Source organism: Vulpes lagopus, chromosome 9, assembly GCF_018345385.1.
Source record: "Vulpes lagopus strain Blue_001 chromosome 9, ASM1834538v1, whole genome shotgun sequence".
In the NCBI taxonomy this organism is placed as follows: Eukaryota; Metazoa; Chordata; class Mammalia; order Carnivora; family Canidae; genus Vulpes; species Vulpes lagopus.
This window is the reverse complement of record NC_054832.1, coordinates 72,776,981-73,004,373: the sequence shown is the minus strand read 5'-3', so window position 1 is coordinate 73,004,373 and position 227,393 is coordinate 72,776,981. Positions and strand designations below refer to the sequence as shown.

The 227,393-nt window shown below is 41.8% G+C and overlaps 2 protein-coding genes and 1 non-coding gene across 7 annotated transcripts; 1 reads left to right on the top strand and 2 right to left on the bottom strand.

Annotated features, from left to right (window-relative positions):
• The first annotated feature begins 52,551 nt into the window (after positions 1-52,551).
• On the top strand, positions 52,552-169,685 carry LYN (LYN proto-oncogene, Src family tyrosine kinase). 5 transcript variants are annotated; one of them, XM_041769069.1, is made up of 13 exons: positions 52,552-52,637; positions 107,965-108,038; positions 110,996-111,041; positions 112,283-112,388; positions 113,672-113,770; positions 113,892-113,995; positions 114,723-114,872; positions 115,709-115,861; positions 130,600-130,782; positions 132,767-132,843; positions 155,434-155,587; positions 158,490-158,621; positions 167,476-169,685. In XM_041769069.1, the coding sequence occupies exons 2-13, from the start codon at positions 107,970-107,972 to the stop codon at positions 167,676-167,678; spliced, it is 1,476 nt and encodes a 491-aa protein (XP_041625003.1). In that variant the 5' UTR covers positions 52,552-52,637; positions 107,965-107,969; the 3' UTR covers positions 167,679-169,685. The 5 variants fall into 5 exon arrangements, with proteins under 5 accessions (XP_041625003.1, XP_041625000.1, XP_041625005.1 ...); XM_041769066.1 differs by having other exon boundaries at positions 107,965-108,101; XM_041769071.1 differs by lacking the exon at positions 52,552-52,637 and adding an exon at positions 85,415-85,427.
• Positions 169,686-206,448: 36,763 nt separating this feature from the next.
• On the bottom strand, positions 206,449-207,779 carry RPS20 (ribosomal protein S20). Its single transcript, XM_041769549.1, has 4 exons — positions 207,619-207,779; positions 207,326-207,425; positions 206,955-207,028; positions 206,449-206,667 (listed from the first exon to the last, which is right to left on the bottom strand). Exons 1-4 carry the CDS (start codon positions 207,619-207,621, stop codon positions 206,485-206,487), a joined length of 360 nt encoding a protein of 119 aa, XP_041625483.1. The 5' UTR covers positions 207,622-207,779; the 3' UTR covers positions 206,449-206,484.
• Positions 207,100-207,166, bottom strand: LOC121499207. The gene has a single exon (XR_005990051.1). It is a non-coding gene; the product is annotated as a small nucleolar RNA U54 (small nucleolar RNA).
• Positions 207,780-227,393: the final 19,614 nt, after the last annotated feature.

The following is a 227,393-nucleotide window of genomic DNA, read 5'->3' as shown; positions in this document are numbered from 1 at the left end:
GGAGGCACTCAGCCACTGAGCCACCCAGGCGTCCCTCTTATATATATTGTTAATGTTAAAACTAATTTATCTTTCTGAACATACATAACCTTTTATGAGTAGAACAGGAAGCCTAGTCAACATTAAAATATTCCTCTCCACTAATCACACACAAATATAACATTTATAGACTTATTTATAGATTATTAGTGCTCAAAAGAACTTTATTGTGCAGCTCCTGTGTTCAAATAAAATCTTACCAAGAAGCCAAATACATAAAATGGATGAAAAGTAAAGCTGCTGGAACTGTTTCAGATAAAACACAAGTGAGGAAGCTAGCAGCCCTTATTCTAATCCAACTCTCTTTTTTCTTTTGTTAAATTGCAAAACTTCTTGGGACGCCTGGGTAGCTCAGCGGTTGAGCATGGCTTGGCTCAGCGTGTGATCCAGGAGTCCCAGGATCAAGTCCCACATTGGGCTCCCTGCAGGGAGCCTGCTTCTCCCTCTGCCTGTGTTTCTGTCTCTATTTCTCATGAATAAATAAATAAAATCTTTAATTAATAAAAATTGCAAAACTTCTTAAAAGACATTTTTGTAAAAAATGAGTATGTATTGTCAACCTCAACACAAATGAACAACTCAAAAATGACACTCCTACCCTCACCTGTCTCAAGTGCTTCCTCTTCACTTCATCTCCCACATTTCCATTCCGCTTCCCAAAGGCAAGATTTATCAGCACCTCGGTATGTTGCTTCAAGACATTTCCCTATGTCATAAAAGCTTGTACACACACAGTGGGAATTGGGATGGGATTATATTGTCTTAACACCTGACTTTGTTAATTTAATATCCCTTACAGTTTTTTCCACATTTATACATAGACATTTGCACTATCATTTTTACCAGTTGTATAGTACAGATCTGAGAATCATTTTAACCATTACCCTCCTATGAACATTTAAATTGTCGGGGAACCCTGGGTGGCGCAGTGGTTTAGCGCCTGCCTTTGGCCCAGGGCGCGATCCTGGAGACCCGGGATCGAATCCCACGTCAGGCTCCTGATGCATGGAGCCTGCTTCTCCCTCTGCCTATGTCTCTGCCTCTCTCTCTCTCTCTCTCTGTGACTATCATAAATAAAAAAAAATTATAAATTGTCTCAGTTTTTGCAATTACAGATGATACTGCAGTGTATATTTCTAAGTAGGGTAGGATCTAGAAGTGAATTTTTAGGTTAAAAGTCATGCTTATTTTTATATTTGGTGTACCATATTAAATTGCCCTAGAAAAGTGTATATTCTCACCAACTATGCATGAAAGGAGCCACTTTTCCCCAGGCTTTCAAAAACATTGCATGTTTTCACTTCTTAGTGTTACCAACCAATCAACAATAAAGTTATCTTAATTTGCAGGTCCTGATTATTAGTGAGGGATGAGCAGTTTTCATATATATTTATTATTCAAATGCATGTGTTTTAGGCATCTGATTTTTTCACCATTTTCTAGTGAAAGAACTAAACTTTATTTTTGTGTGTATGTGTGAGAATTCTGTGTCTGGAATTCTTTTTGTTCCATCGATCACTTGTCCACTCCTGTGCCATATGTTTTAAATACTGTAGTTTTCATTGTATGCCTTAATAGTCGCAAATTCCCCCATAATTAAGCTTTCAGATTTTTCTTGGCTCTTCCTGAGCATTTTTTACTTTTTCAAGTGAGCTTGAATTTGTCAGTTCTATTTTTAAAATCCCCTTTAGGATTTTAGGTTTTCACTTTAGGAAAACTATGTCACAACATTGAATCTATCCAAAGACTAAAATGTATGCCCCTTTCTGATCTTCTCTGTCTTTCTATAAAGCCTTCATTATTTTAATTGTATAAATCTTGCATATTTTTGCCAAGTTTATTGCTTGATATTTCACATTTTTAATTTTGAATGAGGATCTTTTTTGTTGTTACATTTTCTACTGGAGGTATTGTTTGCACATAACAATACTTTTACTCTCTTACCTCCAGTCATCCCACTGAGCTTTTTTTAATAGCTCTGTTATTAACTGATTCACTTTGATTTGATCGGCAGTCATGACATCCACATATAAGAGTTTTTCTTTTTGCCAGTATGGTTACCTTTTAATTCTTATCCTTTTCTTATTATATTGGTTAGAACTGCCAAGAATATTATGATACTGGCACTTACTCCTTGCTTTTTATTTTACAATGAAAAGTTAGAAGCGTTTCTATTAAATGTTAGAGCTTGCCTTAAAATTAGAGATAGTACTTTATCCTGGAGTTTTTTTTTTCTTGTTTAATCTAATAAAGTATTAAATTACTCTTAAAATTTCAAATTATTCAACCATATGGGCATTTATCATTAAATCCTACTTTATTATAATGTGTGATTTTAGTTCACTACTAGATTTCACTTGGTAAGTTTGCTCTATGTTTGGTTCTCGTGCACCTTACCTGGTTTTGGTATCAGAGTTAGACTATTCTGGCAGAAGCTTTGGAAATGCTTCCTTTTTTTTTTTCTGGGTCCTAAATAATATTAGCATTATCCCTTCATTGAAACCTTGGTTAGAACTCCAGGAAAACTGGGCCTGATACTTTTTCAAGCAAGCTATTTTCATTGTAGCATTTTTTAAAAGCCTCTTTTCAGTGTTTTCTTTCATAAGGTTTTTAAATAATCTATGATTTCCTAGAAAATATCCACTTAGATTTTGATTTATTGCTAGAAAGTACGTTATCTTAAGATATCAACTTTCATTGTTTAACTTTTTTGTGACATAGAAAACGATTGAAAAACTAGCATCAAAAATTTTTGTGTACAGTTCACTCATTTTCCAAATGTCAATGTCTTACGTCAGGCTATCCTACTCAGTAGACGTGGGCGAATTTTAGAGACAGTAGGGGGGGTCTAAGAAACAACACAAAACGCTCCCCAAGCCCTCATCTGCCCAGATCACAGCCCAACCAGGCAGAAGCAAGACGTCAGCCAGGCCTGGGCTGCCCAGACTTCAGACCAACAGAACATCTCCATGTCTGTGTCAATGTGTGGGGTCAGGTTTTTTTTTAACTCGTCTAATTTTTTAACTTAAAATGTATATGAAAAGCAATTTCAAATATTACTGTAAATGAAATATCACTCTCACTTTTAATATTTGTACACTCCTATAAAAAACATCCGTCTATTTACCACCGGAAACAGTGCTAGATACCACACTCAGAAACAGTGGAGTGGGTAGTGAGGGAGCAAGACCCAGACTGGCCCCTCCCGTGGAGCCGAGACGTGACACGGAGCCCTGTGTAACATGAGAGGCCGCCCTTTGAACAGCGTGGGAAGTCATCACAGATTGACAAACCAGGACAAGACATTCCAAGAATGGAACCAGCATTTAGAAGCCACAAAGGCAAAAGCACGCAGAGTCTATTTAGGCATCAGTAGATGTCAAACCGATGGTGAAGTTGCTAGAGTACGCATGGTGCCCTGTGCTGTGCTAAGGAGTGCACACTGCATCCTGGACATGGTGTCGCTTTTTTAAATTAACACATTGAATAAAATCCGCTGGAGGGTCTACCAGCGACTGCAGTTTCCAAGTAGTGAGACCTGTAAGTGGTATTTCAAGAAAGCTGCAACTAGAATATTCTATGAAAATACGTAAAATATCTATTGGTGGCAGGGCCCCGGTACCGGTAGGGCCTTGTTTTTATGTTTGCCATGCAGGTTCGCAGACTGCCTGGGTTCTACCCCTGATCCCTGTGGTGCCCACTGGCTCCAGATGAAGAACTCCCTTCGAGAGAGCTCTCCGACTCAGGAATTATGCCAACTGGAAGCAGGATGCAAGGGAGGAGGCCCTCATCCACATCAGTGATGTGTGTGTATGGCAGTGAGGACCAAAGGCAGAGGCACATCTGAGAGAAGTTTAGGAGGTAGAGCTCACCCAAGAGAGGCAAGTTAGTGTCAGCCTGTGGGCAATTCCTTACTTTTCCTAAGAGACACTCAGTTCCTGGAGACTCTGTGAGACAAAACTCGCCTTTCTGCAAGAAAAGAGTAGGCTCATTCTCCAGCTTTGAATGAAGGAGGCATTCTGTAATTAAGCAAGATGCCTTGAGGAAATAGTGAAGAGTATTTACTGGAATCATCTAGATTCCCTGTCCAATAGAAATATATGAGCCACAAACATAATTTTAAATATTCTAGTGACCACATTTAAAGGTAAAGGTGAAATTAATTTAATAATATATTTGACTATATTGAAAATATTATTTCAATATGGAAATCATATAAACCCTTATTAATGAGCTATTTTACTTTCTCACTAAGTTGTCAATATCCAGTGTATATTTTAAACACAGTATCTCTCACTGGTACCAGCTACACTTCGTGTGTTCAGTACCTACAATGGGGCCAGTTGCTGATGACTTCCGTTCAGATAGTGCGGGTCTAGATTTCTAGAGAATAAAAAAGGACACTTTCATTTTGAGGCTTTGGTGTCCTGTAATTAAATCTCAAATGTGTAGGAATTCAGATTTCATCCTCAGCCGATAGGGAAACATAGTAATTTAAGCTGGAAAGGGAAATGACCAAATTTGCATTTTATGACATAGGATGAAATAGTACACAGGTCTTCCTTTTTCCAACTAGAAATATGGAGATTTCTTTTACAGTATTTCAAATAAGAGCTTAGGAAGTCCTAACATTAAGGTAATGATAGTTTAATTGTCCCAACTGGAGTATAATCATGATTTTTTAATCCTTTAAAAATAAAATAGCAATAATATAACGAAGATTAAAAATAGTGAACATCTATGCTGAAGGTTTTCATTGTAACTGTTAACAGTGACTTGTCTCTGAGCCTCGACTAGCTACGGATCTTGGATGAATTTGATATGATTCTTTTAAGCCTGACACCCTCTCTGGGAGCTGATGAAGAGCTCGGGCTCCATGAGACCTCTGGAGAATTTGCCATTCTGGAGGATACCTTCTCAACCTGCACCACGGCAAGGGGCACAAGGAGTGTTTTATTTTAAGTTTTAAGACCTATACTCCCTTTATTCAAATTCATTTTCTTTAAACTAGATTTCTAGTAAATAAATAGAAAAAAAAAACATCTGAAACATTAATGTGCATGAGGAAATGGAAATCGTATGCAAACACAAGAAATCTACTTCTCCCTAATAGTCATTTATTAAACAAATAAGTATGCCAGGCGCTGCTAGACTTTGGGAACTCGCGGTACCAGTTAAAAACAACATTTAGATACCAGATTTTATCTCATTAGTTAGCAATTTAAAAGTAATAGCACCCCATGCTAGCTTGTTCCAATAAATAATTCACTCGTTCAGTAGCTGTTCATCATTAGTGCCTTTTGCAAAAGCAGTGGAATGGAATCTGAGACAGCTCAGAGTACTCTAGCACTCACTGCCAACCCAAACCTGTGGCTACAGCTTGAGAATTTAAGTTCCAACAGGTATCTCTAGTTCCAAATACAGAGTTTCTTATCCTGTGTCCCCCAGGATCTAAGGGCTTATCTGCTGCTCCTCCTGGGCCTTACACACTGATATGATTGGACTGGCCTCTAGACATGGTCTTGATCCATCCTGGCCTCTTCATCTTTGGCCCTCAGTCTAGCTTGGATATACACCCCTGTCGCTTACCTGACTCCTGAGGACGTGCCTTATGGAAATACTTGGTGGGGGGGGGATGAGAGGCATATATATGGAGATGTTCATTGCATATATGGAAAAATTTGAAAACAACCCAAATATTCCCTACAGAGGCATGGTTATTTACATCACAACTATTAAGACTATGAAAGCACATACATGCATATACAGCTCCAGAGAATCTCAATGGCATATTCTCTAAAAAGAGTGCACTTCGAGGCCCCCTTCTTAGGTCTCACCACCCCCCTGCATTGATCAGAGTGGATCCTGTGATCCCTGTCTGCTCAGCTCTGCAGGGGCCAGCATCACTATGTTGTCCTGCTCTGTTCTGATTCGACCTCAAGACAAACACTGGAGAGCCCTGGAGAACTGAGAGTGGGCTATAAAGAGTATTTCAAGTTCTACCCTTTGGGATTGCAGGCCCCTTGGGTGATTTGTTCCTCTCTCTGTGCCCCACTGCATGGATTCATTGCATGTACTTATTTGCACCCACAAAACCGGGCTAGAAAGACAGCATTCCTTGGGATAGTCCCATGCCCTTCTGTCAGAGAAAATGTAAACCACACTTTGAAGCAATCATGGCTCACTTCCCCAGAATTCAATTTCACAAAAAAGAGTTTTTAATTTCTTAAAAATTTCTCATCAGGTTCTAGCGACAGTCTCATCATTTGGTAGCAGAGTTCTCTCTAGAGAGAAATGGTTTCTAGTTGCATTTTATCAGGCAACTATAACAGTTGGGATTTTATACTGTAGCATGTGACAATAAATCAGGCAAGCAGTGTAGCATGAAAAGAGACCTAGAAAAGGTGGGTAAAAAGCCTCAGAGGGTAGAAGAGCTAGACCTTTGCACGGTCATCAGATAATCATTACTGCTTCTTACTAACACCAAGAATGAGACATTAAAAAATGACTTGCGTCTTCGTAATTACTTCCCTTTGGAATTTTACATCATTTTGCAATAGTACCTTCTGAAATTTTTGCTGACGGACAACCTAAAGTGATATCTTTAATGTGAAGTGTAATTGCTAACTAGTAAGCAGCCTCTACAATGGCCTCCCAGTGATTCATGCCTGGTTTTCACACCCTTGTGTAAATACCCTCCCCATTAGTGTGAGGAGAAAAACAAATAGAATTTGGCAGAAGTGAAAGAGTCTAATTCTAAGATTAGGTTACAAAAAGACTGAGGCTTCCATTTGGGCACTGTTTTTCACTCTTGGTTCGTTCACCCCAAGGGAAGCCAGCTGCCATGTTGAGAGGCCTTGTGGCAAGCCAGTGAGGCCTACCAGCAAGTACATGAGTGAGCTTGGAAGCATATCCCTCCCCGGTGGAGCCTTCCAATGAGACCACAGCCTTGGCCAATGGCTTAACTGCAATCTCAGGAGACACCATGAATCAGAGACAGCCAGCTAACCTACACTCGGACTCCTGGCCCACAGAAACTGCGAGGTAAATGTGTGTTCTTCTAACCTGCTGAGTTTGAGGATAATTAGTTATATGGCAATGAATACTACACAGTAACCAAGCCATGAAGGCTACAATGGCCATTTGGTTGACCAAATAAATTTTGACTTTTTGTTCATAACTCCTAGGCAAAAATTTCAAATTTCTAGATAATTAGTGAATCATCTTTTCTCTACTAGTTATATCCTAGTTCAGACCATCCTCATCTCTAGCATCAATAGCTACAGCAGCCTGCTAACTTATTTCTGACTCCAGAGCTGTTCCCATCAACCTGTCTTCTAATTTGGCAGCCAGAGCAAGGCTTTCTAAGTTCCAGATCTGGTCACATCTCTCCCAACTTTAAAACATTTTAATGGCTATTGCCTTCTTCTCTGTGCCCAAGAGAAAACCCTGGATATCACTCTGGAGTCTTCCCTCATGCTGCCCTCATAATAAAGTTCAAATGCCTTCCCATGGCCTAGAAGCCCGCACAGCCAGCCCCCTCCTGCTCAGCTCCCAGCCATGCCACTCACTCTCCCCTCACCCTACCATCCAGCCCTGACCCTACTGTTCAGTTCCAGCTTTTGCATAGGCCATTCCCTCAACTAGGACATATCCCTAATCCATAGTAGTCATCTGACTAAAACCAACTCAGCCTAGCTCTGTGAGCTCAGAAGCCTTCCTTGTCACTCCCTTGCCTTCCTGTCCCCTCTTGCCACCCTCTATGGACTAGTCCCTTCTCTGAGCCCCTGTGACTCTCTGCCCTACTTACCTGCAGACCCTTCGCAGGTATTCTAAGACAAATTCTGGACCGCTTCTTTGAGTTGAAGCATTGAGCAAAACAACTCTGCTAAATTGTAAAACCCCTGCATTAATCACAGCCTTTTGTGTCCTTAGCTAAAATAGTTAGGTTGTCATTGTCCTTTTATTTTTGTAGGAAGATGGCAAGAAATTCTTCTTACAAGTTACTCCATCCAATATATGGCAAGGATTTGTAACATCATCTAATCTTTCCATTTATAGAAATTGAGATTGACCCACAATCACGTGATCAGTTAGTTTCAAAATCAAGAACAGCACATACAATTCTTGAATCTCTGACTTCTGCCCTGAGCTCTTACGAATACTTCCTCTCTCTACTCATGCTCACAAATCCATTGACTTCTCCTTTCTGTCTACGAGAAAGGCAACACCCAGCCAGCATTACAAAACACTACATATGCCCCAAATACATTTGGCCAGGAAAGTCTTTACATAAATATTTTTACCATATCTGAAAAACTTTTATCCATGCAAGTTTATCTGAATGATAAACTTACTTTTTCTATTCTATTGATGAAAACAATAATAAAAAATGAGTAAGATTTTTGCATATCCATTTTATTGATATCAAAGTGTTAATTTTGAGTTTACTTTCCAGCCTAGCTCTGTCAGATTTTTTACTGTTTGTACATGAAAAGAGAGTTTTAAAGATCAAATTTTACCATGTACTGCTTTTTAAATGATAATAAATCTACACATTAAACTTTTTAAATTTCTTTTTATTTTTTTATTTTTTAAAAGATTTTATTTATTTATTCATGAGAGACACAGAAAAAGAGGCAGAGACATAGGCAAAGGGAGAAGGAGGCTCCTCAAGGGAAGCCAGACGTGGGACTCGATCCCAGAACCCCAGGACCATGCCCTGAGCTAAAGGCAGACACTCAACCACTGAGCCACCCAGGCATCCCTTAATTTCTCTTTTAATTAAGGAGGGAGAAAAAAAAAGAAAAGGAGGGAGAAGCAGGCTCCACGCTGGGAGCCCGACGTGGGACTCAATCCTGGGACTCCAGGATCGCGCCCTGGGCCAAAGGCAGGCGCTAAACCACTGAGCCACCCAGGGTTCCCCTAATTTCTCTTTTAAATAATTTTTTAGGCTTTGAATCTGGAAGCCTGCAACATGGCAAATTTTAAAAATTGCACCTCTCTCACCCACCCTAGAAGAAAGTAACCTACTCTAGTTGAAAAAGTGAGCCATGAATCATTAAAAACAAAACAAAACAAAAACCACCTGTAATCGAAACTAAATATTTTGGCACTCGGAAAAAAGCAATCAATATCATTTCAGAGAATACAGCAACAACTGTAAATTGTAGCAATTCATATCTGCTTTCTTTGGCCTACCTCCAGATAGCTAGCTACCTCGGTTGGTCTACCTGATGCCCCAGGATGATGTCTGACAGCTGTGATCATCCCTATCTTACATGTGGGCAGAGATCAAGAGAGTTTCATGAATCCATGGCCTGCCCTACCTACCATTTGCAGGACCCAGGCCAAGAAAACCCGTGGAGGTCCACATACTGTGCGCCTTTTGGTATTAGTGATATATGGTGCCTCTAAAGCTTGGAGCCTACAGCCGGCTTCTCAGAGCAGACTTTTTTTTATTAAGAGAGCCATAATGTGAGTCTTTTAAAACTAGATCCAGGGACACCTGGGTGGGTCAGTGATTGAGTGTCTGCCTTTGGCTCGGCTCTTGATCCCAGGGTCAAGATGTGGGACTTGAGTCCCACATCAGGCTCCCTGCAGAGAGCCTGCTTCTCCCTCTGCCTATGTCTCTACCTCTGTGTGTCTCTCATGAATAAATAAATAAAATCTTTAAATACATAAGTAAATTAATTAATTAATAAACAAACCAGATCCTACACTCTTATCAGAGTCCCATCATAATCAGGGGGCAAGGCTCTCAAGTCAGCCCTTGAATCAAAACAGGGCCAGTTGGACTGGGGGTATTTTAAGCTCTGACTTCATATTCCCTAAATTGCCCTATGAAATAGAATACACATTTTTTTCATGTTAAGAAGCCACGCACTACCATAGAGGATATTACTAATGGTTACCAACCTCCCAGTCATTTTTAAAGGATCCTGAATTTCCCTGCCATGGGATTTGGGCAGACAGCCCTAGCCTCTGTTCTAAGGGTAGGCCGAGAGTAGCCAAAGCAAATCAGTTGAGTTATATCTGCCCTGTCACAAAACTGGATTAGACATGGACACACAGTCTAAGTCACTTCAATCAGCAAGGAGATAAGACTATAAGACTCTAAGCGAGTTACTACTCTTTTTATAGAACAATTTTCATGTCCTAATTATTTCCTATTCTTCCTCTTTTCTGAGGCTTGTACTTCTCTGCCACTGTCTCCCTGCCCCAAAGTCTACGTACCTCTTCCTCCCTAGATTTGGGGGGCCCTTTTTTCTACATGAAAAAAAAGAAGAAAGTTTATTTTTAAAATGAAGAAGAGAAAGAAAAAGAAGAAAGGAAAAAAATGGGAGTGTAACATGTGGATAACCTCTAACTCGTACAGTTCCTGGCGTTCAATCTATAGATCTAAACATAAAATATGGTTCCGCTTATGTGAAGTACTTAGAATAGTCAAATTCATGGAGACAGGAAGTACAATGGTGGTTACTTGGGGCTAGGAGAAGGGAGGAATGGAAAGGTGCTCTTTACTGAGTATAGTTTTATGATGATGAAAAAATCTGGAGATGGGCAATTGTGTTGATTACACAACAATGTGAATGTGCTTAATGCCACTGAACTGCACATTTTAAATGGTAAGTTTTATGCATACTTTACCACAATAAAAAATTTAAAAGTGTGTGTGCGTATAGCATACATCAATATGTAGTATTTATTACATAGCTATATATAAATCAATATGTAGTATCTGTTACGTAATTATATAACTATGATTTTTAATGTAGCTTTATCTGTTTCACTTCCTCATTAAGCTATTTGCTAGCCGAGCCCTTGATCATTCCAGAGAGCAAACTCAAAATAGATGACGTCAGCACAAGCATCCTCAGGGCTGGGAAACGGCTCCACAGAGCCAACCGTACTGTGATAAAGGAAATGTTGTAGTGCTCACAATGGGCAGAGACTGCTCCAAAAGCTGTGTATATATTTATTATTATTATTATTATTATTATTATTATTATTATTATTATTTAAATTCAATTAACATATAGTGTATTATTAGCTTCAGAGGTAGAGTTTAGCGATTCATCAGTTGCATATAACACCCAGTGCTCATTACCAGTGCCCTCCTTAATGCCCATCACCCACTTACCCCATCCCCCCTCCTTCCCAGAAACCCTCAGTTTGTTCCCTGTAGTTAAGAGTCTCTTATGGTTTGTCTCCCTCTCTGATTTCGTCTTTTTTTTTTTTTAAATACTACACTTTATTTTTTTTTAATTTTTTTTAATTTATTTCTGATAGTCACACAGAGAGAGAGAGAGAGAAAGAGAGGCAGAGACACAGGCAGAGGGAGAAGCAGGCTCCATGCACCGGAAGCCCGACGTGGGATTCGATCCCGGGTCTCCAGGATCAGGCCCTGGGCCAAAGGCAGGCGCCAAACCGCTGCACCACCCAGGGATCCCTGATTTCATCTTATTTTATTTTTCTCTCCCTTCCCCTATGACCCTCTGTTTTGTTTCTTAAATTCCACATATGAATAAGATCATATGGTAATTGTCTTTCTCTGATTGATATACTTTGCTTAGCATAATACCCTCTGGTTTAATCCACATCATTGCAAATGGTAAGATTTTCATTTTTTGATAGCTGAGTAATATTCCATTGTGTGTGTGTGTGTGTGTGTGTGTATATATATATATATATATATATATATATATATATATATATATTGCATCTTCTTTACCCCTTCATCTGTCGATGGACATTTGGGCTTTCTCCATAGTTTAGTTATTGTGAACATTACTGCTATAAACATTGGGGAGCAAGTGTCCCTTCAGATCACTACATTTATATCTTGTGGTAAATATCTAGTAGTGCAATTTCTGGGTTGTAGGGTAGCTCTATTTTTAACTTTTTGAGGAACCTCCATACTGTTTTCCAGAGTGGCTGCCCCAGTTTGCATTCCCACCAGCAATGTAAGAGGGTTCCCTTTTCTCTGCATCCTCTCCAATACCTGTCATTTCCTCACTTGTTAATTTTAGCCATTCTGACTGGTGTGATATGGTATCTCATTGTGGCTTTGCCTTGTATTTCTCTGATGCTGAGTGATGTTGAGCATTTTTTCATGTGTCTATTGGCCATTTGTATGTCTTTTTTGGAGAAATATCTGTTCATGTCTTCTGCTCGTTTCTTGACTGGATTATTTGTTTTTTTGGGTATTGAGATTGATAAATTCTTTATAGATTTTGGATACTAGCCCTTTATCTGATAAGATATTTGCAAATATCTTCTCCCATTCTGTTCTGTAGGTTGTCTTTTGGTTTTGTTGAGTATTTCCTTTGTTGTGCAAAAAGCATTTTATCTTGATAAAGTCCCAGTAGTTCATTTTTGCTTTTGTTTCCCTTGCCTTTGAGACGTGTCTAGCAAGAAGTTGCTACAGCCAAGAGCTAAGAGGTTGCTATATGTGTTCTCTATGATTTTGATGGATTTCTGTCTCATATTCAGATATTTCATCCATTTTGAGTTTATTTTTGTGTATGGTGTAAGAAAATGGTGCAATTTTATTCTTCTGCATGTGGCTGTCCAGTTTTCCCAATACCACTTATTGAAGAGACTGTCTTTTTTCCAGTGGATATTCTTTCCTGTTTTGTCAAAGATTAGTTGACCATAGAGTTGAGGGCCCATTTCTGGGTTCTCTATTCTGTTCTATTGATCTATGTGTCTGTTTGTGCCAGTATCATACTGTCTTGATGATGACAGCTTTATAAAAGCTCTGTGTATATTAACTCATTACCACATATAAGAACTCTATGAATAAGTAGTATTTTGCTCATTTTGTAGATCAAGAAACTGAAGTACTAAAAGACTAAATAACTTGTCCCAAGTTCAAAAAGCTAGTAAATGAGGTAGCTGGCATTCAAACCCAGGTACTCTGTCCCCAGAATTATTGCACTCTTCTGCCCACATAAGACTTTACAGACTGGGGATCTCTCTATGCCCCAGACCTATAAGGATACAGAAATGCATCTAGAAATGGACCTTCTCTCTCTGTGCTTTGGTTTCTCCACCTGAAAAACATAATAATGACACCTGTCTCATAGAGTGGTCATGAAGATTACATGAGGTAACAGACACGACTTTGTAAAGTGCTCTGTATGTCTGACATGTGGTAAGGGCTAGCAAGTATTAGTCATTGCTCTTAAGGAAAAATTAGGAGTCAAAGATTGTTGTCATGATTAAAACTCTCAACAAACCCAGTATATAAGGAGTGTGTCTCAACAAAGTAAAGGCCGTATATGACAAGCCCACAGGTAACATCATACTCTATAGCGAGAAGCTGAAAGCTTTTCCTCTAGATAACACAACAAGGATGCCCACTCATCACTTTTATTCAACCTAGAACTGGAAATCCAGGCAGAGTATTTGGACAAGAAGAATAAATAAAAGGCATCCAAATCAGAAAGGAAGAAATGAAACTGTCACTATTTGTAAATATCGTGATATCATAGATAGAAACCCCCCAAAATTCTACCAAAAAACTGTTAGAACTAACAAATTCAGTAAAGTTGCAAGTACAAAATCAATATGCAAAAATTAGTTGCATTTCTATACACCAATAATGAACTATCCCAGAAGGAGAAACCAAGAAAACAATTTTATTTATAATTGCATCAAAAAGAATAAAAAACCTAGGAATAAATTAAGCAAGGAGATAAAACACGTACATTGACAACTATAAGGCTTGATGAAAGAAAATGAAGAAGGCACAAATAAATGGAAAGATATTCTATACTCGTGGATTGGAAGAATTAACACTGTTAAAATGTCCATACTATTCAAAGCAATATACAGATTGAATATAATCCCTATCAAAATTTCAATGGCATTTTTCACGGAAATAGAACAAACAATCCTAAGATTTGATGGAACTATATAAGACCATGAATAGCCAAAGCCACCTTGAGGATGAAGAACAGAGCTGGAGGCATTATATTCTGTGGTTTCAAATCATATTACAAAGTTATAGTAGTCAAAAGAGTATGGTATTGGCATAAAAACAGATATACATACATCAATGGGAACAGCATCAGAGACCAGAAATAAGCCCACACATATGTGGTCAATTGATTTATAACAAAGGAGCCAAAAGTATACATTGAGGAAATGACAGTCTCTTCAATCAATGGGAAAACTTGATAGGCACATTCAAAAAAATGAAACTGGACCACTTTCTTATATAATACACAAATATCAACTCAGAATGGATGAAAGACTTAAACATAAGACCTGAAACTGTAACAGCAGACACAAGCATAGGGGTAAGCTCTTGGCAGGTCTTGGCAATGATTTTTTGGACCTGAGATCAAATGCAAGGGACTATATAGGAGGGAGTACAACAAACCAAAAAGCTTCTACACAGTAAAGGAAACCAACAAAATGGAAAGGCAACCTACTGAATGGGAGAAAATATTTGCAAATCGTATCTCTGATAAGTGCTTAATATCCAAATATATAAAGAACTCATACAACTCAAAGAAAAAATCCAATTAAAAATGCACAGAGAATCTGAATAGATATTGTTCCAAAGACGTTATCCAAAGGCCAACAGGTATGTGAAAATGTGCTCAACATCACCAATCATCAGGGAAATGCAAATCAAAACCACAATGAGCTATTGCCTCACACCTGTTAGAATGGCTATTAGCAAAAAGTCAAGAAATAACAAGCGTTGATAAGGATTTGGAGTAAAGGGGACACTTGTGTACATTGGTGGGAATGTAAATTGGTGCAACCACTCTGGAAAACAATATGGAGGTTCTTCAGAAATTTTAAAATAGAACAGACATATGATCCAGCAATTCCACTTCTGGACATTTATCTGAAGGAAACAAGATCACTATATAAAAAAGATATCGGCACCCTCATGTTCATTGAAGTGTTATTCACAATAACCAAGATATGGAAATAATCTAAGTGTCCATCAAGAGATAAATGGACAAAGAAAATGTGCAGAAAACAGATTGCACCAGAGATAGTAGGTGGACAAAATGGGGAAAGGTGGTCAAAAGGTACAAACATCTGGTTGTAGGATAAAGAAGTCCTGGAGCTATAATAATGTACAGCATACTGACTATAGATAACAATACCATATTGCATATTTGAAAATTACTAAGAGAGTAAATCTTGAAAGTTTTCATTACAAGAAAAAAAATTTTGTAACATTGGTGACATGTTAACTAGACTTAATTGTGGTGATCATTGCACAATCATACAGATATCAAATCATTATGTTTGATATAACACAAATACAATGTGTTATATCAATTAAAACTTGGTTTTAAAAAAAGAACAAAATACTAAAAAAAAAAAAAAAAGTTCCTAAGAGAATCAATCTTAAGTTTCATCAGAGAGAAAAGAGTTGTATCTATGTGTGGTGATGGAACGCATTGTAGTAATCATTTTGCAGTATATACACCTATCAAATGATGATGCTATATACCTAATACCATATTATATATCAGCCATATCTCAGTATAAAAAGTGGTTGTCAGGATGTCAGGATGTTGATGAGAAACTTTTATTTTTGTTACACAGAAACTACCTTCTTAAAATTTGATAAATTTAAATTTTCTTCCTTTTTGCAAATGAGTACAGTTAGAGGCTTGAATATCATGGTCAGTATGTCTTCTCATTTTTGAACCTAAAACCCTCATTTTCCTGATCTCATTAGTTTTTTTTTTTAATATTTTATTTTATTTATTTATTCATGAGAGACACAGAGAGAGAGGCAGAGACACAGGCTGAGGGAGAAGCAGGCTCCATGCAGGAAGCCCGACGTGGGATCGATCCTCGGACTCCAGGATCACGACCTGAGCTGGAGGTGGCGTAAACCGCTGAGCCACCCAGGCTGCCCACATTGTTTTAATCATAACGAAGTGTCAATATTGGGCTTGAGGTCATAAGACTGTAATGTGATCCAGTTTAGGCAAGTGACTCAGCATCTCTGACTCTTTTAATATTAAAATTGAAATAACAGGGAGCCTGGGTGGCTCAGCAGTTTCAGCGTCTTGCCTTCGGCTCAGGGCAGGATCCTGGAGCCTCGGGATCGAGTCCCGCATCGGGCTCCCTGCATGAAGCCTGCTTCTCCCTTGGCCTGTGTCTCTGCCTCTCACTCTGTGTGTCTCTCATGAATAAATAAACAAAATCTTTTTTTTAAAAAGGAAATAACAATTGCAGGTCTGCAAAATAATCAGGAGAATAAATGAAGTGATGTTGTCATAGGGTGGCTAAAAGTCATAGAGTCATTTGCACCTGTGTTTACAGCCTAGGATGGTACAGAAGCCCCTTTGCTTGAGAGGTTCTCATAGGTGACACAGGGCTTAGCACGACACTTACCACTGTCCCAGAAATGGTCTTGCCTCAAAACATCAGAACCATTATGGGGATGTTGATAAATGGTGCTGTAGTCTTGTGAAAGCGTTAAGAAGGTACATGTTATTATTTCTGTTACTTCCTAAGCAACTCAAAAGCATGATTTAAAATCCCATCTTACAAAAAAAGGAGGATTCAAGGTTAAAGACAGTTACAGGCCCTTACACGACACATTCTTGAGCTTGCTTCCCTGTTTGGGAAGTCTGGTGGTTTCTACTGCACAGCCACTCAGAGTAGCGGAGTTCCCAGGTGGGGTCACCGTGTCGTGCCCTCAAGCACAAGTGTGAAAACAGATTCACCAATATGTACTGCTGCATTTTTAGTTTCACTACCGGAAAAGCCTGCTTGGATGGAAAGATTTCATTTGCTATGCTTTCTGCCTTTGAGTCTGGTTAGCATTGTAAGCAGGTGTTTTTTCATTCAAAACATGTTGTGGCCCTTGTTAAAAGCCACCATGCAACAAGTAGCCAGTGCAACCTGCAAGGGCCACGGCAGTTGTAGACTTACTAGGGCTATAGGCAGTCTCTAAAGCAAGAAAACTCCACTCCCTGCTTCATACACCTTATCTTGCTTATCTTACAGCAACCGGCCTTCAATTTCCTGTAACTAACCAAAGGTTAGTGGTGAATATTTGAAATTTCTCAGTTCTTCTACGTCAGGGTTCAGCAAACCATAGTCCACAGGCCAAATCTGGCCCACCACCTTTTTTTGTAAGGCTCGTCAGATAAGAATGGTTTTTACATTTATGAAGTGTTGTTTTTTTTTTGAAGATTTTATTTATTCATGAGAGACAGAGAGAGGCAGAGATATAGGCAGAAGGAGAAGCAGGATCCCCACAGGGAGCCTGATGCGGGGCTCGAAACCAGCACTCCTAGACCATGACCTGAGCCAAAGGCAGACACTCAACCACTGAGCCACCCAAATGCCCTATGAATAGTTTTTGAAAGGAGGAGAGTATTTTATTTCGTGACAAATGAAGATGAAATGAAATTCAAATTGCAGTGCCTATAAATGATGTTTTATTGGAACACAACCCATTCATTTACATATTGTTTATGACAGCTTTTCGCACTGCAAGGGCAGAGCTCCACTATTAGGTGGGAACTTCCCATTACATTTTGGTTTAACAAAAATAAATGAGCAAATAAAACAAGAGACACTTACCTTTGAATATAACACATTCTGATTTTCCAGGGGTGTTAGAAGTTAAAAATTAATTTCAGGATTTAATCTATAAATATTTAGGAATTGGCTCAAACAAAGGGGAAAATCATGTCCAAAAGTATTGTACTTAATCTTTATTCTCCAAAACAAGTGCCAAATATGCACGTGCTATCCCATGCTTGTCTCTGAAATACTTATGCAAAAAGGAAACAAAATTGTTCTAGAATAGACCTTAAGCTGAGATGGATATTGTAGAAAGTGAAATTAGGGTCTTTGGCTAAATCATTCAAGATATTAGCAGCTATTGAAGCAATTCCCTTAATTCTCTATTTTACTTTGGTGGCAAGGCAGTTCTTATTGTTGCCTATAGTTGATGAAATCCTTCCCTAGAATCTCAAAGCTTTTCCTTTATAAATCTCCTGGGGCTTTCTGAAGTGCCCCAGTCTCCAGGGCGGCATTAGCCTCTGATTTTGGTGTTCCTTCCTCTGCTTTGTGTCTCCCTACAGAAGAAACCAGTCAGTGAATTGTGTTGTGTGTGTGTGTGTGTGTGTGTGTGTGTGTGTGTGTGTGTGTGTGGCAGGAGAGAAAGGGTGTCATAGCCACACCACCTCAGTCCCTGAGTATAACCCTGATGACTAAGTACCAGGAGCAAGCCATCATACGTCCAAAGAGCATAACACCTTGCTCATACTAAAAAAAGAGTCTGGCTACAGGAGAGTAAGAATTTAAATGCAAATAAAACTCATCATGTAGATGTTCACTGCAGTGTTCTTTTGAGTAAAGAGTTGAAAACAGTCTGGCTATCAAAAAAAAACCTGAATTTTTAAATAGATTGTGGTACATACACATAGAAAGGTGCAATTTAAGACTACTGTAGAAATAGTCTGTCAAAGTCAGTTGAGAAGTTCCATGCAGCCATATGACAACCTGATGGAACTAGATCCACTGATATATGGGTACACGCTGGGGCCCCCAGAATCAGGGTCACCTGCTCTATATAGAGTCTCCTCATCACCAAGTTTCTAAAAATCTCTCCTGCCGCACGTTGGCATCTACTTCCTGCCTCCTTTATAACCATGACCTGCTTATAGTAAAGTCTCCACAGCCTGTGGACCATCCTCATTCCAAAGGAATAAAAAGAGAGGGTCGCCTAGGTGGCCCAGTCTGTTAAGCAGACATCTGACTCTTGACATCAGCTCAGGTCATGATGTCAGGATCCTGAGATCAAGCCCCACATCAGGCTCTGTGCTCACTGGGGAGTCTGCTTGAGACTCTCTCCGTCTCCCTCCCTCTGCCTCTGCCCCTCCCTTCTGCGCTCTGTCTCTGTCTCCGTCTCTGTCTCTCTCTCTCAAATAAATAAATAAATCTTTTTTTTTTTTTTTTAACTCATGAGAGAGGCAGAGACACAAGCAGAGGGAGAAGCAGGATCCCTACAGGGAGCCTGATGTGGAACTCGATCCCGGGACCCCGGGATCACACCCCGAGCTGAAGCCAGACGCTCAACCACTGAGCCACCCAGGTGTCCCAATAAATCTTTTTTTAAAAAAGGATTAAGGGAGAGAGAAGGGAGAAACAAAAATAATTATATTGCAATGAACTTATTTACTGTTTCCCACAAGCAAAATCATTTATTCGAATGAATATTTGAACTTTCTCCTTTTGATATTTGATACACTATCCTGTAGAGATAAAAATACATTAGGAATTTTATTGAACTTTTCAAACTAGAAGATAGCAATTTATTTAAACAGCACTAATTTGCAGGCAGCCTGCCACCAAGAGCATCAAAGAAGGATCAATGTGTTTGGGTCTGTCTGAGCTTGCTGTAGGAAGTCGGTCTGTGGCTCATCAAGACTCCTGTGGTAGCATCGGGATCCCTAGTCCACACAATTTACTCAGTTATTGTTATAAGCTAAACCATGGCCTCACGATCATTATGTCAAAGTACTAGTCCAGAGTCCCTCAGACTGTGGCTGTATTTGGAGATGGGGTCTTTAAAGTGGTAATGAAGTAGCAATGAGGTCAGTAGGGTAGGCCCTAATCTCGGAGCACTAGTGTTGTTTCCTGAAAAGGTTAGACACAGACACACACAGATGACGGAGGACGTGAGGACACAGGGAGAAGAAGGCCATCCACCAACCAAGGAGAGAGGCCTCAGAATAAGCTGCCCAACATCTTTTTTTGTTTTTTAAAGATTTTATTTATTCATGAGAGACACACGGAGACATAGGCAGAGGGAGAAGCAGACTCCCCACGGGGACCCCGGCTCAGGACTCCATCCCAGGACCCTGGGATCACGCCCTGAGGCCCAAGGCAGACGCTCAACCACTGAGCCACCCAGGTGTTCCAAGAAACTGCCACCAGCTTAATCTTGGACTTCTAGCACCGTGGGAAAACTAATTTCTGTCGTCTGAAAGCCACCCAGTGTGTGGCACTTGGTTATGACAGCCCTAGCAAGCTAAAACAGTAAGTAACGGTGCATCCGGGAGCCTTTAAATATAATTTTTATATATATTTTCCATTTTATCTGTTTTTATACAATTTGACCTGAGTACCACTTAAAACTTCTAGTTTGTTTGTGTTTTCTTCCCGACTAGACGGTAAGGTTCCTGGGGGCACTTCAACCCAAACCTATATGGCCCAGTATCCTCGGAGAACCCACTAGATGTTTACTGACTTCATCTAATAACAAAATGTGTAACGATTCTATGAAAAAGAAGAAGTGAGAAGAGAGAGGGGAAAGTTAGTTCGGGGTAGACACTGACATTTCTATGTGAGTGATTTGTTTAGTTAATGGTCACCCCAAAGATTGAAATAGTGCTTTCAGGCTTTCCAAAGTGATTTCCTGAGACCTAATCTCTTCTGCTCGTCACAAGAGCCTGGGACAGAAGCAGCACCATGGGCTACACTTCGCAGATGAGGACACTGAGCGCACAGCCCGGCACTGAACCTGGCAGGTCCCACAGCACCGGCGGGATGGGGCCTGCAGACGCGCAGCCGGAGGGGCCAGGCCTCAGGCAGGCTGCAGGCACTGAGGTCCCCGAGGGCCCCCTGGGAACCCCAACTGGGAGGACCTGCTAGCCCCGCCTTCCTCGTCTAAGCCCCTGATCGGATCCAGAAGCTTGGACCTGCGGGCGCGGGGCTCTGCAGCCAGAAAGAGAAGTGTTTGGCGGCCTGCTTGAATGCTGGTGAGGAAATCCAGCCCTGGCACCGATCCTGAGCCCTTGCTGCAAGTTCTCAAGGTTTTCTCAGGGCAGTTTTTCTGTTTCCATTCGTGGTTTTCCGGCCATGGTCAGAGTAGCTGTGCCCGTAGTTACAGCGCTGAAACTTCTCACTTCTCCATTCCCTGGGCTTCCTCCTGGGTGAGCAGCTGGCGAACAGCTGGCCCTATCTCTGCAGACCTGATAAGGCCCTCCAGGCAGAGGGCGTTATGGGGTTTAATGATGCTTTGGCTCTGGGCTGGCCAGAGGGCACCCAGGCCCCTGAGGCCCCTGAGGCCCCCTGCTTTTGTGGGTGGGCCCAGCCTTTCTGGGAGGATGCGAGCCTTCCCCATCACAGACCCCATCGGTAAACAGACCTCTAGAAGCTGCTACACACATGGGGCAGGGAAGGATTTATATGCTGGTGGAGGAGATTTTGCTCCCCCCGCCCCACCAAACATTAGTTCACTATTTGGGAAAATGAATGAAAATTAGGTCTCTGCCCCAGGTCACAGAATGAGAGTCCTCAGAGTCCCCCGAGGCACCCAGAAGACCTAATGCCATGTGCCCACCCTGCTCCTGAAGGAGGATGCAAAATGCAAGGTGAAAGTAGTGCTGAGCAGACTGGGGGCTCAAGGAGGGCTCAGATGCTCTTAAAGAACATCAGAGTCATGGCCTCCTCCCCCAGTCTTGCCTTGTTTGGGTTTATTCTTAATTTGGATGAAGTCATTTAGGTTATCTTTAAACTACCTTTCAGAGTTCAGGCTTCCGTCTCCAGGATCTGATACTGAGTGCCTTGGCGAGTTTCCTAAAACTGGAAGTCCAGCACTGTTCAACTTCCAGCTAAAAGCTTCCATTCTGTTCCATGACTAGCGTCCTACCTTTATTTTCCTAACCTAGTCACCCACCAAAAGTACGTTGCACAGCTATTATGTCTATGCATCTGTAATGGGGCAGCGCTTGGACCATATTTCTACCTCAACTAACATGCACCTTGAACCCTACAACTCATGGAGACTTTATTTTGATGAAGAGCAGGCTCTAGCCAGTGTCTTGGTGTCTCCGAAGCCTAGAATAGGCGCAGTATCTCCCACAAAGTCAGTCTCACGAAACGCTGCTGAATGGATGAAGTCTGAGCAAGGTATCTGTTTGAGGTACAGCTGGGAAGAAAAGGGGGGCTGTAAACAAACAAAAAGGTACTATATGCTTTCCCACTCAGCATCTGTCTCAATCGCCTGCACAGACACGGAATATTCTACACATAGAGAAATGGAGGATACTCGGTACAGTTCACTCAACTCTCTCTCTCTCTCTCTCTCTCTCTCTCTCTGCACATATATCTGAAATATGCAGAAATGCAATTTAAGGAAGGGGTAATGGCACCGTTTGTAGTGTTAATCTCCCAGCCTCAGGCTGAGTGCAGAGGAATCCAGGACAGGGGTGGAGAGATAGGAAGGGGGAAGACAGTGGCTCCAACCGCCACTCAGACAGGCTTCCCAGGGAGAGGGTGAAGGCCAGAGAAGATAAGGGTGGGTTTCTGAATGCCTTTTCTGTGGAATCCCCCTGCCCCCACTAATCCTCCACCAAGCGATCTTGCTGATTCATTTTCAGACTCAGACCCTAGAAGGATTGCAAAGGGAGACCCCGATGGGGTGGCAAGTTATCCCTGCATCCCTACAAGCTCCCCTTGGTGACCTGCCCAACAAGGGCAGGTTGTTCCCCCATGAAAGTGAACTCAGGAGAGCAAAGAATTCACAGCCAGAGACCTTCTCATGGGGAAGGGCAAGGCATCGTTGGAATCTTCCACTTTCCCTTGGCTTCTCAGAAATGCCAGGCCACGCACTACCTGACACACACCTGTCCACAGGTGTCTGCACACCAGCAGCTGGAGGGTTCTTTGCTGGAGTGGAAACTCTCAGCAAGCAGCCTCAGCTCTAAATTGCTGGTTTGCTAACAAGCCTTCTAATCCCAACATCTGCTCCCCAGGAGCACTTTAAATGACTGTTTATGCTGTTCAGGACATCTTAAAAAAAAAAAAAAAAAATACGTGGCTGCAGTGAAGTTTGGATGAAAAGGATTTTCCTTCTCAACAAGATTATATTTTGTCATTGTTTTTATTTTACTCATTAAATTGCCTGTGATACTATTTTTGATTCCCAGAGGCATGTCAAAAGTTTTGCCCAAAACCAAGTGATTCATGTAATTATTCCTCCCATTACTGGTGATGATAATCCTGAGGGCTTTAATTTCCAGGCCACCCCGATCCACTCATGCTGAACTTCGGATGAAAGGCCCTTAGGGCTGTTCTTACCTGCCCTGGCCCAGGAGGGGTAACTTCTATTGGAATTATTGATCTATTCTTCTCCTTACTTCCCAAAAAACCTTGGGGAAAACAACACACCCTGTATTATTAGTGCCATGGACAAGGCAGTCCCAGGGCATATGGCTTCTGTAGCCTTTGAGCCACAAAGCACAGTTCGATGTTTCTGTATCTGTATCTTCCATCTATTACCACTTATTTCATGCTCTCTTCCTACCACCTTCATCTATTTCCAGACCCCACTTAACTGACCCCTAGGAAGGCACTGGTTCTGCTGCTGTCCCGGCCACAGCCGCAGAAAATGCTGCAAGAGCTCCGAGTGGCCAAGCAGGACAGCTCTGAGACTCCCTCCTCACCCATAGTCCCAGCCCAAAGCCATTTCTCTTTCCTTCTCTTTGCATTATTGTAAGTATCCGTACCAGGGGCTCAAACAAATGAATTTTCAGAATTTTACTTAGTATAACACAGCAACAAATAACTATAGTTGTCATCCAAACAAACAAACAAAAAAACCCAGGTTGCTGAGAGTGGGGATGATATAAACTCCACTTCCAAGGTATATCAGGGTCCCAGGGTCACTGATTCAGCTCTGTGAAAGCCCACAGCTCTCCCCATGCAGTACACCCGTGGCTAAGGACAGCTAGAAAATGTGGGTGGTCAGAACTCTGGGTGGAAAACACACACCTGATTGCAAACACTTAGTACCAGAAAAGAATCCAAAACATTAGCAATTTTTATATTAATTGCATGTTTAATGATAATATTTTGGATATTTGGTTAAATACACGATTAAAATTAATTTCACCTGCTTCTTTTTGCCTTTAGGTGACTAGTAGAAAATTCCCAGTGATGCACGTGACTACCATTATATTTCCAATGGATGTGGCTTTTCAATCTGCTTGTGGGAGCCTTCTCCGGGGCACTTGCTGACTTCCTTGCAACCGCCCGCGACAAAGGTTCTCCGTGTCTGTCACCTCCCATATTCCTCCCATTCAATTCTGCTCTTCAGTCTGAGACAGTCACCTCCTCCACAGACAACCAAAGGGCCACGGTGGTCAGAGAGGACCCTCTCTTATGATGAGGGGGAATGGACTTGCCCCTCGCAGCCAACTTCACCACTCAGTCATCTCAGGCCGTGTCATGACAATGATGATATCTCCCCCCATCGTGACCCCACATGCAGCTCAGTTCTTTTCCAAAGAAAATGCAGCACCCAGCATGAGTATTTTTTGCTAAACAGGTACAAGCCCCACCTTCCTGAGACGGTCTCCACATACCACTGTATCTACTTGGAAGAATCACATGGAATCACCTTTTCTCTGAAGGATGGAGGCTGCGACTTGCCCCCCCCCCACAGAGCTGAGGAAACAGGTGCCGACTCCAAATAACCAGGTCTCTTGGCTCGAATCCTGTCTAGAGTTCGCTCTGATTCACGCTCCTTGGGTGCCTATAAAAGGGGAAAACTGACCTCACGTCCTTTCGATGCCTGTAAAGTATAATCCTCCGGCCGTGGCTCTCCCATGGGATAAGGCTTCCCCACCTCGCAGGAGGTACAATACCTGGTAAGTGATGAAACACAGAAATAACAAGATCTTGGGATGTGTCCCCATGACGCTGAGCAGCCGGATCCTGACGACATCCCAACAGTCAGTCATATTATGCCAAAAAAATCTGACGAAGAGATGACGTGTGTCGACGTTTCATTCAAATGCAGGGGCCTGGTAGAAAGAGCAGATCAGAAGAGGCTGTAGGACACTAGATTTGCACCAGGCACGGATGAGGCAGCCCAGGCCAGGGGGCAGTTCCCGATTGTGGACGTCTGAGGAAGCGGCCGACAGCACCCGAACACGGGGGGCCCCTGACAAGGGCCCGTCTCTCTTCCGAGTGGCCAGGAGGGTTATCTCAGGAGCACAGCACAGAGCCAACTCTCTGCTCACGTCCTGGGGGAGGCTTCAGTTGGTCCTCCAGGGAGAGCACAGCAAACCAGTCGCAATTCCAGCCGGGCCATGGGCCACGGGCCACGCCAGAGGTCACCGAACACCCCATGCTCAGTGCCAGGGAAGGGCCCAGGGCTCCAGGGACTCTGGACACCTGTGAGGGAGGACCGTGCGGGGCCACCATGATGGCAGCTGTCTACTGGGTCCCCGCCAGGCCTCTGCAACCCTGTGCCCTGGAACCTGGGACTTGTTGCCTTGCTGTGTATTTCCAGGACCAGAGGTCTGTGTCTTCTCCCAAGCAAGAGTTTCAAAGAGGAGTCTCTCGTACTATAGCGTGTGGGCAGACATGCCCTGGGAATGGTGGTTCAAGACGAAGTGGACGCGGATTATAACATGCAGCAAGTTAACTTTAATTTTCCAAAGGCTTGTGAAAAGGGAAGACTTCAGATCTTTTCAAACCTTTATCCCAAGTGGGAAGTTTTTATCTGATTTGATTTTTTTATTAAAGATTTTTTTTTAATTTATTTGAGAGAGAAAGAATGAGCAGTGGGGAGAGGGAGAAGCAGACTCCCCACTGAGTGGGGAGCCTGACGTGGGGCTCAATCTCAGGACCACGGGATCATGATCGGAGCTGAAGGCAGATGCTTAACCAACTGAGCCACCCAGGCACCCCTGGAAGTTTTTATTTCAAATGTTTGAAAGGCCAGAGTTATCTTTGTAAACATAAACTGTGCCTCACTGGGTCACACCAGTGGGACATCTGACCTCCCCCATCACCGGCCGTGCCACCAAGGGCTCTGGCATTCAGCTCCTCTTGTCTCTATGTCCCTCAGCACCGAAAAGTCCAGTTTATACTTATATGTCACGCAAAACAATGATGGATAAGTAAGCCATATGATACAAAAATACATGTATGCTAAAACAAAAATGCTTCATTCTAATTTTCTCTATCGTCAAATTTGAAATAATTTCCTCCTTTGTCCTTCCCTCCTTTCGTCCCTCCCTCTCCGCCTCCCACTCTATCTTTCTTGCTTCCTTTTTGACCCTGGCCCTTTTTTGCTGGTGCCTTGTGCATCCACTTAGTCTGCTTATTGAAAAATCCAGCTTTGGTGTCATCTCTTCAAATAATCACCCACCCCAAAGCTCTAACTTCCTGCATATCTCGTCATGGTTTTATCTCCCACGAATGTACCTACAGTGAGAAAATCATCTAATCTTATCCCTCACCTCACATGAAAGGACACTCTGTTCATTGGTTTGTCACCTTGATATCTCTACACGTGGCACGATGGTCTCCTGTTAGCTTTGGTGGCCTCTGGTGGACTTATGGGCACCAATCCATCATCATCTTCAAACAGTAATAAGCCAGGGAATGGGATTCTGATCCAGTAGCTCCTTGACCACAGGACGTCCTTTCCTTTCTTTTCTCAGCATCTTGGAGTGTTTCTTCCTCCTTCTCCCCCTTTGCCCTGAGCCCATGGCCATCCTCAGGACCAGTAGAAGGGAGGTCAGTGTGAAAGGAAGATGGTTGAGCCTCCACCAATCGCCTTCCCTTCTGCCTTCCCTCAGCCTCAAAGCTGGCACATCACAGCATCTCTTGCCTTCATGTCCTTTTCTCCACAGTGACTGTTCTATAGCTCATACCAGAAAATTTTCTCCTTTTCATGTAAATACAATGGCCAAATTTTCCAGAAAGTTCTAATTTAAAATTTTCTGTTGCCAAGAGCGAACTCCCCTTTAAGAAAATAGGACCGCTTGTCTAGTACAGAAAATAGTGGAAGCCTGTGGTTAGCACCTGTAAGAATAATTCTGAATTTGCACTTTTTAGAGTCTAAGTAGATGTCAAGCAGCAAAGGAAGGAGGGAATAACAAAGTTAAGGTGCAGTGACTTTACATTAGACTTCTCATACTTGTCTGAGAATCTTGAAAACATGGCAGGCTTTGATTTTGGAGGAAAGCACAATCTACAACATCGAAGTGGCCTCGACGTAAATAGAGAGGACGGATTCTTTAATGGGAAGCCTCAGAGGAGCAAACACACAGAGGGAAGAGGCAAGGCCTTTTCGTTTCACTCATTAGTACATTTACGCCTTTGTTGAACAGCTTAGCTAACTGCCAGAGTGTTCTGGACACCTTGGGAATGCAAAATGAATAAGGCATCCCTCTTGCCCTCTAGAAGTTCACTGCAGTGAAGCTGGACATGTCTGTATATCATATTCTCTCTCTCTCTCTCTCTCTTTTAAATTTCAAAATAACCAGAAACTTACAGAAATGTTTCAGGTACAATAGGAGGACATTTTTTCTTCCAACAGTTTACACTAAGTTGCTGATCTGTTGTCCCATCTGTGATAACCATGTCTCTTATTTTCTCTCTTCTGGTGCTTTGACAGCTGAGGTCTTGCTGACCCTGGAGGGACTGGCACTCTCAGGGTAGCCCCCTTCCTACAGATAACAAACAACTTGTTATCAAGCATGCTTTTCGATGCAAACCAACCAAGTCAGAGTCCATACCCACAGCTCTTGCACTCTGAGCCACTCTTGCACACCTGCCCCGATCGCCCTAAGGCAAGTACCCCCAGACAAGCAAGGTCAGCCCTTATGCCCTAGAGCCCACTGAAATAATTCAAAATAGCCAACTCCACACCTGCCTGCCTTGCCTTGCCTGTTCTTCTCATGGAAACCACAATAAAAGCTCTTGTGGACATTTTCTCGGCTTCCTCGCCTCCTTACAGCCTGAGGAGCTTCCCCTTGTGGGCATGTGTGGTGTGGCGTGCCCCCCACCCCTGGAAACAGTAGCAAACTATTTTTTCTTTTCTTTTCTTTTTTTAATTTATTTATTTATGAGAGACACAGAGAGAGCCAGAGACACAGGCAGAGGGAGAAGCAGACTCCATGCAGGGAGCCTGACACGGGACTCGATCCCGGGACCCCAGGATCACGCCCTGGGCCCAAGGCAGGCACCAAACCGCTGAGCCACCCAGGCTGCCCCCAAACTATTTTTTCAATGGCAGTCATCTCCTGATGTGTTACTGTTGCCATGCCTAAATAATAATACAACCTATTAAACCACAATCATCTGCGAATGCTTCATGTATATAATTCTCATATAACTACAAACCATCTCTTAAAATTTGGAAATTAACGCTGATAACATTACTACCATCTGATCTTCAGACTCCTTACGAGTTTTGCCAGTCATCTCAGTCATGTCCCTTAGAGCCAAAGGATCCGGACCAGAATCCGACATCACAGTTAGTTATCAGGCCTCTTTAATATCATTTAGAGCAAAACAGTTCCTCTGTCTTCCTTCACTTTCATGACCTTGATCTTTCTGAAGATTACAGGCCACTTATTTTGTAGGAAGTCCTACAGTTGGACCTATCAGATGTTTGTTCTCATGATTAGACTCAGGTTCCGCATCTTTGATGAAATATCACAGAAGTGATGTTATGTCCTCAGCGTATCTCAGCGGGGGGACGACAGTACCAGTTTGCCTCTTTGCTTTGGTCCCTTAATGAACTTGGTGTCCTCCAGGCTTTTCTACTAAGCGGTTACTCTTCTTCCTTTTGTAATTAATCATTACTTTGGAGGCATTGGAGTATCTTGTGGAGAAAAAAAACTTTGAAACTATGTAAATATCCTGTTCCTCATTAAACTTCCAAAGTACCTAGTCGCACAAACTCCTGCTTTCTATTTTACTCAATAGATTATAACTTGTTACTTAGAGTCCATTATAATGTGTTACTCTCATTATTTATTTTATATTCAGATTGACCCAAATTTAGTAAGTGTGCTTGTAAAAAGTGGCCTCAGTAACCATTTGTCATGCCCCCATAATTTGTAAAGTACTTCTTGGCTTGCTCTCTCAACAAGATGTTCTGGTCTCATCTTGTACTTTTTTTTGTCCTAGCCCAGGAGTTGACCATTTTTCCAAGGAGTCCCATATTTTTTTTTAGAGGATAATGGTATTTTGAAGTCAAAACCTAGGCACTGGATGTGTTCATTTTTATGGGGATGTTGCTGCTCCTAGGCCCTCTTGGTGAGCAGAGTGAGGCAGCTGGTATGTACATGTAAACATGTGCGGACACACGCACGTTATGTTTATAATTATTTCTCTATCTATACCTCTCTAACATGGGATTCTATCTTGGGAGAAAGATATGATGGGGTGAATGCTGCCAACAGGTTTGGGATCCTGAGAATTCGCTTCTTTCCTGGTTTTCGTTTGTTTGCTTATTGGTTGGTTGGTATATTAGTCTGCTTGGGCCACTTGACAAAATGCCACAGATTGGGTGGTTTGTACAACAGAAATTTATTTTCTCACAGTTGTAGATGCTGAAAGTCTGAGATCTAGGTGTCAGCAGGGTTGCTTTCCCCCAAGACCCCTTTCCTTGGCTAGAAGATGGCTGCTTTTCCCTGTGTCTTTACAGGATCTTCCCTCTGTGCATGTCTGTGTCCTCACTTCCTCTTCTAAAGACACCCATCATATCAGATGAGGGCCCACCCACATCTTAATTTTAACTTAAATACCTCTTTAAAGATCCTAGCTCCAATACAGTCACATTCTGAGATACTCAGAGTTTGGGCTTCGGTGCCTGAACTTGGGAGGGAGGGGATACCATTTAGCCTTTAATAGTTAATTTGTCAGAAAAATCAGCACGCAACCTGGCAAAGTTCTCTATGTTCTAAATCTAGAGACGTCAATCTTAAGCAAAACGAACAGTAATGAAAACTTGAAAAACAAAACAAAACAAAATCACAATTTTCCTTCTTCAGTGGAAAGCGTCTAAATTCCAATGGGCTGCATCTGCCCTCAGTTAATGCCCTTTCCTTCTCGGCCCTTCCCAGAGGCTTTTGGGGGCTCTATTCTCCATAATATCTGTAATGCAGTTATATTCATTTTTTAATTTTAATTTCACTTGTAGTGTCCTGGGATAAAACGTCCTTTTAGAGTTTGCCAATTAGCTAATTTGTTAAAAAGAGTTTTTAAAGATTGGCCCTCAAGCTAAGTGAAAACAATATCAAGACACTAATATAGCAACTTTTCTAATTTTTTAGGGTCACCTGGGTGACTCAGTAGGTTAAGCATCTGCTTTCCGCCCAGGTCATGATCCCAGGGTTCTGGGATGGAGCCCCACATCAGGATCGCTGCTCCACGAGGAGCCTGCTTCTCCCTCTCCTGTTCCCCCTTGTTTGTGCTCTCTCTCTCTCTCTGCCAAATAAATAAATAAAATCTTTATTTTAAAAAAGACATTTCTATTTCTCAAAAATTCCATTCTTTATTTTATAGTATGTTCTGCATTTTTAAATATTTTTTTACTTTGTTTTACATCACTTCTACATTTAACCAAAAGATCCACTCTTCTTTCTTAACATCTACACTGGATTAGAACAGAAACAGATTTCTTCTCTGCTTATTTCCATCTTACTTTTTTACAAATTAGTATTCATTAATCTGAAACGTGCCAGCAACCTCAAAGTCAACCAGAATGTGATTTTTTTAGAAAAAAAATAATAATTTCATCCTATAATGAATTTAAAACTTAATTTTATGGTTAACCACATAGTCTGTTCCTTGTCTTTCCTAGTCTCTTTTTTTCCTTTATGTGGCATGATGTTTGAAAATGACCAGAGAATATTCTCTGGCACTTGGGTTTGTTTTCTAACCAGGCAGCATTTGGGGCACAAAGTATTAAATAAATGTGGCCAAGGGGGCTGATTGTCTTGAGTGGTCCCCACACCCACATGCATTTTATGCTGCATAACACAAGTGTGTTATCTGATCCTCTGGCCAACAGTAATTTATATTTGTCACGAGGGATTTCTACAAAGCTTCCCTGCATCCGGCTCCATTGAACAAGCTCAGGGAGGACTAGTGTGCAGTGTCAGGACTCAGGCAGCAGAGCCAGTCTCCACCACCTTCCAGCTGAGCCATTTGGGGCAAGACTCTTGATCTTGCCCAGAGTCAGTTGCCTCTGCTGTAAAATGGCACAGTCGCCGCTGTGGATAGAGCTCCCAGCTCAACAAGAATGATGTGGAACAGGGATCCCTGGGTGGCGCAGCGGTTTAGCCCCTGTCTTTGGCCCAGGGCACGATCCTGGAGACCCGGGATCGAATCCCACATCGGGCTCCCGGTGCATGGAGCCTGCTTCTCCCTCTGCCTGTGTCTCTGCCTCTCTCTCTCTCTCTCTGTGTGTGTGACTATCATAAATTTAAAAAAAAAAAAAAAAAAGAATGATGTGGAACAAGTGTGAGAACTCAAAAGAGTCAATGTGTGCAAAGTCCTCTTCAACAGTGCTCATTAGCCCAGGAGAAGAATCAAGAAAAAAGGCAGTAGGAAAAAAGAAATAAATGGTAGGTTTAATCATTTTTATTGGCAGAGCTGTAAGATGAAGGATTAAGAAATTGGTATGGAAGAGCCTAAGTCAAAACTGAGAGGAACTGCAACTCATTTTCTCTAGATAAACCGTCCTGTGTCTTTATATTGAGATAGTGGATTACACGTCACACTTTTCTTTGATTCCGTTTTGCGCTCTGGAAGGACATCCAGGCTTCTGACTCAGCTCTTCAGACACTTGGGATTCCTCCTGAGTCCCAGAGGGTCATTCCGCCCCTGTACCGCAGTGAGGAGCGGTTTGGGGGGCACACTCCCCCCGGAAGGCCAGCCTGCGCCTCCCCGCCTGAAGAAAAGTGCCCTGAATTCCCCACCCCACCCCATCCCCCCACATGCTCTCCCCACCCCCTGCATGCTCTCCTCCCACCTCCCCCCCATGCTCTCCACCCACCCCTGCAAGCTCTACCCACCCCCCATGCTCTCCACCCCCCCCATGCTCTCCACCCATCTCCACCCCACATGCTCTCCCTCCATCCCCCCTGCATGCTCTCCACCCCACCCCCACATGCTGTCCTCCCATGCTCTCCCACCCCTCCCACCCCTGCATGCTCTCCCTCCATCCCCCTTGCATGCTCTCCACCCCACCCCCACATGCTGTCCTCCCATGCTCTCTCCCACCCCTCCTACCCCTGCATGCTCTCCCCCACCCCCCATGCTCTCCACCCCCCCATGCTCTCCACCCATCTCCACCCTCACATGCTCTCCCTCCATCCCCCCTGCATGCTCTCCACCCCACCCCCACATGCTGTCCTCCCATGCTCTCTCCCACCCCTCCCACCCCTGCATGCTCTCCCCCACCCCCCATGCTCTCCACCCCGCCATGCTCTCCACCCATCTCCACCCTCACATGCTCTCCCTCCATCCCCCCTGCATGCTCTCCACCCCACCCCCACATGCTGTCCCCCCATGCTCTCCCCCACCCCTCCCACCCCCGCATGCTCTCCTCCACCCCCACATGCTCTCCTACCCTTTACTGGGATCTGAGTCACGTTGCAAGGTTTCCTCCGCACAGTCTGGAGGCCTTCATCCCTTGGCTCTGAATTAGGCAGAGCAGACAGAGTTGGGAAGGTCGAAAGCAGAACAGTTCCTCTTTCAATGACTTAATAAAGCGTTCCTTGCATTTCCCCGAAATTTCTTCTTCCTCTTCTGCCTCTTCTCCTTCTGTTTTGACCCCATGTATCGAGAATTTCCCCTGAGCCAAGCTGTGCTAAAGCCTTTTCGAGTGGAGTCTCAGGGACCTTGCAGTCTTCCCATTTCAAAATTCAGGAACGGAAGTTTCGTGAGCTGGAAGGTTCCCAAGCTTGAATCGTGGCTGAGGGACAACCGAGCCCCTGCCCGCCTGCCCCACCGGACGGGGCCGCCCACGCGCGGAGCATCCGTGTCCACCCGCCTTCCCCGGGGCTTCCCAGGCCTGTGGTCAGATCCGACCCCTCAGTCCGCAAATTCCCAAAGCAGCTCTATGCCTGCTTCCCAGCAATCGTCGGTGGCTCCACCGGCCACTAAACCAGGTGGCTAGGCCCTGCCTCAGTGGTCCAGACAGAGCGACCAGACCTCAACCACCCCATCTCCTTTATCTTCCAAACTTCCCTCAACTCCTCCCCAAGGCTGACTCACATTTCAAAATTTCTTCCCCAGATGTGACAATCCCCCCCCCAACACACACGCATGTGTCTGCACACATGCAAACCTACACACAACACATATAACACACTGTACACACACATCCCCTATGTACTCACACTCCTACATAAATACACTCAGACACCCTTACAACACAGTTCTCCATACACGTCCTTACCCACACACTCCTGAGCACAAACACGTATCCTACACACATAAATGTCTTCACACATACTCACACCCTGCACACTCATCTAGGGGCATGCATACCTCTATACACACACTCTCCTGCATACACACACCCTTACAAAAATACAGATAGCATTTCCATACATACACCCCTACATACATACTCTATATGCACACCTATACTTGTAAGCCCATGTGTACCCGACACACACATGTGTTCGGCCACTATCTGAATATGGATGAAAAGCAGAAGAAACTAGGGCTACATGTTTTCATTTTACATTCCCAATGATGGGACTAAGGGAAATTTTCTCTCTTTGTTAAACTGTTTTTAAGTGTTATTTGGCAATTAATGTATACTGAGAGGAAAAAAGATCATTTCAGGTAATATAGTCGAGATGGTTTTATGCGGAGGACTTTAGGCCACCTAAATATGATGGTGTAAATAACTCCATTTAAAAAAAGAAGACGACACCTTGGTGTGTCTTCATTTTGATTTGCTCTATAAAAGATTATGGAATTGATTTATTTTCATTTAAAATTTTATTTTGGGGCACCTGGGTGGATCAGTCCCTTAAGCGTCCAACTGTTGATTTTAGCTCAGGTCATGATCTCAGGGTCCTGGGATCCAGCCCCATGTTGGACTCCAAGCTTAGCACAGAGTTTGCTTGTCCCTCTCCTCTATTCTCCTTCCCCTCAAATAAGTGAATAAATAAAATCTTTTAAATTTTTGTTTTATTTTATTATTTTTTATTATTTTTAAATTTAAATTCTAGTTAGTTGACATACATTTCAGCATTGGTTTCAGGAGGAAAGTTCAGTGGTTCACCGTTTACATATAACACCCAGTGCTCATCATCACAAATACCCTCCTTAATGCCCATCACTCATGAATCCCATTTCCCCGCCCACCTCCCCTCTAGCAACCCCCAGTTTGTTCTCTATAGTTAAGAGTCGCCCATAATTTGTTTACCTCTCTCTCTCTCTCTTTTCCCACCTTCCTGAATGTTCATCCATTTTGTTTCTTAAATTCCACATATGAGTGAAATCATGTGGTATGTATCTTTCTCTGATTGACTTACTTCGCTTAGGGTAAAGCTCTCTAGTTCCATTCATGTCCTTGCAAATGGCAAGTTTTCATTCTTTTTGTTGGCTGAGTAGTACATGGAATTTGTTCTGCTTCATCACAGCGAGAAAGTGTTGGCCATTCCTTATGTGAATCTGCTCTTCTTATTTGATTACTGGTGAGTTTTTGCAATAGGTCGCTTTTGTCTTATTCCAGGGCTAAGAAGTTTTTTAGTAGAGCAAGTGCTATCCTAGCTTTGCAAAATGATGCTAAAACACATTCCATCAAGAGATATCTTCCTTACCATTTACTATCACCCACTGAGATAGAACTACTGGAGCTTCTGAGAGTTCAGATAGAAGGCTTCACTTCATTCTATTTATACATTCTGGGTTCTCATCAACTACACATCTGAGATTAAATTTCTTTCATTTTTAAAAGAATTAGAGCAGATTCTTTTCTTTTTTTTTTTTTTTTAATTTTTTTTTTATTTATTTATGATAGTCACAGAGAGATAGAGAGAGGCAGAGACACAGACAGAGGGAGAAGCAGGCTCCATGCACCGGGAGCCCGACGTGGGATTCGATCCCGGGTCTCCAGGATCGCGCCCCGGGCCAAAGGCAGGCGCCAAACCGCTGCGCCACCCAGGGATCCCAGCAGATTCTTTTCTGTTAGGACAAATATACTTCATTATCCTCAAATCTATGTGTTAATATTTAGGAGGAGAAAAGTACTGTGCACAATAAAACCATTTCCGATGTGTCAAGTTTTATAGTGAGTCATGGGTCTGTCTAACCAGATAAAATGTAACAGGACATCCTGTAGGCACCATGCAGTTTTTCCAATGCTTCTAAGTTTTTCTTTTTTTCTTTTCTTTTCTTTCTTTATTATTGTTTTATTTATTTTGTCTCCACATGAGACACAAAAGGCAACTCAATTTTAACCAGATACTAAAACATGTTATAATGATAGTTGCAACTGTGTACAAAAAGAAAGAATTGTAAACATAGCATGCAAGGACTATTATGTTTGATAACATCTCTGCAAAATAGATTTTTCTTTTAGAGCACAAATCCCCTCTTGATTGATATTTATTCATTTGTACTTTTTCTACCCTTACTTCCACTCTTGCCGTGTGTGCTTGGTATTGGCTTTTTGTTTGGTTGGTTGGGTTTTTTTTTTCTTGCTTTTACTGGGAAATAAGGGACTTATCTGAAAGACTAACGGAGATATCATTTTGCTTTGGCAACGTGCCATTTTATACAGAGTTCCCACATCTATTTGGAAATGATTTTACATTTCTTCCCAGTGGAAATGTGACAGAACCATTAGATCGAGTGTTAGATAGCCGACTGTGGGCCACCAATGAAAATGATTGAGGATCCATCAGAATAGAGTAAAAGTCAGCTGATACGTATAAAAAGGAGGGACAATTAGAGATTAATGAGTTTTTATTTAGGTTTTACTTAAAGAATAAACTTTGTGGTTTCTTTAGCAAGAATGACCCTTAGTAAACATTAACAAATTGAATTGTATTTGGTTTTTACAAATGTTCTCAAATATCTCAAGCATTTTTATTTCATACCAAAAAGTTATAATCATCAATCTAACCCAAAAGATAAGCATGTAATTAGTTGAACTTAATCAAGCATTTAACTACCGATACTGACATATTACAAAAGTGATGCATGACTTTGATAATTATTTTTTCTGCCATTTACTGGCTATGTGATATTGGGCCAGATACTTAGCCTCTCTGATCTGTCCTGGCTCTGTGACTCTTTACTATAACATGCAAGTGAAAAATAGCAAAAAAAAACTTGACAGATTTTTACTGGGGAGAGAAAACGAGTAGTGTCATCAGCATATATAGGTGACTTCAGCCTATAAGAACGGCGGTATTCCTGAAGACAGATCACAGTTTTACACAAAAGAAGCATGTATGAAAATAGGTGCCATCTAAGAGATGCCTAAGAGGATGTATATGGCAAATGCACAACAATCACATGCAACGAGAGTCAACAATAGTTACAGCTTTCATTTAACCAATTCAACCTCGTTTATGTTAGCTGGCCCACTCTGCCCTGGTTAGCACAATGTGAGGCACAGAAGTTGTATACATTGATCAAAAAGCTGGTAACAAAATCCAGCTTTCAGAAATCTCATCTCATCTTTGGATTTCCTACTACTTGACAAAGGAGTTGTGCCAATGAGGGTCTTGGACTTCAGATCTGCTGATCCTTCCAGCAACTTCCAATGGAGCCTCCTCCTAGGCCTTGCGTGTTGGGGTGGTGGTGAGGGGGTATTTCTTATTTCTGCTTCAGTCTCATACCACACATATGCCATAATATAGGCCATAGACACACGTGTACACATATATACAATTATGGTCTCTTCAACCTCAAAGTCCTAAAATTTGAATTTTTTCCTTCATCTGTCTGTTAGTCTAACTTATTTGATGGCTCTAGCTTGATTGGTTCTCAATCATTTCCCGAGCCCATTTCTTTGGAGCCCTCCTCTTTTAGGGCCAAGCCAGGTACTGCCAGAGGAGTAAGTAAATATTAAACACGATCTCTTAGGGCCATTTGTGTTCCCTCAAGAATTTTCCCTAATCAATGGTGTACTTGAGCAATGTTCTAAACTTTCATGTTCAGATCACAAAAACAGTCACATATAAAGGAACTTTAGAAGATGCAGTGTGAGTTTTCCGGTTGCCCTAAGGCTTTCTTTGTTTCCATTTAACAGAAGCATCTGGTCTGACTGGTTTATAAGAATTCATAATAGTTGGTGAAGATTTAATCTCTCTAATACAAGCAATCTTCTTACCACCTCTTTTGTATGCAGATGCCCCTCATGTGATTTTCCTTATTGAAACAAAAAGCTGCTTCTGATTGGACTAAGCAAAAATAGAGCTTTATACTGCACACATAATTGCTCCAGGTTACAGTGAATTATCTCCTCGGGTGAAATGCCCTGAATAGGCAACAGGCCACCACATCTTACTGTCAGAAGCATAGACTCTGAAACCTCTAAGTTCCTATAGATGCCATGTAGACCAGCCTCTAAGCTTAAAAGTGAGGAAACCAAGGTTTCATAGCTAATAAATTGTGAAGCCAGAGCTGAAAATTATAAACTGATCTTATAATTCCTATGCAATTTTCTACCAAAGAAGGGTTCTTTTTTTAAAAGATTGGTTGATGAGCGAGAGAGATAGAGAGCACATAAGTCAGGGGAGGGGCAGAGGGAGAGCCCACTGTGGGACTGGATCCCAGGACTCTTGGATCATGACCTAGGAGGAAGGCAGACACGGAACCGACTAAGCCACCCAGGCACCCAAAGAAAGGTTATTTTTATCATCAGCTTAAATCCCAGAGGACCTAGGCTTTATAGAGCATAAAAACAAAATTATTTTGTTTGTAAAATTAATTTTTAATATGCTGAAGAACTCTTATCTATATTCTCAAATATTCATTGAGAAGCTTCATGTGTCTGGCATTGTGCTAGGCACAAGGATAGAAAGGTGTGGAAGACACTGTCCTCAATTTAAGGAAGCTCAGGGTCCTCCTAGATGTGCCTGTAGAACATGAGTTGGGATGTTAGCATGTCCCTCTGCATTTGAGGCAGGGAATCGACAAAGTAAGGTGGGTTGTCACTGAAGACCAGTGCAGATCGTGGTGAGCAGTGGCATGCACCCTGATTCTGGCTCAGACCTGAGTTGAGTCCCAGCCTCCCATTCACGAGTGTTGTGACCTGGTGCAAATCTCTTAATTTTTCTGTGTCACACTTCCCTTTATTTGTAGAATAAGTGTCAGAGTAACCAGGGCAATTTTGAGGACTAAATGACATAATACATGCAATGTACCCTGAACAATGCCTAGTACTCAATAATTATTACTTACCTTCTCCATTGTTGAAAAGCAGAGGTGGAAATCACATCTACCTCAGTACCTCAAAGACTTAAAAAAAAATTCAAGTTAGTTAACATATATTATTAGTTTCAAGGGTAGAATTTAGTGATTCATCAGTTGCATATAACACCCAGTGCTCATTACATTAAGTGCCTTCCTTAATGCCCATCACCCAATTACCTCATCCTCCTACCCACCTCCCCTCTAGCAACCCTCAGTTTGTTTCCTATAGTTAAGAGTCTCTTATGATTTGCTTCTCTCTTTCTCTCTTTTTAGGATGAATGAAATGATGCATTCTAAAATAATTTGTAAAATATTATTATTACGTTATTATTGGGGTAATAATGACTATTTGCCTATTCCTTGATTCTTTCCAGTTCAAGCATTCCAACCACTTAAACAGAATCCATCTGTCCACCTTCCAAAAAACACAAAGACCAGAATAAGGAGAAGACAGTGTAAGGAAGAAGTTGTGTTTCTGTGTGCCTGACCCCACTGCTATTGGTTCAAAGTTATTTTTGCACTCACTAAGCTCCCAGAGAAGTTAGGTAGTAATTCTAGTCTTTGATTATATCAAGATTTTATTCCTGGTTTTTGTTTTATCTCTGTGGAATTTATTGAAAGATTAGTCTATATTTGTAATAAGGATGTTAAGGATATTAAGATATTAAGGATTAATAAAGATATTAATGCTTTTGTAATAATCTGAACCGTGTAAAATTGCCAATATTCAACCATTTTTGGATCTGTAAAAATGGCAGTTTCATGCGGTCAAACCTAATATTTTATTCAAGAGCAGTGGTCATGGGAATATTAGAAAGATTTTCCCTTGATACACATTTAGTTATAAGATGGTTTTACGACACATACCTTAGGGCAGCTTATAGGGATCTCCCAACCAATCCATTTGGGATGAAACTAAGCCTAGTGTCTAGAGTGGAATGCTGAGTCGAGTAATGGAGATTGTACTGGTTGGGAATTAGGATATGCAGCTAAGAGAGCCTGCTATGCATTGGATGAGTTGAATCCCCGAGGCACATCATGGAAGCTCCCTGAATCTCAGGTCCTCACACCCAGCAGAAGAAACCTGGAATGCATGACTATGGCTATTTCTCAGAGCCAGGCAAGAAGAGCCTGACCTGATTCTCCATGTGATAGAGGCCCTGCTCCTGGCACACCACACCCCTCCAGGGAAGAGTTTGTGAGTTCATGACCTCCTGGATCCTGTGCCCCCTCCCAACTCATGTTCCAAGCACACAAACCACAGAGTTCCTGCTCAAATGTCCCTGGGCAGACCAGATGCTCCAGATGCTCAGGCTTCCTCCCCCAGGGAACAGAGCATGGTAGCATGCGCTGCCCTGCATGGAGAGGTGGCCAAGAGACTGCTGTCTGCAGAGGTGCAGATGGCATTTGGATGTGTGGGTTAGGAAGGCCACACTCCTGCATGCAAGGCTGCTGAGATTGAGGGGCAGAGGTGAGAAGAGGAAGGGTGGGTAGCAGTGCATAGGAAGGGCCGTCAGCCAGCGCTGACTGCACACTCTGATACACATCTCCTAGGGGGCTGAGAATTCTAACCTCCCAAGTCCTTCTGAAGGTTGTGAGGTTAGTTTCATGGGCCAACTTGGCTAGGCCTGATACCTGATCAGACACCGTGAAGGTATTCTTAAAATGAGATGAAAATTTCAATCAGGGGACTTTGAATAAGCAGATTACCCTCCACTGGGGATGGGCCTCACCTCAACAGCTTAAGGCCTTATCAGCAAAGACTGTGGTCCCCTGAGAAAGAAGAAATTCTGTCCTCAGAATGCCTTTGAACTTGAGCTGCAACATCACCTCTTGCCTGGTCTCTGGCCTGCTGGCCAGCCCTGCAGATTTGGCATTGGCTATCCTCCATAGCTGCCTGAGCTGAGTCCCTACAATAAATTCCATATTCTCTCTCTCTCTCTCACCTGTTATATTGATTCTGTTTCTCTGAAGCATCCTGACTAATATAGAAGTTTATTTTTCAAGGTAAGAAGATAGACTTTTATCTGTCACTGGATTTATATAGACTAGACATATTAGACACCTCTTATTTAGGTGGCTCACAAATGGTCCCACAAACATTAGGGCTAAGCCCGAATATATCTGCAGTTCCCACTTTGTGAAATACAGAGGTTCAAATGTGTGTGCTTTAGCTAAGTGCAGCAGGCACTACATAAATGTTTGTTGCTACCAGAGGGTCAAATCTTGACATTAAAGCTACAAAAGAATCTAGGAGGGAAGGAGATGGGAAGAGGCAGTACAGGGCAGTGGGAAGGCCATGGGCTTGGCTAATGAAGCGTAATGTCAAATTGTACTTCTATAATTCACAAGGTGTGAGTGGTCCATGTGATCTTGGAAAACTGCTTGTAACTCCTCTGTGACATCATTCTCAACACATGTAAGACAGAGGAAAGAGCGTGGGTCTCAAACATTGCTGTAAAAAACTACATACGTGATGTCTGTATGTGACTTGCCCAGCTCCAGCAGCAGATTAGCAACTCAAGAACTAGATATGTCTGCTAAGGCTGCTGTGCGGTACTACAAAGTAGTGGCTTAAACAACAGGAATCTGTTGTCTCACAGTTCTGGAGGCCTGAAGTCCAAGATCAAGGTGTTGGCAGGGTTGCTTCCTTCTGGAGCTGGGAGGAAGGGCCTGTACTATCCCTCTCTGCTAGCTTCCACTGGTTTCCTGGCAACATTTGGCATTCCTTGGCTTGTAGCTGCACTGCTTCCTCTTTATATGGCGTTCCCCCAGGTGCAGGTGTAGCTATCTGGGTTCACATTTTCCTTTTTTTATAAGGACAGAGTCATAATGATTTGGGGTCCACCCTAATGACCCTTCTTAACTTGATTATCTGCAAAGATCCTGTTTCCAAATAACATCACACCCATGGGCACTGGAGATAAGAAGTTCAACATCTTTTGGAGGACACAATTCAACCCAGAATAACAACAAATAGCTGATATTCCCTAGGAACCAAAGCAATATGCTGCCTCCCCGGGTTCCAACAGAATAGTGGTAGCCTCTCAGGCCATACTAACTCTTCCTTTGACAAACTCACTCTCAGTACCTGCTGCTTCTATGCACTGTGCTTAGCGCTCAGAGTAACAACAAACAAAATCAAAACAGAAGAAACAGGCCAGGGTCCTCCATCAGGAGTTCACCTTCTGGCACAGGAGCTCCACATAGATCAATAACAATGTTAGAAAAAAGGTATAAAGTGACAAGTGTCAACAGAGGTAGAGGTGACTTTTCATAGGCTTGTAAGAGCTGAAGAGGTACAATGAATCTAAAGAAGCTTTAGTGAATTTCTGATGAGGTGGCATTTGAACTGGTCCTTGAAACATGGGTACAAATTGGCCAGGTGAAGATGGAAAGGAGAACATGTGAAAAGAAAGACAGAAAATTATATGTCAGTGTGAACCAAGTCATGTAAAAATATTCTCAACATCTCTTTTCTGGGTTTTCATTTATTTATTTGAGATATATAGAGAGATCACAAGCAGGGGAGAAGGGTAGAGGGAAAAACAGACTCCCCACTGAGCAGGGAGGCCAGTGTGGGACTTTATTCCAGGACCCCAGGATCATGACCTGAGCCGAAGGCAGCCACTTAACAGACTGAGCCACCCAGGTGGCCCAAATATTCTCAATATTTTGTGTACTTAAAGTATCAGCTGGGCTTCTATTTCTCCTTCCACCTCTTCCCCCAAACCATATCATCACTTTACACGTAGCCTAGGAAAACTGGGTCACTTGACAGTCTTCGCAGGACTTGTATGAGCTAGATGTGACTTATTTTATAGATGAGCAAACAATCAAATTTAAGTATGGTCTACCCAGTAATCACAAAGGGCCTCTTCTGATATCTTTGGGTCATGTAAATGAGCAGTTCAGGTTTAAAATCAGACCCTTTAACCAAAACTCTCCCACTGGGTGTTAAGGCAAATGCATATACTCTTACATTCTAACTTAATTCATGTGAATTTTTTTCTCTTATAACTTTGGATCCTATCTACAATCAGATCTAAAGAATCCCTAAGTAAAAACCAAATATTATATTTCATAGGACAGTGTATTTTTAGGATAGTGGTATTCTCAGAGCTTAACAATAGCAAATCAAAATAAACAGGACTTTGGAGGAACAGACATGAATAAACTATTTAGATCAACAAAAAGACCCACCAAAGTCAGAGAAAATCATAAACCCAACTTGGAATGAACTCTACCTTCAGAGGGTGGTTGAGGTTTTACTGAGTGCCTGTAGGAATACTCCTCATTTTCTGGACATATCAGGGGGTGGAGGTGAGTAATGGAAAATGACCACAATGAGGCCTTGGAGGTCCTCCCAGCACTTTAGCTATCACTAGCTTGTTGGTCCGAACTGCTCTGTGAAGACAAGTCAATGGGGTTCATATTAAAGCACATCAACAGGGGTGCCGGGGTGGCTCAGTCCATTAGGCATCTGCCTTCAGCTCAGGTCATGATCTTGGGGTCCTTGGATTGAGCCCCACGTTGGGCTCCCCGCTCAGCAGGGAGTCTTCTTCCTCTCCCTCTGCCCTCCTTGTTTGTGCTCTTGCAAGCTCTTTCTCTCAAATAAATAAATAAGAATCCTTAAAAAAAAAAAAAAAAAAAAAAAAGGAAAGCACACCAATGCCTGTTTACCCATAGTTTGAGCCTATTGGATACTGGGTGATACTTCTCCCAGCAGTGGGGGCCATGCATGTAGAGAGGTGGTAATAACCAAATCCTGTTAGCAGCCTGGCTCTCCGGGCAGCTGGGAGGCTCCAGCTGACACCTCCCGCCAGAAAAACAGAAGTAGCCTTTGAAGCCAAAGTCATCTGAGTTGAGATGAGACTGAGAAACATCTGAGATGGTCACCAAACTACATATGGAACCGCCATAAACACGACGTAACACCGGTCTGTGCAGATAAAGAATGTAACCGAATATACGATCGTGGTCGGGCAGCCCCGGTGGCTCGGCCCAGGGCGCGACCCTGGAGACCCTGGATCGAGTCCCACGTCGGGCTCCCTGCATGGAGCCTGCTTCTCCCTCTCCCTGTGTGTGTGTGTGTGTGTGTGTGTGTGTGTGTGTGTCATGAATCAATAAATAACATCGTGATCAGCTGTCCACGAACCCCCCCATCCGGCCCGGTCTTCACACACGGCTGCTCTTGGGCCCCCGTGTTCAGCTCGCCCTCTTCTTTATGCCCCAAGACAAGGACTCTGCGAACAGAAACGTGCTGACTGAAAGGGCAGGGAATGAATGAGAGCTCATGGCATTAGCCATCCCGGGGGGTGGGGAGGAGGGCAGTCCATCATGCAAGGTTACAGGGGCAATTCTTTTTTTTTTTTTTAAGATTTTTTTATTTTTATTTTTACTTATACATGAGAGAGACAGACAGAAAGAGAAGCAGAGACACAGGCAGAGGGAGAAGCAGGCTCCATGCAGGGAGCCCGACGTGGGATTCGATCCCGGGTCTCCAGGATGGCGCCCCAGGCCCAAGGCAGGTGCCAAACCAATGCGCCACCCAGGGATCCCCCCAAGGGCCTTTCTCAGCACGCCCGGCCCCGGGTGCGAGCTGGGACCCACAGCGACCTAACTGCGCTCCCTGCAGCCTCGGAGGCCGGGTTCATCTCAAAATCCCCAGAGCAATTTAACCATGACAACTTTTTCCATGCAACACCTATGCATACTTGATAAGCAGTTTGAGAAATTCTACTTTGTGGAAATTCATGCATAAACATCTTATGAAAAACTTTTGTAGCTTAAAAGGGGTTTTTATGACTTTTCTTTTTTCCTTATTAATTCCTTGGCACCTATAAGCATTTGTGCTAAAGACATTTTTTTTTTTTTTTTTGCTGGTAACATGGGTTTGACTCGTTTAATGATTACCATTTTACTCCCGCATATGCATGTATACAAAAGATTCTCTGACAGATGGAGGTCATGGGGTGAGGGGAGGCCCTGGACATGGTGCTACAGTTAGGACAGCAGGCTTCAGGGCAGGGGGATGGCAAAGTCCACTATGAGAGTAAAAGCAAATCTCTGGTACGTGCAGTAGAGAAGAGACAATAGGAGAAGGGGTGGAATGGGCACAGCCTTGTCTTTGGGAAGGAGAAAAACTCATGTCCTGAGCTGGAAGAAGCAGGTGAGCCTGGACCAAAGCCTCCACCCACAGGTCTGGGACCAGAATCCAGTCTACTGGACAAGCCCTCTTCCAGACACACATCATGGTGGCACTCAACCAACTCAGGTGGCCTTTGCTTTCTGGAAGAGGAGCAGGAGGGCTTAAAGGAAGATGACATAGACACACTGGAAGGGCCTAGAAACACTGCAGCTGAGCATTGACTAGCATACCTCATCTATATCCACAGCCCAACCCACTTGAGCTGGATGCTGCCCAGTGTCTGAGAGTGGGGTGGCTGGCCTCTGCTCACCGTTTGAGCCTGGCACCCCATCCACTGCCCCCTTTGTTAATGGCCCATTTGTCGCTGTGAACATTAAAGGTGATTCGTGGAGTTGCATCTTCCAGAGGAAATTCAGTTATCGAGCCAAGCTTTCAAGATCAGCACCGGTACGATGCACCCCTGGACTTCTGAAGCAACAGGCCAAGTTTGCCCTAGGCCAGGGGTGGGGCAGAGGAAGTCTCCCCCTGCAGCCCTTTCCTACCCAGCACCTTCCTCAGTCTCTAGCTTTGCTTCTAGACTTATTTCCCTCAAAGCCCACCTCTTCCCACATGATGTCCTGGGTACCACATGACCCCTTCCCATCGTTCCTCCCACCACCACCTTCATCCAAACTGCCTGTCTTAACGCCGATGACATCCTAAGAGAGCTTTCAGATTACACCATACATGGAGTGCCTTGGCTGACTCAATCAGCAGGACATGCAACTCTTGATCTCGGGGTTGTCAGTTCTTGAACACCTTGGGTGTAGAGATTACTAAACCATAAATAAATAAGTAAACTGCATCATTAGGCTGTTCTGAAAATTAAGTGTTTTTTTTATACTTTTTTGTTGGATCCTTCCTACTTATTTTTCCAAGGTCGTCTACCTCCTTTGACTGACACAATCCAAGTCCAGAGGTTCTTTCTGTGCAAGTCATAAGATACATCATTTGGCAACCATCACGGTAATTATGGAGTCAGGCAAGAATCATCAATGGATGGTAAGCTTGTGGGTAAAAGTTTGATGAAGAATAGGAAATTTATACACTCATCAACGTATCTCCCTATGAGATACTAATTATAAAAGGAAAAATGATGACTGTAGAGCAGAAAACCTAGGCAGATATCACCTTAACTAAGTGATCAAATGTCATCTCATTGTCAATGACAGAAATGGGCCCTCTGTGCAATGACAAGAACTCAGCCACACTTCACTTTAGGGAGGCTTCAGCCAGAGATGCCTGGAAGGAATCTAATTATAAGGAAACCTCACATAAAACCAATACAAAGCCTAATCTGGGATGTTCTTCTGCTAAGAAGTATGTTTGTGGGATAATTGTCGAGATTTGAATGGTCTGCAGATTAATTAACAGTGTTCTATCAATGTTAGTTTCCTGATGACAGAATGTTTTTAGGAAATGCCCACTGAAGAATCTAGGGGTAAAAGGGCATCACGGCTGTAACTTACCCTTAAATAACATTTCAGAAAGACCTATAGGGTCGATAAAGCTCAAATACGGTTAAATGTTAACAGCTGGAGAATTTGGCTGAAGGATATAGGGTGATTCTTTATGCTAATTTTGGAACATTTCTTAAAGTCTGAAATTATGAAAAGCTAAATGCATGAGTTCCTAGATATCACTAGAGCCCCTGGTTTGGCCTCTCTAGAATTAGAACTGGGGACAGGGCAGATAGCAGGGTCAGGAGACTGACTTGAGGGACTAGGCACCCTTGCTGAACAGCAGGTCTGGAAGGAATGGAATGTGGCACTGGGGCCTCCTCCCTCTGAGAGAAAACAGAAATGAAGACGTAAGCAATTCTCCCTCTTACCTTCTGGACATTCCCCAGTAGACCCCCAGGCCCCCAATCTGACGACACGAGACTTTTTTGTACACATAGTTGACTCCTGTGGTCTAATTACCATGTAACACAATCTTGTGTATCACTGAGTGACAAATAATTTTGTTATACATTTGACAAGATTCCAATCTCCATTAGGTTATTGGTATGCTTGCCGGTATGATTTAGCTCAGTTTTTAAATAATTCCTCGTTCAGGTGGTTTGGTTATACCTTGCAATGTAAAAGAACTGATAAGGACTGGGCCCAGAGTTAGCCCCATGGGCTTTCAGGCACTCTGTGCTGTTTCCTTGGTTTTCCTGGCTGAGAAGCTGGGACTTTACAGGAGGCACTGTGAGCCAAGGGTCTGAGCTGGGCCTGTGATGCCAGCCGGAAAAAAACGGGGTTTGAATCCAGCGTGTGCCCCTTCAAGGTGAAGTTGGGTGGGCCACCATCCTTTTTTTTTTTTTTTCCCACCTTCCTCTTTTGAGGCTATCTTCTTATCTATCAAACATAGAAAAGAAAGCCCAGTTGTTGTGAGGACTGATTGGAGGCTTTAACATAAAACAACCTACCCAGTTCCTCGTGGGTAATTGTGACAGAAACCCCTGGGAATCAACCTCTTTCCCCGCACATTCTGGATGAGCCAACACTCAAGCTTGTCCCTGCCGGGTCCCTTCAGTGAATCCTCTCCTCTCCGCAACTTTTTCAGTTGGTTTTATGTATTTATAATATTAGCATGTGCCTGGTAACTGTAAACAGGTGATTCAATTAAATAGAAACTTAGAAAAATGAGTGAAAGAATTGTTTCTATGTAAACTAAGCTGATTATTCGGAAAAAGTCACAAAATGGTAAAACCAAATAATTCTGCTGATTTAGGAATTGCGTGGATGTGAGTAAGGTGGCTGTAGAAGGTCAGAGACTGTGGGAGAGATGGTTTTGCGAGCCTTTCCTCGGCTTCCACAAAGCTGTAACTGGAAATCAGAGATGAGGGCTCCTGGGTGTGGCTTAGATAGGAAAGATGACACCGAATGCTAAGCCAGGGATTCATGCTCAGGGGCAATGTCCTGGCATCACATGAGAGATTGGTGGGGACCAAATGAATGTGAATGCAGTTTTGGGTTGAAGTTCAAGTCAAATATTGAAGGCACATTTACATCCCTTTTATTATTTCCCCTCTTAAACAGCTTTTTTGACTCATTAGTCCCCAGTGCGTCAGACGAGAGGCCTTCTAATGTATTTTATTAGTAACCTTGGTGGTAGGCAGAAAGTCATTTGTTCGGCAGCAATACCCATATTTTCTCAGGATGTTGGTTGGGGCTTTTTCCCAGAGGTTCCCCATCTTGGCTGCTCATCAGCACTAGCTGGGGAGCTTACCACCCCATGAGTTTGATTTAATTATCTGGGTAGGATCTAGGTAGGTGATTCTCCTGTGCTGCCAGGCTTCGGCACGACTGCTCTGTATTATTTGCTACTTGGGCCTCAGTCCGTTTCCATGTTTGCAAGAGTCAGATGAAGAGTCTTAGGCTCCACTCTGTCCCCTCTGCAAAGCTGACCAGGAGGCTTGTGCAGACAATCTGTAAGAATCTCTGAGTTGTCTGGAGAAGTCTGAACTCCTGGAGCGCAGCTCCCAGAAAAGTAAAAGGGGCATGGGGACAGTCCACACCGCAGCAATGGGATGAGCAGCAGGTCAGATGACGAGACGGCAGGTAGGATGACACGCATGAAGGTGTGTGCTGAGGCTGGTCATTCTCATCAGCCTTGTAATTGCCACGACATACATATGACCATGGAGATTGTATTGAAGGAAAATTTTCTTGAAGTCGGGCATTTTGTTTTCTTACCACCCTGTGGATATCGGGTTGTTCTTATGCACAGTTGATTCTCATTATTCGTGATAATAACAATCTATAAAGTAGCCACAGACAATGAATTAGCTAATACTAAACCACTGTTTCTGGGAAGAAGACAGGGTTCAGTTGCTGAGAGCCTCTGGCCATTGCATGTTCATCAACTGATGGATAAATGACCTTGTTTTGAGTGCTTCTGTTGAAAGACAGCTTATTTAATATATAGTGTTGACTTGCTCACATTGAACTCACAGCCAACAGTACCATAACTCATACCCGAATAAAGCTTCTCTAACATGGATTTTCTCCATAAGGTACATCACAGCCTTCTTGTGCTCAGGAACACTAGACAGTACTGTGCCCAAGGGCCATTTTACACAGTGAAATCACCAACGAAAAGCATAAAAATGCAAAAAACATGGCACTAAACAAAATCACCAAAGGACACTGGTTTATGGCACAAGAGCTTAAACAAGAAGGCAGAGCTTCACCTTATTTGACCTCTGCTGGGAATGTCTGCACGAGGAGACATATGTTGTCACTGCCATGCTCAGGTCCATGCATGGCTATGAAAGTACTGTGAGTATGGATGTGGGGGTTACACTTATATTTTAGTGAGTCTGTGAATTTGCAGATAATGGAATTGAGAGGATATACATAGCTGGTGCCATTTCCACTACTTCCTCCTCTTGTCCTGCCCAGTCATACCCCTCACCTTCTCCAAAAGCCTGCTTCCCCTGCCAAGAGGGATCTTTGTTGATTTGCAGTCTGCTTCTGATCATTCATCTGTGTTCAATTCCCAACTGAAAATACCCTTGACACAACTCAGTCCATCAGTCACTGACCCAACCAGTAGTCATCAAGTTTTTTTAAAGCCCCTAATAGAACTTTTTTGTTTAAAGATTTTATTTTTAAGCAATCTCTACACCCAGTGTAGGGCTTGAACTCACAACCCCGAGAACAACGGTCGCATGCTCTACCGACTGAGCCAGCCAGGCACCCCCTAAAGTACCTAATAGAATTTTTGAGAAGTGCAGTGGGAAAGAGACAAATACAAGAAGCAAAGGCTTCCAAAGAGGGGTTTGCTATTTATCAGCAGTTGAGGACAGAAGGTTACCCTGTGAAACAAAGGCAACCATGTTGGACAGGAGCTAAGTCTAGTTTACCAAGAATGTCGCACACTGCCAAGTGCTCTAGATGTCTAGAAAACAAAGATTCCCATGGAGTCTTTAAATAAAGCTCTTCCAAAACATGGAACTTTCATGGCACTTATGGAAAACAAATATAGAGGGTGAGTGAGGAAGTATTCGGTATATATGAATGCAACCTGAGAAGTGGTAATGAACATTGATGCTCCCCAAAAAAGTAAGAATAAAGAGACAAACTTAGGCAGGATGCTTGTATGTAAGGGGCTAGACGTGGTTAGAGCTGAGTGCAAGCCTAGCTCTCCCTGATGATGCTTTGTTCCTTGTTCCAACAGACATTTTACCAAAAAACACTGACAGGACATTCCAGATGGATTAACCAACACTAAACATCTTGCATCCCAGTCACATGCCTTTTGCCAGGATCTCAAGGACTTGTTGGTAATAGTAGCTATTTTAATTTAGGGCCAATATACTTGAGAGGTCATCCTGAAGAAAGGTCCAGAAAATGGACTCTCAGGTAGTGAATTATTCCATAGGACCCATGACAGATTCCACTCATTCATCCACTACCTTCCAACAGGTAACCCATCCCTTCCTCTTCAGCAGGAGACTAAGCGGCTACATACTAGTGACCATCACAGGTATAAACCATCCTACTTCTTGTTGTTTGGGGCAGCAGATTGCAAACCTTGGCCATCTGTTACCAGTAATAAACTACTGCTGTATAGGATGTTAAGGTGGCCACTTGACCGCGGGACCGTGGCTGTAGCCTCAAGGGGAGCCAGCCTCCTGAAAATGTTATTAATAACCCACACTTACAATAATCAAAGTAAGACTATACAGTGGGAAAAAAAAAAAAAGACTATACAGTGGGGAGAAGACAATCCCCTCAATAGATTGTGCTGGGAGAAAGAAATGGTTATATGCAAAAGAATGAAATTGGTCCACTTTCTTACATGGTACACAAAAATAAACTCAAAATGAATTAAAGACCTAAGTTGTAAGACCTGAAACTATAAGAATCCTAGTAGAAAACAGAGACAGTAAACTTGGAGCTCAGCTAGAGCCATCTTTCTAGACGTGTCGCCTGAGGCAAGGGAAATAAAACCAAAAGTCAATTATTGGGACTACACCAAAATAAAAAGCTTCTGCACGGCAAAGGAAATCTTTTAATGAAAAGGCAACCTCCTGAATGGGAGAAGATATTTGGAAATGATATATCTGATTCAAAACACAACTCAATGCCAAAAAACCCAAAATGATCCGATTAACAAACGAGCAGGGGACCTGAACAAATAGTTTGCCAAAGAAGACATACAGATGGCCAACAGACACATGAAAAGATGCTCAACTTCACTTATCTTCAGGGAAATACAAATTAAAATCCCAGGGGGACAGCACCCCACACCTGTTAGAATGGCTGTAATTAAAAAAAGGGCAAACAATAACAAGGGTTGGTGAGGATGTGGAGGAAAAAAGGAATCCTTGTGCCCTGTGGGTGGGGATGCAAATTGATGCAGCCCCTGTGGAACACAGTATAGAGGCTCCTCAAAAAATTAAAGATGATATGTACATATATACGCACACAATAGAACATTATTCAGTCATAAAAATAGAACGAGGTCTTGTCATTTGTGACAGGGATGGACCTAGAGGGCATTATGCTGATTGAAATAAGTCAGACAGAGAAAGACAAGTATCATATGATTTCACTTACATGTGGAATCTAAAAAGCAAAACAAATGAACAAAGCAGAAACAGACCGCAAACAACAGAGGGCAAACTGATGGTTGCCAGAGGGAATGGGGGTGGGAGGATGGGCAAAAGGGGCGCAGAGGAGTGGGAACCAAGAGGCTTCCAGTTATGGGATGAATGAGTCAGGGGGATGAAAGGGGCAGCACAGGGAGTACAGTCAATGGTCTTATAAGGGCGTTGCGTGGAGACGGATGGCAGCTACACTTGTGAGCCCGGCATGAGCGCGCAGGCTGCTTGGCTCACCGGGACGGTAACAGTGTAGATCAAGTATACCTTGATTTACAAAATATTTTTAAAAAAAGAAGAATTACAGAAAAACGGAGACCATGTTAAAGGAAGGTGGTCAATCTAAAGCGGTTAGCCCCATGCCCGCCCTGATAGGCCCTACGTGTTTGCTGTTGTTAATGCAAAGGCTAAATCTCCCCCAGGGCGCTGCTTACTGCCAGGGAAGTCCCACAGCGTAAAGCAGCGCATCTCGCTTAGAGCATCTCGCTGTGACTGGGGCTAATACCATAACCTTTTTTTTTTTAATTTATTTATTTATGATAGTCACAGAGAGAGAGAAAGGCAGAGACATAGGCAGAGGGAGAAGCAGGCTCCATGCACCGGGAGCCCGACGTGGGATTCGATCCCAGGTCTCCAGGATCGCGCCCTGGGCCAAAGGCAGGCGCCAAACCGCTGCGCCACCCAGGGGTCCCTAATACCGTAATCGTGGATACGTGTGCGGCATTTGCGGGGGCTGGAGCCCGGGCTTGGCAGGCCGCAGACATCGATTATGCGCTTGCTGTGTGCCCAGCAGCGCGCTCCACGCAGCAGGAGAGACCCGCGGCGGTGCGCTGGGCGCGGTGCGAGCCCTTCGCGGGGGGCATTGGCTTCACCCTCTTCTCCACGTCCCTGGGAGGAAATCCAAGGAAATCCAAGGAAATCCGCGGCCAGCCGCCGCCCCGGCCTTACGCCCTGGAGTCCCCGCGGCCCCCGCGAAGGAGCCCACTGTGCGGCGGCTCCCGAGCCCTCGGCGGGACCCCGGCCATCCGCTCCTGCGCTCCCTCCGCCCCGCCCGCCATCCCCTCCTCGGGCCCCCCAGGGTCGGGATCGCAGCGCGCCCCCCCGCCCCCGCCGCCAGGGGCTCCCGGTGGCCCCACACCTTACGGCCAGTCGCTGGGGAGGAAGCAGGGAGGCGCGCGCGGGAGGCTCTGCCGCCGGGTCCACGTCCAGCCCCGCAGGGGGTCCCCGGCCGCTGCCCCCGCGAGCCGCCCTCCCGGGCGAGGTCTCCCTGCCTCCAGAGCGCGCGCGGCGGCCCGCAAGGACCCAAACCTTGGGCAGGGGCCCAGCGGTCACTTCCCCGCCTCCCGGCGCGGTATGCAAATCCGAGCACCAGGAAGTAGCTGGGACCTCCCGGCCGAGCCCAGCGACAGCCAGTTCCTCTCCCGCCGCTCGCCCCCTGCCGTGGCGCCGCCGGGCCCCGCGCCCCGCGCCCCGCGCCCCGCGCCCCGCGCCCCGCGCCCGCAGCCGGGCCGCCCCGTCGCGCCCCCCGCCCTGCGCTCGAGGCACCGTGGAGCGCCGCCGCCGCCCCGCAGCTTGTCCCCGGAGCTGGTGAGTCCCAGGCGCGGGCCCCGCGAGGGCGCCCCGATGCCTCCTGCCCGGGGGTGGCCGGGCCCTGGGGGCGCGGGACGCTCCGCAGGTGTCTCCCCGCCGCGGCGCGCAGGGGGCGGGGGGCGCGCCGGGGACCGGGGACCGGGGACCGGGACTCCTCGGCTCGCGCAGGCGGGTCTGGCCGCGGGGCCCGGGCTCCCCTCCAGGCCGGCGGGCGCTGCGCTCCTCGGGGGCCCCGGGCGGAGCGCGAGGTCGAGGGGCTGCGGCCGGGCCGGTGCGCGCCCTCCCGCCGAGCCCGGCGCCTCCCGCGGCCGAGAGGAAGCGAGAGTTATTTTAAGAATTCGGGGGTTGCCTTTCCCTCGCCCTGGGGGAGGGGGAGGGCGGTTCCCGCCTTCCTGCGTTATCCCGGCCACTGCGGCACCTTCTCCCGGCCGAGCGCCTGGGATGTTCCCCCTAAGAGCTGCCGTGGCCGTCGGGTTGTGCTTCCCTTTCTCCGTGTATCCGTGTGTGTGTGCGAGAGAGAGAGAGAGAGAGAGAAGAGAATGATCACAAACCCACCCAACTTCTTGGCCAAAAAACCCCAGTTGAACTTGGGCCTTCCAGTTTTCTAGCTGAGCGTCAACCTGGGCCTATTATTGAAATCACCTGTATGGGTAATTTTTCGTCTCTGGGAGAACACATTTACCTTTTGAGCTATTTATTGCACGTGAAGCCCCCAGTGCGTGCATAGGCAATTCCATAAATGGTGCTGTTATTGCAAATAATTCTACCCGCTAAAGCACGGACGGGTCCCTGGTTCTTCACGATTTGTCGGTTTTTAAGTCAAAGACTACATGTCCGATCCGGCCAGCTGACCTTCCCAGCTAGTAAAGCTGCTTAATAAATACACCAGAGGTCTGCTGTCTGCAAAGCTAGGGCCTGGGAGTCTCACCCTGAGCACTAGTTAATGATGTTTGACTTACTTCTGATTTGTTGGCTGCCCCCCCCCACCCCCAGGCTGGCTGCCTGCAGAGCTCAGGAGGGCAGGCCTGTTGTCCCCGTATCTTAAAAGCTAAAGCACTGCAGAGGGTGATAGGCACTGAAAGAGTATAGGAATTCCCTAAGTCCCCAGCAGCCCTTCCTAAGTAAAGTAAACTCTGCTGGAAAAGGGTGGGGTTCACTTAGTCCTGAACTGAAGGTTTTCCTTTGAAGGTAAGGAGGTAAAAGTCTTGAGGCTTTTGGTGATACAGAGTAAGGTAACTCTCTTCCTGAGCGAAGTGTAGAGGTCAGCCCATGTAAGGAAAGAAACAGGCTCTGGAAAACCCATGTTTGGGTCTCTCCCATCATTTACCAGAACTGTGACATATGGACCAAGTTGGGTTAATGCCTTGGCCCTTTTATTCAGCTATTTCATTTCCTTCATAGCAGTAATCAGTTATATTCTGATTCGTCTGCATTTAGAGTCCGGATTCACCACTGCAGTGAGAGGTGGGTGAAAACAACTTTGTCTCGTCCAAAACACTAGCCCCAGTGCCTATCACAGTCCAGATTACTCAGAAGAGGGAGTGAAGTTTGGCTCTGAGTTTGGCTCTGTGCAAGGCCAAGGAACAAGGTGGTGGTTTCTAAAGCATTTGAACCTGGCCCTCTCTGTCCTGGTTTTTAAAACAGGGTTGTTGTTGTTGTTGTTTAAGATTTTATTTATTCATGAGAGACACACAGGGAGCCTGTTGTGGGACTTGATCCTAGGACCTTGGGTTCACGACCTGAGCCAAAGGCAGATGCTCAGGTGAGCCACCCAGGTGCCCCTAAAACGGGGATTTTTGACTGTCAAGTTATCCCAGTGTCAGTGTTCTAAGTGGTAATCTCTACCTAGGAAAGGTTATTGGGGTGTATCCCTGAGAGCAAGGGCTTGATTTGGAGTGATGGCATGTAGCCTGCCAAGGGAGTTTGCCCAGTCAAAAAGACCCACTTTATCTTAGAGCTATTGGTGTTGCCAAGATATGTGAAGACTTTGCAATACTCCTGCACCCCCAATGGCATTTTTTAGCAGAAAAGTGGTCCGGTTTTGTGAATCAGTGACTCTCTAAGCCCTTTAGTTCCTTTATATTTGTTTTAAAAATAAATCACCAAAACTTGAGATACCAGTTGGTTCAAATGAATATATAGAGTTGTAAGTTAACAACATTAAGCTATACTATCCATAAACAAACCCATACAAATGTGAATTAGTATAAATAAGAACACAACAGTGTACATGTCTACAATAAGTATGGTTACGTCTAGCTTACAATACTGATCTCAATGACCTCCGCGTCCTCAGGCATGGATAATATTAACAGTGGAAGGTCACTACAGTCATTAGTTGGGACATTGACCAATGACACATTGATGACAATGGTGGTCTCACCTCTCTTGGGCTCTACCTGGCAATGACTGCTCACACCTTTCGCTTGTCAGAAGCTCTGAGCTCTGATTCCTGAGCTCTGATTTCATTTGAACCTCTCCTGGATCCCAGGGTAGGCAGGGACTGGTACAGAAAAAAGAGGTTTGGTGTCCAAGGTTACAGACCTGGTTAAGTGGCACTACTGGGCAGAGCAGGTGTGTTTTCTGCCTCCAACTTTAGAACGTTCCCCACTTTTCTGCCTTTGCTCTGGCGGTAGGTACTCAATTACATAAAAGCAAAGAAATGATCACTTAATAAACATTATTAAACAGAGAACCACAGGGTAAGTTTCTTCTATCACTTGATAATTGCACCATCAAGTAGGGCACTTAAGGCAAGCGAACGGAGGGAGATGGGTTTCTTTGCCTTTCAGTGTGCTTCCTGCTTGGGAAGCTTGGGGAGGGGGTGGCTCTGGTAACTGCCAAGGTGACACCTGTATTGGCTCTTGCCCAAGCACTTCCAGTGACTGCTTTGGGGGCTATCAGGGCCTATTGGTTGATATAGAAGTGTGCAAGTAATACTTTACCAAAGGATTGCCTCCAGCCGCTGCTAGAAGTGTCTCCCATGAACCCTACAAGCCTCCTTGGGTGGTTGTTATAACAGTGAGAGCATCATTTGAGGTGAAAACATAACGTAGGGAGACAGGGCCCATAAGATACTCGTTAAAGCATGCACTCCTTTACTGAGCACCTGTGATGGGCCAGGCACCCTTCAAAGCCCACACTTCTACAGTGGACACACATTGCCTACCATCTTTAAAGATTGGTGGTGAACAGAAGGGCATAGAAGAGGAAGTTTCTTTTTTTTTTTTTTCCAGTCAGAACTATTGAAAGATTTCTTACACCTGCCCAGTTTCCTGATACTTAAATTGTGAAATGTTGAGTTGACTCTATCATCATTTCTGAAATTTATTTTGAGTAAGTTCCCATTTAGGGGAGAAGCCCAAGTGTAGGAAATGTGTGGGAATCTGCCCGTTGAGGAATTAGAATTTTTGGAACAGCCCCATTTAAAGACTTGGACCTTCTTTTGGATGTCTTTGTTTACGTTAGCTGGAAGGGCTGTCACGCAATTTAGAATAGCAAGTTCAGATGATGACTTGGGATGAGGTGTTAGAAAGGTACGTCTATGCCGATCAGTTGCAGGGCCCAATAATATAACCTTTATTTTTTGTTCTTAGACTTTCTCTTCGATCTAGTTCTCTGCTTCACTTTCTTTAGCACTTAGTAAGCTGTCAATGTTCATTATTTGCCACAAAGCTATTTCTTGGAAGTTCTATTTACCATCAGGATGTACTTTCGTTGGTATAGAACTTTTCCGAAAGGTTGATTGTTTGACTGTCTTTATGAACCGTCACATAGTCCCAAGTCTCTCTTCTCTGGCCCAACCTCTCACAAGGTCCACAAGTCAGGAGTTGCCATGATAGGAGCTGAACATTTATGGGAAGAGATTACTGATTCATGTCATGGTAACTGTTCATTTTTCATGATTCTGACTTATATAAATGATGTTTCATCAAAATATATGAATGAGGAAACCTTATAGAATCCATCTGAGGGTGTATTTCTTAATGCTATAGGCTCTGCCCCCATTGGGTTGTAGAACACTGGGCAGCAGTCTCCTTCTCTTAGCTTAGAGGGTCTTTTATTATTTTTTATTATTTTAAAAATTTTTATTTATTTATTCATGAGAGATACAGAGAGAGAAGCAGAGACATAGGTAGAAGGACAAGCAGGCTCCTGGCAGAGAGCCCTGTGTGGAACTCGATCCCAGGACCCTGGGATCACAACCTGAGCCAAAGGCAGACGCTCAACCACTGAGCCATCCAGGGACCCTGAGAGGGTCTTTTAATTCTGTTTCATCTCCTTTTTACAGTTCACACCTCACACAAGTCAAATAATGCTGAGTCTGCACACATGGCTGCCTTTCTGTGAACATCTAAACTCACTCTGTTGATCCCAAGCCATGCTGATTGAAAGCTCTTTGCCAACACTGTACCTCTCCAGGCCTCCTTCCTCTGTCTATTGGTACAACATCTGGTTGGGGAGCTGTCATGAGTTCCTTGGGCCTAATTTTTAGTGCTGGAGAGAATACACAGTGAGACTGGAGAGATGGGTTTGCATTCATTCTACCTCCAACTAAAGCAATGTCGTTTTGTTGGCTTTGGAGCCTTCTGGGTGCCCCTGGTCTTCCTGTAAATGTTAACCCCTACATGGGTGAGGGGAACAGAGACGCTCATCTGAGAGAGACCCTCTGGAGAGGGAGGACCACTTCTGCTTTCCACGGGGAAGCTGTGTCACAGAGAGCAGAACTGTAGCCAGTGACCTGACAGGAGGCCAGAGGGAGGGGGCTGGCAAGGAAGTGCTACTTCCTCCTGCTTCGAAGGCCCCAGACCCAGTCATTTGCCTGCAGCCCCGCCTTCCTTACTACTCAACACAGCTTTTTCCTCTGGCTTCTTTCTACCACCTTCTGCTCTGTTCATTTTCAGTTTGCCCCTGAAAGAGGAGGAGGAGGTAGGGGAGGGGGAGGGAAGAAAAGAATGAATGTAGTCATCACTAGAGAACCTTCTATGGTGAAGCCCATGATGGCCATGCCTGATTTTTCAGCATCAGAAGGATGTGCCTTTTAATATTCACCAACATGGAAACCATTATGAAAATCTAAGTAGGTGTTTTGAAATCTTTTAATGTTCAGGTAATATAATAATTTCTTAATTTAATAATAGTGGTTCAGTTCTATTTTTAAAATTACTTAAACTATAGCCTCTTATTAACTTTTTAGGATAGAGTAGTGACTTTCATACTTCTTTGATCACAACTCACATCAAGAGACATGTTTTATCTTGTGCCTGAATGCATATCCATCTGTCTTCAAAAAAAAGGAAAAAAGAAAGAAAGAAACACAAGTTTGTGAAAGAACCCCTCCTTCTAGCTCATTGGGTAGTGTGACCCAGCACAGTCCTTTTTATTTTTTTTAAAGATTTATTTATTTATTTATGATAGACACACACACAGAGAGAGAGAGAGAGAGAAGCAGAGACACAGGCAGAGGGAGAAGCAAGCTCCATGCTGGAAGCCTGACGTGGGACTCGATCCTGCGACTCCAGGATCGCGCCCTGGGCCAAAGGCAGGCGCCAAACCGCTGAGCCACCCAGGGATCCCAGCACAGTCCTTTTGAGACCAGCATGGAGGTATCTATCAGAGTTTAAAACTCATGGGGGAGCCCAGCAATTCCACAAGCTCCAGTCCGATTAAAAATTTAACACAAATGCGTAGGTAACGTATGATACTATTTCTGAAATAAAATATGCATTGGTGGGACACATCATCTGTAAGCTATGCATATCAATAATTTTGATACTAGTTTTTTTTTTATGATAGACAGAGAGAGAGAGAGAGAGAGAGAGAGAGAGAGAGAGGCAGAGAGAGAAGCAGGCTCCATGCCGGGAGCCCGACACGGGACTCGATCCTGGGACTCCAGGACCGCTCCCTGGGCCAAAGGCAGGCGCGAAACCGCTGAGCCACCCAGGGATCCCCGATACTAAAATTTTAATAGTGATTATTTCTGGGTTATGGGCTGAATTTTTTTTTTTTTTTTGCTTTTGTACATCTTTATTTTTTTAAAAAGAGAATCAGTTATAGGATTTTAAAACAGCAGCCTAATGAGCAAGGACATGAATCCAATGTGAGTGCAGGGGGAAGGCAGGAATAATCAGAGAACTTTGGGGCAAATGTGGCCATTATTTTCTTTAAAATTTGTATTTATTTATTCATGAGAGATAGAGAGAGGCAGAGACACAGGCAGATGGGGAAGCAGGCCCCCTGTGGGGAGCCTGATTCAGAACTTGATCCCGCTCAAGGCGGGTCACACCCTGAGCTGAAGGCAGGCCAAATGGCACTTGTGTGGATATAGTTGTAAGCAGACCTACCCCTGGAGGAACTCATGCACTACGAATGTTGTAAATAGAGGTTACATTTTCTTTTTTTTAAGATTTTTATTTATTTGTTCATGAGAGACACAGAGAGAGAGGCAGAGACACAGGCAGAGGGAGTAGCAGGCCCCATGCAGGGAGCCTGATGTGGGACTCAATCCCAGGACTCCAGGATCATGCCCTGGGCCAAAGGCAGATGCTCAACCGCTGAGCCACCCAGGTGTCCCAGAGGTAACATTTTCTTAAAGGAGCATCCACTTCTTATATTTAGTTATACTTAGTATGGAGCTTTATTTCTTGAGTATCTTGTGCAGGAATCATTCAAAGGCCCAAGATCTTGTTCTAGTGAGGTAGTGGTAAGCGTGGAGGGCCATTGTCCCGCATACTAAATGTTGGGTTTTATTGTGTAAAAAGGAGAATCACTGGAGTCTTTTAGTGAGAAGCCAGACTTTTCCCATCACAATCAATTTACTGCCTAGACTCTGGGCTATATATGGTGTTGCCAAGTGACACCAGAAATGGTGAGTACTCATTAACTGCTCTGAATTAGGTGGGTGATTAATCCCGGAGCTAACAGGCACTTCCACAGAGATTAATTTGGGGCTGAAAAGTAACATTTATTGTTGTTTTACATGACATCAGAAGGCTTACCCTTGTAGTCCCTAGCACCTAGGTACTTGATCACTGTCCTAAGTGGTCATCTTGCCCAAACATTTATCTGTGTATTCTTGATGACGGTAACACTGTTGAAGAAGTAAATTTCTGTGGTATTTAAAAGGAGAATATATTGTAAAGCAGCAGTTTGGTATTGGGATCATGTTTATGACATATAAATTAGTTTATCCAAAGAATTACCATACTAGGAATGGCAATATTTGGTCAAAATGGCATAATCTGGCAATGATGCCAGCAACTACCTTGCATAATCAGATACAGCATTCAGTTTATCTACTGTATTCAATGCCTTTGAGGGATTATTAATTTTAAATTTGAGGGGGGATAATATAAAATGGTAAAAAGAAAATGAGCTTCCAAGTTAAAAAGATCTGAGTTCCTATCTTGGTTCCCCTGTTTATGACTTTAGGCAAGGTGGTTATCTTTACCATTTAGTTAATACTTGGGTTTGTGGTAGTGATTGACAGTTAACCCATAATCTTCTAATGTTGTTTCTGGTACACAGTAGGCACAGAATAAAAGGGAGTTCTTTTTATAGTGGGCTATGTGATTCTGTCTTAGAGAGGAGGAATTCTCTTCCTTCCTCCCATCAACAAACACATACTGAGGCTCCTTTGAAATTCTAATCTGCTTGTGAGGTACCAGGAACTGCAATAAGCCCAGGGGTCACATAGATGTGGTGTTCACAGAGTGTGACTAATGCTATCTTAGATGTATGCACACAGTGCTCTGCAAGCAGAAGGCAAAGGCTCCTAGAGATAGTGAGGACAAGCTGGAGCTGGGTCTGGTAGGAGTAGCAGGGATTCTCCAGATTGAGACTTTATGGGGATATGCAAATGTGTGAAAGAGCCTGGGGATTCCAGAAAGGTGAGGAGTCCCCTGGCCTAGGCTACAGGGATGGATTACACCCTTAAATAATAAAAGGCTTCATGGACCAGAGAGTGACAAATACCAAAATAGACACACTCCCTGGCTTCAAATGAAATTTTAATATGGAGTTTATGGTCATCAATATAATCAAATGAGCACCCATAAGAGTTGGTTTTTGTTTCTGAACAAAACTCTTCTTGTTGTCTCTCTGGACAGTGGATCACATTGACTTTTTGAATTGTTTCAAATTAAATGGATTAAAATATATATAAATTTATATATATAAAATATATATAAAAATAATATATATATTTTATATATGTATATAAATAAAATTAGAGGAAATTCTAACAGATTAAGTTTCATCACTGCCTGTGTATCTTTTATGGTTTTCAGTTATTTTTATAATTTTAAAAAATTAATACAACCACTAAATGAGAATTGTAATTTTCCTTAAATTCCTTTGCAAGTAGATAATCTTTCAAGAGTTTAGTGGAAAAAATTTTTCTGAACACTTTAGTGAATAACTCTCAAATGTTACATTGTTGCTATAGTTATAAGTCTTCTGCGAAGATAAGACTATACCTTCCGGTTTAACAAATGACATGGCCTTTTTGGTGTCAAGTGTCAGCCTTGGGCTCTTGATGTCACCTGTTTTCCTTGGTATCCAATATTTGAATAATAAAATCTTGTAGAAGGAAGAGATTCTGGTGGTGTGTCTTCCCAGAGCCCTTAGCAGGTAGTCCGTTTCTTTGAACATTGGGTCTCAAGTGTTAGTTTCTTCCCAGGTTATCCTAATGCAGGTGATAGAGGCCATATTGTGAGAAGCACTGGGGTGGGATGCTCAAAGTGGCCCATCTCATTTTTGGACAGCTGTGGTTGTTAGAAATCTTTTTCTATCATGCTACAATATTTCATTTCCATAATTTCTGCCTCCTGCTTCTAGTTCTGCCCCCTGGCACTGTTTTGACACATTTGAAGCTGTGGCTGTCCATTTGGGATGTGGAAGGACATTATTGGTTGCTTGTCCATCCAGCACCATCACTCTACCTCTCTTCCTAACAGAACCCAGATTATTTCAAGATCTGTCTTCTCAATTGAAGGGTTCAGCAGATGTTTTCTCCATTCCCATTGAAAGGGTGGCCCTGACTGGTCAGAGGCTCCTACTCTTGCCAGTGATTGGTTCATAAATGGGCGTACTTGGGTTGGACAATAATCAGTAAAGCAAAGTAACATTCCTTAGATGGTCTTAAAATATAAATAGTAAAGGAATGGAGGGGGAGAAGAGAAGGGAAGTGAGAGATGAGAAATAAAGAAACAACAACAAAAAAAAAACCCTCATGTGAGAGTCAAGAAATTGGAAGGAAAATATAGTAAGCTGTCTTGATTACTAATTTGTAATGTGCACGGTATGTGGTTGCCCATTCTATTCTTTTTTCCCCTAGTCACACAGACTGGTGTGGGATTATTAGTGATTACTGGGTTTCCATAACCACAATTTCTTTTTAAAATGTATATTTATTGAGTATTGTGTGTTGGGCATTGTAGTGGGTACTTTGGGGGAAACAAACATTGGTAAGTGTGAAATTCCTGCCCTGGAAGAGTTTATCGTACTCTATTCTCTCTGGGTGGTTCACCCATCACAAGGCTGACAAATTAACATGCCATAAGGCAGGAAAGTAAGCTTCTTGCGCAGGAGTTCCCTGTACACCTTAATCAGTCCCCAGAAACCAATATCTTTCAGAAAAAGGATGGGAGTGTATGAGGTGGATAGAGCGTAGGATGTGGAATTATCACATTTGGACTCAAATTCTAGTTCTACCTGTTCCTAGCCATGGGATTGCTATAAGCTGCTGGCCTTGTTACCTCAGGGTCTTTATATTGAAGCCAAGGAAGCTGGTTATGAGGATTCCAAGATGCAGTGGATTCAGAACTAGTTGCCCGTGAAGCACGTAGCTAATGGTTGTCATGTTATTGTTACTATGAAGAGAAAGTTGTTTAGTTGGTATCAAAACAATAAAAACAAAAGCCAAAAAATGACAAGTGTTGGCAAGGATGTGGAAAAACTGGAACTCTTATGTACTACTGGTGGGAATGTGAATTGGTGCAGCCACTATGGAAAATACGACAGCAGTTCCTCAAAAAACTAAACATAGAATTACCGTATGATCCAATAATTCTATTTCTGGGTATATAACCCCCCAAATTGAAAGTGGTGTCTCAAAGAATTATTTGTACACCCATGCTCATAGCAGCATTATTCACAATAGCTAAGGGGTGGAAGCAACCCAAGTGTCCATCAGCAGACACATGGACAAACAAAATGTGGTATGTACATACAATGGAATATTACTCAGCCTTAAAAAGGAAGGAAATTTTGGCATGGGCTAAAATGTGGATGAACCTTGAGGGAACAGTATGATCAGAGAAATAAGCCAGTCACAAAAGGACAAAGGCAGATCTTCCCAGACTTATATTGGAGTTACATCTAAATAAACCCATGCATTTCATATACCTAACCTCCTGAACATCACAGCTTAGCCTAGCCTACCTTGAATGTGCTCAGAACACTTATGTTAGCCTACATCATCTAATGCAAAGACTATTTTTATAAGAAGGTGTTGAATATCTCCTGTAATGTATTGGATGATGGATTGCAAGTGAAAGCCAGAATGGTTATACGGGCATAGAATGGTGCGTCCTCTGTGATCTCATGGCTGCCACCACTGCCCCTGCCCAGGGTTTTATACTGCATGGTGCTAGCCCACGGAAATGACCCAAATTCACGATTCCATGTACAGTTTCTACTGAATGCATATCACTTTATCACCACTGTAGAGTAAAAAAAAAAAAAAATAGGTCAAATCATGATAGGTCAGGGACCAACTGTACTGTGTGATTTCACTTACCTGAGCTACCCTTGGAGAAGTCAAGTTCATTGAGATGGGAAGTAGAGTGGTGGTTGTCAGGGGTTGTGGAGGGGGACATGGGAGTACACGTTTCATGGGTGTAGAGGTTTAGTTTTACAAGATGAAAAGAGTTCTGAGGTGGATGGTGCTGATAGTAACAAGAGAGGAATGAATTTAGTGCCACTATATTGTACATTTAATGGTTAAGATATAAATGTTGTTTGTATTTTATCACAATTTAAAAAACCATTTTATTTTACTTATTTTTTTGAATTTTTTTATTTATTTATTCATTTGAGAGAGATGGAGAGAGAGCCAGAGCATGAGCTGGGGGGAGAGGCAGAGGGAGAGGGAGAAGCAGACTCCCCCGCTGAGCAGGGACCTAGATGTGGGGCTTGATCCCAAGACCCTGGATCATGACCTGAGCCGAAGGAAGATGCTTAACTGACTGAGCCACCCAGGCGTCCCTAAAAAGTGATTTTAGAAAACTTGCTAAGGGGGGGCACCTGGGTGGCTCAGTAGTTGAGCATCTACCTTTGGCTCAGGTGGTGATCCCGAGGGTCCTGGGATCGAGTCCTGCTTTGGGCTCGCTGCAGGGAGCCTGCTTCTCCCTCAGCCTGTGTCTCTGCCTCTCTCTCTGTGTCTCTCATGAATGAATAAATAAAATCTTTAAAATTAAAAAAAAAAAGTTTTCCCTGGGCAGGAGTGGTCTTTTTCTTTTAATTGAAGTATCACATACGTGTGATAAGTAAGCTACAAGTAGCTTAAAGCCAACCCTCACGTAACCACCCCTGATCCCATCTCAGACAGCAGAAGGGTGCTCAACCCAGGGCCTCCCCATGCATCCCCCAATACTGTCTTCCTTCAAAGGCATCTCTCATCCCGCTCCTAGTTTAATTTAGTTTCCAGTGTCGGCTTTTTAACAATAAGCTGTAAGAGACTGCAGAGCAGTACAAAGCCATTTGGTTTGGCAGATAAACAGATTTTCAAGCTGTGGGTTGGCAGGAGCGGCCTCTCCCCTGTGTGCGGAGGGCCCGCAGTTCAAAAGGAGAGCAAGTCCTCCTCCTGCTTCCTACCCAGGCTATTCAGTTGCTAAAATTCTCACCGGGGAGTTTGATCTGGGCCTCATTTAAACACCTTTTTATTCAACCCTTAGTTAGTAAAGTTAGGTGGCACTAGCCACGTCCTTGCATTTCTAGCCCTCTCTGCGCAGCTAAGTGAACTTATAAATGCAAATATCTAAGTGTGGGTGTGATAAAGGTGGTTTCCAGTGACCCGCATGTAATCAAACACCCTGCTATATGCCGCAGACTTTTGAAAGCACCAACTGGCTTTGGGAATTCAGCGATACTGTTCCTGGGTAAAATAGGCCTCCTTTTCCTGACATGAAGGAACACAGAACCCTTATTGCTGACTGATCCCCCTCGCATAGTTTTGACGTTTATATTTTTGCTGGAAGGGAGAGAGAGCCATTATGTGACCTGTGGAATTTATTAATCCATGAAGTAATGCTTCATTTATTTATTCATCGTTCAGAAAACATTTCTTGGATACTTGCTACTTATGCATATGCATGAAAACGACCTGCAGTCACATCCACTGGCTCCAAATAGCAGAATTGTGCCATATGGACTTAGGAGGAAAAAATATTTTAAAAAGTAGAAAGAGGAGTGTAAGTTTCTAGCTCCTATGAAATAGGAAGAACAGACTCAGGCAGAGTAGTGAGCGAGGTGAGGTCTTCCTGGGAGGAAGTCACAGGTTGTGCAAGGCCTGGGATGAACCAGAGGCCGGAGGACAGGAGAGCCAGGGTGGGGTGTCTGCTTGCAGCCCCAGCCCTGGCCACAGGGTCTGAGAGTGGCCTCTCTGCGTGCTAGCACTGACGGCTGCCAACAGGGGCTGCAGAAGATTTGAAGAAGACTGGAAATGGAGGGAGGGCAGGACTAGGCCAGGAGCCTCTCCACAGCACCCTCATTTTGGGGCTGCAGAAGTGGGTTCCTCAGTAGAGGAGAAAAAAGAAAAAGTGGAGAAACAACTTAGCAGGATTCCTTACTTGTGCAACTGAAGAGCCCGAGTGCTCACTAGTGGAAGGTATGGTAGCTTGTGAGGAATGGGCGGCCACAGCATCAACTTTGCGGTGACTGAGGAGCTGTGTAATGTCATCATCTCTTCAAGCTAAGAATCAGGTCTTGGGTTTTTTTTTTTTTTTTTAAGATTTTATTTATTTATTCATGAGAGACACAGAGAGAGAGGGAGAAGCAGGCTCCCTGTGTGGAGCCCGATGTGGGACTCGATCCCAGGACCCCAGGATCACGACCTGAGCTGCAGGCAGAGCCACCCAGGCGTCCCTAAACATTTTCTTTTCTTTTCTTTTCCTTTTTAATTTTTCTTTATTTATTCATGAGAGACACACACAGAGAGAGAGGCAGAGACACAGGTAGAGGGAGAAGCAGGCTCCACGCAGGGAGCCTGATATGGGACTCGATCCCAGGACTCCAGAACCACACCCCGGGCCGAAGACAGGCTCTAAACTGCTGAGCCACCCAGGGATCCCCAACATTTTCTTTTATTATTAGGCAGTCCTTAAGCATGAGAAGTTTAATAGTTTAAAAAAAAAAAGCTAGTTTTATAGATAGAGAGGGAATAAAACTTGCCGAACTTGGTGGAGGACCCTCCTCTGGCTTCCTCGCCTCCATTGAAATGCCCTGGTTGCAGGACTGAAGTGAAATAATTGGTGTGAGCAGCCAGGTGGAGCATCACACCCTGGCCGGGGAGTGAGGTCCATGTGGGCTCTCCCTCCAGGCAAACCCTCTGATTGGCCTTGGAGCAACCTTAGCCTGCTTTCTCCTGACAAGGAGATAAGGTGCAGATATTAGTGCATTGGTTTTGACTCCTGTGACTCCTATCATGCCATATAAATGAAAATCCAGATTTTAGGCAAAGGAAAGTGAAGTCTTTATTGTATCTTAAAAGATACTTTTCTCCTTTTAATAATAGGTTATGTGATGCTTGATGTCTTGTCTTACTAAATTACAAACACCTTGAGATCAGAAACAAGCTTTTCAGATGCTAAGCAGAACTCCAAGTTCACTGTGGTGTTTAGGAGAGGCTTGAATGCATGGGACTCTCTAGAATGGCTGATAATCCCCCACCCTGCTTTGCTCATTATTATTATTATTTAGATTTTATTTATTCATGAGAGACACAGGACCCCAGGATCATGACCAAGGGTTGACGCCCCCCCGCCCAAACTTTACTCTTAAATTTGCCTTTTCTGGGCACCTGGGTGGCCCAGGGGTTGAGCGTCTGCCTTCCACTCAGGGCGCGATCCAGAGTCCTGGGATCGAGTCCCGCATCAGGCTCCCTGTGAAGAGCCTGCTTCTCCCTCTGCCTGTGTCTCTGCCTCTCTCTCTGTGTCTCTCATGAATAAATAAATGAAATCTTTAAAAAAAATTTTGGCCGTTTCTACTTTGGATTTCTCCCTATCTAATAAAAAACGTACTACTTAATATGTACTCCAAAATAGTTCAGAATCCCTTCAGTAGAGAGATACAGCACTCTTAGCCATCAGAATTACTTTTTTTTCAGAATTACTTTTTAAGACTAGTAAACATTTTTTTTTTTAAGGAGTAACAAAAGTTTAAATGAAAGATTTGATTTTAAGAAACCACTGGAGTTTTTTGTTGTTTCTTTAGTTGACTTTTAAAATTTTGCTATACAATTCTGTGATTTTAAATAAATATATAGATCCATTTGACCAACGGCATAATAAGGCTTCGGAATGGTTCTGTCACCCATGGTGTCTGGCAACTGCCGATGTGTTCTCTTTATCACTATAGTTTTGCCTTTTCCAGAATATGACATAAATAGAATCCTACTGTATGTGACCTATTTTACAGTGTGGCCTTTTTGAGATATAATTCACATATCATATAATTTACCCATTTAAAGTATGCAATTCAGGGATTTTTAGTAGGTTCATAGAAGTGAACAACCATTACTGCAGTCAACTTGAGAACATGTTGACCACACAAAAAGAAATCCTGTACCCAAAAGCAGTCACTGTTTTCCCCAATCTCCCCAATCCCCCTTGCCCTAGTCAGCTACTAATCCACTTTCTTTTCATGTAAATTACAGGCAACTGTTTTTAATGATATTTTGTGCAGGGCTTTTGATGTTTCCCAGACTGAACTGTTTCCAATTTGATCAATTTAACATTGCAGAATTTCTTGATGTAATTCATAATGCAATTTCTATAAAGCTCAGTATTGTTGGTGGGACACCGGGGAAACCTTTACTGTGTCTTTTATCAAGGATACTCAGAGTAGTTTTTCTCTTTTAGATCTTTGACCTAAAATAAATGAAGGTCCTCTCCAAGAGAATCCTCCAGATTGTAAAGGGCAGTGTTGTTAACACTGGAAAGTAAATCATTTGGGAGGGAATCCTGGAAAGCTGAGCTTTAATTTCTGAGGGTAAACTGGGCATTCTGCTATCTCCACAGCCCTCTCTATTGCCCAAGGGTGATGATGATGCTCTTAACTACGAGGTTGACTTTGTGGGGAGGTGGTCTCTAGAAGCCCCAGCTCCCTGCCTAGAGAATGGGCATGACCTTAGCTTCTCACGGACTCTCACAAGCATCAAGTGAAATAGGATCATTTGAGCCAATGCTTCTTTGGTCATTCTCTTCTTTGTGAGACGTAATGTCATGTAGGGACAGTGGACAGAGGACCCAGTCACATGACCTGGCTCTACACTTGCACGTATAAATTCTCACTGTTGGAGGTATAATCTCGGGCAAAGCACTTAAATTCTGGTCATCTCCATGTGGCCATCTGTTATGTGACAATTAATTATAGAAAGTCTTTGGAAGTTTAGCCGTGATCATTTATGTGGATATCTTCAAAACATAATAGAGTCTTAAATATTTAGTATTTGCTTTTCTTTTGGGAAAGTAATCATTGTTGGCCATCAGAGTCTTCAGGGAGTTTATTCTGTGCAGCTATATGTAAATTACTGAAAAGATTTTGCAGAGGCCGTGGTAGTCTGGACTTAGATGATACTTGGACTTGAGCCAGCACTGCATTTTGAAATGTTTGTTAAAGCTTAGAAGCAGTGTGTTGCCAAAAAGGAAAGAATGTTTGGATGAACGATGGACAAAGGAGAAACCCACACTGGGATGACTTAAGTTTTCCATGCATTGCTTAGTCTCTGTAGGGAGCAAAAGGAACTTTCTGGCCCCTAGGCCTTCAAATCCAGACAGTCTAACTGAACACTAGCTAATAATGAGACACAGGATCCAATTTGCAATCATCTTTTTAGATGAAAGACTGACCTATCAGGACCAAGGAGGAAAAGGACCTGGGAGTGATTAGTGTTGGTGCAGAAGGGAAAGCAACTTTCTTTCTTAACTGCAAGAGTTTTATAATGATAGCAGCACAGTTATTACTTGGTTTACTTTTGTATCAAGCAATATTTACTTTTCATAAAAATTATAGAAATAGCAATTTTACTGAATATGTGTCCTCTGTTAGGTATGTTATTGATATTCTTGTTATTGATACGGAAACCAAGGCTCAGAGATAATAAATTATCCTTATGAGCTCCTTTAGCTACTAAGTAAATGGAACCTGAGCCAGCTTGACTCCCAAACTGGTGTGTTCTGCAGGCGCACCTCAGATATACTGCAAGTTCAGTTCCCGACCGCCGCAGTAAAGCACATATTGCAGTCAGGAGAGTCAAATGAATTTTTTGGTTTCCCACCGCATATTAAAGTTATGTTTACACCATGCTATCGTCTCTTAAGTGTGCATTCGCATTATGTCTGAAAAAAACAATATACATACCTTACTGAAAAAAATGCTAACCAAAATCTCAGCCTTCAGTGAGTCATAATCACTGATCACAGATTGCCATAATAAGTATAATATTAATGAAAAAGTTTAGAGTATTGTGAGAATTACCAAAATGTGACACAGGGGCATGAAATCAGCAAATGTGGTCAGAAAAAGCAAAGTGCAATAAAATGAGGTATGCCTATATTTAACTTTGGAAGGTTAGTTTCATTTTTTTGAAGATTTTATTCATTTATTTCGGGGGGGGCATGAGTGGGGCAGGGGAAGACGGAGAGGGAGAAGCAAACCCCCCGCCCTAGCAGGGAGCCTGACACCAACAATTTGGGCTTAATCAGAGGCCTCTGGGATCATGACCTGAGCCTGAGATGAAGGCAGACACTTAACCGACTGAGTCACCCAGGCATACTTGAAAGGCTATTTTTTAAAAATCGTGACTTTAATATGTGGAAGGTAATGTCCACTTTAGTTTATCAAGTTGACTTCATACATTTACTTAAATGAAAGCAGAGGAACATGGTTGCTCCTGAGAGATTAATACTAAATAAAAATTATGCAGCAGACATTTTTTGGGCACACACTGTGTATCATTAACACTTGCTAAGTTTTTATTCATTTAATCCTCACTACAACTTTTTGAAATTGGGACACTTATCATCCCCTTTCTGCAGACAAATAAAGATTAATTTCAGTGTCACATGGCTCTGCTGGGTGGAGCTGGAGCTTGAACCCAGGAAGTCTGCCTGGCAAGCTCAACTCCACCGCTGCATGACTCTAATGTCTAACTTCTGTCTTGCAGAGGATAGAAACCCAGATACTAAAAATCGGTCAGAGCAAGAGAGAGCTCCCAATCATGTCAGTTTGGTGTGATTTTTACCATACTCACAGCTTGAAAAGAGGAAGAGCAAAAAAGTTTCTTGAAATTGCACTGAAACTATAAACAGGACGATCAGGAGTTGAAAGCACGATCAAGATTAAGCCAGTTGAACTTATCCACATTAACTTCAGCTGGCAATTCACTCTATTATAGTTGTCACCCTTTGTTGGGAAATTATAATTTTCCTCTTCCACCAAAGCAAAGCAAATAATTTATTTTATAGCTAAGACTGAATCATGATTGGATTAGCCTTTTCTTCACTATGTAGCTTGCATCTTCCTTTTGCTAATTACTTATGTAGCTTGCATTTTTCTTCCCATTAAGCAGTAAATCTTCAGTATCATATACTTGCTAGTTCTTTACCTTAAAATGCTGCTACAAATCCTTGCCGTTTGAAAGGTTAAGACTGTAGTTAATAGATTACTAATGGCAATGGGTAGAATCGTAGGCAAAGAACATCCAGATGGGTTGCATAGCCATCTCCAGTTCATTCCCCTTTGCTTTTTTTGTGGCATTTGTGGCAATGTGTCTAAATGCCTGAGCGAAGCCACTTTATTCCCTGGGAGACAGTATCAACTACACAGCCAGTTTTTTTTTTTTAAGATTTTATTTATTCATGAGAGAGATTTTAAGATTTTATTTATTTAAGATTTTATTTAAGATTTTATTTCATTTAAGATTTTATTTATTCATGAGAGAGAGAGGCAGAGACAGAAGCGGAGGGAGAAGCAGGTTCCCTGAGAGGAGCCAGATGTGGGACTCGATCCCAGGACCCTGGGATCATGACCTGAGCCGAAGGCAGATGCTCAGCCACTGAGCCACCACAGGTGCCCCAACACATTCAGTCCTTTTGCTCAGCCCTTGGGCACTTCATGACAAAGTGTCTCCTATATCATTTATAAATGGCTTTTTCAATTTCTGAATGATGGCTCTCTGAAAAGAAGTTAAAAGAAAAATGGATAAGGCTAGGCTTCAACACTTCCTTTAAAAAGGAAAATGTGTTAAAATCTCTATACTTTCTTTCATTACCAGGATGTCAGGTGATTCTTTGAGTAATCCCCAAATTTCTCCTGTCCTGATGAAGTTGGTAGAAGTGGAATTGCTTTGACATTGACTTTAATTTTTTTTTTTTTTTTTTTTATTTATGATAGTCACAGAAAGAGAGAGAGAGGCAGAGACACAGGCGGAGGGAGAAGCAGGCTCCATGCACCGGGAGCCTGATATGGGATTCGATCCCGGGTCTCCAGGATCGCGCCCTGGGCCAAAGGCAGGCGCCAAACCGCTGCGCCACCCAGGGATCCCGACATTGACTTTAATAGAAAAGGAGCCATTTAATCTCAATGCCAGCCCTTGTGCTCATTATTGGACTTTTAATACACCTTGTGGCCTAACCGGAGACCCTTCTGGTGATTTCCCAGGACTAATAGTCCCCATTGTGGTGGCTTCAGGCTTGATGTGGAGCATAGGCGCTGGGTTACGCTTGTTTTCTATGGGGATGAAGGAGTTCCTAGGGGGAATGTTGCATCAAGATTTTTCCTGCAATTCAGAAGAAACACAGGGCATACTCTTAAATAAACTCTGTTGACTGTCTGGAATCATTGCTGGACTTGTAAGAACCTTCGGGCCATGAAACCACTGCACCATCCTGAACCTGAGCTGGAGGCAGCAGGGAGAGAGCACCTAGCTGAATAGCTTGTGCGAAGTCATTACCTGGTCCCTTGCTCAACCAGAGACTAATGAGAAGAGTCAAAGCCAAAACGGACACTCGGACTGTGATTTGGGTTAATGTATACTCAGGACAGTGATGTACTCATTACCAGACAGACACAGGATGGAATTTGGGGTTAGAAAAGCCAGATGAGTCACTGGTTATGTATCATCATTTTAAAAATGTCTTGTATTGATATGAATGGGAAGGTGTCTTCACAGTGGAGCAAATGGAAGAGTAGAGCCCTACTTTGAGGTATCTCTCTCAAGTCTTCGAAAGAACCAAGTGGTCTAGGGGGGAAGAGTGAAGATGGTAAGTCTTCTGTATGTGAGACTAGTAGGACCAAATTGAAACAGATGAAAGAACTTTAACAAGAGAACAATGATTAACTGAATTACTTCTGGTTTTGACTGCCAGTGGTTCAGGAAATGAACAGGTTGGAAATGTCCCGCTGTTCTAAGTTTTATTTTTAAGGTCAGGAGATACATTATTTCCTTGGAGGCTTCTTTTTTTACTTCTGTCTTGATAGTTTAATCTGAGTACATTGGGGTTTATTGAGACCCTCCCATTTGAAAGTGATTTCGACTTAGTTATGATTAGCCTATTGTTTGTTTATGTAGAATTTAGAGTATTTTATCCTTTATATAGATTTTAAGATCTTAAACATGAAGTAGCATTGTTTTGTCAATCATAAAAGTATCTGTTCCTGGGGAGTTCTGGGTGGCTCAGTGGTTTAGCGTCTGCCTTTGGCCCAGGGCGTGATCCTGGAGTCCCAGGATCTAGTCCCACATCAGGCTCCATGCATGGAGCCTGCTTCTCCCTCTGCCTGTGTCTCTGCCTCTCTCTCTCTCTTTCTCTGTGTCTCTCATGAATAAATAAATAAAATCTTTTTAAAATAAATAAATAAATAAATAAATAAATAAATTCTTAAAAAAAAAATAAAGTATCTGTTCCCTGAGGGTTTATTATAAACAATGAGGTGGAATGACTTAAAATAAAGGGAAATGATAGCAATAGTTTTATAATAGATAAATCTGAGATAAGTAGAAGCGAATTCTGTTTTTCATAAACTGCATCCCAAAGCTAATACTTTGTAAATTCTACCATTTTCTTTTTTAAAAAATTTTTTAAGATTTATGTATTTATTTATTTATTCATGAGAGACAGAGAGAGGAGAACGTGGGACTTGATCCCAGGACCCTGGGATCACGAACTGAGCTCAAGGGAGAAGCTCAACCACTGAGCTACCCCAGCAGCCCTCTATCATTTTCTGTATGGCTATAGTGTAACCATATTTTTGGCTATTAGGTTTACAGAACAAAAGTAAAGTTCACAGAAGCTAAAGTATGATACGAAAGCCAATTCTCTGGCATACCAGCAAATACATTCCAATTATGGGCTCTATTTATCAATTAGAACCTTACTTTTTTTCCCCCTGAGCATTGTTCTGAGTTCAGGTATGGGGTCAGAATGGCAGTGGATAAATTCTAATCCCTATTCATGAATAAGGGCATGGAATTGTAATGTCATTTGGGATCACTACTGTTGGAGTTCACTGGCAGGGCATCATCCGTGGCATTTTCATTGCTATGATTTCAGTTCTGATGTAGAGTTCAGTATTTGATAAGATTCCTAACACAACTGGATGGGGCCGTGCTTTTTCAAAAGAGCAGGTGAGTTGTAGTCGAGGGGTTTTATAGTAGTTCTCAACCGTGGCTGCCCACGGGAGTCAGTTGGGACCTTTTTTTTTTAAAGATTATATTTATTTATTCATGAGAGACACACAGAGAGAGAGGCAGAGACACAGGCAAGGGGAGAAGCAGGCTCCATGCAGGGAGCCCAACGTGGGACTCGATCCCAGGACTCCAGGACCACGCCCTAGTCTGAAGGCAGGCGCCAAACCTCTGAGCCACCCAGGGATCCCGGAGTGGTGGGACATTTAAACCTTCCCATTGCCACACTGGACCTAGACCTAGCCGAGTAAATGGGAATAGCGGGAGACCCAGGTTCAGTACTTTTTAGAGCTCTGGTCGAGATTCTGATTCTGTATCTGCTTGAGAACCATTTCACTAGATCTCACCATCGTGGAATCTTCGGGCCATTATAAGAAAACATTCAGATCAATGAGTTAGGGTGGTCATTTTCCAGCTGAATGTCCTATGTCCTGGAGTATAGAGACATACCCAGAAGAGCTACCTAACTGGAAGTTGCTCCTTCGAGGAAAGCAACTGGAGCAGGCACCATTAGGGGAGTGGACAGCTTCCTGGTGTCAGAGCTCTCATTCCACTGTCTCCCACACACATTTAGGAGCATCTGGAGTGGAACAGGGACACCATCTGCTGGGGCGTCTCATTCACCGAAACGGCATTGTCTTGGCTGTGCTTTAAGGTTTGTGGGATCCACAGAGCTTTCATCCCTTAGGGATTTCCTATTCAGGTGTGGAGTGTCTCCTGCATGCAAGGGGCTGGCTCCTCCTTTCCTGGGACGTGGCTCCAGGCATCCTGAGATTTTAACTACTGGTCTTGACACTTGTCAAAGTGACCCACGAGTGAGATAGGAATATATGTAGGAAACCATGACGTGCATAGTTTTATCAGAACTCATCATCCAGTAGGGTTCTCTGTCTCTGTCTCTCTCTGTCTGTCTCTGTCTCTCTCTCTTTCCACATGTAACAGATTAACTGATGTGCTCAGAAATGAGGAACCTGTTTAGTCAAAGGGCTGGTATGGAGAGATCTGCCCTGTGAACCCCAGGGCAAAGTACCCCATCATAGAGCTGCTTTTTTGTCAGATGTTAGAATTTCTTATCAAGATTGGTTTTGAAAAGATATGTGAAAGCTCTTTGTTGGAAAAGAATGAAATAAACCCCATTTAATCTCCAGCTGAGCCAGGGTGTGAACCTCCTGCCCAATAGAGAAGGAGCAGCACTCTGGGAAACCAATAACCCTTTCCTCTTTCTGCAGCATTCATGGGGGTTCAGTGAGCCACTCGTGTCCATTTAAAGGCTGACAATACCAAAATGCTGGCAAGGATGTGGGGAGACTGCAATCTAAAAATGGGACAGCGACCGCAAGATACCCTTTGGCAGTTTGTTATAAAATTCAACATACACCTGCCTCACAACTCAGCATTTCCACGCCTAGGAGTTTGTGCAAGAGGAATGAAAATGTACATCCACAAAATGACATGCTCAAGAATGTAGACAGCATCTTCTTTCATTTTAAATATATATATATCCCCAAACCCTGGAAATGTCTTGAATACCCATTATCAGAAGAGTGGTTCAATACATTTGGATAGTAGACTTATAAAATGGGATACTCTCAGACAAAAAAAAAAGTTACTGATATATGCAAGAACTGGTTGAGTCTCACAAACATATTCAGGGAAGCACATCAAAAAGAGATACAAATTAGATGATTTCATTTGCATGAAGTTCAAGAACAGTGCTCACAGCGAGGGTGTCACTTAGAAAAGGACAGTGGTCTGTCTAAGGTGATCAGCATGTTTGGTATCTTGTTTTGGAATCTGGGTACGTGAATGTGGACATCTATCAAAATCAATCTCCTATAGCATTTAAGATCTGTGCATTTCATTATATATACATATTTGTTTTGGTGGATAATCAGAATTCATTTTTCTTGATTTCTAAATAATTGTGATAAAATATACATAGCATTTAGCATCTTAACCATTTTTAAGTGTACCGAGGCATTACGTGCATTCATACTGTTCTGCAGCCATCACCACCTTCCATCTCCCGAGCATGCTATATATGGTTTTTCCTTGATAAGAAAAGCAAACTAAAGATAACATCATGTCCTAAGGTCCCATTAAGCTCTAACTGAGGTATTGACCTGGTGCATGCGTGAAGCCAACCCTGACTGTTCTTTTGTCTGTGGCCCCAAAGCGTATCAAATATACCTCTGTGTGGTACCTGTCATGTCTTATCAGCAGTAGCATCGATTTGCCTGTTTCTCTCACTGTTCCCTGAATTCCCGAGGGCAGAGAGCATCCTGCTCATCCTCCTCCCCCACATCCATGTAGGTGAGGCTTTCATGAATGTGTGCTGAACTCCAAATGGTTCTAATGTCAGAATTTGGCTTGGTACATTTCCATGCTCTTCTTCTTTGTTTTTGTTTGTTGTTGTTGTTGTTTTTAAGATTTTATTTATTTATTCCCAAGAAACACGCACAGGCAGAGACACGGGCAGAGGGAGAAGCAGGCTTCCTGCGGGGAGCCTGGTGTGGGTCTCGATCTCAGGACCCTGGGGTCATGACCCGAGCCAAAGGCAGACGCTCAACCACTGAGCCACCCAGGTGTCCCTCCACGCTCTTCTTAAAGAAAATATGAGCCTGTAGTTTTCCCAACTACCTCTGTAAAATGGTTAAAGAAATGGTGTGAGAATTTAGAATTCCTGAAACGGGAAACATTTAGTGTGACTTCCTGGAGCTCCTTGCTCCTATTTAACATGTGTGTTTTTATCTCTTTTCTTCCTTCTTGCTGGAGTCGGCTTCTGGACTCCCACACCCAACACCATGACTTAGGCACTTCCCTTTCTCCTGTGCCTTGTGGTTTCCTGCCCTGCCTCCAAATACTCTATCTAAACAACACAAAAGAGCCTGGGCGACCACTGAAAATATTTTATTCTCCTAGCAGCTCAGAAGAGTTGAAACTAAAACTTCAGGTTTTTCTTCTTCAGAAACTCCCCGATTTCCCAGGAATAAGGAGGAGTATAAGGTAATGGGAAGGATTACCTTACGCTACTGTGTAAGCACCTGGACACAGTGCTTTCGGGCTGTGCCACAGATGGTCCATGGGCAGCCCCTTATTCCTCTTCTGAGCCTGAAAGACAAAAATAGGGTTAATAATGTGATTAAGGGCTTCCATCCCCAGACAGCTAAACAATTTGTACCATTTCTGATTGTCCCTTCCCATTTAGACATGACTTTCAATACAGATTCAGCATTTTATCCTGTCTCCAATTTTTTTTTCCTGTCTCCAATTTTATGCATTTTCTTCACAATAAGGCTACCAGCTCACATCAAAAAAAATAAAAAATAAAAAAAAAATAAAATAAATGCTTTGCCGAGGGCTTTAAAGCATTTAAAGCCTGCTTTCAGCCTATTTTATGATTTTCATCTTGTTACTGTTGAATTAGGGTTAGAGCATCTCTGCTTTTGATAGCATTCATATCAACACTTGGGTCTTTTGGCCTTTTACTAAATTTTTAAAATTATAGGTTTAAAATGTAATGAAACACTCCAGTAACTGCATCCACTGTCACCTTGTACTAAGTAAAGACACTGCTCCTGATGACTCTAGACTTGGAGTGGTGGGCAGCATCAGCCATGCAGTAAAGGAAAAGGTGGATCTGCTGGCTGATGGAGAAAGTCTGCATTTGGTGCAGAGATGCACCATTTTAGTCTAGAAGTTGAACATGTGTAAGTGAAGACCGTTTGGAATTTAAGGAAGTTTCATTTTACAGATGGGAAACCCATTCATTTATTCATCAGCGAATACATGAAGAGAGGCTATTAAATGCCAGCTTCAATTCTCGTTGCTCTGGAGAGAGTGAACAAAAGACACAGGGCTCTGCTCTAACGGTGCCTGCGTTGCCAGTCAGGACTAAAAGACAATAAATTGGGATGCCTGGGTGGCTCAGCGGTTGAGCTTCTGCCTTTGGCTCGTGTTGTGATCCCAGGGCCCGGGATCGAGTCCCACATCAGGCTCCCTGCATGGAGCCTGCTTCTCCCTCTGCCTGTGTCTCTGCCTCTCTCTCTTTCTCTGTGCCTCTAGTGAATAAATAAATAAAATATTAAATAAATAAATAAATAAATAAATAAATAAATATTATAAGTGCTTTCAGACTGGATGAAGGGGCTCTGAGGAAAGTAAGGCTGAGTAATGTGACAGAGGGCATGTTAGGGGGGCACTACTTTAGCTACGTTGGTGGGGGGTTGGGGGTCTCTTTGAGCTGTGATCTGAGTGATGTGGAGGACAAGGAGAGGGAGAAGATTTTAGACAGAGGGGACAGCAAGTTCAAAGGTCCTGAGGTGAGGATGAGCTTGAGTGTCTGCAGAGAGGAAGGCTGTCTCCTATGGCTGGAGCCAGAGGGCGAGAGAGGTCGGAAAGGCAAGCAGAGGGCCCTCTCCAAGCACCCCCACCTTCTCTAATCGAGGGCTCTGAAGACTCTGGTAAATAACTTAGCTTTTATTTTAAATCCTGAAGAAAGCTGCAGGAGGGTTGTAATCAGTAGATAAAGATTTCGCTGTGTGGGGGAATGCAGGGGCGGACAGTGTTGGCAGATTTGGCAAATAAAAATACAGGATGCCAGATGAAACATAAATGTCAGGTAAACGATGGACTTTTTAAAATATAAATGTGTCCCATGCCATGCTTGGAATATACTTATACTAAAAGTAATTTCCTGTGTCTGCAGAATTCCGATGTACCTGGGTGTCCCTGGCTTGGATCTGGTGGTTGGGGCACCCATGCGCTTGACCCTGGGGCCGGAGGGTCAGACCGGGGACAGCTAGTGCTTGCTGATGACAAGACCTTGCCGCTGGGTTGGATTTGGGGAGTGAGAAAAAGGCATCTCGGTTTTCAACCTCAAGAGCTGAGGGTGCCCTTTACCGAGATGGAGGTGGCAGGAGGGGTCGTGTGTGTACGTGTGTGCTGAGGACGTGTCTTATTTAAGGGTATAGCAAACAGGAAGCGGAGACACGGAAGCCTGACTCTGAGTGAGCTGAATGTCATTGTGATTTGTTCCCCATCTGTCCCCGTCCCTTCCAGGCCTCTCTCTTCCCTCTCCCCATCTAGTGGTGCTCGGCTCTAATCGAAGGAGAGGAATAATTCAGAACACAGAGCGTGGCTGGGACGAGCCACTTCCTAAATGGACCCCAAAATGGGAAAAATAAATGCACTTCCTGGAGACCTAAAGGGTATTTCTATTTCATTGTGTGCCTCTTTCATAGTGTACCTCTGAGGATACCTTGATAGGAGTAATGAAGGAAAACAGTTTTTGCAATGAAGTGGTTGTGTGGGCGGTGAAGGACAAACAATTTCAACCAGGCTCAAGGTGTCTGCGTTAGAACACCTGTAGAACCCAGCATTCCAACTGGACCCTCCCATGGTTACACTTAAGTGTTTTCTGAAATTTTAGCCCAAATAAGAAGTTCTTTCGAGTAAAAAAACGAGTTTGGAAAGCACAGTTGCAAAACTGAATATCCTGATAAAAAGTATTTTTTTTTAAAAAAAAGAACTACAAATATTATAATTTCCTTTAAAGTGAACATTGTGAAAAGTTCCTTCACCTTGACTTTACTTTTATATAGTATAAAGCCACTTTACCAGATAAGCATTTTGATTCGACAGGGTTTGGAGGTAAAATGGCCTCACATCCAGGGAATGTTTTATTTTATTTTTTTAAGAGATTTATTTACGTATTTATTTGGAGGGGGGCACAGAGGGAGAGGGAGCAGCAGACACCCCCCCCTTCCCGAGCAGGGAGCCTGATGCAGGGCTCTGGGATCAAGACCTGAGCTGAAGGCTGAGCCACCCAGGCGCCCCAGAGAATGTTTTAAATCAAAATTGGATGTATCCCATGACTTTTTCTTTTTTTTTTTCTACATGTTCTTTTGTCTCTCTGTCTCTCTCTTTTTTTTTCCCTACCTCTTCTATTTAAATCTTTTAGGTAAGAATTTTACCAAAAATTCGCATTAAAATATAAACAGTTAATAAAGTTTACTACGTCATTCTCTTTCCAAAGAAACTCGCATTTTTGTAGGGGGACAGAGTAAGTCAAATCAGTGTAAGCATTATCCGTATTGTTTGCTGCAGCTGCCCTCAACCCCCATACGGATTCTAGTTCAGGGGTCTGTCAAGTGCAGAGCCCAAGATTCCATTTTTAACAAGCGCCCCAGTCATTCTGGTGAACTGGCAAGTCTGGAATCCGCTGGCCTGAGTGAGGGGGTAATAAAGTGGTCATGATTGAATTCCGTCTACGCTAGAAGTATGAGCGAAGGAGCCTTTCCAGGGACTGAGAGAGAAATAATTGCACACAAATGATTTCATTAGATATACGGTATGATACAGCCGAGTGTCTTCTAGGGGCTTGGCAACATCCTGGGCGCCGGCCACACCCCGGGGAATACAGCCAGGCCAGGGCTGGGCCTGAGCTGGGCAGGGACCCGGGAAGAAGGAGGTGGCTTCTGCCTGTAGGTTCTGGACAGGGTTTCCCACAGGACACGGTGCCCCAAATGGGTGATTGGAAACAGGAAGGAAGCTGCTGGGAGAGTGTGATATTCCAGGGAGGGGGCAGGCCTGAAGGCCTGGAGGGATGAAAGGCTGTGTGTGTGCATGTGTGTGTGCGTGTGTGTGCGTGTGTGTGTGCATGTGTGTGCATGTGTGTGCGTGTGTGTGCATGTGTGCGCGTGTGCGTGCGCATGTCTGTGCGTGTGTGTCACGTGTGTGTGCATGTGTGTGTGCATGTGCATGTGTGCATGTGTGCGCCTGTGTGTGCGTGTGTGTCACGTGTGTGCATGTGTGTGTGTGCATGTGTGTGTGTGTGCATGTGTGCGTGTGTGCCTGTGTGTGTGCGTGTGTAGGGGCGCGGTACTGAGCGCGGCTGGTCTGTAGGATGGACGGGAATGACCTGAGTGGCCTGTAACACCAGGAAGGTAGGTCCCTGAGGAGGGAGCTGCTTGCCAGGCTCTGAGGAGCGAGTAGTCGGAGGGAGAGAAAGAATGTGGGTGTTTCTGGAAAGACACCCGGAGAGTGGAGCGTGGGGAGTGGAGGGGTGCGGGGAGGGCAGGGGCAGCAGGAGGAAGGAAGGCCCAGTGGGAGGGTTTGTACAGCTCCGTGGAGTATGGGGGCGCTGGGGTCGGGGCAGACTTCAGGGGCTCTTTCTAACGGGCATGGGGCAGCCCTGCGCCTCCCTGAGGGCCTGTGTGCTTAATGCCAAGGCCCGAGAGGGCCCCGTTCTTTTGGGCCCAAATGTTTCCTTCAGATGAGGGCGCAAGCGGAGGCGAGGATGGTCTGATTTCCTGATGGGAGAAGTGCTCGGTCCCGCCGGAGCTGGGGGTGCTGACCGCGGGGCTGGACCAGGCCCCACCAGCTGCCCCCCCCCCCCCGGGACCCTTCCCGAGGCCCCCGCGCTGATCCAGACGGCAAGGCCCTGGGGCGGCCGCGTTGCTGGCACCTCCCTCCCGCCAGCCTCAGTCTCCCCTGCCAGGCCCGAGGACACTCAGCCTCAGAACGAAATCCAGGGACCGACTGACTTGGTGAAACAAGGGTTCAGGAAGTCGCTGTTCTGTTGAGTCCCCTGTCCCTGTTCCTTTTGTTTGTGACCGTGGAGCCAAGTCTCAAACAAACACAGAAAAGGTGAACGATGCTAGTGGGTGTGTTTCCAGGGGGGTCCGGGGCCAGCTAAACTCGGCCTGGGCTCTTCGCCATCTGTCCACGCCTGAGGTTTCACCTGCTTTGAATTAGGATGATTTAATAGTGTCCAGTTAGACTGGGAGAGTACTTAGGGGTTTGTTAATTAGATGAGAACAGCACATTTTACGATACTTCTGTTAATCCCGGGTTGATGGCTGAGGCCATACTCTGTTTTAGAGCCTTATCTATTATCTGTTCTTTTTGGAGATGTGTCTTTTTTTTTTTTTTTAAGATTTCATTTATTTATTTGTGACAGACACAGAATGAGAGAGAGAGAGAGAGGCAGAGACACAGGCAGAGGCAGAAGCAGGCTCCATGCAGGGGGCCTGATGTGGGACTTGATCCCAGGACCCCAGGATCACGCCCTGAGCCGAAGACAGGCACTAAACCGCTGAGCTACCCAGGGATCCCCAAAGATGTTTCTTATTTAATTTCTCTCACACTGTGCAGGGGCTATCTAGTCCCTGGCATTCTAGAACTGGGTGCTGCAACTCTTACTGTTCTTTGCCCGATTTTTGGGAACATACACTCTGTGATTTCGGATCCCCTCGAGCTTCTGATGTCCAGGTTTAATTATATTAATTAGAGTTTTTTCAATATGTTTTATTATGTTCAGTTTCTTTGAAAATCAATATCTGTGTGAAACGCAAACATTGAAGTATTTGAGGTTCTAGACTAAGTCCCTGAAAGCTGGGGTTCTGCTGGTTCACCTGGCCCCATCCAGGTTGCTGGACCTTGGGCATCACAGTCTGTCAGATAAGAAGGTTGGACCAGTTAGTGGTTCTGAAACTTTGAATGTTTATTTCATAATTTAGCAGATTTGAGAGAGAGAGAGCATGTGAGTGTGTGTGCATGCTCATGTGCTTGTGCAAGTGGGGAAGGGGAGGGCAAGAAGTGGGGGAAGAAGAGGGGAAAAGGGAAGATGGGGCAGAGAGAGAGAGAGGGAGCAAGAGAATCTTTAAGGAGGCTCCCAGCTCAGAGCTCAGAACCCAACCTGGGCCTATCCCACAATCCTGGGACCATGACCTGAGCCGAAATCAGGAGTCAGACTGAGCCACCCAGGCACCCCAGTGGTTCCTGAACTTTAGCAGGAATAAGAATCCCCCAGAGGGTTTGCACAAACCTACAGAGTTTGATTCCAAAGGTTCTGGTTGGGCCTCAGCATTTGCATTTCTTACCCATTCCCAGGAGATGCTGAGCTTGCTGGTCTAGATGACCTTTGAAGTCTTCTCCAGCTCAGAAAATTTGATTCTGTGTTCCTCTATAAAGCATCAAGTGGGGCCTTGTAACATTTTGCAAATAGATGTTTGTGTCTGCCCATTTCTGCCCTCAACTTCACAGATGTTTTCTGTAATTACTCCTTTTTGCTCCTACAGATTTCTTCCAGTCACACCTCTGGGGTCCTGTTTCTCTGCTCCAAAGGCTCACTCCAGCCACTAAAAAAGCCATTACTTGTCAGCATCTAAAGGCCAAGTCACACCACATTCACAGTGTGCAGCCATCCTGGGGTGGGCAGTGGCACTCAGTGGTCCTCACTTCTGCTGTCTAAAGTGTGGACTCACTCACTTCTCTAGTCTAAAGTGTGGACTCTTGATGGGGGGGGGGGGGGTTATGGTGTTTTTGTTTTTGTTTTGCAGTACACCCTGGAGAGCAAATGGTGCTTACCTGACAACACACATCTTAACTCTCTCTCCATTGCTTATTATTTCTGTCACCTTGGGAAAGTCTCTTTACCTCTCTAAGCCACAACTTTCTCAACTGTTAAATGGAGTTAATTTACTTCAACAAATGGAGTATTTGTTGAAGAATTGTTCTAAGGATTAAATGAAACAATCCCTGTAAACTGCTTGATGCAGTACCAGGTCCATAGTAGGTGTTAAATAGCTGTTAGCTTTTTTCTGGTATGATCAGCAGCAATGTCTGGATGGGGAAAAGACAACTTTTTTTTTTTCTTGCTTAAGTCTATTAAAATGTACTTTAATAATAATTAAATTCTCCGTACTTAAAAAGAAGATGAAGCAGCACGACCAAAAAAAAAAAAAAAGACATTTAAGGATAAAACAGAACATAGATTTTGATTTCTAAATATTTGATAAGCATGTATTTACTATATTTCACAAGCTCTAAGGCAAGCATATTTTTACATTTTAACACTTCTGAAATCACAGTGAAAGGCATCTTAATAATCTGCAGGGTAGCCATTCTGTTTTGTTTTCTTTTTTAAGATTTTATTTATTGAGAAAGAGAGAGCATGCAAACGGAGAGGGAGAGAGAGAATCTCAAGCAGACTCCCATGAAGAAGCGTGGATCCTGGCACAGGGCTTGATCCCACAACCCTGAGATATGACCTGAGCTGAAATCGAGAGTCAGATGCTTAACTGACTGAGTCACTCAGGTGCCCCCTGTTTCGTTTTCTTTAGCGGTACATAAAATAATGATGTAAAAATCAATAGTATTTTAAGTTCAGGAAAACTTAAAACTTTGAGTAAATCAATTTGGTAATTCCACTTTATACTAAATTATTTCTGTGATAGTCTCATTTGTTAGCTAAGTCTTGAGAAAAATTTTTATCAAGTAGATCATTAGCTAAAGAACTACTGGCTTTAAAGAAATACTTATTTTATTTTGGGTTTTGAAGGCAGAAAGGTAAAATGTTGGAGAGAAATATTGGGTGTGTGTTAAATGTGCTTTTAATATCAATAAATTGCAACTGATGGGGTTGTGTTTCCCACTGTATACTATTAAACATTCTTATTTCCTCATTTAAAAATATTGCTTCTAGGGCTAAATTTCCTAATTTAGCCTTCTAGATCTTCTCAGATTACATTGGATGATTTTGAAAAATTTATGCCTGATTTCCAAACATAATAACCATTCTGGAAGGATGTGGGCAAAATGTAGATCACAGAGCGATGGAGACATGTATTTACATCACAGGGCAATGATGTAGATGTTGCCCTGGAACAATTGTTCTAGATGGGTATCCTGTCTTTGATGATGATTCCTGAGCACCAGATGTTAGGGAAGATATAAATCCCTCATCATGTACTGAATTTCACAATGCCCCACCCCTGAGCGAAGAGCACAGACTGACTTCCATCTGGCTCTCTCCTAGAAATGTGGGAATAGTGACACTGCTCTTGAGACTCTGCAGAATAATTAAATGCTGCCCCAGGCGGTGTGTGTAGGCATGTGCGTGTGTGTGTGTGTGTGTGTGTGTGTGTGTTATATCAGAGAGAAAACTTCAAAATTACCAGAGAGAATATTTAAAAATAAAAACTTAATTAGGGGTAATGGTGGAGGTCAGGGAGAATTATTATTTTGAAACAGCTCATTTCATGTTTTGATATGCTGGGTACACTAATAATATTTTGTCAAACTTGCAAAGTTGTGGGAGTGAGAAAGGAGAAGCTGGTGCTGCTGAGCTGGTGACATGAACTAAAGAAAGAAGGAAAGGAAAGAGTTTCCTAATTATGTGCACACCAGGTAATTATCCTCTGTTAATACGAAGACATACTCGGCTCCTTGGAGATGGCTATGCCTTACAGTATTTACACCTCCAGTGTTTCTCTTATAATGTGCTCAACAAATGAAAATGACCCCAGATTCATGGATGCATAGAACTTGAGCTGGAAGAGAAGGAGATTTTGCTTGACCCAGGTGGTTTACAAGTGAGGAGATGGTGTAGGTCCAGGAAAAGTTAGGGAATATATTGGGATGCTCAGTGCTAGAGACTTTGAGGGCTTCCTCCAAATATCTTGATTTGAAGTCCCATGTTTGTCAAATACGGTTACATAGATAGGACTAATTTAAACTAAATAACCTGTTGTCTTAGTAGAAGTTTGTTGGGTTTCCATAGAGACCTACTTTTGCTAGCTTAAGCAGAAATGGGGAATTGTTGGAAGGAAGTTGAGGCATTGCCCAAAATTGTCCAGAACTGAAGGAAACGCTGAGCAAGCAAAGCCGCGGTGGGAAGGAACCTGGGTGGCCTCGGGACAACCACAGCTCCTGGACCTCCTGCTGCTGCTGCTGCTGCTGCTGCTGCTGCTTCAGCTCTGCTCCCTGGCCACTCTGCCTCTGATCCAAACGTGAGACTCTGCAAGGCTGGCCTCACCGTGAGTGTGGTCTGCTCACACAGGCCTCGCTGACCAACATCCTATCCCTCCCTCTCCTGTGACGCTGTCCTTTCTTTACTGTACATATCGTCAACTACCAATCTTAGCGTTTACTTGTTTGCCTCTGGAGATTTTATTTTTTAAAAGATTTTGTTTATTCATTTGAGAGAGAACCAGAGAAAGCACGAGCACAAGTTGCAGGGAGGCACAGAGGGAGAGGGAGAAGCAGGGTCCCCACTGAGCAGGGAGCCCGACGTGGGGCTCCATCCCAGGACCCTAAGATTGTGACCTGAGTGGAAGACAGATGCTTAACCAGCTGAGCCACCCAGGTGTCCCAACCGCTGGAGATTTTAAAATACCGATGCCCAGGCCTAACCCCTAGAGATTCTGACATAACTAACTGATCTGGGGTGGAGTCTGGGCACTTATTTTTAAAAGCCCCCCTCATGGTTCTAAGGCACAGACAAGGCTAAGAATTGTGGCCTTACACATTGGTAGAGTGTACTGCTATAAGCACTGCAGCTGAGAATCTGCATCAAGAATGAGAAATCTAAAAAAATCATTAAGAAATAGTAAGGTGTTGATTTGCAGGTCGCAACACAGGACTAAAATTAACAGGAGCCCTCCCTGATGGAGTGCTTGCCAGGTGCTCTGGGTGCATTCCCTCACTTAATCCTGACAGTGGCCTTACCTACAGTGGCAATAGCCTCATTTTCCAAATGAGTCAACTGAAACTGAGGGTTTAAGTAACTTCCCAAGGTCGATCAGTAGGGTTCAAGCTCAGCCCATGCCCACCGTCCTCTGACAAACACAACCATTAGGCTGAGAGCGCAAAGATTCTGAGTTTCTGTGTGGGGACCACGCAGGAGCAGTGGTGAGGATCCTCCACCTGTCTGAAGGTTAAAACGGCCAACCGTGACGTCCCTGACAGGATGGCTGTTGAATGTTGGGATACATTGCCAAGAGAGAACACATTTTTAGTAAAACTACTAGGTGAGAAAGATGATCTCAATTATTGCAAGAAAAGCAGAACTTGCTGGGTGTTCAAGGCTAATTCACAGAAATGTGAAGAATGTAAATGTGCGAGAGCCTGAACCTAAAAGTAGTTTAGGTCAAAGAGGAGAAAGAAGTGGTGGGGGAAAGAGAGGTGAAATTTTGAATTTGTCTTTTTTAGGAAATTGAGATATTGTGTCTCATTTGGTAAGGAGAATGGGAAAGGTAAATGTGAATGGTCTGTTGATACAGTTGCTTTTTATAAAAATAACGGAATAGAATAGGCTTCACACTGCAGGGTCGAGAAAGCCTCCCCTCTGCCTGTGCGATTTAGAAATGGACTTTAACAGAGGGATGGACAACAGGCCTCTGAGGGTTTTTGAAGAAAGAATCTATAATCCTTTTGGGTTTAACCATTAGGCAAATTTAGCTTCCTGGTTTCAGAAAGAGAAAACACACCCACAAAAAGAAAAACCCAGGCCCGTGGGAACAAGTAACTTCCTCCTCCTGGGGCTACTTGAAAACCTTAATCTGCCTGTCATGAGTGCCTTTCCTGCTCAGCATGAGGCTGGCTGGGGAGGCATCCAAGAGGCACAGGGGTAGTGGAGACAGAACACGCCAGCTTGGAAAAGTGACTGAATACACTTTGGCTGAGAGGTAGGTTTGGAACGTGGCTCTCAAGACCAAGAAACTGGTGAGAGACAGCTTTCTAATCCTGCGTGCACCTGGGGAATGAAGGACTCAAGCCATTGTGCTGCCCCCCCCCCCCCCCTGTCATCTAACACATCTTGGAACTGAAAAATAGAATTCTTCATTTTTTACTCGCTGGGTGACAAAATCTGGGAAAAGCCAAAGCCAAGGGAAAAAGAAATATCCACAAACACAGAACTCATTTTCCTGCCAAATATGTGAGTGTGTGCTGCTAATACTAATACAGTAAAGCGATTTAGCGGGTTAATTGAGGGGAGCCCAGTGTGGGTTGGGGAAAGGTCTACAGTCTGGGCCACTTAAATTTTAGTAAAGCAAAGAGAGGGGAAGAATTGAGATGGAGACAAGGGAGCTCAACTAGGAGTGCTCTGGAGTGCTGTGAAAATTGGAGGGGCTTTAGTTGTGGGTGGAAGCCACCCTCACCGAGACTCCTTAGCAATTTTTATTTAGCAGTTTTGTTTGTGCCAAAGGTTGCAGGAGCCTTTCTTCACTTGAGTATGATAATGTCACTATGATCTGGCTCTCCTCGTTTTAGGGGACAGGGAGGGAAAACGGGAAGTAACACATTGTTCGCTTGTTTTGGGAGAAGCATTTAGCAGATGCTATTTCGTTTAATCCTCACGGCAACCGTTCAAGAAGGAATATTATTTATATTTTAGAGACGAGTAAAGTGAAGCTTAATTAAGTAACTTGCTGATGTTTATGTGGCAGTTAATAAACAGAGGAACCAGATTGGACCCAGATTTTCTCATCCCAAAGCCCGAAATTATTTTTTTAATGTAGAGATTTTTGGCTCAAATTCTTCGAATGGTCACAGATTCCCAGTTTACGGGGGCATTTTGGTTGTTTTCGTAGTCGTGGCATGTCTGAAACTAAAAGAGTTTTGGAGACTAACATTTACTGATCACCCATTAAAAAACAAATAAAATCTGAGTAATTAATTTTACTTCTAGAATAGCTTCCGATTGGGATTTCTAAGTTCAATTTTAATTCAGTAAATGGTGTTTTATTGCTAAGTTGGTAACTGGATAGTGGATCTGTGTGTGTTTGGGTGGTGGAAGCAAGGTAGTCTACAAAAAGGTGGAATAGTCAGTTTCTGCCCTTGAGAAGTTTCTAGCCTAGGCCAAGAGAGCTGTACACACATTTCCAGACAGGCAATTTAAAAGTTACCTAACAATATAAAGTAGTACTGAAAGAGATGTCTTAGGGCTTGTACCTTAGTTCCAAAGTGTAGAGAGAAGAAATCAGAGGGAGAGAAGGATGTCACCTGAGGGGACCAGGCAAGATGGGGCGTGCATTAGTTTTCAGAGGATACATAGGATTTCCCTAAATGGGTAAGAGCCAACAAGTCAGTCAAGGCAGGATGCTGCTGCTGTGTCAGTACGTACATGTGTCCACCAAGGAGTCTTCCATTGGGAGTAACACAGGTGATGGTGAGGTAGACTGTGCCCAGGCTATCAGGGGCTGGGTGGCAAGTTAAATACTTGAGATTTTATCTTATTGGCAATGGCAGTGGGGCTGATGGCAGTATTATGGGTGTTGGTATGACCCTAATAACTATAATTAGTACCTGATATTTGTTGAGCAGTTGTTCTACTGGGTGCTCTATTCAACAAATGAACATTTATAGGACACTTCCAAGTGCCCAGCACTGCTGTCTGCTCTGGCAGGCACCAGTATCCAAAACTAACAACAGTCCCTGCTCTCGGGGAAGGAGAGACAGACAGATGATAAAATAAGTTTTGTAATCTGAATTCTTATGTAGAGAGACATAAACAGGGAAGTGGGCCGGGTGGGGATGAATGAGAGGACATCACCATTGTAAAACTGAGCTCTGTGTGCATGTATTAACTCACTGAACCAGTGAAATAATAGAAGGTGGTCTGCAGGACTTTGAAAATAGAGTGACGTGAAAATAATGTAATTTGCAAAGATGAGCAAAGAGTAGGGGAAGGACTAGCTAGGACGCAACTGCCACGATCAACGCTGGTTATCCCTGAAATGCTACGAAGTTAGTAATTAATATCACGTAGGGTTTTGTAGAGAAAGAAGACTAAAGTAGGAAAAACCACCGGAATGCACAATTTATCTGATCCCCACTTTTCCCTAAGCTTCGAAACCAAGCACAATTATTTTGCAGAAGGGACAGTGCTTGGTGGAGAGTTGTTTCTACTGCATAAAGTGTGACATGGAAGTCACAGAGATGACAGAGGTTCTGAGCTGAGCCTGGGTGAGTAGGATGGGGAGAAAAAAGGAGACATTTTCACTAAGAAAAATGGAAATTCAACGGAATATCTGTCATGCTGTTTCCATGATTCGAAAATTTCTGACATTAATTGGGGGCATCCTCTAATATATTCATACTGAGAATCGGCGGTTTCTCCTTACAACGGGGTAGGCAATACCAAGTTGAAGGTGGTGGATTCCCAGTACCAGGAGACCTTCCCCCCCCCCCCCCCCCCGCTGCACCCGCACAGTGGCCCCACCCTCAGCTCTTTCTGCCTCACTGCCCAGGCTGACAGCACCCACCTGCTCTGTCCTGTCCTGCCATCTGTTGCTGCTCACGTTTTAAAGATCACTGACCCTGAGTGTGTCAGTAATTTTTACGTGGCGATCCTAGAGCAGAAGAAACACCAAAGAGTTCCATTTGTTAGGTTGTTAGGTCCAAGCAACCTGATATGTATTTGCTATAACAACCTAGTACCATCTGAATGAATAATACACAAACGCCGAAGGCGAAAAATACTATTTTTATGCTATTCTTAAATGAACACAATTGTGCCCTAGCGGGATGTGTATACCTATGTGGTGCAGCCTTTCAGCTTTTGGAATTGTGTTTGGACACCACCACCCTTATTTTCTGTTCCACGTCGGTCTTCATGTTTCTGTTCCATGTGATACTTCCTTTTTATCACAGCAACCACAGAAAACCCTGTTTCACACAGATACAAAGTTGTTGAGAGGCATACGGTACAATCTATTGAGACTGAGCTACCTTGAGCTATTAGTTCTCATAGTGTCCAACAGATGTCATTACTTTCCCTTGAAAGTTTGAAATATCCCCAGGCACCCCTCGAGTTTGCTGCAGCACTCTGGGTGCCTTGGCACACAGTTTGGGAACTATGGTACAGGCCTGTTCTCTGCTGCTTTTTCTTTTCCTCACCCTTCTGACACTTCTTGGCCAGAAGTAACTCTGGACCAGCCATGGCCTCATTTCCTCTCTTTTTCTTGTGGACTCCTGGCGTGAATCTCTCAAGTCCACTTCTGGTATCTTACACCACACTTGATAAGTCACTATTTGTCTTTAAGCTTAGTCCAAAGAATTGTTTCCAGTGCTCCTTCTTCCTCACATCTTTTGTGAGTCAAATCATGGCCCTGTGACCTCAGGCCTTCTGGGTTAGAATCATTGCCTGGTTTTTTAACCATCATACTTTATTGACCACAAGCTCACATGGGTGCCAGGCCACGGGGGAGACGGGCTTCCCATACCTTCATCTCTCTTGAATACATTGAATGTCCCCCACAACCCCATGAGGATGAGTGCCGTGACCAGTCCCTTCCTGTCTGAGGAAACTGAGGCGGGCTGACATCAAGGCATGGCAGCAGGACAGAATGCCATACGGGTTTTGCGTGTCTCCCAGATAATGAGGAAATCCCAGAGGTTACTCTGGGTGGAGATAACTAGGATAAATAAGTGGCTCACTGTATCTGATTTTTTTTTAAGATTTTATTTATTTGAGAGAAAATAAGAGAGAGAGAGAGAGAGGGAACAGGGAGTCCTATGTGGGACTCAATCCCAAGACTGTGGAATCATGACCAGCGCTGAAGGCAGATGCTTAACAAAGCCATCCAGGCACCCCTCACCATGTTTGATTTTTAACTTTACAGTCATGTTTTTTTAAAGGTAAAACACTGTAGTGCTTTTTAAAAGATTTTTGTTCATTTATTTTACAGAGAGAACACACATGAGAGTGGTGGTTGGGGAGGAGTAGAGGGAGAGAGAGAAAGAGACTCCTAAGCAGACTCCCCAGTGAGCGCCGAGCCTGACTAGGGGCTCGATCCCATGACCCTGAGATCACCACTTGCCTGAGCTGAAATCAAGAGTCAGATGCTGGGGTGCCTGGGTGGCTCAGCCAGTTAAGCAGCTGCCTTTGGCTCAGGGCGTGATTCCAGAGGCCTGGATAAAGCCTCTCATTGAGCTCCCTACTCAATGGAGAGCCTGCTTTTCCCTCTCCCTCTGTTACTCCCCCTGCTTGTGCTCTCTCGGCCTCTCTCTCTCTCTCTGTCAAATAATTAAATAAAAATCCTAAAAAGAAAAGTCAGATGCTTAACCGACTGTGCCACTCAGGCACCCCAACACTGTAGCTTTTGGTAGACATTTTGTCAATGGAGAAGGAGAAGAATAAAAACTGACCCACCATAGAAGGATAAAAGTGTTTTTATTTCTATTTGAATTTGAATTTAAAATTCCTTTCCAAACTATATATGTGATCATAATGTATATAAAACTGATCTTGCTTTTTTTTTAAAAGTTACATTATAAATATTTTTTTAAAAATTCAGGTACATTATTCTTTTAGCTATCCTTAAAAAAATTCTTAATCACCATCAAGGTGCTACTTGCATGTAACTTAAAAACCAAAACAGCTAACAAGCTTTAACAAGACTCCTACCGGGGATCCCTGGGTGGCGCAGCGGTTTAGCGCCTGCCTTTGGCCCAGGGCGCGATCCTGGAGACCCGGGATCAAATCCCACGTCGGGCTCCCGGTGCATGGAGCCTGCTTCTCCCTCTGCCTATGTCTCTGCCCCCTCTCTCTCTCTCTGTGTGACTATCACAAATAAATAAAAGTTAAAAAAAAAAAGTTAAAAACAAAACAAGACTCCTACCCCAGCTTCTTATTGTCCCCCATCTACTTTTACTCACTAGTTCCAACCACTTTCTTGTCCTCGATTTCAGTGGCTTTACAATAGTCTCTTACACGGACCACATCCTTTACACACCTACTCCTGGCCTATCTTTACTTGTTTGACTTACTGAACTGCAGTTGATGGTGGCGGTTCTGCAGGATTACTAATTGCTGATAAAATCCTGTTCACTGTGCAAATGTATATGTGTAAACTCAGGTCTACATTATCACATGTACTTTGCCTTGCCATTTTTATAAGCCTAACTCAGTTTCCCCTTTCATTTATGATAAATGGCCATATAGGCCTATTGTTAGGATTTATGGCTTTATTTTGAAACATTAATAGAGCTCCCATCTTTTACCAGTATTTTCCCAACCTAATGATTTAGAAGTTTAGGAATTCAGCTAAGAAGATTTAATGAAATTCTATTGTATTTTACTCCATAGTTTTTAAGACAGGTAACTGCCTGCCCTTGATAATTGAAAACCTTGGGAGTGTTCAGAAGGAGCATGGCATATGGATGTATGCAAATTTTCTCAACAGAAATATGTTCAAAATTGAGGCTTTGTTTTCTGAAATAAGGACTCAAAGTATATGGTACCTATTCTGTCACAATATACTTAACAAATTAATAGATTATTTTTTTAGGGCAGTTTTAAGTTTACAGAGTGGCTTATTGATTGGAAAGTACAGAGAGTTTCCCATACATTACTCACTACCCCCCAGCTTCCCCAAATTATTAGCATCTTGCATCAGTATGGTACATTTGTTACAACTGATGAGACAATATTGGTACATTATTACTAATGAAAGTCCAGTTTTTATTAGGGGTCACTCTGTGTTATGCATTCTGTGGATTTTAAGGAATATATCATGACACGTATCCATCATTACAGTATTGTGTAGAATGGTTCACAGCCCTAAAAAAATCCCCTGTGCTCCACCTATTTATCCCTTCCACCCCCTAAATTATTGGTAAGCGCTGATCTCCTTACTGTTTCCTGTGAACAGTGCTGTTTTACCTTTTCCAGAATGTTATGTAGTTGCAATCATTGCAGTAGTAGCTTTTTCAGGTGGGCTTCCCTCCTTGAGCAGTATGCCTTTACTTACTTCTTCTCCTTGTCTTTTTGTAGTTTGATGGCTCATTTCTTCTTATTTATGAATAATATTTTCTGTATGGATGTACCATCATTTCTTTGTCCATGCTCCTAGGGAAGTACTTCTTGACTGCTTCCCAGTTTTGGCAGTCATGAATAAAGTTGCTATAAACATTCATGTACAGTTTTTGTGTGAACTTAAGTTTTCAATTCGTTTCAGTAAACTCTAAGAAGTACAATTACTGGGGCACCTGGGTGGCTCAGTGGCCGAGGAATGACTGGGTGGTGGCTCAGCAGTTGAGTGTTTGCCTTCAGGTCAGAGCACGATCCCAGAGACCTGGGATCGAGTCCCACATCGGGCTCCCCATGGGGAGACTGTCTCTCCCTCTGCCTATGTCTCTGCCTCTATGTGTCTCTCGTGAATAAATAAGTAAAATCTTAAAAAAAAAAAAAAGTACACTTACTGAATTGTATTGAGAGAAAACTTAGTTTTGTAAGACACTGTCAAGCTTTCTTCCAAAGTGGTGGTACCATTTTTAAGCTCCCCCAGCAGTGAAGGAGAGTTCTGTCGCTCTATGTCTTCAACAGCATTTGGTGTTATCAGTGTTTTGGATTTTTGCCATTTGAATAGGTCTGTGGTGCTATATATCATTATTGTTTTAATTTGCAATTCCTTCATGATGTGTGGTGTTTAGCAACCTTTCATATGCTTATTTGCCATCTGTATATCTTCTTCAGTGGTGTCTATTCAGATCTTTTGCACATTTTTAGATTGGATTCTTTGTTTTCTTGTTACTGATTTTAAAGTCTTTGTTATCTTTTGGCTACCAGTTCTTCATTTGTGTTTTGCAGAGATTTTCTCCCAGTCTATAGCTTGTCTTTTTGTTTCCTTAAGAATCTTCCACAGAGCAGAAGTTTTAAATTTTTTTTTTAGAAGTTTTAAATTTTAACCAAATCCAACTTACTAATTTTTTTTCATGGAATATGCTTTGGTGTTATATCTAAACGTCATCATCAAACCCAAGGTCATCTAGATTTTTTCCTGTGTTATCTCTAGGAGTGTGAGGCTTTTGCATTTTACATTTAGTTCTGTTATTCATTTTGAGCTAATTATTATAAAAGATGTAGGATCTGGGTCCAGATCAAATTCTTTTCATGCAGGTGTTGAGTTGTTCAATGCCATTTGTTGAAAAGACTGTCATTTCTCCACTGAATTGTATATGTTCCTCTGTCAAACACCAGTTGACCATATTTCTGTATGTCTATTTCCAGGTTCTCTATTCTGTTTACAATAAACTTTTAAGTGAATTTTTGTGTTAAATCAGTGAAGATAAAACACATTTTCATTAGAGGGGAATGGGTGGAATAGATCATTTTTACTGTTTCTTCTAGTTTTATCTCATGAGACTAGTTTATATTGAAGTATAGAGTCAGGCTGTTGATTTTCTCAGAAAAAGTTTCTGGGTCAGGCCTCCTTGGCGGCTCACTAGGTTAGGCGTCTGCCTTCGGCTCAGGGGTCCTGGGATGGAGCCCAGCATCAGGCTCCTTGCTCAGCAGGGAACCTGCTTTTACCTTTCCCCCTGCTTGTGCTCTCTTTGTCAAATAAATAAATAAAATCTTTTTTAAAAAAGTTTCTGGGTCAGTTCCAACAGACCAGATCTGTATGTATGTCTTTGTGAGTCTACCTATTTCTGTGGGCAGGCCTCTGGCAGACATCTACTGCACAAGATTTCTGCCTCTGACCCTTCAGTTTCACGATGGGCTACTAAACCTGTCTTGCAACTGTTGACTAACAAAGCATTTTGTTCTACCCAAGTCTGTAACAGAAAATATATTTAAGGTCATTGCTAGTAATTAAAACATCTGATTTCCTGCCATGTAACTTTCATCAGGGGACATTTGGCAGCATCTGGAGACATTTTTGGTTATCACGACTCATGAGGAGGTGGGGGAGAAGGAGGTGGGATGTGTTACTAGCTCCTTGGGTGGAAGCCAAGGAGGCCGCGAACTACCCTACAATGCACAGGACAGCCCCCACAACAAATAATATTGGGGAGTTTGAAATGTCAGTAGTGCTGAGGTTGAGAAATTCTGTTGTAGAATAGCTGACTTATTTATATCTGTGGCATGTTTTCCTTTTTGCCTTAACCTCTAGAAAACCTATGTTTTTGTAGATTTACAGCCTATATCTAACAATTGTGCCAAAACTTACAGTGTGCTATAACATTCAGCTTCCTTTAGCTGTCTTGGGCTTAATTTCACTTTTTTCTGATTCCATAGTAGTCTGCATTATGTTGTATGCACTATGTAAAGCTGTCTTAACCCTTAAAGTGGAATATAAATACATAGTTTTATATATTTATGAATCTATGTGGCTGCATTCTTGATCGCAAAGATCTGACGCTGTACACACAGTTGATGTTTATTACTCTTCTTGGTTGGTGGTACATACATAATTCAAACTCTGCTTTTCATTTCCTCTTCTGGTCCTTTAAATGACACATTTGATACATAAGCTTCTGTGATACATAAGTTTCCATGAGCTCATCTCGTTTTCAGTGTGTTCCCTTTTATTGTTAAGAGAAACAAAACCAAAAAACCCCATTGTTTCAGCAATCTTCTGTTGTCTTCCTCTGTGTGAAATTGCTCAATTAAGAGTTATGCAAATTGGGATCAGCCATGTAAGTGAGGCTTCTTGCTGTACATTGATCCAGGGGAATGTCACCCATCTCTGGCATGTTTGTCATCAGCACACTGAACATAAGAGTGTCAAGACCCCGGGCTTCCCTCTTCCCTCTCAGCCCCTTGCTTGCTTGCTTCCCATCAGCCATACCAGATCCTTTTCTGCCCCTCGCCTCATTCCAGCACAGGACCTTTGCATAGCCACTTTCTTCCACCTCCACCTTCCTTCCCTGAGTCCTTCCAACTTTGCTAGGTGTCCAAGACAAGGGGCCACTGCCTCTTATGTTCACATGGCCTGAGTGGCTGTCACCTCTTGAGACACTTGACAGAGCCCTTGCTGTCTTTTCAGAGCCTACTTAGGTGCATCTCCTGGATGTTGGGCCGATTTCCTTATGTCTGTTAAGAATCTTTATGATTGACAATTTATTTCTGTTTAAATTCTTAGCAAAGACAATGACTCCAGCTGCAGCCTCTCCAAATTCTTTACTTCCACGGATTATCAATATTTGAAAGATCTTAGGCCATGGGTTCAGATTCTCTTGTTTATTGTATTTCCAATGCTGTACTTTTCATCCCCATGACTTATTCACTTTATTTATTTATTTGTTTATTTATTTAGCCTATTTTCCTTATTCACTTTATGGTTGGAATTTTGTAACTTTTAATGTTTTTCACCTGTTTTGCCTATCTCCCTTCCCACTCTCCTCTGGTAACCACCAGTTTTATGAGTCTATATCTGTTTGTTCATTCATTTTTTAGATTCTAGATATAAGTGAAGTCATACGGTCTTTGTCTTGCTCTGTCCGACTTACTATTTCACTCAATATAATACACTCTAGGTCCGTCTATGCTGTTGCAAATGGCGAGATCTCATTCCTTTTTATGGCTAACATTCCTCTGTGTGTGTGTGTGTATGTATGTGTGTGTGTACCACTTCTTCATCTATTCATCCACTGATGGACATTTCATTTGCTTCCATATCTTGGCTATTGTAAATAATGAAGCAATAAATATAGGGTGCATATATCTTTTTGAATGCCCCATGTGAGACCCTGCACTGGGCATGGAGCCTGCTTAAGATTCTCACTTCCCAGCAGCCCAGGTGGCTCAGCGGTTTAGCGCTGCCTTCGGCCCAGGGCGTGATCCTGGAGTCCCAGGATCGAGTCCCACATTGGGCTCCCTGCATGGAGCCTGCTTCTCCCTCTTCCTGTGTCTCTGCCTCTCTCTCTCTCTCTCTCTCTCTGTGTCATGAATAAATAAAATCTTTAAAAAAAAAAAAAAGATTCTCACTCCCTCTCCCTCTGTCCCTCCCTGCTTTAAAAAAAAAAAAAAAAGAACATTTCTTAAAAGCCATTAATACAAACTTTCAAAAGCTTTAAAACAATTACTTTTGATAAAAATCCTTATTCCCTTAAGCTATTAAAGCCACTTCAACTAATACACGGTCGTAAAAGTAAGCTGCCCCACAACAAACAGCTGCACAATAAATACCCTTTTTTACAGAGCTTTGTGTAACTGACCAGTTGTTTTCATAGAAACAACGTATTGCTACGAGTGGGATGCTAAGAAGCACACACATCTTAAAGGACTTTAATGCGAATTGTCAAGGTAAAGATAGTATCATTTACTCTCTCATGCCAGGCTCAACCATTTCATTTCATGGTGAGGAAATTAGAGCCCAGAGAAGAAAGTGGTTTTGTCCATAATTACAGGTCTGTCACGGCTGGACCTTGCAGCCCTGCTTCCCGAGGCCTAATTTGCTGCACTTGTCGTTATCCGCTGCCCTCTTCCAGGCAGGAGTCCAATTCCCCTTCAGCGTACCTGCTCTAGATTCCAAACGTTCAGGTTTTTGAATCCTCACCTACCTCTTTAATTGTCTTTTCTGGACTCACTGTAATAAATCCCGTGACTAAAACTGTGTTGGCTTATTAAAGTGCTGATACACGCAGTCAATTTGCTCTTTCTGTGCATCATTATTTCAGAATATCTCAGTATCAGCTTAACATTATTTGTGCTATGCATTCATGTTACAGCTGGATCTTACTGTTGCTGTGCGTATCACAGCATATAATAAAAAGAAAAATGCTTTCAAACCAGATAAGGACATTGGCAAACATAAGGTAAATTCAAATGTGTCAGATTCATCTGATCAGATCAGATCACAGAAACATCAAGAAAATTGAATGAAGAGGAAGCCAGCCATACCTCACTGAATCTCCCTTGGGGGTAAGAGGGAGCATATTTTTGAATTAATTTTTTATTGATACATACCACAAATTCACCCTTTTAGGGAGGGACGCCTGGGTGGCTCAGTGGTTGAGTGTCTGCCTTCAGCTCAGGTCGTGATCCCAAGGTCCCTGGATGGAGTCCCGCATCGGACTCCCCACCAGGAGCCTACTTCTCCCTCTGCCTATGTCTCTGCCTCTCTCTGTGTGTCCTTCATGAATAAATAAATAAAATCTTTAGGGATGCCTGGGTGGCTCAGCGGTTGAGTGTTTGCCTTCACCCCCAGGGCGTGATCCTGGAGTTCTAGAATCGAGTCCCACATCAGGTTCCCTGCAAAGAACCTGCTTCTCCCTCTGCCTGTGTCTCTGCCTCTCTCTCTTTCTCTCTGTGTCTCTCATGAATAAATAAATAAAATCTTTAAAATAAATAAAATCTATTTAAAAATTCACCCTTTTAAAGTGTACAATTCAGTGAGTTTTAGTAGACTCCCAAGGTTGTAAAACCATCATCACTATGTAATTCCAGAATCCTCTGAATGTTGTGTGCATTTTGCTTGCAGAATATACACACTGCAATCTGGCTGTGCAAAAACAATGAGAAAAAAAGACTTTACATTCTTTAATTATCTCTCTTCATCCCTCTGAATAGCAGTAGGTAGTAAAGCAAGCTTAAGTTTACCAGCAGGGTTTGAATTTTTTCCAATTTAGGTTTTTGGGTTTTTTTTTTTTCCCCATCGTGCTGCCACTTCAAGATAGGATCTTCGACCTTCACGTTTCTTCTCCTGCTCCCTTCTAAGATTAGTAAGTTCTTAAGTCAATACAGCATTTCTGTTGTGCTATTTTGGGAGAAAAAAAAGCCACAGATTCTCTTCATGGTCTTTGTATGTCTGCTGACATATGACTGGGCACTGCTGATTGTGGAGAGTGGATCACATCAGGATACTTGGAAAATTCCAGATCCCCTTATAGCTTCAACAGGCTGACAGCCTCCCTGTGTGCTTCATTCACCCCGTTTGAGGTGGGAAGCAAAGAGGGAGGCAGCAAATATTCCAGACCTACCAACTCCTCCAGGCTGGCTCTAAGTGTACAGACATAAAACTACTAGGTGTTTTTTTTTTTTTTTTAAGATTTTACTTATTTATTCATGAGAGACACACAGAAAGAAGCAGAGACACAGGCAGAGGGAGAAGCAGGTTCCCTGCGGGGAACCTAATGTGGGACTCGATCCCAGGACCCCGGAGATCACGACCTGAGCCAAAGGCAGACACTCAACCACTGAGCCACCCAGGTGCCCCAAACTACTAGATGTTCTAAAAGCCACTTCCCACCCCATCCATTGCCTTTCCCAGTTGGCCCTTAATGGTAAAAGTGGGTAGGGGGTGGCCCCCTTGGGCACATGTTCTACCCCACTCTTACTCTTCGTAATGCTTCTTTCAGGCTCCTTTTTCTCACCTTCTATAACTCAAGAAGTGCTTGTAAAGCACACCGCCCTCCCTTCTGGGGGTGGGGGCAACCTTCGTCACAGACTGGAGATGATAATCCACATCCTAGAGCAGCCCTGTGATCTGAGTTGTCAAGGATTTGCTCTTAATATGGAACCCAGAGGAACACCAGGAGCTGGGATTGCCAGATACCAAAATGACATTGACTTAATTGCTCCAAGACACTGTTCCCACTACATGTGGTATTTAATCCTTAGGGACCTCATATTAGAGGCTGGTCAATGCCAGGGTCTGGACCCAGGTGAACCTGGGTTACCAGCTTACTAACTGTGCCAACAATGGTTTTCTGGGAGACTTCATACAAGAAAAAATACCGAGAAGGTTCGAAAATTATCATGACACACAAAGGAGAGAAATCTTAGTTGTTTAAGTAAAGAGAGTCTGGCTATACCTTTTTCTTTCTTTCTTTCTTTTTTTTTTTTTTTAAGATTTATTTATTTATTTATTTATTTATTTATTTATTTATTTATTTATTCATGATAGACATAGAGAAAGAGAGAGAGAGAGAGAGAGAGGCAGAGACACAGGAGGAGGGAGAAGCAGGCTCCATGCCGGGACCCCGACGTGGGACTCGATCCCAGGACTCCAGGATCGTGCCCTGGGCCAAAGACAGGCACTAAACCGCTGAGCTACCCAGGGATCCCTGGCTATACCTTTTTCAATTCTATCTTTTTCAAAAAGAATTTAGGAAAGTTGGCAAAAAAAGAAAAAAGAAAAAAAAAAAGAAAGCTGCTTAAGGTAGGAACTGATGGAGTTGATTGTGAGTTTGGTTCTGGAGCTTTCTCCTCTGCTGGTCTGAACCTACCTCTGAGGCTTCTCTGACCCATTTGCTCTCTGGTAGGTTGAAGAAAACATGACAACTCTTTCCTAGACTTTGTTTCTCTGAAAACATCTCTGATGTCTCATTCATGAAAGTAAAGTGAGAAGGAAAACAATCAAAGTGTGTCAAAAAGGCTTTGATTTGGGCTCCCAAAGTAAGGCTCTTGAGTTAAATTACTGGTCCTGGAATGCAAGCGTGAGGCATGGAGGACATTATTTTAGGGATTCATTCCTATGAATGACCCTTGAACCAAACCCAGCCAATTTTGGAAGCTCAAGATCACTTTTGTTTGGGATGGTTACTGGTTACCACCCATCCTTTAGTCCTTGGGACTTCCTTTCTCTTGGTCTCTTTTTGATAAACTCACTATTTTAGAGATAAAACTCACTCCCCAGAGAGGCAGCAAGGGCTTGGGTGGGTAAAGTGCAGCTCTGAATCCTATGGCCCAAGCTCCACTTTTACTAAGACCTTTGATAACCTGGCACAAATTCACATCAGGGCTTTGCTTTCCTTGTCTGGGCAATGCCAGGTGCAAAGTAGGTAATTACATGTTCTTCTCTTTCTTCCCTACCCCCATAGGCATTTCTAGTAACTCCAGGATGACCGCTTCATATTGCAAGGTCAGGCAAGTGGTCGATAACATAGCAGGAAGATTTCAGAGCTACTGGGAATACTCAGGGCAAATGAAAGCAGTCAGTTGGGGAAGTGGTGGTGAAGTTTAACACCCCTGCCAAAAGTTTTTAGTTTCTTTTTGGTGGCTGCTAGAATAAAGAGAGAAAATTTACGAATCATAGTAAAAACAAAACGTGATACCACCACAGTTTCTTTTGTAAAGGCTAGAAACTGAGGTTCTGAGGGGTTAAATTCTAGTAACTTTGTTTTTAAATGTTAAGATCTAAGATTGCATGGAATTGTTAAAACATGGATTCAGCTTTCATAGGGGGAAGTGGCATCTAGTTTCCTACTTTTCGTCTCACTGAGATCTGATAATACAAGAAATTAGTGATTTCAAGATTTTTATGTAGCAGTCAGGGAGGTGATTTGTATGGACTTGAACTACACGTTGAAAAGTATAGGTTGAAATATAATATATGGGAGGTACCCCATAAACTTACCTTTTAAGCTTAGGAAATCTATGACAAACAAAATATTATCAAAAACATATGTAAGGTGCAAACTTAAGAACCTCTCTCACCGAACAGCTTCCTTCCCCACTCCTTAATTACCGAGTAATGCATACATTCACATTCAGGTCATCCAGGAATACCAAAGTATACAGCAGAGTTGGTGTAGCATATAAGGTGCTTGCCCAAAATAGAGGAGGTGGGGGGAGGAAGAAAATGTGCATTCATTTATATGATCTCAGTAGCCTGGGTGCCACCTTGCAGGTGGGACAGGGGATGTGCTCCTATTATTCCCTCTTTGGGGTGGGGCTGGGGGGTTGTGCTGTGCTTCTCATCAACGGGAGTGTTTCTCTCGCACTTTTGGAGGGAAAACTAGCATTTAGATGGCATTTATTTATGTCTTTAACGCACATACATTTAGCTCTTACTGTGTGCTGTTTTAAGCATACTTCTAAGCACTTTACAAATATCCATAATTTAATGGATTTAATCACTGTAACAATACATTGAGCCAGATAAAGTCATCTCCATTTTTCAGAAGGATGCTGAAGGACAGAGAGGTTTGGCAACTTGCCCAAGATCACACAGTTAATGATTGATGAACTCAGGATTTGAGGTCAGCAAGCCAACTCTACAGTCCTTACTCCAAAATATCTTGTAAATTTTAGTATCTTCCTTAGGAATTTCTAAGAGAAAATTTCTGTATAGGATCTTTTACCTTACAAGTGGCCTTTAGAACCTAACTAACATGGTGGTGGGTATCCTCGCAGACTCTTTCTCTGTGGATATGTAGATACCCTTTCGTAAGGATACATGTGCATAACTATGTATGTCAATCAATCAATAATGATTGGTGATCAAGAATGCCCAAATTAAGCAAATCTCTTTTAATTCACCCTACTCTCAGAATACATCAGTTTGATCCAATTTAATGAATTTTCTCCAATTGATGGATGTCTAGATGATCTTTCTGTATAATACACAAAACAATCATATGAACATCCTTGAGCCCTATTCAAGTGTATCTCAGGAACAAATCCTCTAAAAGTCCTTATCATAAAAACAAACTACACCTGACCACCATGGGAAGTGATGTATGTGTTAGCTAACTGTATTGTGGTCATCATTTCATAATATGTAGTATATGAAATCATTATGTTATGTACCTTAAATTCACACAGAGTCATGTGTCAGTTATAACTGCATTAAGCTAGAGGGGAAAAAAGGAACAAATCTGATCCCCAAAAGTAGAATTCCAAGTAGACTGTTGCTTCTTTGTTGAATACATGGATAATTGTAAGGCATTATTGGATCTGACCACAGGTGGCAGGGTGATGAATGAGGGCTCATACTTAGTCTTTTCTCCAAAAATTTTTTTTTTTTTAAAGAATGTTGGTGTTCTAAGGCCCTTAAGTAAGGATAAGCCAGCCAGTGGTATTTGTTCCAGTGACAGACAGACATTTTTGGAAAGAAAAGTTACCCACCTCCCATTTCCTGGATGTGGGGGCGGATGCCCGTTTGTGAGCAGTGGTTGCCCAGCTGTTTGTGTCTCTTGAGACCATGTAGTCAAGCTCATGTGATGAGTATCCCAGGGCTGTATTTGCATGTCAACCCCCCCCCAGTTACTATCATTATTAAATCTCCACATATGAAATTGTGCCTTCATTTACTGCTTTAAAAAAAAATGAAAATATTGCCAACTACATCACCCATAAGATCTAATGTAAAGACCATCATTAGAAACCTTAGCATCTGTGCTGGGGCCTTCCCTCCTGTGACTAGCCCAGTCTACTTCCTCTTCCCTTTGTGAAAGCACCGTCACTCACCCCGCACTCTTGCTCTTCCTGCCAGGAAACCTGCTATAGCAAATCTGGTACCTACCATGTTGCCACATCTGCATTCTCCTCTTTTCCTTGGCTCAGCTTTTCTGTTTTCATTTTTAAAAACTCATTATTGTCTTTTTTGTGAAAGCATTTCAAGTCCTTTGGAGAAAGAAGCAGGCTATAAAAATAATCCATTCAGCATCATTAGGAGGTAGATAAAGCACAAGTTTCAAGATAGCCATCTAATGGCAAAATAGCAGAGCATGGACTTTCAGCTAAAAAAGTGTATGTGTGAGTCCCAGCACCAGCATTCCCCAGTGCTGTGCCTTTGGAACTGGTTATACGACCTCTCAGTGTATGGGTTAATAACACCTGTGTCATAGGGTTCCTTCAAGCAGTAAATGAGATGCTTAGAAAATCATAAATGTTTAATTAAAAAATCCTAAGATGTGAGTCATTGTAAAGTGTGGCTCATGTCACTTTCTCAGTTTTTATTGGGGGTTCACTGTATCTTCTGTCTTTCTGTCATCTTCCCATGGCATAAGGAATTTGTAAGACCGGTGTGAGTTCATCCCCATATCACAACAAGGAGCTCTCTGAGCTTTCTTGCCAGACTGGCCCCAACACAAAGCTCCTGCTGGGTGGGCAGCTCGGCCTGAAGGACCAAGGATGGTATCTCCATGTGGAGCACTATTGCAGTTGTTTCCATCTGTGGCCCATGCACTGATTCTCCATTATCCCTGGTGATGGGGGAGGGGAAATTATGAAATAAGCATCAAGAAATTATCGTCTTTGGACTGTCACCACCCCTCACACATCCACCTGCCTTCTATTTCCCTCCTTCATCTTTCTTCCCAGAGCCACTGCCCTTGGACAGTCACCATGGTCTCTTTGTCCGGATGCCCTCAGAGGTGTGGGTCACAGATGTTCCCTCTTCAGCTCTCTTCTCCTCACCCTTGTTCCTACAGGGTTCTCTCTGGGAAGGAGTAGTCTCATCAGATTGTTTCCCTGTAAAAAAAAAAAAAAAACTTTCCATGGCTTCCTGCTGAAATCAAGTCTGCACTACTTGGCATGATATAGAAACAATACCCCTTAAAGTATTTTTCTGAATGCATCCCCTGTGTGCGTGTGCATGTGCGCACACACACACACACACACACACACACACATACACACACACCTCTGCAGGGGTTTCTAATATTTTGAACAATTTTATGAAAAAAAGTAATATAATATCCCCTTATTTTCTCTTTCCTCCAACTTTTTGTTTTGAAAATAACAAAGCCACAGGGAAAAAAAATTGACTGTCTGTCCTCACCTAGATTCACTGATTTTTTAATGTTATGCCACATTTGTCTCCCCACTCCCTTCTCTTTCTCATATTGGCCAAAGTGGTATAGCTTGCAGACACATGAGACTCCATCCCTGCATACATGTGTACCCATAACCTAGGATGTAGACATTCTTTTGCATAACCACAGTGTTGTCATCATATCACCTATGAAATCCAACAACTCCCTAATGTTATGTTCAAACATATTCAGATTTCCCCAGTTATCCCAACTGTGTCCTCCTCCACCCCTGCCCCCCATCCAGGATTTATTCAAGGTTCACCCATTGTGTTTCTTTAGTCTCTTAACATGGAATCGTTCGGACATCACCCTCTACCCGCTGTGCTTTTCAAAGTATGCAAACTAGTTACACATTATGGATTTTCCTGATCATTTTGTTCCTCTAACCTCTGTTCTTATAGAGGTTTCTGTGTCTTTTAAAACAACTGAGGTGGATTTCACCTCCTTTCCTTTTTCTCATCCGCCTTTTGAAGGGGAGTCACGATGAGCATGTACAAAGGCAGACGGTAAAAAAAAAAAAAAAAAAAAAGGCAACCGGTAGCAGCCAGAGCTGCTCCATCCATTCATTCTTGCAGCGCTTATTCTCTGCATACCTGTTCTGCACAGACACTGTGTAGCTGCCTGAGGCTGCTGGGAATACTGCCCTGAAGAAACAGGCTGGGATGGGCACTCGGGTGGCTCAGTCAGTTAAGCATCTGCCTTTGGCTCAGGTCACGATCCCAGGGTCCTGAGAGTGAGCCCCCATTGGGCTCCCTGATCAGTGGAGAGCCTGCTTCTCCCTCTCCCTCTGCTTCTCCCTCTGCTTCTGCTCTCTCTCTGTCCAATAAATAAATAAAATCTTAAAAAGAAAGAAACAGGTTGGGAGCTCCCCTTCTGCCTCAATTCTGGTGGGGGCTGACCATGAATTAACCAGTATGTAATGGGATGTCAGTCACAGTTAGAAAAAGAAGAGTGTAAAGCCTGAGGAATGGGCAGAGGGGTGATCTTTCCAGTAGGATCATTAGTGAAGACCAGTCTGGGCAGGTAACATTGTGTCTAGATCTGGAGAGGGTAGGAGAGAGAGACAGAGAGACAGTGAGAAGGAAAGCAGGAGAGAGAGACAAGCAGATGCAGAGACATGGGGAGAGAAAGCCAGACAGAGACAAAGAGAGATACGGAGTGGGGCAGCTGGCCAGGCAGTGGGAGTGCAAGCAGCCAGAGGCTCGGTGGGGGTGGGGGTGGGGGTGGGGGTGCGGTCAGAGCGAGGGGGAAGCAGGTTGCCTCAAGGAGTGAGGGGTGGAGGAGAGGACCCTCCAGGGCCTCCCCCTCGACCTAGCTGCGTGCTCAGCAGTGGGCACTGTGAGGCCTCATCCAGGTCCATATTCCCTCCTTGTGTAGCATCTTTGTGGACGATCAGTGAAACACAGCTTTTGGGGAGGGAGCGGAAGTTAAGACTGGTGAAAAAGAACTTGCCTATTTACTTATCACCTGTAAAACCTCTCTTGCTTATTTACAGGTCAATTAAAAAACCCTCCTCCATTGCAGAAACTTTAGCATATTATAAAAAGGGGGCTGTTTTGAATCAAAGAAGTACTTGCTTCCCCTTTATTTTGGGAACTGCACCTCACTAGTTTCAGGAAGAGGTGTGACTGTCCTTTAGAGGCTTCATATATCCAAAATGAGATGATAAAACAAGTTGAAGGTAGCAGCCAACCAGAAGCCTGCAGGACAAGCTGCAGAGATGAGCTGTGGCTGCGGTGCCCTGTGGATGACAGTTTGACAGTTCAGAGATCTTGAGATTGCTTAGAACAATTCCTCCCCTGGGAGTTATTTCCTGATTCCCACCACTTCCTCCCCCAAACTCCGAATCGTCTTTCCCTCCTCTAAAGTTCTAGGCAGTGGTCCCCAAATGGCAGTGTTTCCGAATTCCAGATTACTGTCCCCCCAGCCCTCCTTGCCTCCCTCCCCCCTCCCTCCCGCCCTGGGGCCCTCTACTGGACTGCAAGGAATTTCCTGGAATGTGTCCAGGGAATCTGTTCTGTTGAGTTTGATGATTCTGGTGTTCCTTCAGCTTTGGGAACCACTGCCCTATGGGACCTTCTAAAGCAGCTCATAACAGATTTTTTGTTGTTGTTGTTTTTAATGTACAGATGCTGTGAGGCAAGATTCATATCTGACTTCAATTTTTGAAATCATCTCTTTAGTCTCCAGAGTGCTTTGTGTGGTACAGTTCTCTGTACATCCTAGTACTAATTGAAGAAATGAATAAAGGAGTTTAGCATTCAGAAGCATGGTGATGTCATTCATTCCGTACTGGTCAGGCCTGAGTCCCTTCTGTCCACGGTTCTTCTTCCAAAGTATTGTGCATGGTCGTGGCTTGCTGATGCCATCATTTGTGCCACTAGCTCCACCCTCTCTCCTGGTTTCCACACTCCCATACCTTCCCTTGAAGCCCACTGGATCTCATCATCTGGGTGCACTTCCTGGCATGGCCTCTCCCATGTCTCTCCTCTTTTATTTCCAATCTTGGTGAAGGCCACCACCATGTTCCCAGGCCCCAAGCCACGTTCAATCAGAGCCAGGTTCTGTGCCATCCAGCTCATAATCATGCTCACCTCTGGGGCCTCAAGACCCCTCACTTCACCTCGCACATTATGTCCTGGTGAAATGACAAGGTAAGAAAACCAACTCTCTAGCCTGGCACACAAGGTGTGCCTCCCTTTCCATTCTCATTGTAGAACTAGTTCCCTGAAGGGATCAGCTTGACCCTGTTCCCTGAAAGAGTAAGATGAACCAGTTCCCAAAGGGGTACAATGAACTAGTTCCCTGAAGCGGCCAGGCTATCTCAGGATCAGTATTTGCATGTGAAGTTCCTTCTTCCTGGAATCCCCTTACTGACTTTGCCATGTGACTGGCATCCCTCCCATTTTGACTCACAGAGCATTTCCTTCAGGACTTTCCCCTGGTGACCTTTCTTTCCACTTGTCTGAGTTAGGTGCCCTTTCCTAGGTCCCGTGTGTCCTCTGGCATTGACTCGCCACACTGTAATGTAATTTTAAATCACAAATCTCTGCCACAAGAATATGACCCTCTTTAGAGCAGGAATTGGTGCTCAAGAAGTCGTTGTTGAATGAATGAATGAATGAATGAATGAATGAACAAGCAAATGGGTAGGTGAACAGTATTCACCTTTGAGTTTGTGAAGCTATCTATAATAAAGAAGGAAAATGTATTCTTTTGATTCTTTATTAATAGAGATATTTTGCTAGCTTGAAGCCAGTTCTAAAATGGTAAAACGATGTCGTTGCTTTTATATTCCTACAGGAAATATGGGATGTATAAAATCAAAAAGGAAAGACAATCTGAATGACGAAGGAATAGATTTGAAGACTCAACCAGTACGTAATACTGACCGAACTATTTATGTGAGAGATCCAACGTCCAATAAACAGCAAAGGCCAGTAAGTAGATAGTCTCAGGGGAGAATTCCCACAGCAGGATCAAAGCATGGCTGCGTAATTTAAACGCCAAATCTGTAACGTGTGCATGCAAAAAATCAGATCCATCACTTGGGCCTCAAATAATTTTTGATATGCTTTATAACTTAATGCTTTAAAGAGTTTGTAGACATTCTTGAGATAACCAGGCCACTTATTACACAAGAAAGGGCCTTTGATCCTCCTCTCATATGTAAGGAAAATCATCTTTCATATTGCTGGTGCAAAGACCCACTCTTTATATATAAAGATAAATCTATTTATCTGAACTCCTGTGACTTAGGATAAGTGGTGAGATTAGCGCAGTGGTCTGGGAGCAAAATGCAACGGTCTGCATTCAAATTGGAAACTAAAATAAGTGCTAATATGCCCCTTGGCATATCACATTTTATCCTATATCTTGTCATTCTTCAGTTAATTCCAAACCGTACAGATTCGGAAGTTGTCATGACTTATTATAGAGAATTAAAAGATTGAAAAAAATGCACAGCTAATTCTGTCCCCTGACCTTGGACATTAAAGTATCTATACCAGAAATTTTATATGTGTAATATGCTGTTCAATGAAGTTGGGAAATGCTGGGCAAAGAAAGACCTAATACTTTCCAGTTTCATGGAGAAGAGAAACAAGAGCTTTTAATAGTTGGTATGTTAAATTCACTTTATTTCAGATTTAAGATCTTTTGTCCTTTCCATCTATTTTATATATATATATACATATATATATATATATATATATATAAAATAGGAAATGTAGGAATTTATATATGTATAAATTCCTATAGCTGAATTTTTATAGAATTCCTAAGCATTTAAGCTGGAAGCAGCCTATTTCAAATTAGCCCCAATGCCTTTATTAACAATTTTCAAGTTGTCTCCAGCCTGACATGTTTTAAATATAAGGCCTTGGCATTAGAGAAGTATATTATTGTTACCAAGCCTTCTACAAGCTCTTTCCCACCACTCCCGATTATCCTGTCACTATGAGCTATGTCAAAGTCTCATGCCACTGTTGAAATTTTGAAGTCACTGTTGGCCTTCTATAAAAGAAGTGAAGATGAAGAGTGAATATGTTATTGCTATTATTGTACACAATGTTTCTAGTTAGATAAATTAATGTTATAATTATATATATGAAACTCAAAATGTATGGCTATGACTTTAACAATTTAGTGACGATAAATACCTAAAATACCTATAAAAACCTTTAAAACATTACCTAAACAAGTATAAGTGTAGAACTATATTGTGTAAACATAATTAATAGAAAATGATTTAAGGAATTGGAGTTACACACAGTTTTCCTATGATAGATTTTAAAAGAATCTGGTCTCCTGTACTAGGCATTTTACATATTTTGAACCCAAGTTTTCTTTTGAAATGATGAACAAACATGCCCTTTATTCAGAAAAACAAAGGCAAATCATATAAACTTACCATTTTTATTCCTATTAAGAGTAAAAGAGGTTAAAAATTGAGTTGGAAAGCAGAAATGGTAAACAGGGTTGCAATATTGCGACTCCCTCATGGATGCTGTGTTTTAGTCTGTGCCTTCTGTGGTTAAAGATGCCCTTGTTTCCTGAGCCCATTAGCTTGGCCTTAGCCCATGGCCACGGATAACGCTCCCATCTGTGGCCAGATGTGCCAAAAATGCACACACCCTGGCTTGGTGTCAGAGGAGCTCTGATGAGCCGGTGAGGTGGAATCGATGGAATGAAACAACACCCCGAGGAAAAGACATTTTAAAGAGAGAGTCATGGCAGATGAGTTGCATATATGTGTTTTGGGCTTCTAAAAAGCCCGTTTGCAAATTAAAGACTCTTTGGTATTTGAAAATCAGCTTGCTGCTTTCAAAGTGATTTAATTAGTTTTTCATCTTCTAATTATTTCCTCTAAACCATTTGTAATTGATCATGTATCGTAATTATGCAAATCCACATGATTAAAAATATCAGTCTAGAACTTCTTAAAGTAAGTATTCAAGGATAACACGGACTCACGATGTTCTGATACCGGGACGTGCAGTCACGCCCCCTCCTCTGCTGCCCCGACCTTGTAATTAGAGATTTTATCATGGGCTAACTTTCATCAGAAATTTAAATTTCAAAAAAATGAAAGAAAGAAATTTAAATTTCAGTGCAAACTGTTTTTGCCTCATTCCATTCAGTCACTTAATCAAAGGGAAAAGTTGCATAAGATTTGTGGGCATAGGCCTTGGACAGTATTTTCCTTACAAGGGGCCCATGACTTCTTACCTCCTCCCCATGATCACTGAGAGAAAAAGGAATTTGATTTAAGAGATCATTAAGGTGGCTTTGTGTCCCACAGACCCTTCCTGCTAATTCACCTCCCAGCCAAAGTAATGGGGACGTTATCTGTCCCCTTGACAGAAGCAGGGTCAACCTCAGGAAGCCTGGATCCCTCAGGACTTGTTCTCAGCTGCTAGTGACAGAGGCCTGACTGGTTTTATTTCTAAACAAGTCTGGGAAACGTGGAGATCAGTCCTGGGTAAACTGGGGGTCCTGGAGAGCCAGCAGGGACCCAGACCATCCCTGTCTTCTGCTCTGCTGTCCCTGGTGCCTGGCTTCCCTGCTCACACTCCAGCCTGTACCTGTTCACTTCCCACCACCTCAGGCAAATGCCTGCTTTCAGGAGGGAGAGCCCTGTCCCTGAGCTGTGTAGGTGGGGACACAGCTCCGCAACATGCTTTTCTCTGTTCTCCTCTTCTTCCTGGCTTCTTAAATTAGCCATTCTAAGCCTTATTTGCTACCATGAGAAAAGTGATTTAATGTACAACATGAATGTGAGTAAGAAAAGCTAAACATGAAAATCTTTTTCCTAACAAATCTTCTTTCCTAGGTTTCAGAATCTCAGCTTTTACCAGGACAGAGGTTTCAAACTAAAGGTATGTTTACATGGCAACACAGTGGGGTTTTTTTGGGTTTTTCCCCCTTTCTTTACTGTTAGAGATGCTGTAAGGTAGTCAGCTTGGGTATTCTTGTTTATATTTTCATTGTAGAAAAATACATGGGGTCACCTGGGTGGCTCAGTGGTTGGGCGTCTGCCTTTGGCTCAGGTCGTGATCCCGGGGTCCTGGGATCAAGTCCTGCATCGGGCTCCCTGCAGAGAAACTGCTTCTCCCTCTGCCTGTGTCTCTGCCCCTCTCTCTGTGTTTCTCGTGAATAAATAAATTAAATCTTGAAAAAAAAATACATGTAGTATAAAATATATCATTGTAACCATTTTTTAGTGTCCAGTTGAGCAGCATTAAGTACACTCACATCATTGGGCAGCCAGCACCACCATCCATCTCTGGAGCTTCATCATCTCCCCAAACTGGAACTCTGTCCGCATTAAGCACTAACTCCCTGCTCCCCTACTCCCTTCAGCCCCTGGCAGCCACTATTATACTTTCCATCTCAATGAATTTGACTACTCTAGGGACTGCAAATAAATGGAATCTTAGCGTGTTTTTGCCCTTTCGTGTCTGGCTTATTTCACTTCACGTAATGTCTGCAGGGTTCATCCATGTCGTAGCTGGTGTCAGGATGTCCTTCCATTTTAAAGCTGAATAGTATTCTGATCTGTGTACAAGCCACACTTTGTTTATCCATTCATTTGTCACTGAACATTTGGACTGTTTCCTCCTTTTATTATTATTATTTTTAAAGATTTTATTTAATTGAGGAAGAGAGAGAGAGTGAGTGAGTGAGCATGACCTGTGTGGGGAGGGAAGAGCAGAGAGAGAGGGAGAAGCAGACTCCCCCCGAACATGGAGCCCGACATGGGGCTCCATCCTGGGACCCTGAGATCATGTCCGGAGCCAAAGGCAGACGCTTAACCAACTGAGCCACCCAGATACCCTTGTTATCTCTTTTTAGCTATTGCAAATAATCCTGCTCTGAACATGGCTGTATCATCTCTTAGATACAGAGCTGGAATTAAGTATAGTGGTAGGGTCTGTATGATTGGAGATAACGTATACTGTATCCAGTGCGTGTAATATGTTACTTACCGCAGACCAGTGGGCTCTGAGCCCCCACTAGGCAGGAAACACACTCATTCATTATGTGCCTGATAAAGACTTGTTAAAACGTTACCATTGATGGATTCTTGAAAATTTTCCCTTTCCTCCTTCATCTTTAGATCCAGAGGAGCAAGGAGACATCGTGGTAGCCTTGTACCCCTATGATGGCATCCATCCAGATGACTTGTCTTTCAAGAAAGGAGAGAAAATGAAAGTCCTGGAGGAGTAAGTACACCCATGCACACTATGCCTGCTGTCCCTTTTCTCTAGCCACTGAGTCCTGTCCCCTTCGATTTGCTTCCAGTAGCACAGCAATAACCAGCCTCGCAGCCTCCTTGCTGCCAGCAGGGCTTTGGAAGTAGAAGGAATATGGCCAAAGGGATCTTCCCGCCCTCTTGTCCTGACTCACAGACTTGTGGCTCAGACCACAGGATCTCAGTACTGAGAATATGGATTTCCCCCTAGTCTTGCACACATTGTCACCTTGGCCTGCCAACCAGAGTTGGAGAGTAGTAAGTACAAGGTGCTAAGTGGCTAAGAACAGTTATGGCTTACTGGCTGAATGTGAACCTGGACCTAATCCTGGCCCTGCCTCTTGAGAGCTGTGTGATCTTGACGAGTCACTTCAACTCTGTACCTGAGTTTCTTCACTTATGAAATGGAAACGGCAGTACCTCTGTCGCCGGGGTTGATGTGAGAATGTTGTGTGCATGTGTGTATGCAAATACAGTATAGGCGTCCAGTAGGCCACAGCCTGGTGTCAGTTGTGGTTGTCCTTCAAGTCTTGCAGTCCAGGAACCTGACTGTGGGGGGGAATTTGAGGATCATAGTTGAGGCTCATGAGGACCCCTCCACTCCTGTCTCCTTCCCTGGCCCTGGCCTCCTCCTTGACTCCATGCTGAGGACAAGAACGTGGGGATGAGCCTACCTGCTTGGAATTGCTTTATGGTTTCTATTTCTTATCACCACAGCATCTCCCTATGGAAATGGGATGTTTTAACAAAGGTGTTTATAATGTCAGAGCTGTGGTTCACTGTTCTCTTGACTCCTATTTCTGTAAGGATCCTACGGCATTTCTTAGATATCCTGGGAGAGATTATAAACATGTTGCTTCTGCAAGATAGGAACCATTTTCACCAACTCTTGTGTGTGCAGTGCTGAGCACAGTGACCCAGTTGTGAGGCTGTTTTCCTTTGCCTGAGTCTCTACACATATTTTTATTTCAGCAAAAGGAGTGAATTTTCCCACTGGATTCTGGGGTTCCAGGGATCTTCCCACCCTCACCCCCAAAAACAGACACCTTAAAACAACTGCTATTGCAGCTCTTGACTCTTTAGATCCAAACACTTATTTTTTTAAAGATTTCATTTTTTTTAAAGTAACCCCTACCTACACTCAACATAAGGCTCAAACCCACAAGCCCGAGATCAAGAGTCACATGCTCTACCCACAGAACCAGCCAGATGCCCCTGCATACAAAAACTTTTTGATGTCTCTTTCTATTCCAGACTTGGAGAATGGTGGAAAGCTAAATCTCTTTCAACAAAGAGAGAAGGGTTCATCCCCAGCAACTATGTAGCCAAAGTGAACACCTTGGAAACAGAAGAGTGAGTCTTTACCGTTGCCATCTATGATGGTTTTGTTTGCTGCACTGGCTTTCTTTTGCATTCCTTATCTTTTTCCTTCCCTGGAGCATAACATCCATGAAATGTGAAAATGTCTTCTCAGGTGGTTTTTCAAGGATATAACCAGGAAAGATGCAGAAAGGCAGCTTCTGGCGCCAGGGAACAGTGCTGGAGCTTTTCTTATCAGAGAAAGCGAAACATTAAAAGGTAGGAAGTGGTTTAAGTCCTCTTATAAATCACTACTTAGGAAATCATTCTTAGAAACTTAGTCTAGATTTCTTATTTAAAAAAAAAAAAAAAAAAGAGGACGCCTGGGTGACTCAGTGGTTGAGTGTCTGCGTCTGCTTTTGGCTCAGGGCATGATCCCAGGGTCATGGGATGGAGTCCGCATGGGGCTGCTTCTCCCTCTGCCTGTGTGCCTGCCTCTCTCTCTGTCTCTCATGAATAGATTAATAAAATCTTAAAAAAAAAAAAAAAGAGAGAGATGTGCTGGTAGTGAAAGTGTTGTAGTTTGATAACAATAAACTCAAATGATTAGTTTTGCTACTAAAAGTGACATAGAAAGCAGATCTAATTACGGCCATTTCCTACCATGCTTTATGTTTGCTGAGCCTCCTACACTATGATTAAGAGTAAATCTCGAAATTTTTAAGAGAAAGAAAATCAAAATAACTTTCCAATTCAGCAAAATAATAATAATAATAAATCTAGCCTGAAGAAGGAATGTGACGTGTTGGTAAGCTTCAGAGCAACAACATGGTAACTTCATTTGCCAGGTAGACTTTTTATAGGACTTAAAATTATGCACTACATACATACTTGATTTACATTTTGCATATTTTATGGCCAAAAATGTGGACTATGGTGTTGGGTAAAGGAGATCTTACTTGTAAAATACAAGCATAATCTTTACTTGTGTTTTTTCCCCCCACAGGAAGCTATTCTCTTTCCGTCAGAGATTATGACCCTGTGCATGGTGATGTTATTAAGCACTACAAAATTAGAAGTCTGGACAATGGGGGATATTACATCTCTCCACGAATCACTTTTCCTTGTATCAGCGACATGATTAAACATTACCAAAGTAAGTGAAAATTGAAGGTTGGCCAAGACAAAACAGATTTTTTGTGAACTGGAGGGGGTCAAACAGTTTTTTAAATTAAAATTCTTCTACCTCATACTTCTTTTGGATGAAGTTGGAGGATCATATTCTGAAATTGATTCTAAGTTAATCTGTAATTAACTATGCATCTGCAGATTTGATCTTAGTGAATAATTATCCCAGGTCTTCCCACCTCATCCATGCTGTTTGACAGTTAATGTTCTAACACTGTGAAGTGGAAGATGAATATTCTTTTCACGTAGTGCATATTTTTGTAACACATCTTTAAATATTTGGCATCAGAATGCAGATTTGCAGCTCTGTGTCTTTGTATATATATGTGTATATGTGTGTAAAAGTAATCTATAGTCTGGGTAAAAGAATACAGGAATAACAAGAAGAAAATATTTACAAGTGGCAATTCAATGGTCCTCTGTCTCCAGTGCCACGGGTTTCAGCCCTGTGAAGCCAAACCCATGGGTAGTCTTTATGTTCATTCCCTGTGGGGTTAAAGTCGATTGTAGGGGGCAGCTGCAGGAACTGTTTACTTCTACTCCTCACTCCGAGGGGATACACATGGTAGGTTTGCAAACGGTACTAATGGATACAATCAAGTGTGTTTTAATCATGTATTGTCTTTCCAGTAAGAATTTTCAAAATTACAATTAGACAACAGGTACCCCCATAGGATTTTAGGTTCTAGATTAAGTCCAGCTGGAAATGATCACACTAGGAGTCGAAATTTCTTCATAGATCCTAGTAAAATACAAAGTAGGACATTTCTTAACCTTTTTTTTTTTTTCTCTCTTTCAAATTAGAGCAGTCAGATGGCTTGTGCAGAAGATTGGAGAAGGCATGTATTAGCCCCAAACCACAAAAGCCATGGGACAAAGATGCCTGGGAAATCCCACGGGAATCCATCAAGTTGGTGAAAAGGCTTGGTGCCGGGCAGTTCGGGGAAGTCTGGATGGGTGAGTGCGTGGCTCGGGATGAGGCGACCAGAGAGTTAAGGGCTCAAGCCAATTTCTGTCCATTTTCTCAGCCAAACGTTAAGCCATGTCAGAAGCATCACTTCTTTTGTTTTGCTCTGCCCACCTGGCACGAAATACTGGCCTGCAAAAATGGTTTCATTGGCCTTTCTTCATTGTAATTCTCTTTCTTCTTTTTAAACAATTTTTTTTAATGTTTAGTTGAAATATAGTTGACATATAATGTTAAATTCATTTCAGGTGTACAACGTAGTGATTGGACGATTCTATATGCTGTGCTCTGCTCACCATGGGCAATGTAGTCACCATCTATCACCATACAACATTATTACAATACTATTGACTGTCTCTTCTATGCTGTATTTTTCATCCCCGTGACTTATTTATACTATAACTGGATGTTTGCACCTCTTCATCCTCTTTACCTATTTCATTTCTCCTCCCCGTAGTGACTCTCTTTCAAAATAAAAAGTGGGTTTTTCTCCTGATTGTTTTGTCTACTTGTTCGTGATTCTCTCATCACCAGATTCTCATCACCATATTTTAAGTGCAGGAAATTTGCCTCCCTCTCAGGGAAAGTTATATTCGGGGTGAGGATTGTCCTTACCAGTGGGTATAGTAAGAAGCATCATATTTATTGCAATTTCTCACGAAGAAAGTTTCTAAAGATTCTCCAAGTGCCACCATTGATGAATCATTCCTTACTGTTAAGTCCTGCCTTCTCAGGCTGACAAGAGGTACAATGAAATTAGAGCAGTGACTTCTCCAGGGGCTTTTCCCCCATCTGTCTTTTCTAAAGTTTTTACAGTGAATGTGATTTTTTTTCTTTTGTGATAGAATTTTTAAAGCCTTTTTCTTTAAAAACCCGTGTTCTCTTTGAGGATATAGTTGCTTTTGTTAAGGATGATATGTGAGGTCATACACATCTTATTGGGTCACTTTCTGTGGTAGCTTGGTGTGACTGAAAGCAACTATATTTTCTAGAGAGACGAAGGAGTAGCAGCTTTTAATAACATGCAGTCCCAGCCGAGCAGAAACCAGACTCTGAGGCTGCTGCAGTCACATAGGCATTTCACTTGCCCATCCAGGGGTCTGTGAGGGAGAGGTTTCTCCTTTAAAATCCTGCCCTCTGGGATCAGAGTACTGCCAATTTTCTCCAGTTACTGTTGCTTTAGTTGAAGCATCTTTTAAATACATCAGATACTGACACAGTATGCTGTGAACATATCATGGAATTCAGGTAAATTATAATCACACAACCTGACTATCTTCATTTTGGTTGGCATATTCCAGAACCAGTCGGTAGTGCCTATGAGACATGCCATCTCCATCCCAGTCAGCAGATTCGTGGGTGTGAGTGGGTGCTCCAGATGCGGCCTCTGCTTGTTCACACTCTGTGGCCCAGGTCATAATATCAAACCCCCCCTTTATCTATCTGCCTTTTCCCCCTTTTTTTGAGGTAAAATTTATGTAACATAAAATCAGTCATTTCAAAGTGAACGATTCTGTGACATTTACTACATTCACATTGTTGCACAACTACCACCTTCACCTAGTTCCAAAATATGTTTATCACCCCAAAAGGAAGCACTGTCCCCATGAAGCAGTCATTCCCCATTCCCCTTTTCCCCTAGACCCTGGCATTCTTCTTTCTGTGTCAGTGAACTTGACTAGTCTAGGTACCTCATGTAAGTAGAATCATCCAGTATTTGCCCTTTTGTGACAGGCTTATATCACTTAACATAATGTCCTCAAGGCTCATCCATGTTGTAGCATATGTCAGAATTTCATCCTTTTCTATGGCTGAATAGTGTTCTACTGTATGGATACGCCATAATTTGTCCATTTATCTGTTGATGGATATTTGGGTTGTTTCTGCCTTTTGGCTATTGTGATTAATGCTGCTTTGAACATTCGTGTATGATTGTGTGGACAAATGGCTTCATTTCTCTTGGGTATATATGTTCTTTTAGGAGTGAAATTGCTGAGTCATATGGTAATTCTGTTACTAACTTTTTGAAGAATCATCAAGCTGTTATCTGCTCATTTTTTAAAAAGCCACCCTCTTTATTCCTCTGAGGTATTTGTATTTATTTCTTTCAGTTTTTTGGAAACCCACAGAATATGGGCAGGAATTGTATAATAAACATTGCAAACCCTCACCTGGGTTCACCAGTTAGTGATTTGCTATATTTGCTTTATCTCTTTTATACATACATACACATACATATTTTATTTTTCTTGTTCTTGTTGAATCACTTGAGAGTGAGTTGCAGATGTGATGACTTTTCACCCCTAAATACTGAAATATGTGTCTCTTAAGAGCAAGGCCATTATCTTACACGATGCATTGGCCATGTTTAGGAGCTCTAACATCAATACATACTATTATCTAATACAGAGTCCAGAATTTCTCTAGTTGTCCCAGTAATGCCCTTGAGCTCCCTGGGATCAGGTATTTTCATTTAGTTGACATGTCTTCTGTATCCTCTATTCTGGAACAGCCTCTCAGCCCTTCTTCATCCTTTATGACACTGACGTTTTATAGAACATGGGTTGGTTGTTTTGTGGAATGTTCCTCATTTGGGTTTTTCCATGATTTGGCTCAGGTGATGCCTTTGTATGTGAATAGTATCTAAGTAGTAAGTGATGCTGTATCCTCAGGGCACACTTCCCCAAATGTGTCTTCTCCAACCGTACTGACTCACTGAGGGAACCAGGTATCTGCCTTCTCCTTCTGGCCATCTGAGTGCTCTTTCCTCCTTGTATTTACTGCGACTTTGATGAAGTAGGAGGAGGAGACGATGAAGTAGAAGGACAAGAGGAGGAGAAGAAGAAGAAAATCCAAGCTATACAGTGACCACTGGCCCCCTTCTAGGCACATATTCATCCATTATCTCTCATACTCAAGGCAGTAACCCTGTGAGCTAGGAATTACTGTCATCATTTGATAAACAAAGACACTAGACTCAGATGAACCACTTGCCCAAAGTCATTCAAGGCAGTGAAGAAGCCAGCTGCTCTGGCATCCTGAGACCTGGACTTGCTTGCTAATAAGCTATTTACAAGTTAATTTGACCTCATCAGTTTCCTCATCAGTAAAATGTGAAACAACTCTCTCCTCAGCTGCTGAAATGAAAAAGAGATTATATACCTTTATGTGTTTCTTATAGAATATGGTTCTGTGCACTCTGATTTTATTATCTTTATTTTACCATATTTGACCATAGTCACTGGAAGCTACATTTCAGTGGATTTCCCCCAATTTCAATCATGAGTTCAAACTATAAATAATCCAGTTAGACCTGCCTGTGAATGTTTGCCAATAGAGGAATTGCATACTTGTCCTGAAGAGAAAAGTAGAGGGAGCTTAACTGGGGTCTAGTCATCTGCTCTAAAACAGTAACCCTGCATATGAAATGATGATTTGGAGTTTTGTTCAAACTTCCTCATGTTCAGCTTCGAGGCCAGGATAAAGGCATCAAACTACATGCTATTTGCACTGGAGAGATAAGAGATAAGATCTGCTAGTCTGGGAAGTAAGTTATCGCTTTGAGGAGAAGAGATGATGCTAGTCCTCTCATGTTTTCTTAAAATTGTCTTGAGCGTTACTAGCAAGTAGAATGGTAACCTCTTTGCCAGCTTTGACTTGTTGATGCTCACAGGTGACATATGCCAGCCCAACTCGGCCAAAGAAACTGACAAAGGGGTGAAGCTAGCATAGCAACAGGGGGTACACCCTAACTTCTGTCCTGAGTGCTGAAATTGTCACCTGCAGCTCGAGCACATTGGTCCTTCTGAGGTTAGGAAAACCTCTGCTTCCAAATGCAGATAGAGTAGATCCTCCTGCCCATTGCTCACCCTTTCCTGTTCATGAGCTTCTGCTGGTCGCATGCTAAATGTTCACACTGATGTTAGAGAACATTTTTTTTAGCATGTGCCCAGCTGGTGGGAGAAACAGATTGAGAAGACAGGAGAAATGAGGCACTGGGAAATATGTAACCGTCTATCCTGAGTGTTACTTGGATTTAAACCGAAAGAGGGTAAAAATCTTGTGAAAATTCATCATTTGAATAGATTTGCTAATCATTTTGTATGTGTGGTAAAATGCATTGACATGAAATTTACCATCTTAGCCATTTTTAAGTGTGTCATGGACATTCCCATCATACAATCAGTTTCCAAAGCTCTTTTTATCTTGCAAAACTGGCTTCTATACTCTTTAACCAACAATTCCCCTTTCCCCCCTCTTCCCAACCCCAGTCAACTGCCATTCTACTTTCTGTCTCTATAAATATGACCAGCCTAGATAGCTCAAATAAGCAGAATCATAAAGTATGTACATTTTTTGTGACCTGCTTATTTCATTTAGCATGTCCTCCGGGCTCACCCATGTTGTAGCATGTGACAGAATTTCTTTCCACTGTAAAGCTAATATTCTATTATGTGTATATATCATCATTTGCTAATCCATTCATCCTCCTCTGATAGACGCTTGGGTTGAGTCCACCTTTTGGCTATTGTGAGTAATGCTGCTATGTACATGGGTGCACAAATGCACAAATTTCTCTTTGAGACCTTGCTTCTAATTCTTTGGGGTACATACACAGAAGTGGGATTGCTAGATCACAGGCAAATTCTATATTTAATTTTTTTGAGGAACTGCTATACTGTTTTCCATAGTGACTATACTTTAGATTCCCACCAACATCCTTCCTTCCTTCCTTCCTTCCTTCCTTCCTTCCTTCCTTCCTTCCTTCCTTCCTTCCTTTCTGAGGTAGCCATCCTAATAGGTGTTAGATTGTGTCTCATTGTGGTTTTGGTTTGCATTTCCCTAGTGATTAGTTATGTTGAACATAACTGTTCATGTGTTTATCTTCTCATGTATTTACTGGCTGTTTATGTCTTTTTTGGAGAAATGTCTATTCAACGCCTTTGCTTAGGTTTTAATCAGGTTGCTTGATTTACTAATAAAGTTTTACAAGAGAGAGGCAACAGAGGCTCATCTAAAGGGTTATAATAAAACCTAGCCTTTGTAGGCATGGTGTGAGGATCAAATGACATGACTCAGATGAGCACTTAGTGGACAGGACTCAGAGAACCATTGTTATTATTAAATGCTGAATTTTCTTACAAAGAAAGTAGGGTAACGTTAGTGCAAAGACTGAAATAGGGGAGATTACTCAGGATTTCCTTACTCAACAAAGTTGTTTCTTGTGTGTGTGTGTTTTTTTTTTTTTTTGAGATTCATTTTAGAGAGAGAGTGAGCATACATACACATGTGTGTGTGCATGCAGAAGTTGGGGGAGGGGCAGAGGGAGAAGGAGAGAATCTTCAAGCATACTCCCTCCTGAGCATGGAGCCTGATGCAGGGCTCAGTCCCATGACCCATGAGATCACGCTTTTGGCCTGAAACCAAGAGTCAGACACTTAACTGATTCAGCCATCCAGGCACCCCTATTTCCTGGGGGTTTTTTAATTAAATTTTTTATTTTGAGATAATTATAGATTCATATGCAATTTTAAGAAATAATAGAGAAATGAAAACATGCCCACGCAAACACTTTTACATGAATATTTGTAAGAATATTATTCATAATGGCTAAGGAGCATAAACAACTCACATGTCCATCAGTTGAATGGATAAAGAAAAGGTAGTGTATCCATACAATGGAATATTATTCAGCAATACAAAGAAACAAAGTACTGACACATGCTTCAATGTGGATAACTCTTATGTTGAATGACAGAAGCCAGACAGGCACAGAGGACCACATATTATGTGATTCCATTTATATGAAATGTTGAACCAGGCAAATCTATAAAGACAAAGTAGATGAGTGGTTGCCTCAGGTGGAAGTTTGGAAAGGTGGGGATATGACTGTTAATGGATATGATGGAAATATTTCAATAATTGTGCTGATGGGCTCACAACTCTGAATATATAAAAGCCATTGAATTGTATACTTTAAACAGGCAAATGGCATGGTGTATGAATTGTATTTCAACAAAGAGGTCCCATGTAACCTTTACCCAATGATATTATTGCTGGGATATCGACATTGATGGTTGTTTTTTAATCGTGCTTCTCTCTTTCTAGTCTTGTATTAAAGAAAGGAAGGAAGAGGAGGTAAGAATGGGGTGGGGAAGGAAGGAAGAAGAAAGAAAGGAAAAAAGAAAGAGAAAAGAACAAAATAGAAACTTCGACCTGGGATCCTTTGCAGATATGGTTCTGTCAGGAAGCTCTGCCTTGGCTATTGAAATCACATCATTATGTTGAGTGCAAATGACAGAGAAATACTGGGAATAAAACCAAAAGAATAATGATTGGTGACATTATTTTCTGCAGCAAAGGTCAAAGAATGCCCCTCTTCTAGGTGTGTCTGTGTGTCTCATTCCAGCTGTCTGAGTGCTGGTATAAGAGCAAGGTCTGCAATTTAGGGCTATCTGAATTTCGTTTTTTTTTTTTTTTTTTTTTACTTAGTATCTTATTGCTCAAGAGATGAGCAGTCTAGTTTTTCTCATTGATAGAAAAAGAAGAAATTAAAAATTGTTTCACTGTTAAATTAACCAACTAAATTCTTATTTTTGTGAAGCTGGAGGAATGGTTCGTACATAGACTGCTAGTCACATTTCATGGGCTGGACTTTTTTGGTCTGAAAAGCAGTGAACAAATACTAGGAAGTGACCTGTTCTAGGGGAGGAGAGGTGAGGATAAAAGAAAAGAGTTTCTCCCTCAAGCTGTTTCCTCTCGTTCGTGTGATCCTCTTGACATCTGGCTTGGTGACACGTTTTTTTCCACTGTGGATTATTGGATTCAGAGGGAACTGACTGGCCAGTGAAGCCAAAGGTGATGTTTTGTGTTACCACTTGGTCTACGAAGAGACTCTGTAGAAGAAAGGGAACTTGTTTTGAATTCAATTTTGCTGGATAAATTTTCATTTGAGCCAACCACCTTGAAATTCATCACCAAGCAACTTCCAAAATCGACTGCATGCATCCTTTTTTTTAAAACCAGATTTCTATTTTGTGATACTTAGGGGCTTTTTAGCAAATTAGTTACACCTGAAAATGGAGCTCTCTCAAATTGTCACCACCAACTTTTTTCCTTTTTTTTTTTAAAGCTTTTATTTATTCATGAGAGACACTGAGAGAGGCAGAGACATAGGCAGAGGGAAAGGCAGGCTTCCCATGAGGAGCCTGATGCAGCACTCGATCCCGGGACTCCGGGATCACGCCCTGAGCAGAAGGCAGAGGCTCAACCACTGAGCCACCCAGATGTGCCCACCACCAACTTTTTTTAACTGTGCCAAAGTGGCATTCTTCACTTTCAAATGATTTTTTTTTCGAAATCATTTGCATCTGTGATGCCAACCTGAGTCTCCATGACTAGATTAATTGAACCTACACCCTACTGGAGAATATCTTGAGAAAATACGATTTCAGTCTTCACACCGAATAAACATCATGCCTTTACTATAAGTTGGAAACCTGCCCTGTTGTTTAAATACCCAGCCCCAAGACACCAGTAAGTGGAAAATGCTGCCATTCTTGAGCTGTGCTCGACACAGCTGTTTTATTCACTGTTCATCTGAAACTCCTTATCAGCATTTTTAATATCTTTAGCAGCTGGGCTATTTCCTGATAACTTTTCCCCTACCCTTGGAAAGCATTTTTTTCTTCATCCTTTACCCATAATTTTATATGATATAAAGTCTCAGTGAGATTCATTGTTCAATGACAGAGAACAGTTTTGTTTCTTTCATTTTTATTACTGTGTAATGTAACAAACAGATGAAAGTATGTACAACACAAATATCCAATATCACAAATAATTACAAAATGAAAACTGAAAAAAAAAAAAAAAACAAAACAAAATGAAAACTGCTGTGGTAGATACTGACCGTGGTAGGTACTGACTGAGGTCACATGTTGGAAACTTGCCAGCACCCAGAAGACCCCACTTCCCAACCCTAACCTCTCCGTCTCCAAAAGATCATCCCCCAAAGGCAGCTGCCATTCTGACTTTTGTGATAATTTCCTTTTCTTTACACTTCTGTTACTTCTGTATATGAGAGTGTGCATCCTCAAACAATACAGTTTAGTTTTGCCTGTTTTTAAGCCTTATATAAATGAATCATAGCAAATGTACTCTTCTGTTCAGCGTTATAGTTGTGAGATTCGTCCACGGTTTTGAGTATAGCTACAGTTCATTTACCTTCATTGCTGTATTGTATCGTGTTATATTTGTACTCAGGTTGTACACTGGTTTATCCATTTATTTCACTATTTGTTGATGAAACTGGACCTGTTCCTAGTTTTAAGCCACTATGGACAATTATGCTAGGAACATTTTTGTACTGGTGCAAAGAAAGGTACATGCATTTCTCTAAGGTGGCCAGGAGTCCATTTGCTGGGTCATGGGAGTATGCATGTTCAACTTTGCTAAATACTGCCAACTCTGTTTCCAAAGTGCTTGTCCTAGCAAAATGTACAAGAGTTCTCAGTATGCTGTTTCCTGATCAACAGAATTATATCTGGAAAGAGGTGGGCCGCAGGTCAGCACAGCCCCTGTGTGTGTGTGTGTGTGTGTGTGTGTGTGTGTGGTCACTCAAGGTGATTGCACTTGAAAGAAGGCTACTCTGTCAACATCCTTCATGGACTGCTGGGAATACTGGTAAAGATAGAACCTTCACAGCTGAATTTCACTGTTGCTCAGAAAAGAGTCCAGAAGGCCTTGGAAAGCTGCCCTAGTTTCCCTACCAGGGTCATGGCCTCACCAGCACTCACATTTTCAGGCTTTGTGATTTTTGTTGAGCTGGGTGGTGGTTTCTTCCTATGGCTTTATTTGCATTTCTCTGAATAAGATTGAATTCTTTTTACATGTTTATCAGCTATTTGGACTTCTTTTTTTTTTTAATTTTTTTTGATTTTTATTTATTTATGATAGTCACAGAGAGAGAGAGAGAGGCAGAGACACAGGCAGAGGGAGAAGCAGGCTCCATGCCCTGGGAGCCCGACGTGGGATTCGATCCGGGGTCTCCAGGATCGCGCCCTGGGCCAATGGCAGGCGCCAAACCGCTGCGCCACCCAGGGATCCCTATCTGGACTTCTTTTTAAAATTTTTTTATTTAAATTCAATTAATTAACATACAGTGTATTATTAGTTTCAGAGGTTGAGTTCAGTGATTCATCAGTCTTATGTAATGCCCAGTGCCCATTATATCACGTGCCCTCCTTAACGTCCATCACCCAGTGGACTTCTGTTTGAAATGCCCATTCAAACCTTTGTCTATTTTCTATTTTTCTTATTGATTTATAGGAATTCTTTATATATTCTGGACACTAGTCCTTTGTCCCTTTGTCAGTTACATGTGTCAAAGAGAGTGTATTTTCTTGCTGTTTTGCCACTGATATAGTCATGTAACTGAGGATCTATGTATAAACCTTTTTTTTGCATTTTATATATATTTTTTGTATTTATTATTGAAGTACAATTGACACACAATGTTATATTACTTTCATATGTACAAAATAGTGATTTGACAATTCTATACATTACTCACTGCTCACCAAGGTTAAGTGTAGTTACCATCTGTCACCACATAACAGAATTGTAATATTATTGACTATATTCCCTATGCTGTATTTTTTCATCTGCATGACTTATTTTATAACAGGTGGTTTATTACCTCTTTATTCCCTACACCTATTTTGCCTATCCCCATACCCCCCTCCCTTCTGGTAACCACTGGTTGTTCTCTGTTGAGTCTGGTTTTGTTTTATTTGTTCATTTGTTTTTGTTTTTGTTTTTTTTTAGATTCCACATGTAAGTGAAATCATATGGTATTTGTCTTTCTCTGACATATTTCACTTAGCATAATGCCCTCTAAGTCCATTTATGCTGTTGCCAATGGCAAGATGTCACCTTTTTTATGGATGAATAAATTCCGTTGTGTGTGTGTGTGTGTGTGTGTACCAGTTCTTTATCCATTCGTCTACTGATAGACACTTAGATTGCTTCCATATCTTGGCTCTTGCAAATAACGCTGCAATGAACATAGGGGTGCATATATCTTTCGGAATTAAAATTTTCATTTTCTCTGGGTAAATACGCAAAAGTGGAATTACTGGATCATATGATATTTCTATTGTTAATTTTTTGAGGAACCTCCATACTGTTTTCCACAGTGGCTACACACATTTACATCCTTACCAACAGTGCACAAGTGTTTCTTTTTCTCCACATCCTCACCAACACTTATTATTTCTTGTCTTTGATATTAGCCATTCTGACAGGCGTGGGGTGGGATCTCATTGTGGTTTTGATTTGCATTTCTCTAATAATTAGCGATGTTGAGTACCTTTTCATATGCCTGTTAGCCATCTGTAAGTCTTCTTTGGAAAATTGTCTGTTCAGGTCCTCTATCCATTTTTAATCAGATCATTTGGTTTTTCTGGTGTTGAGTTACATAATCTCCTTATATATATTTGGATATTAACCCCTTATTGGATGTATCATTTGCACATATTTTCTTCCATTCGTCAGGTTGTCTTTTCATTTTGTTAATGGTTTCCTTTGCTATGCAATAGCATTTTGGTGTAGTCCTAGTAGATTGATTTTGCTTTTGTTTTCCTTGCCTGAGGAAACATATTTATAAATATGTTGCAAAGGCTGATTTTCAAGAGTTTACTGCCTATTTTTTCTTTTAGGAGTTTTATAGTTTTAGGTCTTATATTTAAATCTTAAATCCATTTTGATTTTATTTTTGTGTATTGTGAAAGAAAATCGCCCAGTTTCATTGTTTTGTATGTAGTTGTCCAATTTTCTTAACGCCACTTATTGTAAAAACTATCTTTCCCCATTGTATATTCTTACCTTCATTTGTCACAGATTAGTTGACCATACAAGTATGAGTTTATTTCTGGGCTCTATTCTATTCTATTGATGTGTCTATTTTTGTGCCAGTACCATACTGTTTTTATTACTGTAACTTTGTGCTGTATCTTGAAACCTGGTATTGTGATGCCTCCAGCTTTCTTTCTTTCCTGTTCTTTCTCAAGATAGCTTTGATTCTTCCGGGTTTTTTGTGATTCCATACAAATTTTCAGATTATTTGTTCTAGTTCTGTAAAAAATACTATTGGCATTTTGATTGAGATTACATTGATTCTATGAATTGCTTTGCAAAGTAAGGTCATTTTAACAATATTAATTCTTCTAATCCATGAGCATGGTATATCTTTCCAATAGTTTGCATCATCTTCAGTTTCTTTTTTCAGTGTTTTATAGTTTTCTTTTTTTTTTTTTTTTATAGTTTTCAAAGTACAGGTCTTTTACCTCTTTGGTTAAACTTATTTCTGGATATTTTATTATTTTTTTGGTACAATTATAAATGGGATTGTTTTCTTAATTTCTCTTTCTGCTATTTCATTTTAGTGTATCGAGATACAACAGATTTCTATATATTAACTTTGTATCCTGTGACTTTACTGAATTCACTTATTAGATATATTCCTGTAACTGAATACTATGTGTAAACCTTTAAACAAATTGATAATGAATCTTTGCTTTAATTTTTAAAAATTTTTAATTTTTTATCATGATGAGTATACTCACCTATTTCACCCATTTCCTCATCCCCCTCCTCTCTGCTAACCATCAATTTGTTCTCTGTAGTTAAGAATCTATTTCTTAGTTTCTCTCTCTCTCTTTTTTTCCTTTGCTTGTTTGTTTTGTTTCTTAAATTCCACATATGAGTGAAATCATATGGAATTTATCTTTCTCTGACTTATTAAGCTTAGCATTATTCTCCCAAGCTCCATCCATGCTGTTGCAAATGACAAGATTTCATTCTTTTTATGACTGAATAGTATTCCATTGCGTATATATATATCATGTCTTCTTTATCCATTAATCTATTGATGGACACTTGGGCTGCTTCCATAGTTTGGCTATTTTAAATAATGCTGCTGTAAACATAGGGATGCATGTATTTCTTTGAATTAGTGTTATTGTATTTTGAGGGTAAATACCCAGTAGTGCAATTGCTGGATCATGGGATAGTCTTATTTTATATTTTTTTGAGGAACCTGATGCTGTTTTCCACAGTGGCTACACCAGTTTGTATTCCCACCAACAGTGCAATAAGTTTGTTTTTTCTCCACATCCTTGCCAATGCTTGTTGTTTCTTATCTTTTTTATTTTAGCCAGCTAACAGGTGGTAGGTGGTAGCTTATTGTGGTTTTGAGATCAAGAATCTTGATTCAAGTGCAATGTTAGAGGACTTTTGTTGGTGGGATTTACTTTAAATTTACTCTTAAGGGCTCTAAGAAAGATCATATTGTGTGTAATTATGCATTTAGGTGGAAAATCAATTTAATATATTTTTATTCCATTATTTTCTGTAGATTGTGGCTTTTGAAAATACCTACTTCAGTATTTTGTCAGCTTTTTATTACTGTCTTATGCATACGTTCTAACACTTACTTTACTATATACATAAAGTAAATATATATATATATATATTGCATTTTTCATTTTTCTGTATAACACTGCAAGCTACTATTAGGTACAAATCAAAGTGAAATATAAAAGGAAAAGTTGGGGATCCCTGGGTGGCGCAACAGTTTGGCGCCTGCCTTTGGCCCAGGGTGCGATCCTGGAGACCCGGGATCGAATCCCACATCGGGCTCCCGGTGCATGGAGCCTGCTTCTCCCTCTGCCTGTGTCTCTGCCTCTCTCTCTCTGTGACTATCATAAATAAATAAAAATTTAAAAAAAAATTAAAAAAAAAATAAATAAAAGGAAAAGTTAGTGTTAGTGATCAGAATAAAAATTAGTAACTATGGTTGACTATTAGCTGTAAACTAATACTTTTTCTTGTCCATTGGAGGTATGGAAACAGAGACATAATTTCTTTTAAAAAAATTCCTTTTGTAAAGAAAGATACATATTCATTCACAAAATTAATCAAAATGGAAAAGAACAAAAGAAAATAAAAGCCAGTGCAAATTCTACCACTCAGAAATGTTTCATTGAACATGCTTCCAGTCATCTCTATATTCTGTACTTGTACAAATAATTATGTGATCTAACAAAGAGACCAGACACTATATATCACCATTTTGCAGGGCAGGTAAAAACAAACAAACAAACAAAGAAACAAGCTGTAATACACAAGTAGAGCAACTCGTAGAGAGTTTCAGGGTGGCAACCTACTGCCACTCCTTCCTCACCTTTTTCTTGCACTTTCAAGAGAAGTACAGAAAGGGTGACGGGCACTGAGGGGGGCACTTGATGGGATGAGCACTGGGTGTTATGCTATATGTTGGTAAATTAAACTCCAATAAAAAAATAAATAAATAAATTCAGCTAAATAAAAATAATTGCAAAAAACCCTCCAAAAAACAGAAAGAGAGGAAAGGAAAAGGGAATGTGATTATCTCTATTTCTTCTTTGTCTTTTTTTTTTTTTTTTTTCAAGGCCTGAGCAGGTGAGAGTGGTACCTGGTCATCACACCTCATTTTCATTTTTTTTTTATTTTTTTTATTTTTTTTTAAATTAATTTTTATTGGTGTTCAATTTACCAACATACAGAAAAACACCCAGTGCTCATCCCGTCAAGTGTCCACCTCAGTGCCCGTCACCCATTCCCCCCCTCCACCTCCCGCCCTCCTCCCCTTCCACCACCCCTAGTTCGTTTTCCCGAGTTAGGAGTCTTTGTCAAACTATTGAGAAGAGGCTTCCTCAGGAGAAAATCAGGCTCAGAAGTGAGCACATCATTGGGGCAGTTTCCAGAAAAAGGTGCCTTGAGGAAACTGTATTAAGAAGTCAGTATTTCCCAAAGTGCATTCCGCAGGGTATGAAAAGGTACATGACAGTGTGTCCTGTGGTCAAGAAAATGTGGGAAATGCTGAGGTCAGCCAAGTCCGACAGGTTTCTTCACTGTGGGACTCTGAATGCTTCTGCTGCATCTCCTGGGCCGGGGAAGGGGTTGGCAGGCAGTGGTTCCCAGACATTTCAGTACAGAAGCCTTTGCTCATGGAGAGTCACCCAAGTCCAGTTCTCTTTGAAAACTTGGGGAAAGTCTTATCTGACTCTAGTATGTTGTACTTTAAAGTTAGTGTATATAAGCAATTTTTAGAGGTGCAAACCTTTTTTTTTTCTGACTACAAAAATAATAAATATTCATAGTAGAAAATTTGGTAGTTAAAGGTATCATGAACACAGTTGAAATAACTCTAATTGTGCTATTGGAGATGGCCAGGATTTGGCATATTTTAGTATTTTCTTCCAGGTTTGCATGTGAGTGTGTGTGTGAGTGTGTGGTGTGTGTGTGTGTGTGTGTGTGTGTGTGTGTGTGGTATGTGTAAGAGTATACCTTGGTATGCATTTTTTTGTTTTGGTTTTTGATAAAGAACATTTTATTCATTAGAGGAAAATCTCTGACCCCATGATGGAGTTCATATAGAGGTTTTCTCAAAAATAACGCTTGATGAAAGCTTTTTTGATTTTGGAATAATTTTAGATTTTTTGTAATGATGGTACAAAGAATTCTCACACACTCAACCTCTCACACACTCAGCCTCACCTAACATTAACACTGTCTAGAGTTTTATATAAGTTTTTTCTATCTATAACTAAATTTTCTTCTCACTGCATAAAGTTTTTGGTTTTCAGTTGGATAAAACATGCCCTCTCTTCTGCTTTCTTTCTAGGTTACTATAACAATAGTACCAAAGTGGCTGTAAAAACCCTGAAACCAGGCACTATGTCTGTGCAAGCATTCCTGGAGGAAGCAAACCTCATGAAGACCCTTCAACATGACAAGCTGGTGAGGCTGTATGCCGTGGTCACCAGAGAGGAGCCTATCTACATCATCACCGAGTACATGGCCAAGGGTGAGCACCACCCCCCAAACCCCATGTTTTTGAAAGGCTTAAAGTTCCAAAATGTTCACAGAATGTTCAAATAATTTTAATTTTAAAACAGCTTGCCCACTACTGAAAAATCAGAAAATATGAGGCAACAAAGCATTTTCATAAACCACCTCACCAGAAATATTATACGCATTATCTTTATTATAGAAATAATATATACTCTTTCTATTTCCCCTGCATTTGTCTTCATATTCGTATTAGCCATAAAAATAGCATACAATAAAATATTTGTCCCAAAAATACATATTTCAAAGAAGAGTATTTTTGTTACATTTTTAAAATGAGAGTTCTCAAAATCCTAAAACGTGATCGTTTTCCTCTCTAGCATTATCTAAATGTTCAGGGTGTCACTTTAAAATGTGAACATTTTTTGAATTGTCAGAGGTTAGATTCTTCTGTAATCAGAATCACTGAACAAGAAGTGTCCAACACCACGTTTTTCTCCCACCCATATTACCTTCAGATAACAGGGTTTAAATTCCTTGAATTCCTTCCTCTAGGTCAGTGAGCAATACTAAGAAACCACTAAATAGCTCTTTGAAAATCTTCAGAAGGAGTAAAGGAATGAAAAAAAAGAAACATAAACAATAATAGCAAGTTAACAATCATCTCATGCATCATGGAGATCATAGTGTGATGTCACAGCTGAATAGATTAGAAAGATGAATATTACACTTTTTAATTTAATATATGTCAGTATTTCAGAATATCCGTTCCTCAGAGTCCTTCCAAAAGAGGATGTTGTTTAAAAACAAAAAACAAAACAACTAGCCTCTGTGGCTTAGGTTGCTATAACCCAGAAAGCAGACTCAGGATCAGACACTTTGTAGGAGTTCAGTAAATACTTGTTGAATTAAGCAGCTAATAGTATTCTGAATAAAAAATGTAAATATGAGTTTCTCCTCATAATAGCACTTAGCCTTTTTTTTTAGATTTTTAAAAAATTATTTATTCATGAGAGACACAGAGAGAAGCAGAGACATAGGCAGAGGGAGAAGCAGGCTCCCCATGGGAGCCTGGTGTGGGACTCCATCCCAGGACCCCAGCATCATGACCAGAGCCAAAGGCAGACGCTCAACCACTGAGCCACCCAGGTGCCCTAGAATTTAGCCTTTATTAAGGACTTACTCCGTACCAGATTGTTCTTGATGCTTTCCCTGGGTAAGCTCCCTTAATCTTCTTAGCAATCTGAGGGCTAAGCATCATTGTTCTGTGTTGTGGGCGAAGTAGCAGGACATTTACTGAGCGCTTACCTCCCTCTAAGCACCGTGTGGCACATTCTTTAAGTCTATCCCCACGGGGCCTCTGATAATAGCCAGTAGGACATGCCCACTTTATAGAGACTAAGATGTTACAGGGAAGAAACTTGCCTAAGGCTGACTCTTTAGATTCTAGGAGAAAAGCAGGTCTTGTTTTAGAGATGAAGCCATAGGAAGTAGGAGGGTTCGTCGACACACTTTCTCTTAGGGGCAAAGCACAGCGTGTTCATCAGACACTCCCTGAGCACCTGCGGCATGCGCTGCCTCTGTGTTTTTGCCGGACACACAGATAGGAGCGAGCCTAGCCCGGTGTCTGCTCCAGGCAGGCCTGCTGGGAGGACTTGCTGCTTTCTGGTTCTGAGCAGCTCTGAGGATCAGACAGCTGCAGCAAGTGGACTGTGGCGGCAGGTGCTAAGTGCTCTGGAATGCACTGTTCTCAGACACCCAGAGCTAGAAAAATACACTGTCCACCGTCACCCTTTCTTACCCAACACACACACCACATTTCGCATCAGGTCGAAGGTAACTGGGTTTGACCAACTTCAGGAAAGGGCACTGCGGCCATACAGAACTGCCCAGGCGATCATTTTGTGGGTCCCCCTGCTGATAGTAATGATCCTTTGACTTGTTTGGCTTTTGGTCTCGTGTGTTTGAACTACACTGACTAGTTCCTCCTCTATCAACAGGCAGTTTGCTGGATTTCCTGAAGAGCGATGAGGGGGGGAAAGTGCTGCTTCCAAAGCTAATTGACTTTTCTGCCCAGGTGACGTATTAAAAATCAGGGTGCATGTAAGTTCGCGAAGACCTCCCGGCTTCAGAGTCACGAAGTAACAGGGAGAAGGCATTTTGGTTGGATGTTTCCCAGTAGTGGTTCTGAGAAAAAGACCTTCCAAAGTGCACTTCCTTGGAGACAGTAATGCGTGCTTCACACCGAAGTCATCTGTGTGTGTGTCGAGCTCTGACTTGGATGTCAGCTGCCCTAAAACATGTCAGCCTCTTATACTGGGGTTCACACCTGCTGAGGGCTCTTCACACTTAGCAATGTTCACACCTGCACCAGCTATAGAAACAATGCAGCAGCAGAAGTGGTCCCTTTGTGCCACATCTTGGAGATGCAATCCCGTGTGGTCTGAGCACAGCACATTCGAAGTGATGCATGCGTGATATTGGAGTTACTAACCTAAGGTTCAGATGCTTTTAAGTACCTAGTGTTCTTGAAAACAGAGGAACTATATTCTTTTCTTTATCTACCCCCTTCTGATCCTTCCTGATGGATATGCCTTTAGGATTCTAAGAAATACCCATGTAATGTATAATATTTCTAGCACTAGCCAAAAAGTTGAGAATTTGATTAGTTTGGAATCACACGTTTCCTGAAGTGCATTTAGGGACAGAGGGAAGTTACCCAGAAACCCAGCAAGGTACCTGGTGTGCCAGGGAAATATGCATTGGAACAATGCCAGCTACTGACTATTAATAGTCTAATTGTATCTCCTAGTCATCCTCGATAATTTGCTTGTTGTGTTTCTTGATACTGGCCATGGGTAGTTCATGTGGGAACGGCCATGTGCCATAAAGCCAGAAGCAGCACAAGAGATTTCTAGAAGTTCCAGGAAAGGGTCGCCTTTATGATCTTCATTTCTTACTCCCACTTCTTCCCTTAGACTCTCTTTAAGTTGGGAACTTGAGGTGGCCTTCTTGGGAAGATGAGATCAAAGGAATGCCTTAGTATGCAGGTAACATACTAAGATGGGGTCAGAACACATATTCTACAGCAGAGCATTGTGGGCAGAGCTGGTGTTCGATATCCAAACACTAGCGTAGTGTGGCGCCTGGCTTGTGGCTCTGACTCGAGAGCCAGAACCACTCGGGAAGTCTTTTGCCTCTTTGGGTTAGTTTGTCCACCCATCAAATGGGAATGGGGATTCCTATTTTCAGGAGATGTTGAGGTCTAATCTAATCACAGATTGCCATGAACATAAGCACTTCAGAGCCTCTTGGTGGAAGCTGAGAGAATCTTCGGGATGACCGTCCCCATTGTTCTGGCAAAGGTGTGTGATGACGTCATCTATCAGCCCCCATCTCATCTACCCAAACTTAACAAGCTTTAGTAGGTTCCTTATCTGAATCAGAAATTTAAAGATGATCTGGAATCCCAATATCTAGTATGGGATGAAGTAAGATCGCTATGGTAGAAACTGGGAGAAGAGAAAGAGTCCAAAAGCCCTGACTTTACTCAGACTCTCTACCCTGGCCCCTGAGAGGCTCTATGGACTCCAGGGTTTCCAGGACTACAGTTTAAAAACCACTGCTCTGCAGTAAGAAGAATGATTACTTGGATGGATGTAGCTCTAGATCCTATGTAGATAGGGAGTCAGAAAGTGGAGAAAATCGATGAACTTGTGTCACACTTGACATTGATAGGCCATCGAGGCCCTCGATCTGGGCAGTGATTTTGGCATCCCCTGTAGATGAGACACTTGAGTATAATGAAGGTTTGTTGCACCCACTTCTCAAGGGGACTGACAGGGATATGGAAAAGTGGGGCCTGTGGCCTAGAGGACTAAGTGGTCATAGTTCAAGTAGAGCTGAGGGTCTGATCTCTGTGTGCCTACAGTTCTCTAGGGTTACATAAAATCTACAATTATATGGAAATTATGCACATCAGGGTATATACTGTACCTAGAGAAGGACTTTATTTTGTCACATTGGTATTTTTTATTTGATTTTGTCCGACATACCTTATAAAACCTTATCTCAACATAGTCAAAGTTTTTAAGGTCCAACTCAGCGTCTCTGTATCTGTTCTTTAACTTTGTAAATTCATACTGTTGCTAAAAAAAGGTAACTTTTTCTAACTTAAAAATGAGTTGGGGGAAAAAGTTGCTCTCTTTGTAGTTTAGTTCTAAGGAAGATTATCCTGGAGCCTGGCATTGACCATGACTTTCAAATTGTAGATTCCAGGTGGCTTCAATTGACTCCTCTTGTCAACTGTGATGGGGCTGAAACCCCCTGCCCCCGGTGACAGGAGGGGCCCGGGATAATCGAGGCCACCACCAAACCAGTATTCCAAATCTAACTCCTGCTAGTTAAAGTCTTGTTTCCCTGCCCAGGGTTTCTTGCCCAGCAGTGACCACTGGGTTGAACCGGTGAGACATCTAGTCTAAGTGCATGGATGGTAAGTGTCAGCGGGAGAGTCAGCAGGTCAACATCACCCAGAATGTCACTCAGCATGTGATTTTTCACAAAATTCTTTTTTTGTAACCACATAGGATCTCCTTTTGAGTTCATCTTTGTTCATGGTGCAAACTTCACCCAGACTCTTTCCCAAGCCTTTGCTCCAGGAGACCCATTTCCTTCTGAGACCACATGCTGCCCCACCTTTGACTATCATCTGCTTCATTTGCTTGTGACTTTTCTTGTTATGATATCGATAACATGGGAAGAAGTCCTGAACCTTGGCATCAAGGAATGGGGTCTGCACGCCTCACTTTCAGTCTGAAACCATGTACCTGATGCATTGGCACGTTCCCACTGTGATACTGTCGATTCGCTTTGTGCCTGGCACTGCCAACACTCCTCTGAAATTCTCTTTAGATACAAAAAGTCGTCTCTGAATTTTTTCCCCTTCTCCTCTCCATCCTGTGCCACCAGTTAGCTCTGCCACTTCTCCATAGTGAGTAAGAAGAGAATAATAAATATTAATAAAGCTGGCCCAAGGTGCTAGAAGAGACCTGGTGCCCACATACTTCATAATCCATCCTTTCTATACCTTCTTTCCTTGACTCTTTAGAGTGGACAGAGAGTAAAGCCGGAGATACAGGTAAGTCTGTATTTGACTCTCAACAAGGGCAGGCAGTAGTGTGTACTTTGTTCTGTTAGCATTGTTAAGAGCAAAGAGCACAAGAGGGTATAATGAAATTCAGCTATTTTTCACAAAGAGGGATTGAGAATGAAAGAAACCAGCTTACTTAATCTGTCTCAGAAGGATGAAGGAACAGGGGTGAGGGACAGCACTGGGACTTTTCCCACAGCTTCTCACCAGTCTCTTCTTCCCTCTCCTCACAATCTACTTCCCCAAGTTCTGCTTTCCCCTCACCATCCTCCTCTTACACCAGTCAAGACAGGAAGTGGGTGAGGGTGCATGACAGCCTCTCGGTTCATGTGAGAGCTGATTTCATCACTTCCTGTCTCAGGATGAGTCCTAAAAAGCTCTTTTGAGCCCAAGTGTGATTTACGCCTTGCAGCCTGTCTCTTGGCTCACTGGCCTTCCTCCGCATTTAATGGAGAGGGAGAAATCCCAGTTAAAGTAGCTCTCCCAGTGCTTTCCCTCTTGTATGAAATGAAGCGATGCTCTGCTCTTTGTGCTAACATTGGAAAATTACCCCTTTGCGGAAGAAGTTTGGTGCCTTCAGAGCAGAGACTACATAATTCCCTCCCAGCCTTTGCCGCCTGTGAGAGGAGAAAAATGAACTTGAAATGACAAGGATTGGCATTTGTGAGGACTCCCTGGCACGGAAGTGGAGTCGGTATCGTAGCCTTGTACAACTTAGAGGACAGACGTTGAGAAATTCACAGTTGCAAGATGGTGGCCAGAGAAATCCTCTTGGGATTCAGGACAAGTAAACCAAAGCGTGTCTGGCTTTTTGGTGGCAACATCGCTGAAGGGCAAATATTACCAAAAACGAAATGGACAATTGTGTGTGAGTAAAACTGCAGGAGAAACAGAAAAGTCAAAGTTAGTGTTACATTCATGGCAACAAGTACCCTTTTTTAACTCCTTCCAGTTGATAAAGCCTTTCTACGTCCATTTTCTAGTTTGAGCCCAGAAAGCATTTATATCATAATTTACTACATTTTACAATTGAAGAAGTGACCTTGGGTTTGTCCAAGGTAACAGAGCAAGTGGCTGGAAGTGCTGGACTTGGTCCTGAGTCTTCTGACTTTAGATAACGTCTTTCCTCTGCCTTGTCTCACACTTGCATTCCAAGATCAGAGTTGCTCTTAAGATCGTTTTGTACCTGACACATCGCTGATGATGCATGTTTACCCCTTAATGGATTTTGCTTATCAGAATTGATGATATCCAGCAATTCCCCCCTCCAAAAAAAAATCTCTATTGCCAGACAGATATTTCTTTCCTTTTTTTTTTTTTTAAGATTTTATTTATTTATTCATGAGAGAGAGAGAAAGAAGCAGAGCAGACATAGGCAGAGGGAGGAGCAGGCTCCATGCAGGGAGCCCGATGTGGGACTTGATCCCGGGTCTCCAGGATCATGCCCTGGGCCGAAGGCAGGCGCTAAACCGCTGAGCTACCCAGGGACCCCTAGATCTTTGTTTCACATAGTGATTATGCTCAACCATATGCCCAACGCCCCACCCATGACATTTAAGCCACATTTTAAATTGGAATTTGGTAAACTGAGGAAGGCCAGAAATCTGTCTGTGTAATTCTCAACCTTTTTGAGTAAGAAGGCCACTTGCCATTTAACTACCTCCTCATTAGAGTATCTGCTGACTGAGAAAACAAGACATAGACTGGGAATCTCTTGCAGTAACTCTAGGTTGGGACCCACTCATCTCTTGGTGGTAAATGAGTGTCTGGAGGGAACTTGCTGCAGAAGTCTCTAGAGTATTTGCCAATATCGTCAGGTAATGTGTCTCCTCATTCTACCTCTTTGTAAAGAACGTAAAAGATAAGTTAGGTTCTCATTCTGCAACTGATGGCTACCCCAGCCCCCCTTCCCCCACCATGATATAATGAAGCAACTACTTTATTTTCTAAACCTTTATTAATCTACCCTTGATTGATAGTGTCGTCCCATTTAATTTACTTAAACTGGAGGAGGAATTGCATGGAGATATTGAATCAGATCCAGTGGCAAGGGGGAAACCTCAGACTTGGTATGCCCTGTGTCCAGGAGGCCAGATCTCCTTTCCACTCCATATTTGGTCTCACTTCTTTACCCCAGAATTCTCACACATGACTCTGTATGGAGGCCCCACATTGCCAACTCTTCTTTCAAGCATGGAAGCCTCCTCAGGGCGGGGGGGGAAAGGCTGGCACAGAAGAGGTAATTAATTCTAGAAAATAATCTGAGTGGCACGCTACGCTGGCTGGGGTGTGTGGTAGTCACCCAGGATGCATTACGAAGGAGCCATGGCAGGGAACGTAAATCCCAATATAAAATATGGAGACGGTGGCTAAGTCTTTGTACAGAATATGAGAAACATCACTCTCATTTTGTAAACTGAGCTATTGATGATGTTAATAGTGGGGAAGGCATTGAGCTGAGGCCTGGAAAACCTACTCCTGCCTGGGAACAATCATTTCAGGGGCCTAGTCCTCATCTGTAAAATCAGAGAGACAGGTTGGGTTTCCCGCAGCATGATGTTTCAACTCTAAGATGCCACGACTAAGAAAATCTACCAAGAATATCTATGTGAATCATTATCTGAAAGTGTCATTAATGATTTTGGGTGTGTTCAGATGACACTGATATAAGACCTTGATATATTGCTGTAAATAAAGGAATATGAATGTTTCACAGGGCTACAGTACCCGGGCGGCAGGAGTGTAAATGGTCTCTATCTGTTTTGCATAGTGAGTTTTAAGTCTGAGACTTCAACTTTGACTATGAAAACTTGCAAAATGGGCAAATGAAACTAAAGGTACTGTCAGAATTGCAAAACTGGATCATATGCAGTTTCCTTCTGAAAAAGTTGAAAGAATGGGAAACGGTCGTTTAAAAATAGTATCAAATGAGAACTCTCTTTTTTCCCACTTTGGTAGGTGGGGTTAGGACTGTTTAGCGGGCTTAGGCAGAGGAACCATGACTGGCTGTTTAAAATAGCAGAGAGGGCAGACGATGTTATTCTTGTTTCAATTTTGATTAGAAAACTTTCTAGCAGCCGTCCAAAGCTTTAAGCTAATATAAAGGGGAGGAGGTGGTACTTCTGGTCTGCAGGCCAGATCTTCCTCTTATCTCAATATTATTTTGTCCTGGGGGTGGCAATTTCTGGTCGGTGCTACTGTAAGTCACAAAAATAATTTCCTCTTTAGGGACTCAGCATGGAAGCCTACAAGGCCACAATTAAATAAAAGTAGTTCAGGAGTAGACAGAGTTTATTACCAGCTGCTCACAATTTTAAAATGTAGATGGGAGCACTTTGAAAGGAGTAGCAGAGTGTGAATTCCAATTGATCTTTGTCCAAAGCCCGTGGCTTGCTTTCCCCATGTTCCACTCACCCTCTTGGGACACTGCCCTCTTTTTCACCCACAAACGTGTACAGAGCACAGCCTGGCAGATAAGTAACAGCAGTGGATGGCACGCTAGGAATACGGCAGGGCCTTTCTGCGACGGGTGCTTTGGGCTGCTTGCATAGCACAGGCAGCAGGATGGAACCCCGGGGGCGGGGCGGGGGCAGGTGGCAGGAACAGGTAGGCTTCCTGGAGGGGGTGACCTTAAGAGCCAGGGTTAGCCCTGCTAGCCTGAGAGGGTTGGAGGTAAGGAGGAGTCTTGGATGGAAGTTGGTGCATAAGGACACAGAAAAGAGGCACAAGGGGGTACAAATTTGGTATGTGGGAAGAATAGGAGGGGGGGCACAACCTTCTTGAATTACATGGGAACAACAGTTCCTTGTTTCATAGATGACTCTGAGGGGCACCTGGGTAGCTCAGTGGTTGAGGGTCTGCCTTCAGCTCAGGTCATGATCCTGGGGTCGTGGGATCGAGTCCCAATCAGGTTTCTCACAAGGAGCCTGCTTCTCCCTCTGCCTGTGTCTCTGCCTCTCTCTGTGTCTCTCTCATGAATAAATAAGTAAAATCTAAGGTAGATAGGGAACATAGATAGATGATAGATGACTCTGAAAAGATGTATTTGAGAAAGACAAAAGAGGCTTCTACTCAGCAAATGGCCTCCCAGGAGTTACAGGTCTACCCTTTGCATTTGATTTTACCTTCGGGTGGTTGGTGAGCACTGTTTGTATTTACTATGATGCATGTGCCTCCGCTCTCACACCCTCACTGGCAGGCAAACATCCTTTCAATGGGGATTTGGTGACTTCCCAGGGAGAATGGGTGAAGAGGGCAGAGCCCCAGGGGAAGGGCGGAGGCTAGCCAGGGGGGGCCAGGAGCCTCATCTGGGGAGACAGCGCTGTAAGGAGGAGGTGGGCACTTGCATCGGAGTTTTGCAGCAAGGAGGTCCCTGCAGAACGTGGCTGGACCTGTCCGTGCAGCGGTTCAGATGGGAGCGCAGCGCCTGGCCTCGGCGCCCTTCTCTGTCCCTGGCTCTCCTCCCCGGCTCCCAGTTCTTGAATCTTTTCCTTTATCTGTACGACTTCCTCTCTAGACCTGGTTGGCTCTTCTTCACCCTCCTGCCTCTCCTCCCAGTCCTCCCTCACCACTCCCTGGCCACACTCTTAAATACCTGATTGCTGTCATTACTTAAAGGCAATTGGATAGTCCTTACTTTCAAAAGTAAGTTCATACTGATTTTTTTTCCTATGAAAGAAAAAAAAAAAGGAAAGAAAATTACTTAAAGAGAGACTTTTCAATGATCTTTAAAAAAAAATATGCTTGTGTCGTGTTCTGTAGAAAAAAAGAACTTTCTTCCCTTGTCTTTGGAGCCTTAAGACTGTTACATTGCTCATGAAGTTAGGTAAAATGTAAAAATTGTTTTAAATCGAATCACCAGATGTCACCCCCAATTTAATAAGTCTGTTGTCTTCAGGGTTTATTCTGAGGTCAGTTTGGTGCCTGGAGTGCGTTTCCCTGGTGTCACTGTGGTAGCTTTGCAGCCTCGGGCCAGCATGGCAGAGGCCTGCTTTGGTGTCCTCCATGAGGGGTATTGAGTTATCTGATCCCCCTGGTGCAGCTTGGCAGCCAGCCTGAGGGTCCTGCCCGAGGAACCAGGGACGCCACAGGGCTGCCAGAGGGCAGCCAAGCCGCAGATGCCACCATGAGGCCTCACCCCTCCTCATGGGGACACCCCTTTCTGGGAATCCCCTTGCTTCTCCCCCACCCTCTGCAACCCCCAGAGCTCCTGCCCTAGAGCAGCAGCCAGGGCCAAGGAGGTCATGGAGTCCCCAGGCTATGGGCCTATAGGGACCTCCCAACCTGGCTTCCTCCCACCATCCCCCTGCCTCCACTCCAGGGGCAGCTCCTCAAGCCTCCCTTCTTTCCACCCCCTGCCCTGATAGACAGCTGGTCAACCAACTCTCTCGTTCCTTCTTCTGAAATATATCTCCCTCGCCCCACTCACCGTCAGGTCTCATCTGAACCGTGGTGGCTGGTTGCCTCTTAACTGTGCTGCTGGGCTGGGCGGGTGGAAATTCAGGGCTCCCAGTTACATGTGACTTTCGGGCAAACAAGGAGTCACGTTCTAGGAGCAGTGTCCCCTCTGTAATTTACCCGGCAACTGTTCGTAGGGTCTCCCTGCCTTCCTCCTCCCACGCTGCATGGAGTAGGCGGGGCCGATGAGATAAATGTATTTGTGCTTTTTTTTTTTTTTATTGTGGTCAAATATACATAACATTAAAATATACCACGTTAACCATTTTTAAGTGTGCAGTTCAGTGGCAAGAAGTACATCCACGCTGTTCTGCGACCGTTCCCAATATCCAGCTCCAGAACTTTTCCATCTTCCCAAACTGGAAGTCCCCAGCTGTTGAGCCTCAACTCCCCATCGCCACCTCTCCCTGGCCTCCCGGCCCCCACCCCTTCCTTCCTTCTCTGTCCTTGTGAAGTAGACCGTCTGAAGTATCTCCCCAATAGGGGGACTTTGCATACCTGCTTAGCACCTTTAATGGATTCCCATCCCATTTGCAATATGTCCTGAGGGCCTATGAGTACAACTTCCCGGCATCCTGCCTTCTTCCCATCAGGAGCCCACCAGGCTCTGTGCCATCTTGGTCCCTCTCCTGAGCCCACCCTGGAAGCCACCCCTTCTGTTCCATGCCTCACTGCCCTTGTGTTCGAGGACGTTTCCCCCAACCGTCTGTCCTAAAACTATTCCATCCCAAGCCCTTGCTCACTCCATTCTTCTCTACCTCGGCCTCCTGTTAGTTTCTTTCTTGGCGCTTACTGCAACTTGAATATTTTGATAAGTTCTTGTTTACCTTTGTATCCCTGGCACTGAGTGCCGTGTAAACAGTAGGTGCTCAATAATATTTGTTGAATGACTAGATGGACCAAAGTGCAGACTGCCCATATTCAGTTTGAGACAATAAATTCTTTATTCTCTGCTTCATAAGCTCTGAAAGAGTGTTTAGAAGAGTACACATTCTGGGTCACTCTTCAGGTGTATTTACCCATAAAGTATTTTCCCGATACATTTATTCTTCCTCTTCCCCCAAGTGTGTTTACATTCCTGCACAAAACTTACCTTGTTGGTCTAAATAGAAGTGAGAAAAGAAGGAGGAAGTAGAATACAAGTATCTGGGCCTTTATACAAAGACAAAGAGCTGCTTTGTTTCTCCTCGTGGTCAGTGGAACAGAGGATGCCAGGAGGAAGGAGAAATGATAAGCGAAACACTTAACACCGAAGCGAGTTGTGGATGCATTTAACTTGGGGAGGGGGGATACTGAGCAGGTTTGTCATCCTGTTGTGTCCTTCAGATCTTTTGGCTCCTTTCCCTGGGGTTGGGGAGAGCCCTGTCTCTGTGCCTGTACCAGCAGCCGGTGGAGGGGAGAGTGCTGGAATTCAAGGGGCGGTGGGGCTGGCTGATTCTTCTCCCAGTGTCAGGGTTTCCAGCTCTTGTTAAGAATTCTAGGCACCTCTCCTCCCGCGTCTAGAACGTGATTGTCTGGGCCACGCTTTTTGTTACAGAAGCAACTACTTGCATGTTTGTTAACAAAGATCATTTTCGTACCTCCTACCTATGGAAGAGCCAGACCTTCGATCCCCCTGCTCCCCCCTCCCCTGCGAGGACCCCCAGCTTTGAGGTCCACCCGCCCTCCCCGTTATAGCTGTTCCCGAATCTCTGGACACTTGTCACTGCCTTGCTTCACTGCTTTCTCCCTCCAGCCCCTGGACACCCTGAAGTGGTTTGTAGAGACCTTCAGACTCAGGCCTGTTTCTTGTCTTCCTCTCCTCCAGGACTGTCCTCTGTCCTCCATTGCCCCACGAAGGCCACTCCATGCTGAGGACCACCCCTCCACAAGGCCCAGCTGGTCCACCAGCCCCCATCTGTCTTGCTCTCCTCCTCCCGCCGGCCCCACCCTGGGACTCCACCTCCAACCATAGCTTCCCAGCCCTTTCAACCCACGGAACGTTCCACTGTTCCCACGTTCCACCTGCCTCGTGCTTCTCTTCTGGCCTGGCCTGGCTTCTGCAGACCCCCTTGGGCCCCTGGCGCTGCCGAGACTCACTGGCTTTCTGCACTTCTGATTCCAAGCCGGTCCCGGAGGCTACACAGCTGTTGGTCACCTCCTTCTTCTCTTCCACCCCCAAGCCTTACCTCCTTCTCCTTCTCTCCCTTGGTGAATGTCCTTGCCGTCTCTTTTGCTAGCAGCAGAAAGCCACCCCGCACTCCCTCCTTCCTGGTGTGACAGCACCCTGCATTGTGTACCAGGTCCCATCTCCTGTTGCCATTTCAAGACACTGTTCTAGAAATTCTACGTTAGCATTTTCCCCTCATTTCTGGGCCATTCTCAAAGGAATTATAACAAGTTGTCCCTTTCCTCCATCTCTCTTTCCACCTACCTCCACCTCAATTTTTCTCCTCCTCCCCCCTTTTTTAAAGATTGTATTAATTTATTTGACAGAGAGAGAGAGAGAGCACAAGCAGAGGGAGGAGCAGAGGGAGAGGGAGAAGCAGGCTCCTCTCTTAGCAGGGAGCCCGATTTGAGGCTCAATCCCAGGACCCTGAGATCATGACTTGAGCTGAAGGCAGATGCTCAACCGACTGAGCCACCCAGGTACTCCAAAACTCAAATTTTTAAAAGTATTTTGTTGGAGTTGAATTATAGCACATGTGGCCGTATATTTTCTCCAGCTCTCAGCTGACATGGGCTATGTCTGTTTGCTGATGTGCTCTCTTCTCTCTGCCCCATGAGGAAGTAAACTCCACAGGTAGGGACTATGTTTATTGCCCACAGGCCCAGGCTCCTAGCGGGCAGGCTGGACTCCGTGTAAATAAATAGAAGATGGTCCTTGGGCTAATGGAAGACCCTGCCTCAGAACTACATTGATCTTCAGTCTTTTAATGTGCTAAGTGTGTCCTCTGGGTGTGGCATCCTAGTGAAGCTACAAGTGACTGGACACTCAATTACACCTCCAGCTGCTTTATGTTAACTTGTGGCATATACATGTATGATACGATGATATAAATGTGAATGTGTACTTAGTAAATAATCCTGGAGGTCTTTTAAGGTTCATATAGCACAAAACAAGTATTCATGCTCTGGGATATTCTGAGAAAATGTGATCTGTATCAGATCTCACTTGTTTTTAAGTAGACATCTTTTTTTCTTATTAGAAGTCAATGCATACTTATGATAGAATTTTTGAAAAAAAAATGGTATTCAGAACATAGCATTCTGTTATAAGCATTTTGTGTGTTCTTATGCTATATTTCAGTTTTATTTTATTTTATGATTTTTAAGCATAATATTGATAATGGATTGAAAAAGAAAAGGTGAATTATACTATAGCTTAGAAACTAAAACCCTCTTACCCCGATTTCTTGGTCCCACTTTTAACAATCCTAAGGCATATTTCCAGGTACCAGCATAGATTATGGCCATTCCTCCCCACCCCCCATGGAAATACACGATACGTATTATGCTGCAATTCTATAGCTTAACATATCTGGGCTATTTTTCATATCAGTGCAGAATGAGCCTCCTCATTCTTTTAAAGCTACTTATTTCTGCTCCTGTGTAGCTGTCCTGTGATTCATTTAACCATTGCCTTATTGATGGACATTTATGTTATTTTCTAGGGATTTTTTGGTTTGGTTTAGTTTTTACTGTAAGAAACAGTATATAGTGAAGACCCTTCTCTACATGTTTGTATATTTGTGCAAGTGTGTGTAAATGATAAATTGTGGGGGCACCTGGGTAGCTTAGTAGGTTAAACATCTGCCTTTGGCTCAGGTCATGATCCCAGGGTCCTGGGATCAAGCCCTGCACCGGGCTTCCTGGTCAACAGAGAACCTGCTTCTCCCTCTCCCGTTCCTTCCACCTGTGCTCTCTCTCTGTCAAGTAAATACATAATATCTTCAATAAATAAATAAATAAATGATAAATTGTAGGTTGTAGATCTACCAAAAGAGTGTATACATTTTAAATTTTGATAGTTATTCCTGAAAGTCTTTCTAAAAAATGAGAGTACCTTTTGCTTCATCCCCTTGCCCAAACTGGGTATTGTTAACATTCTCTAATCCAATCTGACAGATTTAGCATTCATTATTATATCTATACTTATTTAATGTAGATGAGGTCAGACATCTTTTTCTATATTTATCTTTTGTAGTTGATTTCTCTGGGAACTCTTTCTTTAAACTTTTATTCACTTTTTTCAATTAGCTCATCACCATCCATTTTATTTATTTCTAATTACACATTAGGCTTGTATCGTATGTGCTGTTCTGTATGTATTGAACTGAATATTATAATTTTTCATTTTATTAAAAGTCTTTCATAAACATATACGTCTTTACAATACAATATTCTATCCTTATGATTACATCATGATTTTCTAACATTCTCTAATAGATCAACCTATGAAGAATCTCTACTTCTTCACTAATAAAAATAACAATACAAAACATTCCTGTGAACAAACCTTTACTTATTTTATTTCCTTACTTTAGAACCCCTGCCACCAGTAGCCAGATAACAAGATCAAAATATGGATGTTTGTACGTCTCTCGACATTCACAACTTGTTTTCGCCAAGCAAAATTTGGCATTGAGTAGAGTGAGTTGTTTCTCAATTTGAGACTCTCTGGGGTTGGTTCACATTCTGCCTCAGAGACAATCCGTATTCAAGCTCAGAAAAAGGAGTCATTGGTTTTTTTCTCTTTTCCTGCCTCACTAGGGTAAGTCATGAACTATTTGCTTCTTTGTCTTTTCAAAGCAGGAGCATGGCTCATTAGCCACAGATGAAGGGATAGTTCATTTAGATCATAGTGGCAGCAGCGAAATTGATGTAGAAGAGAGGACAGTAGGCAGAGGAGATATTGAATCCCCAAGTGTCATTTATTCACTGCCCTGTCCTGAGTGTACAGAAGTAGAGAGTCTTTTTCAAGACGGGGAGGGTGGGGGAGTCTTTGGCAGATCATTGCTGTACACTCCCGGGCAGTTGGTGTAAGGGAGCGAGCTCGTCATGCTGAGTGCAGGCAGAGTCCGGAAGTTAGCTTCTGCCAAGGTTGGTGGCAGCCACTCAGCAAAAGGGAGCCGGCTCGCTGAAGGCTGCCAGCTGGCACGTCTTGGGCTGCACTTCCATCCTGTGCCGGCAGCTTCCCGCCACTTGTCCCTTGGCTCTAAAGGATCAGCTCTCCTGTTTGTCATTTCACTATTTGGAAGCAAATCTGGATTTTGGACTTTCTATTATTAATAATAGTATAGTAATGAGACTAATAATAGCCTTGCATCAAGCATTTTTCCATTCTCCTTTTCAATCTCATCTGGACGTTACCAGGTTGATACTGTTATTATCACCATTTTGCAAAGTGGAAAACTTGAGGCTTCGAGAAGATACTCACCTCATTTTCTATAAAACCAAACGGCGTCATTCTGAAGTTTCTGATCCCTAGTCACAACAGTCGAACTATGTCCTGAGGCAAGATCAATAATCCCTCTACTTCCTGCTGATCCCTAGTCAGGTATTCACATCATGGTCAGGTTTATCTGAGGTTGGACAGAGGAGCTGTCGAAGGGGAAGAAGTGATGTGGGAGGAGCTTTGTCTGCCTCCCAGTTTGGTCTGGTCCCGCCCAGGTGTGCAAGTGGGTGCTCCCATCTGGTGTGCCACCATGAGCTGCCACACATCGCCTTGATTGGAAGTTGCCTTGCACAGGTGGGGGGTGGGGAGGTGCTCTGCTGACTGCTCTCCCTACAGCAAAGAGCCTTCGCTAGGTGCTCATCCTGCTTTCCTACACTGGGAGGCTTCCAGTAGTCATATGTGTATGTTGGGGGTGGGGGTGTAAAATATACAGAACATGAAACTCACCATTTTGATCACTTTTAGGTGCACAGTTCAATGGTAATAAGTACATTCATGCTGTTGGGCGATCATTACCACCGTCCATCTCCAGAACTTTTTTCATCTTGCAAAAATAAAACTATATCCATTAAACAACTCTCCATTCTCCCTCCCACCAGCCTTTTATAATCACCTTTCTTCTTTCTGTCCCTATGAATTTGACTACTCTTAAGTACACAATATGAGTGGAATCGTACAGTATTTGCCCTTTTGTGACTGGTCTATGTCACTTAACATCATGCCCTCAGTTTTCATCCATGTGTCAAAATGTCATTCCTTGGAAGTCTAAGTAACATCCCATTGTATGTATAGATCACATTTTGTTTATCCATTCATTTATCAATGGACATATAGGTTGCTTCCACCTTTTTGACTATTGTAAAAACAAAAGAAAAACTATTGCTACTATGAACAGGGGTGTACAGATATCTGTTATATATTATACAAACATCTGCTTTTAATTTGGGGGTGGTTTATACCCAGAAGTGAAATTGATGGATCACAGGGTAATTCTGTGTTTGTATGGTAATTTCTTTTAAGAATACCCATTCTGTCTTCGTATGGTTGCACCATTTTACATTCCCACCAGCAGTGCACAAAGGTTCCAATTTCTCCATATTCTCACCAACACTTGTTATTTTGTTTCTTTGTTTTTTCTTTTGCTTGTTTGTCTTTATAATAGCCATCCTAATGCATGTGACGTAGCCCAACAAGTTTTCAGAACATCTATGGGAATTACTTGAAAAATCTGTCTTCCTTTTTTGCTACAGATGTGAATCTCCTTTATGGAAATCTACTGATTTGAATATGATATTCAGTGACATTGTGAATGTCTCCCTGAGACAATCTTGCATACTGTTGGATGGATTAAATTTTGACCAGTCATAGGAACCTCACGAGCCCTAGGTTTGCATATGCCAAACTGCCCTCATCTTTGAGCTTTGAAGGTGGTCTGACAGACTGTGCAAACTTGGCCACTTTTTAAATTATGTTGTTTTTCTATTTCTATTTCTCCCTCCTTTTACCTGCCTGTGAGCATTCCACTGTTTGTACCTCTTTGTAAAGGAAGAAGCCAGTCTGGATGAATGGTTAAGAGCACAGGTGGTGGAACCAGCCAGGCTTGGGTTCAAATCCAATTTTATCCAGGAAAACATTACCTTCTCTAAGACTCAGCTTCCTCATCTTCACCACAAATACTGCCTGCCTCATAGGCTTGTTTTAAGGATTATCAGTGCCTACCCAGGTGCCTGGGCAGAGTAAGCAGCCAATGCATGGTAGCTATAATCATCACCATCATCACCGTCATCAAAGTAATACCATTCACTACTTCTTAGCAGTTTCACTTGGAAAAGGAGAGTAAAGAAAAACATTATAATAACCAAATAAAGCTAAAACAACATTTCTGAAAAATTTTCATCCCAAAGCAGAGCAAAGAATGAGCTCTCTCTTCCATCCCTTCCTCTACCAAATTACAGGCTAAAGAGTGTAGGACTCCAGAATGGAAAGATCAATGAATATTAATAGAAAAGTGTTTCTACAGAAGCTATCAAGTGCTTTAAAACAAATACTGTCATATTTGGAGTACAGAGATGAGTTCTTACTTAAGCTTTCTTTTCAGAAGTTCCCCATTGTCTTTGCATTCTGCTTTTCTGTTGTCATTAAATGGTCTTTAGGTAAGTTAGGATTGACTCTGGGGGTTTGTTATAAAAGGCTCTTCACACAGACTGTAGGTTTTACCCAATTGCCACTCATTTGTTCCATTCCAACTTACTAATATTATCATTATTTCACATGCTTCCTAGGACTTTTGAAAGTAATTAGTTATTTGAATTCTATTTTTCCAGAGTGTAGGAAGGAAATACATATCTAAAGAATGAAGTTATCGATGCCTACTAGGACGGGTAAATCTATAAGAAAACCAGATTTTTATTCTTTTCCTGCCTTTTGGCACTTTTCTTGTTTAATTTCTCTCATCGCTTGTCTAGATGACAAATGTTTTCCAACCAGCCAATTCTAAGACAGGTTGTATTTTCAGTTCCAGATTCTCATTTAGGCTGGAATTTCCTGGGGTAGATTTTAGCTTTGCTTGAGAGATCTCATTGAGTCCCTCAATTAGGTTCCTTTCATTCCTTTATTCCCTCCATCATCTGACTCAAATGTAGGCTTCTTCTCATTAAAATAAAAAATAACTCACTGAGCAAGATAGCTTGTTATTTGCCAATTTCTCAGACAAGTGATAGTAATTAGGTTGAATACAGGAGCACCAGAGCAAGACTTCCAGAGCAAGGCAGTCCACACAAACATTTTGTTATTTGTCCAAAGCGTCACTCAGATTCTCTGGTGAAAGCAGCCCAGTGTGTGTGCCAAGCAAACCATCCATAGAGCACAGGCTTGGGAAGGGCTGCTGAAGGCTCAGAGCATCTGAACGGGGGCGAACCTGCTGGAAGCTGGGGTGTACTTACTGTGTGGGATGCTGGGTTGACACGTTTCTGATTGGACTTCTAAAAAAAAAAAAAAAAACAGAAAAAGATGAGTGACCTCTGTGGTCGTTGCTAACAAGGACAGTCACTTGTCAGGAGGATTATTTGAGCTCTGCTTTGGTATGTAAAAACATAATTGAGATTCTTTTTTTCCCTCTAGAGTTGTATTCCACATAAAATAAGCCCACTGATCATTTACCAAGGGGCTGTGGCCTTAGGTATTTCCTGCCCCAAGCAGAACTGTACTGAGACCCCCCGCCCAGTTGACCCCCTGGCAACTTACTTCTCAGTAAATTTATTTGATAGTGGAAGCTGTGGATCACTCAGAGAGCAGGAGTCATTTTGCCTTCCTCAGAGTAACCCAGGCAGGGGTGTGTGAAAAGGGTCTGCTGAGCTGCCTGCAGTGTTTACTCCTCATTTTGGGAAAAGAAACACAGACTTTCTATCTAAACATTAATATTGGAGAAGGAATTTAAATGAGTTAGCTCAGTCCAAATGCTTCTGACAACTTTGGTCTGATTTCTGACCTTGTACCCTGGGGAAATAATGTATCTGCAAAGTAATTAGGACTCTAGATTTTGTGTTCCGTCCCCACTTTGTGTATCATAAGTGTGCACATGTGCATCTATGTGTGTATACGTGTATGTGCATAGTGGAAAATGATGAGCAGAGGGAGCAGAGGCTGTAATGCTTTACAAAATGCTGGCATTCTGAAAACTTGCCATATGCTTGTATGTATTCGTGTGTGTGCATGTGGGGGTATGTAAAATCATACCTGTAGATATGAATATACCATAAAATAGGCACACGCCGGCAACACTACCATGTAGAATATGCCTGCAAGAGCCCTCTGACATGCCGATGAAGGTCTGCAATCCACCCCTGATCCAGCTCTCTCACCAGCCAAGACCACTGGGTCACCTCCACCTGGAAGGCATGACACCTTCTAACTTGTGGGCCACGGAGGGTAAGCACTTCCTATATCACATCAGCAGCAAAGGAGGCAGGCCAGCATATTGGTGGTCAGATCATTCGATCATGCCTTCTGTCTACGGTTGCACATGTTATGTTTAGCCCCTTCGTTTCCCCCGTGTTTGAAAGCTGATTGGCAGACACCGGATGACCAATTTCTTTTCTTCTGACAGCACATTCAAAAGGCGTCTCTGAAAAACTTGCATTGCATGGGACTGGAAGTCTGCTTCTTTAGCATTTAGCAAGATAAGACAGTCCTATAACTTGGGAAACAGTGTTTTTAATATCACCCCTGTGCCTAGAACTTTTACCAGGTTCTAGATGCCTGGAACTTCACCAGAGCCCATGTGGGTTACTGGCTTAGGGTCACTATCTTACTTAATAATCCTCTCAGCCCTCCCAGGACAGCAGAACACAACACACACATACACACACACAACCCATAGGGAGAAATGTCATCATCATATATTTCCACTGAAGGTACAAAAAGAGGAACCAAGAAATGTACATTCGCCATGCTATCTGAGCTGAAGAACATGAGAAATGCAAAGCACATCTAAACGTAAATTAGTGAGCTTTAAACCAGGAGTAGGAAAACATTGCTAACATTATCTTCTTACATGATTGTTCTCAGTTTAGGTAATGGGGGCGCTTTTTATTTCAAATTTCCAGTAGACTCTCTCATGCAGAGTTAAGAACCAGCACCTGAACATGAGAGACATGGTTAATTACTTCGTTGGCCTAAGCAGGAAGTTTACAGACTCAATGTGTTTGTACATCACCAGGCCTGGTGTTATGAGGCTGCTGTGGTCCAGGATGAAGAGGACTCTTCGTATGATTTAAACCATGAAGATCAGATCAGTTTCCCAAGCCCTCTAAGTCATGGCACAGCCCCAGAACCATGAGATAGAAGGAGATAGGCCTTTATCCCCAAGCTGTGAGGCTGAAGGATACTCTCCCTGAGTGACAGGAAAAACAGAAGCTCATGACACATATTTCAAGCTGTTGGTTAATGAGGTCTTCAGCCAAGGCATTCCCAGCCCCTTGTCATCTGGCCCTGGACCTTAGCCTGCTCCTACATGACGCCTCCCTCCTGACCTAGGCTCTCTATTGCCGGCCATGCACGTATTGCTCCTTCTGTTGCTTGAGCTGAGTTATATAGTAGCTTCCTTTCCCAAGCATTGTGAGGACAGCAATCCACTTGTGAGGTTGTAGGTATGTGTTGAGACCAAGAACTCATTCCAATGTATGTAGAACTTTTTTTTTTTTAAGATTTTATTTATTTGAAAGAGAGAGAGAAATAACATGGGCGGGGGGGGGGGGGTGGCGGGAACAGGGAGAAACAGACTCTCCACCAAGCAGGGAGCCCAAGGTGGGGCTCAATCCCAGGACCCAAGGATCATGACCTGAGCCGAAGGCAGAGGCTTAACTGACTGAGCCACCCAGGTGCCCCCTATGTAGAACTTGGAATCCTAAAATAGTTTAAGCTTAAAAGTGGATGATCTAGTGCAGTGCTTCTGACACTTTAATGTTCATGCCCATCACCCAGAAATCTTGTTGAAATTCCGATTCTGAATGAATAAATCAAGGTCAGAATCCAAAATGCCACACTTCTCCCAAGCGCCGACATGATGTTGAAGCTGCTCCAGGGCCAAAGGACACACTTAGAGTCACAAGGGCCTAGGGCGGTCCTCCACCCGGACTGCATGTTGGAATCACCTGTGGAGGCCTCATTCTTATAGATTCAGGTTTAATTGGTTGAGGGCGGGGCACCTGGGTGGCTCATTCTGTTGGCTGTCTGCCTTCAGCTTGGGTCCTGATCTCAAGGTCCCAGGATCGAGCCCTGCATCTGGCTCTCTGCTCAGCAGGGAGTCTGCTTCTCCCTCTCACTTTCCCTCTGTGCTCTCTCTCAAATAAAAATTTTAAAAAATAATAATAATTGGTTGAGGGGGAGGCCTAGGTAGGGCGGTATTTAAAGATCCCCAGAGATGCAGCCAGAGTTAAGAAATACTAGCATAGGGTCTAGGACTTAATTTAACTGCTAAATGCACAGAAGGGACATTAAGTTTATTTCCAAACCATTGCACTAACCTGTGGTGTGACTCTGGGAAAGAAATGTCCTTTCAGCCTCATCAGAGTTCTAAGGGGAATGACAGTTAACTGATCTTTTAAAATAAAATAACATATAGGTCATTAAAATCTACCAGCAAGAATGAGAGAGATGTGGATAGTTGGCGCCACATCCTAGAGGCTCTGTCAGCGGTCCAGTCCCTAGTGGGGTGTCCAGGGCAGGTTCCTGAGGGCTACTGCCAACTTCCAGTGTAGGCTCAGGTTGACATCGCAGCCAACTTCGGCTCTGGGGTTCCTGAGCAGTTTGTATGTAGCTATTGGAATGTGACCTGAAGGCCCAAGGACAGCCATGTGCACAACCCTACACCTGCCCCAAAGGATTGACATTCCTGCGGGGACCATAGGTAAACAGACGAGGGAGCTCTGGGACCACCCACATTCACATTCACGGGTGGGAGTCACATAAGGCTCCTTAGAGGATGTGACGTCTCCACTGAGGCCTTCAGAATAAGTTGCCGGGCCAAAGGGCCTAGAGTAAATGTTCCACGGCAAGCAGAGGAAGCTCTGGAACCAGGCTTCAGGACAGGAGCTGGTCACAGTGAAGAGGCATGAGGGCTGAGCAGGGGTTAGGTCATACAGGGCCTCTGTGGCAGTGTTGAGTTCAGACATTGTCTTGAGACGAATTTATTTTGTGTGTGTTTTTTAAAAATATTTTATTTTATTTATTTATTTCTAGAGAGAGAGCATAAGTAGAGGGGACAAGCAGAAGGGAAGTGCAAAGCAGACTCTGCACTGAGCAGGGAGCCTGATATGGGGCTCCAACCCGGACTCCAGGATCATGACCTCAGCCAAAGGCAGACACTACACCGACTGAGCCACCCAGGCACCCCTGAGGCTAGTTTTAAGCAGGAAGTGACCTGGTAGGGCTTGCACAGAGGACTAAAGTATTCCTGTCGAGGGACACGATAGCCCAGACAGTCGCGGAGCTGAGGCTGGCCAGGCCAGCCAGGCAGGGACCTGACTCCAACATGCCCCAAGCAGGGCCATGTAGGCTGGGTCTTCTGCACTTGACCTGCCCTGCTCCGGGGCGACACACAATACTCTTGCTTGGAAAAGCCATGCAGTATTTGATTGCCATTTCTACAAAAGAAAAAGATCAGACCTTTTTTGTTCCTTCTAATGTATGATTTTCTCTGTTCAAAACTGCCCTAGTGTGTGCTAATTATTAGACGCCAGACTTTTTGTGGCCACAAACACATGATCTGCCAAATTCCTGCAGCAGTGTGCTGGCAACACACTATTCTGGTAGTGTTGAAAACCCAGTGCATTTCCTAAAGCCTTTCTGAGAAGGTTTGGTGACAAGGTGGGGGGTTCTGATAGATACACATAAAGACAGAAGAAAGGAACAAGGTGTGGCTTCTGGCTTGGAGGTGTTTACTGTCTGGCAGGCAAAACAACAATAAGTGCATGAAACAGCATAAAAATAAAGACTGAGCTATGATCAGTAGGTGCAGATAGTTTTTGTACAAACTGACCGTGGAGGGTGGGCACAGGGTGAGGAGAGGTCTTCCGGGAGCAGTTCAAGGAAGCCTGGTAAACCTCGGATTGGCCAAGAGAAGGGAGGAAAGGTGGTCCAGGTGAGGGTCAAGGTGAAGCATAGCCAGCAATAAGGAGCTCTGCCTCTGTGAAGCAGCGTGGCCTCGCTGAAAGGGGGTTTGAGCTGGGTGAGTGGGGAAAGTCAGGTCCTCCAAGCTGAGACTTCTGGATTTCGAGATAGAATCTACAAGAACACATTCATTCCTATGTGACATAATCCTAATTAGAGCTGTCCTTGTAACTGCTCACCAGATACAGTTAGTAGTTCCTTCCTTTCTTCCTTCCTTATATCCATCCTTGATTTGTTCCTTCCTTCCAGAGCCTTATCTTTATAATATTTGGTAATGTTTTCCCCAAACATCTCATTTTGATTTCCCTAAAAACCCAATTTTCTAGCAAGCAATGAGTAGTAGATTCACCGCCCCTACTTTATGGTTTTGTTTTTAATCTTGGATTCTTTCCTGCCGTCATCATCGTGCTTTGTGGTCAGGGTGGATCTCTCTTCATCCGGGAACAGGACTGAGGCCGGAGAACTTGGAGAACCAGTTCTGTGGGCTGGTGATTAACTTGACAGCAAGGATGCTGCTGCCCAAGGACATCCTGTTCTCGATACCCCAGTCATTTATTTGTGGTAGTGTGTCACTTTCTCTAGCTCCAGTGCCTCACTTGAAACACTGGGATCGTGACATCTGTGAATCCATGTGCAAGAATTTGGTAGGGTCTTTTTTTTTTTTTTTTTTTGGTAGGGTCTTAAAAAGATTCCCCACACGTTAGAAAATGTCAAGACAGGCAGCTCTGTTAAAAATCACACTGAGACTGTAACCCCTGTCATTGGAGATTTGCGGTGAGGGCGGTTCTTTTAGAAAGGACTCGAAATACTGATTGTCATGTACCTGCTGCTTTTAAAACTTGAATGATCAGAATAATATACACGAAAGATTTCAGGATCTTGAAAGGTTTTCAGTTTTCCTTGATGGTCCTTTCAGATACCATAAATTGAAAATGAGAGCCTCTTTGTGTTTTCAGATTGCAGAGGGAATGGCATACATCGAGAGAAAGAACTACATCCACCGAGATCTACGAGCAGCAAACGTTCTGGTTTCTGAGTCACTCATGTGCAAAATTGCAGATTTTGGTCTTGCTCGAGTCATCGAAGATAACGAATACACAGCAAGGGAAGGTATGCTGTCTTCACGATCTTTACGTGTTTTGTTATTGAGTTTTGTTTTTGTCTGGTTTTTCGGGGTGGGGGAGGGAGAATGGTTCACGAAGCAACTAGAATAGTCATCATTTAAAAAAAGAACTCATTTAATAAAGTGTTCACAAGGTACCGTAGTTGCTATTTGTGGGTATGTTCTAATGTTTGTTTTTAAAAATTACTCTCCTGATTAACTCCACATACTGTTTATAAAGTTGACAGATGTTGTCATTTGTATTTCAGTTAAGCACAGGAAAACACAAAGAGACTGGGCAAGTTCAAAACGCTTTGTTTATATTGTATATTAAAGCTTTCTACCCAAACAATGAAGTCCACTGTTCCTAACTGTAGAGAAGACGTTTGTAATGATAACTCTGGAGCCTGTGCTGGCCTTTTCATTGCAAATTAAAACTTGGAAATTGTCAACACAGAGAAGTAAATGTAATGCACTCTTTTATTTAACCGCATTCCATATTATACACATAATTTAAAACGCATGGAAAAGTATAAGACTCTCAGTTGCTATGTGTGGCTCTGTGGCTGGACCCTGTCTGGGGCTGCACTCGCCCTTAACATTGGAGACTCATCCATGTTGCTTAGGATCTAAGGCTCCTGATAGTCTCACTCATGAAAGTTGAGTGAATGTTTTTGCAGAGCCAAGCACTCTCTTGACATTCCTAAAAATTATTAAACACGTGTTATTTTCCTTTAAACATGTGCATGTTCTTTCTGGAAGATGTCCAGTAGATTTATAAAGACGGCAGATTCAGAACATCGTTTTGATTTATTTAGTATTTCTTGTGCCCATCATGTTTCAGGCAGTTCTCCTTCTGCCTCGAGATTGCATCCTCTTAGGTGGGTGATAATTTGTCCTCAACAGTTTGAGGAAAGGGGGTGAAAAATAATAACTAAAATGTAGAGAGTATTTATGTAGAGAGTATAGTGGGCGCCATTCTGAGTGCTTTTCTTATTTGCTTATTTTTTAGAGAGAGAGGGAGAGAGTGCAAACAAGGGGGAAGGGCAGAGGGGAGGGAAACAGAGAGAATATCCTCAAGCAGACTCCCCACTAAGTGTGGAGCCTAACACAGAGCTTGATCCCAGGACCTTGAGATCATGACTTGAGCCCAAACCAAGAATCGGATGCTTAACTGACTAAGCCACCCAGGCACCTCTCTAAGTGCTCTTCATACGTTGTCTCATTTATGTTTACAACAATCCTATGTAATAAGCTCTATTTTGTTGTTCTTATTATTATCATTCCCACCTTATAGGTGATGCCACAGAGAGGTTCAGCAGCTTCCAAATTCCCATAGTAAGTGGGAGAACCAAGAATCAAACTCAGGAGATGTAGCCTCAGAGTTTGCCAGCTACAACATGTTCCATTGGTTTTGTTGAATTGAACAAGACCGGTGCCTCGCAAAAACAACTATTGCTGTGTGGGACAGGTGGCTTAGTGCAGAGAGCTTAGATTCTAGAATTAAATAGTAGCCATTTCAGAGCAACAGTAATATTTAGCTCTTATTGATATCTACCCTATGCCAAGCATGCAGCTTAACCCAGTTAACTCTGGCACCAACCTTATGGAGGTTCTGTTTCCTCATTTTATAGAAGAAGGTGCCAAGAAAACCCAAAGGCTTGCCAGGGTCATGCCACATTGGAAGCATTAGAACCAGGATTCAAACCGGGTGCACTGTGTGGGACTGACCACCCCCACACACAACTGGGGTCCCTACTGGAGCCACCTGGCCCTACCCTGCCCCCTGCCGCTGCCCAGCCATGCAGGGTTTAATCCCCAGAATGTGCAATAGTGCATGCCCTGCACCATACCTACTGTTCTATGAGGCTTTCTGCTATCTTTACCGATCTTGTTTGGATTTCCGATTTGGGTCTGACACCACAAGAAATTCCAAAGCGAAGACCTAATAAAAGCAGACATGTTTAAAGTTTTTAAAAATGGTTGGTGGAACCCCCTAACCTTTTCCAGGATATAGGGACAACATTCTGTGCCTGAGTCCCTACTCTCTTCAAGGTGCCCCCACAAGATTCCCGCCCCCCACAAGCCAGGTTAGGCCTCACCAGCTCCCCACAAGAATCCTAGTGTCATTAATATCTCTTTCTGGGCAGATCATTATGCTCCCCAGTTCCTAGAGGTAGTAATGTTTGAGCTGAGCAAATGAAAGCAGGAGACCTTAACATTTGGAGTAGTATCTAAAATCCCTATTGGTATGGGCGCACAGAGATTTGTCCACAAGAATATACACATCAAGAGACATTTATATTCCATATAACATAGTATGGGTTCATTGAGAACATTTGAACACTGAAGATTTATGCTTTAGAGGCTGCTGTTGAGGGACAAATATATAAACTAAAAACAAATGCCTTTACATTCTGTGTCAGGTTCTTTTGTTTAAAGTAAGTTAGTTATGGATGCACGAGAAACTTTGCTTCTTGGGGCACCTGGGTGGCCCAGTTGGTTAAGCTTCTGCCTTCAGCTCAGGTCATGATCCCAAGGTCTTGGGATGGAGTCCTGCATTGGGCTCCCTGATCAGTGGGGAGTCTGCTTCTTCCTCTTCCTCCCTTGCTACTCATGCTCTCCCTCTCTCTGTCTCAAATTAATTAATGAATTAATTAATTAAAAAAAGAAAGAAAAGAAAAGAAACTTGGCTACTCGCAAGGGGAATGCCCAAAAGGGAAACAGGGAGGGAGGCACCTATTTTCAGTATAACATGTGTACCGTCTCTGTTTTGCACTATGTGTATTCATTAGTTACTCAAAGGAAATAATTAAAATTTTCCCCAAAAGAGGAAAGTATGAAGGCCACATGCCCTTGACCTTTTTGTTTCATCTCAGAGGCCCAAGTAAGACATGTGTTCTCCTGTAGGTGCCAAATTCCCCATTAAGTGGACAGCTCCAGAAGCAATCAACTTTGGATGTTTCACCATTAAGTCTGATGTGTGGTCCTTTGGCATTCTCCTGTATGAAATCGTCACCTATGGGAAGATTCCTTACCCAGGTATCATTCACTTACTTGTTTCCGTTCCAGTGGTCTGTATGGGAGAAAAAAAAAAAGCCACATGGCTTTTATAGGAGGCATAAAAAATAAACCCATCTCCAAAGGCTAAGAATAAGCACTTTGTTCTAGATGACTGTCTTCGGTGGGAGTTCTAAAAATGCTTAGACATTTCTCTGCCTTCTTATTCGATTGAATGTGGATTCTTCCCCGTGCCCCCCCCCCCCACCAATGGATTCCATCACTTGGTGCTGAGAAGGGGCCCAACACCCCCACAGGTATTGCAGATGGGACAATGGATTAGAAGGTGAGACATGGTGCTCCTCCTAAGCAGAACACCTGGTAGAGGAGGAAACAGACACAGAAATGAGAGTTTACAGTGCTTTCTGGTTAGTTTTGAAGCGGAGATTTGTATAAAGTATTTTGGAACCTCTGCCTCTTCGGGAAATAACCACCTCTGTTTATTAGTGAAAGGTCATTCCAATCCATAACTTCCCCAATGCAAGGACATCCATTCAGTGTCTCTAGAGTCCTAACACCCAAAGCCCTTGGAGTCAGACTGTGCCAGAAACCCCCTCTTCCCAGGATCTGTGCCCGAATATGCAAGAAGCATTTCTCCCAAAGCCTTCACAGTAGTTGTTAGGCTTTTTACATTAGTGTTATTAATGTTTGGCTTTGTACAAAATCAATGGGTATGATGAATTTAAGATTAAATCTTTAATGTTTAAATCATTCCTTCATTTGAAAAATACCTGAGAGTGCTGGCCTCGAGATGCCCAGATGCAGCAGTGAGAGCTCCTGCCTTTGAGAACTAATATTCTAGGAAGAGACTGGTTAAAGTCAGATAGACAACAACGGTCAGATGGCGCAGGTGCACTATGATTGAAAGATGAGCGCGGAGGAGGAGGAGGATGGATGCTGGTTTGACACTATGACCTTTGTAGCAGCAGATTGGAAGAGGGAGCCACAGGGCTGTCTAGGAGGGCTGAGCATCCCACAGAGTAACAGCCACCATATGGGATCCTGACGCCCAGTGGTTTGGGTGTTGGTATTTGCTAGATGAATGAATCGCGGGTTTAAGCCATTTAACATCTTGATAGACACCATGCTGTGGATGAGAAAAACTTGGGGACAGAGCAGCAATGTGGCCTTCGTGCTCCTGATCTCCCTCAGTGCTGTCTAGGGATGAACCATAGAGAAATCAGGGACCCAGAGGCCAGTGGGGAGGGGAGAGCCTTCGGGGGGTGCCTACACAGTGGGCTGACTGTGCCATGAAATCCCCCTTGTGCCAAAATTCCATATTCTGACTGCCACTCTGCTCTAGATGCTGAAATGAATGGAAACATTACTGTAAAACAGGGAAAAAGAAATATTTTCTTGATCAATCCTGATATCTGACATCACGTATCTTTATAATCTACATCTATTTACAGAGAAATTCTGTATCTTCAGATTATGCATATAATCTGATATCTGATCAAATAAACATTTAACTTCATAAAATGATATGTGATATGTTTGACAGGCTCCATAATGACACACAGACGATGCCCATAAGGCTCAGAGAAGGAGCCTTTTGCCCGGAACTGAATTACTAGCTCCCGGCAGAGCTGCTTCTGAACCCGAGGCCTCCCAAAACCCTTGTTTTCATCCACTACACTCAATGTCCAGGATTTTAAAATAAATATTTAGGGTAAAAAAAATCTTTTAAAAAAGCAGTAGAAAAATGGTATTAATTAATTAATTAAAAAATACAGTACGGCCAACCAAAAAGTACTGACTGATCCACTTCCCAGGTAGCCTGTCCCCTGTAAGGACAGAAGATACAAGATACTGTCAGGAGCTCTGGATGGTTGAGGTAGTCCAGTCGCAAGAGTTGTACATCATGAGAGCCTCTAGCTTTAGGAGTCGTGAACAGAACTGAACAATCTTATTGATGTAAATATCAGAGGACTTGATTCACACAGGTAGCACAGAAATCAGTGAATGTTGCCAACACAGACCATTTCCATCACGGCTATGAAACTGCTTGTCGGAGAGACCGCCCCGATAATTGAGTTATCGGGCATATTTTCTTTACCCAGAAGAGTGCTAGATACATTAAGCTTTGGGTTTTTTTTTTCTTAAGCAGTTTAGAGACTACACCTAGCTTTGCAAAATAATGGGAATAAGAGAAAGGAGGAGACAAAACAAAGAAAAACTAAGGAAGTCAGATATAAAGTGAAAACATGTTTTTTAAAAGAAATAAAAAGCTAAAGATGAAATATGCCAAAATGTTAACTATCCTTGGGCGGACACATTGCCCACTATCCTTGTAGAGACTACACCTAGCTTTGCAAAATAATGGGAATAAGAGAAAGGAGGAGACAAAACAAAGAAAAACTAAGGAAGTCAGATATAAAGTGAAAACATGTTTTTTAAAAGAAATAAAAAGCTAAAGATGAAATATGCCAAAATGTTAACTATCCTTGGGCGGACACATTGCTCACTATCCTTGTAGAGACTACACCTAGCTTTGCAAAATAATGGGAATAAGAGAAAGGAGGAGACAAAACAAAGAAAAACTAAGGAAGTCAGATATAAAGTGAAAACATGTTTTTTAAAAGAAATAAAAAGCTAAAGATGAAATATGCCAAAATGTTAACTATCCTTGGGCAGACACATTGCCCACTATCCTTGGGCAATGAAATGGTAGGTTATATTAATTTTATTTTTAAATAAATAAAATCTTTAAAAAAAATTATTTTTGATAAGCTTCTGAAGTTTCCATTTCTTTTCTCATTTTTAAAAATTATGTCTTCATTAAATATTTCAGTTGTTTAAGTGATATATGGTGCATCCAAAAAATCAGGTGGTACAAAAAGACTTCTAATGAAAAATTGCCTCCCTGGCCTCATGCTCTTCAAAGGCATTGACTTTCAGGAATTTTTGTTATATTCTCATATTCATTGCTCAGAATTAAAAATATTATACTCATACTATTATCTCTTAAGTAAGAAGTTTTCCCTGTTTTCTTTATCATTAAGTAAGAGTACAGCCACATGGTTCTAAATTCAAAAGATACAAAGAAGTATAGGTGGAAGTGGTGTGCCTTTTGTTCCTCATCTCCAGCCAACTGTCCTTCTCCTTGTCCCCATTGGAACCATTGTTATCAATTTCTGGTGAATTGGACAGAGACATTCTAGAAACATCCGGAGATATGATTAGAGGTGTACCAAATACACGTGTTGGCTGGGTGCCAAAACTGATATCACCAACAGAGAACAAACTTCTGGGAATGAGAGAGTAAAATATACAATTTTGCCAGCAGAAGCTACTTATCAAAATTCTAGTAGTCAGATGCTAAATGCAGGGCAGTAGGAGGTAGGAGTGTCATTTTCTCTTTGCAGTGTCTGTGTTGAAATAGATTCATTGAGCGGACACATCTAAGATCACGAACTTCTGTGCACACCAAATGTAATTCAGTAAAAGTCTTTTTCTTAACACTCTTTTTAGAAAAAGGCCTTGTACTCATCAGTTGTATTTTGGGCCAATCCCCCAAACCTTTTGTCTTCGACTACTGTTAGTCCATTTCAACATGTTTCTGTTGTTTTAACATTTTTAGCCCCCCTAGGCTCCAAGCTATGAGGAATCCTTTTCTCCAAGCCTTCTCCTTAGCATTTATAAATTTGCTTGTTCTCATTGATGAGTGAGCACTGGATTCGTAGACAGTTTATCATGATGTTGCTGTACATGACTTCGGAGTTGGTCCTCATGAAATTTTGAGGCATCAGAGTTAATATTCTGCTTCTAATTCACACTTAGGACTTTTCCCAAATAGGACTTTTTCTTAAGAAACCCATTACCTAGATAAAATTTAATTGCTAAGTAAGTACTATTATCAAATTTGTTTATGTTATGAATGCTAGTACCTGAACCTTTCACCTAAAATTATAAATTCCTCCACTTGTTGTGGCTTCTTCCATGGCTTGGCCAAAGTGGATGGCTTCTGAATCCTGTCCTGTGTCTTGGAACTTGTTTCTTCTGTGGAAGAACTCAGGATCTCTCTTTATCCCTGAAATTTCATTGGTCATTGCTATGTTAGGCTGGGCTCTTATTTTGTCCTATTTGGAAGCTTGTAGCCATGAATTCTGGGAAGTTTTCATGTATAGCTTCCTTGAAAATTTCCTCCTGTCCATTTTCTGTCCTCTTTCTAAGTCATATGGTGGTAGGTGGAAGACTCTGAGTCTCATGTCTGCTTTTCTGTTTCTGTCACTCTATTGGCCTTCTGCTTGAAGGCTTATCTTGTCACTCTTCCTTTGATGAGATGCTTATGGGAACGAGGATCTATGGTGATCATCCTTGTTAGTTCCCTCCTGGATTGCATCTTTATGTCTATTCTCTGGGACCATCTAGTTTCCTCAGAAGAGAATCTTCTAGGTCCTGCCAGTGGGGGAACCAGCCTGGCTATCAGCATTCTGGAGGTGCACTGTGGGGGAGGAGGTATCAGTGTCTTTCATTGTTGTCATTGTATTTTTTTACTGGGGTAAAATAGGATAAATTTTAACCATGTTAATCACATTCAAGTGTATGATTCAGTAAGGGTAAGTATATTCACATTATCACGTAACCATCACCATGACTTCATGGTGACTTCATTTCCATGACTTTTTCGTCATCCCAAACTTAAACTATAACCATTAATCAATAACTCCCCATTCCCCTACCCTCCAGCCCCTTCTAACCTCTATTTTACTTTCTGTCTCTATGAACTTGACAACCCCAGATAACTCCTGTAAGTGGAATCAAATATTATTTACCCTTTGGTGTCTGGCTTATGTCACTGAAGGTTGTGTCCTCAGGATTCATTCAGCTTGTGGCATGTGTCCGAAGGGTCTCGTTTTCTCATCTTCAGCCTTACTCCTCATTCCTGATCTTCTATCCCACATTTGACTCCACCTCCACTGGACTGGCATTCCTAAGCATGGAGCTTGTCTTCCTCAGTTTCCCTGGCATTAACCTGGAGCACCTGCCCGACAGGCTCTAGGTACAGTCTGTCTGCAGCCATCAATGTTTCCCATCTTTTGGATGTGCAGCGACTCCATGTGGACCCTTCCCAGGGCATGCTAGGGTGAAACACCCTGCCTGTTACTGGTGTCCTTCTCTTGTAGGCACTTCGGTTTCACATTCCTCCTCTTGGCTCGGCCCACTTCTGCCTCTGAGTGACAGATGTCTTCTGGTTTCATCAAAGATGGAGTTTAAGTTTCTGTTTCTTATTCTCTTTTTGTTTTAGGATGAATTAAAGGGGGAAAAAAGAGGTAGGGGAAAAGATTCTTACTTCACTAGCTTAAAAGCAAATGTAATAATGTTTCTATATGAACTTCCTAAAGAAAATGGAGAGGATCTTTGTGGTTGAGGTTTTGTTTTGCTTTGCTCTTACAAAGAAAAAGGTTTGAACATGACAAAGTTTTCTGAAGCCTCATGTCTTTTCTGGCTGTTTCTTACCAGACCTATCTAGCATCTTAATAACACATGTAAATTGGAGTCAGGGAACTCATCTGCTCTAAACACTTACTTTGATCACAGGCAGTGCTCCAAACGACAACAAAAAAATCACCGTTTTTAAAGGAAGGGAACTGACTGGGAAAAATTAGAGAGGGAGACAAACCTTAACTCTGGGAAACAAACAAAGGGTTGTGGAAGGGGAGGTGGGTGGAGGGATGGGGTAACTGGGTGATGGGCAATGAAGAGGGCACTCGATGGGTTGAGCACTGGGTGTTATACTGTCTGTTGGCAAATTGAATTTCAATTTTAAAAATGTAAAAAAAAATCACCCTTTTAGAATTATTAGGGGGTGGGAGACTATGGTCGCATGGCAGCCACAGCTTCCTTGCTCACATGCACAGGAGGGCCCCTGGTCTCCAAACTGTTACGGTTTCTGGAGCTGGGTCTCCCATTCAGAGGAGAGAGAGTTGCTAACTCTGTATTTCTTTTCTATTCTCTTCTGTACTGAATTTTTCTCCTTCGCCAACGTATAGCCTCTGCTAATTCCTCCCCACTCCAGATCTCACTTCCTGCTCCCCACCCGCCTCCCCTCTCCAGAGGCTCTCTCCTCCATTGGGCTGTGAGCCATTTGAGGACAGGACTCTGTCTTAATCATCTTTGCGTCTCTCAGAGCTTAGTGCTAGCTCATGTCCCGTGGTAAGCACTCAGGAAATGCTTGTGGGAGAATGAAGGATGGAATATAAAACTATTTGCTTTTACCATCACTGGCCAATGGATGTTTGCTTTCTTGAACTGAGCAATGACCAAGGATCAGGTCTAAACTTAGGGTCTGGTTGAGGTCTCCCTCCCCCTCTCTTTCTTCCATTTAAGACTTGTCATTAAAAAAAAAAAAGACTTGTTATTAAATAGCCTTCTTTTGCTTGTTAATTTACTCCTGCGTTCAGATTTTTCTCTCTTCCTCTTACCAAGTCAAATTCCCCCAGGCAGGATGGAGCACACCTGGCCTTTATCCACATCACGGAGTGTCCTTCAGAGTTAGTAAAACAGGAGAATGAGGAAGGAAAAATCTTCAGTGGGGCAAGGTCATGCAGGGAGGGTGGGCCTGGAAAAAATCTCTTCTATAGGTACATTCTGATCTTTTATTCAGCTGGGGGTTCTCCAAGCAGAAAGTGAAAGAGATATTCCTAACAAGCTGGCCGTCCAGCTGTTATTGCCTATCATTCTGGATGTTAGTCATCCTACCAGGATCCCAGAGCTTCTCCCCCGCGATGCCCATGTAGAAGCAAATACTGGAGATTTCATCTAAAATTTATCCAAGTGAGCAGGGTCAGTGACAAGAGCCAGAGCAATGCTGAAACCACATAATTTCTGGAGACGAGAACCCCAAATGAAGAAAGTGCTGCAAATCAGTCTCTTGGCTTCAAGCAATGAGAATAAAGTGAAGTCTTTCCATTAGAACATTCTAGTTACAAAAATATCTGAAGATAGTGTTTCAGAAGACTTGAGCAAAATTAATTCATCATGTAAACAACTTTCAAGAGATCTTAGCATTTATAAATTTGCTTGGAAATTTCCATTTCTAAAACCAAGGACTCTTCCAAGGCAGAGGTAATCATGTCTTCTTTCAAGGGTTTAAATCCAGGCAGGGCCTTCAGTCACTGTGTTCTTAGAAAAAAAAAAGGTTAGTTAAGGGCAGAGGAGTTCAAAGGTCACTGGTCATGACCTATGGTAAGAAATAAACAGAAACCCTACTTCACAAATAAAACAAAAGTTTCACAAAATCACACTAACTTTTATTATGGGTAGTGCATTCTGATCTTTGCTATTTCATTCTGTTATGATTTATATTGAAAAATACTGGTAGCTCCCTAAAAAAATCAATTTGTTGCTCTCAAATGGGTAGTGACCTACAATTTGAAAAACAATGATTAGAGAATAAATTCAAAAGAAGCCTGTTTCAAATCTAGTAAAAGACATTTCACTTCTGGCTGTCTTGTAGAATCTTCCCAGTGATCACCAGTGGTAAGGAAAGGAAATTGGTTATGATGAGTGGCATTTCTCATATGCCAGGTGTCAGACATATTCTAACTGAAAATAGGCCTCATAAAATACCTTTTTCCCTATAGAATGAGGTATCCACAAAACAGACAAAACATACAGACGTGGATAGATCCTGTTAAACAGCTAAATGAGTATATTGCTCTATCCCAGTTTCATCATGGAGGAAAATGTTCTTTTTTTTCCCCTTAAAGCTGCTCTTAGTATCAAAGATTGACATTTCAGCTCTTGAACTACCCTGAGTCAGTTGACTGTATTAAAAGCCATCCGTCCATACCAGTCCTCTTACAGGGCTCAGAAGGGATAATGGACACCCCACCTTTCTCACTGGATGTTGAGAAAATGCATACTGCAGAATCAGTATGAGCCAACGCTGGCCTATACTGAAGACTTTGTAGGGGACAATTTAATGATTGGGACATAATGCATTGGGCTAGCTGATTTAAGGATTTTGACTTCTTCAAATAAACTTACAGGGAAAAGCTGATTTTAAAAAAATATATTGGTATGAGATAATATACATGAAGATGACTTTTTGGTGTACCTATTACAAGTAGAAGCTGGAAACAATACAACAAAAGAAATTGAGATTGGGGATTAAGATTGGGTTTGAGAGGGCAGCCCCAGTGGCACAGCGGTTTAGCACCGCCTGCAGCCCAGGGTGTGATCCTGGAGACCCCAGATCGAGTCCCACGTCGGGCTCCCTGCATGGAGCCTGCTTCTCCCTCTGCCTGTGTCTCTGCCTCTCTCTCTCTCTCTCTCTCTCTGAATATATAAATAAATAAATCTTAAAAAAAAAAAAAAAAGATTGGGTTTGAGTAGTTCATTTAAGGGTCAGTCAAGTCCATTATCCTGCCATTAAAAAAAAAAAAAAAAAAAAAACTTGCTCTGTCTTCATCTTCACGTTAGCCTGCTTTCACTCCGGCAAACTGAATGCTGTCTTGATCCCCTTCTTACTAAAATTTACATTACATTTCCTTGATGCCACACATGATACCCACAAGCCTCTCTGGTCTTTATGTCTGACTCTCCTCTTCTAAGGACATCAGTCAGATTGGGTTAGGGCCCGCCCTGAAAGCCTCATTTTAACTTGATTACCTCTTTAAAAACCCTCTCTCTCCAGGGAGTCATATTCTGAGGCTCGGGCTCAGGCTCCAACATATGGATGTATTCGTTGGGGGACGGGGGACTGTTCAGCCCATCGTCACCTCTAAAGCTTGCTTCAAGAAGGGATGCAGGATGTGGGGAGCCAAATACCCCCTGCAATGCTTGACCCTTGCTCAGGTTTCTCAGTGGTGCATTTCTTTTGCTTTAGGGAGAACTAATGCCGATGTGATGACCGCCCTGTCGCAGGGCTACAGGATGCCCCGCATGGAGAACTGCCCAGACGAGCTCTACGACATCATGAAAATGTGCTGGAAGGAGAAAGCAGAAGAGAGGCCGACGTTTGATTACCTGCAGAGTGTCCTGGATGATTTCTACACTGCCACAGAAGGGCAGTATCAGCAGCAGCCTTAACACACAGGAAGACTCCTGGCCGTTGGCTGGGACGACTGCCTCCTTCAAAAAGAAAACAGGACAATCACTGGTTGCGCTAGTATCTCACGCACTAGGATCATCCACCGTCCCTGCTTCCTGAAAGTGAGGCTAGGTAACTCAGGAAGACCACTCCCGACGTGGAAAAGTATTCTCTTTCTCGTTGGCTGATGCCCACTGGTTGCCGCTTGGACTGCTCCCAGCTGGCAGTCTTGCTTTGCTAGGCCAACATCTGCAGCCTTCTGAGAAGAAAACACCTGTTGTGTCCAGAATCCCCCACTCCAGCCTCTTGTTTACAACTCAGTGTGTGACTCTGAGGTTCAGAGGCTCCTGCAGTGAATCTCTCAACTAGTAACAGACTTAAACTCATTTATAAAAGTAAAGTAACCAGATGCATATCATGACCCTTCTTTGCATTTTCTCTCTGCTTTGGCTTATCTATTAAGAAATTACTAATCCAATCTGTTACATTTTGCAGGTGAAGTCAGAAGGTTAAAATGGTCTCTCCCAGATTTTAGCGATTTCCCCTCCCCCTCGAATCTGAGACTGTTAAACATTTTCCTTCCATGGAGACTGCTCCGAACCCCCAGACATGAAGCAGAGCAGCAGCAATGCTCTTCTGACCTGTTTCCTGTAGAAATGTCCTCTGTGAGCTGCTGTGTGTCCCAACATAGACCCTGCCCATGGCCAGGGCTGGTCCAGACCTCTGAGGAAAGGGAGAAGAGCCTCAGGAACTCCTCTACCCCAAGAAGGAATATTTTTAACAGTCCAGCTTTTCCATTCCACAATTTCCTATATACAGACTTTTTTGACAATGTACTTTGGGAGAATAATAAGATTCTAATTTCTGCAGAGCCTGATAGGGCCTTATAAAAATTTTCTTTATTGCTTCCAATGATTTGAACATTATTTTAATGATGGAATGTTAATTCTATTGTACTTGAGAAAAGTAAATGCCATCTTTGAGTCTATTTTTGTGATTCAGCAATCTTTTCTAAATTGTGTAAAGCATGTGTGAGACTATTTATACAAAGATATGAGAATAAGTGACTGAGGAGGTTCAAAAGAGCCCCTGTAGCAGGGGATACGAGAGGTTTTGTTTACTAAATTTTTCTACTGTAAGCTTTGAATAGAAAATGCTATATCACCTCATGTTTCACTTATGCTCTTGTGTATATACCTAATATTTCTATTTTTTATTTTATTTTAATACACCTGGCCCGATAACATCTCAAGCTTTTTCCTTGTGTTTAACATTTCCAGTTACCATCAGCATAAAAATGAGTACCATTGTGGGAGGCGGAGCATGAGAGGGGATTCTATATAGTTACATCATTTAAAGAACTTGCACAAGTTCTACCTCCATCCTTTGAGCATTTTCAGATTGGAAAACCAGGAGCTGACAGCCTGGATATCCCTGTATGGGAGCCAAATAGGATTTGTTTTCAAATAGGCTTAGCAGGCACCATTAGAATTTTATTTTGTGTGTGTTGCCTACGTGTTGAGTTCCTAGGGGAAGGGATAAAATATTCTACTGTTCCCAAAATTTTAACCTATTTTCCTGTGTGTTTTTAAAAAATGTTCTTTCTAAAATATTCTAAAGTTCTTGATTTACAAGTGCCATGTACATGAAGATAGAATATTATCACCGTATAATGTCTGCACAGCTGCAAGAGGGTCAGTCTTCTGCATACATCCACCTGTTCACATTTCTTTTTTTTTTCTTTTTAAAGATTTTATTTATTTATTCATGAGAAACAGAGAGATGGAGAGGCAGAGGGAGAAGCAGGCTCCATGGGGAGCCTGACGTGGGACTCGATCCCGGGTCTCCAGGATCACACCCTGGGCTGAAAGGTGGCGCTAAACCGCTGAGCCACCCGGGCTGCCCCCGTTCACATTTCATTTCAGAATCACACATGTGGCCCTGCATGTTATGTGGAAGGAAATTGTAAAGATTCTCTAGGGCAAAAAGAAGTTTCTAGAAAATTACTAAGCTTATCTTCAGTTTGTTTTTCTTCTCACAATTCTGCTTCCTTTCGCCGTTTTACATTCAATTTTTCCCCTCAATCAAGTACATGAGCCGTTTTTTTTTTTCTCCAACACCTTAGGCCTCATCACTCATTCTCAGGATGTGCTTGAGCCACATCATACTCAATGGGCACCAAGCTCAGTCTCTTCCCTCACCAGTAGGATTCCAGCTTCCTCATGACTGGTAGGCAAAATGAGGGACTGAATAGATGTTTGTATAATGTTAGGGTCTCCAGTAGAGTGCAGAATGCCTGATATCATATCCTGGATCATTACGGAGGACTTGAAAAGCAAAATGCCCACTCCTCTACCTCTCAGATCTTGCATTTGTTGTTCTGCAGTGAAGGATGTGCAAAAAGTTTCCCCAGTGGATATACTGGTGTGCCCAGGCTTCAGAATCACTCCTTTGCTTTGACTCATATTCAAAATTAATTGCTCAAAGGAAGGCCGGCCCTCTCTCTCCTCAGCTGATTTGGTTGCCCCAGGAAGGACGGAGGAGCAGAGAAGGAAGGAAAGGGAGAAAAGTTGCCTTTTTCCTTTCTTATGACCATGAAACTCACTGAATCTATGGTAAAGCTCATGAGCTTGACACGGGTGTCCTCAGTAGAAGGGACACTTCATAGCCCCTCCAAGCAGACCTCCCTGGGTTCTGTCAGAATCACACTGGAAACGCAGACTGCCCAGGCCTTCTAGGGAAGATAGGATGCTACAGGGGCCTTGCTTCCCCTCTCCAAGGTGTAAAAGAGGTCACTAAAAGAAGGGACCATATTTATTTACATACACTGTGGGATAGATCAAGGGTATTAAAATGTAAATATAAGCTCATTCCCAATTTTGGCCTGTGACGATGGCTTTCCTTTATGTTTCCCTTTGCTCTGAACAAACTACATGGGGCAGTGGCCACTGAAAGGCAGTCAGAACTGAAACACCAGCATCTGGTACGTGGACTGAAGTAAAGCCCATGTTCAGCCCCTAGCTGGGCTCCCCAGCCTTCGGGTCATAGCTGCCACGCTCCACAGCCAATCAGTTTCTTGTGTTCTCAGATGAGGTCAGACCACCCATCTCTCTTAGCGCATCTTTGTTTTCTACTTCTGCTGAGTTGAAGGGAGATTCCAACTCTCCATCTCCTACATTTTGACTACCTGAAGTTATTAGATTAGGAGAAGACGAGCCTTGCACCTTTTTTTCCATCTTTTTTTTTTTTTTTTTAAGTGGTCTCAATGCCCAATGTGGAGTTCAAACTCATGACCCTGGGATCAAGATCACATGCTCTACTGACTGAGCCAGTCAGGTGCCCAGGGACTAAACTTTTTAATAAAATGCTTTTATAACATTTATGCTTTGTTTTATAACATGAAGTTGTATTAAACTGATAAAGTTTTATTCTAGAAAGCTCTAACATGACAGATGTATAAGAGGAAAGCCTTCTGATTTAATTTCCTGTGTTCTTATGACTCTAAATACTTCAGATAGAAGTAAGTGCCAAAAGCTTCACAGGGTTCCCAAGATGGTCACCATGTGATCTTAGCTGTTTCACTTACATGTTAAAATAATAGGGGCAGTCTTGGTGGCCTGCAGCTCCAAGTTGTTGGAAAGATTAGTCAGAAATAATCAGGATTGGGCAATGTTCAATATTAGCACAAAACTTCTAGAATCAAAGCTGGCTTTATTTACAGCACTCAGATTGGATACCATGCCACAAAGCCGGAAAACAATATGTGAATTGTTGTTGTTGTTGTTTTTTACACTTATGTAGGGTTTGGACAAAAGTCCTTAATCCCTCATATGCTAACCTTAAGGTCAGATGTGTTTTTTTATTTCAGATTTTATTTTATTTTTTATTTAAAAGCTTAATGCAATGAAAATACTGAATATTTGGCGGTTAACCTTCCTTGAACACTGGAGAAGAAACCTTTAATCAAAAAAATATATATATTTCTTTGCTCCCCGAGCTGCGACTCGAGGGCCACCCTGGGTCTGGGCATTGCCCTGCATTCTTCCTGCTACGTCCAGGTATGGCGGGCACAGCTGGGACACGGCCAGAAGATAGCCTGCCCTGTGCTGGCCATGGGGCTTCTGGGCCCCCTCGACTGGCTGGGCCACCCTCCTCAGATCAGCCTTTTCTACATCTTCAATTTCCTCGAGTTCACCCTCTGGCCATGCTTTGTCTTGGCCCTTGTGCCCTGGGTGGTGCACAAGTTCAGTGCCCAGGGGACACCACCCATCAGCTCTTCCTGACTTTTTTTTTTAATTTTATTTATTTATGAGAGAGAGACAGAGACACAGACAGAGGGAGAAGCAGAGAAGCAGGGAGCCTGACATGGGACTTGATCAAAAAAATGCCTAAACTCACATTAAGTAGGATGAATATAGCCTGTAAATTGCTTCAGGTCAAGTTCTGCCATCAACTGATTTCTTAAAAACAAAACAAAACAAAAACAAATAATAAAAAAAACCCAAGTTTTCTGATTTTCAAAATTTTTTGGACTTCAGAATTGTGAATTAGGGATAGTCTTGTACTCAGAGATCTTGAAGAACATTCAAGACCACAAGACCTTTTAGTATCAGTGGTGTGTCTGATTCAAATGGAGGACTTTGGGACGGGGGCACGCAAAACCCATTTTTTGCTGCCATGTTCCAAGATGCAAAACATTTTTAAGTCTCTTTGAAACAACACAGTTATGAAAATAATCTCTGATCGAATTCACCTCAGGGAGGTCTGATACTTAGCAGGTCCCGTGGAGGAAAATATCTAGCAGTTTTAGGTGACCACAAGAGCTACCAGTGCGCTGTGGTTGCTAAAATAGTTAAGGGGTGCAGTAGTGAGTTACATTAGGATCTCATAAAAGGGCTACAAACCAAAAAATGTGTTCATCCATAACACACAATTCAGACCATGTGGAAGCATTACATTCAATTCTGAATGCTTAATGGCAGATTCTCAAATCTTAACTATTCTGGAAAAGTCACTTTGATGTGAGCGATGGGACATGCGTGGAAGAATTGGGAGCATGTCAAATGTGGAAGTTTTGGGGCAGTCGGGGGGAGCCACAGCACAGATGTTTTGACGGGAGAGATGAGTGGGATCAATTTAAAGCATTTGCTGTGTCAACAAACTATATTTTGAATCTTACTTTGTAAGACATTTTAGAAGTGGCTCATCATGCCTGATCTCTCTTTTGTCAGTGTACTTCCCTTTAAATAAGGTGTCCTGTGGGCTCACAGTAGTCATTCAATGCAGTGCTTTGCTGCACACTCCCCTGAGGCCAGGGAAGGGAGTAGACATACAGATTGTTAGTCTCAAATTGCTTGCTTTGAGGGGACAAGTACAAGGATGATACCAGTATTGCAAGAAAACTATCATAAGGGGAAAATCGATTCAAAATGGGAAGCAAATCATTCTGAGCAAAGATGGCAAAGCTGATTACTGGGAACAGGCTTGGAGGTAAAGGAAAAAAGGCCTCGTTAAATAAGCAACATTCGGGTGGGGTTTTGCAGGGGGACAGGGCGCTGGCAGGTAGAAAGGAGTCTGCAGGGAGAAGTTTCCGAGAAAGGATGCAGCAGAGCAAGAGCAGCGTGGGAAGCCCCGAAGGACGGCGCCCCCCAGACTGGTGGAATTGGAGCCTTGAGACTCAGACTTGAGATTGCATCAGAATCACCTGGAAGGTGCATTAGAACAGATCATTGCCCGCCACCCCGAGTGTCTGGTTCTGAGGTGTAGGTCTGGGGAGGGACCCAAGAACAACAGCTGAGATTCCTGGCTCTGGACCGCTCTTTGAGACCCGTTGGACGTGCTGGTTCTCAGCAGCTGGGGAACCCGGTCAACCAGGATGAGGCCACATCACGGAGAAAATACAGAGTCCCTGGGGAGGAGTGTGGCCTTTATCAGAGAAGGGGTGGACGGTGGCAGTCCTACACATTTGAGGGAGCCTCGGGTGCCCAGCACAGCGCAGAGCCTGCCGCCCAGTTACTGCGGAGCCACAGGGCCTGGCTTCCCCCCCTGGCTCTGCTTACTGTGCTCGGCGACAAAACAGGGGTAAGAGTACTGCTCCCCTCACAGGGTTGTTATACAGAATAAATGATGTAATATTTCGTTATGAGCCGGGCGCATGGTCAAGCCAACGTGTGAAATAGAAACGTGAAATCAAGATGTTTGGTAACTGAGATGTTGAATAAAATGCAGTGTCAGAGAAGCACAGTATGAAGTCCAATCGGCCAGCAGTGTGGGGACAGATGGGCAGGAAAACCAGAGAGGAGGCTGTTGTGACAGTCACAGTGCGGCGGGGGGGGGGGGGGGGGGGGGGGTGGTAAGAGCCCTGACTAGGTAGGATTGGTGTGCTTTGGGAGACGCTGTAGATGCAGACTCTGAGGACCTTGCCTGACACCCTGAGATTGATTTCTTCAGATGTGGGACAGGGTACAGAGATCTGTTTGTATGACTTGTTTTTTGGTTTGTTTGTTTTCAAGATTTTATTTATTTATCTGAGAGAGTGAGAGAGAATGAAAGCACTAGCAGGGGAAGGGGCAGAGGGAGAGGGAGAGGGAGAAGCAGGCTCCCTACTGAGCAGGAAACCTGACACAAGGCTCCATACCAGGACCCCAGGATCATGACCTGAGCCAAAGGCAGATGCTTAACCAACTGAGCCACCCAGGCACTGTGGGTTTTGTTTGTAACAACCTCCCCCATCTGTGAGATCTGATTTCAGAATTCAAGTTATAACCCTGATACACTCAAGCAGGCAATTGGATGTTGGAGGTGGTAACTGTTACAGATTTAACTGTCCTCCCAAATGGTATGTTGAAGTCCTAACCTCCAATACCTCAGAATGTAACCTTATTTAAAAATACAGCTGTTACAGATGTGATTAGTTAAGCCAAGAGGATTTCACCAGTAGGTCCCTAATCCAATAGAACAGGTGCCCTTACAAAAAGAATGTTCCAGGAAGAGCTAGAACACACATAGAGGGACGACTGTGTCTGCAGCCCCAGGGAGAAGAAGACCATGTACAAGCCCAGTAGAGAGGCCCAGAACAGATCCTTCCCTCACGCCCTCTGAAGGAACCCACCTGCCAACACCGTAATCTCAGCCTTCTGGCCTCCAGCATTGTGGGATGAGACGTTTCTGTTGTTGAAAACACCCAGTTTGTGGCACTTTGTTACAGCAGCCCTAGCAAATTAATGCAGCAACCTAGTGAAATTATAGGAGTGGCTAATAAAAGAAAAAATTGTGGATAACCAAAATAGAGGGAATCTGTAGTCAGGAAGAGGAGAACTGGGCCAGCAAACCAGACAAGGAAGCATTTGCTACGGCAGGAAGTAGAGCTAACCAGGTATGCTGTCCAGGGTCCAGAGACCAGGCAGCAGTGTGTCTCAAAACGTAGGTTTTGTACTCAATGCACTCAGGCGTACTGAGGCCAACGGATGAGGAGACAATTGCCGTTGAAAAGAGTTTGTGGGACACCTGGGTGGCTCAGTTGGTTGAGCGTCCGATTCTTGGTTTCCGCTCAGGTCATGATCTCAGAGATGTGAGATTAAGCCTTGTGTCAGGCTCCACACTCCACACAGAGTCTGTTTGAGAGTCTCACCCCCTGCCTCCCCTCCAACTCATGCACGCTCACTCTCTCCCTAATACATAAATAATCTTTTAAAAACTGGAGGAAGAAAAAAACAGGGAGTAGGCAAACGTTTTATCTTGACAGGAGCATAAGCAACCTGAGTGCATGAATCATGCCCCTCTGGTACCCTATCCTGAGTGCCCAGAAGAACCCTTTTAAACTCCAACTGCATCTGGAGAGTGGTGGGGGAGAAAGGATTACAAAGAGCTAAAGAGAAGGGATTTGAGGATGTTCCCCATGAGCTAATAGGGAAGGAGGCAGAGCAGTGCTCCTGCTCCAGCCTGAGGGATGCTTCTGGTATAAAGGATGTAAAGCCACGGTAAGGACTGCTGTTAAAGCTGAGTGCAGGAGTCTGCTAGGGCTGCCATAACAAAGCACCACTGACTTGGGGCTGGGGGGAGGTGTTCTGAACAACAGAAATTTATTTCTCACAATTCTGGAGGCTAAAAGTCCAAGATCAAGGCATTGGCTGGGTTGGTTCCTTCTGAGGCCTCTCTTCTTGGCTTGCAAATGTTCACCTTCTCCCTGTGTCCTCACAAGCTCTTCCCTCTGCATATGTCTGTGATCTAACCTCTTTTTCTTATAGATACCAGTTATATTCGATTAGGGCGCAACTCATTTTACCTTAATGACCTCTGTAAAGACCTTCTCTCCAAATACACTCAAGTTCTGAGTTACTGGAGGTTACACTCAATGTGTCTGAGGGTGACACAATGCAACCATAATGCTCAGTCTCCCCAAGGAGAAGATGGAGTAAAGAGGCGACCAGATGACCCCAAGCTGCATCAAGGGCAGAGAGCAGTTACGATGCCCACGTTTCCTTACAGAGAGCATCAAAGCCCACACAGTGCTTCCCGCTCCTTCTTGCAGCTGCATGGCACCGGACAGGGGCTCAGTTCTGGGGCCAGGCCCTGGCTGGCCCAACCCAAAGGCCGTTTGAACCTCTCTAGCCTTACTTTGCTTATGACCTACTCTGCGGGGCAGACAGGACTGGTGAGTATCAGGGAAGACAATGATCTGAAAGTGCGTCCCAGTCTACCAGGGACTTTGCTGCGGCTGCAGTAATGGGGAAGGCTGTCACAGTGCACAGACAGGTGCTGGAAGCCAAGGTTACTGGGAGGGAGATAACAGCACCTGGAGGCCTGGGCAAGGTCCAGTTCCAACTGGCTGCTGGGTGAGGCTTAAAATAAGGACAATTTAAGCCAGAGGGGGAAAAAGAAAGACAGGTGAGAAGGGAACCTTTTCAGAGGTGAAAAGCTGCAGTGCCTCAACTACTTGCCAGGCAGGCACAGGACGGCCCCGCCGGGCACACGGAGCTAGGGCCTCACTGAACCTGGCAGCTGCCCACCCCGTGCCCCCTGCAGCTTCCTAAGGCATCTGCCAGAGGGGGAATCGATGGATAGAGAGCTCTGGAGCAGCAGCAGGCCAGAGCAACCTCTGATTCTTAGGATGGACAGACACAACCAGCTGGATGTTTGGGGCCACAGGCCCGGGCACATGCACGTTCACACACACACACATACACAGGCAGTAATAATTATTAACAGCGATCATCTTTCACCATATCATTATTCCAAGGGATATGTAAGTACACCAAGCCTTTTTTTTTTAAAGATTTTATTTATTTATTCATGAGATAACAGAGAGAGAGGCAGAGACACAGGCAGAGGGAGAAGCAGGTTCCACGCAGGGAGCCCCGATGTGGGTCTCGATCCCGGGTCTCCAGGATCACGCCCTGGGCTGAAGGCCGTGCCAAACCGCTGAGCCACCCGGGCTGCCCAAGCCTTTTTTTTTTTTTTTTTAACATACAATTATTTCAAGGGCAGAATGCTTTCCTATCATCACTTGCAAGAATCTTCAGCAATTGTGGGATATTGTGGTTAATGTCATTTAAAATTACTTTTATCCCTAAAGAAAACCAGAACTTGTGGATCGAAGGAGTGAATTGATCTAAACTATGGGAAAAGTATAACAATAAGATACCAGCTGTTCGCCCACTTACTCGATCAGCTAATATTTATTAATCGATCGCCTGCCGTGTGTAGGCACTGTGCCAGGTGCTGGACTCTCGATGGAGTGCGCTTCATACTAACGAACACCTAGACACACACCTCACCCCCACCTCGCACATGCACACCCCAGCAATTCTGTTATCACTTATCTCTCCAGCAGCAGCTTCCCATCTGTCAACAGCTTTAAAAATAGCCAAACCATACTGCAGAGAGCTGCTCCGCTGTGGTAGGAAAGCAAGAGAAATAGAGAATGAAAAATTTAAGAATCAAATTAAAACTCTCAACTCCAAAGAGTCGAATAAGAAGAAAATATTTTATTATTATTCTATTAGTATAGAAGCATTATTATACTTGCATCTTTATTGATCAATAATGTTAACAAAGACTCCCTTTAAGTAGTGAATTCCCCCATGCACAAGCTTCTGGGATGCGTGCTGGGAATGAGAAAATAGGGCTCTCTGTCCAGAAGATGTAAACTTGAGGCAGAGGAAGAGGTGAGAGCACCTCGAGCTCCTCCTCATAGAGCAAAACTTGAAATTGGTGCATCCCCACTAGATGCATATCCCCAAACCAACATTCAACAATAGGCCTGAGTTTAAAACCTGAATGTGCAACCCCACAAAGAGACTCCCGTGTTATTATACCCAGTAATGCAACACAGGGACTGAACCCTCTCTTGCGAGAGAAAAATAATTTTAAGACTTTTTAAAAAGGACAGAAGGAAATATCCTCTTATTCTTTCAATAAATTACCTCGTATCAAATGTAGGAGTCTAACTTCTAGTATTTTCTGGGGTTTTCAGGCTACTCTTTAACTTTTTATTTTTTAAAGATTGTATTTACTTTAGAGAAAGAAAGAGCACAAGCAGGGCCGGGGAGAGGGGAGCAGCAGAGGGAGAGGGAGAAGCAGACTCTCCCCTGACCAAGGAGCATGAATAGATGTGGGGCTCGATCCCAGAACCCTGGGATCATGATCTGGGCAGAAGGCAGATGCCCATCTGACTAAGCCACCCAGGGGCCCCCATGTTCTTTTTAATGAATATTGTGGCTAGCACTGAAGTGTAATTAAGCAGATTGCTTGGGAGAAATACAAATTCTCACTGTTTTGCCCACCTACGACAGTGCTGCCTGAGATATGGATTCGTCTCCTCCTGTCCTGTGTTGAGCAAAGTTGAAATAAACTGGTCACACAACTTCCCCAAGTTTCAGCATAGCAGTGCGGATGCAAGCTGAGAAAGGCAGCTCCCCCTCTCTGAATTAGACATTACATCTCTGACAAGTCTTACGTCTCACTAATCAGCCCATTCTGATGAGATTCTCAACCAGAGACCCCCTTGCTTATTTGGATAGTCTGGATGATATTTTTCCCTTTCTTTCAATGATTAGCCTCATATAATTTGCCCAATTTTGTAAAATCTAATCATGAATTAAGAGCTTCAAAAATATTGATGCTATTATTGGACTCAGCTCAATTTCTAGAAATCTTAAGTATGTAAAAGTATTTAAGTAACTCATAGACTCAAACACACTCTTTTCATCATTATTTATAATTCAAAAATATCCAAACTCTCTAAATAGCTAATTTATTCTGTCCCTGTGTGTTAAAGACCTGCTATGCATCCAGAATCACGCAATACACTGAGTGTATTTATGAGCCAATTTTAATCAATTAAAAGGAAAGGTTGATTGATCTATGTAGAACATCTTAAGTGATATATATTAATGAGGCAGGAAAATGTTCACCACGCATTGTTAAATAGAAATAACCCAAATATGAATTATTTACAAAGAACAATTAAACCTTTAAAAAAATGGTGAAAAGTATGCAAAGAAGGAGGAAGGAAAAAGGAAGAAAAAAGGAAAAGAAGGCACTTCAAGAGAACACACTCAAGTAATAAACATTGTATTGCACTTTTTTTCTTCTTTCAATTTTCATTATTGTCTATAACTTTGATAATGGAAAAGAGAAATGCTCAAAGAATAACGGAGCTAAATTCTGTTTGTAGACCAAACAAAATCTATTAAAAAGCAAACAGATTGCTTAAAAAAACAAACCCACAATGATGAAGACATGTCAAAGGGACACAGGAACCAAGTGAAAGAGCTCCCAAAGGCCAAAGCTGGAAAAATTTGAGTAGCTAAATAAATCAAGTAGTATTGGATTATAACCAAGTGTAAAATAAAAATTTATGAGTCTGCACTATAAATAAATAATTTGACAAATAAATAAGTGGAGAAGAGAAAATTTTCCCATGCAGGAGAATTCCAAATAATTTATGTAAATATTTCTCCTTCAAAGAAGTGTAGCATTGCATCCCCCTCCTTAAGTGGTCACTGTGTGTAATGACTTCCTTCCAAAGAAGACAAGGAAGGGAAAAGGTATTTTGAGAGTGAAGAACCCTGACAAAGACTGCCTCGGCCAGGTAATAAAAGTCAACAGTAGCAACAATGAATAATCTCCTTGACATTATGATCCTTGATAGGATAAAATGGCACTTAACCTCTGTGGTCTTCCTCCTCTAAATATATCATCCCAGCCTAATCATAGGAAACATCAGATACATTCCAATGCAGAAGCATCTTATAAACTACCCAACCAGTAACGCTCAAAATCTTCACGGTCATTAGAAATGAAGACAGTCTGAGAAATTGTCACAGCAAAGAGGAGCCTAAGGAGACACAAGGATTAATTTCATGTGGTTGCCTGGATGGGATCCCAGAACTGAAAAAGGACATTAGGTAAAAATTAAGGAAATCTGAATAAAGTATGGACTTTAGTTAATAATAATAATGCATCAGTATCAGTTCATTAATTGTGACAAATGTGCCACAGGAGGGGGAATTGCATGCAAGGTATATGGGAACTTGCCGTATCATGTATGAAATTTTTCTGTAAATCTAAAACTGTTCTAAAAATAAAGTTTGTGGGACGCCTGGGTAGCTCAGGTTGTGATCCCAGGCCTGGGGATCAAGTCCCACATCGGGCTTCCTGCATGGAGCCTGCTTCTCCCTCTGCTTACGTCTCGGCCTCTCTCTCTCTCTGTGTCTCTCATGAATAAATAAATAAAATATTTTTTAAAAATTAAAAAAAAAAGTTTGCTAACAACAACGACAGAAAGGGAACCAAGTTGCATGAGTCTGTTTTTGGTACCATGAAACCATAAAAGTTACTATCCTGTTATTTACCTTTACCTAACATCTTACTTAGAGTTATTATTCGAGAAGTCCATGTTTGTTTCAAGTGCAGATGCTTATTCATAAAGTTAAAACTTCATTAAGAACAAAAAGTAAAGGAAATATTTATCTAACTTCTGGAAAACAAAATAACAAACTAACCACTGACAACAGGCTTTAAAAAACTTAGTATTCCAGTTAATTCCTTTGTGGGACAGCGCCATCTAGTGTTTGATTACTTAAATGAACCAATGTGGTTCTGTTTCCTTCTCTGTGAGCGGCTCTAAGTCCTAAGTCCTATTTCAAAGCTGAAAAGAACAATAACATGGAAATATGTCTCTACCCCCACACCCCCAGAAACTGCTCATAATCTCAACTGACTCGAGTAATCCAATTGAAATAACCTGGTTTCATTTACAACTTCAGCCTTGAATCTGTCTATATAATGTGTGTGTCCGTTTTCAAAACTTCAGTCCAAAAATAATGAAAGAGATTTTTATCAGAAATACAAACCCATGAAAATGTCTCATAATGCGGTCACTGTTTAAAAGTTGTAAAATGACTTATGTCTTATAAAACAACAGATCTCCATTCCAGCCGTCAGTTCTAGAAACTGCAGAGCTATGACAAGTTCCTATTGGGTTAATTTTACTCCAACTCTTACAGCAAGTCCCTTGCTTAATAAGTCCATGCCTATTTTAATATGATATTGTGATTCATAAAGTTATGTCTTTATTAAGAGTAAACAGTAAAAAAAGGAAAAAATGGGCTCAATTAAGGTCTTACATGTCTCAAAAGAAAAGACTCAAATGTTTAGTTAATATATATTGTTTTTCAACCTGGATGATTTTTCAAAATGTGTCACAAAAGGAAAGGAACACAGCTGAAATAACTGGCACCTTCCAATTGCAAATACCCTAAGAGGTAGTTTGCCTAGAATATAAATGGCAAAAGTTTACTTTCCACTCCTAATTTCCTCTGGACTTGGCATATAGAATAGGTGAGGGAAAAACCCCATTCTGGTTATTAACTTGAATGACACTTCTTGTTCTCTTCTGACCACATGGACATATTAAGATAGGCCCTAAAAGCAATTATTTCCATCATACCTTGAATTAAGAAGTATGTTCTTGTATTAAGAAACCACCTCTCAAGACTCCTAACTCTGGGAAACGAAAAGGGGGGTGGAAGGGGAGGTGGTCAGGGGGTGGGGGTGACTGGGTGACGGGCACTGAGGGGGGCACTTGATGGGATGAGCACTGGGTGTTATTCTATATGTTGGCAAATTGAACACCAATAAAAAATAAATTTATATAAAAAATAAAATAAAATATAATGATTTTTAAAAAATCACCTCTCAGGTAAGATTGGTTTTGGGTTTTGTTTTTCAGATTTCATTAAGATTTAATTAGTAGAGAGTTTAAAAGCACTGATAACACTTAGCCAGGTTATAATTTATTCTAGTGTTTTGGTTTGTTTTTTCACATAAAAACTTCTTTTAGGTTTGAGGCTTAAAAGTTTTCCTTGAGAGTGGGGCACCTGGGTGGCTCAGCCAATCACGTGTCTGCCTTAAGTGTCTGCCTTTTGGCTCAGGTCATCATCTTGGGGTCTTCAGATCAGGCCCCACAACAGGCCCCATATGGGCCCTGTATGGAGCTCCCAGCTCAGTGGGGAGGCTGCTTCCTCCTCTGCCCCTCATCTGCTCATACTCTCTCTTGCTCTCTCAAATAAATAAATAAATAATTTTTAAAGAAAATGTTTTCCTGGAAGCAAGCAAATTATTGTCCAATTTAAGTGATGATATCTGAGTTATGATGTGACTACAGACAATTTACCCCATTTTATTGGTTGATGTTTTTGCTCTTGAAAATATTAAAACTTCCCAGCTACAAGCCAACCAGTGATGGCAAGAAAACAGAAAATGTCTGAACTGTAAAACACGCAACCGAGAGGTGTATTTTTTCTTAAAAGGTTTAGCCTCAAGAGAACTATGTGGTAATAAACCACAGTACAAGAATTTGGACAAAATTGAGTCTGATAATAAGCACAGTGATTACCAGAAATGGTCACCCCTTCTTACCTGGAAGCAGGTACCTACCCCCCCACATTCACTGGAACGCCTGCCCTGTGCAGGTCTAACCCAGAATCAAGACTGTTAAGAGATATAAGCCAGATGCCTTTCCACTGTCCAGCAGTCCCAGTTCAGTCATGTATTGTTGCTCCCCAGGAACTACCTCTTATCAGTAGTGACACTTATAAGATAAAATAGAATTGGTTTGCCCTGGTATAGACAAGAGAAAGCCAAATACTTTTCCTGATGATAGAAACAAACAGAAATCATCAAAGGAAGTGATTACACTGGAACAGATAATAAGAATTTGGGACAGAATCAGCAGTGATCCCACAATGGCTCTGAGAGGTGCTAGGAATCTTCAGAAACAAGAAGCAGCAATTCATAAAAAGCCCCTGCCCACAAGGCTCTAAACAGAGGCTCTAAACAATGGGGAAATTTCTGTAGCTGTAGATGTGAATGAGAAATAGATGACCTGCAGCAGGGCAGTATGGCCCAAGGCTGGAGAGGTCCCCAGGACAACGGGCTAGGATCTTCCTCCTGCCAACATATACTGGGCACAAATATGTCAAGTCCTTTGGAAACATTTTCCTTTTCACAACGTGAACTTACGAGAATAACTATCAAGGTGCTTTCCTTCCTGAGCTGAAGCACACCAAGGGCAAACTAGAGCAAATGTTCAGCACAGACAGAAACTAGCCTGTGTTACAAGAGAAACCCTTCATGATCTGCCAGGCTCTAGAAGAAGAAAAGCCTGAGTTTTATGATGACCAAAGACAAACGGACTTATTTTACAGCAATGCAGGTTTTATGAGTCTGAAGGTTTTGCTTTTTTCTTCTCAAAATCTAGGATATCACAAAGAATGGAATTACTGTTATCAGTCTAAAAAGCTTGAGACATGGTGCATTTCTATTTAAACCTGCATCAAAAATGTTCTTACTGTACTTGGAGAGAATAGGCAGCAAGCCTCCAAGGCTGGTGAAGGAGAGGCAGTTTTATCAGGGACAAAACAACATGAGGAGAAATGATATGCTGCCACTAACTCCAACAAAAATAGAAAGCAAAACAAAACACTGCCCAGAACCTTATGAGGAGAGGGTTGGAACCTAGTGGTGCTGGGACGGAATGGCCTTCTGCTGTGCTAATATCTTCTCATGAAAATTAGTGGGTCCTTGGGCCAGGAAGATAGAATTCATCTCCTAGACAGCAGAAGAGCACTAGCAAAGAGCCAGGAGAGCTGTCCCCATCAGGATGGGTCATGGGAGCAAGCCCTTGGAGCACGCTGGATAGGGGGCTCAATTGCAGTGATCTGCAGGCTCTGTGGACTCTACCCTGCTACCCATGGAAGGCAAATCTGACAGTTGTTTTTACTGGGTTTCATTATTTAAACATAATCCGTAAACTGAGGCTAACACCATCTGCCTCGCAAGGCTATATTCAGGAGTAAATGAGCTAATATGTGTGAAGATGCTTACCAGAGTGTCTGACACAGAACAAGCACTCAGAAACAACTTTATTTTTAATTTTCATTTTTTAAATGTTTTTTAAAAAATATTTTATTTACTTATTCATGAGACACACAGAGAAGAGAGAAAAAGAATGAGAGAGAGAGAGAGAGAGAGAGAGGCAGAGGGAGAAGCAGGCTCCATGCAGGGAGCCTGACGTGGGACTTGATCCCTGGTCTCCAAGATCATGCCCTGGGCTGAACGTGGCGCTAAACCGCTGAGCCACCCGGGCTGCCCCGGACACAATTTTATTACTCATATCCCCAAAAAATAGCATTAAGGATACTTATAAGTAAGAAATGCTGTGCATTCAATAGGCATATTCCTTCCAGGTATTGGGTGAGGCTGTGTCACCAAGTGAAATATGATTTCCCCTGGAGCAACCAGGAGCCCTCAGGCCGTGATGTGGGGGATACTTTCTACTCGTTACCTTAGAACCAGGTCAGCTCCCATACTGTCCTTTCTCCTTTGCTGAGGGTCCCAAGGATGCTTTCTTAATGAACGGCCACCCCTGGGCCTATCCTTTGGGATTTTTGTCCTCCAAAATAGGATTCTCTTCAGCTCTCACCAAAGATGATTATAAGCTCCTTCCATTTTAAGAATTTATCATAAAGAAATAGACATTATGAAATAAGAAGTCACAAAGTCCAGCCATAGTGGCCTGGTCCTCAAGTGTCCAAAACCTGACTCAACAAATAAAAGCCCCAATGGGCTCCTGATCTTCCCTCATGTTCTCCTGAGAGAATGAGGTTTCAATGGGTAACCATGCCCCCACCCAATATCAAAAGGGATGCTGGATTTAGTAGAATTTTCTTTAAGAAATGTCTTTTCATAATGATTATAAGTTGATTTAAAAATAAATAAAAGTTATAGGCAATGAACACATTTCTTTGTTAATTGAAGGAAGTAGAATTTCAGTTTTAATGCACCTCCTCATCGTTTTGGTGTTTGTTGTAGAGCGACTTCAGAATTGTTCACTTACTTCACAAAGTTTTATATGTAACTGTAATTATAAAGATATCCCTTAAGGGTTTTGTGGATTTAAAACATTTTAATGACTTTCAGTGACACTGGTAGGTGAGTTGAGGTCACAGAGATTTATAATTGGATGAAGTCTGGAGTATACGTCACTGCAGGTGTGAACACATTCCCCACCAACTACCCAGGCAGATTAATGACCAATTGGATTATTTCATTAAATTTTCAAGTAAAAAAATTTTTTTAAATGTCCCTCAGGAATCTCTTCAAGGTTGCAATTAAATTGTGCAATGAATTAAATTTTCTCTAATAAATTTCAGCCCAATCCTGAGTCCCTGAGATTAATAAAACATATAGAGATATATTATGCTATGAGTTCTGGAACCTCCGAAAGAACTGAAGAGACGTTCTTAAAGAAACAATGTGGGCATAGAAGCTGAAGAGGGTCTTCAAGGTTGGCCTAATGGCACCACTCTCTACAAGAGGACAGACAGTGCCAGGGCAAGGTGCCATATTCTCCAGTCCCAGCAAAACGGCAAAGGAGAAGGAATGCCACAGCACCTCTGTTGAGATAGATATGGGGAAATGGAATCTGGGGATTTCGGTATGATTCCACTTGGTTCTCAAGAAGGCCTAGGTGGGAGGGGAGGAGATCTGAACATGATTCCAGATTTTTTCCATTATTACAATGTACTGCTGTTTTCCTCCACAACACTCCCGGACCCTCAAGGAAAATGAGAAAGAGAAAATAAGCAAGGCAAACTGTACCACTTGGTGGGGCTCCTTCTCTTTAGGCAATGACCAGGACATCCAGACCATGGTTCTCCAAAGGAGGAGGTCCCTAGGAGATGTAGGGAGGAGAGAGATGGAGGGAGCTGGTTTAGTTTGCACCCTTGGCTCTCCCATCCATTTTAAGTGAGGATGTCTTACATGTTTTTAAAAATTTTTTTTATTTAAAATGTTTTAAAAGATTTTATTTATTTATTTGAGAGAGAAAGAGAGCACAAATTGGGGGCGGGGGCAACAAAGGGAACAAGAGAATCAGGCTTTCTGGTAAGTAGGGAGCCTGATGCAGGGTTCCATCCCAGGACCCTGGGATCATGACCTGAGTTGAAGGCAGACGCTTAACTGACCGAGCCACCCAGGCATCCCTTTTTTTAAGTAGCTACTCATTGCAGTGTAATTTTAAATGCACAATTCAGTGACCGTTGCCATGTCATCTAACCACCATCACAATCAAGATGTAGAACGTTTGTATTATCTAAGAAAGTTCCCTCATGTTCCTTTGCACCTCTGCATCCACCCCTGCCCCAGGCAACTGCTAATCTACTTTCTGGCAAGACAGTTTCACTTTTTCTACAATCTCATACAAATGAAATCATGTGGCACAAAGACTTTTTTGCTTTGTTTTTAGAAGAGGAATTACCTGTCCAACCTTGGCTCCCTGTTGCCCTCAGTGGTCACTGGAGTTCTGGCAACTCCACGTGGCTGTGTGGCTGCAAAAGTCCTCCAATCACACTGCATGCTGACCATCTTGCAAGGTCAGTAATGGAGCCTTCCTGTGTACCATTAATGTACACAGGGGTCTTGCATTTTCGTCAGAAGGAAGCAAATAGAAGTCTTTCTAGGACTATCATAGCATAACTTGGATGACTCTTCCCTTTGCCTTTCAAAGGTCTCCCTTTCCAGCCATGTGTGAGGAGAGAAAGAAGAGTCTTGACTGTTTAGATTGTGGTGTGTGGGTGGTGGGGGAGGGAATAAAATCCCACCACATAAAATTGGGCTTGTTTTCCCCCAAATCCCAAATCAACTTGAATTTTCTTCAAAGAATGCACTTTTAAAAAGACTTATCCTGGACCAATGGTGTAGAAGGAAAATTTGTCCTGAGGACTCAGTCTACTAGGGGCCATCGGGGGCTAAGGAGAAGAGAGTGATGCCATCTGAAGGAGAGCACTCCATCAGACTCAGCCAGGGTCCAGCCCCATACTCAGGGCTCCTGGCTGGGTCCTCAAAAAAGAGCAAAACACCCCTGGGCTGAGATGGGTTCAACCTGGGGGGCAGGGGGTAAGGAACCACATGAAGGCCTTAGAGGAAGGAAACAGAAGGGTCCCAGAATAAAATCATAATGTTTGGATTCTTACAGATGCACCTTCTTCCAAGAAGGCATCAAAAAAGAAAGCCAGAAAGCAAGAAGGTGTTTGTGTGTTTGTTTTAATATCCCCTAGAGAAGGGCAGGAAAGTCAGTGTTTCCTGTCCATCCACCATGTTAAGTGCTTCACACCCATGGTCTCATGAAAAAAACAAAACAAAACAAAACAAAAACCCTAAACTAAATTATAAACTTTTTTCCCCACTTTTTATGAGAAGGGAGAAGTTGACGTAGGAATGAAAAGAAAGGGGATCTTTTAAAGAAAAGTAACAGTAGAAGAGTAAGAAAAGAATGAAAAATTCTAAGGGTTTATACATGTGTAACGGTTCACAGATTTTCAGAGCAGGCATGCTCTGATGCTCTGCTATGTGTTGGCCAAATTAATTCAGTAGGAGTCACTGATGAATGATAGAATTCTTAGACTCAACTCAAGGAAGGTTAAGTTTTTTTCAGAATAATTACAGAATAAACAAAAGCAGTGTCCAAGAGTAGACAAGCTAGTCACTCTCACTCAAAGAGAGAGGCGTAGAAAGCTAAGCAGGTCAAGAAAAGAGAGATCGAGAGGGTTGAGGGTATTCACATGTGAGGGAAAAGGAGTAAGGAGTTAGGACACTGGTTAATAATCATGTTTAATGGTAATAATAATTAACTACAAAAGCTGGTGTCCCTGTCCATAACATAAATAATCTTATTTATGACAGCTCACTATGTAAAATGTTTGGCTTCTTACTCTTCCTAGAATGGGTAAATAATGTCATGATTATTTGTAGATAGGTCCAGAGGATAGAGACCTTCTATAAAGGATTGGGAACCTCTGGGTTCTAGCACGTAAAACTGCCCTCTATGCAGCTTCTAAGAAATAAAACTTCCCTCTATCTGTAGCTTCCAACCTGGCCCAGAGCCCTGCCTGATGTCAAATAGCATTTCAGGGCAAATAATTCACCACAGAAAAGAGAGTGCTGAGCCCTCTCCTGTTTCTATATCTGCATCATTGCTCATGGAGGTGGTGAGGTGGGAACTGTTTTCACCAGCTATTTCAATGTGAAAGTAAATATGTTCCTGTCCAGCCAGCAGGTCATTCACTTTCGGTGCCACCTATCTCCAGTCATTCTTCTTTCTCATCATTAGTCTTCCAGAGCCCATCAGTATCCAAGAAAGCCCACAAAATGTCTCCATCTTCATTCACTTTTAACACTTTAATGCATGGCACATACATCAGATCCAAATGCAAAATAGAATCACGTTATCTTCTTCAGCCTAATGCCTTATGCTGGAAGACAGGAACCTTAAATTATGAAGGATTTTTTTTATTTATTTACAAGAGTTTGTAGAAAGCTCACTACATTGTGGCACTTGTGCAGTGGCTTAGAAAAAATGTCCTCTTATCTCACAATAGCTACGATTTGTCCGAAATTTATATAATCCCTTAAAATTAGTGTTATTATGATATGCCTTTCTCCATCTTTTTACTTTTTATGTATCTAAGTGTATCAAAGTTTAATGTACTGATAGAAAACCTGAGGTAAAGTAAGATCAGTAATCAGGAGATGATTATTATTACAAAGATAGTTTATTACCATTCCTAAGAGGAGGGGACACACCATGCTGCAGGGGGCCACACGGAAACCTCAGGGCCAGTCAAGAGGCAGAGAAAGAGGAGAACCCCTGGCAAGAGTCTTTATTGTGCCTTCTCCAGGATGAAAACAGCAAGGGGGGACAAGCAGGCTCAGGATTGGCTTGTTTGAATAATTTCAGTGGGCTCCAGGGTATAAGGACACCTGGTCCTGAAAGGTAGAGCAAGGGGATAATGACTCAGTGTGAGAGTCAGATGGGAGAGGTGGTTGGGAGCATGGACTCTGGATTGATTGGCTTGTATCTGGAAAGCACACTCCACTGGAGGGAGGGCAGTGAGGAAGGCAGGAAGTCAAGGAAAGGTGACTAAGGTATATTATTGAGTCACCTAGAAAAAGACATGTCAAGCAGATATATCTAGAAAAAGACACGTAGAACAGATGTTAAAACACGGAGTTTAGTGAAGCTAGAAAACATGGTTAATACACTGAGTCTTAATTTTTAAACTGAGTTGGATCTATTTTTAAGATCTAATCTGACAATCTCTGGTTCTTAACTGATATGTTTAGGCCACTCTCATTTAAATACATTGTCAGTATAGCTTAGTGAAAATCTCTCATCTTTACAAATGTTTCTATTTACTGAATTTGTATTTTCTTTCCTCTTCTTTCTCTACCTTCTGTGGTTTTAACTGAGCATTTTATTTGATCCCATTTTCTGTCTCCTCTCTTATACCATTTATACTTCTTTTAAACACATTTTAGTAGTTATCCTAGACTTTGCAGTATACCTTGCAACTACTCTAAGTCCACCCTCAAATAATACTATATCTCATCATGTAGAATGCAGTTACCTTATACTAGAATATTCCAAGTCCTGTGACATCTTACTTATCCATATGCTATAAACTAACTCCTTTAAACAGGGACATCTGGGTGGCTCAGTGGTTGAATGTCTGCCTTTGGCTCAGGGCGTGATCCCAAAGTCCCAGGATCAAGTCCCAAATCCAGCTTCCTGCATGGAACCTGCTTCTCCTTCTGCCTATGTCTCTGCCTCTCTCTCTCTCTCTGTGTGTGTGTGTGTGTGTGTGTGTGTGTGTGTGTCTCATAAATAAATAAAAATCCTAAAAAAATAACTCCTTTAAACAGTTCTCTTTTAGACCAGTTAAAAATAAGAAAAAGTGAAGAATCAATTTATCTTTATTTATACCTTTTATAATATTCTTCCTTTCTTTTGTAGATCTTAATTTCTGACTTAGATCATTTTCCTTCTTCCTGAAGACTTTCCTCTAACCTTGCAGGGTAGGTCTATTAGCAATGAGTTCCTCAGTTTTTGTTTGTCTTCAAAAGTCTTTATTTCTCCTTCATTTTTTAAAGATTTTATTATTTATTCGTGAGAGACACAGAGAGAGGCAGAGACACAGGCAGAGGGAGCCTGATATGGGACTTGATCCCAGGACCTGGAATCAGGACCTGAGCCAAAGGCAGACGCTCAACCCCTGAGCCACCCAGGTGCCCCTCCTTCATTTTTTTTCCTCCTTCATTTTTGAAAGCTAATTTTACTAGCTATAGAATTCTGGCATATTCTAGATGTCAAATTCAATCCTCAACACTTTAAGGATTTCCCTCCACTCTCTTCTTGCTTGGCTTCTGAGAAGTCAACTGTCATTTTTTTTTTTTTAAGATTTTATTTATTTATTTATTTGAGAGAGAGGTAGAATGCTTGAGACAGGGCATGAGCAGGGGGAGGGGGAGAGGAAGAGGAAGAAGCAGTCTCCCTGCTGAGCATGGAGCCTGATGAGGGGTTCGATCCCAGGACCCTGGGATCCTGATCTGAGTCAAAGACAGACATTTAACCTCTGAGCTCCCCAAGTATCCCATCAACTGTCATTCTTATCCTTATTCCTCTAGAGCCAAAATGTTTACTCTCACTCTGATGTCTTTCAGATTTCTCTTTGTTTTTGGTTTTCTGCAGTTTGAATATGATATGCCTACCTGTAGAATTTCTTGGTATTTAAGCCGACACAGTGCCTTCTGAAATTCTTGGATTTGTGGTTTGATGTCTGTCAATAATTTTGGAAAATTATCAGACATTCTTTCAAATATTTCTACTGCTCCATTCTCTTTTTTATTTTGTCTCTGATAGTCCAGTTATGCATGTTACACCTTTTATAATTTCCCCATGGTTCTTGGATGTTCTGCTCTATTTTGAATTCTTTTCTCCTTTTATTTCTCATTGAATTTCAGCTTGAGAACTATCTATTGACCTACCTGCAACGTCACTAATTCTTCCCTGAGCTGTGCTAGTCCACTGATGAGCCTATCAAAGACATTCTTTATTTATGTCACTGGGCTTTTGACTTTTGGCAAGTGCTTTTGATTTTTCTTTAGAGTTTTTCTCTGTTTACATTACCCATTCATTGTTCATGCATGCCATATATCTACTTTTTCCATTACAGCATTTAACATATTCATCATAGTTATTTTTTAAGACTTATTTATTTATTTGAGAGAGAGCACTAGTGAATGGGAGGAGGGGCATGACTCTTTCTTTTATTCACAGAGACACTAGGAATTGACATATGAGTAATTACTGAACTTCAGGTACCAAACAAATGCACTTACCTACCAAAAGGGCTTGTCCTTACCTCTTTCTTTCTAGTTACAAAAGAAAAGGGTAAGGTGTCCCTCCTCTTCTTCAAGCTAATTTCTCTACCTGTCTCTGGATTCCTTCCCTTCAGCCTTCTCAGGAATCCCACTATCTCCTCCTACCATGATATCATTCTTCACCACTTTCTCCTTCACTTGCCACCGACTTCTCTTATGTGTTCAATTCTTGCCTCTTTTCCCATCAGCCTTTAAACACACCTTAAGTTCATCTGAAGAACACAAAGTCTGCTCAACCACATGCTGCTGGCCTCTAGCCCTTTCTCTCTTACCTCCATTACAGCCAAACTTTTCCAGAAGTATTTGTTTGTGCTCACTGCCTCCATTTTCTCATCCTCCTCCCACTCCTCAGCATGCCCCCTGCATCTCCCTCACATCTCCACCAGCTTTTTGAAGCCATCATTGTGTAAGTTTCTGCTAAAACTAATAGACTCATCTTATCTGACTTGTATCTTATTTGACTTGTATCTTATTTGACTTGTATCTTATTTAACCTGGTTGATATCTCCCTCATTTTTGCAATGTTTTCTTGGCTTCTTTTATTTCACAGTCCCTTGGTTTTCTTGACCAGGATTTGTGATCTCCAAGGTTCCACCCACTTCATCTTATCTCACTTGACATGTGCCCTCTGTGCCATCTCATCTGTCTCTATGTCTGTACTTATCTTTGTGCTGAGGCTCCCACATCTGATCTCTATTCCAGATTTCTCTCCTAATATTCAGATCCATTTTATCCAGCTATCTATCAAGTGTCTGCATGGGGATGATGCATGGCCACTTCAAATATGTCAATGCAGCACTCCAAACCTTCTCTACTATTCTTTGTAAATGCTTTATCAGCTCTTCAATGCTCAAAGACATCACATCACTCTGCACTTTCTCTTTCCTATTCAATCTATTTACAAATATGGTAGATTCTTCCTTCTGAAACATCTCACATGATAGAACTCTCTCCATTCCAATTTCTACTATTTTAGTTAAAGTTGCAATCATGTCTCATCTGGGCTGTTAAAAAGGTCTTCCAGCCTTTAGGTTTCTCCCTCTCCTCCAATCCATTTTTAATACTGTGTCTCATCATCTTACTCCCCTGACCAGAATTCTCTAATGTTCTCTTCTTTCTTTGAAGGTAGTCCATATTCTTTAGCATAGAATGAAGCCCCTGAATAACCTGACACGTCTTACATCTCCAGCCCTATCTCTCTCTTCTAACAGGAATCTCAGGCTAGATATTTCATCCACTCCCAACTTCTTTCAGACCCTTTCACATGCGGCGAGCTGGTCCTTCTTCCTAGAATACTGTTTCACCTATTTTTTCCCTCCTCCTTGGCACTTCTTGGCCCCACCTCCAGGCCCTTAATATAGTATGTTCCTACTTATATTTCACATTGCTAATGGGTCCTTGGCAAACTCCAAGTGAGTTAGGTAAAACATCTAGCTTAGAGCTGTGCAGATAATAAAACAAATACTCATTGAATTGAAAGAAACCATGATTTATCAAAACCATATTGAAATTCACAGAAAAACATATGACCTACCAAGCATTGCCTTCATTAATAGAGCTTGGCTGTCTTCTTCATATGGAACCACACTCTTACTATACTCTCAAAGAATCAAGTGACATATTAAAATAAATATTACAACTGTCAAAAACTTGCAGGGAGGGCAGCCCAGGTGGCTCAGCGGTTTAGCACTGCCTTCAGCCCAGGGTAGGGAGACAGGCTATGTATCGAGGTTAACCACGATTCTGTAGGGGTCCTCCTCGCCGAGACAGCCTGGAGAGGATGGCAATGAGGAAGATAAGGAAAATCAAGGAGAGGAGACCCAAGGTCAGCGGCCGCCTCAACGTCGGTACCGCAGCAACTTCAATTACCGACGCAGACGCCCAGGACACCCTAAGCCGCCAGGAGGCAGAGGCAGAAGAAGCAGCGGATCCCCCAGCTGAGGAGGCCCAGCAGGACGGGGCTGAGTAAATGGGGCTTCCCGCCTCTACCATCGTCCGCTTTAGTCATCCAACACGAAGAAATGAAGATGAAATTCCAGCAATAAGAAATGAACAAAAGATTGGAGCTGAAGACCATCAGAGCTTGCTTTTTGCCCATTGACCAGATAAGTAGAACTATCTGCATTATCTATGCAGCATGGGGTTTTATTATTTTTACCTAAAGACGTCTCTTTTTGGTAATGATAAACGTGGGTTTTTTGTTTGTTTGTTTTGTTTTTGTTTGTTTGTTTTTAGCCTGGTTTTTCTCAATACACCTTTAAAGGTTTTTAAATTGTTTCATATCTGGTCAAGTTGAGATTTTTAAGAACCTTATTTTTAATTTGTAATAAAAGTTTACAACTTGATTTTTTTTCCAAAAAAGTCAACAAACCGCAAGCACCCATTAATAAGAGTCTTAAATAATTTTTTAAAAATATATAATACTTATAAAGATATATTTATTGAAGCAAATGGAAACATACAGTTCGTGGAAAAATAAATACAAATACTCCACCTATACATGGAAATCTTTAAGGGAAAAAATAGAAAGCAAAAGTACAAGACATAGTTTTCACCTATCGTTCTGGAAAATGGCCAAAAGATAATTATGCCTTGCGTCAGAAGGGAATGAGCAAAAAGGCATTGCCATACATTAGGCAAAGCCAAAAATACAAAAATATGCAGTGCTGCATTGTTCACACGACAAAAACAACAACACTATAATAAAAAATCTAGGTATCTATCAATGGGGTGCCAAATAAATAAATTGTGGTATAGTCATACAGCAGAATCCCATGTAATCCTTAAAAAGATTAGCATAGTTTCACAAACACAAAAATAAAATGCCTAAAAAGTTGTCCATGATATATTAGTGAAGAAAAGAAAGGTGCAGGATGCTGTGTGGGGAACCTTATGACTTAAATGTGATATACACTTATATATGCCTCAGAAGCTAACCCCATAGAGGTAACTGTTGCACTTAAATTTGTTTACACCTGATGTTTAGCTCAGATTGAGCCTGTCTAAAAGACTAATGTAACTCACTTCATCACTTCTTTTTCTTAAGAGTTAGAGGGGTAACATCTTAGCCCATTTCATTCCCTCTGAGAATCTGAAAAAATATTGGAACTTCTTCCCAGAAAAGTCAGGCATAAGTACATACAAAATTTTATCGATGATTTCAAAGTGAATTTATTGGAGTTCACTCACAGATTTCTGGTGATTCAAAGATCCTTAGCAAGGAGCTCTTTGTTAAGTAAGAACTTGTGATACAGTACCACACAGAATTCTAGGAAAGCATTACAGCTAGATCTGGATAAGCTGCACACTCTCTCTTTAGTTTGGGTGTGTTGCTCCTCAGATATGTTCTCAAAGCTTTGGAAGGGCAAGTGAGTACAATCATATGGGTACAAGACTGACAAGGGACCTAGATGGGTTCCAGTCCACACCACTCCTACTTGGTCTACTGGTACTTTGCATCTGAGAGCTAAGGTAATTGGAACTTTGCCTTGGTCTTTCCAAAGGGAAGGTTATCTCCTAGGCATTATGCCACTGAAAAGGACAGCCTTAAAGGGCTTTCCTGAAGCAACAGAAGATCAGCTAGAGGAATATCTCTTTAAATGAATTCCAGGGCCTCTCATGGTGTAATGGCCCTTGAGGACGTGATGGTCTTCTAGCATGGTATAACACCTGCAGTTCAGAATGATCCTCTAGCCAATAAAGCCCAATAATTGGTATGTAGATTCTATTTTATAGAGCAGGGTAAAGTAGAGCACATTTTAGAAAGATTTCATTGCAAATGGATGAAATAAAAGCTTTAGAAATTAAAGCATTATACTTTAATTATCTGTAAAATTATTTTTCAGAATGTAATATTCCCCAGTTGAGATTTTCTGAAATGTATAAAGTACAAAGGATAAAAAATGTTTGATTCTTCTTAGCAGCTGCATCTGCCCAAGAGAAGCAAATGCTTGCATCTTGTCTCTCACATCTGGTTGCCTTAAGACATCAGCAGCATGATGAGTTCAATAAAAGTCATGAACTTGAGGTTTTTTTCTGTGTTATTGTTATAAGGTTGGGAGTGGCTCATCTTCTAGCTCTGAACATCCTAAGCAGAAACTAGCTGTCTCAATTGGAGAAGTTTAAATAGAAAAAAAAATGACATGACCTGATTCAAATATTGGAAAGATAATTTTAGCACCTATGGAAAAAAAATTGGATGATCCTGGGGCTTAGGACAAGAGAGAGTAGGGAGACCAGTCGGGAGGCTATTGTAATAGCTCAGGTAAGAAGTGATGGTGGACCACAAGATCCAGCAATCCCACTTCTAGAAATTTACCCCAAAGAATTGAAAGTAGGGTCTTGAACAACCATGATCATTGCAGCACTAATTCATAGTAGCCAAGAGGTGGAAATAACATAAATGTCCATTAATAGATAAACAGATAAAGAAAATGTGGTAGGTATGCAGTGGAATATTATTCAGTCTTAAAAAGAAAGAAAATCCTGTCAAATAATACAACATGGGTGAACCTTGAGGACATTGTGTTAAGTGACATATGCCAGTCACAAAATGACAAGTACTATTATGATTCCACTACTGTGAGGTATCCAACATAAGTCAAATTCTGAAAAACAGGAAGTAGCATGGTGATGGAGAGGCTAGGGGGCAGGGGAAAGGGGAGTAGTTGTTTAATGAGTATAGAATTGCAGTTTTGCAAAACGAAAAAGTTCTGAAGATCTGCTTCACCACAATGTGAGTATATTTGACACTACTGAACTGCACACTTAAAACTAGTTGAGATGTTAAATTTTATGTTAGAGGTGCAAGAGAAAAAAGAAGTGATGGTGGCATGAACTAGCCGGTTCCTGTAGGAAAGAAGGTTTCCTGTAGAAAGATTCAGCCTGCCATTTGTGATGGTTATTTTTTTTTTTTTTTTTTTGAGAGGGAAGGGGGAGGAGCAGAGGGAGAGAGAGAGAAAATCCCAAGCAGGCTCCATGCTCAGTGTGGATGGAGCCCAACATTGATCAGGATCCAGCCAAAATCAAGAGTGAGACTGAGCCACCAAGTCTAATTTTATATGTTGGCTATATATATATGTTGGTTATATATATGGCTAATTTTATATGCTGACTAGAGCATGAGAAGCCCAGATATTTGGCTTAATATTATTCTGGGTGCTTCTGCAAAGTTGTTTTTGGATGAGATTGACATTTAAATCAGTACCCTGAGTAAAGCAGATTGTCCCCCACCCCAATATACAGGGGCCTTATCCAATCAGTTGAATGCCCAAATATAACAAAAATGCTGACCTTCCTGGGAGTGAGAGGGGCCTTCTCCTGTCTGACTACTTTTGAGATGGGACATTGACTTTTTCCTACCTTCAGACTTGAACTGAAACCTTGCCTCTTCCTGGCCTATCTTTGAGCCTATTGGCCTAGAGACTAGAACTACACCATTCATGCTCCTGCTTCTCAGGCCTTTAGACTGAGACTGGAACTAAACCATTGGCTCTCCGGGATCTCTGTTTGCTGACTCATCCTGCAGACCTTGGGACTTCTCAGCATTCATAATCACATGACTCAATTCCTTACAGTAAATTTCATATATTTCAATAAATTTCATATACATATGTTATTGGTTCTGTTTCCCTAGAGAACACTAACATAAAACAGGAACCCACATTTTATAATAATATCTTACTAATTTAAATGTTTTATACAATAATTTTTATTGATTTCATTTTTTAGTTTGAGCAAAGTAGATTGAATATCATTTTTGTATATACACATAAAATGTTTAATACAGTGAATTCTCTGTGCATGTTTTAAAAATAATCATAGTCAAATGTGACCACCCATTTTAATACCTCAAAATATGCCTTTGGGATTTGTGGTATAAACTAAAAGATTTTTTGTTTAAAATTTGTAGAAAAATGACTTCAGTTTGTCAACTGGTTCAGACTTTTGTCTGCTACAATTCATGTTTAGACAGATCCTAAGACATGTTTCTTAACACTGTCGAAAGCTTGTCCTTTTCTTTTTCCCATTATCCATCTCTCCCTGAGCAATTCAGCCTTTGTGTGAAACCATCCACCTAGGGAGTGGGAAGCTGCAATGGTATCAGCACCTGAGCAGGGGGAGGTAGGTGTCTGTGGAGGGACTTCCAAGTGCAGGTGCCTCAGTGAGAGGGGTGCCTGCATGGGTGGGTGGGGGGACCCAGTGCAAAGGTGTGGAAGCCTGAGCAGGTGAGGTGGTATCACTCCAGTGGGCAACCAGCCAAAGAGGGAGGGTCTCAGCGGAGGTGGGCGCACTTGGAGGAGTCAGCCCTGAGTGAGGTGCTGCAGTCTGAGCTGGGTAAGGAAGATATCCTAATGTCAGTGCCTATAACTTTCAGAAGGGTCAAGGTTATGAAGGTCAAGGGAACACCAAGAAAGAATTGAGAGCTAAATGAGACTAACAAGATCTATTAACTCAATGGGATGCCTGATTCTTATCTGGACCCTTGTGTTCTAAAGGGTGATATTAGGACAATTAGCAAAACTTGAATGAGATGTGAGGCTTAGATGGAACTATCATCATATCAGTGTGAATATCCTCATTTTGATGGTTGTATATGGTTGTGTTGGAGAAGGCATTTTCGCATGGGAAATAGTACATTGAAGTGTTTGGGGGGTGATGGGGTGTCAGGTTGACAACTTTTACCCAAATGGTTGACAAAATGTTCTTTGTACTGTTCTCAAAAAGTTTGAGATTATTTCAAAAGAAAAACAAAAAAATCTTTAAGGAACATGTGTCAACCTTATTTTCTAGCACTGTGGCACCACTTGACTGAATTGTGATGAATCAGGCTTCCTGGTTTCAGGATACTGGTTTATTTCTCTTTCCTCAGTTTTACAAGACAAACTACTTCTTGCTCTTGTGCGTCTTCCCTCATTTTCTTTAAAGCAAAGTTTAATGGGATTTGTCTTTGGAAAAGATTTAAACCCACAGTGTTGACTCTTTTAGAAATGAAAACACTTGAGACTTGATAATGTACCATGTACTGAATTGTAAGTGAACAAATAATGAACCTGATATGATTAAAAACACCTGTCAAATGCTTATCGGCAAACCATGTCAAAAGTTCTAAAAAATATATTGCAATTTTGTAGAACTATATTTTTTGTTATTTTATTATGGTCTTTTGGAAGGAAACAAATGTTTGGAATCTGTTTCCTTGAGTATTTCCTTTGCCAGTTGTGCCTCTTGCTTCTGTTAGTTGGACCTTTTGTGAATTCATTTCAGTTGTGACTATGATGCCTGTTTATCTTGTCAGTCATTCAAACTCACACATTTTTATTAACTACCTACTTAAACCATGAAAGCTGTCACCACTGAATTTTAGCTGATTTCTAAGCAGAATTTTTTTTTTAAATGTTGTATTCAGGGTACTCTATACCAGGTATGAGTGAAACAAATTCAAGGGGCTATATTCTCAGATACATTGCATTTCTTAAATTAAAACGTATTAATTAAAAAAAATAAAACGTATTAATTTCCAAATATTGAAATAGCTCTTACTCTATGCCAAAAACTGACCTGAGCACATTAAAAATATTAACTCATTTCACCCTCCAATAACTCAGCAAGGAATTTTTTTGTTATTATTCTCATTTGACTGATGAGAAAACTAAGATGCAAGAGTATAAGTAACATACTCAAAGTCTCACCTAGAAAAAAGCATGGCCAAATTTGGAACCAGATGGTCTGGTTCACGATGCCCTACTCTTAAGCACAATGTTACTCTAACTTTCTTCTTAATGAGAAGTGTCCTAGATGGGTTATCTTTAGAAAATAGATGCTCAAGAAACTTAAGAATCAGTTAAATCTCAGCTCAATATTGCAGACTGAGCAAACATAGCAACCTCACTGAAATTATCATAGAGGAATAAATAAATAACAAAATAGAAAACGGAAACAGACTTGTGAGTTCAACAACTTTCGGAATTCAGAAAAACCAATTTGGCCAAATTCGTTGGTCAAGGAATTACAAGGGAAATTAGAAAATATTGTGAAACAAATAAGATTGGAAAACAATAAGCCAACATTTATAAGATGAAGAGAATGCAGTACCAATAGGGAAGACTATAGGTGTAAATGCTTACATTAAGAAAGAAGAAAGTCTCAAATCAAAATCTAACTTTACATCAACTAGAGAAAGAAGAAACTCAAAGTTAGCATGAAGAAGATAACACTAAAGATTAGAGCATAAACAAAATAAAGAATAGAAAAAAACCCAATAGGGATATAAGTAAAACTAAGAGTTGGATTGTTGAAAAGATCAACAAAATTAAAAACCCTTAGCTAGATTGCCTTGAAAAAAAAGAGAGACTTCTTAAATAACTAAAATCAGAATTGAAATATGGGACATTGCAACTAACGCCACAGAGATGAAAAGGATTATAAGAGAATACTACAAATGCTTATATGCCAAAAAATTGAATAACCCATAGGAAATGGATCAATTCCTAGAAACATACAACCTACTAAGACCGAATAATGAAGAAACAAAAATTTGAATAGACTAGTAAGGAGATTGAATCTATAATCAAAAACCTGCCAACAAAGAAAAGCCCAGGATCAGATGGCTTCACTGGGGAATGCTACCAAACATTTAAAGAAGAATTAATACCACTCCTCCTCAAACTCCTCTAAAAAATGGAAGAGAAGGGAACACATCCAGACTTCTTCTGTGACAACAACATCACTCCAATACCAAAGCCAAAGACACCACAAGAAAACTGCAGACTCTATACAAATATTGAATTATTACCTCTGAAACTGAATTATTACCCTGAAACTATTAAGTTATAGGTCAATAGAAACTGAAATTTTTTTATTACAGGTCAATAAAAAAGAAAACTAGAGACCAATATCCCTGATAAATATTGATTCAAAAATCCTCAACAAAATACTAGCAAGCTGAATTCATCAGCCCTTAAAAGGATTATACATCATGACCAAACAGGATTTTTTTTTTCCTGGAATGCAAAGATGCCTCGACCCAAATGTTTTTCAATCAGGGTGCCAAGACCACTCAGTGGGGGAAAAACAGTCTCTAACAGTGTTGGAAAAACTGGATATCTACATGCAAAAGAATGAAGCCACATAAAAAGTAGCATATACAACAATTAACTCAAAATTAATGGGTTAAAGACTTAAACTAATGCCTAAACAACAAAACTCCCAGAAGGAAATACCAATGAAAAGCTTCATAACATGTGATTTGCCAATGGTTTCTTGGATATGACACCAAAAGCATAGGTAACAAAAGCAAAAATAGACAAATAGGACTATATCAAACTTTTAAAAGCCTGTGCATCATAGGAAACAATAAACAGTGAAAGGTAACCTACAGAATGGGAGAAAATATTTGCAAATCACATATCTAATAATGAGTTAAATATACAGACTATAGAAAGAACACCTACAACCCAACAAGAACAAAAATAACCTGAAGGAAAAATGGACAAAGAACTTACATATACATTTCTCCAAAAAAGATATAGAAATGGCTAACAAGTATTTTTTAAAAAGATGCTCAACCTCACTAATCATTAGAGAAACACAAATCAAAACACAATGTGATACCGCCTCACACCCATTAGGATGGCTACTATCAAAAAAACAAAACTCCTAGAAGATGTGTTATTGAGGTATGGAGACAATGGAATCCTTGTGGGAATGTAAAAGGGTCCAGCCACTATGGAAAATGTTACGGAGGTTTCTCAAAAAATTAAAAGTACAGTTATACCATATTATCCAGCAATCCCACTTCTGGGTATTTACCCAAAAGAATTAAAGCCGAGTCTTGGAGAGATATTAGTACTCGGGTTCACTGAAGCATTGTTCACAATAGTCAAGAGGTAGAAGCCACCCAAATATTCACTGAGGGATACATGAATAAATAATGAATATATGTGGTATATACATGCAGTGAAATATTATTTGGCTTTTTAAAAGAAAGAAATCTTGTCATATGGCACAAGGATGGAGGTTAGAGACATTACGCTAAATGAAAAATGCCACTCACAAAGAGAAATATTGTACGACTCTACTTACATGAAGTATCTAAAGTAGTCGAAGTCACAGAAACAGTTTAGAATGATGGTTTCCAAGGGCTGGGAGAAGGGAGAATAGGAGTTGTTGTTCATGGGTATTATAGACTTTAGTTTATAAGATGGGAAACTTCTGGAAATCTGTTGCACAGCAACATAAATATAACACTATTACACTGAAAAAAAAAGGAATAAATGAGTCCTTATCTTTTCAATTTAGACACTGAAAAATGTGTGTATAAAATATCATTATGTCTGGGATTAACTTCAAAATAATCTTGGGCAGCCCGGGTGGCTCAGCGGTTTAGCACCACCTTCAGCCCAGGGCATGATCCTGGAGACCCGGGATCCAGTCCCACGTCTGGCTCCCCTGCATGGAGCCTGCTTCTCCCTCTGCCTTTGTCTCTGCCTCTCTCTCTCTCTCTCTCTCTCTCCCTGTCTCTCATGAATAAATAAAATCTTAAAAAAAAATAATCTGAAGGTTGCTTGGAGGAGAGGGTGAAAGTATACACGAAGACTGGCATCGGTTGACAGTTCTTATTAAAGCTGAGTGGGTTTCATTATACCATTCCCTCTACCCCATGTAGGTTTGAAATTTTCCAGAATGGAGGAGTTAAAAAACAAACCAACCAACATTATCAAAATGAAAAATTAAATCAATAAAAATGCTAGATGAGAAAGTCAAGGAAATATCCCACATTGTATAATGAAAAAAGATTAAAAGAATAGGGAAAGAAAGCTAAGAGACATACAGGACCTCCAGAAGGTCATCCAATCATAGGAGCACCAGAAAGAGAAAATAAACAATGGAAGACAGGAGAAAATGGTGTATTTTTTTGTTCATCAGATGGATGTTATTGCACTTCTATTGGTAGGAGTATAAATGGGCAGTCATGTGAGGGCATCAATCTGATTATATCTTAAAATGAAAATATCTGATATCTTGCAACTAAAATCTTTTATCTACCCTAGAAAAAGTCATACCTGCACATAGTAAATATTCTTAAATAAATGACTAATTCTTTTAATTAATTAATTTTATTAAATAAATTCTGGTTATTTAGATTGGCTCCTCCTCCTCTCATTATCTAGGAGCAAAGAAGATTACTTCCTGGACCTAATCCCACTCACCCTAGAACCTCAAATATTGTATTGAAATGATCGTGTGGCTGACTCTCCTTTGGGAAGTAACAAAACATTTTGTAGGAATATTAATTTGAAAAAATAAAATAATCCCTTCAATCAAAAAAAAATCTGGTTATTTAATTAAATTCAGGTGTATCCATATAATGCAAAATTCATGGAAAGAAATGAAGTATGTGCAGATATAGATATATCTCCCAGATACATAATGATAAAAATAATTTACAGAACAATGTTTAATATTTTTTTAAAAAGATATAAATTTTATACAGCTAAAGAGAAAACAGATTATAATTACTTTTTATGTACACGAAGTTAAAAATACCTCTTTGAGGGGCAGCCCGGGTGGCTCAGTGGTTTAGCGCCGACTTTGGCCCAGGATGTGATCCTGGAGACCCGGGATCAAGTCCTGAGTCAGGCTCCCTGCATGGAGCCCGCTTCTCCCTCTGCCTGTGTCTCTGCCTCTCTCTCTGTGTCTTTCATGAATGAATAAATTTTTTTTCTTTAAAAAACCTCTTTGGGATACATTCTATGTAAAGAAAAAAGTTTACAGAACAAAATGTATGGATTTACTTCTCTCACTCTAAAAAGTTTAACTTGCTATTAAAGTGGAATAGACTATTCCTAGGATGAAGGAAATAATTCATCCTACTTTCAAAAGATAAAACTTTGGCTTTTGGTAGCCCAGGTGGCTCAGCGGGTTTAGCACCGCCTTCAGCCCAGGGCGTGATCTTGGAGTCCCAGGATAGAGTCCCATGTAGGGAATCCCTGCATGGAGCCTGCTTCTCCCTCTTCCTGTGTCTCTGCCCCTCTCTCTGGGTCTCCCATGAATAAATAAATAAAATCTTAAAAAACAAACACACACAACTTTGGCTTTGCCAGGTTCTCCAGTATAGTTAGATCTACGTGGTTACTTTTTGGTTGAAGGACACATTTAGAAAGGTCATGCATGCCCCTGAGGATTCACATATATTTCTCCAAGTGTCATTTGACCTAATACCATTGGCTAGCAGTGCATCCTACACTGTGGGAATGGAGGTCCTAGTGTGAAAAATATATGCACTTAGCCAGCCAGTCTTGATTTTGTCAGGAAATGTCTTCCAGAGACAAAGGAACATACATATATATTCTTGAGATAGATACTCTAAGTATTTTACACATGAGAACTGAGGCCCAAAGACATCTCTTACCAAGCCCACATATCCAAAATAACCGTGTTTTGAGCTGATGGTACGGCCAGGAATCTCCTTCTACATTCTCTGGCCTCTTCACTTTATATCCAGAGTTTACACATTTGCACTTAAGGATGCCAGGTAAGGAGATGTGATCCAGCAAATGCACAGCCATGGTGGTTTCTGCTGCCTTATGTTTAGCTCACATTTGTAAAACAGCAGCAGTACTCTGAATCCAAGGGAAAAGAGGTTAAGGATTGGAGAGGCCCCCCATTTCCAACATTTCTTTACATGCCTAACCCATACAAGTTGGCCTCTCTCAGAATCATTGGCACCATTAGCACTACTTAACCTACCTTTAGTTGGTTTCTATATATTCCAAGGTCCTGCAGGTGGTTTGTTTCCAAGTAGTTCTTAAATGTTTGAGGAATTGAAGGCAATAGCAGTTCCCAAAATTTTAAATGCTGTATTCTGGCTGTATTACAGGCTCTCTCAATATTACCTATTAGCTTAAATACAACTCCCAACAATCTGAGTGGGAAGAATTACAATTGCTTATGTATTAGTTACTTTGGCGTACATCACTTAAAATTCAGAACTGTTATGAAGGCCACAGAGCTATTCTTTCAACCTGATTGAAAGAATATTCTTGCCTCCTGATTTACTGAGGCACACTTTTCCCTATTCTGTAGTCCTAAGTGGCTGTTTTCACAGAATTGATATTTTCTCAACCAGTTCTCGGGGTATTAAGTGTATTCCAAGACTTCTATGTTGCAGTATATTTAGATCATCAAAACAAACTTGCAAGTACCTGCATGGAGGTCACACATTACCAGGCATTTGTTTTAAAATGATTGTAACTGCTACCTAACTAAAGAGCTCTCTTAGCAGTCCTCTAAGTGAAGCTTAAAATTGGCTGGAAAACAGGCCAGTAGCTCACCATCTGGCTTCTGATTAATAATTCCTTCACTTCCTTTTTAAAAATATTTTGAGAGAGAACACAAGAGGGCCGGTATAGAAAGGCTGAGGGAAAAGCAGACTCCCCATTGAGCAAGGAGCCCAATGAAGGGCTCCATCCTGGGATTCCAGGATCACGACCTGAGCCCAAAGTACACTTAACTGAGCCACCCAGGCACCCCAATAATTCCCTCACTTCTAAACCAAGAACACCAGTTTCTTAGAATGAATCACTGCTCACCTCAGGAGACCTACCTAGACTCATATTGTGGAATTCTTCAAACACTATGCTTTTGGCCCAATGTTTACTTAACAGTTAATAAGTAAAATCTTTTACCAAGCTTATCAGTCAAAAAATACCTGGGATTGAGTTCATCAACTTGGCATATTTCTTTCTAGACTCAGTTCCACTCAAATCTCTTAAGTCCAAATTTCCTGAAATCTGAGAAAAAAAGGTGAACCCAAAGGATGTTGAAAGTAGTGAGATAGGGGATGTGGATTCAATTTTTGAGTGACCCATGTGGTTGCATGGTGAACATGGATTGAGCACACACGTTTTGGGGAGGGAAGAGGATTTGCATTTTAGACAAGTCAAGTTTGAGCTATGTGAGATGCAGGTCTAGTACACAACTGGATGTACAGAGCAATCTCAGCTGAAGTTCAATTTGAACACAAACGGTTAACTGAGGACAGTGGACAACAGTCTAGTATGGTTTAAGCCCAAATCCAGAGAAAGGCATGAACTTCAGGACTATAATCCTATTAGGCATAGCAAATGTGATCAGAACGTTATCTATCATCATGCCAATAGGGGATGGCACATATTTGTTAACTTTAGGAGAGGAAAGCAGGTTATTTATAGACCACGTTAGTGTAATTCCGTATTGGATTTAAATTCCAAGGACTGTCTATAAAACAGTGTTCTATAGATATAACCAAAATGTTAACAACAAATACTGGATTTATTTTAAAACCTATTAATTTGGGACGCCTGGGTGGCTCAGTGGTTGAGCATCTCTGCCTTTGGCTCAGGGCATGATCCTGGAGTCCTAGGATCGAGTCCTCCATTGGGCTCCCCGTATGGAACCTGCTTTTCCCTCTGCCGCTCAGGGGAAAAAAACAAAACTATTAATTTAGAATATAATCTGAACACTTCTCAGCAAAACTGCTTAATATAAGGGCCAGTATTTCCAGAACATTTTAAAATTTGCAAGGTTTACTCTAGCCCTAAGAGGAAGGACTATTAATTGGCAGGAACCACTATTTCCCATGTTAGTTATCTGCCCATGTAAGCAGCACCCTCTATCTACTAAGTCAGAATTTAAGGGGTAGAACTCAAATGTCTTTTGGAAAAGCTCCAATATGCAGCCAGTTCTGAACCACTACACCTTATACCTTTATCAATACTAAGATCACCGTGTATTTTAACACAATTCAGTTTTTAAGTGATGTCAGGTGTCAACTGCTTTAGTGGCCTCTATGACATATATGATGAAAACAGGATGGATCACCCACCTTAGGACGTTCATCTAACTTTGACTACTCCAAAGGTAGACTAGATTTCACAGCACATCTTTGTATTCCTAAAATTCGTTGGTATGACGTCAACAGGACTTAACAACAACAACGACTTAACAACAGATAATCAATTTATTAAAAAGGCTGATTTAAGCATCTGCGATGGTGACTTCAACCTCGACTCCAGGCTCAATACTGATGGAGGTAATCTGCTTAACAATCTCAGAAGGACTGTGCAGATCAATGAGTCGCTTGTGGATCCTCATCTGAAAACGATCCCAGGTCTTAGAACCTTCACCACAAGGAGTCTTTCTCGTAGTGATTCTCAGAGTCTGCGACAAAAGAAACCAACCATTTATGGTTTTATACTCATCCCCACGACACTTGGAAAATCATCAGTCTCACCTATTTCATTTGAATACTTCCCTGAAAGTTTTCAGACGCCACTAACTGATAATGGCCAGTGCGTTTTCCCCCGCAGTCTGGACGCTGCTCTTAAAAAACACCGCACCCCACCCAAGGGACAACAAGTTACCTGTGAAGAGCAGCTGCCTAACATGAACTCGATCCTACCCACAATTTTTCTTTCAGCGTCTGTGTTCTCTCCACCTCGGCTCACCTTGGTAGGCATCCGCACTGGTCCTTTCACTTTGAGATTCTTTTCCTTTGCACCTCTGATCAAGTCCGCACACACTACAGGAAAACAAAACCGTCTTTCAGTTCGTTCACAACAGTCCAGGGCGGCGTCAGGGAATCCTAACTCATGCTGGCTCAGAATAGCGTATAGAAATATCATCATAATCCAACACAGTAAGGGTCTCCTCATCGCCAACAAAGAGCTAAAAGACACGGTAACAGTTACGGATAAACCCTTTTAAGTCAAGCAACTCGTCGCTGGACTGGAATCAAGAGCGTGCAGCGATAGAGCCGAGTTCATCATTTTGGGGGTTTTTCTGCCCAAACGTCTCACCCTGAAGGTATCGTACTGACCCTTTTCCAAAGACTTTACGTTGCGGCTGGTTAGAGTAATCCTGATTCGGTGAATCGCCACCTCTGGTTCTACGGGCGTCTTCCCAGTGTCTTTAAATGCCTGTTGTCACACAAACGAAACAGTTCTTAAAAGCCTGGACGCGGCCTTCCTCAAGGGGCCTCTCAGGCTGCTCCACCATCCCGTGAGCCCCTCTACTAGGCAAGCGAGGCTCGGACTCCCGCCGCCGCCTCCTCCCACCCCGGAGCCCGTCCCCAGAAGGGACCAGGTCCCGCGGCGCCGCCGCCCGCCTCACCATGGCTGCGGCGCGGCTTCCTGACCGACTTGTTCCTCAGCGAACAGCGGTGAGTCAGGAGCAGGAGCGCGGCGCCGGGAGCTCCGCTCTAGCTGCGACCGCGTCTTCCTCAAAGAGAAAGGCCGGAGGCCTGCGTAGCGCTTATATAGCTGCGCTCTCATCCACATCCGGGTCGCGCACGCGTCTCCGCGCTGCCCCGGAAGAGGAATCGCCCCGACGGCTCGGGAGGCGGCTGCGCGAGCCGGGGCTGGAGTACCCGGGAGGTGGCGGGGAGCGCGCGGCTGCGGCCGCCCCCTTTCGGTCCGGCGGAGCCAGGTGGCGTCCCCGCCCGCGCGGTCTCCGTGGTCCTCTGGCCGCCTGGGCGGAGGGATGACAGGGAGACTGCGACCTGAAGCCCGAGGCGCTCCTCTGCCTGCTGCGCCTGCAAAGTCAAACTGACCCCTGCGGTTTTCACCGTGCAAGTGTCGCCTCCTGTGCAACCCGAATGGCTCGTTCTCCGAGCAGGTGCGTAACTCAGTTCTGCGTTTAAGTCACGCGGATGGTAGGACGACGACTGACCACCCGGGCGTGCAGCGGGCAGTTACTCCCCATAGCCTGAAACACACGTCCGGGATACGTCGCCTTCTGGCTTCCCAGCGCGGCAGCAGCATCCAGCCGGTTTTAGGAAGCAGCTGACCTTGGGTTCGTTCCCTCCGAGAAGGCGAGGGCGGACACCCCGGAGCAGGTGGCGCATCGGGGGCGCCTCCTGCACACCCGCGCCGGCTCCCTAACTGCGCTGTCTGTTGGGATGAGACCCTACAAGGCCTCCCTGATACCGAGGGTAGGAGGCGGAGCCTAGTGGAAGAACCGAGAGTCGTCCGCTGACTTGGGTCTAGACGGGAGCGAGAGCCTAAGGAGGACACGAACGACTTGAACGACAGAGTGGTTAAGTGGAACGAGGCAGGAGAGGCCGGTTTTGGTGCAGGGCAGAAGGAAGGGTCAATAACCTCATTATTTTGCAGGTGAACGTTAATGCGGAAGACGTAATGGGCTCAGACACACAAAACTCGAGAATGAAAGAGATCTGACCTCTCCCATTAGGGCTCCTTCTCTCTTCTGTTCCTCGAAGGGAAATTATACTTGAAACTTTTTATCAAATAATAGCACTGACCTATTTGGTCATAATTGGGCTTAGCTAATCGCTGCCTTTCTTTGGCTCACAAAAATAGGCATACTGGATTTTTCTGCCACTTAACAATTAATTGAAATATTAAAATAGTTCTATTCTTAGTTCAGTTATTCTAAGTGTCATCTGGCTGTAAAAACCCTGTTAGTAGAATTTGCAGCAAAAAACTGAAAGCCTGCATTCTTAGTTTACTAGCTATAACCCAAGTGAGACGTTGTAACTTAGGGCTTTAACTTATTGCTATGGCTACCAGGGAATGCTTGGGAAGTATATTTGTGATTTTTTTTTTTTTTTAAGGAATAAATCTGGTACAGCTATTCTTAGGTTTCCCTTTCCTTTCAAGTACTTGAGAAAATGGTGGACAAATTAACTTCCTTGACTATAGAAAAGAATTTCAGTATAGAAAAAGGCTAAATGTAGCCCAGTATGTATGGGAAAAAATTGTGGATGTGACTAGAATGAAGGAAACAGCTGGTTGAGATAATGTTAGAAAAATGTAATGGAAGCATCAACTGTTTTCAAATTTATGTTTGGTTCAGACAGTTTGTTATATTTGTTCTTTTTTTTTTTTATTAATTTTTATTGGTGTTCAATTTACCAATATTTGTTCTCTTAAATTAAAACTTAACTGCTCCTGTAGTCCCCACATTTTCATTAAAGGTGTAATGTTCTAACATAATGTAAGATATTGGAGAAAAAGTAAAAATTAACAGTTTATCCAAAAGAAGAAGAAAATACAGTATGCCATCCTTAATGCCTTAGATCAATTACTAGATATACGTATCCTTTGATGGCTTATCAAGGGATATGCGTATTGTAAAATTGTAAGTACTTTTGGGGTTAAGTAAATTGGCCTCTGGCAAAGTTATACCCAAATAGATACTTCCTCCAGCAGTGTAATGAAGATCTTACTGTGAAAGATGGACTTAAATATCTGTTTCATTTTAAAATTAAAAAATATTCTTAAGACCATTGCAAAATTTATGTTTTCAACATCTCCATTCATAGCCTTCCTTTTCTGATTATTGTAGGTCTTTTAAAACGATCTCATAAAAACTTTTACTGTAGGTATTTGTTCCTTTCTGTGGACAGCCATCTACTGGTCTTTTGCTGCAATGACAGTGTCATCATATTCCTTACAAAAGGAAATTAACAGCTTAAAAACTACTTAATTCGTGGTACACATTAGTAAAATAAAAAGAGCAAAATTTCAAATGAATGTGTCAAATGTCTGTTTAGACATTATTTGCAGAATTTTTATCTAAATAAATTTGTGTTGAAATTTAAGAATAAAGTCTGAAATTTAACAATAAAAACCAGAAAGTTTAAAACTTTCTCTGTGGTTACCCATGTTGTATTGATAGGGGAGTGAAATGTGGAGGCAATTCCTTGTGGTGTACAAGGATTACGTGTGAGGACTTGAACAGTACTGGGTACATGATAGCATTAATTAATTACTATTACTGTATTAATTAATATTACTGTATTAATATCAGTTTGTTTGATCCTCACATCAACCCTGGAACGTAAGTGCTGTTATTCATATTTTATGCATGAGAAAGCTGAGGTTAGGTGACCTGCCCAAGGTCACAGGAAAAGCCGGTGTTTGAACCTATGCAGTCTAACTCCAAAGTTTGTGCTTTTAGCCACTATGCTATGGTGTCTCTTACTCTTTGTCTCTTACTGTATATTAGCTCTTACTGTTATCATTAGTAGCTGTACGTATCTGCGAGGTGTAAAATCCTATTATGTTGGATAAAGTAGCATAGCAAGGCTGTCTGTATTTTACTTTAGTTGAGGTTAGAAATTTTATTGAGCTACTAATATGTGTCCTTTGTAAGGTTGAATCCTTATTATTTAACTCTTCATTTTTTTGGTTTGAAGTCCTATAGATACCCAAGGCCAGTTAATTCGATTTGTTCATTAAAATCATTTCACTAAAGTGAGCGGTGGAACAGAACTAGGGACACAGACCTTTTCATTGAGAATGATTCATATGGAACATGCATTGGGTTGATAATTTTTTGATCATATTTAACTGCAGAGCTCAAACAATTCTCTGTAGGGGTAGAAATGTTCTATTCACCAGGCCTTGTAGTACTTCTTTCCCCTCTTCCTTTCTCATGTTCCCAGGCCTGCAGGCCTAGAGATTCTAATGTTTCTTGAAATGCAATTTGAAAAGTTGGTCTACTCCTGTCACATAGTGCCATTTCCTAGTTTTAGCAGAGAACCTGCAAAGGACTCCCATGGTCACATTTTTGGGATCCTGATATCATGCAGGGGAGCCAGGGATAGATTTACCTATCAATCATTTCCCCCTGAGGTTGTGCTTTTCATGTTGTATAGAATTGGTACAACTTTTTAGAAAATGCCATTTGCCTCCCTTTATGAGAAGATTGAAACCTCTGGCTTTCATGACACAATTCTGCTGCATTGCTTGTGTGGTGGACAGCCTCAAATGTAACCCCACAGAGATCTCCACCACCTGTTTCTCATGCCCCTGTGGAATCTCCTCCTCTTGAATGTGGAAATGTGTAAGATGCTCTAAATGCTGGAATTTGGCAAAAGTGCTGGGATGTCACTTCTATGAATAGATTGAGTAGGGTTCTGACTTCCATCTTCCTGGCAGACTTTCTCTCTTGCTAGCTTTGTTAAAAGCAAGCTGACATTTTGGGAGGTGCTATAGGGAGAGGACCCCAGGCAAGGGAATGAGGGTGGTCTGTGGTCAACAGCCAGCATGAATTGAAGCTTTCAGTCCAATAGCCCCCAAAGAACTGAATAATTGTGTGACTTTGGAAGCAGATATCTCCTTGGTCGAGCTTTCAGATGAGACCTCAGCACTGGCACCCCTTAAGTATTAAGGTACCTCCCAAGGCCTGGTTCTGGGTCTGATGAACACATGTAGGAGAGGCAGCTGCAGTGCAGCAAAGGGGACACTGATAGGAGTTTTGAGGACATGCTTAAGTCCACTGCTAGGGCAGCCATCTCTCATGAGTCATCCTATCTACATGGGCTTCAGTTTTCTCATTGTAAAAGGAGGGTGCTGGACTATGTGATCTTCCAACTTTGAAAGGCTATTGCTTTCTTTTCTTTTCTTTTTTTTCTTTTCTTTTCTTCATAAGAAGCACACACACACAGAGGCAGAGACACAGGCAGAGGGAGAAGCAGGCTCCATGCAGGGATCCTCATGTGGGACTCGATCCTGGGACCTCAGGATCACGCCCTGGGCCAAAGGCAGGCACCAAACTGCTGAGCCACCCAGGGATCCCAGGTTTTCATAGATCTTAAAAATCTATTAACATGGTGAATAAGTTTCTTAATATTGAGCCTTTTTTTGCATTCCTGGAAAGAATCTCTCTTAAACATATTACAAGTGAGATTGTTTTAAAATTATGTGTGTCTGTATGTGTATTAATATGCTGGCATCAAAGAAACAAATTTGGAAGCTTCCCCTTCATGCTGTGGAAAGTTTATATAGTAGTGTGGTAATGTGTAAGACTTGGTAGAATGCATGTTTTATTGGGAGGTAACTATAAAGTATAATTTCTTCTATGGTGATTAATTTTCCCTGATACCTCTGTTCCAGCATCAATTTTAGTGATTTATAATTTTCTGGAACAGTGCTTCTCAAACTTTTCATTCTTAGTAACTCTTTATATGCTTAAAAATTATTGAAGACCCCAAAGAGCTTTTGTTTAAGTGGCCCTATGTCTATTGGTATTTGTTGTATTAGAGGCTAAAAATGAGGAAGTCCACAAACATTTGTTAATCTCTTAAAAAAAATAACAAAATTATTCATTGTTAACATATTTTTTGAAAAATAACTATTTTCATTGTTTTTCTACTTTTGTTCAACTCTTTAATGTCTGACTTCATAGAAGAAACTCAATTTTCATATCTGCCTCTGTATTTAGTCTGTCACAATATGTTGCTGTGGTTGAAGTATGTGTAGAAATTCTGGTGAGCACAGATAAGAAGTTGGAAAAGGGAAAGGATTTTAATAACCTACTTAGATATTCGTAGATACTCTTCTTTGATGCACTTATACTGGCTAAGTGGTAGTTTCTTAAGGATTAGGTACAATGAGAATCTGAAACCATATCAGTAGCCTTTTTTGTTCCCTCTGATAATAGAATCTATTTATCTCTGTTGTGCTTTGAAGGGATCTTTTACCCTTACTCTTGCAATATTTTATAACATCATGCACTGGTCACTTAGAAAATATTGGCTCACGGACTTACACAGATCTTCTAAATGTTGACATATTTTACTATATAATATTTTAAAAATTATATTTCTTAACATTACTACTCAGCTTGTCAGAAAATTAAGTATTAGGATCGTGTGTAGTCCATGGTGGCAGATACAAGTTATTTATTACACTGTATCACTAGAATAAAGGACAAAAACCACATGATCATTTCAACAGACATGGAAGAAAAATTTGACAAAGTTCAACATAGCTTAATGATAAAAACACTTAACAAAACTAGGACTAGAATGTAACTTATTCAACATGATAAAGGCTTCTATGGAAAACCCACAATCAACATTGTACCTAATGGTGAAAGACAAGCAAGATTGGCAGGATACAAGATTAATATATGAAAGTCAACTGTATTTCTAAACTGAAGCAATGGACAATCCAAAAATGAAATTTATAAAAAGATTCCATTTCTAATAATATCAAAAAAGATAAAATACTTTGGAATAAATATAACAAAAGAAGTAAAAATTTTATAATCTTTAAATTTTAAAACATTGTTGAAGGAAATTAAAGAAGACCTAAGTAAGTGTAAATACATTCCATGTTCATGAATTGGAATACTTATTATTGTTGAGACATCAATACTTCTCAAATCAATATACAGATTCAGTGCAATCCCTCTCAAAATCCTAGATGGCTTCTCTGCAGAAATTGTTAAGCTGATCCTGTCACTCATATGGAAATTTGAAAATAATCTTGAAAAAGCAAAACAAAGTTGGAAGACTCACACTTCTTTGATTTAAAAACTTGCTACAAAGTTGTAATCAAGACAGTGTAATCCTGGCATAAGGATGGGCATATAACCCAATGGAATAGAATTGAGAATCTGGAAATAAGTTTCACATTATAGACAATTGAGTTTTGAAAAGGGTGCTAAGACAATTCAATGGGGAGAAGGAATAATTTTCAGCAAATAATGTGGGGACAACTGGATACTCATAAGCAAAAGAATGAAATTGGACCCCTACTTGTATTATATACAAAAATTAGTTCAAAATGTATATAAGGCCAAAAGTAAGAGATAAAACTTTAAAACTCTTAGTAGAAAACACAAACATTTATGACCCTGGATTTGACAATGGTTTCAGAGCTGTGGCAGGAAAAGCACATTCAACCAAAGAGTAAAAAAGATAAATTAGACTTCATCAAAATTAAAGACTCTTGTACAGTGAAAGACACTATCAGAAAGTGCAAAGACAACCTATATGATATGAGGAAATATTTGCCAATCATATGTCTGATAGTGGATGTATACATAGAATATATAAAGAACTCTTACAATTTAATGATACAAGACAAATAATCCAAGTGAAATATGAGCCAAGAATCTGTATAGAAACTTCTTGAAGATACACAAATGGCCAATAAAAATATAAAAAGATGTTCAACATAATTAACCATCAATGAAATGACAAGAATTAAGAAGACAGTTGATAACAAATATTGGTGAAAATGTGGAGAAATTGGGAGCCCCCTTCCTTATACCTTGGGAGTGTGAAATAGTTCATTTGCTTTGGAGGACAGTTTGTCATTCGTCAAAAGGTTATTTATTGACTTAGCAATTATACTCCTAGATATAGACCCTAGATACAGACCTTAGATAAATGAAAACTATCCATGCAAAAACTTGCATGTGAATGTCCATAGCAGGATTATTCATAAGAGCCAGTAAATAGAAACAACTGATGAACAGATACATAAAATGTGGTATGTATGCATATAATGTTATTCTAATATAATATAGAATAGTATATGTATAATATATATAATGTTATTTGGCAATAAAATGGAATTAAGTGCTGTTACATATTACAAAGGAATTAACTTTGAAAACATGAGGCCAAGTGAAAGAACCCAGTCAAAAAGACCACATCGTACATGATTCCACTTACATAAAATGTCAAGACTAAGAAAGCATGTAGGAAAGTAGATTAGTGGGAGGGGAAGGAAAGTGGAGTGACTGCTAATGGGTACAGAGATTTTTCTGGGGATGAAGAAATATTCTCACATCGATTGTGATGATGGTTGTACAATGGTGAGTGTATTCAAAACCATTTAACTGTGTGCTTTAAATACGGGAATTGTATGTGTGAATTGTATCTTAATAAAGATGTTCTTAAAAAACAATATAGAGAATGGACCATTGATTTCACAAAGTGGATGCAGTGGAGTGATCTTGATATGAGATGTTTCAAGACAGTATCAGCGTGGTTTGAAGTGGGAACTACTCTTTGAAAAACTTAGTTTAAATGGAAGCATGTGGGTACATAAGCCATTTATTTAATTTTATTATATTTTTAACTTATTTTTTAAGATTATTTATTTATTTATTTATTAACGAGATACACACACACACAGAGAGAGAGAGAGGCAGAGACACAGGCAGAGGGAGAAGCAGGCTCCATGCAGGGAGCTCAATGTGGGACTCGATCCTGGGACCGCGGGATCACGCCCTGAGCCAAAGGCAGGTGCTCAACTGCTGAGCCACCCAGGCGTTCCAACTTAATTTTTTATTGTGGTAAAAAAACCATAAAATTTACCACGTAAAGCATTAAGCGTATAGTTCAGAAGTGTTAGTGTATTCATATTGTTATGAAAGGATCTCCAGAACTTTTTTATCTTGAAAATTTGAAACTCTGTATTTATTAACAACTCCTTTTCCTCCTTTCCCAGCCCCTGTTAATCACATTCTAATTTCTGTTTCTATGAATTTGACAATTTGAGATACCTCATGTAAGTGTAATTGTACAGTATTCATCATTTTTATGGCTGGCTGTTGCCATAATGTTCTTAAACTTCATCATTGTCATAGCATATTGCCAGATTTCCTTCCTTTTTAAGGCTGAATAATATTTCACTGCATATATATATATATGCGACATTTTGTGTATATATTTATTTATCTGTTTATGGACTTTTGGGTTGTTTATATATTTATTTATCTGTTTATGGACTTTTGGGTTGTTTCCACTTCTTAGCTATTGTGACTAATGTTGCGATGAACATCATTGTGCAGTATGTCTTTGAGACCCTCCTTTTAATTTTTTGAATATATACCCAAAAGTGGGATTGCTGTATTGTAGGGTAGGTACTTCTACTTTTAAAATTATGAGACTCATCCATACTGTTTCCCATAAAGCCTGCACTATTTTACAGTCCTACCAGCAGTGCACAAGGGTTCTAATTTCTCCACTTTTTAAATCCTCAACTTTTTAAAATTTATTTATTTATTTATTTATTTATTTATTTATTTATTTATTTTTGATAATAGCCCTCCTATGGATGTTAGGTGATATCTCATTTTGATTTTAGTTTACATTTCTCTGATGATTAGTGACATTGAGCAATCTTCTCATATGCTTTTGTCCATCTGTATGTCTTCTTTGGAGCAAACATCCATTTAAGTCCTCTGTCCATGTTTAAGTCAGGTTATTTGATTTTAGTTTTTGAGTTGTATGAGTTGTTACATATTCTACATATCAACCCATTGTCAGATATATGATTTGTAAATATTTTCTTCCATTCTCTAGGTTGTCTTTTCACTCTCTTTCCTTTGAGTGCAAATGTTTTTAAGTTTAATATAGTCCCATTTGTCTGTTGTTACTTTTATTGCTTGTACCTTTGGTGTCATATCCAAGAAATCATTGCCAAGTTCAATATCATGAAGCTTTCCCCCTATTTTTTCTCCTAGAAGTTTTATAGTTCTAGGTCTTATGTTTAGGTTTTTAATCCATTTTGAGTTAATATTTGCATAAGAGTAAGGTAAGAGTCTAACTTCATTCTTTTGCATATCTTCTTTGCTCAGAACCATTTGTTGAAGAGACTGTTCTTTTCTAATTGGCACTCTTGTTAAAGATCATTTGACTGTATATTTGAGAGTTTATTTCTGGGCTCTTTATTTTAATCTATTGGTCTGCTTGTCCATCTATGCCAGTAGCACACTGCTGATTACTGTGGCTTTGTAGTATATTTTGAATCTGGAAGTGTGAAACCTTCAACTTTGTTCTACTTTAATCAAAATTGTTTGGGTTATTTGGGGCCTCTTGAAATTCTGTATGAATTTTAGGATGGCTTTTTCCATTTCTGAAAATTCTCATTGGGATTTTGATAGGGATTGTGTTGAATGTGTAGATTGCTTTGGGTAGTATGGGCATTCTAAAAATATTAAAGTCTTCCAATTAATGAACATAAAATGTCTTTCCATTTATTTATTCCTTAATTTCCTTTAGCAATATTTTATCATTTTCAGTATATAAGTCTTTCACTTCCTTAGTTAGGTTTATTCCTGTTTTCTTCTTGTTGATGCTATTATAAATTGGAATTGTTTTCTTAATTTCCTTTCCAGATTGTTCATTGTTAATGTGTACAAATGCAAGTGATTTTGGTGGCCAGTTATTTTTAAATTAGTATTTACATTATAAAGAATATTTAAAAATTGGAAAATAAACTTTTGAAAAATAAAAAAAAGACATCCACAGTTCCATGGACAATCAGCCCCAAACAAAAATTTTACTTTTTCTACACATTTTGAAAACAATTTATTTTAAAAAGTTGTAACCAAACTGATAATTATGTATCCTGTCCCATACACATAACAATGTAATTTCTGTGTTGTTATAATCATCATAACATTTTAAAATCCTGTTGTATTGTAATTTATTTGACCATTTGGGGCACTTACCTTGTTTCAAATTTTGCTCAAAATAAATGGGTCTTAGTGAACATTTTGTTAATTACAATTCTTATTTTGTAGCATTTCCTAGGATAGAGTTCCATAAGTATAATTACTGAGCCAGTGAATAAAAATATTGTTGAGGTTCTTGATGTATTTTGCCAAACTGCAAGGGCTTTCCAAAAAATTGTAGTAATCTATATCGTCTCCGGCAATGTATGGAAGATTCGTTTTACTGTAACTTCATTAGCATTAAGAATTTTGTGTATGTGTCGGGGATCCCTGGGTGGCTCAGTGGTTTCGTGCCTGCCTTTAGCCTAGGGCGTGATCCTAGAATCCCAGGATTGAGTCCCACATCAGGCTCCCTGCATGGAGCCTGCTTCTCCCTCTGCCTGTGTCTGCTTCTCTCTCTCTCTCTCTCATGAATAAATAAATAAAATATTTAAAAAAAAAGAATTTTGTGTATGTGTCAATTTTTAAAAACCCTATTTCTAATTTGCAGCTCTTTAAGCACTTGTGAGATTAACATTTTCCCATTTTTCGTATTTGTCTCCTAAATGTGGTTTGTTTTTTTTTCTTTTTTTTTTTTTTTTGTGAATTGACTTTTCAAGATTTGTGCATTATTCTATTAGAGCATAGTGATATTTCATGTTTATTTGTATGTGTTTGTTATAGAAAAAGTATTAACCTGATGTCATATTTTAACCAAATATTTTCTCAGCTCATTGTCTGCATTTTATTTGTTTTATTTTAATATCTAGAAATTATCATTTTTATGTAATTAAATGTGGTAATGTTTATGGTTTTTTACCTTGCTTTTAGAAAAGTTTAGAAATTGCTCCCTCCTTCAAATTTATATTAACTATTCAATTCTGTCTTCCTTCAGTTTTACAGATGCTCCTCTAATCCATCTGGAAATGATTTTGATGTGTGGTATGTAAAGTATTTATTAAAAAAAAAAAAACCTATAGTTTTAGTAAAACTATTGGTGGTAGGCTAAAAGCTCCTTTAAAACAAAAAGCATGACTTACTCACTCTTTGGTTTCCTCCACTTTCCCAGACAGAAGACTCACTAAACAGCCTCTGTTTCCTTGGGCTGCAGCATCCAAGCCAGAGGCAGGAAAGATGGGTGGCCTCCTCTTTCCCTCTTCTCAGAGATATGAGCTTGTTCCCCTACTGGTGTCCTAACAACTCCCCAGGGGCTGCTGCCCCTGTGGACCCCTGCGACCTTTACCATGGTAGAATCAGGAAGACTACCCTAGCTGTTGGCTAGCAGCATCCCAGGCGCCTCTTTTTATTTTAATTGTTCTGATTTCAGTTCAAAGGACCCGTCCACCCTCCCCACTGGTAGCCCCTAAGGTAGCTTAACCTCCTTGCCCTGATACTCTTTTCAGAGTAAATTTCCTTTCCATTTGAATAACTCCTCCTCAGTTATGGAACTGCCATTATTTCCTGGTTGTCTTTTTATATTTTTGATGGGGAGAGGTGGAGGGATGGTGTGTATGTGGGGGGCAACCATTGGCCCCAACTTCTCAGTGACCTCTTCCATAAAGTCCTTGAGGCTTTGTACAAACAACATCCCAAGCTGGCCATCCTGCTACCTCCACCGATGCCTGCAGTTGTGAGTTCCAACTATAGGTCTCACTCCAGGATCTCCTTAAAGAGTTAAAAAAAAATCCAGCTGTTTAAAATTGAATTTTTATTGCTTAAGGAGGAATCTATAAAATAAGGAGGTGGAGAGGATACAAATGAACTCTAAAAGTATTCTTCAAATCTAATTAAAGCCAATACTGAATAACAGACCTGTTAGAAAATAAACCATTGAATGTCTCTTAACATCCTAGTAAGAGTGCTGAGTGCCAGAATGGCCAAAATAGGGACAGCAAGAAATCCAGAAGACATATCCTGAACAATCCATGAATTACATACTCAAGCCTGAGTTCAGTCGATTTTGTCATAGAAACAGAATTGTCCTTGTGATAGGTAATTCTAGCTCAAGTTAATAGCAGGAAATTCTGAAATAATTTTGGAAAGATACACAGTAGACAATTAATGGTAGTTATATGATCTACCTATAGTAGACCAGTGTGGCCCTGTCATGACATTTGTTTGAGAAATAGGGGAGAAAACAGGTTATTTTCCTGTCTTTTTTTTTTTTTTCCAATAGTTTATTCAGACTGTGGCAGAATCACCATTTCTTAAGGACTTCAGTAAAGATTACTCAATGTTTGACAAATGTTTGGTCAGACTGACTGTACAGTGTGTTCTAATATGATTCACCGTTCCTGAAAAGGGGAAAATCGACTTCCTGTTCTGAAGTCAGGGAAATTCTGTAACTTGACTCCTCTGTAAAGGGACTTGCTTCTGGCGTTGGCTGCCATTATTCTGTCAAGTTTTTCTCTCCTTTCCCTTTAAATTTCTTCTGGCTGTACTCTATTATTCCATAGACCTTTAGGTTTTCCTCTTTGTAATTTGATGCCCTATTCAGCAGTGTTCAGGAAGCTGTCTTGCTTTACTTCAGTCTGCTGCTTCTGCTTTCCTTAGCTGAATGGGTGGCTTGTTCCTTCTTTTAGGCTTTTCCCCTTTTGAGGGAGCCTGTACTATTTCATCATGCTATTATAAAGTAAGTATGGATTTCACATAGTGAGTTGAATCACATGTATCAAAGTAATCAAAGAGAATATTTAGTTTAGTTACTTTGATTTTGTTTCTTAAAATTCATTTTAGAGAGGAAGCACATTAAAATATTTCCTTATCATCCACCTTTTCCTGAGACACACCCACAGACTCATTTTCTTTTTCTTTCTCAAATTTAGTTTTACTCTTCATCAGTTACACATGAACATCATGAGTCAAACAGTTGCAAAAAAATTTGAAAAGGTCTCTAGGATGCTACACCAACTCTTCGAGTCTTGCAACCATTTTCAACTCCCTTTTGCTATTGGTTTTGATATCTGTGCCTGTGCCTGGAAGTAGTATACTTATGTAGACATTTCTTGATTTTTTTCCCCTTAGTTTGGGAATTACCTATTGACTTCTGTCTTCAGAAGACTAGGATTTCGGTTTTTTTCCACTCCTATCTCCAGTACATATAGTCAGAATTCCCCTTCATTGGCCCCTCCTTCATTGTTATAACTTTGGCTAGATCAACATACAATATTGCATTGTTATAGCTACATAAGGCTATTTTGAACTGAATAATTGGTTTTGCTATATTTGCTTTTCTTGTATTGCCCAACTATTTTTGTCTCCTGAAGTAAATAAATTTTTTGTTTCATTTGCTTTGTTTTTTCTTGTACTCCACTTAAACCCAAACCCTCCTCAAATTGTGGGAATGTTCTTTCAATGTATTTAAACACAGATATTCATTATTTTTATCTTCTTGAGTCTTCAGATCTGCTGTAATATGTCACTGCATGATTGACAGCTTGTGATCTTCAGTCACCATTATCCTTGGAGTTTCTCTGCGTCTCTCTATTGAGTTGTATCTATTTCTTGGATCATATATATATATACGTCTGTGTATGTATATATATATATACACATATATATATATATATTTTAAATATACTTTTGCTTTGATGGAATACCTCCACAAGTAGTTTCCTGAGAAAGGGTACACAGAAGTAAATTTTTGAGATGTTTCATGTTTGGAAAGGATTTCAGTCAATACACATCACTCGATAGTTTGGCTGGGTATAGAATTGTAAGTTGGAGATGGTTTTCCCTCAGAATTTTGGAGGTGACAGCCTGGGATCCCTGGGTGGTGCAGCGGTTTGGCGCCTGCCTTTGGCCCAGGGCACGATCCTGGAGACCCGGGATCGAATCCCACATCAGGCTCCCGGTGCATGGAGCCTGCTTCTCCCTCTGCCTATGTCTCTGCCTCTCTCTCTCTCTCTCTCTGTGACTATCATAAATAAGTAAAAATTAAAAAAAAATTTTTTTGGAGGTGGCAGCCTTTATTGTCTTTTAGGATCTTTATCTTTTGTATGTGACTTTTTTTTGGGGGGGGGGAGGAGCTTTTAGGATTTTCTCATTGTCCCTACTGTTATAAAATTTTATGGTAATATGCTTTCATGGAGTTTGTTTTCATTTTTTTGTCTGGGCAATCAATTCTGCATCTTTTCAGTCTGAAAACTCTTTTTTGTAAGTTGTCTGTTGATAATCTTCTGTTTTCCATATTTCCTCTTCTTGGAACTTCTGTTATTTGGATATTAGACTCAGACTGACTATTCATTGCCTTGTCTTGCTATTTTTAATTTGTTTTACTCTTTCTCCATTTTCTGAGAGATTTACTTCTCTTCATGTATTAGTTTTTTGAATGTTTCATTTATGTTATCATAGCTCTAATTTCCAAGAGCTCTTTATTATTTTTTAGGCTTTTAAACAAATAAAACCCTTTTTTTCCATGTTGCTGATAGCTCCTTTTATACATCTGTGAAGATAGTTAAGGTTTTTTTTTATCTTATTCTTTCATATTCAAGACATTCCTTAAAAATAAGCTGAGCTTCAAAAAAAATAAGCTGAACTGTCTGCTCCTATTTAATAGTAGGGCACTAAAAAGCTGATTGGTAACTTTGTATATGTGGATGGAACCTTAAAAATAAAAGACTCACTGTAGGTTATTCTGGCTGTTTTACTGGGGAACCTCTACTGTCAGTATCTTGGGTTTATATTTTCTTGAACTATTCATTCTTCTCTACCTACAGAGTATTAGCTCAGTTGCCAGACTCTGTGAACTTAAATAATCAACACTAAGACCTTTTGGCATTTTATGGTACTACTCAGGTTGTATCTAATTTTCCCTATTGCTGCTCAGACATACTGAACTTGCCAGCTTCTAAGATTTTGTTCCTCTTACTCCTCTTATTTGTTCATCTCTTATTCTCTTTGCCCTTGTGAGTTAATGCTTTAAAAAATTAATCTGTCACATATGGAGCTTTAGGAAGGAAAAGAGAGAGATAAATGACTATGCTTTGCCCTTCATCATTTACTGGAAGTTCCAAAATTTTCAAGGATGGTCAGGCAATTTAAAATTTTGGAAATGTATTTAATATACCAATAATGAAATCATTATCCACAAAATTTTAAATATAGTATTACATGGCCTCTTCAACTAGAATGTAATATCAAATCCTGGGTCTCTGTTTGTGCCTTGGGCTTTCTCATGCTGTTCCTGCCATGGTGCTGAGGATATATTGGTTTATGAAATATAGCCTTGATGAATGTGTGAATACATGGATAAGAATGGTTTTTATTATCATATTTATATGAAGGAAAGCAGATTTATATGAAGGAAAGGAGTAAGTACAGACTATGACTATTTTTTTTCAGCCTTGGGCACCATGTAGTTCTCAGATATCTTTTCTATTTCCTTTTAAAAATCATTCTCAACTGCACTATTCTATTTGCATAAAGAAATGCCTTAAATAGTAATTTTATTGGTTGATTTTTATGAATTACATAAAATAAATTCTTTAAACATTTGGAATAACAAAGCTACGAGTAGCTATTCCCTGCCACTACCACCATCCTAGGTGCTGGGGTGAAATGGTTAAGGACATGGGTTTTGGCCCTTGTCCAAGCAATATGACCCTAGGTAAGTTCTTAATCTCCCTGTCTGTCTTCTCAATATTTAACAAGGAAATAGCAATAAATATAGGAATAATAATAATAATAATAATAATAATAATAATAATAAGATTAGATGTAAGAATTTAATTTGATATCTATGTAAAGCACTTTCAGTTCCTGGTACATAGTGCTCTCAACAGAGTTTAGCTCTGATGTTGATGATTTTTCTAAGCAGTAAAGATAGTAATTACAAGAATGATGGATGCTGTGGAGATGCAGTGTGATGGAAATGTTTATCAGAGGATGTAACTTAACCTAAGTGAGTTTTAGTCTTCCTTCAGAGGCCATGGCCCTGGCAGCTGCTCTCTGCTTTGAGTCCGAGAAAGATCAGAAAGAAATGAATTTCCTGGCACACTTAAAAGCATGTTTGCCAGAATTTCATTGGCTTGAGGGAAGCTGGATGAAGGGAGGGGATTAGGTGAGGGGATTCAAGGTGGTTTAAGGCAAACTTGTACAGATTGAGATTTGATTTTATTTTTAAATATTGTTATTATTGAATGTTACTATTTTTGAATAGGCAATGCAGTGATATGGTTCAAATATCAAATTAACAGAAAAGATATACAGCAAATCTCTCATTACCATTCCTGTTCCATCCATCTCTTTTCCTTCTACAGATAATAGCTCTTACTTTATTTTTCCTTCTAGAATTCCTATACAAATACAAAGAAATATTAATATTAAATTCTTATTTTCTTTCTTTCACAAAAGAAAGTATAGTGCGGAATACTGCATTTGTTACTTACACCTTGCTTTGAATTTAAAAATACACTATGCAGATTTCTCAGTAACAGTAAAAGGTTTGTTCTTTTTGTTCACATGCATAGTATTTTATTATATGGATGTATCATAATCTAACCTGTTCATATTGAAAGGTGCTTGACTTGCTTCTAAACTTTTGCTACTAGAAAAAGGCTACAATGAATAAGCTTGTTCATATACCTATGAGTATATCAAGAGGATACATTTCCAGAAATAGGATTATTGGATCAAAGGGGAAATGATTTTGTAATTTTTTTAAATTTTTATTTATTTATGATAGGCACACAGTGAGAGAGAGGCAGAGACACAGGCAGAGGGAGAAGCAGGCTCCATGCACCGGGAGCCCGACGTGGGATTCAATCCCAGATCTCCAGGATCGCGCCCTGGGCCAAAGGCAGGCGCCAAACCGCTGCACCACCCAGGGATCCCCATTTTGTAATTTTAATAGTTGCAACCAAATTACTTTCCATGAAATTTATTATAATTTGTACTTCCACTAGCAATATCTGAGAGGACCTATTTCCCTGTACCTCACCAATGATATCTGTCAATCTTATCATTTAGGTGATTTATTTTCAATTTCTATAATGGAAAATGGTATCACAGAGTAGCTTTAATTAGGAATTCTCATATATTTAAGGACTATTCATGTTTCTGTTGCAATGAACTGATCATTCATCCTTTGTTTTTTTTTCTTATTAAATTCTGAGAGCTCTTTTTCTGTTAGGGAGATTAGCTCTTTGCTGTGGTTTGAAGTACAAATACTTTCCTCCCAGTTTGTTACTTCTCTTTTGACCTTCTCTATATTGTTAATTTTCCCGCATGTTCAAGAATTTGCCTTTATTACTATTATTGTTTTGTAATAAAAACAGATAGCTATGCTCTCAGCAAAACAAAACCAATTTTTAAAAAAATCACAGAAATCTATTAACAGCATTGCAAAGTAAGGTTTTTGAAAGATTTATTCAAGTAAATTATCTTGGCCTAAACGTTTACTCATCACTCCTTTCAATGACTTGTCAAACAACTGGCACTGAGGGGGGCACTTAACGGGATGAGCACTGGGTGTTATGCTATATGTTGGCAAATTGAACTCCAATAAAAAATATACAAAAAAAAAACCTTGTCAAACATTCCAAAAACTTTCAATTATGTAAAATACATTTAACTTTGCCAATAATTTTAGATATTATGGGATTCTTCCCCAAAGGACTACTATAATGCTATGCTTTAAAACATTAAAAAAAAAAAAAACTTAATCCAATAGGACATAAAACTGAAATGTATAGCCTGTGATTGTGTGTTTCAAATCCTAGAATTTAAACGTAGAAGAATTTGAAGAACAGGTTCAGGACCTGGGTCGGCTCCGAGGCAGGTGTTCCTTCTTTTTGTAGTTGAGAATACCAATTATTCCTTTCATGGCTTTGGAAAGACTTTCTCATTCTAATGTTATAAAGGAATTTACTCTTTTTTTTTTTCTTTTTTTACCCCTGGTAGCTCTCATTAGTTCATTTTTTACTCTTAAATCTTAGACTCATTGAGAATATATCCGTATAGTGTGAGATCTAGACCTAATTAATTTTGGTTCCAGTCGGCCACATAGGTGTCCCAACATAAAATCATTGAAAAGTCCATCTTTTCTCCGCTGATTTAAGGAACCATCTTTACTGTATACCAAATTCCCATATGTGTTTGAGTCTTCTTTGGACATTTTTTTCTGTTTGAATGGTCTGTGTATTCATACATCATACCACAATATTTTTATTACTTAGATTTTATACTACATATTAATGTTTAATAGGGTTAGTACTTCCTTATTGCTCATCTTCCTCTGGAATTTTCTGACTCTTTTTTTTCCATATAAATTTTAGAGTCAGCTTGTCTGATTTTCAGTTGGAGATATACACACACATATATACTGAAAATTGGAATCATTTTAGTTATAAATTAATTTAGGAAGAATAGTCACCTTCATAGTAGGTCATCATTTTGTTTGATGCTTTGTAAGTACTTTTTAAAGTCTTCCGCATAAAGATTTTGCACGTTTTTACTAAGCTTATACCTATTTTCTTTTTATTTTAATTGTTTTATTTTGAAATAATTCTAAACTTATAGAAGAGTTGCAAGAATGACACAAAAGTCCCCCAAATTCTCATCAACAAAGATTTTTTTAATCAACAAAGATTCTAATAGTTAAATTTGACCACATTTACCTTATCATTGTCTTTATATATATTTATAATTATTTTTAATTTTGAACCAATTGAGAGTAAGTTACAGACATTGACAACTCATTCCCCTTTAGTATTTCAATGAGTATTTTCTAAAACAAGGACATGCTGCAACATAGCTGCAGTATAACTATGGAAATCAAGAAATTGATATAATACTATCATATAATCTAGAGACTCTATTCAAATTTTGCCAGTCATCCATTTTAATGCTCAAATAGTCTTAGGTTTGGCCAGTGGAGACCTATCTATCCTGTGTCCTTTTGACATGTCCCTCTCATTCCTAGACTACTTTCTTAATTTGGGGCAGATGGTGTTTTGGGTCTATTTTAAGTTTTCCCTGCTTGGGAATCAGTCATTTCTCTAAGAAGCCCTCCCTGGCTTCCTTCTCTCTTGAATAATTAAGAATTTAGTAACTAAAAATTCAGAATTCACAAACTAAAATCTGATGCTAAAGTCTGCTTCAAAACAGACCCTCTACGAGGATAGACCTAGGAAATACATATATGTGCATATATACATATCTGTATCTGTCTAGCCATCTGTCTCTGTTAAAAACTGAGTTCACACTGATACCTCCTACTTTAATCCAACAGAATATAATTTATTATAGATTTCCTCCATTCTGTACTTATAGCCCCTTCTCCAACATTTGCAAGACATGATTCCCATTATCTTCAATATATTTACTGCTTCAACCCCCATGTATACAGCTAATATTCTGCCCACACCGGCCAAATATCCCATCTTCTGGCCATAGTATCACCAACCCAGCAGGCCATGGATGTGTGAGGGAGAATATTTTCTTTTTTTCATTGCTATTGTAAAAGGAATCCTATTTTATAAATTCAGGATTTTAAAAAATTGTTTACATATTTGAAGTCTATTGACTCATATTAATTTTATTATTGAAATATAGTTCATGCCTCATGTTAATTTTATATAGTGCTACTTTATATAGTCTTTTCATTACTCATTAGTTTTTCTATTCTTTTTATTTTCAGTTATACATCCTGAAAATGGAATCTGTAAACAGTTTTTCCT

Excerpts from the sequence above, each read along its gene's own strand:
- RPS20 (XM_041769549.1), bottom strand. Across the intron at positions 207,029-207,325 it reads CGTAAAGTCTTTGGAAAAGG|TGTGTGCGGACTTGATCAGA; the intron begins GTCAGTACGATA and ends GTTTTCCTGTAG. Across the intron at positions 206,668-206,954 it reads CAGTGCGGATGCCTACCAAG|ACTCTGAGAATCACTACGAG; the intron begins GTGAGCCGAGGT and ends CTTTTGTCGCAG.
- LYN (XM_041769066.1), top strand. The coding sequence starts at position 107,970 with ATGGGATGTATAAAATCAAAAAGGAAAGACAATCTGAATGACGAAGGA. Across the intron at positions 113,771-113,891 it reads AACACCTTGGAAACAGAAGA|GTGGTTTTTCAAGGATATAA; the intron begins GTGAGTCTTTAC and ends ATGTCTTCTCAG. Across the intron at positions 130,783-132,766 it reads CACCGAGTACATGGCCAAGG|GCAGTTTGCTGGATTTCCTG; the intron begins GTGAGCACCACC and ends CTCTATCAACAG.